This window comes from Martes martes (genome assembly GCF_963455335.1).
Source record: "Martes martes genome assembly, chromosome: 16".
Classification (NCBI taxonomy): Eukaryota; Metazoa; Chordata; class Mammalia; order Carnivora; family Mustelidae; genus Martes; species Martes martes.
The window spans coordinates 19214332-19459904 of NC_137904.1; the positions used below are offsets into that span (position 1 = coordinate 19214332).

The following is a 245573-nucleotide window of genomic DNA, read 5'->3' on the forward strand; positions in this document are numbered from 1 at the left end:
GAATAATCTTCATGCCAAAGTGGTCTGTCTTGGGTAGCCTGCCCTCAGCCCCTACCTACTCCACCATAGGAACACAGGGGTAACATTAAAATTTGAGGACGCATGTTTGAGTGGGCTGTAGCAGTGGCCCACCAAATTCACATTTCAAATTTAGAGAACAACTGGAGTCACTGGAGCTGGCCAAGGAGCCTCACCACTTCACGAGATGAACATCGTTCATTTCATAAGAACCGGCCATGAACCCAACAGCCCACCTCATTCCCTGCGTTATCTAAGAGGAAGACTGGCTCTGCGAAGGAGGGAGAACATTTGACTTGTCCATCTCTGGTCCTCCAACACTGAGGGGCCTCTAACATCCCCTCATGGGTCGTGGTAAGGTGATTGTCTGAACGATTGCCAAGACCACGTGTCATCACTAGGGCCTGGAGAAGGGAGAAGGTAAGTGCAGAGTGAAGAGAAAGAGTACTTGGATATGGCATAGAGCAGCAGACATTGTTACTGCTGGCCTCGAGATGATAAAGGAATATCCTGAGAACAGAGTGGAAACCAAATTAGTAGCAGGGCTTGAAGCTCTTAAACCAGTAACTAAAGACTACAAGGAAAATGTCTTAGGGCAGGAGCTGAGGAAGGGGAGAAATGGGTCCGGCCTGAGCCCCATCTCTCAATGGCAGGGGACTCGTGACAAAACAGCAGCATTTGGGGGCACGTGGGTGGCTCAGTCAGTTGGACGTCCAACTCTTGACTTCAGCTCTGGTCATGATGTTGTGGTCATGAAATTGAGCCCATGTTAGGCTCCACACTCAGTGTGGAGTCTGCTTGAGATTCTCTCTCTCTCTCTCTCCCTCTTTGCTCCTCCTCCCACTTGTGCTCTCTCTCTCCCTCAAAATAAATAAATGCAGTCTTTAAAAACAAAACAGAGGGGCACCTGGGTGGCTCAGTGGATTAAGCCGCTGCCTTCAGCTCAGGTCATGATCTCAGGGTCCTGGGATCAAGCCCCACGTCGGGCTCTCTGCTCAACGGGGAGCCTGCTTCCCCCTCTCTCTCTGCCTGACTCTCTGCCTACTTGTGATCTCTCTCTGTGTCAAATAAATTAATAAAATCTTAAAAAAAAAAAAAAAAACAGAGGCATCTGGATGGCTCAGTCAGTTAAGCATCTGCCTTTAGCTCAGGTCATGATCTCAGGGTCCTGGATTGAGCCCTGAATTGGGCTCCCTGCTCAGTCGGTAGCTTGCTTCTCCCTCTCTTCCCCTTGTGCTCTCTCTTGCTATCTCTATCACTATCTCTGTCTCCTTCTCTCTCAAATAAATAAAATCTTTAAAACAAATAAACAAAACCAGCAGCACTTGCAGGCCTGCCAAGCAAAAGAACCAATGGAAGTTTGGCACTAGAGAGAGCAAACCAAGAGAAGGGTTCAACCTCCCCCTCCACTAATGTGGGCCTACCCACAAATGAGGGTAAACTGTAATCAGCCAAAACTGAGGAAGTTCACGTGGCTGGTCTCCATGACAAGGGCATAACTGACTGATGGTCCCAGCACAACACCCCGGAATCTGTTGCTGTGTTCCACGTCTCACATCAAAGTCAGGCTTCCCACAGGCCACTCCCACCCAATTGCTGGGTGCAGCAAGGATAGTAAATTTGGGCTCATTCTTATGATATGGGGGACACCCCTGGTGGGTGGCCTTGGGTAGAGGACTCTCCAGTGACCTTGCTGAGCTTTTCTTAGAACTGGACTGACACCAAAGATGCCTCCACCCCATCTCACTCCCACCCATCTCTCTTCTGCTCAGGTCAGACCTGTGTCGCAGTCTGCCAGCTCTTCCAGCCTTCTGCAGAGCTCTCCCCATTGTCTCTCAGGCCTTTTTCCCCTTGTACATGTCTTCTCCCTATCTCAAGTGCCCATGCGAACACGCATGAGTTTGCTCTTTTGGGGACAGTCTCAAAATAGGTTTCTTCCCCACCCCAGCACTGGTGCAGAAGAGCAGGGGAGAAGGAGGGGCGTGGATGTGCAACAGACAAGCCACATGTCAAAGAAAAATTGCACCGGAGTTCAACAGGCAAGGACGACTTTATTCAAGACTATTGCAATAGAGGAGAGAGAGATTGAACTCCACTTCAAGTACAACAGGGGCATGTGGGGATTTCTAGGCAATGGGCAGGATGAGGAATTGGATGGAAAATTACTAAGAAGAACTTGGTTAAGAAGCATGGGCCAGGGGGAGCAATGTGATTGGATACCAAGAGTGGAGGGCTTCTCAATAAACCAGTTTAACGGGATTCTTTGCTAAAACTGAGCTGGGCAAGCCAAAGACAGACCAAGGATGACACCTCATTGAAAAGAGGGCTCAGAGGAGCCTGACTGAAGTTCGGGCAAGGGGGGACTCCTTGCCTCACCCTGAGCCAAAACTCCAGCCCACCAGCCAGCCCATTCTGGAAGGTTGGCCGGGGAGGGGGCTTGGAATTGAATGTCAATTGAAGTTTAAAACAAACAGGACTGGGTCTGAACTGAAACGAAACGGTTTTCATAACTAATAGCTATTGCAAAGTTTCAGAATTGGACTGGGAATTGTTACAGGAGCCAGCCCCTTGTCCCCACGGGTCAGGGCACAGGATTGAAAGAAATCCCGAGCATGGCCTGAGCAGGCTCCTCAGGAAAGCGTTTCCCGTGTGGCAGGAAGAATAATGTCCCCCAGTATGTTCGATGAGTGCTGCAAGCTGCTGGACACTGCAGCAGGGGGAAACGGGTTTCAGGAGCCCTGAGAACGAGCGCCATCTAGTGGACAGAACGCATAAACACAGAACCCAGATGAAAGGTGAGCGTGCAGGGCCCGCGGAGGCTCCGAAGGCTTAAAGGGACAGTAACTGGCCCACCTGAAGAGTGCTCATGCCTCCTACAGCACTTCCCCCACAGGCAGAAAACGTTCCACCCCCACAAAGGCTCTGGGGAATCGGTGACCCCCCAGATCCTAGGAGGAAGGCTTGAACCCAGAAACCAGCCAAATCGTGGAGTGTGGAAGGCGTGGGGGGGGGGGGGGGGTCTGTGTGAAAAATGCAGCTTCACTTGCCCTGATGGGGGCGCCACAGACAGAACCGGAAACTCCTGAGAAATGAGGCTCCAATGAGGAACCGCACAGCCAGGTGTGCCCACCACAACCCAGGATGCTGCAGTCATGGGCTCTTGGGACAGCACCTCCAGGCAGGGCAGGGCAAACAAAGGGAGTGAAACACACCTTCCTGAGTGTGTCCTTGTGCATCTAGAACCCTACGCCCCAAAACTTACCTTCATAGTGAAGTCAGCACATCCATGCAAATCGGCATCAAATTTAGGTTCCAAACTGCAAATGGATTCTGATGCTTTAAGTGAAATGGGGATAATAACAGCACCTGCCTCCGTGGGGGGCTTGGGGGCCTAAATGAGATAATATAGTCAGTCCTGCTCCAACACTTGTTTTGAAAATGGAAATTGGACCCGATGCAATTGATATAGTAGAGGGACATTAGAGTTTACCCAAGCTGCATGTTTGATTATGCAACTCATCCACCTAAAGTACTAGGTGAACTCAGAAAACCGCACCTGGCTGAATTGAGCTGCATGGGAGCACACAGACCTAGCACACACCCCACACATCTGCCAGCGACCCCTGCAGACCACCTGTCGTGAGCCTCATGCCGCTGCATCTGTGCTCCCGCTGTCCACCTGACTGCAGGGAACTCTCCTTCCACCTCTTCACAAGAACCCACCCGCCTGCTTCCACAATCTAACCTCAGGTCTGTGACAAAGGAAAAAGCCCTGTCATAGTATTTATTTCTTAATCATTTAATATGTGTAAAACTATGCTACCATTTTCATTAAACTTTTTTATTTGCATGTGTCACTGGCAATGTTTTTGAGTCTGTGTTCCAAGCCCCACTTCCCATAAGCCTTGTGCTTGCAGTTTTGCTGTGTGTTGTGATTTTTAGGAACTAGGACGTTATGTTATAGAACTGAGTGCATAAGTAAAACACCCAGCTGTTGTTATGATCATAGTAACAATTATTATTGAACCTCCGATGCTTGAATAACACTTGCCCCTTTTTTTTCAAAGTTCTTTCCCAATTATGAACTGACTTCATCCTCATGCTATGCTTGTGGGTTATTTTTCTGATTATACATAAAAGAAAACACAAACCCAGAGAAGTAACTTGCCCAAGATCACGCCACCAAGTCTTAGCTGAAAAAGACCTGTTCCTTGTCTTCAAATTTCTTAAGGAAAAAAAAAGTGCAGATATTACTTGTAAAACCTACATTCAAATATTGTAAAGCAAAATGTACATCAGAGCAGGGCCATCTGGGAGTCAAAGGTGGCTAGGATAGAGGGCAGTTCATCACAAAAGAACCCTTGAAGAGGAGACTTGGGAATGTGGAAAAAGTGGGTAGGAGGAGGAAAACTGCAGGACAGAGACAAATCAGTGGACAGTAGGGGTCTCAAACTCAAATGCCAACAGGGGCCATGCACAAAACAGGAATGGATGAAAAGCTCCAGGTATAAATGGTAGAGAAGAGTGGGGACTGCAGTGACTCAGGTCTCACCGGAGGGGTAGCCTCTGGGAATTGCTGACCAATTTATGCCATGCCTACGGAGTGGATCCAACATCTGATTTTTTAGGAGAAGCAGAAAAACTCAGATTTTATATGAAAATTCTGGGTTGGGATTTTTTTTTCATTTTCATTGTTGTCTCAACATCAACGTTTTCTAAACACTGGCAACCAATTCAAGTATTCTCGAGTACTCTTCAGGCCAAAGTCACACACATACAGATATGGCCGCACAGATATGCCAGTATCCAACCTCTGATGAGAGATGAGGCTCAGGGCTTGGGGCCAAGCAAAGAACTCTGAACGATGATGGACACAAAATATGTTATTTATTGTCAATTTCTGCAAAGACACATTTAAGCAACAAAATATACATTTGTCGACCTTTTAGAATTTGTTTTATACATTAACAAATACAATGTGCTACCATAGCAATAAATTAAATGTACATTATTTACATTACATAGGCAGTCGGGGTCTACGAATCACCTCCTCAAGAAGAGGAAAGAAAGAAAAGTCATCAGCACACGGATCATCATTTCCGAGCTACACGTCTTAAGTTCTATCACACAAAGGGATCTCTTCACACTAGAACATCAGCACTCCCCGGGCTGGAGTGTAGAAGGGAAACGCCCATGACGGGAGCGCTGGCATACATGCTAAGGAGCGGGAAGGAGGAACTGACCGTTCCAAGTGGAAATATTACAAAATCAAAGATGATGGCCTTTCAATTCCAGTCTTCCAGCCAAACACCCTCTCCCCAGTGCCGCCAAGGCACAGGACAGAGCCATTGTCCCAACAGCCTCTCACTAGGCAGGGCTCCACCATCCTTGGCCTTGGTGGGAGTGGTCTCCTTTCTCCCAAAGGGACAGATGGTCTGACTGAAAGGAGGGAGACATGGGGTTGGGGTGGGCGAGGGGCAATAGTAAAACAGACAGCAGAGCTTTTAATGTTCCTTGGCAGCCTTGACAGACTCCACTGACCCACTCTCACCTTGGAGAAAGGGAGCTAGAGTTTGGGGAAGGAGCCGTGGGTCCCCTGCCAGCCACCTACCTGACCCTGGCCATTCCCCAATAACAACCCGTCTCTGTTGACTCAGAATCAAATGAGGAAGGTAGTGTTTGCATTGGCACCTTAACCAGTCAGTGTAAGAAAGTGACTCTGGCTCTTGTCCCACATCAGCACAAGAGCCTACACTTTTATTAATGACCCCTGTTTAAAGATCAGGGAGAAGAGTTTTCTTTTACCACTTTTCTTCTGAACTTGAGATGGTGAAACTGAGGGCTTGCTAACCGCTCTCTTCCCTGGCCTCCGCCCCCATTACAGACCAGAGCTGAAGAACTGAGATTACCAGGAATGGTCCACTAAAATCTTTCTTTGCTCAAGCTGCATCCAAAACCCCAGCGCCCTCCCTGGAAAACTGAGCACACAAAATGAAGAGATTGACATCCCACCTTGAACGCAGACAGCTCCCAACCAGTGCCCAGGCACTAGCTGGCCGGCTCCTCCGAAACTCAGGACCCCAGCAAGTATAGCCACCTGTTCTACCGACCACGTAGGTGGAGCTGAAGAACGGGCTGGGCTGTGGGCTCCAATCCTAGCTTTGCCACTCGTTGGCTGTGCCACCCCCAGTGAGCCATGTCCCCTCACTGGGGCCAAGGTTTCTCAGCAAGTTGAGAGTATGGATGGATTAGATGTCAAAAGAGGCCCAGAAGCCTTAGACATCAAGAAGATACCAACAAGGCTGAAACCACACAACAGTTTTCACTCATTTTTCATTCATTCGTTCATTTCCCTTCATTAGAAACTCTAGCTCCAACCTTCTCTCTCAAGCTAATTCTGCATCTGTAGTTAAGTAAGCATCACTGAGCAGAGGTATCTGGGTGCCCTGCAAAGCCTGACCAGTGTAGCTTCTTCCGCGAGTCAGGCCCTTCCCAGAGGCAGAAACATGTCCAGGAAACACTTCTCCTGTGTCCAGATCACAAGCAGAGTACCTCAAATACCATCATGAGCACCGTCAGGATGGGTCTGGTCCCAGGGACCAAGGAGACTTGAGCAAATCTTTGAGCCCCAAGACTGGGCGCAGCAATAAAAGGAAACTTTGGGCCAGAGCAGATGCAAGAGGATACGGGGGAAGCAGCCTTCATGAACCCAAGCTGTCCACCCCATGGTCCAGAGGGGTGACATAAGACTACCCACTCCCTGTCTTCCTCCTCCCCCTCAGCCCTAGGACCTCAGGGGCTGCTCATGTGTACTCTAGGAGCCATAGATGGGCTGGGCTTTCTAAAGAAGGTAAAACAGGACCCAGAGAGAGGGACATTTCAGACTCTGCCCAGAGCACCCCCTAGTAGCTAAGAGAAGGTAGAGACCACTTCTCAGGTCTGTTTTGTAGGGAGCATGTCTGTGCCTCCCGGTGTCCCTGGACACACTCAGCCATCCTGGCTCGGAGGCGGGGACACAGCCCTCCCAACGGGTAGGGGCTGCAGAAGGAGCAGCTGGAGCAGCAGAGGAAAGCAGGTATGAGGTTCCTAAGGCAGGAATGAGAACAGGGTGGGGACAACCAGGAAACTCCAGAGGACCCCCAGACCACAACACAACACAACCACCAAGCAGCTGTAAATACCAGCTACCCAAGAAGCAAGCCAGAACCTGGAATAGTTGGGCTTTTATGTTTTGTTTTTTTTTTCTTTTAAATGCAGTTTGACCTTTCAAGTTCCTTCAGCAAGCCAGCCAACAGAACGCTGCCAGAATCCGCAGACCTCATTCCAGCAGTGGGTGCTGCTACAGTGATTTTTAATAAAACCTAAACAGACGTTTGTTGACCTTCTCACTGGAAGAAGTTTTACCGGACTAGTATTTTAAGTAAACACATTTCCCAAATAGTGTGAGGGGACAGGTCCACCCAGCCTGCAAACAGGATCCCACCATGTCCACACGAGTGAGAGACAAAGGATCAAGGTTTTGCTCTAATGGCAAAGCAATGGGGAAACTGTCACATCAGTCAAAAACAAGTATGACATTGACTTGGGATTGCTCTGACTTTGGAATAGGCCCAGATCCCAATGCAGATGAAACAGGTGGTAGAAATCTGTGTCACCTGCTCCCGGAAGCAGGGGCCCAGCCTCAGGCCCCGGGGCTATCCCATGTCACAGGGCCCCAGCACCCGAAGTGCCAGCACCCACAGGGCTCTGCGGAGAACACCCCGCCTTACCCTCCACCGGGGCCGGGCTGCAGAAGCGACTTTCCACCCTGCAGACAAGGATGGGTGAGACACAGGGAAAGGGCAAGCTTCTCCCAAGAGTGAGCTGGCTCTGGCCAAGGGGGCAGGCGGCAGGCAGCCTCTGAGCTGCCTCCAGCTGGGGCCCACGTCATAAAAATCCCGCCAACGTGACCACTGCCTCCAGACCCACGGTTGAAGGGGATTGGGGGACCAACCAGGCCAAAGGGCACAGCAGCTGGAAAGAGGCCCAAGGTAGTCCTGGGCCCACCACAGACGCCAAGAACAGAAATCCCAGAGGGACGTCACTCCTTCCTCACGCCTACATGCTGCGTCCACACATCGACCGAGGTGGACAGGTCAGCCCCCCGCGTCGCCTCCCCGGCTCTGACCTCAGTGGTGGGCTCAGGCAACTCTTCCATGAGCCTCCACCACCAGCGGGGGCCTAATCCCCGCCCAGCCAAGGCCCCAGAGCATAGCTCGCCAGCTTGTTCTTCCTCAATTCCTTCCTGCTCGGGGGCTGCCCATCCCTCCTTGGGGAAAACACCCACTCCGAGGGGAGAGACCAGCCCAGGGCTTGTCCCACAGCAACGACGCGGGGCCACCTCCACACACACACAGCTCTGTCTCGCCTCTGCTGCCGGCACCCAGGATGCACTGGCCACAGGACCAGAGGCAGTGCCAGGCCCAAAGTCAGCAGGTGGGCAAGAAAGCAGCCCCCAGCACAGAAGCACACAGGTGTGGGAGCAACACTGCTGATTCCTGTCACATCATGATGGAGGATGGCTATAAATCTTGGTTCCGCCACCACTAAATGGATTCGCTGTGCTTGCCACGTCCAGGGCACAGGGCCCCCCTCCCTGTGCAGCATTATGCTGACAGCCCCCACGCCCCACCTCACCACTCTCTGCCCCACTAGTCTCTGACCCAGTCCCCAGGGCCCAGATCCCCCCAAGCCCAACTCTTTCCTCTGTGCACAAAACAAGATGACGGATGGGCCAGACACACATCACACAGGCGGTCAGGAGCAGGAGGAGACTGGAGGGAGGAGGCCTTGTCCAGAGAAGGAGAGTGCTCACAGGGTGTCTTGGCTAGGGGACAGGCAGGGCGGTGGCCAGATCGGGACATGGGGACAGATGGCTGGTCTGGTGGGCAGGTGGCTGGTGGGGCAGCAGGGCTGTGACAGTCAGAGTCGTGGATGGCACTCCCAAACTGCTGGGAAAGGGCCTTCTCCAAGACAGAATCGGGGCTTCCCTGGAGGAGAGAAGGAGGGAGAGGATGACCAAACATGGCATAAGGAAGGGAAGGAGAACGTGTGCCCGCGGCTGCAGCCCCCTGAAAGGGCTTGGGACATGAGGGGCCAAAGATAAGGATGCCAGACATCAGGCAGCGTGAGCAACTGGGCATAAACACCGATGTGGTGAACAAAGCGGGGTGAAGGTGAGTGTCAGAATTCCCACTGTCTCTTCTGCTTTTTCACAGATCGGGTTTATACAAAGTGGGTGGAACTCTGGCCCCAACTTGGCTCCAGCAGTGACTCAGGCCCCTCAGCGGGGAGGGGGCTGGGAAGGCAAATGGCTCTCTAGTAACTTTACCAGCAGGGGGTCAGGCCTTGGTGGGGACAAACTGGAACCAGGCCCAACTCTGCTGAAAACCACGCACTCCCGCAGCGGAGGAGCCTCCCTCGGGTCATCCCACACAATGTTGAGGGACTAGGACATCTCTGAACATGCAGGGAGGACACGTTTCAGGCCAGAGCCCTGGCTGAAGATACAAGGAGGGAAAGGCTACCAAGAACAAGTAGACAAGGGGACAAATGGAAGAATCCCCTGTCCGAGGGAGGAAGGTGAGATCTGGGGCAACCCTTCCCACCCGCACCGGAGGCTGTCTGCTGTCTTCCTCCACCCAGACCCAGGCCCCATCCCAGAGGCTTCAGGGAGGAGACGAGCGGTCCTCCCCAGCTCAGGATCCCTTGGGTTAGTAGACCACGAGTACTCTGATCTTAACGTGGACACACCTCCCCTCGTGGTCACAGCAGGACAAACACTTGACCCACCTTTGACAAGCGAAGGACTCCTCTTTCACATTAGTGACCCTGTTTCAAGAAAAACCCAAACAAGAGTTTTAAATAACTAGACAACATAATCCCCACCAACTGAAGCTTCTGTGCGCTCAGCTCGAAGCTCTCTGGTGAGCTAAGAAAGGGGACATGAGGCCCCAGGAGCCAAGAGTTCCCAACTCACACCTGCATGTGCCTGAGGGTGTGACGCTAACACAGGAGGTGTGGCAGAGCTGGCCAGCACCCCTAGGCCATGTACCATGCATGGTACATGCCTGTACCATGTGGGGACTGCGGCATCACCGCCAGATCTGACCAGAACTTTCCTTCTCCCAGTGGGCTGTATGAGCCACCCCTTCCTCTGGCCCCCAGGAAAGACAGCTGGCTTTGGGAGGGGGTTGGAAGGTGGGATGCGGGAGGCTCCCCCCAAATCCCTCACCACCCCCCCACCCCTACCCTCATGCCCCTAAGCCTTACCGCACTAGAGCTGGCGTGGCTGAGCTTATCAAAGCGGAATTTCAGGTTTGACCTTGGGGAGTTTCTGCTTTTGGGATCTAGGAAAAAGAGAAGTTTCCATGAAAGGTGGGCAGAAGGAGAACGTGTTCCCACGGCTTCAGGCCCCTGAAAGGGCTTGGGACATGAGGGGCCAAAGACAAGGGTGCCAGACATCAGGCAGCATGAGCAACTAGGCATAAACACCGGTTTATGCAGAGGTCACTAGGGCTGTTTGGGGGGGTGCAAGCGGGGGGCCTCCTCTGTCCCCTAGGCACTCCAGCTGACCTGTGGCATTTTATCAGAGCCAACTCTCAAATCTTTAGAAATTTTTAGAAACGTGAGCTGTTTGGTAAACCCAGGCATTTTTTTAAATTAAATTACGGAAACTTACAATTCAATAAATGATATTCATCAAAGATAGTAAATACCCAAAAGTCCTCACTCCCTAATTATTGCACTAATTTTTACTGTTATCAGCTGTCATTGGGTCACTTCTGTCCGTGGCATGTGTCTGGCAGCACAATGCGGGCCAGCGCTCAGCCGTGGTCGAGCCCTCCCAGCATGGAAAGCAGTGGACACTCCAAAATCAGGGTTTGACCTACTGTTTCATTGTCCAGGCTTCAAATAATGAAGAAAATGTTTAAAAAAAATACTGATGAGATTTGAAAATGCATCGTGTCTGCACCCATTACATTAGGACCAGCACAAACATGGGAGTCAGTTCTCATCTGGCCCTCAAGAATCAGGATGTGATTCAGCAAAGAAGTGGCTGGCTTACATTCCTGACAAAACAGCAATCGTCAGTCGTGTCAGAACTACACCTGGCTGGAGACGCCTGGATGGCTCAGTTGGTTAAGCAACTGCCTTCGGTTCAGGTCAGGATTTTAGGGTCCTGGGATTGAGCCCCACATCAGGTTTCCTGTTCAGCGGGAAGCCTGCTTCTCCCTCTCCCTCTGCCTGCTGCCTCCCCTGCTTATGCTTGCTCTCTCTCTCTTGCTCTCTCAAATAAAGAAATAAAATCTTAAAAAAAAAAAAAAAATTACACCTTGTTGGTCCTCTGCAACTTTCAGTCATCCACACATAAAGAGGTTAGACAAAAGAGCAATCGGAGTGCTTGGTGAGAATCATTTGGCAATATGAGATTTAGAATAAAGAAGTCTAATGCATCGTTATCTGTATCAGTACACAAGTGTGTGTGCACATGACCGTGTGTGCCATGGGAGAGCTGGGTGTGGAACATGACCAGCACAGCCGGGGCAGGGAGACAACTCGGCTTTCTGGCTTTCCTCTGCCTGGGGGAGTTTACAGGTCAGTACACTGCAGCCAGAGGCCATTGGCTTCCTCCTGGTGCTTCGGATGAGGGGCTCTAGCCAGCACTGTGAGTACCTCTCAGTCAGACCTGCCAATCCCCTCTCAGGAACCCGGGCACCCAGATGTGACACAACCGATGATCAGGGATCAGAGACCACAGATGCTGGACATCAGGCCTTCCCAGGGGATCCCCTCCTCCGCTTGGCCCCATCCCTCCCCAGATGCAGCCAAGCAGCTTACAACAGGTTCCCAGAGGTCTGCAAACTGACCCCAGTCCTGCGGGTCCCCAGCACGGCCTCCATGAGGCTGGCAGCAGGAGGCCAGGGGTTCAGTACTGCACGGGGGAAGGGGACGACAGCAGCCCGTGTGTGGTGCAGGAAACCCAGGAGGGGGTCGCCAGGCCCCTTCAAGGTCCCCTTGTGCCCCGGGTGACCTTCAGCAAGTGGCAGACCCTCTTGAAACCTCCCATTACTCGGAACCTTATTCGATTTGGTATTTATTTAATATCAAGTAGGAGCCAGGCTTGGTTACAGATTTTTTCATTCATTCCTTCAATATTTAATTACACCTTATTAAAAATGACAGCATTTATATTAGGAGTTTGGGTATTTGGGGGTTTTACAGACGGGGAGGAGACTGAGGCTCAGAGAGGTGAGCCTGTCCTTGCCCCAGCCAGGACTGGAAACCAACCCTGCGGCAGCCCAGCACAGGGGCCATGTGACAGGAAGCCCAGGAATGGGCTCTCTCTGTGCTTCTATCATCAGACTCCAGTTTCTCAGCCTCAGCGGATGGATGTTTCAGGCCAGAAAATCCTTTCTTATGGGGGGCTGCTCCATCCTTTGTTGGATGTTTAGCGGCATTCCTGACCTCTACCCATCAGGTGCAGGGCACTCTCCTCCCACGATCATGAAAAGCACAAACATCTCCAGATGCTGTCAAATGCGCCCTGGGGAACAGGATGCCCCAGGTTGAGCGCTATTAACTACACTATTGTTTTATTCCTGCCATTTAACCTAACCAACATTTAGGTTAACAGTTCTAAGTCTCTGGGACGCCTGGGTGGCTCAGTTGGTTGAGCGGCTGCCTTCGGCTCGGGTCATGATCCCAGTCTCCTGGGATCGAGTCCCACATCCGGCTCCTTGCTCGGTGGGAGGCCTGCTTCTCCCTCTGCCTCTGCCTGCCACTCTTTCTACCTGTGCTCTCTTTCTCTCTCTCTGACAAATAAATAAATAAAATCTTTAAAAAAAAAAAAAATCCTTCTTTAAAAAAAAAAAAAACAGTTCTAAGTCTCTGATGACTGTGAGTTCATCTAATCTTCACACAACCAACCACAATGAGGTAGGAACTATTCTGCTCCCTCCATCCTTTGCTTAGGGAAACTGAGGCACAGAAAGGCTCAGTAACCTGCCTGGTGTCACCAGTAAGTCACATATCAAGGATTTGGATCCAAACCCCACAGTCCTGCACCTGCCCCCATGCGACGGTGCCCTCCTTGAGGGCTGGACAAGGCTCTGATTTCTGGGTGATGGTGCCCTATCATACCTATCATGCACGTCCCCTCGAGTGCCAATCCCCCCCCCAGAGCTGTTGCCTCGTACTCTGCCTGACCACAGGGATCCCAGAAGCCCCAAGGGCCCAGATTCTGTGCTCTCCCTGAATCCCCACTACTGAGTGGAAGATTTTACCTCCTTGATATCTCTTGCATCTACATCCTTCTCCGTTGCTCCAGACAGCCCCAACCCACAGCCCAGCCACCCTCACTGCCCACCGTGACTCCTCACTGATCTCCCTCCCTGCATCCACTACCCACCCACCCCGTCTACCCAGCCAGCTGCGGCCACCTAGTCCAGATGGCACTTCTCTACGTAAGACCCTCCAGTGGCTTCTCTCACCAGCAGGACAACACCCAACTCCTTGCCAGGGTCTCCATGGCGGCCCCAGCCCAGCATCCTATCTGCCATCTCCTCTCATACCTGTCTCCTCTGCGAACTGCAGCCCAAGGGACCACTCACGTTTCCCTCCAGCTGCAAAACTCACCCCACTTTGTACCCTTGCACTTGTCATGGCCATCACTGAGGCCCAGGCACCCAGCATCCAGGATGGGGTGCAGCCAAAGAGCCTCCACTTTCAAATCCCAACTCCTCTACCCAGTCACTGAGCTTCCAGAGCCTCGGTTTCCCCATGAGTAAGGAGATGATAAGAACACTCCGCAAACAGACGGAATGAGCTAGCAGAGCTCAAGGGCCTAACACTTGGGAGCTGGAGCGGAAACCGGGTGGTGTGGTGTGGCTGGAGCTCACGCCCACGGTCACAACACAGGCCCCGCCCCTCTGGCCCCAGGGCACACAGCCCCAGACCCCACTGACCTGTAGGACTCCGACTCATGATGATGGGGGTGGCTGCGGCCCCCAGGCTGGGGTTCTCGCTGCTCGGGGACGGGCTGTAGACAAACACCTCCTGCTTGAAGGGCGAGGTGGTGGACGGCTGGCTGCTCTGGGGAGAGAGGCTGGGTGAGTGAAGCCAGCTCCAGCCTCAGCGGCCCCACAGGGTGGCCTGTGCCATGGCAGGCCTGACACCGACACTGCCTCCCACATTTTGCATGGCCCTGCTCTGTCTTTCTGCTGCCCCCAGAAGTGCCCCCGATCCTCTCCTCTCTGGCCAGGAACCCCACTGCAAGGACCCCACTCAGTGTGGCCCCTGGCCCTCTGCTGCTATTCCTGTGTCACTCCCAGGGAGAAGAGACAGCTGACTGGCCCATCTCTTTCTTGTTTCCATACTTCTCCTTCCCAGCCTCCCCCCACCCCCATCCCCAGAGCCTGGATGGGGTTCTACCCACAGCAGCTAGTTGAATGCATAGAGCCGGAGTCTGGCTGGGGCCAGGGTGCCTCTCCCTGCTCCCCAGGGTTGGAGGGAGCCACACCTACCCCGCTGTCACACTCCTCCATGGCCTCCCCCTCCCCCGCCGTGCTGCTGAAGCTGCTGGTGCTGGAGGATGAGCGGGAGATGTTGGCTCGGCCATTCTCCTTCAACTTTATGAAGGGCCTGTGGGAACGGGAGCAGGACAGGCCTGGTCACTCACCGAGCCCACCCCCCAGATAGGGCAGACCTGGCAGTGACTCCCCCTCCCCCGTGGCCCCTGCCTGCTGGCTTTTGAGTTTCACAGAGTTCTCAAGGCAAAAAGGCTGGCTCTAGCGGAGAGGAGAGCACATTCCAGGGCTCCAGGGGGCTCCAGCCGATCCTGCCCCCACCCTCGGCCCTGCCCCCACCCTCGCTTTCTTACTTCTCCTTGTTGGGGCAGATTTCCGGAGAGCTGGGGTTGGATGAAGCCTCAGACTTCATCTCCTGAGAAGAGTGTGCACCATCTGGGGTCTTGGGGTTGCTGGATGCACTGTCACTGAGGAAAGAGGAATAAAGAGGGGTGAGGTCGCGGGGCCAGCCCCTAAGCCCCCATCCCACCCCCAGGCCCGAGACAGGCCCAAGCAGCTCTCAGTGCCACAGGGCCGGTGGGGGTCACAGCATCCCCTGCCAGAGCACAGCCACCAGGACCTCCATTCCCCCAAGGCCCACTCAAGCCGCAGCGGACAGCAGGGATCCCTGCTCCCTCGGTGGCTACCGCAGGCTCCTAGGCGAGTCAAGAGTGATCGAGCAAGAGTCCTGGCTGGATGCCGCCAAGCCCATATCCACTCCCCACCGACGCTGGCCATCCCACCTGGCAGGGCTCGAAGTCAAGAGCGGGAGGGCCTATGACACACACTCCCACAGCAGGGGAATAACCCAACACGCATGTGCTCTGTGGCGGGGCAGGCAGGGTCGCCACGCATGACGCCCTTTATACAACCACAGGACGTGCTCCCCTGGATCTGTGTGACAAGGTGGCTGGGAAGGGCATCTTGGCCAACAGGCTACTCTTGGCCAAGGGCTCAAGGGATTCCCTCTCCTGGAGTTCAACAAAGACCAGGTACTGCTGCCCACCATCTGTCCTGTGCCCCCTGCTGGGGAAAAGGTGGCCTTGTCCTCAACGCAATTTTTATAGCTTTACTGAGATACGATCCACATAGAATTCACCCAATTAACAGTGTCTAATTCAATGGTTTTCAGTCTACTCACAGAGTTGTACAACCATCATCACTATCTCATTTTGGAACATTTTAGACTCCCTTAAAGAAACTCCAGACCCATACATAACCATTCTCTGTCCACCCCTCCCCCAGCACCTAGAAACTACAGATCAGCTTTCCGTCTCTCTGGATTTGCTGGTTCTGGACAGGTAAAACGGATGGGATCACATGACCTGCTCTGGTCTTTTCTGACTGGCTTCTTTCACTCAGCACACTCTTTTCAAGGTTCATCTAAGTTGTAGGCATATAACAGTACTTTACTGCTTTTTATTGCAAAAAAAAAATCCCATTTTCCAGAAACACCACATTTTATTTATCCCTTCACTGAGCCATGGACATCTGGATCCTTTCCACTTTGGACTATTATGAGTAATGCTGCTAGAAACATCTGTGTGCTAGTTTTCATGCCGACATACGTATCCTTTCTCTCGGGCATAGACCAGGAATGGAACTGCTGGGTCATGTGGTAACTCCACGTTTAACTCTCCAAAGAGTTGCCAGGCTGTTTTCCAAAGCAGGTGCATTAGTTTCCGCTCCTACCAGCAAACCCCAAGGATGTGAATTTCTCCACATCCTTGCTGACACTTGTCATTACGTGTCTTTTTGATGACAACCATCTCAGAGGCATGAGCGCCTCAGTGCACTTTTAATGAGGCTGCTAATGACCTCCTAATTGTCCCCCCAAGCAGGGGTTTGGGCCCTGGTGTAGGGCTTCTCTGCACGTCTGACACGGTGGACCCTCCCTCCTGGAATTCTTCTTCTCCAGGCTTTCTTCTCGTCTTCCTTCCCTTTCTCCCCTTGTCCTGAGATACTGGTGTTCCCCAGGCATTCTACACACTCCCTTGGGGGGTCGTATTCGTTGATCCGTCTTTAAACATCACCTGTGCCCCAGTGACTCCCTTCTGCAGTCAAGGCCTCACTCCTAAGCTCAAGGCCTGCTGTCTGACCACTCAGAATTCTGCACTTCTCTTCTGGGTAGGCCATAAGGACTCTCACAAGTACAGGTCCCAAATAGAGTTCTTCATCCCCCTCCATGAACCTGCCCTTCACCCTGCATGCCTGAGCTCAGGGGCTGATGCCACCACCATCCAGGGCAGCAACCTGGAAGTCAACCGGGTGTGGGGCTTCTGTAGTTCTTGCCTGAGCAAAGACCCCAGCATGTAGCAAGCACTCGAACGCAGCTTGCTGAATTAAACAACAAATGGGCTCACCGTTAAAGGACGAGAAAGACAATTAGCAAGAACAGGTTAAGGATGGTGCAATATGAAAGCTGCTTTTAACAAAAGGGAAGACATTCTAGAAACCCTAAGGTAAGTTCAGGGAACTGTCTGGCAGAATCGCGGAAGGCTTCGATAAGAGCGAGCATCTGAGTGAGCATTGGGAAAGGAGGTAAAGAAAAGAAAAGAATCCAAGCAATGTTTCTAGTTTGGGTCCAGACACGACAGACAGTTCTGGAAAGTCCCGAACAAAGCCTGGCCAAATCTGTCTCAGGGGGTGGAGCAGAGGGAGTGACCTAACGCAGGGGCCAAGGCTAGAAGGCTGCCATCTACCAGAGTTGCACAAAGCCCTCTCCAAGGCTGGGCATCTGGCAGCAGTGGCAGGACCCACAAACACATGCTGGACAGTTACCATCGTGTCCGGCCATCGCCTTGGCCTTCAGAGCCTGTGTGCAGCCGGGGGAAGAGCCCTGACCGCCGCTTGATGGGGCTCCGTGACTGGTTCTTCGCCGCTGCTGCTGCTGCTGCCGCCGCCGGAGGCTGTCAATGAAACCACAGAAATGAGTGCCCACAGCCCACCTCAGACTCCGACTCCTTCCTCTCACCCCCTTTTCTGGTCTACAAACAGCTCCTGCAACCACCGAGCCTACAGGAGATCCCAGAAAATAGGGAAGCCGCTTGGGAGGCTAGGATCTACGCAACAGAGGCTGAGACCCCAAGACTCCTGCCACGGCAGCCTGTTCCCCTATGTTCTTAAGCCAAAGCTCGTGGCCCCACGTAATAATCACCAAAGACCAGAATTCTTGGAGGAACAGGGGTCAAGGTCACCATAAAGAGCCCAGCATACCGAGGTCAGGGTGTTTCAGGGGTCAAAGACTGAGAACCACATGGCTGAGGGGGCCCTGGGAGAGACCTGGTCCAACCTCTCACTTTACCGCTGAGGAAGCTGAGGAGCCTAAGGATGAGGGGATTGGGCAAAGGTCACAGAGCAAATTGATGGCAGGAAAGGGACGAGAACTCAGGACTCTGACTCTCCATCCATTCCTCACAAATAAGTGGGTCCAAGCCAGGCATCTCTATAACAAGATGGAACGAGAGCAGCAAAGCCAGGTCCACAGGCCGAAGGAACCTGCCGAGAACCCGCCAAGAACGTGGCTCTGTGTCAGCACATGCGGGGGCGATGAGTATGGGACTGGGGAAGGGGAGACTGCAGTCATTCTTCAGAGCCCACCAGGCCTCTAATGCAGGCCCCAATCTCCTCATCCACAGAACAGGGATAACTGTCCCGCACTGCTCCTTTCATAGACCTTCTCGGTGGAACAAGATAACCGCTATGAAAATATCTGGTAAGTTCAATGAATTACGTAAGATCACTTAGAACACTAATCCTGAGTATCAAGGTGGGTGTATTCTATTTGAAAAGAAAAGAAAACCCTTGTCTATATAAATCCAAAGTCACTTTTTTTTTTAATAAATGGACCAACTATGTGGTTCCTTCACCTCGCCAGTTGCTTGTGCAAGGAGACCAGGCCCAAACCCACAGCCACACCAGGCTCCGGCCTTGGGAACTGCACACACAGTGATTAACAGCAAAGACTTTGGGACAGGGAGACATGGATTCAAATCCCAGCCCTTCAGCTTAGCTAAGGGCCCCAGGGCAGGTTACTAAGCCTCTCCGGGCCTCCTTTCCTCAAGTCTGAAATGGAGAATACATCAGTTCCTACCTCAAATAGCTGTTACAAGGATCAGATGAGAGAATGTCCGTGAATTACTTCGCTTAGTCCCTAGTGCACAGCAAGGCGGGGTGGCTACTGTGATCATTAATAACAAAGTGAGGACACCCCTCCTGAGTTCCAAGACACGGGGCAGAGAAATGTGCCCCAGAATCACTCTAAGGGGTGGGCCCCAAAAAGGAGGCCCAGGTGTCAAGGGAACTCCCAGAACAGGACAATGGGCGGGCTTCTAGTCTGGGCCAGCCCCAGCAGTGCCTGGGATGGAGACTGCGAATCACAGTCAGGGCCTAGGGTCACCCCCAAAGAGCCTCGATCTCCCCAGTCCCTGCTCTGGACTCCCGGCCCAAGCCTGGGTGAACAGACCCTCTTTCGCAGGCCCAGGGCAGGGGTGGGGGGCCAGAAGAGGCACCCTCCCTGGGAACCATGTGCTGCCCCAGGGCCCGAGGCACTCACCGAGAAGGTAGTCTTGGTGACCTCCGTGCTGTTGTGTGAGATGCCCCCACTGAGGCTGCCAGGGATGCCCCCGCTGTGCTGCTTTTTCTGGCTGCTCACCATGGTCTCCATGGAGTGGCTGCGCACACGGATGGCCCTCTGCAGGGAGAAGCGACAGGGACCCGATCGCTGGTGCTCAGCCCACCAGATGCCCCTGTCCTCCCAGGGGGTCTGCAGACACAGCCCTCGGCTTGGGCACGCTTGGGCACACTCAGGCCACACAGGGCCCTGTGCCCACTTAGGGCCACCAAAGAGCAAACGGCACGTTGGCAAACAGTGACACATCCAGGAGCGAACACCAGGATGGTCGGGACTTGCTGGTCCGTGTGCACAGATAAGAACAGCTACAGTCAAGAATGCTTTGAGCCTACAGAAGGGACAGGCCTGGGAGGTGATGACCGTACCCCCAGACCACTCTGCAGGTCTCTGCTGTTCTGAAACCAGACCCAAGAGCGGTGACCAAAGTGAGGACAGCTAGTTAACATAGAGCGAACCCTCCCACAGGCCCTGGGCTTTAGAGAACTGCCCTAATTTAGGAACACATCCGGTTTCCCTGACTGGATGCTCCTGAAGACAGAGGTCAGGCCTGACTTTCTCTGACTCCTCTCCTGTGACTCCCCTGGTCCCAACACAAGGATAGACACATGGGCAGCACGTGGAAAAGAAGAGCAGCCACGTTTATTGGGGACTTATGATCGCCAGGCTCTCTGCGAAGAGCTCGAGATATAAGCTCACCACTAGCCCATGGTGTGGATCCCCTCCATCTCACAGCTAAGGCTCAGAGAAGCCAAGGGACCTGACCAGGGGCTCCCAGCTAGTAGGAGGTAGAACAGAGGGCGGACACATGTCAAGATACACAAATGGAGGTATGAGTTGCTCACGTAAAATGGCCATCCCCACAATATTCCTCAGTGGCAGAGCTGATGTCTCATCCAATTTCACCTCTTCCTCAGTGGAACAAGGGGTTAAATCAATCAGTCTAAGGTGGTTGCCAAATCTCTCCCCTTGCTAGTGGGGCCTGAGGGGATGGTGGCTGGGAGCTCGAGGACAGCCAAAAGAGAGGTGACATTCTGCACCAGAACTGCAGTAGCCACCCTGGGGTGTGGGGATCAAGCCCATGGGATGAAGGCAACAAGCCAAGATGGCAGAGTGGGGAAGGGAAAGAATCCGGATGCCGAGGACCCCACAGAGCCATGAGTCACCCCAAGCCTCCTCGTTAAGTGGACTCGTGGATTTTTCTTACTGTGGGAGCCGGCTGAGGTCCTCAAGAATGCAGCTTCAGAAAACCAGCCCAGAAGGATAACGGTATGGATGCGGGAAGCCAATTCAGGAAGAAGGGCCATCTGCAAACACGGCCGCCCTGGAGACTTGCTACTTTTGCAAATGAGGCACAGAGCCCCCCAGCCTCCTACCCCTGATGTTATCCAGCCCCTCCTGGGTGAGTCAAAGACACTTGAGGGACATCATGGCTCTCCCTTTCTAAACCACAGAAGAGAATTGCCTAGCAACAGTTTCCAGCCCATACATTCTATTCATTCCATCACCCAGAGTCAACATTAAGTCGCACACACCCTTTGAAAAACTGAGAGCAGGACCGGTTGTGGCACCACACTAAGGTGCGCCGGGATAAACAGCAAGTTCCAAAACAACATAAAACAAAAAACAAAACAAAAAAACAGCAAGGTTCCTTAAGTGAGTCAGTTCTCCATAAACCTCAGTCCCGTGACATTCTGCTGGGGCCCTTGTGGGTGCCGCCACCATCAACGATATCGTGTGTGTTCTGACACATTCCTCACGGTCTCTTTCCAAGAAAGACCGGATGTTGTGTGCTAAGATCTGGCCTACAGAGCTTCACAGACGTGGACTTACTGAATCCCCGCACCTCTTAGAGGCAGAGAGGACAGGTACTCACAGAAAGGTCCCGAAAGGCCAACAAATGATCACCCAAGGTCACACTGCATGATTGAAACTGGGACCTAAACCCAGGCCCCTGGGATCTAGATGAAAGGGTCCCTGGTATCCCAAAAAGGGGTCGAGATTGAACACCAAATTAAACTGGTTGATGGAGGATTAGAAATCAAGGGCTCCTAGCCTCTCCTCCAAAAAAAGTCTCCAGGGCTGATGTTAGGAAGGATGTTTTCTCCTCAAATGAACTTGGTGCTGCTGTCCGAGTCAGCAAGGAGTCTGAGGAGACAATGGGCTGGCAGAGAATCCCGGGGCTGGGCACGGTGGCCATCTGCTGCTTGAAGCTAACAGAAAGAGGGTTGCATCCTGGTCTTCACAACACCATATATGAACCTCTCTGGCCTCCTTGTCTATACAATGTGGTGACAGTCCTGCGTGAGGACGCCGGGAGATCATGCGTGCCAGATGCCTGGTGTACAAGCCGCCCGCTGGGGGCCAGCTCTCCACCCCCCACTCTGAGGGATGGAGCTGAGAGACACAACGGCTAACTCAAAACCTTGACATGAAGCCTGAGTTGGACAAAATCACCCAGTGATATGGTCTGAAGTATTTTACGTCTCAATGTGACGTTGAGCTGGAAACACTAGCCTTCTCAAACCAGGCAGAAAAGTCAGGGAAAGGGCCAAGAAGAGAAAGGATGGACTCCCCTCCGCTTGCATCTTCCCAAGGCCGGGCTGCTCATTACGTTCAAAACTGCCTTTTCCCATGGTAGAGAGCCTGACCTTTGGAAAGGTCTTCTGTGCACCGAGCTGAAGTCTTACCAGTTCTAGGGCCTGGAGTCTTAGGCCAGTCTGTTTTGTATCTCACCCAACTATCCCTCAACTGAGGACACCACTGTCCCCAGAGTCTGCTCTCCTCCCAGCTGACCACCTCTGGTTCCAGTGTCCCTCCTCAGTCCAGATGGTTTTCCAACCCTCAGCTCAGCCCACGGCTTACCTCTGAACAGGCTCTCCTTTGGAGGGGGAGGGGCAAGAAAACAGACATGGTGTCACTTTCTCTTTATCATTGCATGTCAGCAGGGATGTGAGATACTAGTTAGGATTATGCAGGGAACAAGTCTCTTCTGGGCCCCACACAGGCCTTGCTTCTTATGGGTTTGTGCTTCCTTATGCTTCCAGATGGGTTTGGGGAGTTGTTTCAATTCCACAAATTTAATGCACACGGAGCACAGACATGAGCACTAAGGAGGGGGGGGTGACAGGATGCCTATCTGTATCAGGCAAGCAACAGAGAGAGGGCTGCTTAGGGAGAAAGATGCCAACTGCTTGCCTCCTGAGATCACACCTAGTTGGGAGGCACCCTGAGGGACCTTGAGGACTGGAACGGGGTCTTTATTAGCAGGGCAAATAAAGAATGGAGGTTGACAGGACAGGGCAATGTTCCCTCACATCTGCACAGACCAGAGCTCCGACCCATGAGCCACCCAGGCTGCCCCAGCTGGCAGGTACTTTGCAGCCTGGTGCTCCTCTCCTGCCACTGGGGGTTGGAGCACGCTGGCGCCTTAACTGCCACTACCCGCCCCAGAGTTCTGGGAGAAATGCATCTGCAGTGGACCCTGTTTGCATGGTCCCCATTCTGCCCCTGGGCCTTTTCCTCCCTGGTCCTCCATTCCCCCTTCTGCACGACGACATTAATGGGGGACTGGGCTAGCTCCCCATTTCTCAAAATGTGGCTCACATGTGTTTTGCCTACAGATCATGTAGGAGCGCTACTTTTTCTTTTCATTACAGACCAATAAAAATTGCATCAACAGCTAGCAGTGGTAGAGAATGGCATTTGAGAACAACAGTCTAGAGATCAATACTTTTCAAAGGTGAATAACATAGAGCTCTTTTATAAAGGAAAATATTTCTGCAAGACCAAGAATCCATCCACAGACACCCCCTACCCCCCCCCAACAGTGGTCCCACCGACTGCATTTGCAAGATACTTATGCCACACAAATTCTTTTAATTGTGAGTTTCACTGCAAAAGTTTGGTCTCTATAATTGGAAATATGTATATTTTTAGATTGCCATCTAAGTGAAAATGCAAAATTTTTAAGTGTTGGTAGAACTGGCAGATTCCTGAGACTATCTCGAAGCACTCAGTTTGAGAAGCAGGTCTGGACATCCATAAACCAACTGTTCCATTTCTCATGGAAGAAAAGCTTAAATGACAGCCAGCAGAATCGAAGTGAGAAGGGAGGACTAGCCTGCATGGTGGGAGGTACTGGGCAGCACGATCTAGGGCAGCGATCGGTCTGCTTCCTGGAAGAGGGAAGAATCATCCCAAGAGGCCAGGGAACGGATGGCTGAGACTGCTTTTAGCCCTGGGAATTCCCAGTTGTTTCCACAGGAGATGAGACCTTTGACCAAAAGGAGACAGAAACACAATTTTTCCTTCTGGAATTATTTTGTGCACTTGTTCCAAGAGGGATCCTATGGAGGTGTGGGTAAGGAACTCCATGAGGAATGAAGAAATACCAAAATGAGTGGTTTCCTGAGCTGGTTCAGACCATAGACCTGGCCACAGGCACAGCATGGGAATCAAAAAACCCCAGGGCCCCCGGGTTCCATGCTGCTGTGCTGGCTGGCCTCTAGCTTCGGCCTCCACAGCCTGGGAGACGAGACGGTCATGGTGGAAAGGACAGGGCAAAAGAGCCCATGTTCCCAACTTGGGCAAGCTCATCTTAATGATCAGAGCCCTGAAGGCTTACTCTGTGTGACTGCTGGTGATAGCCCCTCCCTCACGCCACAAGAGCTACCTCAGGGACAGGCGCGGAAGCAGAAGGCACAAGTCGAGCTATCTTCAGCCCAAGTGGAAGGATTAAGGGCTGAAAAAGAAAAGGCTCTGGACTATTGGATCAAAGACAAGTAACGATAAAGTCTTGAAGCCTCTCCCCTCTAAGAGACCCCTTCAGCTGGAGCCACTGGAGTCAAGGGCAGATCAACGGCTTCTCCTCCAGAGGCAGGGGACCAGACAAAAGGCCTCAGGCTGCCCTCCTTCAAGACCCCAGCTCGCGTGTAGCTGCTGGGCCATTTTCTCCATGGGCACCACGGGCAGTGTCCAGAGCCCGCAGGCTTTTCTAGTTTATAAAAACCTTTGAAACTTGAAAAAAAAATCATGGTGAACTTCCAAATACAGAAAGAAACTTGCAAAACTGAAAGCAACACACGCTACTTTAAAACCTGCAAACTATGCCACATGATGGCAGCTGAAGCCATATATAAATTCCAGCTACTGTGGGACGTGGGAGCATTGTGATATTCTGGAGGGGTGGAGCATACACGGGTGTTCCCATTTACTGGGCCTCACTCCCCACCCCACCACCACTGGACTAGCTGACCTGGTGCCTTCTTTCTTCCCCAGCCCCTCCCCTCCCTCACACCCCTTTCCTCTTGATCTCCACTTTCTCCTATTTTGCCCTGGCTGCCACTGTCCATGAGGCCTGAAACAGATGCCCCAGGAATGTCCCACCAGCCTGGACAGGCAGCTCAGCTCCCACCCTCCTACCCCCGCCCCCGGAGAAATGTCAGCAGCTGCCCCAACGGGGGGCCAACGGAGCCGTGCCCTGCTCTCTGCAAGTCCAGCTGGGCTGCCAGGGACAGACCCCAGACTTGCCCAGGCATGGGTGGAATCTTAATGGACCTGAGAACCAGGGGCAGGACAGTGGAGAAGATGGGCTCTGCAATCCAGCAGACTCGGATTCAAATTACTTTGTCTCTTTGAGCCTGCATTTCCTCATGTGTAAAATGACATGCATGACTCCTAAAACAGGAATGAATTAGTATCCCCATCAGAACGGCCTTCCTCACAGGGCACAGGAGGCACTGTGAGGACTCACATGGGACGGTGCGTGTCCAGCACCCACCGGAGCCAACACCAGCCACTGACGCTCTCACCGAGCATCCACTGTGTCCCAAGCAATGCACACTCTCCCAGTCAGCAGGTCTTATTTCGGGGATCTCCTGTGGCCACCCCAGAGATCCAATCTATCACTCCCGTGTTGTAGAGGAGAGCGCCATCGCTCAGAGACGCAGATCACACCAAGCTGGGATTCTAACACAGGCACACATTGTCCCTTTACCAGTCACTCTGCAGTGGGCAGTCCAGCAGAATGCTAACCTAAGAACCAGAAAACCGGAGCTTGTTCCTCTACCTCTAAGTAACTGTAAGGTATTGAGCAGTCCTGCCACCTCCCTCGGCCGGTTCCCACTGTGTGTGTGTGGGAATGACGAGATCTGCCACGCTGAGAGCACAGGAGAACAGCTGGCTATCAGGGCTGTGTGGACCACAGAGCACTCAGTAAGCGTGGGACGATACACCCTCTGTACCTCACGCTGGCTCAGGGGCTGGCCGAGCTCTACTTGAATACCTCCAGGAACTGGAAGCTTACTGCTTCTCTTAGCAGCTTGTTACGTTACGATTGGAAGTTCTTCCTTTTGCAAAGTCCGAAGGGAGTTATTGCCTGTAACTCCATCGCACGGGCCCTGGCCAGGTCCTCCAACACCCTGCCACCTGGAAAAACTCATGGCAATACCACACACTGGCTGCTAAAGACCCCGAAGACTGTGTCCTTGCTCAGGTCCTCCTGCCCTGGCTCCTCATCCTGACACAGAAGACGACGCTGAAGGCAGTAATGTGCCTGGTTTGTACTGGCTACTCTCCCACTGCTAACTCTCTCCCTGTCCCTGCTTCTCAGACTCCCTGGGCCCAGAGGTCATGATCCACATCAAGGAAGGATGGAGAGGACGCTGAAGACACAGCTGCCTGCTCTGACCGCTCCTACTTCCTGAGGTCCCACCCTCTGCCAACACTGCAATGCTGGCATGCGGGCTCTAGGGACAGGACCCCATGGACCTTGGGCACCTTCCCTTGTGCATTCCCCCACCCCCACCATGCAACGTGCCAGCCACTCTCGTGCCCATACCTTGAAAGACTCCAGGAATCCCCCATGGCCCCCATTCTCAAACTTGTCCTCTTCTGGGCCCAGTCCCAGCATAGCCTGCGTGTGGCTATGAAGCTCATCGTGGAGGTTGTCCAGCAGGGCGGCCCTTGTCCGGTCCTAAAAGGAAAGAGGGTGGGGATTACGGGGTGGGCATGGAGGAGGAGAGAGGTGCGCCCTCTCCTGGGGGCTCCCGACACCTAGCCACCAGCATCTGGGGGACAATGTGGACCGAGGGCTCCATGCTCACAAACACTGCAGTTATCAGGAAAACTCTGTGGCTGGCCTCTGATCTCTCCCCTACCCCCTTTCCATGGGCCACCCCACAGCTCTACCCTGCTGACTCCCAGCTCAGATCTCTGCCTCAAGCTCCACAACCTGGTGTACCCAACTGCCTTCACTGCTCCTCTCCATCCAGGTGCTGGGCCAGGGCCATGCGTTCGACCTCCAGGGGGCACCATTCACACATGCCAGCAGCAGCCCCTGTGGGCACCTCCAGATCAGCAGATCCTCACAGACCTTGTCTCCCAAAGGCCCCCAGGTTAGTGAAGAGCCCCAGCAAAAGACCCAAGAGCCACCCCACCATTCCACTTCGCCCTACCCTAGACACAGGATCCTGACCCCAAACCATTTCTTCCTGCAGCCCGTGTGAGCAAGCTGCCCTCATCTGTCCTGGGTTCCTTTTATTTTCCCCTTTCTTTTTTTTTAAATTTTATTTATTTACTTGACACAAAGAGAGACACAGCGAGAGAGGGAACACACACAGGGGCAGAGGGAGAGGGAGAAACAGGGAGCTGAGCATGGAGCCTGATGCTGGGCTCGATCCCAGGACCCTGGGATCATGACCTGAGCCCAAGGCAGACACTTAAGGACTGGGCCACCCAGACACCCCTGTCCTGGGATCCTATAACAGCTTCTAACCTGCCACCCTTCCTGCCCTCCTCCCTAGCGAGCTGCTCTTCTCATTGCCGCCAGAGTAATCTAACACACAAAGCAAACCATCACTCTAAGTACTTTATGAGCACCTCATCACTTCTCAAGTTCAAAGCCCTTCCTGACCTGACCCAAACAACACCTCCACTGAGTCTCCACCCCAACACAAGTCCTCCTCTCAGGCCCTCTCATGCCCTCTGGGGCTCCCTCAAAAGTCATGCTCTGATCTGCCTGGCCTTTGCCTATTGCTGCTTCCCATGCCTGGAATAGCCCTCCCCAAGCTTTCCTCCTGGCAAAAGGCTCGTCAGAGATCCAGATCCAGCAGCTCAAGGGCCACCTCCTCCAAGAAGCCCTCTCTGAACACATACCAGTTCTTCAGGGGCAGAAGCAGTCACAGCCCCTGTGCTGGCCTCCATCATGGCCCAGTGCCGACACGTACCATAACCAGTCTCTTAAGTAATGGCCCCTTCCCACCAGCCCAAGCGCTCTGGAAGGCAGAAACCGTGCCTCACTTACCCCGGTATCACAGGGAACAGAACAGAGCCTGGCACACAGCAGGTGCTCAATAAATGACTGGTGAATGGTTGGCTAGACCTAAGGTTTGGGTGGAGTTTCCACAAGAAGAAAGAGTTCCTATATCAACACAGGGCTGAAGGCTTAGAGGGGTGGGCAAAGACAGTGATCCTCACCTCAAGCACCCCCAAGAACAGACCCCCAGGAGAGGCTGGCTAACAAGCAGCCAGGAAGGCAGGAGGAAGACGACCAGAAACAGCGCTCTCACCTCCAGCTTCGCAAACTTGTCTGACTTGCAGCAAGCGTTCTCTGCATTGGTGAGCTTGGTGAGCAGAAACTCCCTGAACTCCGGGCCCTGGAACAGACAAGAAGCTCTGCAACTCCACCAGCCCCAGGTGTGGCTGAAAGGGCTTTCAGCCACAGGAACAGGTATGCAGAACAGGGGTTCTGGGAAGACTCCCTAAAGGATCCCCTTCTGACATGTGGTCATCTTCTAGCCCAGACCAGGACCATCTGCTAAGATGCTGACTGGTGGAAACCAGGTGTCCCGGTCCCGGGAAATCAATCTCCCACACATTGTTTCCATGACTGGAGGCCAGTCTTCCTGAGGCTTTTCTCCCATAAAGGCAACCCTGGAGTCAAATACCCTGACAAGGGGTGTTGTGCTAGGCCAGACTGGCAGCACAAGGAGAGGCGAGAGAGACCCCCCAAGGGAGGAGATTCCCCCAAGCTTGCCAAAGGGGCCTCCAGCCCAGATTTAGGCCCCACTCCAGCCACTGCCACTCAGATCCTGAAACCTGGAGTCTTGGAGAAGAGAAGAGTGGAGAGGGGAAGTTCTTACCTTCTGGAAAACAGGAGGGCTAGGCAGAGGGGGGCCAAAGGCAGGCACATCTTCCCGGGCCGTGACTGAGACCTGAAACAGAGTCTTGGTGTGGGCGAGGAGGGAGGAGATCCAGCCTGAGGATGATAACGCTTCCCGAGCCCTGGCCCTAGGGACGCCCACAGCTCACAGCACATGTCCTCCCCACCCCAGAATTCAAATACAAGCTCCCGTGAGCGCTCACCAGCAGGGTCAAGCAGCTGCTGCTACAAGCAGGCCCAAGCTGCACAAAGCCATCCACACGCTCTCGTCTGCCTTTCTAGAGGCCGGCAGTGAGCCTGGGCCCCAGCTTCTACTGCAGTACAAGTGCCCAGGAGACCCTATCTGGGTACCTCATCTGGATATTAATCCCACAGAGAAGGCGAAGTGAGAACTGTTGACCCTGTTTCACTGATGAGGAAATAGAGGCCCAGAAACTGGGGCCATCTAGATTTTCCGACCCTGCCATGGGGTTCGTTTCCCACAACACTGACTCCTGAATCTGGCCATACAGCAGAATCACTGCAAGTGGTTGAAAAATAAATACCGACTGCATGGGCTCCACCCCAAACCTCCTGAATCACAAGCTCTGGGACAGAGCCAGGAATGTGCAACAGTTACGTGCTCCTCGGAGCCTCGGCGTGATAGGTGAACTAGTGCTCTGGCGCCCTGACCCGACATGCGGGGTCAGACGGTCCAGGCGAGGCTTGAACTAACAGAGTGCCAGGGCCCAGGCTGGCAGCTGTGGGTTGGGGGGACATCAAGGCACTCTGCACAGGGCGCCCCAGGCTCTGGGCGTGCTGTACCCTTCTGGCAAGCCCAGGGAGGTGGGAACTCACAGAGCAAGAGCACCCAGGTACTCTGTGTCGGGGGCTCCCAGGCTCAAGACAGGCCCTGCACGCCAGCGGCTCTCCCTGCGTGGAAGTGCCCTGGTTTCACCTGTTCTCAGCCCACAGGGCCACAGGCCTCTCTGGAGGCTCTGCCCACTCTCCTTCCCAGACAGCCACTGATGTGAGCCTGGCCCTGGCACGCTGCCAGCCTCCCTGGCCTGTGAAGTAGGGCAGATGCAGGGATTCTGCCAGACCGGGCGAGCAGGCAGCTCGGAGCCCGGCCAAGGGAAGGACCTGCCAGGCTCTGGAAGGAAACAGTGGGAGAGAGCTGGTCAGTACAGCTTTCCCTCCCCAAGCTCAAGGCTGTCTGCATGCCTGGAATTAAGAAATAGCGTGTGTTCAGCTGACAGGATTTCAGGCTGGTTCCTGCTGCCAAACACAGTCCCCCAGCACCACCCACTGTGCACAGGAATCTGGAGAGGGGTGGTGGGAAGGCACCTGGGAAGAGGTCAGAGGTCAGGCCTCTGCCTTCTTACCACCCCAGTGCCCCCACTCCGGCTCATGCTAGAGCGGTCTGTCCTGGCTGGGTAAGGAGCTTTAGCCATCCATTGGCCGAATCTCCCAGCCAGATAAGCCCACCACAGAAAAGCAGGGGACAGGACCCTTCCTGGTGATAGACATGCATCATCTATCCCCACAGGGTTCCCTCTCCTGACACCTTTCCAGCACAGTGCCTGGTCTTTGCTGTTCTTTTTTTTTTTTTTTTTTTTAAGATTTTATTTATTTATTAGACAGAGTCAGTGAGAGAGGGAACACAAGCTAGGGGGGAATGGGAGAGGAAGAAGCAGGCTTCCTGCTGAGCAGGGAGCCCAATGAGGGGCTCGATCCCAGGGTACTGGGATTATGACCTAAACCAAAGACAGACGCTTAGCTTAATGACTGAGCGACCCATGCGCCCTGCTGTTCCCTTCTCTTGAGGACAGGTGGGTTGCTGGGCGGAACCAGAAGCTGCCAGAACACAACCCCACCTTCCGTTTTCTAAAGTCCATAGGCATCTCCCAGCAGGGGGCAGGGCAGGGCTGAGGAGAGAGGATGGAAAGCAGAAGGTGGCTTGGGCCATGAGGACAAGGATACACCAGGGAGGTGGGGCGCCTCCCAGGACTGCAAACCTGAGATGCCACAGCAGTATGGCCTGGCAGCCTTCACGATCTGTGTCGGGGTGCTCAAGCACCAGATCAGCAGGGAGGGGAAGAACATACCCAGACAGGCCCCCTCCCCAGTGGTGTGCTTTGCATAGGGTTCCAGAGACCTCTGTAGGATTTCAGAATCAGGGCCAGTGCGAACTCAGACCGGAAGAGAGGGAGTCTGAATGATGGCTCAGCTTCCAATAGGGCAGAGTAGGGACAAAATTCATGTCTGAAAAATCATGCGATGTCAACTTTTATGTACACCGGAGTTTGGGAGCCAAGTTCCCACCTGCTCCGACGGCTCAGGGATGCAGACCACAGGTAGGCCTGGACAGCGACTCTGGCTCCACCACTTCCGGGCTCTGTGGCCTTGGGCCTTAAGCAACTTAAGCTCTCAGCCTCAATTTCCTTCCTGTAAAAAAGGGCTAACAAGAGACCCTGCCTGACCAGGGGCTTGGGAAGATTCTAGAAGACTGTGATCTAAGAATCCAGCACAGTGCCTGGTACAGAGCAAATACCTGGGGAGGGGTAACCTGCTACCTGGTGCTTTTGTTCTGTTTTTTGTTTTGTTTTGTTTTACTTTCCCTACTGGTCTGCACCTAATAAAGGACACCTCAAATACTACAGAGTTCCCCTAAAACACTTCCTAACCTCCCTCCCTCTCTCTCTCTCTCACTCTCTCACCCCTCCCTCTTCCTCAGCACCCCCGCCCTGGCCCCACTTCCCTTCCTGCAGTATGTCAGGGCTGGAAGGAACTCAAAGACTGTCTAGTCCAACTTCCTCATTTCACACAAATGGAAGCTGAGGTCCAGAGAGGGAAGGAACTGGCCCAAGGTCACAGAGCAGTCAGAAGCAGGGCCAGGACCAGAACCCCCAGCTCCTGAGCCTCTCAGTGTGGGGGCCCTTCCTGAACATTCCTACCCCTGTCCTTCTCTCCCTTTCCTCTTCTTTCCTCCCCCGTGGACGGCTCCCTGGGGCTATCTCAGCCTCTTCTGCCATAGCCCCTAAGTCTGCAGAGGTCAGCAAACGTCCCATTTTACCCTGGACCCTCTGAGGAATCTCACCGGGTCCTCCCCAGTCTTCTCATCACCTGGGGTGCTGCTGGGAGTGTGACTGGACAGAGCTTTGGGGAGTGCCTAGGAAGGCTGGTCTCCCTCCCTGCGCTCTGCACCCTGGCCCCCCCATTCACAGGTCTTGCCTTTCCGGCCCAGATATTTCCCCCGCAGGTGGACCACACAGTCCTGCAGCTTGGGACAGTTGGGCTCTTCCTGTGGGTCCTACTTCTCTGTGATCGCCACCATCTCTGAGGACAATGCTTTTCCCTGGACCATGGGCTGGGGTTGGGAGGACGTGGTAAAGACTTCCAGCATCAAAGCTGGAGGTGAGGCGCTGCTTTTTTTGGATCGCTGTATTTTCCCAGTCCACTAAGCTCTTGGGAAAGCCGAGAAGCCAGTTAGCTGAGTTCCATTTCCTAGTGGGAGCTAAAAACGAATACTAAGCATCCACAAGAGGCCCCGTTCTGCCAGCAGGGGCCCAGCAGACAAGCCACACATGGACCCATGACTGGGGCTGGGAGCCTTCCCACCACACCACTTGACCTTGAGGCCCCTCCTCCGTGGCCCTCTGCCTCTACTGGCTGTGGAAAGAGCCACTTGGCTGTCTGAGTGGCCCAGTGGCTGAACCCCACCTCAACGGTCCCCTCTCCCTCCCGGAAGGCCAGTTCTATACATCACTTCCACATCCCCCATCCCTAGCCAGGCCCACAGGAGGCACCAACTGAATACACTTGCTTCCATCAACAAACTGGGGAGCTGTCTGACATGAATCCCCATTTTGGTCTAGGAAGTTGATCCTTCAAGGAAATGCCCGAACCACAACTTTTCTGACTTTTTGGCTGAAACTGCTCAGTGACAGAGGAGCAGGAACGCGAACAGGGGGATGTGAAAGAATTAGTTTCCCTCATAGGAGAGAGTGTGGGGTTCTATTTGTAGTCTCATATTGAGTTTTAAAGTTGATGTGAATTATACACTTAAAATATGTGGGTTTCTACTGATGTAACAATTACACAACATCATTTTTCTTTTCCAACATCTTTGAGAGAAAGAGAGAGAGAGAGAGACGGGGCAGAAGGAAAGAATCTCCAGCAGACTCCCACTGAGTGCAGAGCCCAACACAGGGCTTGATCCCATGACCCTGAGATCATGACCTGGGCTAAAACCAAGCAAAGTGGATACTTCGTGAAGGTGGCCATGAAGCACTAGGGACTCGTGAGCTCAAGAGATGACACAGTTATTACACTTTCAGGTTTCCCAATTTCCCCTTAGTAATGACACGCTCATTTCCCTGTTAGAACAGTGGTTCCTAGCACTTTGGGGAACAGGGAGTCCTCTGAGTATTTGAGCTTTGGTCTCTCTCCCCCTAAAACATAAAGCAGCACCTAAACTCAACATTCTTTGCATAAACAACATTTTGCATATAACCACAACGGGTTCAAAGACTGACACCCACTTTAAAGACCCTGCCTCAGTCTATCTCCCTTGGATCCCACACCCCCAACACCACTGAGATGGAGAGCAACTGTTGCCCAAGAGGTCAGAACTGCTTCTCATGGAGAAGAGAAGGGCAGGGCTGGTGGTACAGTCACCAGGAACGGGCAGGGTGAGGACTGCTGGGGCTTACCTGCATTAGGGAGGATACTAAGCCATTCTGGAAGATCACTTGTTGATCTGGAGGCTCAGACTCAGCCACCTGCAACCCCACCTCTCTGGAGTCTTCAAATTAAGATCAATCATTTCTTCCAGAACAGCTAAACCAGAAGGACCCACCCCATGGCCAGGGTCTACCAGGCCCCCTACTTGCCACCATTCTCACCATAAACATTTCTCCTTTTACATTCTTTCTCTTTGTTACCACCCTTCTTCCTCTCCCTTTCCTGCTGGTCCCTCCACCCCCAACTTTCTCTTTTTTTCTCTCCTCTGGCTCTGCCTTAGTCCAGCCAATGGCATCACCAGATTCCAAACAGAGGCACCAGAGGCTTCTCAACCCTTGAGTGAGATGCTGTTGAACCCAGAGGCAGCCAGATGGATGAGATGACCTCAGAAGGTGACTTCCACCAAGAGTCCAGCTCCCAAATCCCAGAAACCTGGGATTTCTAGAAAACTAATCACACCAAGGCTAGGAGTATCATTTTGGAGAATGGCCTGAGGAGCCATGGAGAACTAGTGGTCCTCAACATTACTAAATCCAGAAGGTATGGTGAAGTTCCTGAGCCCCCCAGTTCCTCCAATGAGCATTCTTCTCACCTTGTAGGACGGGGTCTCTGTGCCCGGGTTCTCAGCCTGCACGACAATGTAGGCATGTAAGAAGTTGGAGGCAATCATATCTGGGACAAACGGTGTGTTTTCTTCTTGGAAGATGATGGCCACAATGTCATTCCCAATGTGCCTCTTTCTCTGGAGCTAAGCAAAAAGTGGTCCGTTGTTATAAGCCAGCTAGAAACAACCTGAAAACAGATGAGATCTAGACAGGAAAGTCCTCATTATTCTATCTTTATACAGAAACCCTGTAACTCTGAGACCTAGCTCTCCAGGGGAGTTTTTTCCCCCCAATCTTCAGAAGCCACCAAAAAGAAAAAATGGGGAAGACTAGATAGGTAGCGGCTAGCGAGCATGTTACTGAACTCTACAGGAGCCAGGGTCCTGACACAGGACTCAGGGAGAATGGTTAAAAGATGAGGAATGGACTTTGCCCTGGCAGAGCCTGTAATCGGTCTGGAAGGGACAGAAACACAGATGAAGCCACCTGAGAACAGTAACAAAGGCATCAGCCAGCACATGCTACGTCAGCTGCCCCACACAAAACATCTGGCACTCTGGGGGCAGAGAGGAAGGCAAAATCAGAGGCCTGGCGCTAACCTGAGAAGGCTTCCTGGAAGAGGAGATGGGGTGGGTGGGCAGTGCTTGAAGGAAATGTGGATATGCAGGGATTAGTGAGCAGAGCATTCTATACCAGAGGGAGGGAGAGCCACGCTTATAGAAAGAGGTCAACCTGGCTTGGCAGGGGTCACGGGAGAGAAATCCATGCCTGATTCAAACTGGGCCAGGTCCTTGCACAGGCGCATTCAATCACCGAGCAGCTACTGTGCGTCAGGAACCATGCCGTGCTGTTCGCATGTGTGACTTCAAATACTGGGGCCACGGAGTCCTGGTTAGGTGCCTACCTATGCGTTTGTTCCTCGATTAAGTGCCTCAGGCATGCAGCCTCTACGTTTCATGTTGACTTTCATATTTACGGAGCACTGCTGTAGACTGAGCCCCAGGTTGGGCACTTTTACATGAATTGTCTCACTTATCTCTGTTATCCCACCCACCTCCTCCTATTTCTTTTTTTTTTTTTTAAGATTTTATTTATTTATTTGACAGACAGAAATCACAAGTAGGCACAGAGGGAGGCAGAGAGAGAGCGGGAAGCAGGCTCCCTGCCGAGCAGAGAGCCCGATGCGGGGCTCGATCCCAGGACCCTGAGATCACGACCCGAGCTGAAGGCAGCTCGGTCTCAACCCACTGAGACACCCAGGCGCCCCCACCTCCTCCCATTTCTTGGAAGCAGAAAATTAATATTTATTCAGCCCTTGCAGAAAGCCAAGCTCTGTGTACTTCCCACTGAATATACGGGAGACTGAAAGAGGCAGGGGCAGGGGGCGAGGAGGCCATGAGGGAACAGAGACAAAGGTGAAACGTGGAGAGAAAAACCTACTTTGGATTCAAAAGGAATCCTGCTCCCATTTGTTTCTGGAACATTCTGTGGTTATTTTAGAGCCAAATCACAGTCTCATTTGCCAATTTCCTTTTTCCCTACGAAGCCAGGCACTATGTTTACAGTATTACATCTGTGCTCCCTCCTTAGTTCCCTGCTCAGAGAGGAATGGGTCAGAGTCTGGGGAAGAGCCTACCTTCCTTTCTGAGTTTCCTAGAGACTGAAAAGGCACAAAGAGTGGGAAGGGGCAGATGGTGCAGCAGCCAGGCCTCAGCTGCTGATTTCAGGGCTCCCCAAGAAACGAGCTGGGCCACCTTGGGGACATGCCGCTCTCCAAAGCAGCAAATGAGAGGGAGGGCAGGACAATGCTGGATGCAGAGGTCTCATCCAGGTTCCCTGGTTGAGGTGAAGGCCGAACTCCTGCCCATGAGCAGGTGCAGGAAGAGATGAGACTAGAAAGGTTGAGAGGAGGGGGGCAATGACCACTGTTGGGGGTCCTGCCACCCATCACTGGAGCAGGAAGGAGGGCCATGGTCAGGAAGGAAGCCTGTCACAAGCCAGGCACCGTACTGAACCGTACCTTCAGAACTTTCTGTGATGCCCCCAACAATCCTGTGACTTAGGTGGTCTTATCTGTTTTGCAGCTAAGGAACATGAGGCCACAAGGTTAACCAGCTTGCCCGGAGCCACATACCCCCGAGTGACAGAGCTGGCGTCAAGCTGCTACTTGCAAATGCCATCATGTCCTCCTCTCCACTACCCTATACAAGCAGGACACTTGGACTCTGCTCCCAGCTCTGCCCCCAACCACGCTGAGCTGCAGGTTCCCTACCTGTCAGAGCGAGACAAGCAAGAGCCCTGTCCTGCCTTCTCACACCAGGTGCCGTGACAGGCCACAAGGGTGAGACAATGCCATGAACAGACTGGCCTCTGGATTATGAAAGTGGGAAAGGGGCCCAGCCCCTCAAGTACCCAACACCAGAAGCAGGCTTTCACCTCACATGCCCCACGCTCCCAACGCCCTCCCGATCCAGGTTACCTGCTGGGCATCTCCCTCGGTAAATGGCAGCTTTGTGGAGACATGAAACATGATCTCTCTGTCCCGGAATATCGTGTACACGGATTCCACCCCCGTCTGTCCATGGGTCACATCCAGGCCTCCGCGGAAACTGTCAGCAAAACAGGGCAAGAGCAGGAAAGGAGTAAGTGTGAGGAAAAGTAGGCTACGTGGTGCCTTCCCTGAGGATACGGGGGCCAGAGAAGGAACAAGAAGACACACGAGAGTGGGGGCACAGACAGAATGATGGGCCCGGCGCAGGGGGGTCCGGGCTCCTAAGTACACGAGCCCCAGAGGTCTACCCATAAGCCTCTTGTTTAAGAGACAGAGGCAGAACATCCATCCGGCCAACAGGAAGGGAGGTCACCCATCTTCAATCCCAAACGCCATCCCGGGTGCCAGTGGCCCCCACAGCTGGGCATAAGCCTTTCTTCTCTGCAAGGCCATGTCCAAGTCCTCAGCCCAGAACCAGGGCAACCAGCTCTCCTGTGGGAGCATCCAGAGGCAGCGTGAAGAGGTGACAGACTCTGGATTTCTGCCCAGCCAGTCCCTCACGCGGAGACCCAGCCACAGCAGCACCCACCCCAGCGGCATCCAAGGAACCCCTCTCTGGTATCTCCTCAAAGGCAGGAAAGAAAAGTACTAAGACCCTGGGCGGGCTTCCGGGAGCCACCCCTTCTTCCTTTCTAGACATGGGCTCCTGGCCGTGGATCACAGTCTTCAGCAAGGGGAGGGGATGCAGGTTCCTTTAAGAAAATGAAATAAACACACCCTGGATGTCAGTCCCCGAAAACGTTGTAAGACAAACCAGAAAATGTGCTCCGCCCAGCATGGCGGGAAGCTCAGCAGGCTGGGGGTCGGATGCTCTGGGTCCTGCCGATAAGCCAGCACGTGACCTCGGGCACATCACTTCACCTGTCCTCATCTGCCTCAGTTTCTTCCTCTACACGATAAAGGGCTAGAAGTCCATGATCTCTGGGGTTCCTCCTGGTTTTAACAGCCTTTACTTCATCTATTCTAAGGCACACCTTTTTTCATACTTGAACATCTCTGAAACCAGGATGCATCCTACAATGATGGCTCCTCAGAGTCGATGGAAGGGGGCACAGGAAGAGCAAGAATGTAAAGACTCCCCGTGCTGACTCCACGTGGGGTCCCAGCCCTGCTACTTCACATGCAGGATCTACTTGAATCCCTCAACAACCTGGCGGCATCAGCACTATCTTTACCTCCCAGCTACAGATGAGGAAACTGAGGCTCTCAGGGGTTAAGGCACTTGTTCAAAGACACAGAGCCAGTAAGTGGTGGAGGTGGGACTTTTACCCATGTGTGACTGACGCCAGGTGGCAGTGATGACCTTGGAGGGGGAAAGAAGAAGTGGAGAAGAGAAGGGAGCGGAGGAAGAAAGTAATAACAGAACACCACTACACACCAGGCCCAGAGCTGGGCACTTTCGCACCCAATAGGAGATCCTGTCAATCTGGCTAATGAAGCAGGGGATCCCTGGGGCTCATTGGCGTGTCAGCCACAAAGCACAGAACAGGCTGGCCAGGCCGGAAGTTCCGGTCAAATGTTGCCTTTGTCAAGGGAAATCAAGGGCCAGAGTTTTCCAAGCATAGTCCCAATATTCTTTCTTTCCACTTAGAGAACCAGAGGCTACTGTACAAATTTCTGCCAGGGAGATTACTATATTTCCACCAATTCTTAATTACCCATTCTTTTTGTGTATTCTCTGAAATGGGCCCCTTTCCCCCACAGGGCCCTCTTTCCTGAAGGCCTGGCCAGTGAGTGACAGAGAACGTGGATTCATTTCACTCTTGGTCGGAGCAGTTTCATCACACATTGGAAGGCCAGTGTCATTGCCATTCAGAGAATGTGCCATTCTGGGTTATCCCCTACATCACCCGTTTTCTTAGGGATGCAGGGGAATATTGGTCACTTGCTAAAAAACAATCCCATGTTACCTGTGTGTGTTTTCACCTCTCACATACCCCTGAGACTCAACTGTTGCCCCTCTCCCTTACTCCAGGCTTTCATCACTAGGGCCAGAGCCATCCCTTGGCAGAAACTCACCCTTTGAAATCCTGCAATGTGATCGTGTCCCCCAAAAGGTCCAAGAACTCCTTGAAAGCTGGGCTCTCCTCATTGTTTCCAAACAGCTCTTCCTCCAGGGTCTGAAAGAGAAACAGAATCAGGGTAAGAATCAGAAAGAAAAGCCTTCTTGATGCCAAGGGAAGGAATGTGGCTGCCCAGCTACCTGGTCCTTTTCTTCCTTCCTCCCCAGCCCCAACAAGTTTGCCAACCACTGGCTCTGCTTGACTGGAGGAAGGACAAATAGAATTCACTCAGCAGAGCCGGAACTTTGGGGCTGGTTAGTGAGGACTTGCTAGCACAACACAGGCTGCTGGCCAGCACAAAAGGCAGAGCTGAAGCAAAGAGTTCTTAGACTTGATACCAAAAACCATTCCATTAATGAAAAATTAATAGTTGGACTTCTGACAAAGGACTAGTAGCTAGAATATATACAGAACTCAAAACTCAGTAGTAATCAAAATCATAATCTCTCTCCCTGGGTGTCTATAATCAAGAAGAAAGACAAAAACTGACAGTGAGGGGGTACCTGGGTGGCTCAGTCAGCTGAGCAGCAGACCCCTGATTTCAGCTGGGATCAGGAGCTCAGGGGCCTGGGATCAAGCCGCATGTCAGGCTCCAAGCTCAGTGGGGAGTCTGCTTGAGGAGTTTTCTCCTCTCCCTCTACCCGCCCCCTGCTTGCTCTCTCTCTCCATCTCTCTCTAAAAAAAAAAAAAAAATACATCCTGATGGTGAGGATACGGAAAAGTCAGAAGCCTCATACACTGCTGGTGGGAATGTAAAATGGTGCTGTCTCTTTGGAAAACAGTCTGGCAGTTCTTCAAAAGGCTAAGCATAGAGTTACCATATGGCCCAGCAATTCTACTCCTAAGAATATATCCAAGAAAAAGGAAAACATAAGTCCACACAAAAACTTGCACATGAATGTTAAAAGCAGCATTATTCATAACAGCTCAAAAGTGGAAACAACCAGAATGTCCATCAACTGACAAACAGATAAACGAAATGTGGTATGTCCATACAATACATAATTCTGCCGTCAAAGGAATGCAGGACTGACTCATGCTACAATACGGATGACCCTTGAAAACATGTTAAGCAAAAGAAACTAGAAAAAAGACCACATACTATGATTCCATTTACACAATGTGTCCAGAACAGCCAAATCCATAGAGACAGAAAGTAGATTTGTGATGACAGGAGCTGGCAAGAATGGATATGGATTGACCACTAATGGGTATAGGGTTTCTTTGGGGGTTGATGAAAATTTTCCGGAGTTAGACAGTGGTGATGGTTTTATAACTCTGTGAATATACTCCAAGCCACTAAATCGTACACATTTGAATCATATTAAATGTGAGTTACACCTCAATAAAGCTGTTATAAAAAGTTTTGAACAGTAAAAAAAAAAAAAAAAAAAATCCAATTAGAAAATGGTCAAAAGAGGGGCACCTGGCTGGCTGGGTCGGGACAGCATATGACTCCTGATGTCAGGATTGTGAGTTCAACCCCAATGTTGGGTATAGAAATTACTTAAAAATAACATCTTTTAAAAAATGGAAATGAAATGGTTAAAAGACATGAATAGTTATTTCACCCGAAGAAATATATACAGAGGGCAGATAAGCACATGAAAAGATCTTCAACACCATTAGCCACCATTAGGGAAATACAAATTAAAACCATAATGAGACATCACTACACATCTATCAGAATGGCTAAAATTAAAAAATAGTAACAACACCAAATGCTGGTGAGGATGTAGAGGAAATGGATTACGCATACATTGCTGGTAGGAATGCAAAATGGAACAACCACTCTAGAAAACAGTTCAGCAGCTTCTTACAAAACTGAACATGTAATTACCATAAACCCAGCATATGCTCCTCAGCATTTACCCCAGAGAAATGAAAATTTATGTTCACCCAAAAACCTATATACAAATGTTCACAGCAGCTTTATTCATAATCCCCCCAAATTGGAAACCACCCAGATATCCCTCCATGGGTGACTAGTTAAGCAGACCACAGTATAGTCACACCACAGAATACTATGCAGCCATGAAAAAGCAATGAACCCTACAGATACACAGAAGAATTTGGATGAATCTCCCTGAGTGGGAAAAAGAACGAATATCCAAAGGTTATATAGTGTATGATCCCATCTATGTAACAATTTTCAAATAACAAAGTGTTAGAAAGTGGAGAATACATTAGTGGTTGCCAGGGCTCAGGGACTGGAGGTAGGAAGGGATGATGGAGGCAAGAAGGAGGTGGGCATGCTTATGAAAGGGCCACATAAGGGATCCTTGTGTTGGTGGACTTCTGTATCTTGACTGTGAAGCCTACACTGTAATAAAATTATATACAATGAAATACACACACACACACACACACACACATCCCTACAGTCACATGAAAACCTGGAGAAGTCTGAATAAGATCTCAGGATTGTATCAGTGTCAATATCCTGGCTGTAATTTCACCCTACAGTTTTATAAGACATTACTTTTGGGGAAAACTGGGTAAAGGGCACACAAGAGCTTTCTGTATTATTTCTTATAACTGCATGCCAATCTACAAACATCCAGAAGTTAAAAGTTTAATAATTTTAAAAAAGTAGAAAGCAAAGCTGAAAATGATAGTAAGCTCTGCCCTTGTGACAGGCTCCAAACAGGGCATGGCCCTGCCTGATCAGCAGGCTCTGCCCACCGCAGCAGGATCGGCAAAGAGCGATGACTCTGCAAACATCCACAGACGGCAGTTCACAGCTGCAGATGACCTGGGAAACTCCAGCATGAGCAATCCCTTCAAGGAGAAAGTCTCTAATAGGTGACTCTTTAACATCTCCTTAATACCTGCTTCATCACAAAAAAGAGCAGATCCCAGGTTCTACACCTTCAACGGGCAGCAGAATCTAGCTAGATTTCAATAACTTCACTCTTTCTCATGGTATTTCCTTTTTAGAATGACCTTCATTTCATGCAAGGGATATTGATTTTCTAATTAGAGTGGTGATACAAAATTTCCTTTAAACCATGCATGTAAGGTGGAAAAAAAGGCTTTTTAAAGAAAATGTGAGGTAGTTAATAGTACAGGTGCGATAAAAAGTGTAAGGGAGGCAAACAGGAGAATATATGATCTTGGATGTCATTTGTGAATGTCTGAAGTTTGGGAAACATGGCCCTCTAGCAGGGGTCAGCAAACTGTGGCCCATGGGCCACATCCAGTCTGCTGCTTTATAAATAAAGCTTTATTGGAACACAGGACAATCCATTTGGTTCTGTCTACGGCTGCTTTTGCACTACAAAGGCAGGGTTGGGTAGTTAGTTCCACAGTACGGCTCATGAAATCTGAAATATTAACTATCCGGCCGTTCACAGAAAGTGTGCTGATTCCTGCTGTATAGAGAGCATGCCACAAAGGCATCACACACAACTCTGACCCAGTGTGCTATTTACCCTAGGTCGTAAGGCCAGAGTGTGCAAGAACAGCTGCTTCCAGGTAACACACATCTTCTCCGGAGAAAGCAATCCAGCTTATTCAGCGGGGCGTGCAGCTCTCGCTAGGACTGACACCCAGCCTGGTGCTAGCAGTGTATTTTTACACTGGTCATGAGTCTGACCATGCGCTCAGGGAGGGGGTCTTAGTCAACACTGTGCCTGACAAACAGGAGAATTAGAGGGGACTTATTTGTATCCTAAGAACAGCATAGAGCTTTCATGCAACAAATGTTCATATAACCTGCCCCATGGGCATAGGTCTGCAAAACAATAACTTTTTTAAAAGTTTTTTAAAAAAGACTTTTTTCTCCCTGTGTACCTCCACTGGGGCTCAGCAGCATCTGGTAAATAAACAACACCCAGACTCCTCCCAGAGGTGGATGGTTAATGTTTGGTAATTATAATTTTGCTGCAACACTGGGTTGTAATCACCTTATGAAATCTGCTATGGCAAATTTCACAAGCAAAAACTTTAATTAGGGGGGTTATATTAGCAGAGCTGTACAAAATAAATATGCAATATATAAAAATAATTAGAGCAGCTACCTGAATAATCTCCCTTCAATTACAAGATTCATCCGTGTTGGCCTCTCAGCTCCTAAACTCTTCACTTAATTAGACTGTTTTTAAGCAAACACACTTCTCTTGTGGTCTAGTATCTTCAGACAAGAAAGTCCGCTATCAGCTAGCCAAGAAACACACCATCACGGGGAAAAAAAAAACAAAAACCCACAGATAATGTTGAAGAATCTATCAACTGACCTACCATAAGAGCACCAAAACTTTTATCCATTGATTCACACAGAAAAAAGTTATTGAGTGTTATTTCCATAAAACCACCACACTAGGCTCTTGGATAATACCAGGATGAACCTGGTATAGAACCTTCTAGGTGAGGAAGCATGGGTGTGTTCAGCAGCCCACTTCTCAGGGTGTTAATGCATGTCCATGATAGGCAAGACGGGAAGTTTGTGGTCAAATAAGTATGGGAAACACTGTGTTCAAAAAAGCTCTGTGAGCTCTTTACCCTGGGGTTCTTAGAGCCTTTAAAATGTTCCCACACAATCGCCCCCACCCCGAGGAATTTGTTCACAGAGTACCCACCAGGCCAGCGTCTCATGGAACACACTTCGAGAAACATTATCCTGACCACCTAACCTCAAAGCAGCATTGAAGTGCTACGACAGACAGAGGAGGGGGAGCAGTAGTGTACCGGGAAATTTTTTTTAAGAACCAGCTTTCCAAAGAGGGAAAGCAGAAGCGCTAGTTTGCAAATTTCCATGGTGTAAATACTTCTGCCATGGCTGATTTCAAGCCACCAGCATGACATCGCGGAATGTAGAGCTGGGAAGAGATGCACGCAATGCTCCAGCAATCTAAGGAAATCCAGGGAGAAAGAGCTAATTCCCAGCTGGGAAAAGGGCAGGCAAGGAGAAATCAGCTTGTGCTAATCCATTCCCTCTACCCAGTCCGATTATTCTTAGGACAACAGCCCATAGTTCAATATAAGCTGAGGTAGCCAAGAATTAGAAGTTCCTTTATGAAAAATGACACTGCTGTTTAAAGGATGTGCAGGCCTTCTTGTGAGGAGGAGCCCACCTTGAAGATCCTGTCACCTCCAGCCTAATTCATCCTGTAACATGACTGTTGTGCTCAGCATGTGGAAGAAGCTAGTGTAGAGCTTCTGTGCTTGAGGGGAGACGAAGAGGGAGTCCACAGAGAGAAACCACAGGGTATAGTGACCGGTATGGATTCGTGATGCTTACCTGCCTGGCTTTTTGATAAATAACCCCAAATTTGAACGTGTTGTTGACATCGTGCTCATCATAGGACACAATCATTTGGGAGGCCTAGAAAAATGTAGAGAAAAAGAAATCAGACTGTTCATTAACTGAGGGACGAGGGAGTAAGCAAAAGGAAGGAAAAGCACTCATTCTGCTGGAGAATGTGTCCCCGTGGTATGAGACATCCACACATGTGCACGGAGGCACAGGGGGAAGCCAGAGGTCTCAGCTGGTTCCCAGACTGGGGCTCTCCCACGGCGGCCACACCTCTGGATCTCCACACCATTCCCAACCAGATGGGCCAGCCAAGGCCTGGGAGTCCAGCGGGACTCAAGGAACGGACTTACCCCAGTGTTTTATCTGTGATGTAAAAAGTGAAGGGCCCCAAAACTGGTCAGCGAGGATGATGCTGGCCCTAATTACCTCGGATCAGCATACGATTTTAAGCAAGGCACTGTTCATGCCCAGACTTCAATCCCCCTTTATCCATTAAGTGAGAGGTCTCTAAGGAGGAACACACAATATGCAAAGGGAGGGTGGGGTGGGAAAGAACCCTGACTACTGGTTCGGTTTAGTTTTCTCTTGTGCCTCGGTGTTGCTGTCCAGGGCTCAGAAACACCAAACTCTGTATCTTAAATCTGCTGCTTTTACCTGCATAGCTTTGAGTGAGCCATTTTACTTCTCTGGACCTCAGTTTTCTCATCCATTAAATGGAGATGTGTGGTTATGAAGATTCAGTAAGACCAGGCACATAAGGTGCTGAGCACAGAGCAGCTATCGCCATCATCATCCTCATCATCTGTGTAACCCTCCAGAAAGGCCGGAGCTGAACCAGCTTGTTGGGAAGGAGGAGACTTGGGCTTTATTGGGATAGTCTCTGCAGTAAAAAGGAGGGATCTGACCACATATTACACAGGAGGGACAAACAAGGCATGACCGGTGGTTCGGCATATGCAACCCAAGGGAGGCTCTGAGCCGCCCAAGGAAATGGGCGCTTCTCAGCTCCGCCGGGAACGGCACCGCTGCCCAGGCCCAAACGGAGACCCTGCACCCACATGGAACGGTCAAAGTTGCAGACCAGCTGCCCTGCCAGGGAAGAGGCATCCAGCCATGGAGAAGGCCCCACAGAACATTCTAGACTCTATGAATTACACACACACACACACAAACACACACACACCTCCCTCAGCCAGATTAACACCCAAGCTGGACTAAGTGGTCCTTCAAATACAGAAAACAAGAAAATACAGCTGCTTTTCCATTATTACCAGAGCCAGAGGCTTTCCAAGTCATAGGGAGAACTGTGCAAATGAGCACCGTCCCCAGCTTCTCTCGGCAGACAGGATTTGATGACAAAAACTGCCAAACTTGTAGTTAAATAAGGCCTTCATGATGGGTTTTAATGTTTAGTTAAAACTCACTAATTCAGCTTTAATTATAAAGGGAAGGGCAGACTGAATGAAAGAAAACGCTCCGGGGGGGGCAGCTTATTACTGGGGAGAGCCTCCAGACGCGCAGAGGGTGTCTGAGAGAGGGGGCTCTGGCACATTCCTGCGCAGGCGAGGACCCTGCCGTTAGCGTAGCCACAGCACAGGGATGAATGGTGTCAAGCACAACCATGAACATCCAAGCCATGTGTTCCAGGGGGGGCTGGATTCCTCGGCCAGGACAGAGCCTCTCTTCCCCACCCAAACATTCCAGCTAGCCATCCCTTACTACCAGCAGCGGGGTGCAGGGAGTGGACTGAGCCAGCCCCAGCAAGCCTCCGTGGCCACTGTGTGGGTGCGCAGGGCGAGCTTCTAAGCATCGCTCACTTCCCCTTCCCACCCTCCAGACCCTGCCAGCTCATGAAGGAGTCTGCACGCCAGCTCTCTTCCCGTGACCAGTTTAAAGCAATTCACTGTCTGTGAGTGATTTAGGTCCTGTCGTGCCATAATTGTTCTTGAGTGGGCTTGTTGGTTTAGTTTTGTTATTATTGTTCCTCTGCCCACCCACACTCCCACAACTGGGGTCAAATTCAGGCCAGTCCAAAGGAAAGTGATAACAGAACCAGCTTGTTTATTAACTAGGGCTGTGCAGGGGCTGTAAGGCCTCAGAGCTGCAGTAACTCTGGCAACGGGAAGCCACAATCTAGCCTTTTCTCTTAGCGGGGTTCTGCCCCCTTGCTCCTCCATGATGGCAGACTAGATCTGCACTAACCCTCCAGCTATAGGTGGAATCACTCCCTACATCAGAAGGGCCTTCAGGAAGTATGACGAGAATAAGGGGGAGAGGTCACAACACTGCAACCCCTCTACCGCCCCCACAACAGATGGGTACCAATTCAGGTGGATCTCTCCCCAGGCATGGCCAAGGACAGGTTTCCAGTGGACCAGTTTGCAAAGGGGTGAGCAGGGAGAGGGAGAGACATGGAGGTTTATTGGAGACCCCACAAAACCCCACCAAGATGCACAGAACATCCCATAGAGCCACTGGTACGCAAATCCGTGCCAAGCTACAGAGCCCTGGGCGAGGGGAGGAGGTGAAGGTCCTCACCTTGGGGTACAGGACAGGGTTGAATTTCAGCCCCACAGCATCATCACAGAAAGCCTAAGCAGGAAGAGAGAAACACACAGCTCAGGGGCCATTTCCACTGAAAACACTGGGGCTGCAGGGTCAGAAGGTCCGGGGCTGAATCCTGGCTCTGCTGCTCACTAACTAGTGGCTAGGAAAGCCAACTCACCTTCCTGGGGTTTCCCGATAAACTGAGGTCACACAGAAGGCATTCAGCACAGTTCTGCTTGGCATTCCTGCTCCCAACATGTGGGTCCCACCCAACTAACCATCCTTCTCACCCCACTTTGCTGACTCAGTTCTCAAGCTCCCAATATCTCAGAGCAGAGACATGGGTCCCTCCACCAGCTGATGGACAGCTCCTTACTCAACGGTGGGGGGGGGGGTGGAATTCTCTGTCTGGACCAACAGCCTAGCCATCCTCCAGCCTATCTCTCCTGTGTTGTGAAGACTATCTGGCCACCCCACCTCCTCCTCAAGTCCTACAGTACTCTCCATAGCCAGCCCTTTCTTTCCATGTCTCTGGTCCCCTGAACCAGCTGTGAACTTGGGGGTGGAGGCCATGAGCAGCCTCAGCTGTGAGGATGAGATGGGGAGGTTATAGGCAAGATGAGGACATCTGCCAATAGCCCTCCCTCACCCCATCCATGGCATCAAGGGCCAAAGAGCACAGTGGCCTTCCCCTCTCCAAGGGCAGAGCCCTCTCTGGACAAAGCTGCACCCCCACCCCAGCCCTGGGCTTAAGAGAGGAAGCCCACTTCTCACAGGGGTTGGTTGTTACCTTTGCAATCTGAGGGACACTGGGCAACTTGTTCAATCCAGCCAAGGGGATCCTTTCATGCACTGTCTTCACTTTGGACCTGCACATGTGAATGAAGGTGAGAAAAGGGGTCTATGAGAAAGGGAGTCTGTCAGGAAAAGCACTGAGGTCACACCAGACCACAAGGCACACTAGCTTTGACCCTGGGTCAGATCTGCCGCATTTCTCCCAACCCGTGAGCTGGGCGCCACACTCAAGTTGTGGGAAAAGGGAATCTTGTACTTATCCCGGAGGAGGGTATACTGTTATATCTCTGTAACCGAGATGTGGGATGTGTGGAGAGTCACCTTCAAGTTCACCATGATCTGGGGGTTGCTGTGGGGATGTTTTGTGTTCTCCCAAAGAACTGGGCACAACTTCTGGATAGACGTGTGTTCTCACATGCAATTAAGCCTTTATGAAAAGAAAAATCTAATACTTGAAAATCTAGATTTAGTCAAAATATAAAGAGGATGAAAGTTGCTTTATAAAGGGATTCACCGTAAGACTCTAAATTTAGCCTGTTCCCCTGATTCCTTTAGCACATTATGAAAGTGTTGAATTTTACTGAATGCTTTTCTGCATCTGCTGAGATTGTCACATGGTTTCTAATCTGTTAACCTGGTAGATTACACTTCTGTTGAGCCATCTTTTCATTCCATGGGTAAAACTCGCTTGCTTATGTTGTATTATTTTTTCATATCCTGCTGACTTTAATTTGTTAATATTTCCTTGAGAGTTTCATATCAATAGCAACACTGGCTTTTTTGTTTTATTTTCCTTGTACTTCGCTTGTCAGGTTTTGATATCAAGGTGTTATTCCAGCCTCATAAAATTGCTGAGGAGATTCTGAACCTTTGAATTCATTTGTATACACCACAGGGACGTACTGTTCCTTAAAGGTTTGCTAAAACTCATCCTTGAAATCTCTGGGCTTCCTGGGGGCTTTGGGGGGGGATGGTGGGGATGGCTTTGGCTATCGACTCAGTTTATTTAACGGTGAATATTTAGGTTTTCTACTCCTTATTGAGTCAATTTCAGTCATTTTGTTTTTCTATATAATTATCCAACAGTGCATTGACATAGTATGGGTTTTGGTATTCTCTTAGGACTTAACCTGTACTTATAATCACACTCCTCCCTTCAGTGTCTTAACATGATCTGTTTGTATCTTTTCTCTGTTTTCCATAATCAGACCTTGATGGGGGTGTACCTATTTTATTAATCTTTCCAAAGAGACAATTTTTGGCTTTGCCGTCTCCATTCCTTTTTATTGTTGCTTTCCACTTCACTAGCCTTGTTCTTTTTGTCTTTTTTATTTCCTTCCTTTGTATTTCCTTTGGGGTTTTTCTTCCTGCTATTCTTTTTCTAACTTCTTGACCCGCATGCTTACACAGTTAATCTTTCTTCTTTCTTACAAATGCATTTTAAACTATGCATCTTTCTCTCTAACTACCACTTGAACTGCATCTCACAAATTGCTGGGTGGTATTTTCACTGTCATTCAGTTCTAAATATTTTGTCAGTTCTTTCCTGATTTCCTCTTTAGTCCGTAAGTTATTTAAAGGGTCGCCTTCCTTTTTTTTTTTTTAGCTTTCTAAATGTTCTCTTCCTTCAGTAATTGTTGATTTCTCACTTAATTTTCCCAAGTTCAGAGACCATAATCTGTATGTTAATTATTTTAGATCAGTTAATGTACTACACAGACATTTTTCATGTTCCATGTGGGCTTAAAAACAATGTATTGTTTTGTTTTGTTTCGTTTTGTTGAGTTCAGGAATGTATGTTACAAGACCAGATTTGTTAACTGTATTGTTCAAATCTTCTACGTATTTGCAATTATCTGCTTGTTCCATCGGTGTCTGAAAGATGTTACTAAACTCTCCTACTATAAATGAGGATTTGTCTATTACATTCCTATCTGTTTCCGCCTGTCTGAATTCAAGACCATATTACTAAGTACAGCTCCATGACTGTTAGATCTTCGAGGTGGACTGTTCTCTATCATCATGGGGGCCGAGCCTTCTGTGGGTCCAGTAAAGGGACCCATGTCTAACATTTTTCTCCACCCAGGTAAGGAACAGATTCAGAAACAAAAAAATTAAGAGTAAGGTGATTAGAAGTCAAAGTAACTCCTTCGTTCCTGATAAAAGCCACCCACTTTAGTGTACAGATGAAATGGGTCTTCTAACTAAACCCCAGGATTGTCCTTCAGGTCCCAGGTGCTGCCAGGCAAGAGGCAAGCCTCCTCTGGAGGGGGTTCTCAGGTGGGGCCTCCAGCACAGAGGAGTGGAGGGCATACCCTGTGGGCAGCCAATTCCAAGAGGAAAAACAGAAAGGGCTACACATGTCAAGTTCTTGCTCCCTAACCCACCAATCAGAGAAGGCAGAGAGAGTCAGGGGTGTTACACAGAAGTATTCCTTCCATACGGGAGGAAATATCAACAGTGGGGACAAGTATTTCCAAGCTACAAAGTAATGTACTCCCTTTACCCTTACTAATGCTTTGTCCCTGAAATTCTATTTTGTCTGATATTAATGTTGCTATACCACCTGGAAGCATTGGTTAGGATTTTCCCAGCGTATATTTTTCCATTTCTTTTATTTTAAATCTTTCAACATTATTTTTCTTTAGGTATGTATCTTATAAGAAGAATATAGCTACAAATCCTATGATCCAGTAGTCACATTACTGGGGTATTTACCCCCCAAAAATACAAAAACACTAATTCAAAGGGATGCACCCCTATATTTATTGCACAAGTGTCCACTGATAGATGAATGTATAAAGAATCTGTGCAATGGGATATTACTCAGCCATGAAAAGGATGAAATCTTGCCATTTGCAATGACATGGTTGGAGCTAGAGAGTATAATGCTAAGTGAAATAAGCCAAAGAGAGGCAAATAACATATGATCTCACTCATATGTAGAATTTAAGAAACAAAACAAATGAGCAAAGGGAAAGAGAGAGAGACAAACCAAGAAACAGACACTTAACTCCAGAGAACAAACTGATGGTGAACAGAGGGGGTGTGGGGGGAAGAATGGGGGGAAATAGGTGATGGGGATTAAGGAGTACACTTGTCGTGATGAGCACCGACTAATGGAAGGAATTGTTGAATAACTACATTATACACTTGAAACTAACATTACACAGTATATTCACAATACTGGAATTAAAACAAACTTAATTTTAAAAAAGAATGGCAAAGGTGGGGGAAGAATATAGCTGTAAATTTAGTTCAGTTTTAGCCTGCTAGTCTGGTATATTCATATGATAAATTAATCTATTTAAATTTATTGTGAATACTAATGAATTTGGAATTATATCTATTATTTTATGTTTTCTATTACTCTGTGCTTTCTTTCCTTTTTAAAACTCCTCCTTTCCTGCCCTCAGTTTAATTAAAAAAAAAAAAATTCCCCTTATCCCTCTGCTAGTTTCAGCTACAGATTATATGTCTATAACTTCCAAGACACATTTTTATACATTTTTCTAACAAACTCTAACCTTACTTGCTGTGTCTCTTCTGAGGAGGGAAGAGGAAATAGTGACTCAGTGAACTCTTCCCTCCCTGTGGTCCTTTCTACTTCTGTCCTTCCAATCGTCCTTCCCACCTCCTAGTGAACTCTTCCCTCCCTATCATCCTTCCAACCTCCAGCAACCCTCGGTTTGTTTCCTATGATTAAAAGTCTCATGGGGGGCGCCTGGGCAGCTCAGTCATTAAGCGTCTGCCTTTGGCTCAGGTCATGATCCCAGGGTCCTGGGATCGAGCCCCACATCGGGCTCCCTGCTTGGCAGGAAGTCTGCTTCTCCCTCTCCCACTCCCTCTGTTTGTGTTCCCTCTCTCGCTGTGTCTGTTTCTGTCAAATAAATAAATAAAATCTTTTTTTTTTAAGTCTCTTATGGCTTGTCTCCCTCTCTGATTTTGTCTTGTTTTATTTTTTTTCCTCTCTTCCCCTATGATCCTGTTTGTTTTTGTTTCTTAAATTCCACATATGAGATCATATGATAATTGTCTTATTTTGATGACATTTCGCTTAGCTCTAGTTCCATCCATGCCGTTGCAAGTCAAGCCTCTTTTTAAACACACAAAAATTAATTCTTCTTCCCTCCTCAGTAATTAAATTTATCAACATAGTTGACCTATTTCTTGCCACTTTATTTTTTTTAAGATTTCTTTATTTTGAGAGAGAGAAAGAGTATGCGCACACATGAGCGATAGGAGCAGAGGGAGAAAGAATCCTAAGCAGAGGAGTCTTCCTCGCTGATCACAGAGCCTGACATGGGACTCAAGTCCATGACTCTGACCTGAGCCCTGAGCCAAAACCAAGAGTCATACACTTAGCCAACTGTGCCACCCAGGCACCCTTGCCACTTTTTAACAACATCTTTTCATCTGGTTTCTCTTTTCTTCTGGCTGAAGTAAATCCTTTAGTAATTCTTTCAGGGAGAGCCTATGAGTGGTGCACTCCCTTCATTCTCTTGTCTGAAAACAGTTTGACTTTGTGTTTGCAGATAGCTTCTCTAGGTATAGAATTTTAGGTTAAAGGATTCTTTCTGTTCTTTCCTTTCTTTCTTTCCTCCAACATTTTAAAGACACTGTCCTATTGTCCCATGGCTGATAAGAAGTCTACTCTCAGCCAGGTTGTCATCACTTCATAGAGGAGTGTCTTTATCCTTTGGAAGCTTTAAAAGTGTTCTCTTTCCCTTAGACGTTCTAATGCTTCACTTCACTGTGTCCAGTAGTATTGCTTTGTTTTAAAATCATGCTCAGCACCACAGTGTGGTGCTTTCTTCCATTCTGAAATATTCCCAGCCACTATTTCTTTTTTTTTTTAAGATTTTATTTATTTGATAGAGAAAGAGAGAGAGATCACAAGTAAGCAGAGAGGCAGGCGGAGAAAGAGGGGGAAGCAGACTCCCTGCTGAGCAGAGAGCCCGATGCGGGGCTCGATCCCAGGACCCTGAGATCATGACCTAAGCCGAAGGCAGAGGCTTAACCCACTGAGCTATCCAGGCGCCCCACCAGCCATTATTTCTTTAGATATCTCTTCCCTACTGATTTTCTCCTCTTCCCTCTGAGACTCTAAGACAAAAGCTATCAGTCTATTATCCACACATCTTTTCTTTTTCACGTATTTCATCACTCTATCTGCGCTGTACTCTGACTGAATTCTTTGAGACTATGTTCCAATGCACGGATTCATGCCTTGATTCCAAACCGATTATATGAGACTAGATTTTATCCCATGTATTGAGATTTTCAACTTCAAGTGTTTTATTTCCCATAATTCCAACTGTTTTCATTTTGTACCCATGTGTATCCATTCTTGATTCATCCATTCATTCAATGTATCATAATTTATTATCCCTCTTACAGATGCTATTATCTTCTTCAGATATTAAATATATTTAAGTCATTTGAAAGTATACCATTATTTGCATTTCATTAGCAGTAAAACCAGTTCATTTGTTGATATTTTCAGCTTTTTTTTTTTAAGATTGTTTATTTATTCATTTTAGAGAGAGAGCGCATGTGAGAGCACCAGCAGAGGGAGAGAGAAGCCCAGGATCCTGGGATCACAACCTGAACTAAAGGCAGACACAACCAACTGAGCTACCTGAATACCCCTCAGCTGTCTTTCTTAATGTCAATTTTCCCTGGGTGTTTTGGAGCTTTCCATCCATTTTTCTCTATCCACAGTGCAAGGCACTCTGGTCCACTTCCCATCAGAACTGGTTGCAAACACCTTATGCAACCTGGTGGCCTGTCTAATCACATGATAACAGCTGACCCTTCACAGCAGCCTGTCACTTCCTGCTTCCTGCTTCTGACCTTGCCTTCCCTCTAAGACATTCTCCTTACTCTAGCCAGTGATCATTCTACAGCGCAAATCATATCATGATATTCCCCTTTCAGGAGCTCTCCTCTGACTCATAAAAGAAAATCTAAGTTCCTAGACATGGTCCAGATATGATTTTGTTTTTCCTTGCCTCTCCAACATGACCTCTCAACCTTACTTACACTCACACAGACACACACACAGACACACACTCCACATTCAAGCTCTTATAAACTTCTTTCTGTTCTCCCATATCATCTATCTTTGGATCACCGTCACTAGACTAAAATAATCCATGTCCATAAGAAGACGATAAGTGAGAATGAGAACAGGAGTAAGAATACCTAATCCATATTGAATGTTTTCTGCAGCCAAATAACAAGAGATGAGCTAATTCCTTACATTAGTTCCATCCCAGGACAAAGTCTGGCATGTATTAAGCCCTGATTGATCAAGACTTTATCTTCTATGAATAGATAATAGCCCTTTTTGTTATGCTGATTGCTTTTTTTGCCTCAAATTCTACTTGTTCATATTAATACCGCCAACTGTGCTACCTTTTTATATTTGCTATAATTTTTTCTCAACACTTTTCTTTGTTGAGTTACTTTCTTTAGTAAACTGAGTTACTTTCGTCAATAAAATACAGATACATTGACTGATTGATTAGTGGGGTCGGGGGAGGATGGAGGGATGACTCAAACTGAGAATCTTTGCTATTTAATAGTGGAATTTCACTCATTTATATTTATTATACATCACATGTACTCAGACTTCCATTTTATTTATTTATGGTTCTTTATTTCCTATCTTTTTTTATACATTAATGTTTTCTTTATCTCCCTTTATTTTGGAAGGTTTTCATTCTACCAGTGATTTTATATCCATGGAATACTACATTTTCATCAAAATATGTTCAGCTTTTAGTTCTCTTTCACTGATTTTGTCTGAAACTAGGTGAGTCATTTTGATGTGCAGAGTTAAATCTTCAATCAGCTTAAGAACATCAATTATCCACATGTTTAATTCCTACTCACTGTCCTCCCTATTCATTACAATTTTGCTCATCATTTTAGAGTTGTGTTTTCCTCTGAATTATATGAAAGCCTCTCAAACTTGCTCTCAATATTACTAACTGGGTTTTCCACAAACTAGACTCTGCTCTTTAGTGCTTCTAAAACCATTTAAAATTCTTTTGACCACTTTCAGTTTTCTTATATTCTTTCCTTAATTTAACCAGCAATTTTTCATCTCATTCTGCTGTCCTATTTTATCTTTTGTCTTTTCTTTCATACAGTTTTTTTTTTTTTCTGGAAGTTTGCTGAAAATACAAAGTTAATAGACATCTAAATTTTACTTGGCTTTCTGTAGTAAATCCTTCCTAAAATTTGGTCATTTCCCTACCTTCTAAATGCTAGGTTATGCTTTTTTCGATGCAGAATCTTTTCTTTCAGCAACCCGTGAGGGTTTTTTTCCCTACTTCTTCTTTATATCCAAGCTTGAAAAAGAAGAAATCTTTGTTGATGATTGAAAGTTATTCATTTCCAGTAGTGGATAAACTCCTCATGGCTACTCTCATAGCACACACAGAGGCTGTCAGAAAATTCTTCTCAGATTTTAAGCTGGAAAACTGGTTCTCTTAAAACACCAGTTAAATAATCTAGAAGCCTGCAGGGAACGAGGAAGATGCCGGGACAAGAGTCGCTGCCAGCGAGGGAGTTTCGCCTCTGTATAATTTCTTCTTTGTGTCTGGTAAAGCTTCTAAAGCTGTGGGGCCAATTTTCTTATGTCTGGTTTTCAATCTGGCCTGGCCATCACCCCAAGTACATGATATGATTGTCCAACTTCTAGCTGGTGTATGGCTTCTCCCTGCCACCCTACTCACTGGTTTTCTATTTCGGAAAGCTACACTTGAGCTTGCCCTTGGGCTCCCCAGGAGATCGATTTTAAATGCTGTTGACCCAAAACAAAAAAGTGGTTCCATGTGGAAAGACTCCTGACTCCCCCAGAATCTCAATTTCATATATTCCCATGCTACACTGCTGTCTAAGGAAGGTGAGCTGGATTTTAACTCTCAATGTTGTCCACATTATAGTCCTAACTGCCCTGTAAATTATTTCTTAAAATATTCAAAGTGTGTATTGTGTTCCTGACATCTTTCTCTATTTCAGTTCTGAAGCAGCATTTCAGATAGGATATAATATTAGAAAAAAGGAGTTATCCTTGTGTTCAATTGTCATCTTACTCAGAAATCTGATTTTTACTAAGAAAAGAAATAATTTTCTTTACAGAGATTCACCTAGCTCGAAATCCTATTTGGAGATGGGGATCCACATATCACTCCCTCAAAAAAATTTGCTCTAACAATTTAGTTACTACCTTCTCCTTGCCTTGCAAATATGATTTTGCTAGCCAAGTGAACCTCAGTAAAGAAAACTGCTTCCTTTCTTAATAAAAAGCCAAGATTGAACGGGTGCTGGCAACATCCTTGTACCACACACACACACAAACACACACACACACCTCCACCACAGCACAGATATGTGCCCCTGCTCCCTCCTGTATTTTATCTCGAAATGTGGGCAGAAAAAAAAATGTTATTGCTTTTTCCAAACACCATCAAGGACTTCCAATTAGATTCAACAACTATAGACTGGGAGCTTAACAGGTTCATAGCACTCCGCTGAGCACTAACACGTGGCCTCCCAGGCTTTTCCACCAGCCCACCAGGGACAGAGATAAATAAGATATAGCCTCTCTGTGTTCCCACAGCATCCTGTGCCTATCGCTAAAATAATACCTGTGACACATACTAAAATCCTGTTTTTTCTCTCCCACTAGACTAGAAGCCTTTAGAAAACAGACCTCCACTCAGTCATCATTGCATCCCCGGCCCTCATGACGCTTCCTGGTGCAAAGGAGATTTTACAAAACATGTTAGTGGAACAAAACGGACACCAGGTCTCACTCCTGCCCTTGAACCAAGAGAGGTACCCTGGCTTAGCTATAAAACGGTGCTCCCGTTGGGAACACTTTTCCATCCCAAGGCGCCCAGCACACACAGAGAAGCTTCGGGACCTATCTTCGTGATGGGACGCGTACCACAGGCAGTGTTCTGGCAAACCCTCTCCCAGGACAACTTGGAATGAGCCAGCTCAAGTTTCTCTTCCCAACTCCTTCAGAGCCATGGTCCCCACAAGACAGAAAGGCAGGTGGGGGTTGGCCTAGGTGACCTTGAGACTAGGATACCTCTCTGACTCCCACAATCCACTGGCTGACAGAAACACCTGGTCTCTTGGCCTGGCAGCCAGAACGGAGCCCCAGGACTCCAGTCAGTTGGCTCCCCGCCAGCACACCCAGACCAGACTGGTCAGACGGGTATTTCTGGGTCCCTGCCACTAGAGGCGTGGCCTCCAAAGGCACAGCAGCCCCACCTGAGAATGACCCGAAGGTACTCGATGCCCTCCGCCTCCTCACACTTGATGGACAGGAGCAAGTTCCCCAAACTGCTGCCAGTACAGTAAAAGTTTAGGTGATCCTAGAAACAGAAATCAGGTATTAGTAGACAGGAGGGGACCTTCCAGACATGGCCCCCAAATCCCCTCCTTCCCCAGGAGCAAGAAGCCCCACAGCAGCGAGGAGGAAAGACAAGGATGCTTCTGCTATGGCTGCTGCTGAGGAGAAGGAAGAGGAGGGGAAGGAGGACAAGGAGGAAGGAGCAAGATCATAGGAATAGATTCCAACAGTCGTTGGGGTGCGCCAGGCAATGGACTAAGGACTTAAGGCACATTGACTCCTTTAATCTTAACCACAACTTAATGGAGGAGATGACATCATCATTCCCATTTCACAGAGAAGTAAGCCAGTTAAGTAACTGCCCAGGGTCACACAACCAGGAAGGGACAGATCCAGCATTCAAGTCCACCTTGAATGCTGATGCTCAAATTCTTCTCCAAGGACCCCACACATCCACCTCCTTGCTCCCAGGGGGCAGCCCTCACTGATTCAGACCATTTGCAGGAATAAAGCTAGGAGGCCCCTGGCTCCTCCACCCATGAGGAGCTAGGAGGTCCTCTGGACAGCGGGTCTCAGGCTCAGGGAGCCCACCGCAGACCTGCCATATCAGCGTGGGGCCCTGGAGTCTGAATTGGACCATGCAGTTGAGACTCTGTGAAACTGCCTCAGGCTAGAGACTTCCAGAACCTGCCCTCGGGAACCAGGCAAGTCTGAAGAGCAGAATGTATTTAGAGATTTGTGACTGTCACTTATAAGCAATCAGAGGCTCACACTGCATCATCCAGAACAAGTGCCCTGGGGACTGCTGGAGTGAGGACAGGGGAGATTGGACTACTTAGAGGGAGACAAAGACTTCCAAGGTGTAAGAACACATTTTCTCCTTCACCCTCCTTCACCCTCCTTCACCCCCCAACACTACCCAACCCATCACCTCCGAGAACATCTGCTGGGAGCGGTGCCTCCAGGGACCCATCTCTCTGAGCCCTCCTGACTTCTGCACACCCCTCCCCCAAGCCAGGAGTGGCACTAATCAGACTTTCCCAGGATAGCAGGACAGTGGCAGGGCCTAGGGAGAGGGAAGGCCAAAGAAGGAGGAGAGACAGAGACAGGGATGCTGGAGGAGGCTGAGCCAGGCGGGTTTCCCTCCCCACCCTCAGCTGCTTTGGTGTGGGGCCCTCAGCCTCACCTTCCCCAGGAAGTGCCTGCGGTAGGCCCTGGCTTCACCCTTGCACTCGAGCTTATAGCCAAATGTGCTGGGGCTGAGACTGTCCTCTTCCTCCTCCTCACAGATGCTGCTGCCAAGGGAGGTCGGCGTCCCCACGTTCTCTGGGTCCTCGATCCAATAGCCCCCAAACTGGGGCAGGACAATCAAGGGGTACGGGCCTCCCTTCTCCACAACCTGGGGCAGAGAGAAGGTCTTACACTGAGGCCTGCCCTGGCTTTACAGGGGGAAGGGACAGGAGGGTTGCAGGTGGTATATACCCCCCACCTTTGAACTGTTCCAAGGTGAAGACCCCTGTATTTGAGGCCAGATACAGTAACACAAACCCCAAATTTAAGCCCAACAACATCTGCCAGCTTCACCGACGCTGGACCAGAGTTACAAGGCTTCGAGCAGCACCCCTGTCTGAACACAAAAAAACTGAGGCCACAGAGCTACAGTCTCAGGCCTGAGGTCCTCTCCCACGTTGGGTGGAGCAGGGACCATCAGCACCACCAGCTCGCCCAGCCCTACCCCAGAGATGAGACCCAGGGCAGGCTACGGTGGGGCCAGGGGGCTCCTACCTCATCAATGCTGGGGTACGGGATGTAGTCATCCTGCAAGACAAATCAGACAAGGCTACCATTAGCCCTAGCAGCGCCTGTGAAGTTTGAGGGTTACTTCCATTCCCCTCTCCCAGGTCGGGGGGTTGAGGGTGCCTGGCAGGCTACACCAGAGCTTTGAGAGCATCGAAGAGAAGAACACCAGATCAAGAACAGCAGAGAGGCTCTGGGACCTGGCCTCCCTTGATGCTTCCCCAGACTGACAGACCCAGAGCGCAAACCTGCCTAGCTAGAGACTCGGTACAAAAAGGCTGTGAATTTCACACCTTTCCTGACATCAGCTTCACCCCTTAGGAAGCTTTAACAGGAAGATGACCCCTGATCCCTTTAGGCAAGGGAGCTGACCTCCAAGTGATGAGCTGCCCAGCCCCCAACCCCCGGCCTGGGGGATAGGAAACTGAAGCTGAGAGCTGCTGGAGCCCAAAGCCTGATGCCCTGAAATGCATGTGCGGTTCGTTTGCAGAAGCAGGTACAGAAGGGCTGGGCTGAGCCATAGGCCTTAGGTCTCACCCGAAGCTTCCACCCCAGGCCACTCTAAGGCTGCCCTGAAGGCATCAAGCCAGAGCCTTCCTACTGCCCACTATGCACCCGTGGACATGGGCACACCCACTTAAGGAGCTCTTGGTGAAAGGCAGATGGCAGCCTACAGACCCCAGCATGCCAGTCACACCCTGCCGGGCCCACCAGGCTCCCTCCCACCTCATCCACACAGCCCACCTTGTTCTTCTGGGGGCCTGGCTTCTGCTCTTCAAGCTTGATCCCCTGTGGAAACAAGGAAAAGAGGATCCATGGGAAAGAAAAGGTCATAAAACAGGGGCCAAATGGAGGGTTCCCTTGGGATTCTCAAGCACCTGCCTTGATAGGGTTGGTAATAACAGTGACAGCGGATATGCGCCAGGTGCTTACACATCACACGCCTTGTCACACTCAGTCCTCACGGCAGCTCCAAGTAAGGCAGGAGGAGAGGCAGGGAAGAGCCCAGACTCAAGCGAGATCACCAGGGTTCAAGTCCCAATACTGCCACTTACAACCTTGGGCAAGTCCCAAACCTCTGTGGCTCAGTGCTCCCATCTGCAAAATGGGAATGGTAATAGCAGCTACTGCTGGAGTCAAGGTTAAATGCTGAGGATGTGTTCAGCCCTTGAAAGAGTGACTGGTTTTGCTATAGGTCATTATCACCAGGCAGAAGTATCATCCTGCCACTGAAATCTCTCTCTGCCAGGCCCTTAGAACCAGGAGGTGAGGGGCAAGGATGGGAACCCATGTCTGAATGGTGTTGAAGCCAGCACTCTGGACCCAGTGCCTCCACAGCTCCTCCCCCTCCTTGGGGTGCAAACCCACATGTGACAGGCAGGGGGCCTGGGGCTCATTCGCTTCTGGGAAGCAGTGCCTTGGCCAGCGTTCCTATGGTCAAGGTCTGACTTAACTGGGTTTTTTCAAGAGGGGAGCACATGAGTAGATTAAATAAGTGAGTAAATTAAGTAAGACTGAATAAATTAAATAAGGGTATGAAGTGGTGGGACAACTAGGAGAGAAAACCACCCTAATCATAACATGGGGATTTTAAGCTTCCTCAGCAACTTCCCACTGTTGTCTCCTATGAAGCCCTTGGCACCTTTATACCAAAGGGAAACTGAGGCGCAGGGAGCAGACTGCTTCTGAGATTGCACAGCTAATGAGTGGCAGGGCCTAGATTTGAAGAGAGACTGTCCGTCCAAGTGCACGATCCTATCCCACAGGCCCTTGAGCCCAGGGCTCCTGCTCACTGGCTGGATTTAGACTTCAGCTTCTCCATACTTCTCCAGGCTGAGTCACTCTGCAGCATTGCTCAGGAGGGCGTGGGAGGACCCCTCCCACTGGACAGGTGCTCCTCTCCCCACATGAGAAGACAACCACCTGGGTGGCCCAGCAGACCCTGTCCAGGGAAGCAAACTGGGCAGATGGGGAAGGGGGTGATGTCAGGAGTTTGTTTTGTTTGTCCTGCATTAGTCACCCATACCTGGAAACAGCCCCTGGGCAGGAAAGCAAACCTCCTCCCTTTCCCTTCCCTCCCTGACAACAGAGTCACGCCCAGCTCTGGGCCCTCTCCCCTTCGTGGGTCTGCCTTTATAATCAGCATTGTCATCATCCCCCTTTTTCCCTACCATGAAGAAACTGAGGACCAGAGAGCTAAAGCTACTTGACCAAGGACACTCAGCTAGACAGTGTCGGGGTTAAAACTTGGAACCCAGGACCAAATGGACCCAAAGCTCGTCTACTTAGTCCACGTTGCTTCATAGGGATTGTGCCCTCTTCCAATTCCTCTACTCTCAGATAGGGGGTCAGGAGCCCCAGATCTGAGTTTCAGCTCACCATGACTCACAGAGCACTTGACGGCTCTGAGACTCAGTGTCCACAGCCACAGCCTGGGAAGCAGTGGCACCCACACCCAAGCACGGGATCTGGCCACACCATGCCACCTGCTTCACTCCCATATGTGAGGTTTTGTCCATACAGAGGAGCTGGAACTGTGGGCCTCTTGGAGGCCAGGGAAGTTTTTCAGTCCCTGACAGTCTCAACAGAGATAGAATAGGCAGACCCTTGGAGGTCTGCTGCCACGAACATACAGAGGGAGCCCAGACACCAGACCCCCGCCCTCAAGAGGGTCTCAATCTGGTTGAGAAGTCAAGCCCAGCAGTGTAGTAACAGAAGCAATGGAGGCCAGTTAAGTGAGGCTGAATTATGTGCTCAAACAGAGAGCTATTTGTGGGGGGGCTGGGGTCTCCAGATGGGAGTGAGGGACTGGTGGGTTGTGGGGTTGTGGGAACAAACGAAGAGAAGGCCAGGGAAGCCGCAAATCCCCTGCCAGCTTCCCCAAAAGCTGGGATTTCAAGGGCTCAGGGTGAAAATCCTCACTTTACTCCAGGCAGCTGAGCACGTAATTACACGCTAGCTCCCACCACTCGCTGTCAAAGCGCATGCCAATCCTCTTTCCATAACCTGACCAAGGTCCCTAAATGTCTATAAAGTTAGTGTGCAGTCCACACACTGCTGGGCCCCGAGGAGGCTCTTAGTCACTTGTTCATGACAATGGCACAACCATCAGCAGGATTTTTCCCTCCAATGGTTTCTGTCCTTCCCCAAGGGTAGGGAGACCTGGCTTCCCTGTGCGCACCTCGGCAGCTCCCCCTGCACCTCAGGACCCTATCTGCCTCTCCTCTTGCGCCTCCAGACCATTGCCACAGAGCCTTCCTTCCTTCCTTGAGCTGGTACCATCTACTTAGGGCAAACAGCATCATAACGGCTAAGACTTCTGGTTTGGAAACTGCTTGCTACCTACGAGTGCTTGAGTGCTTTAAGCAAGACCTCTGTGCCTCAGTTTTCTTACCTGTGAAGAGGGGACACTGGCGATAATAGAGCTGCTTCCTATGGGTTTCATCAGGAAGAAAGGGGCTAACACTTGTCAGCATCTGAGCTGAGAAAAGTGCTTAAAATACATGTGCTAGGGACGCCTGTGTGGCTCAGTCGGTGAAGCGTCTGCCTTCAGCTCAGGTCATGATCCCAGGATCCTGGGATCAAGTCCCTCACCGGGGTGGGGGAGCGGGGGTGGATTCCTTGCTCGGCAGGGAGCTTGCTTCTCCCTCTCCCTCTGCCTCTGCCTGCCGCTCTCCTGTTTATGTTTGCTCACTCTCTCTCTCTCTCTCTCTCTCTCTGATAAATAAATAAAATCTTTAAAAAAAAAATACATGTGCTGTTGGGGCACCTGGCTGGCTCAGTCAGTTAAGCGTCCAACTCTTGATTTCGGCTCAGGTCATGATCTCAGGGCCGTGGGATCAAGCCCTGCCCTGGGATCCACACTCAGCACACAGTCTGCTTTCGATATTCTCTCTCCCTCTCCTGCCTCTGCCCCTCCCCATCCTTTCACTCCCACTAAATAAATAAAATCTTAAAAAAAAAAAAAATACATGTGCTCTTGTCCACATCGTCTTCTCATCCTTCCCACTTACATCAGTTAAGCCTTCCGGATGCACCACCCCGCCCCCATACTCCCCAGGGCAGCAGTTCTTACCTATGAGCCCTGGCCCTTGGTGAGGGGTGATTAGAAAGGCCCCCAAATCCTTTGGAACACTGATTTTTCTGCAGTGCCTAGCAAGTATTGACATATATTATTTTATCCCAACAACTCTGTAAGTGGGTATTTAATTATTACTTATAGGGGCTGTGGCATAATTTGTAATAATAAATATTTTGGTCTTCACCCCATTCCTGGCACAGAGTTCCTAAAACCTGTTGAATTTCCTAAGCGATGAGAGCAATGGGAGCGTTTGGAAGCATCTTTTGTTACAATCCTTCATCTTTTGTGCTTGGTTCCTGAAACAGCTCCAGGGCCATAAAGGTGAAAGCTCCAAGGTTCTTCCTTTGTTAAAGAGGTACCTTCTGGGACACCGCTGAGGACGAGCTGGATGCCCAGGGAACCAACCACTATTAGAGGGTTGGAATGTGCAGTCCCACCCCTCCAACCTCTTGGGAGTTTGAACCAATCATGCCTAAGTACTGAAGCCTCCATAAAAAAAAAAAAAAACAAATGATAGGCTCAGAGAGCTTGAGTTGGTGAGTACACGGCAGTGCAGGGAGACAGGTGCATCCTGAGGTCGGGGAAGCTCTTCCCTGCCCCCCACACACATGGCCCCTGCAACTCTTCCATCTGGCTGTTCCTGAATCATATCCCTTTATAGTAAATTGATAATCCAGTAAGTAAACTGTTCTGAGTTCTGTGAGCCACTCTAGCAAACTAACTGAACCTGAGCAGGGGGTCAGGGGAACCTCAAATCTATAGCCTGTTGGTCAGAAACACAGGTGATAACGGACTAATGACTGGCATCGAAAGTGGTGAGAAGGTGACCTGTGGGGCAGAGCCCTTGCCCTGTGGGATCGGAAGTGCTCTCTGGGTAGACAGGGTCAGAATGGAGTTGACTGTAGGACACCCAGCTGGTGTCACAGAATTGCTTGGTGGGGGAAAAACCACCACACATTTGGTGTCGGAGGGAGGTGAAAATAGTGCTGTGAGTAGACAGAAAACAGGAGCCAGAGGCTCAGAAAAGGGAAGGAACTTATGCTAGCGAGTATTAGGTACAGGTTTGACCTCTAGTGGGTCTCTCCCCCTCCGTTCTGCCTCCCAGATACAAGATGACCTCCCCTAAGAAAGGGCTTTCTTTTTCAGACTTTCTTTCCCACCCATTCCAGGAACAATGAACCATCTCAAGCCCTCCCCACATCTGTAGGGGTATACCCACATCTGCTCTGCTGGAGGGGTTCTGCTTTCTGTCTTCTCCCCATCTTCAGGCAGGAGCCTTACCAAAATCCTCAGTGCCACTCAACACAAAAAATGGCCTGAGGTAGTCCCAGCCATTAGGCTGGCAGTTCACTCTTCTCCGCCCCTCCCTCCAAGGCTCCCATGTTCTGCCTGGTTTTGTTGGGCATGATCACTGCAGCACACCCACCCACCCCCAGGGCTTGGCCTCCCCACTTTGGGGATGCTCACCTGCATTTTCTCCAGCATCTCGAAGAACTCTGCCGACTGAAAGACACAAAGAGGTTGCATCAGCTTGGAGGTCTGCTGAGAAAATCTCCTCACCAATTTTCTGCAGGCCTAGCCCAGGGCTTCCCCGGAGACAAGAGTCATTTGAATCAAGACAGAAGGTAATTTGATTTTGCCTTTGCAGGGCTGGCAGGACAGAACACCCCCTAACAAAAGAAAAAATTACATGTGCCCAAGCTGGCAAATGGCCCTGGGGAGAACAGGCACTCAGTCTCTGTCAAGAAAGAGGAGCTGTGGGGCCCCAGGGAAAAGTCAAGTTCCCTAAAATACCCGTCAGCCCTTGGATTCAGTCTCCAGGAGGAGTCCTGTTTGGGATGTTTTTCAGCCCAACAGTGGGGCTAAGGTGTCCAACACAAGTAGTTTCCCAAACTTTTGTGGCCACACGGCCCTCCTGTCTCCAGCCTCACTTAGAACTCCAACATATAAAACCAGTAGAAGCAGAGCCCCTCTGGCCAGAGCATCCATAGGGCTTGAGCTCCTACGATGCCTGTCCCGTCCCCTGTCCCCAAGGCAGCTCTTTGGGACCCTAGAGCTTGTGAGCAAAGCCTGGAAACCACTGAAGTGGAGCCTCCAGAGACCTGGACAGATTTTTTGAAAAATCTCGAACTATGAAAGTCCAAACGTTTAACCTGCTTTGGCACCCTCCTTGTAAACTCCAGGTAAATGCAAAAAGCAGAAAAAGGAAATGGAACAGAGGGGTGAGGGACCAGAAGCTCTACCCTAACAAAACCCACGCAGAGACCTCTCAGCAGTTTCCCCACTTCCCCTTCCATAAAAATAGCTACACTTTCTTGCCTTAACATCACTGCCCACATCTGGGCCTGGCAAGCCATGAGTTAATGAGCACCCAGAACACAGTCCTCAGATGAATAGGAAAGGAAAGAAAGCAGTGATGATGAAAAACAAGGAGGTCCTTGTAACTTCATGTGGAGGAAGAGCGTCCCTCCCTTCCTCTGTAGTCAGAAATGGGCCAGAATTACCTGGACACCCCTGCCCACAGAATTCCCAGAGAGAGCCACCATGGGAAGGATCTTTGTGGAGTCCCCTGGCTTCAAATGAGCTCCCCTCAGGCCACAGTTGGCCTTTCAGAGGCAACAGTCTCTGACCCCAGCAGTTCGGGTCCCAGGGTCTGGAAACCCCCTGTGGGAACATACAGCGTGGAAGACGAGCTTCAGACCCCCACATCGAGCATCTTTAACCAGAAGCAGCCGAGAAACACACGACTCCCGAACCTATCCTTCCACTGGCTCTGTGCACCCTTACCAACTCCAGTCTCCGGGAGACCAAGATTCCTAGACAGAAAGAATTTTTACAAATCAATAGGGCTAGAAAGATGAGCAGGAAGAGGACAAAAGGGCAGAAACAATCAACAATTACACAGTGATTCCGTTTCTAGGGATCTGTGCTATAAGCACACTTCCGTGTAAACACAAGGATGGACGTTCCCTGCAGCAGCGTTTGGTTACAGTGAGCTATGTTCGGATAGTATGAACTGGGTCCCATTAAATTAAATGGCTTGGATGAAATGGACAATTTCTACCAACACACAAACTACCAACGCTGACTCTAAAAAATGGAAAATCTAAAAAGATCTATAATAAATAAAGAAACTGAATTAGTAATCAAGAAGCTACACAAGGAAAAGCCCAGGTCCAGATGGCTTCAACTGTAAATTCTGCCATTAAAGAAGAATTAATACTAGTTCCTCAGAAACTCTAGGAGTGCCTGGGTGGCTCAATGGGTTAAGCCTCTGCTTTCGGCTCAGGTCATGATCTCAGGGTCCTGGGATCAAGCGCCGCATCAAATCATCATCTGCTCAGCAGGGAGCCTGCTTCCCCCTCTCTCCCTGCCTGCCTCTCTACCTACTTGCTATCTCTCTCTCTGTTAAATAAATAAATAAAATCTTTTTTAAAAAAAATCTTAAAATAGGAGAGGGAACACTTCCCCACTTATTATAGGAGGCTAGCATTACCCCAACAAAACCAAAGACATCATAAGGAAACTACAGACCTATATAGCTTACGAATATAGACACAAAAATACTCAAAAACACCAGCAAACCAAATCCAACAACATATAAAAAGAATTACACATTGTGACCTGGTGAGATTTATTACAGTAAAGTTGGTTTATCCAAAAATCCATGCCTATAATACACCAGACAAATAGAATAAAAACAAAAACCATATTGTCAATTCAATAGACATAGAGAAAGCATCTGACAAAACTCCAAACTCTTTCTTGATTAGAAATTAGAAAAAAAAAAAAAAAAAAAGAAAGAAAGAAAAACTAGATAGAAGGGAAGTCCCTCAACATGAAAATATTTTTAATAATGGAAAACTAGGGGTGCCTGGGTTGCTCAGTGGGTTAAGCCTCTGCCTTCAGCTCAGGTCATGATCTCAGGGTCCTGGGATCGAGCCCCGCATCGGGCTCTCTGCTCAGCGGGGTGCCTGCTTTCCTCTCTCTCTGCCTGCCTCTCTGCCTACTTGTGATCTCTCTCTCTGCCAAATAAATAAATAAAATCTTAAAAAATAATAATAATGGAAAACTATATACTTTGTCCACAAAATAAGGAATAAAACTAACCATTGTCATCATTTCTATTTATCACTGTGCTAGATGTTCTAGCCAGAGCAGTAAGGAAAAAGAAAAAGGAAAAAAAAACTATTATAAAAGGCTTCAAACTGGAAAGAAAGAAGCGAAACTATCTCCATTCACAGATGACATGATCGTGTATATAGAAAATACTAAAGGGGTGCCTGGTTGACTCAGTCAGTGACTCTTGATTTCAGCTCAGATCATGATCTCAGGATCAGGAGATCAAGCCCTTCGTGATCTCAGCGCAGCATCTGCTTGAGATTCTTTCCCTCTCCCCACCCCTTACCGGCAATCTCTAAATTAATTAATTAATTAGATTTTTTTTAAAAAGAAAATACTAAGGAATTCGCTAAGAAAACTATTGAAACTAATATAATAAATGAGTTCAGTAAACAACCTAACTGTAAGAGCTAAAATTTAAAAACTCTTAGAAGAAAACACAGGAGTAAGTCTTTATGACGTTTGGCATTTGACAATGGATTCTTAGATAGAACACCCAAAGCATGAGGAGCACCAGCAAAAAAAAAAACACAATAAATTAGACTTCACCAAAACTAAAAAACTACTGTGCTTCGATGGACACTGTCAAGTAAGCAAAAAGACAATCTCACAGAATAGAAGAAATATTTGCAAATCACCTATCTAATAAGGGACTTGTATCTAGAATAAAGGTTTCTTACAACTCAATAATAATTTTTTTAAGATTTTATTTTAGAGAGCGAGTGTGTGCACAAGTGGGCCTGGGGCAGAGGGAAAGAGAGAGGGAGCAGACTCCAAGCTGAGCTGGATCCCAGGACCCCAAGATCAAGACCTGAGCCAAAACCAAGAACTGGAGGCTTACCAACTGAGCCACCCAGGTGCCCCAATGATGTAAAAATGAGCAAGGGACTTGAATAGGCATTTTTCCAAAAAAGATATACAAATGGACAATAAGCTCACGCAAAGACGCTCAACATCATTAGTCATTGGGAAACGTCAACCAAAACCACACTGAGAAACACTTTTCAGGCATGAGAATGGCCGTAACCAAACAGAAATAAGAGCATGTGTGGGCGAGAACATGGAGAAATTGGAGGCCTCACACACCGCTAGTGAGAATGCAAAATGGGGCACCCGCTGTGGAAATAAGTTTGGCGGGTCCTCAAAAAGTTCACCATTGAGCCACCATTTGACCCAGGAATTCCACTCCGAGGTATGTAACCCAAGAGAAATGAAAACACATGGCCACCAGAAAAACTCACACACCAACATTCACAGCAGCCATATTCATAACATCCAAAAAGTAGAAACCACCTAAACAGCCATCAACTCATGAACTAACAAATTCTGGCATATCCACACAGTGGAACAGTATTCAGCCATAAAAAAAAGAAGAATAATGTGTTTATTCATGCTACACACAACACAGGTAAACCTCGAAAACAGTGCGAGAAGCCAGAACACAAGAGGCCACCTATTATGATTCATTCTGTAGGAAATGTTCAGAAAAGGCAAATGTATAGAAACAGAAAGTAGGTCTGTGGTTGCCTAGGACTAAAGGAAATGGGAGATGTGGAGAATGATGGCTAAAGGGTATAGGGTTTCTTGGTTGTTGTTGTTGTTGTTTTTCATTTTAATACCAGTATAGTTAACATATGATGTTATAATAGTTTCAGGTGTACGAGGGTTTCCTTTTGAGGTTATGAAAATGTTCTAAATTCAATTGTTGTGATGGTTGCACAATTCTGTGACCATACCAAAAAAATCCTTGAATTATACATTTTAAATTGGTGACCTTGGTACAAAAATTGTATCTCTATAAATCTGTTTCAAACAAACTATGCAGCCATTCAAAAGAAGGCAACAGAGTTACTGCTTCCATGAGACACTCTCCAAGATACATTAAGTGGGTGAGGAGAGCAAATTGGAGAACACACAGAATATGATCCCATTTTTATAAAAACAAAACCAAAGGTTGCCTATCTGTATATCGAGAAGAGGGAATGGGAATAGTAAAGGGGGGTTATGCTTTACATACAGCCTACTTCACAAGCACACAGACCTACACAACTCGCATAACCAAATTTCAAATAAATACATTTTGTAAGGGAAACCATAAAATGTGCAAAAGATGTGAACAATTTGCTAAAGGAGAAAAATTAAATGAACAGAAAAGACACAGCACATGTCCAACCTCCCTAGTTATTAAAGAAATTATGATAATAAAGCAACATCTTTTATCGTCAGACTGGCTGAAATTAAAAAGAAAACTTGTTTGGCAAGGATATGGTATTAAGGATACAGGGACTGTGTAGGTTAAGTGTGCACCAGGTACAATCTTTCTGAAGGGCAATTTGGTGCTCTCTGTCCACAGCTTTTAAAATGTTCCCGTATGAGACACCTGGGTGGCTTAGTCGGTTAAGCATCTGCCTCCAGCTCAGGTCATGATCCTGGGGTCCTGGGAGCAAGCCCCACATTGGGCTCTCTGCTCAGTGGGGGTCTGATTCTTCCTCTGCCTGTCACTCTCCCTGCTTGTGCTCTTTCTCTCTCGCTCTCGCTCTCTCTGACAAATAAATAAAATCTTTCCCAAAAAATGTTCATGTATTTTGGTCCAAAAAACCCACTCTAGGAAATTTACCCTAACGCAGTATTTGGGCAACTATACAATGATATTTGTTGCGATGTTATTTACAGGCAAAAAGGTAGGAAGAGCCAGGGGCACCTGGCGGGCTCAGTTGGTTAAGTTGGTTAAGCGTTTGTCTTCTCAGGGCTTCCTCCTCAGCAAGGAGTCTGCTTCTCCCTCTCTCTGCTCCTCCGCCTGCATGTGGGCTCACACCCACATGTTCTCTCTCTCCATTCCTCTGTGTCTCTCTCTCTCTGTCTCTCCCCCTCTCAAATAAATAAAATCTTTAAGGGAAAAAAAAAGTAAAAACAGCCGAAGTACCCACCAGTGAGGGAAAGAGTAAATAACGCATGAGATTATGCCCCTACAAAAAATACTATGAGAGGACATCTATGCTAATTATACAAAAACAAAGATTCAAAATGCACTGTGAGAAAAATGGAGTTTAGGCGATCCCATTTTTTTCAATTAAATATAAAAATCGTGTTTGTGTGTGTATTTCCTATGTAATATTCATAGATATTGATATACAGATACAGAATGTATGTATATGTATATGTATATACATATATATATGTTTGTATATGTATATACATCATATATGTTTATATATGTATATATAAGTATAGATACAAATGTATAGGTCTGCATGTGAATACACACATCACTCATCCAGAATAAAAATAACTTAAAGGATAAATGCCAAAATAAGTTATAGGTTAAGGATAATTTTTTTTTTCCTTTTTGCTTTTCAGTATTTTTCACATTTTCTGTAACAACTGTAAATTATTTTTGGAGTAATAGGTTACCCAGCAATAGTTTTTAAGACTTCAACACACAGGGGCTCCTGGGTGGCTCAGTCAGGTAAGCATCTGCCTTCGGCTCAGGTCATGATTCCGGGGTCCTGGGATTGAGCCCCGAATCAGACCTCCTGCTCAGCAGCATGACTGCTTCTCCCTCTCACTCTCCTCTGTGCTCTTCCCCCTCTATCAAATAAATAAATAAAATCTTTAAAAAAAAAATTCAACACATAAGTGTAAGCTCTGGCATTGTGTTCTTTGCTTCTCTCAACACCTGCTCCGGGCCCTTCCCCCATCTTCATCACAGGGTGTCCAGGGACACAATGATGCTGACTTTGGTACCCAAGAACGCCCCTGGATTCAGGCCAGTTCACCTCCAGGTCTAACCTTGGCTGTGTGGATTACAGTCTGGGGCCCTCCTGAATCACCCCCATATCCAGCTTACTCTCTGTTATCCATGCAAATTAACAGTCAAAAAATCCTCTGTATGGAAAAAAAAAAAAAATCTGTGTGTTCTTAGACAATGTCTTTGTACTATTTAATGTTAACCCCAAATGACTAAGCACCTGCAAGGCATGGGCCAGACACTGGAAGTTCTAGGCAAGGCCCCAATTTTCAAGGCACTTGATCTGCCAGGGCTATGTTACAGCTGCCCAGTGCCCCAGTGTTCAGAGGAGGCCTGAAGCACTTCTGGCTGGAAGGTCAAGTGTATTATTTCTCTGTTGCTGTGTAACAAATGACACCAAAACTTAGTGACTCGAAATTCCCTTGGTTCAGGAATTCAGAGGTGGCTCGTTTGTATGGTTCTAGCTCAGAATTTCTCAGGTGGTTGCTGTCAGGATGGGATCAGGAGCTGCATCATCTGAAGACTTGATTGGGGCTGAGGTGTCTTCTTTCAATGCGGTACACTCACAAGGCCCCATTCCTCAGCACACGGACCTCTCCATAGGCTGCTGGAATGTCCTCAAAATGTCACCCCCTCCCCAGAGTGAATGAGCCAAGAGACAAAGCTCTAGTACCTTTTATGACCTCATCTGTGAAACTACACACTATCATATCCCCCTCTGTCCTCTTCATTAGAAGCCAGTGTTCACAGGCAGCCCACACACAAGGGGAGGGGAATCGGGTTCCACCTCCAGAGAAGTACCAAAAAATGTGTAGACACATTTTAACACCACCACACCAAGGAAGGCTTCTTGCAAGAAATGGGATCCCACTAGACCTTAAAGGATAAACAGAAATCACTTTGATGGGGGCGGGGAGGGGGCATTACAGACAATGGTTCCTATACAGACACAGGTGGAAAGATGGAGAAGCATCATGAGTGTTCAACAAAGAGTAAGTGAGTGGATCAATCTGGCAGACATGCCTCTGGGTCAGCATCCTGAAGATGACACTGGAAAGGGGGCCTGGGGTCTAGGCCTGAGAGACTCCACATGCCAGGAATTCAGGCTTAACCTATAAGGCGCAGAGAGCTACAGACACTCGTGTCCCGTGGAAGGACACAGGAGGCAACAGAATCCAGTGGTCAAAGCCAGGTTTGGGAAGTAGTCAGCCCACTGCCACCCCACTGTGTAGCATGAGACACAATACCCACGCTATCTTCACTCCCTCACCTGAAGGAAGAATCAGCCCTGCCTTTCAGGGGTCACAGAAGGAGACAGTGAGAACGTGGACTTGAGAAGTACTGGCCAGGGCATGGTCCATGGCGAGCACTTAGTGTCTTCTGATCGTTGCTATTTACTGTTAGAAAGCTCATTCTGCAAGTGAGCTTGGTCCTGTTGGGAGATGGTCTGAAAACTTTAGGGGTGTTCCTGATTGAAAAGACAGCTTTTCTTATCTTTTTCTTGACAGTCTTCCCAGAGGCAGTGTATTTAAGTTACTTTAAAAATGGGGTTTTAGGGATGCCTGGGTGGCTCGGTTGGTTAAGTGGCTGCCTTCAGCTCAGGTCATAATCCCAGGGTCCTGGGATTGAGTCTCGCATCAGGCACCTTACTCAGCGGGGAGCCTGCTTCTCTCTCTGCCTCTGCCTGCCGCTCTGCTTACTTGTGTAAGTAAGCTCTCTCTCTCTCTCTCTCTCTCTCTGACAAAAAAATAAAATCTTTAAAAAAAAGAAAAAAGGGTTTGTGTTTCCTACATGAAGGTGCTGGGGCACAGGTGGGGAGCTGAAAGGGCGGAGATCCGGCCTCAGGCCTGAATAACGCACGGGGTGGATGACTCCTGGGTGGACAGCATCCAGGAGCAGAGAACAGTGGCAACTTGGCCTCAGCTGTGCCGGCCCCACTTCTCGGTGACTCACTGAACTTTCCGATGGGACAGTTCCAGCTTTGGCAAAGAGCAAGTCTCTTTTTCCACCCAGAAGCAGGGTGACTCAGGCCAGCCCAGAACAGCAGCTCCAGCCACTCAGACCTATCCTTGTCCACACCCCCTCGAGATTGTGTCACACAGCCAAGAGCACACAGAAGGCATGCAATAAATGCTCACTGACTCACCCACACTGTCCCATAGGCCCTTCAAGCCCAAATGAAGTCCTATCCTCGGGAAGGGAATCCCCCTCTGTCAGGAAGCCAGGCACTGGGTTTTCACAGAGAAATGTAACTCAGCCTCCTCATCGATAGCAGCGTCCGCTCAGCTGTCCAATTTATTATTAGCAACCACCGTTGCCACCCAGATCGGAGCCACAGCCGGCACTTCCCCTTGGGCCCCACTTCAGCAGCCAGTCAAGTAGGCCGTGAGATAATCACCGAGAGCCAGCGCCCAGCCAAGGAAATCACAGGCTGGGCCCCAGGGTTTTGTTTGGGTTCAACGCCGTCCTCTCCACCTCCCAATATAGAAACCATCTGGTCTTCCTTCAGAAGGGCAAAGCCAGTCCTTGGGGGTAGAACCCAGGAGGAGGGCCAAGGCAGCAGGAGCAGAAGTGAACGGGACCCGCAAGGCCGGCCTCGAGAAATCCTCTCGATGGCCCTACTCATTCGCTCCGGCACCAGCTCCCCGCCCAGGCGATGAAGCAGCAACCAGGAAGGAACACGGCGTGTGAGAGGGGAGGAGGCCCACTGTCTCCCATCTCAGCACCCTGTGTCCCTACCTCCCTCTGGCCCTCAGCAGCTGTGCACACGGATGCGGCCTTTCCCTGCAGACAACCGGCCACCTGCTTTTTCCTTCTTGTTCCATCTCCACTTGGGAGACCCGCCATAACCGGCCACCTGCTTTTTCCTTCTTGTTCCATCTCCACTTGGGAGACCCGCCATCAGCATGTTCCCTCTCCCTCCTCCTCTTCCCTGACCCTGTTTGGAGAGGGACACCCACTGCCACCCATCTGCAGCCCATCAGGTCTGAAGCTCCTCTCCTCCCCTCCTGGAGTTGGGGTGTGTTTATATGTGAACAGCCTTTCTATCGCCCCTGCCCAGGAAATACAGCACCCCCAGCGCTCCCGGAACAGGACAGTGTTGCCTGAGCATCTGCGCCTTGGAGTGGGGCTGTGGCTGGGGTAATCTGAGCTCGTCTGCAGAGCCCAGCACGGCACCCAACCCAGAGCACGTTCCTGCACAGTAGCAGCTGTCTCCTTACTTCCCGCCGATGGGAATCTAGAATGCAAAGGGTCAGAGGCATGTCGACAGCAACAAGACACACGAAAACAAGACAAGGATGGAGGAGAAGATATCTTCCACCCTGCAACAGCCCCAGGAAAATGGGATGGAGATATGGGCTGGGCAGTGCCAGCTGAGGAGGAAACCAGAGCCAGCTTCTTGTCCCACAGGCAAGGAAGGCACTGCAAAAGAAAAGGCTTTCTGGACAGTTCTGGGAAGAGATTTTTGGAAGGCTGGGAGAGCTAGGAACCCAGAGCACACACCTCACAGGGAGCCAGACAAATGTGTCCCATGGCTGCCTAACCACAGCACAAGCCTCATTGCACTAACTCTGCTGCTGGCTCGGAGGCCCCCCATCCACGGCGTAGGCAGGATGAGGGGGCCAGGTGGCCACCAGGCTAGCTCCCAAGGCCTGTGGAAAACACTGGGGCTGCTCCCCACAAGAAGGCAGAGAGTAGTGCATTAGAACAAAAGGTTCTCACAGGCAGGCTCTTTATTTTGCTCACTGCTCTGTCCTTGGGCCTAGAATTGTCTGGCATGTAGTAGATGTTCAAGAAGTATCTGCTGAATGACAGATTGATCTCTCTGCCAAGCAAGCTGAGAATGAAGCAGGAAGGGAGGCTGAATCTCAGGCCTCAGAGTCTGGGCTGCAGCCAGCCAGTGTTCCTCCTGGTAAGCATTGTCTTCGGCCACAGACTACACACCTCCCCGCAGAGAGCGAACCCCATCCCCAACAGGGGCCTCCAATAAGTTGCATCCCGATACAGGGACGGTTCCAAGCAAGCCTCCTTCCACTCCTCTCCCATCCTTCCTTCTTGCTCCCCTTCCCTTCTTTGGTCACCAATGCTACCAATTCACAATGGTCCCCATCCCTCTGGAGCTAGCATCTGCAGGCACTGCTTCAACTATGTCAGCTTGGGCCAGGAGCCTACAGCACTGCTGATTTTCTCTGGCAATGATGACTCAACAGAACCACCTGGACGGCTTGTTGAAAACTGGGTTTCTAGCCACCCCCACCCCCACTCTGAGTTTCTAATGCTGAGCCAGAGACTCTCCATTCCTAACAAGTTCCCAGGTGATACTGACACTCCTGGTCTAGGGACCACGCTGAGAACTTCACTAACCTGTGGAATTAATCGTATTTAATGCAGGTGGTGTGTGAAAGGGACCAACCTGGCCAGAGCAGAGATGGAACAGTGTCAAAAATAATGGGAAGATGGCTGGGTTCTTAGAGGACATCTTAAAATTAAGCAGAATTCTATTTAAATCTCTAAGACAGGATTCGAAAATGCAAATGACTACAGATACCACGCAAGTAACATAAGAGTGAAGCAATAAGTAAAGAGATTGATTCAATAATCAAAAACCTCCCAACAAAGCAAAGTCCAAGATCAGAAGGCATCCTGGTAAATTCTGCCAAGCACTTCAGTAAAAATTACCACCAGTCCTTCATAAACTCTTCCAGAATACAGAAGGGAACACTTCCCAACTCATCCTACAAGGCCAGCACTATCAAAACCATACAAAGAAACTACAAGGAAAAGGAACTACAGACCAATATCCCTGATGGATATAGATGCGAAAATCCTCAACAAAATACTAGCAAACCAAAGTGAACACCATACCATAAGCCATGACCAGGTAGGATTTACCCCAGGAATGCAAAGTTGGCTCAACATTAGAAAATCAATGAAATACATTGTATTAATAGAATGAGGAGGGGAAACTCCCACACGATCATCTCAACTAATTCAGAAAAGGGACTTGACAAAATCCAATAATAAAAATACTCAGAAAAATAAAAATAGAAAGGAACTTCCTCAATATGATAAAGGCCTTTTTTTTTTTTAACCCAACTCATTCTCAATGACACTGAAACAGTATCCATAAGACCAGGAACCAAATAAGGACGCCCACTCTCACCACTACTATTCAAGGTGATGAAATTTCTAGCCAAAGCAATTGGGCAAGAGAAAGAAATAACAGGCATCCAAATTGGAAAAGAAGAAATAAAACTATATATGTTTAAAGATGACATGATCCCGCATAGAAAAACACAGGGGCTCCTGGGGGGTTCAGTTGGTTAAGCATCTGACTCTCGATTTCGGCTCAGGTCATGATCTCAGGGTCATGAGATGGAGCTCCACGCTGGGCCCTGTGCTCAGTGTGGAGTCAGCTTGGGATTCTGTCTCTCCCTTTCTCTCCCCTCTGCCCCTCCCCTGCCTGCACACTCCATCTCATTCTCTCTCTAATAAATAAATAAAATATTTTTTAAAAAGGAAAGAAAAAGGAAAACCCAAAGAATACACACACACACACACACACACACACACACACAACTAAAGCAAATAAAGGGCATCAGTAAAACTGCCGACTATAAGATCAACAAACAAATATCAGTTGTTTTTATATATGAACAATGAAAAATCTAAAAAGAAAATTAAGAAAACCATTCCATATGCAATAGCATTCTTAAAAACCTAGTACAATTTAACCAAGGAGGTAAAACACTTAGACACTGAAAAGTACAAAACAGTAATGAAAAAAATTAAAGAAGACCTAAATAAATAGTATGACATCCTTTGGGCAGATGCAGTATTCTTCAGATGGCAATACTACCCAAACCCCTATTAGAATCCCAGCTGGATTCTTTGTAGAAATTGAAAAGCTGATCCTAAAGCTGATCTGGACACTCAAGGGAAAATATTGAGCCAAAACATTCTTTCTTTAATCTGAGTATAGCTGACACACCAATGTCACATTAGTTTCAGGTATACAACAGTGGTTTTTTTTTTTTTTTAAGATTTTATTTATTTATCTGACAGAGATCACAAGTAGGCAGAGAGAAAGGAGGAAGCAGGCTCCCTGCTGAGCAGAGAGCCCGATGTGGGCCTCGATCCCAGGACCTTGGGATCATGACCTGAGCCGAAAGCAGAGGCTTTAACCCACTGAGCCACCCAGGCACCCCACAACAGTGGTTTTTTTGAAGATTTTATTTATTTATTTGACAGAGAGATAGAGAGAGAACACAAGTAGACAGAGCCACAGGCAGAGGTAGAGGGACAAGGAGGCTCTCTGCTGAGCAGGGAGCCCAATGTGGGGCTCAATCCCAGGACCCTGGGATCATGACCTGAGCCAAAGGCAGACGCTTAACTGACTGAGCCACCCAGACGTCCCGAGTCTTTAGGATTTTCTATGCATAATACCATGTCATCTGCAAATAGTGACAGTTTAACTTCTTTAACAGTTTGGATGCCTCTTATTTCTTTTTCTTATCTGATTGCTATGGCTAGGACTTCCATAACTGCGTTGAATAAAACTGTCAAAAGTGGACATCCTTGCCTTATTCCTGATTGTAGAGGAAAAGCTCTTGGTTTTTCAACACTGAGTATGATGTCAGCTGTGGATTTTTCATATTTCTTTATCATGTTGAGGTATGTTCCCTCTAACCCCACTTTCAAGACTTTTTATCATGAGTGGATGTTGAATTTTGCCAAATTTTTTTTCTGCCTTTATTGAAATGACTATATGATTTTTATCCTGTCTTTTTGTGGTATATCACATTGATTTGCAAATACTTAACTATCCTTGCATCTCCAGAATAAATCCCACTTGATTGTGGTGAATGCTCTTTTTAATGTATTATTGTATGCAGTTTGCTAATATTTTGTTGAGGATTTCCGTATCTATGTTCATCAGGGATATTGGCCTATAGTTTTCTTGTGGTGTCTTTGGCTGGTTTTGGTATCAGGGTAATGCTGGCCTCCTAGAATATATTTGAAAGCTTTCCTTCCTCTTCTATTTTTTGAAATAGTTTGAGAAGAATAGGTACTAACTCTTCTTTAAATGTCTGGTGAAATTCACCAGTAAATCCATCTGGTCCTGGACTTTTATTTTTAGGGAGTTTTTTGATTACTGCTTCAATTTCATTACTTGTGATTGGTCTGTTCGGATTCTCCATTTCTCCCTGCTTTAGTTTTGGAAGACTGTATGTTTCTAGGAATTTATTCATTTCTTCTAGGTTGTCCAGTTTACTGACATATAATTTTTTCCAATATTTTGTTTATTTAGGGGCTCCTGGGTGGCTCAGTTGGTTAAGTGTCTGCCTTTGGCTCAGGTCCTGATCCCAGAGTCCTGGGATCGAGCCCTATATCGGGCTCCCAGCTCAGTGGGGAGTCTGCTTCTCCCTCTCCCTCTGTCACACCCCACACTCATACTCATTCTGGAGAGTGAGAGAGAGAGAGAGAGAAAGAGACAGAGAGAGGGTAGGTGGGGGAGCACAGGAAGAGGGACAAGCAGACTCCACTGTGAATATGAAGCCCAATGCATGGCTTGATCTCACGAGCCTAAGATCATGACCTAAGCAGAAACCAAAAATTGGAGTCTAAACCAACTGAGCCACCCAGGCCCCCTGACACATAATTTTTAAAGTATGCCCTTATAATCCTATTTCTGTGGTGTTAATTGTTATTTCTCCTCTCTCATTTCTAATTTTATTTATTTGGTCCTTTTTCCATTTTTCTTGATGAGCATCAACCAAACACTCTTGAAAAAGAACTCACACTCTCAAAACTTACTACAAAACTATAGTGATTGAAGCCATGTGGCACTGACATAAGATAGCCACATAGAGCAATGGAATAGAATTGAGTGTCCAGACAGAAACCCATACATTTATGGCCAACTGACTTTGGACAAGGATGCCATGACCACTCACTAGGGAGAGAATGGTTTTTTCAACAAATGGTACTGGAAACACTGGATACTCACAAGCAAAAGAATGAAGTTGGACTCCTACTTTTATACCATAAACAAAAGTTAACTCAAAATAAAGCAACAATCTAAACCTAAAAGCTAAAACTGTAAAACTCTTAGAAAAAACCTAGGGGGGTGGGGGCCAATGCCTGGGTGGCTCAGTTGCTTAAGCAACAGCCTTTGGCTCAGGTCATGATCCTGGAGTCCCAGGATGGAGTCCTGCATCAGGCTCCCTGCTGAGCAGAGAGTCTGCTTCTCTCTCTGACCCTCCCACCTCTCATGCTCTAAATAAATAAAATCTTTAAGAAAAAAAGAAGAAGAAGAAAACATAGGGGAAAATATTCATGACCTTGGATTTGGCAATGGATTATTAGATATGACACTATTTTTTTTAATTAAGAAAATAGAGGTAAATTGGCCTTCATCAAAATTAAAACCTTTTGTTCTTCACTAGATAGTACCACAGAAATCAAAAAGAAATCAACAGAATGAGAGAAAATATTTGCAAGTCTGCATCTAATAAGAGCCTAGTATCCAGAATATATTAAAAAAAAAAAAAAAACTCATAACTTGGGCAGCTGGGTGGCTCAGTGGGTAAGCCTCTGCCTTCAGTTCAGGTCATGATCTCAGGGTCCTGGGATCAAGCCCGCATCTCTGCTCAGCAGGGAGCCAGCTTCCCCCTCTCCCTCTGCCTGCCTCTCTGCTTGCTTGTGATCTCTCTCTCTCTCTCTGTCAAATAAATAAATAAAATCTTAAAAAAAAAAAACCTTCATAACTTAACAAAAAGGCAAACAACCCAATTTAAAAGTGGGCAAAGGACTTGAACAGACATTTCTCCAAAGAGGATATACAAGTGGACAATAATCACAAGATGCTCAACATCATTAATCACTGGGAAATGCAGATCAAAACCACAGTGAGATACCACTTCACCCCTACTTGAATAGTTATAATGAAAAACATACATATAGAAAATAACCAGTGCTGGTGAGCATGAAGAGAAACGGGAAGGCTCATGTACTGCTGGTAGGAATGTAAAGTGGTGTAGTCACTGTAGAAAACAATTTGATGATTCCTCAGAAAGTTAAATGTAGGGGCGCCTGGGTGGTTCGGTCAGTTAAGTGTCTGCTTTTAGCTCAGGTCAAGGTGTCAGGGTCCTGGGATCAAGCCCCGCTTCCGGCTCTCTGCTCAGCAGAGAGCCTGCTTCTCCCTCTCCCTCCACCCCTCCCCCTGCCTGTGTTCTCTTTCTCTCTCTGTCAAATAAATACATAAAATCTTTTTTTAAAAAAGTTAAATATAGTGTGTTACCATATGGCCCGGAAATTCTACCCCAGCTATAGACTGAAAAGGACTGAAAACAGGTAATCAACAGATACTTATACACAAAAGTTGTTCACTTGTACAGTGAACACAGCAGCACTAGTCATACCTGCCAGAAAATGGAAACAATCCCCGTGTCCACCAACAGAGGAATGAACACACTGTAGTGTCCCCACACAGCGGAACACAAAAAGGAATGAAGCATTGACACGTGAACTCAGAAACATTTAAGCTAAGTGAAAGCTGCCAGATACAGAAGGTCACAGTCTATGGTTCCATATCTCTGAAATATCCAGAGCTCCAGAATCGATAAATCTGGAGTGACAGAAAGCAGACTAGTTTCTTCCAGGAGCTGGAGGGAGGGGAAATGGAGAGTAACTGCTTAAGGGAGTTTCATCTGGGGGTAATGAAAATCCTGCAGAACTAAACAGAGGTAGGTCTTGCACGACAATGTGAACAGACTAAATGCACTGAATTGTTCGCTTTAAAATTATTAACTTGGGGCACCTGGGTGGCTCAGTTGGTTAAAGCCTCTGCCTTTAGCTCAGGTCATAATCCCAGGGTCCTGGGATCGAGCCCCGCATCAGGCTCTCGGCTCCGCAAACAGCCTGTTTCCTCCTCTCTCTGCCTGCCTCTCTGCCTACTTGGGATCTCTGTCTGTCAAATAAATAAATAAAATCTTTTAAAATGATTAACTTTATGTTCTGTAAATTTCATCTCAACACCCACCAACAGAGTGAACCATTGTTGAGCTGCAGCATGCATGCCCTTCCAAAAGGGGCAGCTGGCTGGTGTCTGCTACCAGCAGAAATGGAAGCTCAGTGCACACAAAAGTTTTCAACTCTTTAAGATAAGCCAGGGGCACCTGGGTGGCTCAGTTGGTTAAGCATCTGTCTTTGGCTCAGGTCATGATCCCAAGGTCCTGGGATCGAGCCCTGCATCAGGCTCCCTGCTCAGTGGGAAGTATGCTTCTCCCTCTCCCTCTGCTGCTTCCCCTGTTCTTTCTGTCAAATACATAAATAAATTCTTAAAAAAAAAAAAAGCCAGAAATCAAATTTGCATATGAACTCTCACAATTTTTATTGCTGACAGCCAACTCAAAGTTTTAGAAATCTCTATGCAGACCAAACAAAATACATCTATGAGCCAAATCAGCCCAGAAGACCTAAGTTCCACCCTCTGCCCTGGACAGCAGCAAGTTCATGAATGTCCCTGAGCTGGAAAATGGGATGACAGAAGCAAAGTGTTAGGAAGCCCCAAGGTGTCCTCTGTTGGGCCCCCGTGATGTACCAGGCACTGAATCGGACACTTCACAAATGTCACCATATAAGCCTCGAAGGTGTCCCGGGAGGAGGTGGGAGAGTGGAGGGTCTGTCCCCGGAGGGTCTGAGTGGTTACGCTACTCGCCCAGAGTAAACACACGCAGAAAAGGCAGAACCTAAACTCAAGTCCAGATCCACCTGGGTTTGCCGCCTCCGCATCTCACACATGTCTGACAGGTATCTCAGACTTCACAAGGCCCCAAAGAATGCTCATTAATGTTTTTCCTCAAAAACCTTCCTCCACCCATTCCTGATGCTCAGGACAAAACCCCAGAGTCACCATCACTGGATTCTTTATTCCTCACTCCCCACCCCCCATCCTGCAAATCCACTGCCAAAATACATCCCAAGCCCGGAGGCTTCTCCGAAGCTACCCTGCCTCCACCACGTCTCACTGTCCCTCATCAGGACCAGGCAGCTGCCTCCTCGCCAGGCTCCTGGCCTCCACGCCAGCACCTCCCTCGTCAGTTCCCCCAAATGACTGCCACACTGTCTTTCTGAAAGATAAAGCAAATGACATCAGCACCCAACTTAAAACCCTCCAACACACCACTCCACACCCCTGCCAAGGCCCGGGGACGGGTCAGGCCATTTCTGTTTAGTAACAGGGTCACTAGGCTCAACCCCTGTCTTAGGGCAGCACAGCCTAAGATTTGGGGGACTCTTTACCTCACCCCCAAAGAAGTGTCCCACACTGTCCACACTCATCCCTAAATGGTCACCCTCAGCTCCCCTAGAGAAAGGAGGGTAACACAGCCAAGGAGGGGGAAGAAAGGAAAGAACACAGCCCACCTCGGCCTATGGCAGACAAATCTGTGAGCGACGAAGAGCTCAGCAGACCCGAGCTCACCCAGTCAATCGAGGCCCTCCCATGTTCCCTAGGAGGGTACAAAGAACCTGGCACAGCTGAACTCAGGGATCACTGAGCCTCCAAGAACAATCTGGCTTGGCAGAAAAGGACCTTGACTCTAAGGCTAGCCAGGAACATCGCACGCGCGCGCACACACACACACACACACACACACACACACCACTCCCAAGTACACACTAACTGCACAGCTCTGAGGCTCTGGGACAGGATGCAGAGCCCCTGCCAGGGCCATTCGGCGCACCATGGCACAAAGGGGAGAGAGGGCTGGACCTCCAGGGCAGGCCTGGCCAGCTCCAAATGTCTATAGTCAGGCAGCAGCCCAGCTAGAGAGTTCCCCCTCCCTCCCTCGCCTGGGCACCCCCACTTGCAACATAGCCTGCGGCTAGCTGGGGATCCCCTCCAGCTCTGGCACAGTGCCAAGAAGCCTCGTCAGGGTTACACAGAGATGAATTCTGCCCAGTTCCATGCCAGGACCCTATTTCAGCTCTCCAGGCCAGGGAAGAAAGGCTCTGATCCCCAACTTTGTCAGGGCCTCCCACAATTCCTTCCACACACACGGCCCCCACTGTCCCTGATCTTTGTTCCTCTTTCCCCTCAATGACAGGTGGCTTCCCTGCCCCAGAGTAGGCCAAGAGCCACCAGGGGCTCCCTGCCAGGCAACAAGAGAAGGGACTCTGGTTCCTCCCCTGCCCACCCCCTCGGGGCAGCAGGGCCTGGATGGGCATTCCTCCACGGCCTGGGGACACTCACCAGAATGTTCTTTAAGAAATCCATCATCTTCCACCAGTGCCCTCCCCTGCAAGTCGGTAGCGGGGGGGAGGGGGCTCTGCCTCCCCGAGCACCACTGGAGCTGTTGCTGCTCCCACCCCAGCTGCTGGGCTGCTGCTGACGTTGAACAACTTCCTTAAGATCAAACAAGGAACTGCAGGATTTGGGTGTCCGCCCGGAGCTGTTATTCCACATTGACTGGCCCTGACCTTTGACCTCCTCCTGTGCCAGTGCTGTTTTCCTGGGAGCCCGGGGCAAGGAGTATCCCCCAGGAGAGAGACACCAGCAGGATGTAAGAGGGGACCCCCTTGGGGGCATAGGCAAGCCGGGGTGCAGGAAGCTTTCCTGTCCTTTCTGTCCTTTCATGAACTCTCCATGCTGCTGGCCTGGAGGTGGGATGGAAGGCAGGACCCCATGTGCTTGGGGCCTCAATGTTCCTATCTGTGAGCTGGAAAGCCCAATATATAAGAGAATAAGAACAAAGCTAAAGCAAGCAAGCAGGGGCCTGCATCTTTAAAGGCATTCTCATGGGCCTCCCAGATCCTAAATCGTCCTACCCGAAGGTCTGAAGAAACACCGGCAAGAGTAAGAAGTGGCTCCTTTCCAGGTGGGGCTTATGGGAGGGGGGCCGGGCACGGTGAACTGGTTTCTTTCATGAACAGCCTAGGGTTTTTTTTTTTTAGAATCATTACATGTATTATTTTGGTTTAAGAAAAAAATTTTTTAATGTGCTTTAAAAAAAGAGAGCAGTCCTCATGTCCTGTGGCTATCCCATAAGAAAAATTAAAAATAAATAAAGCAAATGGCTTGGAGAAACACATGTGGCTTCAACAGCTCAGGGCCCAGAGGCACCAGAGTGCTGGGGCTTTTTTTTTTTTTTTTTTCAAGATTTTATTTATTATTTGACAGAGAGAGACACAGCAAGAGAGGGAACACAGCAGGGGGAGTGGAAGAGGGAGAAGCAGGCTTCCCATGGAGCAGGGAGCCCGATGCAGGGCTCAATACCAGGACCCTGGGATCATGACCTGAGCCGAAGGAAGATGCTTAACAACTGAGCCTCCCATGGGGCACCTGGGTGGCTCTGTGGGTTAAAGCCACTGCCTTCGGCTCGGGTCATGATCCCGGCGTCCTGGGATCGAGCCCCGCATCGGGCTCTCTGCTCAGCAGGGAGCTTGCTGTCTCCCTTCTCTCTCCGCCTGCCTCTCTGCCTACTTGTGATCTGTCTATCAAATAAATAAATAAAATCTTTAAAAAAAAAAACAAAAACAAAAACAACTGAGCCTCCCAGGCACCCCCAGAGTGCTGTGCTATTAACAGGAGCACAAGTATGGGGAGCAAGGAGGCAGGTCCCGGAGCTCAGCCCAGGGCTCACCTGGGTCTCACAGGCTCTCTCCAACACTAATAAACACATTCAATACCCATACCCAACCTAATAAACACATTCAATACCCATCCACAACCCTCAATCCCATTCCAGCTTTGGGCAGAAAGCAATGTCCCTGGCTCAGAAGGAAAGGAATAATTTTTTTTTAATCCCTCCCCAAAAAAGGCAGTGTGGTATGGTGGAAATAGCCCCAGCCTTAGTGGTGGAGGACAAGGTTTTAACTTGTGGCTCTATTGTTCACAAGCTGTGTGAGCTGGTCACTCAGCCTCTGAGCCTTAGTTTCCCTGTCTGTAAAATGGGGAGATCTGACCCACTTTGCAAGCCTTTTAGTTGGTGGTATGAAAAGTACCCCACCACCTGCTCTGCCACACCCAAGGAGCCAATCTTGTCTCCGCTTTCCCCACTCTGACCCCACCATGAGGCACACGGCCCATCTCCTCTCCCCAGTCCAGCACGCCATCCTGCTACTGCTTGAGCTCCAGAGAGCCCAACAGCAGCCACGGGTGAACAAAAGCCAGGAAATGCCCTCAGAGGCTGGAGGAGGGCACAGCTCAATTGAGGTCAACAAAGGCCTGGGCATGGGTCCATGGAATGGATTGACACTGGAAGTCATAGGGGAAGTCATAGAGGAAGAAGGGCAGAGTTCTAGGATGTGGACTGGGCCACTGCACACAGTCATAGGAGCCATGTACTAGGGGTCAGCCCTGGCTGCAGAGAAGGGTGACAGTGTCCCTTCCAACTCTTAAAATTCTGATTGAAAACCAGCCTCCCTGCCTAGGGAAAGGTACCCAGAGTAAGGCTCTGGTGTCCTCACCGAAGGATGCATGGAGGAGAGGGCAGCGGCTATGCTACAAAGGAAGGACTGTTCCCTGCCACACTTGCTTCTGGTTCACCTGCATTCCTGCTCAGAGCCAATGAGTCATTTAGCAGAGCCCCTACCCCAGCCCTGCCATGCCCACCCCTGCAGGCCCACTCCCCAGGCTCACAACCCCCCTGCCATAGCACCCCAGGGCCCAGGAAGACTTGTGGTCCACCCCTTGCCTCTGCATTGAAATGCATTCAGAGGCAGCTGGCAGTTAGGAAGGAGAGAAACGGGGAACCAATCCCCCCCTGAGCCAAGCCCTGGCTTAAGGCAGGAGACCCAGAGAAGACCAGCCTCCATCCCTCTGATCTGGTTGACTCCTACTTGCACTTTAGGCTTTAGCTTGCAAATCACCTCCTCTTGGAGGCCTTCCTGGCCTCCCCTCCTCCCCATGCCCTATGGAATCACTTCTCTCTCTGTGTTGTAAGTTCTTGTTTGTTCCCTCCACTTCATCTGGCACCTCAGCGCCTGGCACACAGGTGCTCAATAAACACTTGCTGAATGAATAACGGAAGAAAGGAACTGAGTTCCATCTAGTGACTAAGACAATCACCTAAGTCAATAATTACAACACAGTGAAAGAGGAGCGGTAACGGGGATGAGCCGATCCCAACCCCTCATGGATGCACGGAGGAGAGGGCAGCGGCTATGCTACAAAGGAAGGACGTTGCAGAAAGGGGCTACTGTCCCCATTTTGCAGATAAGACCACAGAGACACAAGAAAATCACGTCCTGCACCTAAGGATACACTGTGGTAGAACAGGAGTCAATATCCAGGCCTAGGATTCATTCCCACTACCCCCCATTTAACCTTCATGATAATCCAGCTGGGGAGGAGTTGGGAAATGAAGCTCAGAGAGGCTGATTGACCTGCTTAGGGTCACAGAGCCTGTTGGGAACAGAGCCAAGTATTCCAGATGAGAGAGGGGATGCAGTAGTGGAAATGGAGAGGAAGGAGGGGCAAGGTGGGGGGAAGATCAGTGTATCTGCCTTTGCTAAACTCAAGAGGGCAAGAAGGAGGCTCTGGGTAAGGAGGCCCACACCCCCTGGCGGGGTCATGAGCACCTGTGGCAGTGGGACCACCCACTGGCACGCAGGTGGGGTAGGCCCACCGGCCAACATAATGAGTCTGGAGGACAGTCACACACAGAAGAAGGAAGGAGGGCCAGGGAGCCAAGCAGCCATTCTGGTGGGGACAAAACTGCCCTCTGACCATGGGAGGTAGGGAGCAGAGATTAAGACCTGAGCAAATCTCCCCTCTGTCAAATTAGCCTCCTGTGCCTCTGAAATGAGACCTCTCTTCCTTCTACACCAGAAAAACTGCTATTTAGAATGCCTGACAGTAATAATTTGATTATAAAATATCTTGCCTACAGCAAGTTCACCTGGACCAGCAGGTTTCCCTCCCTGCCTGGAACTTCTTGCCGCCAGCAGCTGTGATCCAGTAAAAAGAGCAGCAGGGTAGGAGTCAGGCAGGCCAGCATCCAAATCCCAGCCCAGCCATAGGCCAGCTGGGTGACCTGGGACCTCACTGTCTTCATTTGTAAAACTGGAATAGTGATTCCCCCCCACCCCACCTTCCTTCCTGGGTACATCTGAAGAAGAAATGAGATGACAAGTGTGTGTGCACCTAACATAAGGACAGCAACTAGGCAACAAACATCTACTCTAAATCCGTCAAATTTATAGAATTAATTTCATGATGGGAACAGCTGACATGCACTAAGCTCTCATGACACATGCCAGGCCCTTGACTGGGACCCTCATGACCATCTGTGAGGCAGTCACTATTATTATGCCCACTCTACATTTGTGGAAACTGAGGCCGACAGAATTCACTAACTAGGTCAACAGGCAGCACTGGCAAAACAAATACAGCTTCCAGAGTCCAAGTTTGGAACCACCACACTAACAGGGCCTGGCTGCACTGTTTGGATCAGCTGCTGGGTGCACAAGAGGCAGGATGCCCAGGGTCCCAATCCCGCCTATTCTTCCCTAAAATCCTTCTGAAACCCTCAGCCCAAATACCCAGAGCACCTGACTTGATTTGGGTATATACCATATTCTGTTTCCTCTTAATGGCTAGGACTGTCTGCTCTTTCCTCTAAATTAAAAACTCCAGGGGGCGCCTGGGCGGCTCAGTCGGTTAAGCATCTGCCTTCGGCTCAGGTCATGATCCTGGAGTTCTGGATCGAGCCCCACATTGGGCTCCTTGCTCAGTGGGAAGCCTGCTTCTCCCTCTAACCCTCCCCCCTGCTCATGCTCCTGCTTGCTCTTTCTCTCTCTCAAGTAAATAAATTAAAAAATCTTTTTTAAATTTTTAATTTAAAAATTAAATAAACAGGGGCACCTGGGTGGCTCAGGTCATGATTCAGCGTCCTGGGATTGAGCCCTGCATGGGGCTTTGTGCTCAGCGGAGAGCCTGCTTCCCCCTCTCTCTCTGCCTGCCTCTCTGCCTACTTGTGCTCTCTCTCTCTCTCTCTGTCAAATAAATTTAAAAAGAAATCTTAAAAAATAAATAAATAAATAAAAAATAAAAACTCTTAGCACGTAGAAGCTATGTCTACACACGCCAGATTTCTTCAAATCTAAAATGACCTTCACTGTAAGATACACACTACCTTATGCATCACTAACAAGGCAAAAACATGGCCAATTACAAACTGGGGCCCGTATCGCTAGTGAGATGCAGCCTGATCTCAGAGATGTTCAATGAGAGGGAAAACGTGTATCTCAAAGCGATGAAACACAGTGGTAGCTACTTGGTAATTATTTGTACTCAGTAATTATTTCTCGGGGTAGTAGAAAGAATACTGAACTAGAAATCACAAGCCTCGAGGCTGTGTCTTCCAGCTGGCTAAGGGGAATGCTCCGTGTACCCAAGACTTAATTTTCTCATCTATAAATTGGGGGAGAGAACTCTTCCCTTCAGGGTAGTTGTGAGAACCAGAAGCATTCAAGAAAATGCTTCATACAAAAAAAAAAAAAAAGAAAGAAAATGCTTCATACAGAGAATGTCAATTATCATATGGTTTCACTTACTTGTGGAGCATTAGGAATAACACAGAAGACATTAGGAGATGGAGAAGAGAAGTGAGTCGGGGGAAACTGGAGAGGGAGACGAACCATGAGAGACTTGGACTCTGAGAAACAAAAGGAGGGTTATGGGGGGCAGGATGAGCCTGGTGGTGGGTATTATAGAGGGCATGTATTGCATGGAGCACTGGGTGTGCTGCATAAACAATGAATTTTGGAACACTGAAAAAAAATAAAATTAAATTTTAAAAAAATTGAAACTGAAAAAAAAAAAAAGCTTCATAAACTGTAAAGCAGTGTCCCAACTAAAGTTGGTTGAAGATGAAAGGTGGAAGGTGGACGTCATCCATGGTTATGTCCAAGGCCAGACCCTGTGGGTGTTTGTAAGAGGCACAGCCTTTGGATAATCCAAGCTCCCACCTTCTAGGAAACAACCAAGGTTCCTGCTTCCAAGATGTCCCTACCTTGGAACAAGGGTGTCACGCTTGTTCCTAGGCCAGCACTGATTAAGGAATCGTAGAGTCTACACAGCAGAGACTCTCCAAGCCAGGCTTTGGGGATCTGATCCAGTCTGTGGCCTGAAACTTGCAGGCTTCCAAATAAAGGTGGGCTCAGCTTCAGGTCCAAGCCTCCCAGTGGTGAACTGGAGAAAGAGCTCTGTAAGTCTCATGGGGTCATCAAGTTAGAGGCCATCCACCAGGGTGAGCCCGGGCCTTAGGCAGCAGCTTGAACAAAAGCTTGCAGGCAGGAAAGTGATGGGGGTAGCCTGGCTCGGGTCTCACCAATGGCCATACTGTGTTCCCCTGCTCATGTCTATCCTGAGGAATAAGAAATAAAACACCCCTGAGGCAAAGGGCAGTGTTGGCCTCCAAGAAAATCTCTGCTTCCCCTCAAGCCTTCTTGTCCCTGAAATGCAAAGTGTCCCACACTCCATGGCTGTCCTCTCTCCTAACTGGCACTGGGGGTGAGTGTCTGGCTGAGTGTCAGAGGCATGGCTCCCTCCCTCCACAACTCCTTAGTGATCTTTGTTCCCCAGGCAACTTTCCTGCATAAACCAGGGCACCTTCCCACTCACCCTATCCCATTAGGCTTCCTTCCCCTTGCCCTGGTCTCCCCTCTCTGTTCTGCATGCTCTCCTGCCGGCTCTCTGGGAGTGGGTACTGCAGCCATGCTGCCCAGCACATCTGGACATTGGGTCTGCAGCGAGGGCAGCAGAAGCCTTCCATACCCTACTTCTCCCCCTCTCCCTCTAACAAGGAGTTTGAAGGCCCAGGCACTACTGACCTTGGTGCCAACTAGCCTCCTCCCCCAGTCCTGGCCTTGACCCCCAGCCTGGGAGAGAAAAGGGGCTGAAGAGGCTACCCCCAGTTTGCCCATTCAGAGAGAATCCAACCCCATCATACCCGAACATGGGACCTGTGCCCTTCCCAGCAGACCCTGCTCCCCTTCCTTTATCTCAGGAGCAGCCCCCTGCCCTCCCTTGGGAGTGTCACTGCCCTGTTAGTGGTCTAGACGATCTCAGGGAGCCAGGAACATACCCAGCTACTTGTCCCCAAAATAACAATTCCTCCTATTCTCACTCCCCAACTCACTCCAAAGGCTTCAGGCAAGACTGAGTGGAAGGACTCAACTTCACACCATGTCTAAAGCAGGAAGCAGCACAACCCAAGAAACACACCACAGATCAACCAACCTTCTCGGCAGGCCTCTCCTAGCTCTGTGCCTCAGCTCCCGCGCTCATTCAGAGTCTACAGGAGCTGCTCTCCCCTCCCCAGAGAGACCACCGGTGCCCTATCACCAGCTCTCGACAACCCAGCATTTGGCCCAGCACCCTCCTGCCTGAGAGATGCTCTCAGCTATAAAACTCTGCTCTGAGGCAAAGAAGGAAAACAGAGCTCTCCACACACCCCATGCCCACACCAGCACGTTAGTAAGTGACAACAGCAAGGTCTAGAGATTCTCTAAGCCAGAATTTCAATTATCTGGGCTCTCCCTGTTAACACCTTCTCCATCCAGGACAAGAGTCCTGGGGCATGATGGAGACAGTCCCGTTCCTAGCACACAGCAGGTCCTCAGCCGGCGCACTGGCCTGTGAACCCCACATGTTGGGCTGCTGGGCTTGGCCAAGTGAAGGGCAAAGTCAGAAAAGAAGCCATAGGAAATGGGTAATTTTGGAGGCTCATGCTCCCAATGTGCCTGAGAGATGCCACTGGAGTCCTCCCACCTCAGCCCCAGCGGTCCCCTCCCCAGAGGGAGACGGCAGAGGCACTGCAGCCTCGGATGGTTTGGCCAGTGGCTAACCAGCAAGAAGGGGACAGCTGCAAATTGCGTGCTCTTTCCCTTCCCCATCTTGCAGTTAATGATTACCCAAATAAATGCTTCGGTCCCCAAGTGATTCTAACAGGCCTGGAGCTCCACAGCCTAATTACACACACACAACCGCATGGGGACATTGACACTGAACAGCTCTTTCCTGTAAACCGTAAGTCAAGTGCCATGATCGCCCCGCCCACATCAGCTGAGGCTGATGAATGGGTGCTGGGGCAAAGGCGTGCCCTCGTAAGATCTGGGACAGGGCTGCGGGGGCCCCCCAACCCCAGGCCTGGCTGTCCTGGCTCGGGGCAGCATTCGGCGACAAAGACACCACACCTGTGCAGCATCCTACAGCAGCCACCCCCAAAAAGACACCACCCCCCACGGGGAAGGACAACAAAGAACAGCCCAAACATTCACAGCCACCCCCCTCACACACACACACACGAGCGCACACGCCCCGTCCTCGGGGATGCTGGGGGGGGCCCCCCAAGGTGACCACCATCAGCCAGTCACACTGGTATCTGCTGCCTATATCTGCTGCTGTTTCGACGGTGCCTGCCCCACAGTCACCTCCTAAAAGCAGACAGACAACAAAGGAGGTGTGCAGAGCGAAGGAGGACCAAGTACAAGCTCTTAGCCTTTTTCTCACAGTCCGATTGCTTTCCTGCCAGATCCCGGCATCCGGCATCCAGCGGGTGTGTTGGGAGTGGTGTGGACATCTGGCTCAGAGGGCTTGTGCCACCTTCCAGACCTCAGGCTGAGGCCGTTGGCAGGACAGGAGCGACCCAGCAGATGAGCCTGCCATGGAGGGAACCTAGAAGCCCATGGCAGACGCACTCACTCGGACCAAGGAGGCTACCATGGACCCCACCTAGGCCTGGTCTCCCCTGTGGATGTCTCCAGGAGCACCTGAGTGGCGAGACAGACAGTGGACACAGCTCCCGGCAGCAGGACCCCCTAGGTCTGCCCTGCTGGCTGCTCCCCAGTCCCCGGCAGCCCTGGCCCCAGGCTAGCAGCTGGTGTTGATGATACTGGCCACAAGGGGGCCTGGTGAGCCATACGGAGGGTCCAGACCCACAGCGGGGCTCCAAGTCACTCCCTGCAATACAGGTGTATAAGGAGACAGGCAATTGCCAAAGATCTATCCAAAGAGAGCTCTGGCTTTTTGCAGAGCCAGACACACCTCCAGGACACTTTCAGCTCCCCAAAGGGCAGGTGATATGCCCTAACCCCAAGGCACAGCCACATTTTCCTGAACTGGGAATTTCCTTTGGCCCCATGACAGTCCAGAGGGAGAGGTAAACTGAATCCCAGGAGGTGACCAGTCTGAAAGGGCCATCAGGAGGTGAAACCATGACCCTGCTCTCCCAGGCCTAAAGGACAGGACATGTCTACTGAAGAAGGGAGGTGCATTTGTGATTTTGGCTGAACCTACGAGGCTTGGGTTCACCCTTATGGCCATCCTCTCATAGCACCACCGGGCACTCTGGATCTGTTCTGCCCCAGAAGACAGGGCACCCTGATCACAAAAGGAGCCCCCTGCCTTCTCGGGGCAGGACAGTCATGGGGTCCTAGCCATGAGGACAGTCCGACCGTGCACAGAAGAGACCCCATCTCCAGCTGTGCTTGGTCACTCTGGTCAGCTCTGTGGAATTCTGCAGATGAGTGACATAGCCTTCCTGTCCATTGCTAACCAATCTGGCCCCAAAGCTCCCCTGAAACTGTTCTTTTCGGGGTCATCAATGACCTCCATGTTGCCAAGCCCAAGAACTTTTGCTCTACCTCATCTCTTGGCACCACTACCCCCCTTCAACAGTCCCCTCCCTGGGCTTCCCAAGGAGCTGCTCTCCTGGTTTTCGCTCAGACCTCCTCACAGGCTCCTCCTTCCACTTCCATCTCTGCTGTCTTCCCAAGCTACCCATCTGTCTCCCTGCATTTAATACCTTCTCTAGGTTGACTCCTCACATGAATGTCTCCCACCTGGACCTCTCCTCGGACCTCCAAATTAGCATTTTTCAAATGCATATTTGGTTTTTCCACTTTGCTGTCTCATGAATATCTCAAACTCAGCATGTCCAAAACAGAGCCCCTGATCTTCCTCAAGAAACTTTCCAAGTCTTTCCATCTCAGAAAAAATGGGACCAAAACCCACCCATTGCTTAAGTCTCATCTAGGACAACTAGACATCTAGACTCCTCCCACACCCACTCCAACAACACATCCTGTTGTCTCAACCTCTTCAACATAACTCAAATCCACTCATTTCTCTCCATCACCGCTGCCAACCACCCCCAGTTTCAAGCTCCCTCCAACTTTTTGCCCAGACTAGAGCAAAAGCCCTGATCTCCCTCCTTCCACTTTTGCTGATCTACAGTCCACAGGGGCCCATGCCCACCATAGCGATCTCTCTGCAGTCCAAGGCTGAATCTGGACAGTAGCCCCAGAGCCCTGAGATGGGACCGGCTGAAACCAGAGGTTTCGGATTGGGTAAGAACAGCTCCTGCCCTTGAAGCCCCATCCTGCCGAGGAGTCCAGGCCAAATCCCGGGTTCTCCCAGGAATCTCGCCCAGGTGACCAGGGTGATAGTCCTCATGGGGCTGAGGCTGTAAGTCCCACACCCCCTCCCTGTCCTTCACAACAGCTGATAGGCAATTCCCAGAAGAGACCATCTGGGTCTTGGTGCAGAACGTCCCCCACACTCATGCATCAAGGAGATTCAGAGATTATCAGTGAGCTGGAAGGCCCTGCCGGGGTGTTTGCACACCCAGTGATACTGAGTTTTAAACACATGTTCCTGTTTATTCTCCCTGCCAGAGCTTTGCTGGTTGCCCTGTAGCCAGGCAACGCTATCTGACCTGGGGGACTGAGAGGGGGACTTTCCGTGCCAGTCAGGTCACCTGGGGAGGGTTATCTAAGCGCAGCATAATGAAGCTCCTGTCTTCCCTCGCACACCTTCCCTCCCTCAACCTGAAACAATCCTGGGCCACAGAGCAGACCACTCTGATGGGAAGAAGTAGGTTAAATGGGAGGAAGAGGACAGTGTGTGGTTGGAGGCAAGCAATGGCAGCTCCTTTCACAAAAACACTGGACAACCCCAAGTCAGGGCTGGGTGATACTCACATATGTCACTTTTTTGCCCTCAACGGAGGGGTAATACTTCCACCTGGATGGGGGATCAGCAAGTTGCTGACCTAAGGCAAGAGAATCAAGGTCACATCTCAGCTCCAGACTGACAATGAGTGTTGTGTGCCTTTCTTTTCTCTGTGGAAAAGCTTTGGGACAAACGACATGCCTACCCTTCAAAACCCATGGTAGGGAGAGGACATCTGAAATTATATCATTGGTCCCAGGCTTACAAAGCAATGCAATCAGGCAGATAGAGAATCAGCCACAGAACCACGGAAGCCCATAAGAGGAAGATGTAGTGTGCCCGGGGAAGGGGGGGGGGCCCGCGGGGGAGGGGGACTTCTAGGGTTTCCTTAGGAATGGGTAAAAATCCTCCAACCGACAGACGAGGAACTCAAGTCTAACAAAGCCTAACATCTCCCACTGAACCATGGAGGGGGCCTGACCTTGACCTAGGCTGAATAATGTCCCTGTCCAAAAGATGCTCTTGTCTCTGTCCTCAGAATCTATGAATATGTGATGTCACACGGCAGCAAAGGGGAAATAGGTCGCAGCTGGGGATTAAGTTTGCTCAATCAGCAGACCCTGAGACCTGAAGAGGAGCCTAGACTATACAGGTGTGTCCAATTTAATCAAGAGTCCTTATAACTAGGAAGCCAAAGAGAGAGAAGCAGAGAGACAGCAATGGTAGAAGGACTTGGCCAATGTCGCTGCCTTTGAAGACAAGGGAGCAGAGCCCTGTCAACACCTTGATTTTAGCCAGTGAGACTTCTCACCTCCAACATTTTGACAATAAATCTGTGTTGTCTTAAGCCACCCAATTTGTGGTTTTTGTTTCAGCAGCTGGAAGAAACCAGTACAGACCTCCTGACGGTAATGGTCCGATAAGACTTGACCGAAGGGAGGAACTCTGACACTCTAGCACCATGCCTCTGACTCGGTAACCTCTCTCCGCTCCCCAAAACTGAACTGCTCTGTGGCACATATTCAGTCTGGAGTGAACTTTTATCTTGTTATTTTGATACCTGCTTGGAACCTCTTTGCTGACCTCCAAGAAACCAGGTGTGAATTTCACTGGGCCTGGGACTCATGCAGCAAGAAGAAAGGCTGTCCAAACAGGTGGCAGAGAACCAGTCATGCAAAGAAGCCTGGGGCACTGCCTGTCCATGGCAACTCAGGCTGGTCTGACGACCTGAGATGCTGCCAGCCCTTGGACTCTGGGTCCCTGCGTCAGCCTTGCTCTCTGGGTGACAAGGCCCAACCCTGACACTTACTAGATCCTCCTAGCATTGGAAGACCCACCTTCCTGCTCCCCAAATTGGACTGTGGTTCTTTTTTTTTTTTTTTCTTGGACTATGGTTCTTAACCTACTTTCTGATTCACTATTTTGGTGTCTAAAGGATTGACTGGGGCAGACACCAAGATCCATTACCTCATGGGTAAGTGACAGAGACAGCATCATGTCAGGATTTCCTGCCTTTGTGAGCTTACCCAGGCTGTCTTTATCTCTATGCCCAAGCAGGGAACACTGGACTCCTTAGTGGAGGTCATGTCCCATCTTGGGTCACTCTCAGAGGTAGCTTCTGGGGCTTCTGCCTCCCTGTAGGCATCACACCCTCAAAGAGGAGCAATCATATCTTCCCACTTCCACAAGGGCCACCAAACATGAGGAGACAGATAAATAAGTCATAGCTCCTGCCTCCTGTCTCGCATGGCCTAACTCTCCAACCCAAAGAAGGACTTCCCCAAACTCCATCTGGACAGGGAGTCATAGGGAGATCCAGTTGGACTCCCAGAATCATCCTGAGCCCCACCGCATCTCTGGGGTAAGATGCAACTCAGGTCTCCTCTGAGCCCAGGCCACCCACCAGGACCAGCCCATGGGAAGGGAGAGCTCTAGAAACAGCAGCAGGACTTCTGGCAGAGGTCAGCCGCCAGGGAGGATATGAGGAAAATAGTCACCGGAGAGAACACGTCCCTCCCAATGATATTCAAATGAATCTTTTAACATCATGTTGGTCAAAAGAAGCCTAGGTGAGGGCAAACTGGGGCTAGGCCACCAGCTGGTGATCCTGGAAGAAGCAACCCAGCCCTTCCACCTTCCTTCTCCCTCCTCCCACTTCCCGCCTCCTGCCCTCTCTTTGCCTCTTCTCCCCTCCGCACTTCCTCTTTCCTTTCTCCTTAGTCCCCCTCTTTTCCTCTTCTACAACAGATGACACCACACAGCCATCCACCCCTCACTCCTGGCTTTCCTTGCCAACCAGCCATCATATTAACATCTGACATTTCAGAAACTTCTCTATCTTGCAGACAAATCAAATCAGCTCAGCCCACCTCATTTGCTAACAAACCCAATTCACTCCTGAAACAGGCTTGATTTCCACGTATAACCAAGCCAGAGGCTCTAGAGGCTCCCTCCATGAAGGAGACCCTGCCAACCCAACCTCCTGCTAAGGGCACGGCAGTCCCCCTCCAGAGGACTGTGTCACTCCCACTGAGGGGCCGAGTTCACAGAGGACACCGCTCTCCACCAAGGAGCTAACCACTATGTTACAAAGCTGAAATAATTTAGCAAAATAATAATAATAGTGTCTCTGCCCTCAAAGATATGCCATTTTTTTCCTAGTCTTCTACCTCATCTTTAAAGGACTCTTCTGGAAATTAATATCTTTTACAGAGAGGAAACCTTTAACTAAACTTCAGCAACTCCTTCTGAGCTACTTGATTTTTTTTTCCCTCACTGGTTAAACACAAGTAAAATCAAATTTATTTATTACAAAAGAGCACAAAGAGTGAGATCCCATGTATTCACATCACTATCTGTGTGGATGATGCCAAGATGTCTGGACACTTAGCAAATGGTAAGGAAGAATATGTCTGGATGGCAGAAGTACTATTAGGGCTTTCTTCCTACTTCCTTTGTACTTTACAATTGCTCAAATTTTTTATAATAAGCACGTATCATTTTATTAAAAATAGTTTGGCTTTCGCTGCTTGTCATTTACTTGCGAAAAGCTCTTATGGAAATTCTCCAAGAAAATACGGGGTTGTCTGTCCAGTGCCACCGTCGAAAGGCTGGATTGATCCCTGCAGGTTCATCATCATCTGTTATGAGCATTATTAAGCACTGACCACTCAGTATTTATAAAGCACCTACTCTGGGCCCCTAATGTACCAGGCTCCATGGCAGCAAGAACACACTCTGCCCCCTCAGGACAGAGCTGGGGCTGCCCTGAGCCAGTCTCTCCCGGCCCCGCCCCCAGAACACCCGCCCCCATCACACTTGAATGACCTCCAACCACACAGTGGCAGAGCTTCTGGGCCTCACAAGCTCCCATCGGGAGATCCCAAAGAGGGCAACCCACACCCTATTGCAGGCTAAATGACAGCCCCCCAGAAGATATTCTGGCACCCAGGAACCTGTGACTGTCACCTTATTTGGAAACAAAGGTCTTTGCAGAGGTAATTAACTTAAGGATCTCAAGATGAAATCACCCTAGACTACCCAGGTGGGCCCTGAATCAAATGGCGAGTGTCCCTATAAAAGACTCCGCAGAGCGGAGACAGCCACGGAGAAGAGAAGGCCATGTGAAGACAGGCCCCAAGCCAAGGGAACACCTGGAACTACCCGATGCTAGAAGAAGCATGGTTCCCCCGCCCCTCATGCCCCTGGAGGGAGCACAGCCCTACCAGCACCTTGAGGGCAGACTTTTCGCCTCCAGCACCACAAAAGAGTCCGTTTCTGTTGTTTCCTGCCACCGAGCTTGTCGGGCGTTGCTACAGCAGCCCCAAGTGAGGGCCTGAAACTCCAGCTCCACCCTCTGTGAGGAACAGAGAATGATCCAGGGGTCCAGCAAGGGAAGCCAAAAGGAGGCGGACACATGAGGTACCTACTTGGACTCATAACTGTGCGGGTAGTATCTCTTCAGGAACAAAAAAAAAAAACCACCATCCAGTGCCACCCCCCAGCACCAGACACACTGGGCTGTAGTGTCAGGTGAAGGACACACAGGCATGCGAGCGGGCGAGGAGGGCGGCGCATGGCATCTGGTAGGACCCCGTCCCCGGCCACTCTCTGTGAGGACGTATCTACAGCAGCTACAAGAAGGGGATTACCATTGAAACCTCCCACAAGTATTTAGCTCACTGCCCATGATAATAACCACTAGTATCCATCGCATGCCAACATATATAACACGCGCACGGGTGCTATGAAGCCCTCGCTCACCCACTTCCTTCTGTAATCCTCCCAGCAACCCTGGGAGCCCCTGGGGGTGCTCAGTCTACAACTGAGGGAACCGAAGTTCATAGATCACCGAACTGTACAATGTCACACAGTTCCTAAATTCCAGGCCCAGGGCTCTGTCCTGCACATTCATCACAGGAGTCAGGACCCAAAATAAGCAGGGATGTCAATGAGGCAGGCTCTAAGTTGGGGGCAGGATAGCTGGTCAAGCCCTCAAAGGTGGCATGACTAGGGCTGGAGCAGGGAAGGGAGAACCCCCAAGGAGATTCTAGAATGCCAGCTGCATTAGCAGGGCACGAGACCTGTCCAGAAGTAGAGGCTCATTTTAATATTAGCCGCAGGCAAAAGGAATTAAGGAGGACACTCCCAAAAGGGACAGACAGATCATGAAAGGCATTCCAAAGCCAACCCTGGGCTCTCCAAGGCCCTGAAATGCCCAGGTCTATACTTAGTCCAATCCCAAAATCCTTCATGCAGATGCTGGCCTTGCAGGGTCTTGGTGCCACTATAGGAACATGATCCAGGGGGATGCTCCCTCCCTGAAGGCCCCTCCCCCAGAGGCAGGACCCTTGGTTTGGGCCTTTTTCCAATACCCTCACGGTCGCCTACATGTCAGGCAGGGTTTGGCGTCTGACACAGGGCTCAGGTGGGACCAATCATACAAAATACAATTTCAGTTTCATCCATCAGACCTGGAGAGGCACCTCAACCACGGGCACCAAGCAGGGCAAGAAATGAGGAGAAACTACACTAACAACAGAAAAATTGTTAGATTTCCTTCTAGACTTTTTCTCTAAGCATCGCTATCCTATGGAGAAATCATAACGACTAACATCTCTGCAGCACATGCTACAGGCCCCTGTTCTAAATGATCAACACAGAGCATCTCAATCAGCCCCCATTACAACCACACGAGGCACGTTCTATGTCTCTTATCCTACCAGTGACGAAACTGAGGCACAGAGAAGTTACACAGTGAGGAAGTGTTAAAACCGAAAGCCCAGGCAGACAGGCTCCTGAAACTGTGCTCTTAACTATGACTCAATACTGTTTCACATTTTTTGAGAAAAAACACCAAAGGGGTCCAAGTCCAGGTCAAAGGAATGCGATCAGCCTCCACAGTGGGGGAGACCATGGGGCCTGGCAGAAGGAAGGGCAGAATGGGCTGGAGAATCAAAGAGGGCAAGAGGGCTCCCGAAGAAAGCATTCTGGAAGCCTAGCCGTTCCCCACACACATGGGAGAGAAGAAACAAGGCCCAAGTGGTCCACGTGGCTAAGCCAAGGCCTGTGGCTTAGGCTTCAGTTGGCAATGTCTAGGAAGTAGGGCTCCCCTCTGATGCCTCCAGCTCAGAAACTAAGGATCCCAAGGCTACATGGGAGCAGACCAGGGACTCTCCTCTGTGCTGGTGGATCCCAGTTCCCTGGATAGAAGCCCTGACTACATGTTTCTCAAGGGTAAAAACCACATCATCATTGTCAAAATTATCATCACTATGAGGAGCACCCAGCTGGCTCAGTCAGCGAAGTCCATGACTCTTGATCTTAGGGCTGCAGGTTTGAGCCCCATGTCAGGTGTAGAGATTACTTAAAAACAAAATATTTTTAAAATTATCATTTATTATCACAACGAATTATTAACCACCTACTATGCATTAGGGACTCTGCTAGCTACTTCCTGGGTTACCTCATTACTCCTCACACCCCCTCCTCCAGGTCAGGCAGCTGCTGTCCCTGTACTACAGGTGAAGAAATTAGGGGTCAGGGAGATCAAGTAACGTGCTCAGATGATTCATACCCAGGACTGTGGAGTAGAGCTTAAGAGAGCACAGTCTCCAGAGTCACACAGACAGACTTGAGCCCAAATCCGGGCTCCACACTCACCAGCTGGGGGGACCTTGAGCAAATAATTTAACCCCTTCTGACAATCTCAGTCAGAGCTGCCAGAAGTGAGCCATCTCAAATGTCAACTCCAAATGACTGGCGGTGGGGGCCTGCAGTGCTTTGGGGGCAGGGGTTCTGAGACCACATCCGAAGTCAAGGGAGGGAGCGCTGTGATCCATTATTGACCTCCACCATGGGACAGGAGGGTGGAATCACGTCTGGGCCATCCCCCACCTAGAAGAACACCGTGGCTCACAGAAATACCCACACGAACTCACTTCTATGGCCAGGGCACTTCTGACTAAAGCACCAAAGCAACTCACAGCCTTTGCAGTGACCAGACAGCTACATGGGAATAAATGGACCTGGATTCCTCTGTCCGCCATATGCAACTAAATCAAAGTGGATCGTAGACCCACAGCTAAAACTATAAAGCCTCTAGAAAAAAACATGGAAGGAATCCTTGTGACTTGGAGTGAGCATGGACCTCTTAGGACAGAGAAGGCAATAGATGTAAAATGAAAAATTAGACATCAACCAAACTAAAGCTTCTTGCTCATGAAAGACATTGTTAAGAAAAGGATGAAGTAGGGGCCCTGGGTGGCTCAGTCATTAAGCGTCTGCCTTCGGCTCAGGTCATGATACAGGGTCCTGGGATCAAGGCCCGCATCAGGCTCCCTGTTTAGCAGGGAGCCTGCTTCTCCCTCTCCCATTCCCCCTGCTTGTGTTCCCTCTCTTGCTGTGTCTCTGTCAAAAGAGACGCTATTTTATATCAAGAAGACGCTATTTTAAAGGGGAAGGAGGGGCAAGAGAACTATAAAATGGTCAACAAGCATGTAAGGAACTGCTCAACATCATTAGTCATCAGAAAAATGCCAGTGAAAACCACCATGAAATGCCCCTCCAGGCCCACTCAAGTGGCTAAAAGGACACAGACTGACAAGGGCAAGTGTTGGCAAGGCTGTGGAGCCATCAACCTTCTCACACCATTGCGGGCAGCAGTGGGAAACGGTACAGCCATGTGGCGACCGGCAGTTTCATATAAAGTTAAAATTCACCTACCCATTGACCCAGAAGTTTCACTCTAGATATTTACCTAGGCAAAATGAAATCACATCTCCAAAAGACAAAAACATCGACACAAAACAAATCAGACTGTTCCCAGTATTTGGCTAGTCATTACAGCCAAAACTGGAAATAACCCAAATGTCCCTCAACAGGAGAATGAACCAATTGCGGTGTATTCACCCACTGGCAACAGAGAGGCACAAGCTACTAACCCACTCAGCAGCATGGGCAAATCCCACACATGTTATGCCAAGCTGGACACAAAGGAATATATACTACATGACTCCTTTCAAATTAAATTCTAGAACAGGCAAAGCAAATTAAGTGTGGGGGAAAAAAAACACAGAGCACTAGCGGTTTCTGTGGCAGGGGCAGTGCAGGTGGGGGTGAAGTTGATTAGAAAAGGACACAGTGGAACATTCTGGGGAGACAGAAATGTCCTACACCTGAATCAGAGTAGGGTCACATGAATGAACCCATTAATGAAGGCGTACAGTTAAGACTTATGCATGTGAATGTAACTGAATTTTTTAAAAAGCAGTTACACCTGAGGTGATTTGCAAGAAGTATAAGCTAGTTGGCCTGGAAGCATGAACAAAATCAGGAAAGATACATACATGTGCAGATATGCACGCATGAGGGGCAGTTTCATGCAGGGGCTGCACACGTAGACATCGCCATGTTCTTAAAGCCTCCCAGGTGCATCCCCACAGACCCAGATCCAGGCAAGGCCTCCCTCATGTCTGCACTGTCCTCGAGCTCCTGGGTAGTAGCTCCTAAGGGGATGACATCTGGACAGGAGACATAAATGAGGGTCTTCGTGGAGACCAGGGACGGCCCTCCCAGGGCCCACAGAGTATCACCAAAAGAACCTGTGCAGTGGGGGTAACGCGGGAACAAATATTTTTCCTCACTTTCATGTCGCCCTCCAGGGCTTTCTTGAAGAGGGGGAACCAAACCTTCCTGCTATGTCCTTGAGCCCTTCCTGCCCCAAGAAGGCCCCCAACATCCTTCTCACAAACAATTCCTCACCTCATCCACACAGAATTGGAAGATCTCAGGGAGGCTGACATAACCTCTACTCAACCCTGACGGAAGGGGGCAGCCTCCCTTCCCAGAACCGACAGAAGAGAGGAGGCTGGAACTAGCAACAAACTGGAGAGCTGGCATCAGGCCTGAGGATAAGCTACAAGCTGGAAAGGAAAGTCCAGCCCCGCCCCCGGGGTAAGAGAGGCTGATGGGCAACTGGTGAGCCTGGGAGGGTGGGAGGAGGAGACCGGCACAGCTTGGCCCAAAGGGAATGAAGAAGGTGCAGAGAACAAGCTCCTCAGACTCCATTTTCTTCCCTAGCATCTGGAGACTTATATACCTGCTTGACCTACCCCTGAGGGTTTCAAGGGCATGAGTGAGTCATGGAGAGCAGAGTACCAAAGGGACACTGAAGGAACAAGACGTACTGCTCATTCCTACAGCAAGAACCCCCAGCCCCATTACCTTCCTCTGGAAAGAAATCTGAGAGGGATTGCCCTCAGACTCTCACAAAGGGGGATGGGGAAGGTCTCAGGGGAGCTGCCCTCAGAACAAAGGGGGATAGAGAAGGTCTCAGAGGAGCTGCCCTCAGGCTCTCACAAAGGGAGATGGAGAAGGTCCAAGAGGGAGCTGCCCTCAGACTCACACAAGAGAAGATGGAGTAGATTGAGCAAGGGTCGTCTCCCAACTGACCAAGCCACCACGGGCCTGGTGGGGATCCAGAGACAAATATGACAGTCCAGGTCAAGGTCAGAATAAGTCCAAGCACTGTCACCTTCAACAAAATGCCCTGCACACTCAGTGTGAGCTGGGAAAGAATCGGGAGGGTCAACCCCAACCCCTTCACTTCACAAGGCCCAGAAAGGTTGTTGTCTCCGGTCAGTCCCAGGGGTTAGCCCACCCCTGCGCTTGCCATCAGGGCCCTTCTGCCCACCCCACCCTGCCTCCCCAGGAAGCCATCCTCACTCCCCTCCACCCCACTGAGAAGCCACATGACACATTTGAGCTTGTCACATGCTGAGCCATATGGTTTCTTCTGCTCAGTTAAGGCCCCCTGCAGACAGCAGGCTCTTTGAGGGGTGAGGACTGTGGCCTCAGTTCGACCCCACAGAGCCCAGTGCAATGCCGGGCACACACAGGCAGCCCTTTCTAAATGCTTATTGATCCATCTGGGCATGAAAACCAGATCATAAAAAATGCGGACCTGGAAACAATCCACAGCATTCCCAAGGAGACAGTCCCAAACCCCTTTCCCAGCCCACCCTGCACCATCCACAGTGTGAGTTCTGGCTGGAACTGGGCTCTCATTCAGCCCATCTGCTTAGCATCTCTTTGGTTGCTTTTTCTCAGTTTCATATTAGAAAAAAAAAAAAAAAATCCCCCTGAACAACACAAACAGCAGAGAGGCGGGGGAGGAGAAGCAAAGACCAGTACCATCAGGTGCTCAGTAGGGGCAGAAGCCCAGGTTGAGGAGTTCTCCGGGGGGCTGCAGACTCCCTCTGCTCCCGCAGTCCCTTTCTGGTGGGAGAAGCAACCAGAGGAGGGGCTGTTCTGGCTGTGAGAGGTGGGATGGGAGGAGCACTTTACCAAAACTGGTTGGGTGTAAGAATTTAACTTACTGTATTGACCGAAGGGGGAGTACCACTATCTTCAGGAGGACCTTAGGTGAGTCCAATTTCCCATCCAATTTATCTATAAAAGAAATTACTCATCCCTCCCTGACATTCTATGACTCCCAAGCTAATTCACCCAAGGGGGAGGCCTGCCAGCGCTGCCCCAAGCCTGCACTGCCCCCACTGCCCAGATGCTGAGGGTACAGGAGGGCCATGCTGCAGAACCCCCAAGGCCAGAGACCCTGGAGAGAGGCTAGCTTCTACCCTGGATGTCTCAGACATCGGTGTGCACTAATAACCTGGGGAGCTCGGGAGCTCGGCAAAGCAGAGGCCTGAGCCTGACATCGCCAGTGGAAGCCCAGGTCCACGTAGGTAGAAACCCCCCCACCCACGACAGATGAGGAAAGGGGGAGTTTTAGTCCGCATCTTAACACAAGGCTGGGGGCTTAATTCAGAAAAGTATTACCCGGAGACAGAGGGTCTGTCTGCCAGGATATGAGATTCAAACAAAACCAGAGAAGTAGAAGACCAGTCACAGGTTCCTCGCACCCGGATGTCCCAGACAGTCCGTGTGCCAAAAACATCCACCAGCAGAGAACAGGAGAGTCACTGCCCTTGAGGAGCTCAGTGCAGGGTGGTGTCGAATGGTCAGCAACAGGGCTTGGGAAGTACAATCACGAAAGGGACGCTCCCTCTGTGATGAGCGGGCTGGCAGGAGGACTGTGGTTTTAACTGTATGAGTCAGTATGCTTTGCCAAAGGACAACAAAATAAGCTAGTCACAGACAGCCTCTTAACCAATGCCACAGGCTAAGTCTTTGCCACAGAACAAGCCCACATAACAGTCATCAAGAGACCCCTAAGTCCAGGTACACCCACACCCACACACTGACCCCCCAACCCCAAGCACAGAAGGGTCCCAACCCCAGTGTGAGCCTCCCGGGTGACCTGTCATATCTTCCTCTGAGTCCTCAGCTCTGACCTTGGCCTTGAGACTTTGGACAGGAAAGCCACCCCAATAGGTTGGGGTGCTCTGCTCGGAGCCTGCCTGGAGTTCCAGTCAGGCCAGCCTTACCCCCAGCAACCCGTCAGGCCCTGTACCGGCCAGAATAGAGTAGGCTTGCACACCCAGGGCGAGTCATAAATAATGTTTTGAATGAATCACTATACTAACTAACAATCTCTTACTTATGCTCCGGATTCCTGATCAGCACCCCTCCCTCTTGTATCCACGCACCCTCGTGGCTCCCTTCTTCCAACATTTCCACTCACTCCTCAGCCCACCCCTGTCTGCTGTCCAAACCTCCCTCCCCAGAACTGTCCCAAGTCACGGCCAGGCCACACGTGCTCCCCTATATCTGGCCTCTCTGGCCCGCTGACACAGCTGTCCATTCCTCCTTCATAGAACACTCCTCCCACCCAGTCTCCAGCATTCTCCACATTAGCCTTTGCTGGGAGAGTCCCCCAGGGCGCCACCCCAGGAATCTCTCCTCTTCTCACCCCACACTCTCCCTGGAGCACTCACTGGCCCCGGCCCAGCCCTCCACCCCAAGCTTTAATGTCCCCCTCTAGAAGAATGGCTCCAGATTACCACCTCCAGTCCAGACCCTCTTCTGAGTCTGGCCCCCAAACACTAAGCATTTGTGTCTCAAACATGGGCAATGCAGCACTTACACCTTCAGCCCTCATCCTCCCTCGGGGGTCCCCCATCTCAGAGAGCAGCTTCACCATTTACCAGTTGTTCCAAACCCGGGGTCACTCTTGCCACCTCTCTCTCCCCAAATCCTCCTATCTCATTAATCTACCTCCTGGGAAATCAGAGATCTGACCACTTCCAAACAACCCCACAGAACCCTCAGAGTCAGGCCACCATCGTCTCCTCCCCACCCCTGCACCAGACTCCCTCAGTGACCTCCCAACCCCTCCTCCACTTCCCTCTGCTTCTCCTACAAACTCTCCACCCAAGAGCCAGGGTGATTTTCCGAAAGTCCCATCCTCTGGCTACTGCTCAGACAAAAATCTTCAATGACATCAATGTCCTTAGTCAGGATAAAGCCCAAAATCTTTAACAAAACTTCTAAGGGTCGGGGCGCCTGAGTGGCTCAGTGGGTTAAAGCCTCTGCCTTCGGCTCAGGTCATGATCCCAGGGTCCTGGGATTGAGCCCCACATCGGGCTCTCTGCTCAGCGGGGAGCCTGCCTCCCTTCCTCTCTCTCTGCCTGCCTCTCTGCCTACTTGTGATCTCTGTCAAATAAATGAATAAAATCTTTAAAAAAAAAAAAAAAACTTCTAAGGGTCTAGGTGGAAGGGATGGGCAGAGTGGGTGAAGGGGAGTAGGAGGCACGGGCTTCTAGTTCTGGAATGACTAAGTCACGGGGATGAAAGGCCCAGCGTCAGGAATATAGTCAATGGTGCTATGACAGAATTGTGAGGGGACAGATGGGAGCCACACTTGTGGTGAGCAGAGCCTAATGTGCACACTTGTCGGATCACTATGTTGTACACCAGAAACTAATGCAACATTGTGTCTACTATACTTCCACATAAAAAATGTGCTCAGATTAAATTTTTAAAAATAAAAAAGAAAAGAAAACTTCTATGGGTCTGCCTCTTTGTCCCTAACTGTGGGTGCTCTGGCCCTTCCGGTTTCCCGTTCTGCCCACGCAGCTGCCTCTCTCCTGCTCCGGAGGGCTCACGGAGCCTGCAGTGCACGTCTGTGTACCCATCCCAAGATTCTGCACTCCTAAGATGCTCCCACATGATGCAGGCCCTGCTGGTCCCTTGGCCTCGCATGGAGCAGCAAGCATCTAGAACAGTCTCCTCCATCCTGACAGCACCTTTGCCAAACAAAGTCCTACTCAACTCCCAGGACTCAGCTTCCATGTCATTTCCTATGAAGTCCTGCCTGACCCTCTCCAAGGTTCGGCTCGATTCACACACACACACACACACACACACACACACCCCTTACATAGCCCCTGAGCTAGGCTCTACTTCTCCTCTGGAACGTTCATCACACCTAACTGTCCATCCTTCATCTTCAAATTAGTTTTTCAACTTTCACCTCCCCTTCCCCAACTAGATGACAAGCTCCAGAAGGGCAGGGACCATGATGCCTTGTTCACTGGGCCTGGCACATGGCAAGCACCTGTGGTAGAAAGCTGTTTGGTCTTGTCCGCCCTGCCTCCAGCCCCCCATCTTCTTCTAATGACCCTTCAATGTTCCTTTCAAAAACCACCCCTCTCCCACTCTTGGTCCTCTGGGCTTAGATAACAGGCGTGAGACCCAGGTCTGGCCGATCAGAGCCCCCACCCCTCTGGCCGCACTGATTGCTTCAGAACTGGACAGGTGACCTACACCAGGCCCTCCAGCTTCCTCCCTGGGAGTTTTGCTAGAAGTACCGTGGGAAAGAGACTCTTCTTTCCACTGAAGTTACTCAGCAGGTAGGAGCTACTGTCACCATCTTGCCACCACGGAGACAGAGTTTCACAAAGAAAAAAACCAACACAGAAGACAGATGGAATGAGACAAATCTCATAGATGCGGCCATGCCTAGAGTCCATATTTGCCATCACAAAGCAATAAATTCTGTTTTATGCTTAAGCCAAAGTGAGTTATGTTTCCATCACTTGTAACCAAGAGTCCTGACTAACACAACACTCAAGCAAGTACTGGGTGTTGAATGAATTAAATGAGCATGTGAGTAAGGGAAGCCTGCCAAGAGAACTCAGTGACTACTCCTTGGAAACTTCCAGGTTTCTTCCTGCAAACTTCCGCCACCCAGAAGCACAGTGACAAGCATCCCACAACCAACTTTGCAGACCAAGGGGCTGAAATTGAGAATGGTGACGTGTTTGTCAGCGTCACCCTGGACAAACAAAGCCCCCAGCACTTGGCTCGGATGCCTGCACTGGGATTAGGCTAATGGAGGTGCTCTGCCTTTCAGTGCCCATGGGTACCCCACCAGGAGGAAGGCAGATCTATCCACAGTCAGCCCTGTACCCCACCAACTCCTGAACTCCTAATTCAACCAGGGCAGGCTCTGGCTGTCATTCTATGACATTCCCCCTTGATGCATATCATACAGCTCTCCACGTGGTGGGCATTCAGTATGGGATGATAACAGAAAGGGGGCTTTTATCTATTTCCTTTGGGGGGGTCATTTTCCAACAGATCAGGTTAGGGGAGCGGGGGTACAACAAAGACCAAGAGGAGAGAGAGACGTAATTATTTCCCTATGAGTCCTCTCACAGCAAAGCTCTAGGACAGAGATGGAGGGCGGACTAGATGTCCCCTCAGATGACTCAGGAAGCAAGTCCTCAGACTTGTTCAGAGCTAGTCCTCACCTGGCCAACTGTGAGAAGGAGGGAGGGTGGGAAGGACCATCATGCACTGCTGCTTAGGTGGGAATACTGGCTGAGCTAAAGTTCTCCCTGTGACCATCCTGTCAGGGAGACTGAGAGCTGAAGGGAGACGGGCATGGTGCGGGGAGGTACAATGCCTCAGCTCCTCTCCAGGAATGAGCAGTCAGGGCCGGGATTCTGGGAGGTGGTCTCCCAGGAAAGAGACTTGTGAATAAAGTACTAATAGGAAAGAATTATTGACCCCCAGAAGCTCCAGAGTAACTCTCCCACAGGGATTGGGGTGACAGGACCACCCCAGGAGGGCCAGTCAGAGGCAGGTAGGCCACCATGCAAATGCCACCCAAGTCCTAGGAAGGTGCCACCCCACAGACCCGCCTTCCACAGCCCCGCCACCAGGCAGCCCTCCTGGGCAGTAGCCCCCTAAGACACCAGGCTACAATCCCTTCTAGGCCTTTTGGCTAAGATCAAGTGAAGACACCAGGTTGCACTCATTCCTGCCTGGACCCCACAGCTCCCCAAGGCCTCCTTCAGCCCCTGACACCCCCAAGTCTCAGTCATAGTTCCTCCCGCACTGGTGAGCTCAGGTAGACACTGCCTCCTGAGGTTGTCAGGGCACTCCATGGCACCCACTGGACGGCAGCAGCTGGGCCTGGACCAAAGGGACAGCTACCTCCCTCCCCACTTACCAACTCTAACTAAGCCTCTTACCTTCATAGTGGGAGGTGCCGTGAGAGGAGGGGACAGCGGCCGGTCTGGGAAGGTCACATCCGAGCTATTGGCCAGCTCCTGCTTCCTGTGAAGAGGCCACAGAACACAGAAGAGGTGAGTGAGGGCCCGCCTGAGCCATTTCCTCTCTCTGCCAACAGGAGCCGGGCATGGGGACCCGGTCTAATACACACCGTGCAAAACTAGACTTGGGTGCGTTCTCTACTGGAATGTGGTAAACTTTTGTTTTGTTTTGTTTTGTTTTGTTTTGTTTTGTTTTGTTTTGTTTTGTTTTAAAACCTAACACAGCCCAGGGGTGCCTGGGCAGCTCAGCAGATTAAGTGTCTGCCTTCAGCTCAGGTCATGATCCCAGGGTCCTGGGATGGAGTCCCATGTGGGGAAATCCCTGCTCAGCAGGGAGTCTGCTTCCCCCTCTCCCTCTGCCCCACCCCCTGCTGGTGCACTCGCACGCGCGTGCTCTCTCTCTCTCAAATAAATAAATAAAACTTAAAAAAAAAAAAAAAAAACCTAGCACAGTCCAGTGTAGACAGAATATACCTTTATTTTTATTTTTTTAAGATTTTAGTTATTAATTGAGAGAAAGAAAGAGAACGAAATGGGGAGGCAGAGGGAGAAGCAGACTCCCTGCTAAGCAGGAAGCCCAATGCGGGGTTTGATACCAGGACCCTGGGATTATGACCCGAGCTGAAGACAGATTCCCAACCAACTGTGCCACCCAGGCGCCCCTATTTTATTATTTAGTTATTTATTTGAGAGAGAGAGAGAGAGCACACATGCGTGCACACGTGTGAGCAGGAGGAGGAGCCAAGAAAGAAGAGAATCTCAAGCAGACTCCCTGCTGAGTGCAGAGCCAGACCTGGGGCTCGATCTCACAACCCTGAGATCATGACCCAAGCCGAAATCAAGAGTAGGAGGCTTAACCTACTGAGCCCCCTAGGGCTATTCCCTGTGTGGTCCCTGCACCAGCCACATCAGCATCACCTGGGAACCCGTGAGAAATGCAAATTCTCAGGTGCACACCAAGATCTCCAGCAATGGGGTCTGGGAATCTGGGTTTACAATCCCTCTGATATACACTGCAGTTTGAGAACTGCTGCTCTAGACATATAAGACCCACAACACCTAAGGCCTCAGACAAACGGACAAACATTAAAAGGCATCAAAATAAATGTAGCCATTTTACCGCAATGACATACTAGAAAATAATTAGGCCCTGAAACTGTAGCAGTTACCGTTTATCTTCAAGTATTTTCATTTGCCAAAATTACAGTGGTTAATAAAATGCACCTATACATTTGATAGATGTATTCAAAAGACATTTGAATTCAGGACCAAAGAAAGAGAGACAGAACAGGAGTATAAATGTCCTCTTTGCCCCTATGACTGTGTGCACGCGTGTACACACACACACACACACACACACCATGGCCAGAGAGCTGACCTTGGGAGGATGGGGCTGCCTGCTGTGTGAGCTGCAGGTAGAACTTATTTTAGTCCATGTGGGCTAGGACCATGGAGAAGTAGCTCAACAGAGTTCTGTCACCATGACAACATGACAGCAACAAGTTCACTGCTCTCACATATTCCCCACTTTCCATCTGGCCCTTGCTGGTGACCAAGGAGCGCTAGTTTCCAGTCCAATCACCAAGCAGGATGCTGGCAGGGAGATAAGGCTCTGGAGCACTGGTTATGCAACAGGGCCAGCTGGACAGTACCTGGGGGGGGCCCCAGACAAGGCGCTCTGGAGTCCTGGACATGCCCTGGCTGTCTCCTGGGACAGCATGGAGAGGCGAGGGTAACAGTGTTAAGAGCCCAAGACCAGGCTGAGCCGCCAAGGCTTCCAACTTTGCAACTGTTTACTTTTCCAGAGCCCCAACTGAAGCGGAGACGGTCTGATACCTGGGTCCCACGTCGATGTCCAAAGGACCCCCATTGCCACCTCAAGGGAATGCTTCTGTACTTTCCAGCCCACATCTTGCCAACAGGGAGGACAGCCCCAAACCCAGCCCTCCTTCATGAGAGAACCCCACCCTCCCTACAGAGCCCTGCCCTCTGCATTTCTAGAAGAAGCCCTTGCACGAGAGACAGGCACCACCCCAGGCTGGGTTTACAATCCCTTAGCCCACAGGGCAGCCTGACCTGAAAGAAAACCAGGCCAGGTGCTGCCAGGCCTATCTACCCCGACATGACTCTCGCCTAGCCCTGCAGCAGGCCATGCCTCATTGTCCTTTAGGCAACCAGGTAAGGAGGCTGCGTGAACATCTGACTTCGTACAGGATCCACATGACCCCCATTAACCTCGACCTGCCAGACTCCCTTTCTGATCCTCCATCTGTCTTCCTCTTCATGTCTTTCTGGACCTAGGTCTCACTCTGAGGGGGTGGGCAGAGGAGAAGGAAGGTGCCCCCCTCCAGATCCAGACTATTACTGGCACAAGAACCAGCAGAGCCACAACTCAACACGTGTAGATGTGCACACACTCACACACAAAGGAACGAACGAGGCTTCTTCTACCTCTTAGTCAGGAGCCACCAATTCCCCTTCCATTTCTGGCCTTGGGCCAGTACGGGGTCCAGCCCAGCTGCTCTGGCCCCCACCTGCCCGTGGACCCCACCAACCTGGATCCTGGCACAGGCTTGCCCCCTCTAGCCACTATGCCGTCTCCCATGCAGCTACGGCTCCTCCTCAAAGCGTCCAGCCCCTGGAGAGCCAGGATGAAGGAAAAGGAGGGGCAGAAGGATGAGCAGGGACCAGGGTACCAGCCTCAGGTCCCCTGAGGTGAGGATGGATGAGGGCAGTCCCTCACCCCCCAGGGGCCAGGAGCCAAGAAGGAAGAAGCATGCAGGGAGGGGGCAGGAGGCATGCCCCCTGCCCAAAGTCTACAGGAGGAGGCTGTGGCACACTCGCCTGACTGCAGTCCGGGCTCTCCAGAGACATCAGTCCTAGAGGAGGGCAATGTTGGCAGGTTTTTACCATCCCTGGTCTAGGGACACTCATTTACAGAGTCATGCTGTCTGCTTCTCCCCATAAGGTGCAAGATGTCCACTCCCATGGGCCCAAAGCAGATGTGATCATTACCCAAGGCCCCTGAGTCTCAGGCAAAGGGCCACCGCACCAAACCCCTCCTGGGCTTCCGCTTCCCTGCACCAGCCTGTTTTCCCTGGAGGCTGGCATAAGCTCCTGGGACCACTATCCAGGGAGCAGTGAGGACAATTCAGTGAAGGCATGAGGTGTTTTCCAGCCAGAAGGATTCCCTGAATGGTGTCTGGAGCCTGGAAGGTGCCAGAGCAGGAATGAGCACCAGTAGCTAGCAGCTTCATGCCTGTTCCAGGGCTCTGTCCAAGACTCTGGATGGGATGCCAGCATGGACAGAAGGCAAGATTGTGGCCCTCAAAGAGAGCAGAACTCAGAGTACACAGAGGCCCTTGGTCACAAACCTACCCCGCCCTGGTATAGCGATGGCTTCAAATGGCACCTGTGGGAGGGGACAGGACACACTGCTCCATCCCCATTCTCACCTCCTAGATGCCAAAGCTGCCTGTTATGGGTTGAATTTGTGTCCCCCAAAAATATATGCTGAGGTCCTAACCTCTAGGACCCGTGAATGTCCTTATTAGGAGATGTGACCAAGAGGTCATTAGGATGGTTCCTTAATTCAATTTGACTGGTGTCCCTACAAGAGGCAAAGGCGGCCGTGTGAAGCCACAGACATGCAGGGAGAACGCCAGGTGACAACAGAGGCAGAGACCAAAGTGACGTCAAGGGTGACCAGCCCCCGCTGGGAACTTCAAGACTCAAGGAAGGCATCTACCCCAGAGCCTTCAGGACGAACAGGTCCTCCTCACACCTTGGTCTTGGACTTCTAGCCTCTAGAACAGAGACAACAAACGTCTAGTTGTTTTGAGGCAGTGTCCTTACTATTATTTGTAACAACTTTCTTATGAACCACAGTGATCTTGACACGGTCACAGAACTGAGTCCAAAACTGCCTTTCCAACCAAGCCAGCCAAATGCTCACACACAGCTCCTATGATGTGGGGTCCCAGACCCACACAGAGACCCACAGGAGGAGGGAAAAAGGGGAACGAAGAGAAAGCAGAAGAGGGAGGAGGAAGCTCATACACTGTGCTCAGAGAAATGTGGCAAACGTAGACACAAGTGGTCAGGGGCCTCCTCCAGCCTCTGGGGGTCGTGGGGGTGCCTCCCACTCAGCATCTCTCTGCCCCAAACCACGTGGCACTGAGATTCTCTGCTCTGGGATTCCTTCCCTAGAAGCATGGACAAACCTGGGGCAGCTGGAGTGGGTCTAGCTGCCTTCAGCCAAATGCAGGTCTCAAGAGGAAATGATCAAGGAGCCTGTCGTGGAAGCTGCAAAAGTCAGGGGAGGGCTCACCCAGATGGGACTGTTCATCCCCCCACATGAGGGCCCTACTTACAGCACCCAGGCCATCTAGCTCCTTCCATCCAGACTCAGATTGAGACCCTAGACCCAGACCCTCTGAGGTCATCTCCCCACCACTTCTATGAATGTGCCCCACACTAGGGATCAAGAGACTCCCGGGTTCCAGTCTGCCTCTATGTGCTACCCCACTGTGAGCCCTTGGGCAAGTAACCTCACCTCTCTGTGTCCCACTTCCTTCATCTGCCAAGATGGAGGCAATGATGTTCTGAGGAATTAAATGTAATGGCTATGAAATAAAACATAAGGTCCTACACAAATACAGATCATTATTACTATTATCATCTTTATTGTTACTGTAACCCCTAAAATGATGATCTAATGTCCAAGTGGAGAGAGAGAAGCAAGGAAGGGTCCAGCACTGTTTAATGTCTTTGAAAACATTTCTGGCATTTCAAAAGAGCACCCGTTCTAGTCCCAGCGATCCATTCTCAGGATCATAACGATCGGTTAATAATCAAAAGGAAAAATACCCACCTCTCAGCAATGGCTCTGGGGCCAGCTTGAAGGCCTCCTTCTGGCAGAAAGTTCTCCCAAACCTACAAACTCCCTCTGTTTCCATCTCTCACCCCACCGGGTCCCCGGCCACCTAGCCATTTCTGACTCTGCTTTCTCTGGCTTCCAAAGAGCCACGCTAGAGGAATGCAGACCATTGGCCTCTGTACAGAGCTTCCTGGGAAAACCAAACCAAAAGGAATGAGACATACCATTCACAACAGCCAAAGGTGGAAATGACCTAGTAATGAACAGAGAAACACAAAATGTGGTCTAGCCACAGGATGGAATAATATTCAGCCATAAAACGGAACAAAGTACTGACAGGCTACAGTGTGAATGCACCTCGAAAACATGATGCTACAGGAAAGAAGCCAGACATAAAAGGCCCCATACGGTGTGATCTTATTCACAGGAAATGCCCAGAACAGGCAAATCCAGAGACAGAAAGTAGACTGGTGGTTGCCAGGGGCTGGTGGGGAGTAGGGAGGAATGGGGAGTGGCAGCTAATAGGTTCAGGGCTTCTTTCTGAGGGGATAAAAATATTCTGGAACTACACAGGTGATGGAGGCACAACTGTGAAAATACGAACCAGCACTGAATCATACACTTTAAAGGGTGAATTTTATGGTGTGTAAATTATAACTCAGTTGTTAAAAAGGAGGAAGAGAGAAGGAGCTGAAAGGGCTCTATATCTGTCATTTCTGCTGCTTATTTTCTGCGCTGGCTGCCTTCTGGTGCCCCCAGGGCCCCAGGCTGCGTGCAAGTTCTGGCTTTGAGACTACGGTTCAGCCGCCAACGAGGGCTCCCTTACTACCCGCACCTGCAAGGTCTTCCGTCTCCACTCCCAGCACTCAGAAGTACCTGCACTGTCATTTACTTGGAGAGATCGTCTGAGTCCTAACTTTTCCTATTTCCCCATCCTATATAGCTAACTAGAGCATAAACAATAGGGATAACATAAAAAGCCTATGGGAAATTAGCACAAGAAGCAGACACGCTAAGAAGAAAGAAGAATTAGCAGCCAGAATTAGCTTAAGGACTGACAAGCTGAACCTCAAAGTCTTTCTGCTTTCTCTGCTTTCTCATCTGCAGAATGGGCAGGTTAACTCCCACCAACTATTCCCCGAGCAGGACTCAGAAAATTGGGCTCAACTCCTTGATGACTAGTGTCTTAGATGGTTTTTATGGTCGCAAACAATTATGTGGTCCCTGGGCAAGGCAGGCCAGGGGGAGGGATGAGCAGAGGGGGAAGGCAGGGTACAGGTCCATGTCCAGGGGAGTCTGCCTTGTTGTCTACAGAGACCCCAGGCCCTGTGGCACAATCATGTAGCCCTCACCCTAGCAGCCGGCCATCCTGGGGCATCCCTGCGGCTGGAAACATATTCGAGAAGTTCTGTCCAGGCTTGGCAGGACATCCTGGCAGCAGGCTGGATGGAGGAGAGGGCCGGGCAAGTGGGCAGCACGTACAGTGGATCAAAAGCACTGGCTTTATGGTTCAACAGGCCTGGATTTGAATTCTAGCCCTACCCCAATTAGCTATGTGACCCTGGTCGGGTCACTTCACCTCTGTGCCCCTCAGCTTCCTCATCTGTAAAATGGTATAATTACAGCCCCCTTCCCGGTGGCCTGAATAAGGCCTACAAGGCACTCAGCTCAGGGCCTTGTTTCAGAAGACCTGGTCACCACCGCTCTGTTGCCAAGGCTGCCATCAAAGCGGGGGAGGAATGGGCATGGAGGAGAGGGCTAAGGCAGAAAGCCAAAGGGTGGAGGAGAGGGGCAGGAGCAGCTTCAGATCTGGGGAAACTCAAATGCCCATATACTCTGGACTCTAAGCCTGGGAGGCAGGGACAGGAGGGCCCAGCCACTGTGTGGGCCAGGTCCTCAGCACACACACAGGGCCTAACTGCAAGCCCCAAAGGGATAGACACAGATGTGAGGGGGTTAATGTCCATCCTGTGCTGAGGCAGATGTGGAAAGGGAGAAGAGGGCCCAGCGGAGCTGGCAGGGTAGCAGACGGACAGAAGGGAGCACAGGATTTGGGAATGAGAGATTGTAGCAGGTAGAGAAATGCCCCCCCTGAAGAGCCCCTTAGGAAGGAGCGCTCCTGCTCACCTGGCAGCATCTGGCAGGGTTGACTTTGCTGTCATGTCCCACCCCTGTGTGCACTCCTGATTCCTAGGGATTTGGAACCCAACCCTGGACCACTGATGACTCAAAACTCTCCAGAGATGCAAAATGGCTACTCCCACCCCCACCACGCCCACCACTTCCTGGGATTCATGGACACAGACCAGCAGCCCTGGGAGAAACCATCAGAAGCCATTCAACAGTGGCACCTGGGTGGCTCAGTAGGTTAAGTCTCTGCCTTTGGCTCAGGTCATGATCCCAGGGTCCTGGGATCGAGCCGCACATCAGGCTCTCTGCTCAGCAGGGAGCTTGCTCCCTGCCCACCCCCCCGCCTGCCTCTCTGCCTACTCGTGATCTCTCTGTCATAAATAAATAAAATCTTTAAAAAAGAAGAAGAAGAAGAAGAAGAAGAAGAAGCAGCAGCAGCAGCAGCCATTCAACAACCTAATGCCACAGACAAGGACACCAAGGCCCACAGAGGTAATGGAAGACGCCCAAGTCCCCCATGCCAGGCTGTCTCCTGGTCTCCAGAGGGTGCAGTTCCAAATCACCAAACCTTAGTACATGAAAAGTGAGCAGGTCGCATCTCAGGAAGAACTGGTCAGGAAGTATAGCTGGTCTATGCACACACATTGATAAAGCATGAGTGTTGGGGCACCCGGCTGGTTCAGTCAGTAAAGCATGTGACTCCTGATCTCAGGGTTGTGAGTTCAAGTCCTGTGTTGGGCAGAGAGCTTATTTAAAAAAAAAAAAAAAAGGCCTGAGTGTCAGGGGTCCATAGGGTCTATGGGCCCCCCGATAAGGGATGAATCGACAGCACAAGCCAGGGCTGCACAAGAGGTAAACAGGCCACACCCTGGGCAATGAGACGGGGCTCCCTGTGGGACCAAGGAGAAGTCTGGCGATAGTTCGTGCCTGTAGCTTTAAAGAATATACTGGCTTCTCTCTGGCTGTGCTGGGTGAGGGTAGCACTGCCCTTTCTTGGAGGACCATGAATCCCTAAACTGGGCCAGGGGAAGGAGGAAGGCAGGCACCAAACAGGAGGGTTACCCAGCCCTGGAGACCCAGCCACAGTCCCTGGTTCAAGACAACCGAGTCTCCTTCACTATTACATCTCAGAGCCAATGGACCACCCCACACAGGCACATCTCCATGTTCCTGGGAAAAGCCTTACCAAACAGACAACTTTTAGAACTGATGCCACATGGCTCCCATATGAGTAAGAGCAGACCCTGAGGGGTCTGGTATGAGCCTGTGAGTCACAGAATCAGAAATCTGAGTGCTGGGCTTCAACTCCCCAGACGCCCCACTCCAATCCCATTGCCCTCTCCCGTCACACCTGTCCTGTGTGCCACAGCAGAGGCAGAGAAGGGAGGACACCAGCCAGCACCTTCTCATGTTCCTGAAGCTTGAGTTCTTGGAGATCCAGGGTGGGCTGTGTATTGGTTACCAAGGGCAGTAATATCAGTACTATTTACAAGCACCCAAGAAGACAATCCAGGCCAGAGAAGTGAAAATGCAGACATGGTCCTGAAGGCACAGTGCACCCACATAAAAGACCCACTTGCCAAATACCAACTGTGGGTTATACAGAATAAAGGGCCATGGGACACGGGGAAGGGAAGGCCAGGTCTCCCTGGGAGATCAGCTCAGGTATCACAGAAGAGATCACAGCTGATCTAGATCTTGAGGGCAAGGCCAACACCTACCCAGGAGGGGAAAAAACGGGGAATGGCAAAGCAGCAGAGACATGGAGGAATGAAAGCAAAGAGCACCGAGTCAGACCATCCAGTGTCACCAAAGCAGAGGAAACATTTTCCTAGCTTTAGCAGGCCCTCAAAAGAAATAGTAAAAACCCCCAGTCCCCAGGTTTACCATGGACCAGGGCTGTTGGAAGCCTGGCTCACCAAAGACTCATGACAGCCCTTTGCAGCAAATATTATTAACCCCATTTTACAGAAGGGGAAACTGAGACTTGGAGAGGTTGGGTGACTTGTCCCAGTTCCCACAGCCGGAAGGCAGCAGAGCAAAGCCTGGACCTGGAGCAGTCCAGCTCCATAGTGCACTGACGGTGGGAAAAACCGGGGCTCACTGGAGAAGAACATCCGCATCACGCTTTCCCAGGGTCGGGCGCGTACGTCACCAGGTCAAGCTACTGGATCACAAGGGGAGAATTCGAGAGATAAGCGATACCATAAAATGAAACAATATTAGAATAATTGGGATCCCAGAAGAAAAAGAAAGAGAGAGGGGGGCAGAAGCTATATTGGAGCAAATTATAGCAGAGAACTTCCCTTAATCAGGAAAGGAAACAGGCATCAAAATCCAGGAGGCACAGAGAAACCCCTCAAAATCAACAAAAATACGTCAAGCAGTCATCAAAAATGTCCCAACAAACAAAAGCCCAAGACCAGATGGTTTCCCAGAGGTATTCTATAGAACATTTGAAGAATAATTAATAATGGGGCACCTGGGTGGCTCAGTCATTAAGCAGCTGCCTTCAGCTCAGGTCATGATCCCAGGGTCCTGGGATCAAGCCCCATGTTAGGCTCCCTGCTCAGCGGAAAGCCTACTTCTCCCTCTCCCTGTGCTTGCCACTCTGCCTACTTGTGCTCTCTTCCTCTCTGACAAACAAATAAATAAAATCTTTTTTTAAAAAGTCTCATAGGGTGCCTGGGTGGCTCAGTGGGTTAAAGCCTCTGCCTTCAGCTCAGGTCATGATCCCAGGGTCCTGGGATCGAGTCCCGCGTCAGGCTCTCTGCTCGGCAGGGAACCTGCTTCCTTCTCTGCCTGCTTCTCTCTCTGCCTACTTGTGATCTCTGTCGGTCAAATAAATAAATAAAATCTTTAAAAACAAAAAAAAATAAAAATATTAAAAAGTCTCATATTTGAGACTTCTAAAAAAAAATTAATACCTATTCTCCTGAAACTGTTCCAAAAAATAGAAATGGAAGGAAAACTCCAAACTCATTTTATTAGGCCAGCATTACCTTGATCCCTAAACCAGACAATACCCCACCAAAATGGAGAATTACAGACCAATATCCCTGATGAATATGGATGTAAAAATTCTCACCAAAATACTAGCTAATAGGATTTAACAGTACATTAAAAGGATTATTCACCACGACCAAGTGGGACTTATTCCTGGGCTGCAAGGTTGGTTCAACATCTGCAAATCAATGAATGTAATATAATACATTAATAAAAGAAAGAAGAAGAACCATTTTATACTCTCAGCAGATACAGAAAAAGCATTTGACAAAGTCCGCATCCTTTCTTGATTAAAACTCTTAATAAACCTTAATATCATAAAACAAACCTTAATATCATAAAAATCCATCTATGAAAACCCCACTACAAATATCATTCTCAATGGGAAAAACTGGGAGCTTTTCTGCTAAGGTCACGAACACAGCAGGGCTGTCCACTATCACCACTGCTATTCAACATAGTACTAGAAGTCCTAGTCTCAGCAATCAGACAACAAAAAGAAACAAAAGGCATCTGAATCAGCAAAGAAGAAGTCAAACTCTCACTCTTTGCAGATGATATGATACTTTATGTGGAAAACCCAAAAGACTCCACCTGAAAACCGCTAGAACTTGTACAGGAATTCAGTAAAGTGTCAGGATATAAAATCAATGCACAGAAATCAGTTGCATTTCTATACACCAACAACAAGACAAAAGAAAGAGAAATTAAAGAGTCAACCTCATTTGCAATTGCATCCAAAACTATAGGATACCGAGGAATAAATCTAACCAAAGAGGCAAAGAATCCGTACTCAGAAAACTAGAGAATACTCAATTGAGGAAATTGAAGAAGACACAAAGAAATGGAAAAATATACCATGCTTATGGATTGGAAGAACAAATATTGTGAAAATGTCTATGCTACCTGGAGCAATCTATACATTTAATGCAATCCCTATCAAAATACCATCAACTTTTTTCAAAGAAATGGAATAAATAATCCTAAAATTTCTATGGAACCAGAAAAGACCCCAGAAAAGAATAGCCAGAGGAATGTTGAAAAAGAAAGCCAAAGTTGGCAGCATCACAATTCCAGACTTCAAGCTCTATTACAAAGCTGTAACCATCAAGACAGCATGGTACTGGCACAAAAACAGACACATAGATCAATGCAACATATTAGAGAGCCCAGAAATGGACCCTCAACTCTATGGTGAACTAATCTTCAACAAAGCAAGAAAGAATGTCCAATGGAAAAAAGACAGTGTCTTCCACAAATGGTGTTGGGAAATTTGGACAGCCACATGCAGAAGAATGAAACTGGACCATTTCCTTACACCACACACAAAAAGAGACTCAAAATGGATGAAAGACCTCAATGTGAGGCAGGAATCTACCAAAATCCTAGAGGAGAACACAGGCAACAACCTCTTTGACCTCAACCACAGCAACTTCTTCTTAGAAACCGCCAAAGGCAACAGAAGCAAGGGCAAAAATGAACTATTAGGACTTCATCAAGGTAAAAAGCTTTTGCATAGCAAAGGAAGCAGTCAACAAAACCAAAAGACAACAGACAGAATGGGAGAAGATATTAGCAAATGACATATCAGATAAAGGGCCAGTATCCAAAATCTATAAAGAACTTATCAAACCCAACACCCAAGAATAAATAATCCAATCAAGAAATGGGCAGAAGGCATGAACAGACATTTCTGCAAGGAAAACATCCAAATGGCCAACAAACACATGAAAAAGTGCTGCACATCACTCGGCATCAGGGAAATACAAATCAAAACCACAATGAGATACCACCTCATACCAGTGAGAATGGCTAAAATTAACAAGTCAGGAAACGACAGATGTTGGCGAGGATGTGGAGAAAGGGGAACCCTCCTACACTGTTGGTGGGAATGCAAGCTGGTGCAGCCACTCTGGAAAACAGTGTGGAGGTTCCTCAAAAAGTTGAAAATAGAGCTACCTTATGACCCAGCAATCGCACTACTGCGTATTTACCCCCAAAATACAAATGTAGTGATCCAAAGGGGCACATGCATGCCAGTGTTTATAGCAACAATGTCCACAACAGCCAAACTATGGAAAGAGCCTAGACGTCCGTCAAAGGTGAATGGATAAAGAAGACGTAGTAGAGGGGCATCTGCGTGGCACAGTGTGTTAAGCTTCTGCCTTCTGCTCAGGTCATGATCTCAGGGTCTTGGGATTGAGCCCCGCATCGGGCTCTCTGCTCAGCAGGGAGCCTGCTTCCCCCTCTCTCTCAGTCTGCCTCTCTGCCTATTTGTGATCTCTGTCTCTCAAATAAATAAATAAAATATTTTTTTAAAAAGATGTGATATACATGTGCACACAAAACAGAATACTATGCAGCCATCAAAAAATGAAATCTTGCCATTTACAACTACATGGATGGAACTAGAGGGTATTATGCTAAGCAAAATAAATCAATCAGAGAAAGACAATTATTATATGATCTCACTGATATGAGGAATTTGAGAAACAAGACAGAGGATCATAGGGGAAGGGAAGGAATAATGAATTAAAATGAAACCAGAGAGGGAGACAAACCATAAGAGACTTTTAATCTCAGGAAACAAACTGAGGATTGCTGCAGTGGAGGGGGGAGGGAAGGATGGCGTGATCAACACTGGGGAGGGTATGTGCTGTGCTGAGCTCTGTGAATTGTGTAAGACTGATGAATCACAGACCTGTACCCCTGAAACAAATGATACATTATGTGTTAATAAAAAATAATAATAAGGGCCACCAGGGTCCTGGGATCGAGCCCGGCATCAGGCTCTCTGCTCAGTGGAGAGTCTTCTTCCCCCCTCTTTCTCTACCTGCCTCTCTGTACTTGTGATCTCTGTCCACCAAATAAATAAATAAAATCTTTAAAAATAATTATTATTATAATAAAAATGAGTTCAGGGGACAACTGGGTGGCTCAGTCAGTTAAGCATCTATCTTTGATTCAGTTCATGACCCCAGTGTCCTGGGACAGAGCCCCACATCGGGCTCCCTGCTCAGCAGGGAGCCTGCTTCTCGCTCTCCTCCCTACTTGTGCTCTTGCTATCACTGTCACTCTCTCTCTCTCTCAAATAAGTAAAATATTTTAAATAAATAAATAAATAGTTCATTCAAGTCTTAGACAATGAGCAGTTATAGGAAACTATTAAACAACTACCACAGGTACCACCGAGACCTGACAGAAATGGGGAAGGAGGTCAGCAGACGGGACTGCAGTTTGGGAAACAGGCACCATGCCATCTGAACTCTATTCCATGGGTGACAGGATGCGGCAGTTTCGGAGGCAGGGCTCTGCTGCAGGGCAGGAGACAGAGGGAGGAAGGCAATGGGAGGAGCCCCTGCTGCACTCACAGCCACAGGAACAAAACCAGGGGGTCCCAAGTCATCTCAGAGGCAAAGCCAAGATCACTCCAGGATAGAAGGGGAAGCTCGAAGGCTGGTTTCAGAAAACCAAGGCATGGGTGCTTTGACCACCACACAGCCTGAGGAGGAGGAGAACTAGCTTGGCAGGAGGCAGACGTTCACTCTGAACTCACTGCAAGTCATGGGCCCAGGGAAACCCAGGTGGGTTCAAAAAAGTACCAAAGTCTTAGCAGAGAGCCAGGGGTACAGGCGAGGGAGATCGTGCAGCCTGAGTGCATGGCAGCCCCCGGAGACCACCAAGGGAGCAGCTGCCCTCACGTGGTTGGGCGCCCCGCTCGGCACCGCCTGGCCTCAGATGAAGGAGCAACACCACAGTCAGAGCAAAGACGGCCAGCTCCCAAGGTCATGGCCTCAGACGGCTTCAGACGCAAAAATCACAAAGCCATGGACGCCCAAAAGCACAGGATATCCGCATTCTCCCAGCCTGTTAGAATTTCTTGACCCAGATGGCAAGTACGTGGGTGCTTACTGCCTAATTCAATTTGGGTATATGACATGTATCACAATAAAAAATAATTCTTAAATAGTTCTCTCTTGCTTCCTTTAGGGGGAATGGATATAAATACAAAAAGGGACACAGACATAGAGGTAAAGACCAACATCGTGTTCAGCCTATTGAGACGTCCACGATGAACATATCAGACGGCTTACCTGCATTTATTTTGCTTCTTCTGAAGCCCCTTAAAATAATAGTTTTTGGTTTTTTTTATAATGTGAACTGGCAAGAGCAGATGTATTAGAGGAAGAAAAGGGAGCTCACTGGTACCTGGAAGATAAGGGGATGGATGACCCTGGGGGAGTGTTTGATACTTAAAACACTTATGGCCCTAGTTGAGTGAGCATCCTAGCCATCTCCAGCCCTATGAGCCATCCAGGACAAGGTCAGACACTGCGTAGCAGAGATGAGCCACCCGTCATCTCCAAGGCGCCCCACCTGAAATCCTAGCCCTCAGAATCTACACATGACAAAATGGTTGTCGTTTTACCATAATAGGAATAGTAAGGGATAGAGCGCTCTGCAGTGAGGTCTCCTGATGAAAAGAATGGAACTGACAGGAGACTTCATAGGTGCAAACCCTTGGCAAAAAAAAAACACTATTCAAGGAATTATGATAGAATAAAAATGGTAAAATCGAAAAATAAAGATAAGTACACAGAAAACTATGTTAACGGGGGAAACATTAGTTAATTATTAACTCCAGGGAAATTAGAAGCTTATACAAGAAAGGAAATAGGGGTCCCAGGAAGGCTCAGTTAAACATCCAACTTAATTTCGGCTCAGGTCATGATCTCAGGGTCGTTAGGGCCCATGCTGGGCGTGGAGCCTGCTTGAGATTCTCTCTCTCTCTCCCTCCCTCTCTCAGAAAACAAAACAAACAAACAAAAAAAAAAGGAAATACAATTATAGTGCCCACCTTGGCTCAACAATAAGTGATTCTTACATAGTCATAGTGAGTAAACCTTGACTATTGCACTGAACCAAAAACGTGATGCTAACATAAGGATACACTGCTAACTATGTGGTCCCAAGTCTTGGCAGAATTCCTGTAAACCCTCAGAGAGAAGAGCCCCACCTCCTCATCCCCAGCACAGGCATGTGTTAAACCACCCATGCTAAGGAACCACTCGTCTGCTGGCACTGGGGTTACCCCAGCCGTCCCAGAGGGGTTTGGCCTCCCTAGTCAGCAGTCACTCCAACTCCACTCCCAGACTCTGCCTCTAACTCTGGACTTTTCTGGATACATTATTAGTAACATGACAGTCAGAGAGTTTCATCATTGGTTTATACTACTGAGTCTCAGTGGAGACAGACCATAGCATTTCAAGGTAAATATACATGGTCTTTCCAATTAATAACGTTATTACCAATCTCTGAAAGCTTCATTCACTAGAAGGACAAATGCTTGCAACTGTTTTCCAATACCCAGACAGAGTGCAAGGCCCATCCTCATTCTCACCCTTTCTTGTTTGTGACGGTGGTCCATGATTGGGAGATGAACGCCCAGGGAAATGGGGTCTACCTGCAGCCAAGCAACCAAGCATAGCTGAGTCCACCCCGAGGGACCAGGGCTGTGATCTCACCTTACCAACATGCTCCAACCCAACCTACAGAACCCAATGCTGAGGAACCAAACCAGTGATACCAGAAGTCTTGTCTCCTCCTAGCATCAGCTTCTTTCTCAGGGACATTAGGAAAAAAGGATAGGATAACTGTGCATGCCTCCGGGGATACACTGGAAAATACCAGGCAGTATCCTATGGCTGGAAGGCTCAGAAAAAGGACGTGGTTACCTGGAATACCACTGGATAACCAAGATCTCCAAGTGATGAACACAAACTCACTCCCCTAGCCAGGCCGACCTCGTGACTCAGTGAGAACAGAGGGCCTTAATGAGCCACCTCCGTCCACCCAGGCCCCTTCCCTGATCTCTGGCGTACACCCTGACCGCTGGGCCAGCCCCCAGCAGAGTGACTGGCACTGAATGAACTGAACAGTGACTAAGCAAATGAGAAGCTCACAGACCCTCAGAACTAGAGGGCTAACTCAGAGCAGCAGGGGACAGGCCAATGTTCCCTCCACTGCAATTTGGTCTGTCCACCCTTGCGGCTTTGACTGACCTCAACTCCCTGCTCAAGAATCACAGGTAGAGTTAACCCATTCCCCACTAGTTTGATCCAAGCTCGTGTCATTGCCTTGACCTTGGATCACTCCTCTGGACAGGGATGGTAGACATAATAAAAGTATCCTTCAGGGGTGCCCAGGTGGCTCAGTGGGTTAAAGCCTCTGCCTTCAGCTCAGGTCACTGAGCCACCCAGGCGTCCCCAGAAGTATCTTTTAAATACAAATAAGCAGGACACCTGGGTGGCTCAGTGGGTTAAGCCTCCACCTTCATCTCAGGTCATGGTCTCAGGGTCCTGGGATTGAGCCCCACATTAGGCTCTCTGTTCGGCAGGGAGCCTGCTTCCCCCTCTCTCTGTGCCTGCCTCTCTGCCTACTTGTGATCTCTCTCTCTGCCAAATAAATAAATATATAAATAAAATGTGTTTTTTTTTTAAATAAATAAATAAATACAAATAAGCTATCCTGGATTGTTTCGAAGGACACCACCAAGTGAGAGACCGTCATTCCATTTCTGAATTTTACATTTTTATTATAAATATCAATGCATATTCATGGGGCAGGGGGAATTCGAAGAACCCAGAGGCATCTAATGAAGTGTACTGGGTGTGGGGAAGGGCCTGCCACATCTGCTTCCTGCAGCCCATCAAACCAGAGCACGCGAGGCCTCAGGGAGCAGACCCAGCACCTGCCACAGGGAATCGGGGCTGAGAAAATGCTGCTGTCCTGGCTCTCCTGCTGCGTCACTTCCAGCTGCCATGGTCACATATGTGACAAGATGATGCATCAACGTCAATAACGCCGGAAGGGTCTGTCCACAGAAACGGCATCATTCTCCCCAGGAGGCACGAAGTCGGTCTTGACAGGCAGCTGGGGCCACCGAGAATTAAGGGTCTGTGTCTGGGGCCTCTGTTGCCCTCCCCCCAGATCTACTCCCTGCCCCAGCTGACCAGACCAAACAGTGAAAGGAAAAGGCCACACCTAGGCCAGCCACAAAAACCCTCCAGTGACTGAGCACTGCTGCAGCCTCTGGACTCAGAACTGAAGAGCGTATGGCAGGACGCAGAGGACACACAGGCTCCTCCTGCTAGAAGAGCAGGTCCCAGCTTTGGGACTCGGTAGGGTGCCCAGGCCCTTGCTGGCCCGCCTCCCATGTGCACCTACGCATCACTCAGTCACTCTTGGCTGAATGAACTGAAGAGCCGTGGGGCCATGCTGGGCCAGTGCCCCACATGAAAACACGATGAGAACCTTCCAGCCAGATGCTCCATGAAATGTGTCTAGTGGCAGGCCAGGCTGTGTGTGCTCGGAGGGCAGGAGTCTTAAACAGCCCACGGGGCCCAGGGCCAATGGTCTTCCCTGCAGGCCTTCAAAAACTGTCAATACTGAGACTTTTTACTGTCTAGCAACTGGTACTGATGACCTTTCTTATTACCTTCTCTGCCAAGCACAGTTCGATGAAGATGATGGGGACAAGGAGCTATGTTTTCATCTTCCACACAGATGAGTCGGCTGACGCTCGGGAAACACAGCTCGTTCCTGGAGGGACCAGAACCCAAACGCAAGCATTTTGATGGCACAACCTGTGGCCTGAGCCATCCTGTTTCTGCACAGAGTGAACGAGCAGGCAAAGGAAGGAAAGAATGGAAGCAAAGACAGCGGCAGCCCCTCTGCCCCCTGCCCCCTCCACCTTCTGGCAGCAAAGCCGGGAACTCACCAACCTTCATCTTCCCAGCTCGGTCAGGGTCCTGCCGTATGAGCAGGGCTCTTACTCGCACTACAAACTCCAAGTATCTGAGGACAACACCCTGTGCTCCTTACACACACATCCCCCCCCCCCCCCAAGCCTCCAACAACGCGGAACAGTTAAGTTACCCTTTTGCTAAGCAAGGTCACGGCCGTGTGCTTGTTAGCATAGCACCTGGCGCTGTTGCAAGGTTCACCCGGCTCTGCTTAAGCCAGGAACACAAGCCACCAGGCAGAAGCGGCCCCCAGCAAATCCTCCCTAGGGTCCCCACACTCTCCCTGGAGAGAAGAGAGCAGGCAGGGGAGCCCACAGTCCACACAGACCAGGGGTGACTTCAGTAGCCCATCTAGCTTTGCCACTGCTCAGAGGCTAGCTCAGGTCTCCAGTCCCCTGTCCGTCTTTCGGGCTCCCTCTCTGGACCAGAAGGTGAGCAAATGGCCACCCACCCATCTATCTGGGTCAGAGCCTCTGAGGCTGGGCTGACAAGGCCCCAGGCTGCAAAGCAGTGGCCTGGGAATCTCCGCCAGTAGCCCCAGGCAGCACGGAGCTCACTAATGCCCAAAGCGCAAAAGCCAACTCCCAAGGCAGGCAGCCACTTTACCCTGCTCAGAGCTGCAGATGGAATAGATGAATGAGATTTTTTTTAAGTGTGTTTGTTTTACAGATTTACAGAACAGGGACAGGGGGAGGGGCAGGGGAACCAAGCAGAGGATGAAAAGGGAAAAGAGAGAAAAAAGACAGGGTGGACAGAGGAGAAAGAGAGAAAATGGAAGCTTTCGAAAGCTTCTTAATCAAAAGATACTTCCCTCCCCATCTAGCTACCATTCATGAGTTAAAAGGCCGCACAGCTGGAGAAGCCCCAGCTGGTTGGGGCGGGGGGGCACCCAGAGCTGGGGCCTGTGGCAGTAACATCCATGAACACCACTAGAAGGGCTGGGCCAGGTCTTTCTGGGTCCTCCCGGGCTCTCTGAGCTCTCCCTGAGTGTCCCTGGAGGAGCAGTTTCAGGTGGCATGACCTGTACACAAGGAGTGCTTTCGGCCCAAGGCTGGAGACCTCAGAAAAGGTTTGGTGTCCTCAGAGCTGCCTGTCCAGCCCCTGACTGCCCCCACAGGCTCAGACCCTCCCCCGAAAGGCCATTCTCTCCAGCTCCCCCCCCACCCCCACACGGTCTCCTGAGGCAGGACACCTTGAAAGGAAGAGAGGATGGAGATGGTCCAGAGCAGGGGGCTCTGTAACCCTGCACCCCACTCAGAAGAGGGGCTGCTAGGCCTCTCTTCACCCCTCCCCTCTGAGACCAAGGACACTATCGGGGAGCAGTCATGGGAAAGGCCCCCAGTAAAAGCACAAAGAGCTTCAAAGGCCCCATTTCTCCTCTTGAGGAACCTGGTGCTCAGTGAGTACCCACTATGTGCCAGCATCCAGGGACATGATATGACAAAGTCATGCTGGAGCCCCTCTTCCCCACCCAAGGCCTCTAATGCATCACTGAGTCCTCACCACCCCCCAGATTGGTTCTAATTCTTCCACCCCACTGTCTCCCCATCACCTATCAATCTCTCACCCGGACAACGGCACCCCCATCCTAACCCCTCTCTGCCCACCACACCCCTCCATCTATTCTCCAGGGAGCAGACACAAGGATCTTTCTACAGTGAGAAGCTGATCACACCCACCAGGATAACCATAATTTTTTTTAAGGTGCAGCCTCTTTGAAGATTTTATTTGTCAGAGAGAGAGCACAAGCAGGGGGAGGGGCAGAGGGAGAAGCAGGCTCCCCACTGAGCAAGGAGCCTGAGGTGGGACTCGATCCCAAGACTTTGGGATCATGACCTGAGCTGAAGTCTGACACAACCTATCCTCCAAAAGTTAAACCCAGAATTACCATATGACCCAGCAATTCCACGCCTAGCAACATACCCAAAAGAACTGAAAACACACGTTCAAACATAATCTTGTACATGAGGGGCGCCTGGGTGGCTCAGTGGGTTAAAGCCTCTGCCTTCGGCTCAGGTCATGATCCCAGGGTCTTGGGATCAAGCCCCACATCATGCTCTCTGTTCAGCAGGGAGCCTGCTTTCTCCTCTCTCTCTGCCTGCCTCTCCGCCTACTTGTGATCTCTGTCAAATAAATTAAAAAAAAAAAAAAAACTTAAAAAAAAAATCTTACACATGAATGTTCACAGCAGCATTATTTACCATAGCCAAAAGGTGGAAATAACCCAAATGTCCATCAGCAGATGAACAGATCAATAACATACAGTACATCCACACAAATGTTATTCAGCCTTTAAAAGGAAAGATGCGCCGACACACACCATCACACGGATGAACATGAAAACATTACAGCAAGTGAGAGAAGCAAGTCACAAAAGACCACATATGATGGGATCCCATTTAAAGGAAATGTCCAGATAGGCAAATCCAGAGACGGAAAGCAGACGGGTGGTTGATTAGGGTAGTGGAGGGGAATGGGAGTGACTGCTGCTGGGGACAGAGCTTCTGTCTGGCGATGAGAGAGTTCTAGAGAAGAACGGTGATGTTGGGTGCACCACACCATGAATGTAATTAATGCCACCTAACTGTACACGTTAAAATGGCTAAAACGGTAACTTCCACGTGGAACTACCGGAGTAAGAAAATGAAAGTGAAAACCCAGTGCAAAGTAATAATGGCACCCTCCTTTCAATGGCTCACCTCAACCACTAGGACCAAACCCAACTCAACATGCCCTCAAGGAAGGGCCCCTTATCTGGGCCCATCCAGCTCATCTCACCCCTTCACTTCCTCTCCTCACCTGGGACCCGCGCCCCCTATCCACAAAACCTGTCAGCTCATCCACTGGGCCCCTCTCACTCATACCAGAGCCCCCTGTGCGGACCTTCCTCCTTGCCCACAACCCCTCTCCAGACTTTGTCTACCTGGGTCCCCGCCGGAATGTCCCTTCCTTAAGATGATGTGTCAACCCCGAGTTGGGGCCCCTGTGCTCCCCGCTGCCACAGCACAACATCCCATGTCCCAGCACCCAGCCCCTTTGCTGCAATGACCTGCTGGGTGCCCATCTTGCCCACTGGACTAAGAGCTCCATTACGGCAGGCATCAGGCCTGCCTCATCCCCACTGGATCCTCAGCACCAAAGTGCGATGCGGACATGGACGGACAGATAGATGATACCCCAGGAAGTTTACAGTCAGGCTCAGAAGGGAAGAGTAAATGGACAAGAGGCCAGCTGGAATGCATGGGCACCAGCAGGGGTGTGATTCACAGTAAGGGAGATCGTGGGGACTGATGTAAACAGCGGCAGGGGTTGCAGGGGGAGGTGTTCAAGCCAAGGAGATGGATGGAGAAGGAACTGGACCATCAGTGTGAGAAGTGTATGGATCTGGGGCCAAACCAGGCACTTGCAGAGGGGCGGGGAGGGAGGGAGTGGCCAACATCCATCCTGACTGCGCACCTCTAGAGAGCCTCTTGGCTCAGCATGTCATATACAACAACTCACTGACCCTCATGACCACCGACATTATTACCCCATCATGCAGATGCAAAAACCAAGGTCCAGAGAGGTAAAGCGCCTTGCCTAAGTTCACCCAGATAAGTGGGATCTCAGACCAGGTTCGCTTGAGTGCATGATGGGGCTCCAAGGCAGGAGAACACCCAAATGTCCTAGGACAGGCAGGACAGGGGGCTGTCCCCCCTCTTCAAGAACCAGAGCTGTGTGGTTATCCTCACGTGCCCCAGACTGGCCACTGCCTTCAGGAAAAGGCTCCTGCCCATTTCCTTTGCAAAGCTATTAAACCCTCAAGGTCAGAATAGTACTGAATTAATGTGGGGAAGAAAACATCTGCCCCACGTCCCATCAGGTGTCTTAACCAATGCCCTGGCTTTGCAACTGATCTTTCATGGAAGTAATACAACTTCCAGAGAGCAAGGGTTCCTGCAGCCCTGACCTCCCTTAATGTAGCCTCTCCCCCACTCAGTCTCACCAATGCTGGGGCTGCCTTTGGCGTTCCTGTGAGGACTCCCCACTGTCTGTCTCCCGCTCGGGCTTCTCCTCTGAGCTTCAGACCCCAATGCCAACTGAACATCTCCACTTGGGATCTCACTAGTCTCAAAATCAACATGCCCAGAAGTGATGTCATTTCCCCCCCACCAGTTCCTCCTCCCAAGTTCTGTCTCCCAAACAAAGGCACTGAGCACTCCTGACTCTTCCTCCTGCCTTAGGCCTGATATCCATCCCCTAATAGTCAAGGTGTGTCATGGATCAGCAGCAGGAGCATCATCTGGAAGCTAGCCTAAATGCAGGTTCTCAGGCCCACCCCAGACCTGCCAATGGGAATCTGCATTTTGACAAGATGACCATGTGAGCTATACACACAGTAAAGTTTGAGAAGTGCAGCTCTAACAATCCACGATCCTTTCATTCTGCCTCCTGCATTTCTCCCAGGTCCATCAATGTCCCTCCATCCCTCCCCCACCATCATCTCAAAGCCATTGGTTAGGACATCTTCCTAACCAATCTCCACAGTCCCACTCTTGTCCCACTCCAATAATTTCTTCCCAGGAGCTTGAGTGACCCTTCAAAATGTACATCTGACCATATGAGCCTGCTGCATAAGGCCTTGAAATGTCATTCTATTACCCTCACTATGAAAACCAAATTTCTTTCATTCATTCACTTAATTTTTATTAAGCATCTTCTACTTACCCGGCACTGTTCTAGGCAATGGAGAGAGAAGAGTGAACAAAACAGACAAAAACCTCTGCCCTATGGAGCTCGTATTCTAGTGGAGGAAAGAGATAATAGAAAGTTTAAATAAATAGATGAAGACAAAAATTTTAAATAAGAAGCCTATCAAGTGATGACAAATGCTAGGAGGAAAAATAAAGCACAGAACAGTTTGCAAATCTAACTGGGGTCATCAGAGAAGCCCGCAATGAGAAGATGACATCAGAGAGAAGGCAGCCAGGAAGCAAGGGGGGAGTGTGGCTGGGGAAAAGCATTCCAGGGAAAAGTAACAGCAAGCACAATGGTCCTGAAGAAAAAGCATACCTTAGCTGACAGGCCGGTATGGCCAGTGCAGAGAGAACAAAGAGTAAAGAACAGGAGCCGAGGGCAGAGAAATCGCAGGGAGCCTGTGACCAGGGTCAGAACGCTGGATTCCACCCTGAAGAAACAGAAAGCCACAGAAGGCAAAGCTGTGAGCAGAACAGAGATGTGACCTGACTTACAGGTTCAAAGGATCACCCCAACTACAGTGTTGAGAACTTTAAGGGGGCAAAGCGTGGGAGCGGGGAGTCCCGCTACAAAGTCACCTCGATTGCCCAGGGTGAGAGCTACCAATGGGCTGGACCGCGTTGATGGTTATGGAGATGATGGGAGGTGGTCGGACTCTGGATGAGTACGAAGGTACAGCCAACAGGATTTGACAGATCGGATGTGACAAATAAAAACAATCCAGAGAAGTCAAGGGTGACTCCAAGAGTTTGGTCTAAGAGACTGAGCTGGGGAAGGCCACAGGAGGGATGAGTAGGGAGTTAGAGAGAGAGCAGGAATTTCACTGTGCACCTGCCACTTCGGGAATGCCTTTCAGACACCGAGGGGGATCACCACTGAGGGAGACAGAGAAGAGGAAACAGCCTGGGCACAACCCGTGCAGGTCCGAGGAAGAGGAGGAGGGAGGATTAAGCTGTGTCAAATGACTAAGCAGAGGGCAGAAAGGCAGCCGTGAGGTGTGGTGGGGAGCAAAGCCAGAGGAGGTCTTCCGGAAGCTTCGCCATGAAGGTGAGCGGAGAGAGCAGTGGCTGCAGGTGGATATGGGGCTGAGGGAAGTCAGCGCTCATTGGTTTGCCATGGCAACTGATGTGGGAAACAAAGGCAGAAGAAAAATTATTACATTTCCTTACTACTTGCAGCCCATTGACAAGTCCTTGAAACAGGCAGAGTGGTAGTCCTCTAGGGACTCAGATGCCTCGACGCTGATTCTTTGCTAAGAGTAAAGGCAATCTTAGCCCGACCCTCCAGGATCCTGTAAGTCTACTTTAACATATAAAAATTCCTTCAGGGGCGCCTGGGTGGCTCAGTGGGTTAAAGCATCTGCCTTTGGCTCGGGTCATGATCCCAGGGTCCTAGGTTCGAGCCCCGCATCGGGCTCTCTGCTCAGCAAAGAGCCTGCTTCCCTTCCTCTCTCTGCCTGCCTCTCTGCCTACCTGTGATCTCTGTCTGTCAAATAAATAAATAAAAATCTTTAAAAAAAAAAATTCCTTCAGAAACTTCCTTTATCTTTACCCACCCCACCCCAAGATACACATTGGCAAATCATCCCCCAAGCATAGGACCCACCAATATACATTGGAAGGGTCTCATGACTGAGGGTTTACCAAACAGTAATAAATGACCTTTTCCCAACAAGAGCTAGACCCCTCAGGATCCTGGAAACCTTGTTTCCAAAATATTTGGAAGGCTTACGCCATCCCTAACCCCCTCCCAACTTGACAGTGTATAATGGGCCACTCCTCACCACCCCAGCCCAGCTCTTGCTGTCCACAGGTCCTGTCCCCGTGCTTTAATAAAACCATCTTTTTGCACCAAAGACGTCTCAAGAATTCTATCTTGGCTATCGGCTCCAAAGCCTAACGCCTTTCCTACATCAGCTGCCTCATTTTCTCCAGTTTCAAACCTTCAGGCTTGGACCTCTCAGCTAGTTCAGGCTCTGCCCGTCTGGGGTTTGAACCTGAACTGTCTTTTCTCCCTTCTCCTAGCTCACCCTCTTCCCCTGGCAGGGCATTTATTCTCCAGCTTCCAACCCAACCACCTGGGAGGACTGGGAGGACAAGGTAAAAGTTAAACTCTCCCCAGGAAATGAAAAGACCTCATTTTCCCCAGATAGGAGCTATAAATTTTTGTGAAATTCCAACCATTCCTCCCTTTGAGTGCAGACTGTTTTCAGTCTTCAAGAGTCTCCATTAAAATGCAAATGTCCCAGCCAGTGAGAGGGAAGGTGGTAAGGCTCTAGTGGTCATCCTGCCCTTCCTCCAGAGCTAACTCACAGGGGGAGGCCCACCATTCCCAGGCATCACGCTTAAATCCCTAACTTCTCATGCAACCTTCAGAATACTGACTCTTTTATTATCCACACTTCCCAAATGACTAAACCGATCCTCTGAGAAACAAAGCCATTTATCCACAGTCCCAGAGCTACAAAGTAGCTAAGGCAGGATCTGAACACAGGTCGCCTGACTCCAGAGCTCACACTCTGTGAGGTTTCTGTATTTATTTTTCTGGTTTTTCCACTCCTTTTTGGTCTGTTGACTTTTTTTTTAACTCTTAAAATTGTGGTAAAATATACACCAAATTTCCTAGCTTGACCACTTTAAAGTATACAATTCAGTGACTGGTTCAGTACATTACCACGAAGGAGGGTCTGATTCTGAAACTTGTCTATTACCCCAAAAGGAAATTGATCCATTGATTTTTGAGTAATACTTTAATGTAGTTCAAAAGTCACAATTTATTTGATGGTATATGTTGAAAGGCATTGTCTTACCCTTGTCCCAAGCCGTCCAGCTCTCCACCCCCCACCCAATGAAATGGTTTCTACACGTCCTTCTCCAGTTTATGCAAACATAACCCAACATAGAGATAGGGTCCTATTTTCCCCCTTTTCTACACACACGCACACACACACACAAATAGCACATTGCACATTCCATTCTGCTCCTTGCTTTCCTTACTCCAAGTATCTTGGGAGAACTTTATCTTGGTCCATTGAAAACGTCCTTATTCTTTTTTAAATAACACAGCAGTCCAGTGCCCAGTTCACTATCACTAGGCATTTGGTGGTTTCCAACGTCTCGCTATTTCAAATAATACTGCAATGAATGACCTTGTACAATACTGTTCCACACATGTGGAAATACAGGTGCTGGATAAATTCCCAAAGGCAGATCTCCGGTTCAAAGGGGATATGTGCATGCATAATGGTGCTGGATGTTGCCAAACTGTACTGCTCATAGGATGGTCTCAATCCATCTTTCATTAAATTGGTACGAGAGTGAGGGCCCACGTGCCCACTCAAAACACTGTGCCAGCCCCCCAGGGCTGGAACCAACGCCAAGGCAACTTCCGATTCTGGTTTCTGCCCACCCAACTCACTTTATCCCTTCATCTGATAATGAAACTCTCCACCTTTACTTCAGAGAGCTGCTCCTCTCGCAGTGGAAAGGATGCTTACAGTCACAGTACCCACACCAGCCGCAGGAATGAGCCCCTGACTCAATCATAAACCCCCAACCCCACCTGCACACACAGAATAATGCAGAGATCAGCGTGTGATCCAAGCCAATCAGCACTCCTTGGGGTTTGTCTAACTGGAGCTGGTGGAAAGGAGATTATTTTTTTTGCTCTCTGGAGGGAAAAGCGTTAAAATGTTAAGCCCACAGTGGTCTGTAACCATGGTTTCAACATCATATGTAGAGATGACCCAAGAGAATGCAGCCAACACAGAGAGACAGAGACACAAAAAACAGAGAATCAAGAGACTGCTCAAAGTCCTGGATCCAGCTGTTCCTGAGGCCCAGCCCTTTCTATAGATGGGTTATGATTGCCAATAAATCCCCCTATTTTGTTTGATTAATTCAACCTGGGCTTCTGTCACTTGCTCCCAAGAGTCCTCGCTAATACACTGTATCTAAAGTATAATCCCAATTTTGTTATAAAACAAAAAAAAACAGATGTAGATGCAGATGTAAATACACTGTGTGGGAGGGTATATGTTTAGGGAGAAAAAAAGACCAGAAGAAAATATATTAAATGTTAATAGTGGTTATCTCTGCAATCCCCCATCTGGGATTGCAGATGACTTTTATTTTAGTCTTTGTACTTTTCTATGTTTTCCAAATTTTCTGCAAAGAACATGGATTTTAAAAATATAATAAACATTTCTTTAAAAAAAATCAGATGGGCAAGAAGCAGCCCAGAAAATGCTCAGAGGAAGGTTCTAAGCTCATGCAAAGGGACAGCAGAGAGGTCCAATCCTGAGGCCTGCTCCATGGGGACAGGAGATGCTGGAGTGGCTGCTGCCCATCTCAGGGCTGGCTGGCAGGTCACTGAAGGCATCCATGTTGTGGGCACTAAACCCAAGCCTTCCATCGTGTGGCCACAGGCTCTGGTCTGTGCCCAAAGGTCAGCTCAGAGCCAAGACTCCTCTCCACATTCCTCCTGGAACCCAAGCTGAGCCCCCAGAAGTCCTCACCCACCCAGTACCAGTCCCCTTGGCCTCCAAGGAACACCCTACAAGGCACTGGCAAACACCTGTCCATGAGTCCTCAGCAGGAGGAACAGAAAAGACTGGACTAAAAGGAGAGCTCACACAAGGTGGTCCACTCTCTCCAGCACCTTCTCCCTGGGCTGAACTTCTTATCAACACAGGACCACTGGAGAAGGGGGGGTTGGACTTGGACAGGACAAAGGTCTTGGGGACCGTCAACTTCAGAACACGGCCTATAGAGGAGAGCAGCCCTTGCTTCCCAGGAGTCCCAGGACACTCTGGCCCCAAATATATCTGGGTTTTCATAGAGACCGGACTAGAGCTAGCCCCACCCATCTCTGACCAAGGAAACACTCTCTTTTAACTTTTTTACATATTAGGGTCTGAATAAGACGTTTTTCTTTTACCACTGTAGCCATTTCTGAGTACGCAATTCAGTGGCATTCAGTATTACACAGCCATCAAAGCTATCCATTTCCAGAATCTTTTCATCATCACCAAAAGAATTTCTAATTCACTGAACAATAACTCATGGGGTGCCTGGGTGGCTCAGTGGGTTAAACCTCTGCCTTCAGCTCCAGTCATGATCTCAGGGTCCTGGGATCAAGCCCCGCATCGGGCTCTCTGCTCGGCGGGGAGCCTGCTTCCCCCTCTCTCTCTGCCTGCCTCTCTGCCTACTTGTGATCTCTCTCTCTGTATCAAATAAATAAATAAAATCTTTAAAAAATAATAATAACTCTTCCCCACACCCTGTTAACACTATTCTACTTTCTGTCTCTATGCTTTCACCTATTGCTAAATACATTGTACAAACGAAATCAAGCAATTTCTGTCCTGTGTCTGGCTTCGTCACTTAGCTTAATGTTTTCCAGGTTCATAAATGGTGGATTGGAATTCCATTCCATTGTACAGCTGAATAATATTTTGTATGGATATACCACATTTTGTTTATCATCCAGTCCCCTGCGGAAGGACACTTGAGTTGCTCCCACTTTTATCTGTTCTGAGTAATATTGCTATAAACATGGGTGAGCAGATAATGTTCAAGTCCTTGCGGTCCACAAGTAAAATCATTCATTAGCCCTACTCCCATTTCACAGATAGGGAAACTGAGGACCACAGTCTGAACACCATGTACCTTCAGGATCATACATGGTACTACCTCCCCTGGGTTTTTTCCCGAGGCTTTAGGCTGCCCCTCTGCCCTGCTACAGTCATTTCCTTGTAATCTAGGGGTCCCTACCACTCATACCCCTGAGATCTCTGCTGGGCCTGGGCCTCCGGCAGAGGAATGGATCATGGAGAGTCCACCAGGACCTTGGGACCAAGAGCACCCATCGGCTAGATGGCCAGAGGAAGAGGCAATCTAAATGGAAGGAATCCAGACTTTCCAGGTTGAGGCAGAAATGAGCCCCACAAAGCAACAGCAAAAGAGGATGGGGAAGAATCGTTCAACCCCAAAGCTGAGCGCCAACCCTGAACAATGCCAGGCCATTCTCCCAGACAAGGTTTCACTCAGTCACACATTTGACCGCCTCAATGTTCACAATGGACTCTGAGGAAAGGGGTCCCAGGAGTGTGTTTAATAAGGTTGGGGATCCAACAGGCTGTGTCAGGGAAGAGAGAACACCTCAACCATCAGAGGCAGAAGGGAGCATCTGGGAGAGTGCCGGCCCCTGCAGCAACCAACCAAGTGGACAAGACTGAGCAAAGACCAACACCAGTGAAGCCACCAGGGCCAGCAGAGTGGACAGCTCCTGGGTTTTCCTGACCAGTGTCCATTCCCTGGTCTACCAACAGCAACACATCAAATATTCCTAGGTGACCTGCCCCTCCTTTTTTCTCAGTCCAGGTGACTCCATCCCTAGAACCAGGAGGGGGCACAAAACCCAGACTCAACTAATCAGCGTATCCTAGCCCCATAACCAAAGTTCAGGGATGGGCACATGAGCCACTGTGCCCAGTGCGAGTCATCCCTGGGACTCCTGCTAAAATTATTAGAAAACAGATTTGCTCTTCCTGTTGGTGTTTGCTAAACCGGCAGAATGTAAGCCTGGCACAGCCATCATCTTTCTTTGTGGATAACCTAACTCAGGATGAAGCCAACCCAAAAGAAAGCACAGCTCCGAGATGGGAAGAGAGAACGATTCCAGCCCTGGATCCAGCCATACCTGACTCTGTCCCCCATGAACCTTCCAATTACTTAAAGCAATAAAATTTCTCTCCTCCTTTAGGTTAATTAGAATTGGGGTCTCTTGCAACCAAAATATTCCTGACTCATTTACCTAAACTTGCCAGTTAGAAGAGTTATTTTGGGGGTACTACTCCTCCAACACAAAGACCCTCTAGCCCCAAACCTTCATAAGAAGAATTACAATAGAAGTTATTTCAACTGTAATACTGACTAATTCTGTTTTTCTATGCCAACTAGGGTACCAAACTGCCACGTGAGTTTGGGGGAGGGAGGGAACAGAGAAGCCTAACCCATCCTTCACTCCTTGGCATTTAACACCAACCACAAAGTGGCCTCAGGTGACCCTGACAGCCTCGTTTCCCTCTATTGCCCAATATGAAATCCACACCACAGTCCCACTGAGTTCTGAACAGGTCCCCTGCTCTCCCTACCTCTGTTCCTTTGTGTAGACTGTACCATTTAACTAGAATGTACTTCCCCACTCGATCTCCCCCTTCAGAAATGTTGTCCAGTCGCCATGGCCCACCTTAAATGTTGCCAACCCCATGAAGCCCTCCTTGGGGGGGGTCCCTCTTTCTGTTGACCTCCAGAGTGTCTTACACCTCTTCTCTAGCACGCCCCATCTTCTGTATGGGGTTCACAGTATGTGTCTGGTTTCTCCTCTGGAGCACAGGTGGCTTAAGGCAGGGAGAGTATCTTACTCTCCTCCTGAACCCTGTTTGTCCAAGGGCTGGTACACAGCTGGCACTCCACAAACATTGAGGGAAGTGACTTGAAACCACACAAATGAACATTTGGAGCACAGTCCGCTTCTAGGCAGGACTGCTGCCTGTGTTTGCATTCATGGAGGAGAAAGACAGGTGAATCCTGTAGGGATGGATGGGAATGCTTTCCAGAAAGGGAGGATGGGGGCCAGAGGAACTAAGCTGAGAAAGCCAGGTGTCCCCATTCCCATCGCTTGCACCACAGGCTGTGTCCTGCCACCACGCGGCTGTGCCCTTGGGGGACCTTCTCAGCTATCAGTAACTGGCCTTTGTTGATGTCACACTCAAAAGCCCTTCCTGGCACACTGGAAGATCTCGTTTTCAGACAGCCTGTTTCAGTCACCTCTTGATTTACACACTCCTTTCATCTTTGCATCTCGGATTAAATCTTATTAAAATAAATGTTCTATTAAAATACAGATGGCACAGGTAACCCAGGCTCCAGCCCAGACCTTCCCGTTCTCATGGAGAAGCAGAAATTTCTGTTCTAATTAGTAAGGACAGCAGCCAGGAGCCCTTTCAGCTTATCTGAAGCCTGGTAAATCAGACTTTTCCCCAATCTAGCCTCCACTGCCCTCTCCCTTGCCCCAGCTTAGGCCCCATATTCAAAAGAAGCCCAGTTGCCTGAGAAACCAGTCCAGTCTCTTCCTTAAAAAATAATGAGAATGTGTTCATGTGCCATGGTTCTTCAGGTTTTGAAGCATTTTCACGCACCTGGTATGCATTTCATACACCTGAGTGACATCATCATCCACCTTGTAGAGAGTGAAAGTCAAGGGCAGAGAGGTCAAGTAACTCAGCTGGGGTCACCATGAAATTGGAAATGGACGAAAAGGCACAGGGTTTGGCATCAGGCAGATCTGGGTTGGATTCCCAGCTCTGCTGTATGAGCTGGAGGACACTGAAAATGTCACCCCATTTGAACCTCAGCTTTCTCCTCTATGAAAAACAGAGATGGTGACAGTAAGTGTGATGCAGAGAATGGGACACCTGAGCCCCAGGTGCCAGCCTCCTGCCATGCCCACCTCAGACCCAACAGGAGGTCCCAGCCCAGTCCCTTCTCTTAGGATTCCTGGCTTTTTATACTGTAACACATAGCCTCCCATACTTCTGTTATTTTCCTTAGGGGTAATTAGGGAGGGAAAGGGAGGAGGAACATCTAAAGACAAATTAACAGTGGCCATTCTGCAGCCCACCTCCTGCAGGGAACCCTCACTTCCAATTACAATGGACCTGCCCCAAACCAAGGAAGCCCAAAGGGCATGCAGGGCTGGAACCTGGCCCCACCTGGAGCTCCAGACCCCTGAGCCTCCTGCTTCCCACACTGTACATCCAATCCCTGGGGGGTGGGGGAAGGGGCACGGGCACTGCCAGATGTGGCCAGGTGGTGGTGCAACGGTGAGCAGAAAGGGATGAACCCCACACTAAGCTGGGTGCTGACAGTTTAGATGTGATGCAGAAAGACAGGCCCAGCCAATGTTGCCAAAGCTTCTGATTTCTCAAGAGAAGACGGAAAAAACCACCAGTAACACAGAACCTTCCAATTTTAAAAAATATCCATTTAAAAGGGAAAAACGCATGTGGGCCTAATAAAGCCCTGGGAGAATGCACAGGGCTGTGCACCTGTGCCATTCCCTGCTGTATCCCAGCACCCAGAACAGTGTCCCCCCCAGAACAGAGACTTCGTGAAGCTTTGAGGACTCGGCATGGGCCACGTTCCACCTCGGCCTCAGACACCTGGCACCTCAGACACCTGGCCTCAGACACCCAGGTGCCAGGCTGCTGTTGTCCCACTCCCTGCAGACAAGACTGTGTGGTGTTAGAGCGTGGGGGTGGGGGTGGGGGAATGAGATCCCTTACTAGGGATCTGTCCTGCAAACCAGGGGAGAGGTGTGACTTGCTTGGGGGCTGTTTCAAGCTGTTGGACCCAACGAGGAAGAGCTCATGACCACAGGCATCCACACAGCCTCCTTATTCCGCCCCCCATATTCAGCGGTCAGTAAAGATCTTTACAGTAAATACATGGAAAGGGGGAGGGGGCTCTAACCAACAGGACTGCTCCCTCCTTTGGAGAAACGGACTAACCCTGAGGCCTGGCAGGGTCAGCCCACCCCTAGAGGGCTCTGGGAAGGTCTTGGCTACTGTTCCAACCTTCACGAAACAGAGTGTTCATAACTGATAAGCTTAAAAGTAAGTGACAATTTTTCAACCCACCCTTGCTCCAAGGACAGTGAATAAACACAGCATTGGCTCCAGGTTCCTACAGAGTGTGTCGAGAAGGAGAGGGGAAGGTGAAACCAAGCTCACCGGCCCCTAGAAGTCAATGTGGATTCTTTGACACCTTCCTCTTCAGGGTTGAACTAGGGTTCCCCACTTAGAAATGCCAACTCACAGGGGCCCCTGGGTGGCTCAGTCGGTTAAGTGTCTGACTCTTGATCTGGGCTCAGATCTCGATCTCAGGGTTGTGAGTTCAAGCCCCACATTGGGCTCCACGCTGGGCATGGAGGCTACTTAAAAAAAAGAAAAAGAAAAAAAAGAGGGGCGCCTGGGTGGCTCAGTGGGTTAAAGCCTCTCTTTTCAGCTCAGGTCATGATCCCAGGGTCCTGGGATCGAGCCCCGTCTCAGGCTCTCTGCTCAGCAGGGAGCCTGCTTCCCCATCTCTCTCTGCCTGCCTCTATGCCTACTTGTGATCTGTCTGTAAAATAAACAAAATCTTTAAAAAAAAAAAAAAAAAAGAAAGAAAGAAAGAAAGGAAAGAAAAGAAATCCCAAGTCACAAACTCCCAAATATACTCTTCCCTTTATTACGGGTTCCAAGGTGACCCCAGGTCCCCCACATACCAGGCAATGGGCCTGCCTCCACAGTAATTTTAACTGGACCGTGACTGGACTGTGGGGAGGGAAGGAGGAGCCTGCTGGGGTGCAGGAAAGTTCTATGTCTTGATGTGGACGGTATCTACACAGCTGGATACATATGTGGAAATCCACTGAGCTGTGCCCTGAGATTTGTTGTACTTCCGCACCTTCATGAGAACAGCAGCAGCGTGTACGGGGAACTTCTCAGAAGCCAGGCACTGCGTGAGTGCTTATCCTGGGTTCCAAATAATAGAAGAGTTAAGAGGACAGCCCCTGGACCTCAAAAGACCAGGGTTAAAATCCCTGTTCGTCTCCCTCTGATTTTGCCCTCTAGGTGTTCCTCAAAATCTGAGCCTCTGTGTCTCTACTGGAAAACAAAGATAATAAACAGTAGAATTAAGACAGGTATGCAACCCTAGCAAACAGTAAGCCTCAAAAGATGCTGGCTCGTTACAACCATTCAACCTTCAACAACCCCAGGACCCTGGTGTTGGGGGCCCACTTGACCATATGAGAAAAGTGCCTCCTTCCTTCCCACTGTGCTCCCCAAACTGCAGACATTTCCACATCATCTTCTCAATTTTCTCCCAAATCCATGTACCACCTGTTACTTTTCTTAACACTTATCTTTAAATTGATCACAATTTTTTACTTAAACAAATTTACTTTTCGAAAATGTTATGTAACCACCGTACATGGAAAACCAGTATCACTTGCCAGAATTCATTTTTTAAAATAGCAATTAAGGTAAAAGGCATTTGTCCACCTGAAATCATCTTGCCTACCTCATTTACTTTTTATGGATTCAGGAGGCAAAGAGACTCAGTTTGTAGGGCAGGCATGGGGTAGGGAGGGCAAGAGGGCCTCATCTGCTTAAAATGACTGAGAAGATTCCTGAGCCTTTCAGCAGTCCCCGTCTGCCCAGAAGTGATTTTCGTTGGTTTAACCAAACGGGCTTGGCAGGCCCTCTATTTGGCAACATCCTGGTAACCAGCCATCTGTGTACCACACGGGCTCCAAAGAGATAGAGCTGCATTTAGAAAAAACATATATTCACTAATGGCGACTGTTCGCCAATTCAGACACCCACTGGCCCCCGCTCTTTGGCATGAATGAAGGGAGCCCGCCTCTGCCTCTCAGACAGCAGCTCCAGGACCTGAGATCTAGGAACTCAGTAGCAGGACAGTCCTGGAGCCCAGCTTCAGGGCTGAGCCTGGACCCTCACGTGTTCCCTAACCATTCAGGAACAGGATAGGAGTCAGAAGAGTAATATGGCATGCTGCATGTATACATCATCAGTTGTATTTCTCTCCAAATCTCTTCCAAAGGGGAACGAAGAAGAGAGAAGGGGAGAATACCTCAAACCCACATAAGAAAAGGACACCTTGAAATCTGTGGCAGAGGGCACTGCAGTATTAAGAGGACCTGGGGGAACAGGCGGTGGGGAGTCAGTGAGTGTCATGTGCACCTATTCATTCACACAGCAAATATTTACTAAGCACTTCCTATTCCGGGCAATGGGGGACCCAGGAGTGAAAAAGGCAAAGTCCCTGCTCTTAGAGAGCTCACATTCTAGGGGTGGGAACGGTCAGTAAATTGTTTATTACATAACCCAGATACTACCAGTTAATGATAAGTGCCATGGGGGTAATAAATCAAGGTAAAGTAATGATGACTGGAATGAGCTGCCCAGATTGGATGGCCAGGGGAGTCCTTTTAGAAGAGATGACATCTGAGTTGAAACCCAACAATGAGGAAGCACCATTCAATTAAGTCACCATAAACAGCGCATGTAAAGGGCCTGGGGCAGGCACAATGAGAAAGCACCACTCAATTAAGTCACCATAAACAGCACATGTAAAGGGCCTGGGGCAGGCACAAGCTAGGCATGTTCCAGAAACAGGCCTTTGCAGCAGAAATACAGTGACCACAGTGAGTGAGAGGCAAAGTGGAAGTAAGGTCAGAGAACAAGAGAGAATAAGGCAGGGGATACAGGCCAGGCTTCAGAGTCTGGATTTCATTTAAATTATAATGGAAAGCCTATGGAGAGGTTTCTACAGTGGAGAGACTTGATTTTACCTGAATTTTTAAAACTCCACTCTGGCCACCGTAAGAATAGATAAGGAGGACAAGAGTAGGGACACCAAAGAGGAGGCAAAAACAGTGGCTCCAAAGGAATCACAAAACCCCTCAAATTCTCTCCCTGAACTCTAGGTGTCTAACTTCCCAGGCGCTCAGTGAGGCCTAAAATGGGAAGCTGGCTAAAGGGAGATGTTTGTTCTTTAAAGCAATGACAGCCAACCGGATGGCATTCAAACATCAGACAAGAGAGGCCAAGTAACAGGCCCTTCCACAAAGGGCAGGACCCGGCCACCTCCCAAGAAGAGAACAAGCAGCCATCTGTTCCAGGGCTGGGGAGTAGATCAGTTCCCACCGTGCACCCCTTCCAGCCTTGGGACTCTGGGACTCCAAGGCCAGGCCTCCAGCACTCCACAGGCTCAGGCCCCCAATCCAGCCAGCTCATAGGCCTGTCGCATACTCTCCCGTGGCAGAAAGCAAGTATCCTCCACGACACCAACCTTCAACCTCCAAGGACGAATCAGTCAACTGCCAACATCACCAAAACAGACAATCAGATAAACTCCAGTGCGAGGTCTTGCCCAAAAAAACAAAAACAAAAACAAAAAAAAAGTGATAGAGCCTCAAAGCTAAATACCGACTTACAATATGATAGACGACAGCAGAACACGTTAGATGATACCAGGAGACAGCATCCACAAAATCCTGACTATGGGCAGCTCCCCAAGATGATCAAATTTCTCCAATAAAGAAATTATAATAAGAAAAAGAAAGTAGCAGTAGAAAATTCATAAGGTGACATATGACCAATTACACTGAATTTTTTGAATCCTGCCAAAAAAAAAATTTTTGAGGGGTGCCTGGGTGGTTCAGTTGGTTAAAGGTCTGCCTTCAGCTCAGGTCCTGATCCTGGGGTCCGGGGATCGAGCCCTACATCCGGCTCCCTGCTCAGTGGGGAGCCTACTTCTCCCCCCACTTGCCCCTCCTCACCCATCCTAACCAACCCTTACCACACCACATATGCTCTCTCTCAAATAAATAAATAAAATCCTTAAAAATTTTTTTGAAAAACTTATGAGACAATTAGGGGAATCTGAACACTAATTAAATATGATATTAAGAAATTACTGTTAATTCAGGGAGTACAATATGGTAGTGTTCTATTTTCTTAGAAGACTTCTTTAAGGTATATACCAAAATATGTAAGAATGAAATGATATCGGGGCGCCTGGGTGGCTCAGTGGGTTAAAGCCTCTGCCTTCAGCTCGGGTCATGATCCCAGGGTCCTGGGATCGAGCCCCACATCGGGCTCTCTGCTCAGCAGGGAGCCTGCTTCTCCCCCTCCCCTTCTCTGCCTGCCTGTCTGCCTACTTGTGATCTCTGTCAAATAAATAAAAATAAAAATATATTTAAAAAAAAAAAAAAGAATGAAATGATATCCCGTCTGGGATTTACTTCAAAATAATCTTGTGGGGGAGTGGGTTGATAAATAAATGAGGTAAGATCGGCCATGAGTTGACAATGGCTCAAACAGGGTATCATATTACACTAGTCTCTCTACTTTTGTGCACGTGTGAAATTTTCCAAAATAAAAAGTTTAAAAAAAAAAAAAAGCTAGGGATGGACTTTTGCTTGTGCAAGGGACCATGCTAATCTTCTCTGTATGATTCCGATTTTAGCGTATGTGCTGCCGAAGCAAGCACAGGGTGAACTTTTTCTAATAACCGACAGGGGACTAACCCACTAGACATTATATCCCACAACAGAGGAGTGAGATGCATTAGATTCACTGTTCTGCCCCCCAGAGCCTGCCATGGGGGGTTTACTGAAATTCATATTTTCCTCCTCACAAACCCCATGGTGAGGGTTGTCTTAAAATAACTACCCCCTGTAAGAAGAAGATGCCAACTGACCTCTGTCCAGTTCAGAATGTCACTCTCAAGGGCACAAAGCAACATCCGCACCATTTGGAACCTATCTATTTTGATTGTTTCTCTGCCTCAACCCTTCCTACCGTGGTACCTGTTTTCCACCTCGGAGGACAGCACTCCCCCACACCCGCCCATCCACTTCTACATGACCAAGGTGGGGCTACGGATCTGACCCCAATCTGCCACAGCGACGAGGAAGCAAGATCTGAAAAGTCAAATCACTTGAAAGGAGATTTCCCACTACAGCAGTCCCCAGAGTGCCATCTGCAAGGAAGGCTTCATTCAGGTGCCTCCTTGGAACCATGCTCCAATCAATCCCCCCTCGCAAACACACCATTGTTTTTGAAGGAGCCCAAGCGGGGGAGTCCCTGGAAGATGGTCAGAAAGAGGCAGAACCTCCAGGTTATCCCACAACTCCCAGACGGAGTCGTCAGGTAAAGGCTGACGAGCACCACAGCCACTTAGCCACTTCTCCAGGATGCAAACTGAGGCTGGAGCTTTCAGCAGAGTTCTCGGGACCCACCAACAGTGTGACTGGAGTCTTCTGGTTCTGGGGCCATTTGAGATACCCGTGTCATTACCATCCTCCCTGGCACACCTGCCTCCCCCAATATGCCAATATATTTCTAAGGAGCCTGGGGAGAGCAGGAAGATGACAAGGACCCTGGGGGCCATCACTGCAAAGCCACACAGGACCGCTTCATCCCTTAAGGCCAACAGCTAGGAGGGTCATCTGCATAAGCTTGTCAATTAAAGGTGCTGAGAAGATGGATGGATGGATCCAGCCTTCTAAGAAGGATAAAGAAAGGGTCTGAGTCTGACCTGTGATGAGGGTGGGGAGGAAGCAGAGACTCAGCAGACCGAACATCCACCCTGGAGTCTGGGGAGCACATAAGAGAGTTGGGGCAGTTGTAGCCTGCTCCAGCGCACCCCCACACACACACTCCCGTCCACCCCACCCCCGACCCCCACTCCTGGTGCCCACAAGGCAAGGGTCAATAATGAGCACCGCACTTCAGACACTTAAAGACAAAGAAACTCCAGATTACAGCAAGCAAATCAAAGGTCATTTAGCACCAGCAGGAGATCAAGCCCTCTCTCTCCTTGGGTAAGTTAAGTCTGTTGGCCAAAGCAATCAGGATGACAGAAGCCAGAGCAGACTAGGACGAAGGCAGGGGTTGGGAGGGCCTCAACGCCTGCTGCATTGCAGGGAAGGGCACAATGCGTCTAGGAGGAAGGACAAGATGTCATGAGCCATGAGCAACCTTCCTGTCCTGTCCCCTGTCCAGTACTTCCCTGTGCCTCATGCACAGCTGGTCTGGACTAGTAGTGGGGCTGTTGCCACCAGACTCCTTGCCCTGCTCTCCAAGGGCACAAACCCACAGAGAGGCGAACGGGAATAGTTCTGTTCAAATCCCTTCATCCTCACGTGGCATTTCACACCTCTCAGGTGCATTCTTCACCCACATTATCTCCCTTCGACCTTCTGTATGGACACAGGAACAGGCTCAGGGAGACTACATCGATACTACAAGGTCATAGTCAATGGATGAGCCAGGACTGTGCAGGGACGTTCCACCCTACCATACACTCTGTACTCAGAAACAGGAACCGGTCTGAGGCAGCCGCCTGTAGGTCAAGCACACCATCCTTCTCATTCCTCAAAACAGGCGCTGGTGGTCTCAGAACGGCCATCCCCTAACCCTCTGACTTTAGAGGGCTGGCTTAGTCATCGCACCTCTATAGATAAAATGCTGAAGGACAGGGAACAGGAGAGAGTCAAAGTCTAGACGAGAAATGGGGCCCAGATCTGGAGCACCGGGCTCTAGAGTCCTGCTGGTAGCTTTTACTGCTAGAAAGGTTTGTCCCGGCATCAGCCATTCCCTAACATCACTTGCAGGATTTCTGCCACACCCTATACCATTTGTACTATCACTCTTTCAATTAAATGGACTCATTCTTGGGACTTTATACTTTTAATTTAAAGTGATGCTCTATATCACCACCACAAAGACACAAATCAGGACCACTGGCCATGACAAGGAGAGAATTCTAAAAATAAATAGCATAAAAACAACCTAAATTGTAGGCAGGCACTGTTCCCCACTTAAAGGCCCAGAGCCAGAGGTCTGCTTTCTCTTTGTTATGAGAGAGATCAGTAAGTGTTAAGAGGGTGTTAAAGCCAGACTAGCACCAACCTGAAACTTTCCCCTTGAAGAAATCACATGCATTAGTAGAGAACTGAAAAGGGAAGAACCTTCTCACTGGGTGACTCAATGTTATTTCATGCTTAACCACCTGAAGTCATTTCACTAGCTAGTCACCTTAGCTATGGGAAACATCGAATCAGACTGCATCATAGGAGGGGGACAAGAGGGATGGGGGGCAACTACACCACAGAGGCAACCAGCTTCTCAAAGTGCTCTAATCCATTGCCCTCCACTCCCCCTCACCAGGCATACCCAGCTTCTGGGCAAGCCCAGGGGTCACCTGTCACCACCCAGGTATCTCTGGCTCCACTGTCCTTGTCTTAGCCTTTGCCTAATGCAGAGCACAGCACTAACCACTCCAAACTCCTCTGCAAATCAGGACCCAGCAGAGCCACTGGAGTCACCCCAAATCCTTGCAACATCTCTGTGGACAGTCAGCTCTGATGAAGCCCAGTTGCCAGGCAGCTTTGGGCTCATGTACCCTGGCAGAGGAGTGAGTGGGTGCCAGCGGGTGTGAGCAGCTCCCTTGGGTCTTGAGGACATCAAGCCCGCAGCAAGGGACTGGAGCCCGGGAAGCTGTCCATGAAGCTCCTTTGCTGGCCCCAAACCCCTACCTCTTTTCCCCACAGATCAGCTCAAGAGGACAATTTCCAACATCCAGGAGCAAACAATTAGTACAGTAAACCCAAGAAAGGTGAAGACGGAAAGAGAAAAAAAATCCAAAGAAGGGGGAAGGGGGCTGTCAAGCAACCTCCAAACTTGCTCCTCGCCGGCCTGCACTGTGTGCAAGGCAAGCAGATCCCAGCCTGGCGGGCACCTCGCAGGCTCAGCCAAGTTGCAGAGAAGCAAACGGCATCTCCGGCGCATTGGGCCACTCGGGCTGAGCCAGGGGCTGTCACCCAGGTCGGATCAACGCTACCCACGCTGCAGGCTTTGGAAAGGGCGCTGCGATGGGCAAATAAGAACGAAATGGGCAAACGGGAATGGGGACGAAACACTTGGTGCCCTTCTGTTGATGATGGACCCGAAGGGCCCTCCCAGCCTCCCTCCGACCCAGCCAAAGTCCTGCCTCAGCTTTCTCCCAACAGCCAGCGTCCGGGGAGAAGCTCCTGAGTTGCTCCCCCAACGGCGCACAGAGCAGAGGTTTTTCCCAACCAACTCAGAGCCAAAGGCCCTTTTGGAAAAGTCCATCCCAAAGAAAACGGGGATTTAGCATGAGAGTGGAGGGAAGGGGGAGGCGGCGCTGCCAGCCTTTACCTTTTCTCTTTATTCTGTTTTCGCGATTTGTGCAGAAGTCCGATGAGCACCACCGCGGCGCGGATCCCTGCCTTTCGGCAATGCATCCTCCCCGCGGGCTGGGACATGGCGAGGCCGCCGGCGGTGCCCGGCCGCGCCCTCGCCCGCCCGCAGCGCGCCCCCGTCCGCCCGGCTCCGCGCGCTCCGCGCCGCCGGCTCCCAGCCCCTGCGCCCCGGCCCCCGGCCGCCCGCCTCTCATGGGCCCCGCCCCGCCTAGGTGCGCCCCGGGGGTCAGGTGACCGGGCGCTCACTTCCCCGCGACCTTCAGCGTCTCCTCGGAGCCTGCAGGGCGGCCGGCGCCCGCTCCCCCAGCGCAGGCATTTCCAAGGCTTGCTCCGGGCGCGGCCCGGACGGGCGGCTCCGGGGCTCCGGCTCCGACGCGCCGCCCGCGCCGGGACCCCGCCCCGGCCCCGCCTCCCGTGCCCCGGCCCGGGCACCCGGGCTGCGGGCGGTGCAGGCGGCCCGGCCGCGAGCGGAGGGAGGCGGCCCGCTTGCACTCAGCGCCCCGGGGGGCTCGGCGCTGCGTTCGCCCTCTGCTCCGCGCCCGGGCTCCCTCCCTTCCCCTCCGGGCGGGCAGCCGGCACCCCCCTCCTTCTCTTGCCTCTCCCTCTCCGTCCCCTCCTCTGAGCTCCCCCGTCCCCGCCTCCGCTGGCGGGGCCCCCGGCTCCCTCCCCAGGCAAAGGCGGCTGACGAGCTCTCTCCCAGCCCGGCCCGCCGGGATACTTCTCCAATGCTGTCACTGTCTTTAAAACACAGGGAGAAAAAACATCCACCGAGACGAAACGCGTGTCCTCAGTCCGTGCGAAACTGCCTTCGCACACGGGCACCGCCGCCGGCCTCCCCCGGCCCAGGGCCAGGCGGGTAGAGAGGGCACCCCGCGCCCAGCGCCTGCCCTCCCCGGCCTGAGGCGCCCTGGCGTTTTGACTCAGCGGGATGCTACCTTCTACCTTTCCCCAAGTCCGGGAAGCGGCTGTCCTGGGAGGCTGGAGGGGGCAGGAGGGGGCTACTCCAGCAACGGTGGCGCTACCTGAGCTGGAGTCAGTCCCCCGTCAACCTTTGTTTCCCCTGCCCTGAAAGCCTGACACACCACCGGGTCAATGATCAATTTCACAGAGGCTACACCTCTGCCTGGCGTCCCGGGTTGCCAGGGAGACCAAGGGGAGCCCCCACCCCCCCAGCACCTCACAGACACCCCGCATCAGTTCTTCCCTTCCTCCCGCATACCCCATGCAAGCTTCATCTTCGCTTCAGAACCTAAAGAAAGAAGGTCACTGGCCAGTTCCTAGGGAATGGGCCAGGGCTGAGTCCCTGATGTGGACCGGGCTGCTCAGAAGCCTCTCACTCACTCACTTCCATCTGGGGCCAGGAAACCTAGCTCCTTCTCACCACCATCACCGCCGCCCTCAACGTCCACACTGGCTTTGCTTCTCCTTTCCCCACAGAAGGGACTTGGGCAGAGGGCTGGAGGGAATTAAAATAAGCCCAATTAGTACATCTTCCGAAACAGCCCTTTGGGGCCATCAAGGTCCTGAGGCAATTTGCCTTGTTGTGGGTTCTGTTGTTTTGTTTTTGTTTTTCAGATAGCCTGGTGTTCGCGCAAGCACAGAGAATCCGGCAGGGAAGGGGACTTGCTGGAGAGGGACAGGGCTGGAAATGAATTCCAGGGCCTGAGGCCTCAACCCCACCTCTCCAGTGGACACATTTTCTCGCTGGCACTGGAGCTGGGGTGGAGAGGAGGGAACACCAGGGTGCTGCCAAAATGTGCCTGGTTTATTTATGAAGCATCCATTAGCAATGGCCCAGGCCCTCCTGGGCCTACCTGGATGGTGGGGGGCATCACAGAGATAGCCATGAACATTTATTTATAGCCAGAGAATGAGTGACCCCAGCCCCACCCCTGGGACTGCAGCTAGGCCTGCTGCAAGGAGTACACCAGTAGGGACCGGAAAATCAGTCTGGAAAAAGAATGGGGAAATGAGTGTCCTCAGGGGGTTAGAACGCAGAGCACAAGCACAAGCAGCTCAGGGCTTTTGCCTCCCGCAGAACACGAAACTGACAAGTTAGCTGATGGACTATTTCAGGGCTCAGAGGGTGATGGGGGCACTGGCCATAGGTCTAGGTCAGCATGGGTGAAGCAAGCTGCATCCCAGTGCGAGGCCTGACCCTTTCCCAGGTGAGTGAGTACGGGGTGGCTCCAGCCCATTCCCCACCACCTGGGAGGTATTTCAGGTCAAGTGCATCAGTGAGCAAGAGGGCACTGGAATGAAGGCAAAAAAAAAATCTTTCCACCAAGCAGGTTATCCTTCTTGTTCTAGAGTTCCAGGCTCTCTCAGTTCCTCTACAACCCCAATATTTCCAGCCCAATGTGGCTGAAAACACAAGGTTGTCCCTAAAAGACCAAAACCTGATCTGATTCCTGAGGCCCTAGAGGTAGAAGTTTGCTGACAGTGAGGAAGCCCTTCCTTCTGTCCATACTGCGCACCAAAACACCAAAGCATAACGAGCTGCCCTGCGACCGTCTGCCTTTCGGTTCTGAAGTGAAGATGAAGCCTGCATGGAGAATGCAGGAGAATGAGAAGAACTGACATGGGGTGTGTGCCCCAATGGGGCACCAGGTGCTGGTGGAAAGGGGGCACCCCTCCATCTCCCTGGTATAAGGCAGAGAATGCAACAGCCATCCATGCTAGACTTCCCCATCCCACTAACATTTATTAAATACTCTGTGCAGAGGGACTAAGGTAAGTGGGGAAGAGAAGACCACCTTTGCCCAAAACAAACTTTGCTCTAACACACAGGAAACCACGAAACAATCCCATGCCAGGCTACCTGGTGCAGTGTGACCCAGCCACAGTTCCCCAAAATTAGGGGAATCACATACCCCCTTCACCATATTTTGGCTCAACACCACATACCCCGTCATTTAATATTATTTCCCCTTAATTAAATCAACTCACTTTTTTACTTAATTACTTTTAAAAGAAAACATTACTACCCTAAATGAAAATTTATGATTGCTTGTCATTCATATCATGAAAACAAATACAAACTTATTAAAATCTAGCTTAATACTATCACCTGACAAAGTCTCTGAGCTTCAAACAACTTTGTTAAAAGAGAAAAACAGGCAAGTGTTAGGTGTTAGCCAAAGCACTTGCACCAAACAAAGACATGGTCCTTAAAGAAATCACAAAGTGTGAAAGAGAATCGAAGGGGAACACTTTTCAGGGCATCCGGGTGGCTCAGTCGTTAAGCATCTGCCTTCGGCTCAGGTCATGATCCCAGGGTCCTGGTATCGAGCCCCGCATCGGGCTCCCTGCTCCACGGGAAGCCTGCTTCTCCCTCTCCCACTCCCCCTGCAGTGTTCCCTCTCTTGCTGTCTCTCTCTCTGTCATATAAATAAAATCTTAAAAAAAGGGGGGGGGGGACATTTTTCACATTAGTGAGTCAACAGAGAAGGCTGGACACAAGCAGACCAGAGCAAAGGAGGTCAGGGAGGACTGCAGGAAAGGGGTCTCCCAATCTCTACCAGCAGCCTATCCCCAGCAGTGTCCCAGCTCACAGAACCTCAAAGGTCGGTTCCCGCCCACCCCCGCCCCACCCCCAAGCCCAGAGTCCCTGAGAACAAAGTGCCAGGCAGCTGCCAACCTGGGTCTCTGCCCCACTGGGGGGAAGCCCAAAAGCTGAAGGGGCCTGGGTGGGAGTCGGGGGAGGGCACGACAGGGAAGTTAATCATGAACAGAGGGCAGACAGCTGCACACCCCCTTCCTAAGGGGCCAGTGGGGTGAGACAGACAGACACGCATGCTTGGTCCTAAAGAAAAGGGCATTCTGTGCCTGGGAACCCACTCCAGGAGACACACACGTGTGAAACTGGGACTTAGCCCTGCTGCCAGCGCCCAAGTCTCAGAGAGACAGGAGCAAAGGCTCCTTCTCCACCCCATGCCCCCTCGAGCTCTGGGACCTCCATGCCTCTGGAAAATGACTGCAACCCCTTCTTGGCTACGACTGGGAAAAGACAGGCAGCAAAGAGCAGCTTGGGAGCCAGCAGGGTGGGGCCTTCTATGAAAACCAGACTTCTTTCAGACACCTTGCCCCTCCCCTTCTGCAGGGGACAGCTTCTCCGACCACCCTATGAATCACACAACCTTAGGCCCGCTCAGGACAGGCCAGCACCACCACTCTCTTCTGCCTTTGGGGCACATCCGCATATACAGCAGCTCGGAGAAATCACTCTGAAGCCTCTCACTCTCACTTCTACAGAACACCCACACCTGCGCTCTAGGCAACGGGATGACATTCATTCTTGGCAGGTACATCAGCGCCCCCTGCTGGGCCTCGTTACAGTTGTGTCTCTGGGATACCAGCCCAGGAAGAAGAGAAAAAAGAGGAAAGGGGAGAGGGGTGGGGGTGGGGGGGTACTCTGGAGGGAAAAAGAGGGAGGGAAAGAGAAAGGAGAGAAAGGCTGGAAAGGTCTGAGGTGTGGAAGCCATTTATACTTTGTTCTGTTTTTAAGTAGGCTCCATGCCCAGCGTGGAGCCCAGCACAGGGCTTGAACTCACAACCCTCAGATCAAGGCCTGAGCCACAATCAAGAGTCAGCTATTTCACTGACCCTCTCATGAACCCCACCACTCCTACTTTGAAAAGAGAGATGCAGGAGGGGTCTTTGCCAACACCCAATGCACTGCGTCTCCTCCAGCTCCCAATGTCCCCTCTCAGAGCCCACCAGCAGCCCCCAAGGGGGCCCATCCCACAACACGGTCCTTCAGTGATTGGACCAGGTCATGCCCAGGCCCAGCAGGGAGGCCGCAAAGACAAGCCTCGGGAGCCCTGGCAACAGCCATACTTTCCTGGAGCCACACATTTTATACTAAACAGAGGATCTGCCTAGAAACTGGCTCAGATTTTGGAAACGGATCTTGGTGACTTGTGTGGCATTTCCGAGCTCCAGGGAAAGGAAACTGTGCCTGAGGAAACCCACAGATCCCACTCTGTGGCAGGCGTCCAGCCCTCAGGCTGCACGTCGTTTGGGACCCAGAGCCTGCCATGCGCGACGTCAATCAGGCCTGAACCCATGAATCTAAGTGGCATGACTATAATTTTTCCCTCGGTAGAAACATTCAAGAGGACTCTTCTGTGTGTGACATTTCTGATGCACATGAAGCAAATTTTGCATGGCGGCCACCCAGGGCTCCCCCCAGAGAACCAGGAGCAGAAGAGACTGAGGACTGAGTGGCCTGCAGCCTGTCACACTGAGGACCTCCTCTCACACCCGGGGTCCCCGGTCCCCGCGTCACATCACCAAGCCTCGCCAGCTGTTAGCTACCCGAAGCCACTTCTATTCCCCGGCTTCCCAAGGCTGAGTGGAAAAGTGAGGAGGAAAGCTGTCTTTCCATAATATTAGCAACATTGCTTAGCAACATCGTTCCAAGCAAGAACCGGCAGACTCTCCAAAAACCTATTCTGTTTGGATCTACAAAGAACAGAATGGTTCCTTATACATGTATTATTTATATACTATTTTATACACCCAGTCACGCCTTCTGTCTCTGGCTTCCTTGAGAAATGACGTATTACGCCTAACTGAGATTTCCAGACAACTAGAGCTCTGACTTGCAAAACTTTTTGTTTGCCTGCTTGCTTTTAGCGTAATAACCTTGGCCGAAAATTTCTCTTAAAGTCTTACACATTTTCGTTCTTTTTATTTTTTTTTAAGATTTCATTTATTTATTTGACAGACACAGATCACAAGTAGGCAGAGAGGCAAGCAGAGAGAGAGGAGGAAGCAAGCTCCCCGCTGAGCAGACAGCCCGACGTGGGGCTCGATCCCAGGACCCTAGGATCATGACCTGAGCTGAAGGCAGAGGCTTTAACCCACTGAGCCACCCAGGCGCCCCATTTTCATTCTTTTTAAAGGCAGGTTTAACACAACCTCTCCTTGGTGGCTCAGAGCCATTATGATCAATACTAACCATTGTACCACACTAAAACTCAGTTACGGGGCACCTGGGTGGCTCAGTCGGTTGAGTGTCTGCCTTCGGCTCAGGTCCTAATCCCAGGGTCCTGGGATTGAGCCCCACACCAGGCTCCCTGCTCACAGGGAGCCAGCTTCTCCCTCTCCTCCTTGCTCGTGCTCTCTCTCGCTCAAATAAATAAGTAGAATCTTAATAAATAAACAAAAATAAACAAAATGGACAGTCCATAAACAAATTGTGGAATATCCGTACCACAGAACACCACTTGGTAGTAAAAAGGAACAAAATACCAAGACACGCAAAAACAGGGATGACTTTCTGAAACAGTATGCTGAGTGAAAAAAGCTAGATACAAAAAAAAAAAAAAAGTATGATTCCATTTATATGAATTCTAAAACAGACAATCTAAGGTGCAAGAATTAGGGCAGTGGTTGCCTCTGGGGGTAAGGAAGCTTCTGGAGAGACAGAAATGTTCTATTTCAGGAAAGGGTGGTGGAATTCATTTGTCCAAAATGTACAATTAAGATCTGTGCATTTCAATGTATGTAAGTTTTACCCCCAAAACACTAAAATTAACAGTAAGCGCAGTAAGGAGTGGGCTGGGTGGAGGTCTGGCTGACCCAGGCGCTGCACAGCAGCAGTAGCTGCTGGGGGCACGATTCTATTTACCATGTATGTGCTTGACATTTTCCGTAATCAAAAGTAAGAAAAGATGTTCATAATAGGAAGAAAAGGTTAACAGATTATCTCTGGAAGTAAATGATGATTTTTATTGTCATCTTTGTGTTTTTCTACTATATACAAATTTATAAGGACTCCATTTTCATTTTCTAAGTAAAAAGATGGCTACAGTCAAACTTTTTTTTTTAAAGATTTTATTTATCTGACAGAGAGAGACACACAGAGAGAGAGAGGGAACACAAGCAGGGGGAGTGGGACAGGGAGAAGCAGGGACTCGATCCCAGGACCCTGGGATCATGACCTTAGCTGAAGGCAGCTGCTTAACAGACTGAGTGACCCAGGCACCCCGTTGTCAGACATTTTAAATGAGAATGACTGTGACACCCCTGACAAGTACTCTTTTGGGAGGAGGGGAGGCTTTGCTCACTGTGTGTTGTTTTGAATCCCCGCTCAGTGACTGTTCACCTGGAAACCAGAGACCTGAGCTTGACAACAATGAAAGTGAGCACCTGAGGGCTGTGGTGAAGCTCACTTTAGAACCTTTTTGCTCCTGACTTGTATGCATTTGCCATATGCAAGAGTTTTTAGAAAGACCGAGGCACTGCTGTGTACGAGCAGGCAAGTGTTTAACTCTCACACACACACACACACACATACACACACACCCCCTCAGGTCAATCTAGGATTTAAGTGCCCACATAGTCCATCTGCATTCCCTGCACTGCACAATCCACCAGGGTGTGTGTGTGTGTGTGTGCGCGCGCGCGTGTACACACGTGCGTGCGCATGCACACGCATGTGTGCAGAGGCAGGGATGGGATGCCAAGCAGAGTGTGCTAGCTGGCACCAGACCAGGCAGGAGTACCAACATCACCTCTGAGTCAACACCAGGAGGATTGCTGTGTGCACCACGGACAGCTCATGAGCCTGGTCAACCAGAAACTTCATAGGTGAGGGCCCCATCTACTGATCCCTGATAAATCTTAATCTGTTTTCTGTTGTCTGAACTAATCTCTCGCTTCTTTGGGATGGACACTCCTTTCTAGAGGAAATTGCCCCATGGGTGGGGGTAATCAAAGCTCTTCGGCTCCAGGAAAGGTGCTTTCTTCACAACAGACTCTGCACTGGGACTCACTGATGTGTTAATAGCTCTTTCCCACTCTGACATTAAGTCCTCTTAGCCTCAAACACAAACACAAAGTTGATCTCAGGTGTTGACACAGACTCCCAGGGCTTGGAGCTTCGCCCCACGGGGCCCAGCCCTGAGGCTCCTGGCAAGCAGCTGTCCGAGCTTTACAAGCTTTCTGCCAGGCAGGCTTTCCAGGGCTCTTTTGCTCTTTGCATCAGGAAAGTCCTTCCAGCTATGTAGCCTGCGTTACTCCTGTTGTAACCTGCGCTCCTCGGGTAAGCAACTCCCCTCCACCTTTAGAGAAACCCCATTTAGTTCCCACCATCTTAACCTCTCCCAAGTCCCAAAACTGTGCAGGGTTGATGACCCTTTTACCCAAGCCTCCAAACTCTTTGCTTCCATCCATTTCCTCCCTTGCTCCGGCCCTCTTCACTCAGTCACGAGACAGGATCAGGGACTGCGTGGGTCACAAATGATGGGTTGCAGCTCATAACTAAAGAACCAAAGCCTCCCAATTCGTCCCTTCTTCTTCTTAATAGATTAGAGCCATTTCAAGGTTGTGGGGAGCCAGGCTCAGGAGCCGGCTTTGTGGGAACACCATCCGTCAAATCTGTTATGGCAGGGGACATGTAAAGAAGGGTGTCCTAAGATAGTCTCCAGGCAAAGCCAGCAGTGACCTTCATGTGGCCCCATGTCAGTTATGAGAATCGTTCTCTTCACCAAGCTGGGAAAGCAGGGGTCTGGAACAGAGACAGTTGCAACCCACCCCACCCTGCAAAGCAGTGGGGTGCCCCAGAGGCAGGACAATGGATTGACAGTGTAATGTACCCAAAAGATCCAATGGGGAAATCAACTGAGCTGCTTTCTCGGCTGTTGATCCGTCCCAAAAGAATGCCTCCTCCCCAGAGAGGCCTTCATTGAGCACTTACCTAGAGTACATCCTCTTGGTTACAGGGGACCTAGCTTGTTTTGTTTTGTTCTGTTTTTATTGATTTGTCTGTTCAATTGTTGTTCGGTCTTTCTGTCCCAGTGGAACATAAACCCCACAGAGGCAGACACCATGGACGTCTCAGACATCACCACCATTTCTCTGCACCCAGAATGGCATCTGACCCACTCTAACGCTCAGTAAACATCATTGGAAGGGAGGAGGGATGGAAGCAGTTGGCGGGGGCGGGGGGAGGGGCGGGGAGAAGGAGTAAGATGGGAGAAAGGAAGGGTAGCCCTCCAGGAGGATCTTGTGTCCTGGAGTCTGAGCTTCCTTGGCCCCAGAAGATCTTTAGGCTTTTGACTTGACAGAAGTGGTTTGGCTGGCTGTAGGGGAAGGCAGAGCACTGAGGTCCCAGGGCTGGAAACCCACCCTCCCCTCCTCACAGGTGGAAAGATTCAGATGGGGTGGCTAAAAGGATGCCTTCTTAGGGCCCTGCATCAAGCTGGTGCAGCCTGGGGAGTCTAGAAACTGCAAGGCAGCTACTCCAACTCCAAGGTTTCTTTTGGAGTTCCTGAAAGCCACCTCAGCTTTTAGACAACCCCAGGGAGGAGAGGGCTCCAAAAATACCGTATTTCCTGCCAAGCCTAGAGGGAGTTTTTCTAAGTGTTTTTTTTTTTCTAAGAAAAATAAGAGTGTTAACTGCAGCAAAGGTGCAACTCTCTTAGGTGGTCCCGAATCTGGTTCATCGGACACCAGCCACCTCCACCACGAGGCCTAAGTTCAAGCCCAGTGAAGTCAAAGTCATATACCTGCGGCATACCGGTGGGGAAGTCAGTGCCACATCTATCTGCCCTGGCCCCAGAAATCGGCCCCCTGGGGCTGTGTCCAGAAAACCCTAGTGATGATGTGGCCAAGGCAACCGGTGATTGGAAAGGTCTGAGGATGACCATGAAACTGGCTGTTCACAACAGACAGGCCCAGACTGAAATGGGACTTTCTGCTTCTGTCTTGCTTATCAAAGCCCTCAAGGAACCACCAAGAGACTGAAAGAAGCAGGAAAACATGAAGCACAGTGGAAACATCACTTTTTTTTTTTTAAGATTTTATTTATTTATTTGACACAGAGAGAGAGATCACAAGTAGGCAGAAAGGCAGGTGGAGAGAGGAAGGGAAGCAGGATCCCTGCTGAGCAGAGAGCCCGATGTGGGGCTCGATCCCAGAACCCTGGGATCATGAACCAAGCCAAAAGCAGAGGCTTTTAACCCACTGAGCCACCCAGGCGCCCCGAAACATCACTTTTGATGAGACTATCAGCAATGCCCGACAGATGCGGCACTGATCTTCAGCCAGAGAACTCTCTGGATGAGCCCCCGAGGACTGCCCAATCTGTGGGCTGCAATGTTGATACCATCACCCTCCCAACCCCACAGGTGACCTCAACAGTGGGGCCGTGGGACACCCCACTAGTTAAGAACTATTAAGGAAGATATTTCAATATGGGATCATTTGACAACCCCCTCCAGAGAAAAGTAAATATGATAAAAATCAAACAAGGTTATTATATTTCAGCTCACTGGACACTGTAGCCTGCCCAAGGCCCTGAGTCTCTACTAACAAGGAAGATTAGCAAATGTTACAGAGATGTTAAAGACATATTAGCACCTAACTGAGATTTTCTCCTTGAGGTTGTGAAGAGCTCCAAAAGAGACCCAAAAAGAGAATGGCTTTCTCTCCAGTGACCAGTGCCAAGCCATGCTGTGTCCCTGTACCACCTAATGTCACTTTTCCCAGTTCCAACTTTGGAATCACTGTGCCAGCCCATGCATTTCCACCTTCTTCCTCTCCCCACATGGAACTCAGAGAATGAGCTAAGGGCTCAGATGGTCTCCCGTGAAGAAATCACCCCACCAGTCCTGAGGTGTCCACAGCCTGGTGTAGGTCACCATCCCAGCTGTTCCTGTCCAGGAACAGCTCTGAGGGCAGGTGTTGCTCATCCCGAGCGTCTGCCTTCGGCTCAGGTCCCTGCTCAGAGGGGAGTATGCTTCTCCCTCTCCCTCTGCCCCTCTCCCACCCCTCGCTCACACACACTCTCTCTCTCCTTCTCTCTCTCAACTAACTAAATAAATAAAATCTTCAAAAATATATATATATCCTCCCCATTTGCTAGATGAGTAAACTTAGACACAGAGAGGTTAATGCTCCTATCTAGGATCACACAGCTACTAAGAAGCAGAGCTGGGGACCAGCCACAAATGATCCCCACAGATATTGACCCCCACAAAATCCAAAATGAAGAGTACTGGAGACTCCAGCAGAGGAGGTACTGATTGGGCCAGAGGCTCCCCAAGCCTGTCACCAGATTTCTACCTGTTCAGTACCCAGGCCCCCCTGGTTGACAGACCTTGGAAAGGTCTCTGACATCATTGTTGTTTTTTGTGACTCAGGTGGGGCTGTCCTTCTCCCAACCTACCCATCCTGAACTCTCGGGTGGGTACCATGGTCCAGGCCTGACCAATCCATGTATTCCATTCACTAAGCCACAGTGATCGCTTTAGAGATGAGCACATAAACTGGTAAGTCCAGAGTGAACACCTGAATCTTTGCTGGCACCACAGGAAGAAGCAGCTTACTAACCCTGGAGCTTCCAGATTCAGTGGCTGTGTTATGAGAGGAGAGCTGCCTACAAATGAAGTGAATGTGGAGGAAACCAGAGCCAAACAGACTATCTAATATTTTCTGACCTCCCTGGATCCAGCCATTCCTGAAGCCAAGTTTTCATAAAGGTATCCATTACAAGAACTTTTTTGGATTTGTTTTTCCTTTTGATGTTTTTTTTTCCCCCTAAGCCAATGTGAACTAGATTTCTGTCATGAGTGACCTAGTTAACTAACGTAGATCTCTACCCAATGGGTAAGGACACACATGAGGGGGCAAAATTACAGCTTTAACAAGTAAGAGGGCCACATCACTCCCTCACCCCAGGGGAGCAACCCCCAAGGTGGACCATGGAGAAGCCTTCCTGGGAAGAACCCCCCCGAAACTGCTTCTCCAATACAAAGGGATGTGGGTGCACCAATCCACCCAATGAGCGACAGGCTTGGGGACAGTTCATGGAGAGTTCTCAACCCTATCAAGGGGAAAGCAGATGGCACAATTCTGACCCTGAGAATAAACCAGGAATTTCTCTCTTCCTCTCTGCTGCCAGCATGCAGGTCACTCATTTCATCTTTCTTCAATAAGATCAAGGACTATTCAAGGAAGATGTTTAAAAAAGGAGGGAGGGGGAACAGACCAACAAATCCAAAATGTGGAACATTCTATAGAACCACTTTGCCAGGTCTGCTGTTCTATATTTAAGGAGACTAAAGAAGTGTGACAACCCAGTGCAGTGGCCACTAACAAAAAGTCAATAATATCGCCTACTACACAGTCCATATTCAAACCTGGAACAACTGGAAACATTTAGATAGAGACTGTATGTTAAATTATCTTATTACATGAATATTAATTTGCTTACATGTGATAATACTATTGTGGTTACATCAGAGAATGGTATCAGTTCAAGGAGGTTTTGGTGAGTACTTTAAAAAAAATTTTTTTAAGATTTTATTTATTTATTAGAGAGATGGAGAGAGAGCACAAGTAGGCAGAGCAGCAAGCAGAGGGAGAGGGAGAAGCAGGCTCTCCACTGAGCAGGGAGTCCAATGCAGGACTTGATCCCAGGACCCTGGGACCACGACCCGAGCCGAAGGCAGATGCTTAACCGACTGAGCCACCCAGGGCCCCCTTTGTTGAGTATTGAGATGTAAGGTGTCATGATGTCCGCAACTTGTCTCTACCTTACCATCCTTATACAGACAAAGAGAGACAGAACCACTGGCAAATGGACCAGATCTGTCCTCTTGTTATCTGTAGGTCCCTTCCCTAGTCTATATTCTCTGCTGTAAGATGAGGGCTAAAGGGGCACCTGAAAAAAGAACTGAAGACAGAGGCTAAGATGAGATGGTCCTTTCCAAGGTATTGGTGATAGGAGCGGTCTCCTAGGTCACCCCTTCTCTCCCCAGTTGTTAGTTCTAAGGCCTCTCAGGGGACCCAGTCCTTAGAACTTGACCTTAGGATGGGCAGACAACACCCTAGACCAGCCCAGTAAGATCTGACCTCTCGGTTTTATCAGCAAAGGAAATGCAGCTGGGCTCTAGACTGTGGCTTCCCCCAAGGCACCTGCAAGGTGGGACTGGTGTCTTGTAACCATGACAAGGTGAAAAACCAGAGCCAGCCCCCCTGAACATGACTGGGAGGTCACCGCATTCAATCTCACAACTTGCCAGCCATCTCTCTTGTCAGTAAAGCTCTCTGTACTCCTGGGGCTTCAGAAAAGGGAGGGGTGGAAGATATTCTCCACAAAAGACCTTCCTGCAAAGATCCCAGATACATGCAGACAATTCAAAAGGCCACAGTCCACTGACTTAGAGAGGACTGTGCTACTCGGGGCGGATGGTGTGGTGGGCAGTGCACAACTGGAGAGACTCAAAAGGGTGAGAAATCAGAGAAATGAGATCCTAACAAAAAGGACATTTCACCCAACAGACTGGTGAACGTCCACACCCACCCGTGGTGAGTGTAAAAGCTGTTGACAATTTAGCAGTATGGCTAAAAGAAGTCACCTACCCTACCCCCAGCAGTATCACCCCTAAGCTTTACTCGTGTCTAGAGACATATTCCCACGTGTATATAGAGACAAGTACAAGCATGTTCATTGGAGCATTTTCTGTAAGAGTAAAAAAATATCAGAAACAATTGTTTAGAGGGAAAACAGGTAAGTAGAATGTGATAGAATCACAAACTAGCTACTATGCAATGGTTACAAAGAGTGAACTCAGCCTAGGGCACCTGAGTGGCTCAGTCAGTTAAGTGTCTGCCTTCAGCTCAGATCATGACCTCAGGGTCCTGGGATCAAGCCCCATGTCAGGGTCCCTGCTCAGGGGAGAGCCTGCTTCTCTCTCTGCCTGTGCTCCTTCCCCTCGATTGTTCTCTCTCTCTCTCTCTCACTTGCTTTGTCAAATAAATAAAATCTTAAAAAAGAAGAATATATGTTCATATTATATAGGAATTTATACAGAAGCACTGGAAAGGACCTCTTAAGTGGATTTAAGGAGGTGACAGGGTGGACTGGTAGTAAGAGCCAATCTTCTCACTGTATAAATTTTTGTGTCAATTTGCTTTTTGAACCAAATACATGTAAATGCATCTACTATTCAAAAGAAATTATAAGTAAATAATTAAATAGTACCAGTTCGGATAACCACAATACTTTAGACAGCATAGTGGAAACACTTAGCAATACTCATAAAAACAGAAGTCCAGAACCTTTGGGCCAGTTATTCCATCCTCAGGAATATATAGCCCAAGGAAATAAATTCTGCACATGCAAAAACTACTTTCACCAAAATGGGAGTTCCTTTGGCATTTTTGGGGATGGAGAACTTGAAGCAACCTAAATGTCAACTAATATGAGATCAGTTCATTTATTTATGCCCTGGAGACAAGGCTGCTGGGTACACCGTGGGCAGCCTCCCTTGGGATGCTCCTCCACACCCCTCCCAAGCACGGGTCTCAGGACAATGACAACTGAGTGCAGGTGTGATGAGATCGGCGGACAGCACAGGTGAAAGCCACTGACGCTCAGAGTTTCCAAGGGGAGCCCCACACTCCAAGTGCCCAAGCACAGTCTGTGGCCATTGTGAAAGCTGCAGGTCCCAGGTCCACCCTCCAAATTCCAGTACAACACATCTGGGGTGAAGTCCAGGAATCTGAATTTTAACAAATACCCCCAGACGGTCCCCTTTGGTAACCACTGGCCTATGTCGGTGCAAACCTGGGAATAATTTCCATGAGGGAGAAAAGATTAATCACAGGAGCTTTTTGCTTCACTTTTCTCATGTTTTCTTTTACTTCTTATATATATTTTTTTAAGATTTTATTTATTTGACAGAGCTCACAAGTAGGCAGAGAGGCAGGCAGAGAGAGAGAAGGAAGCAGGCTCCCCACCGAGCAGAGAGCCCGATGCGGGGCTCGATCTCAGGACCCTGAGATCATGACCCGAGCCAAAGGCAGAGGCTTTAACCCACTGAGCCACCCAGGCACCCTACTTCTTGTATTTTTTATATAGGCTCCACACCCAACACGGATTTGAACTCACAACTCTGAGATTAAGCATTGCATGCTCTACCCACTGAGCCAGCCAGGCGCCTTCTCATGTTTTCTTTAACATCGTATGATGTTATCTTTCCAGTAAACACACAGACCCGCACACGTGGATAATGATTTTTGTATATAAGCACAAGCCCAGGAAGCTGAGGTCTTCTGGAAGCAAATGTCTCAGTCCCGCTTTCCAGGGAGACCAGAAAGCCCTCTATAGTCTTACTAAGAAGATGTTACCATTCTATTGCTGTTATTATATTAATATCAATTAATTACTAATGTATTATAAGTATAAGCATTATTAATCATAAATAAATGTTATTTTAACAAGCAATTTCATTGCATTTACCACATGTACTGTCGGAAGCACTTTACACTTGTTGACTGAATTAATCCTCATGACAATCTGTGTGGTATTACTCTTAATACTCCCATTTTACAGACTTAGAAGCTGAGAGATGGAAAGGTGAAGCCATTTGCCCATGGTTTCAGGTAAGGTACAGAGCTGGACTCCCCACTGGACAGGGGGCTTTAAGAAACCAAGCTCTTAAGCACTCTGCTCACCCAACAGCCTTGATCCTGCCAGATGGGCCGGGAGGTCAACACCAGGCTGCAGCCAGTTCAGTCTAAGAAATCACTCAAAGGGCACGTTCTAAGCATGAGGTGGAGGTTGCTTTATCTCTGTGGCATAAAATGACCTTTCCCTGACAGTCTCTATGGAGCTCTTCCACTGTTTCATGTGATCCCTTTTGCTGTCCAGCTCTCCCTTCTTGGGTCAAGCCCAGGTTCCCAACACCAGGGGTGATGTGAGACCAGTGCCGCTTGCTGGAGTGCTACAGGTGAGCTGGGCGAGGCACTGGGAGGGGGCCCGAGGGGTTCTAGAGTGAGGGGCCCCAGAAACATTCTCTGCTGATGGAGGTCACCGGCCTTTCCCGTCATGGAGAACTGAAGCCCCGAGAAGGAGGCAGTAGGCACAGAGATTTAAAAAAAAAAAAATGCCTTCCTAGCCCTAACTCACCACACCCTCCATCTGAAGAGAGCAAGTAATTAATCACTGAGACAGGAACCAGCTGCACCCCGGAGCAGTGGGAGAGGGGAGGAGCAGAGACTGAGAGCAAGACAGAAGAGCAAAGAGAGATGGGAAAGATGCAGATACCCAGAAATGGGGAGGGAACAGTCACCAACAGAGAAGATGAGCAAAGAAACACTGAAAATGACACAGCAGAGGGAGCACAACAGTCAGGAAATCGTCACCCGCTCTTCTGGCCCTGGCCAGGGCTCCGTCGTGCATAGACCTCATCTCCCCAGAGAGCAAGAAGAGCACACATCCCAAGTTCTAAACCGGAGCGAGCGCAAGGCACCTGTTCTCCCATCTGCCCTCCTGGCCGCCCGGAGAACAGGCAGTCTGTGCTAACAGCGCCACCTGCTGGCGTGGGGGAGAACTGTGTGTTCCCATCTTGCCCACCAGGCAGGGGTCAAGCCTGACAGGTCTTAACCCATTCCCCACCCTCCTTCTGCATCTTCGCACCTCCAAGCCTCCAAGCCTGTTCCCGCCTCAATACATACGACCTGTTCCCACTGCCTGGGATGCTCCTCGTGGCTGGCTCCTTCTCTTCATCAATGTCTTCACTCAAATGTCATTTCAATGGAGGGGTTATTTCTGACCACCCAAAGTATCCCCTGTGCATGCCCCTTATTCACCTCACTGTCGTGCTTCCTTCACAGGACTGGGCGTTATCTGAAACCACCCAGGTTCTTTTTTATGTTCCTGTCTGCCTCCCTCATTAGAAAGTACCACGGGGCTCATCTAGATCTTAACAGTCTACTTTTGTATGACCTGGCTCCATACTCACTTAGCTGAGCTACCCTGAGCTCAAGAACCCAACTTTAAACTCCACGGAGATGGGCCACAAGCTCTTCAAACTCACCCCGTTCAAAGCCAAAGTCATTATCTTCCCCATGAAAACTGGGATTCCCTCCTGTACTCCTGGCTTGGTGACCCACAGGACAACTCTGCAAATCTTCTAGGCATGAAACCCCAGCTTCTCTGGGACCCCCCCACTCACACAGACAAACCCCACGTGGACCAGACACCTGCTCTGAAGATTCCCCTACACATGGCCCTGGCCAGGACCCTCCCCTCCAGCCCCAGTCCCTGCCTCCAGTTTCCTCAGGAGCAAGTGTCCTCACCTCCCAGATAGAGCCCAGGACTGCCAAAGCTGCCTTCCCAGGGTCTCTCTCTCCCCTAACCTGGGGCTCCCATCCCCTCCTTAGTCCCACATTGGAGACACCCCCACACTCCCTGAGCACACCCCACACTCACCTCAGTACCTGACTCACTGTTTCTCAAACACCTCCATACATTTGCCAATCCCATGCCTTTGCCCTTGTACCCTGAAATGTCCCCCTACAACTCTCCCCTCCTTCGGGATTCCTTTTCAACCAACAAATGCTACCTCCTTCAGAAAAGAAGGATTGCCTGATTCCACAAAGAAGAATTCTCTGCTCCTCCCATATCTCTACCAGCATTGCCTCACATCCCAAGCTTTGCAGTTGGCTGTTGAACGTCTGTCACCCACACAGTGGGTGAGCTGTGTGGGCACAGGGACCAGGCCCTGAACCCCGTAACCACACTCAGTGTCTTCAGTAACAGCCACGGTCATGAGCAGTAAGGACTGTGCTAAGCACTTTTCATGTGAGTGCATTCAACCCTCAAATATCCCTATGACGTAGGGGCTTTCATTATCTTCACTTTCCAGATGGGAAAACAGAAGCTCAGAGAGGTTCGGGAGTTTTATCCAAGGAACGTCATTACTGAGTGACAGAAGCAGGATCCCCAGCTCCCAAATCAGCGCCTGGCACAAAGTAGGTGCCCAATGAATATTCATTAGCTAAACAAACAGCTCTCTTTCTCCCACAGTAGACCTCAGTGCTGTTCACAGTTCAAAGGCATGAACACCCCATGTTCTTCCTTTCTCTGTACCAACTCTGACCCAGTTATATGAGCCAAGTTTCTTGTCTTCTCTCTGTCTTTCCCCCTCCTGCCCAAACTGTGAGCCAAAAACGACCCTGCCGTGTCAGAGAAATGCTAGTGACGAGCCTATGTTTAAAGGGCATGACACGTTTGGAGGTGAAAGCAGGCACTGTACAGAGGCAGCCCTCAAAGCTTCCAGGTGTCCCCTTCAGAACCCCCACCGGTGTCGACACCTACCTCCCCTTCCTCTTCTCTAGCCAAGCCTCCTTACTTCGGCTTGGTATACAGAATCTGCAATCCATACACGACTTCCCATTCAATTGTGTTGTTTCCCCACTGTTTAATGAGTAATCGCTCCAGTAGTGCTTGGCCCTCACTCCAACTGCCTTATTTATTACACAGCCACTGAGGAACGTGGCTGCCTCTTCTCACCTTGACTCGGGGTGTGAGCTGTGAGTTCTGGACAGCTAACCCAAGGGGTGGCACACGGGGCACCATCGCCCCACATTCTTCTGTACGTGTGAGGCCCACCACAATCGATGCAATGGCGCTTACTCTGTACTCACAGTTGACTAAAACATCAAGAAAAAGATAAAGGCAAAATGGTTTTTTGACTGAATTAGCCTCCCAACAGTCTTCCTGTCTCAGACACAAATTCCTGAACCCATACCATTCAGGAGTCAGGACATGCTGACATCACTGGGGCCCCCCCAACAGAGCCTGGGTCCCACAGTTCACTCCAAGGAACTTGGACCCCAGCCTGGGAGACCAAAATGCATCAGGCATAGTCATGTGACATATGGTCTCATAACACAGCCCCCGCAGACCCAAAAGACCGGAAATTACCTCAGTCCCAAGGGGAAGCGGGGTGGGGGGGAGGGAGTGTCCAACCAACCCCCTGGCTGATGCGGCTTCCACCACAGCACCGAGAAGCCCTGGGTTCAGGTGTGAACAGAGGAAGCGCCCGAGTGCCCACACCATCTGGAGCCAGGCACGTCGTCCCTGTTTACTGCACTTCACGCTCTATCCAGAGACTTTCTACACACCTGCACCTCATTCCCCTGACATGGAGGCAGCAGTCACCCCCTCCCAATCTGGATCCCTCCGTGTGTCCCCCGAGCCTCAGTGGGACTAGCAGCATCGAAGTGTGCCTGTGTGAGTGCAGAGCACCATTCCATCCTTCCAAGCCTGGACCTGTGTCTGAGCGTGCCACTGGGTCCGCCTTTGGGCTTGTGCTCAGAATTAAGTATGATCCAGAGACCAGGGGCGCCTGGGTGGCTCTGTCAGTTAATCGTCTGACTCTTTGATTTAGACTCGGGTCTCGAGCACAGGGTCGTGAGTTCAAGCCCCACGCTGGGCTCCATAAAAAAAAAGAAAATGGGAGAGAAAACAGAATGGCAAAACCTGTGGAGCCGGACAACCCTGGCTGAGTCCTCCTCCATCCTATACCGCCTGTAGGGCAGGGGAGGTCAGTGTACCACCCCGAGCCTCAGTTTCTTCCACTGTAAAAGGGAAAGAACAGAAGGGGCAACTTCACGGGACAGTGGGAGGACGGACTGAGGTAGAAGAGCCAGTGCTCTGAAACTGGCAACTCTCTTGATTGCTGTTACAATGGAACGTGGCAGTAGATGTCAAACAAAAGTTTGTGCTTTTTAGGGACAGTGTTTCCAAGAGTGGGTGTGACTGTGTGTGTGACTCCGGATAGGGTCCTGTCAGTGCATGTACCAGTGTGTGAATCTGAGTGCCGGGGAAGCCAGGGCCTACGGCTCACTACACGGGGCTGGACCTCACCAGGTTCTCTCAGCTCCTATTCCCTGGCCCCAGGAGACAGCTGTGTGTGAACTCCGGCTCGTGGCCACCCCCAGGGCGCCACCTAGTGGCACTAGATCCGGGCAGCCTGACACCTTCTGGCCTAAGGGTCCAGGAGCATGTCGGCAGCAGGAGACACGTCACAGACTGCAGAATCTCTGGGCTTGTGCAGCTCTCGGAAAACCACCAGGGGAGTGTGGCCTTCCATTTCTAACCAGTGCCGTCTAACAGAACTGTCAGTGATGGTGGAAATGTTCTGCACGTGGGCTCGCCAGCACAGGAGCTACCAGCCACATGTGCCTACTGAGCACTGTGAATGTGGCTAATGCAAATGGGGAACTGCATTTCTAGCTGTACTAATTTTAATTAATTTAAATGTGACTCACCAGACGTGCCTGTACAGGACAGTACTAGCCTGAAGGACTGTTTGATCCCGGGCATCCAGCTATGCCCACAACAGACAAACTCCCTGGACCAAGGCATCTCCTTTTCACACATGCCAGTTTGGCTCTGACCACGTCCGCAGAGTCCTGACCGACCCGGTGAATAACAGCCGAGCAGTCAGATCCTCTCCTAGAGCCCCTGGGGGTGCAAGCAGGTCCCAGGCAGTGTGCCACGCCTCCAGGACACAGCACACCCTGATCCTGGAAGAGGTGGGGGCCCTGTGACTGAAGAGCCTCCTGAATGCAGACAAAAGCATGGACTCGAAGACAGAGAAACCAGCTGTGTGATTTAAGCCCCGGACAAAATCTCAGAGGCTAATTTTCCTCACCTGTGAAATAGGACTCGGAGCATGTAGCCCAGAAAGACTAGGTGAGGATCCCGATAAGGCATATAAAAGCATCTCACACAGTGCAGCTGCACAGAATAAGCAGGAAATGTTGGCTAAATTATTAACAGTTTTATATGGCTTAAGGCGCCTGGATGGCTCAGTGGTTAAGCGTCTGCCTTAGGCTCAGGTCATGATCCCAGGATCCTGGGATTGAGCCCCACATCAGGCTCCCTGCATCAGGAAGCCTGCTTCTCCCTCTCCCACTCCCCCTGCTTGTGTTCCCTCTCTCACTGTGTCTCCCTCTGTCAAATAAAATCTTAAAAAAAATAATTCTATATAGCTTTATATAAAACCATCATCACGTAAGTTTTTACAAACTGAAAAAAAAAACTTGATTAATAGAACAATTCTCTGGGTCACCCGGACACCACATGGGGACATATTCCTTGGCTCCCTCCTTCCTTCCAGCCCAGGTCTTACAGACTGCACCCCACAGCACCTGGCAGCCATCCATCTACTCACTTGAAGCCGCCTTCCTCTTCCTCTTGACCCACTGCTCGTCCCTGTCCATCAGCTCCCAACGCAGTCCCACATGGTCTGCCCTGGTAGCCACAGCCACCTTCTACAAAGCTCCGCGCCACCCCTCAGAGCCTCCAACTACCTCCCCACAGCTCAACAAACCGAACGCACACTCTGAAGTATGACCTTCAAGGCCCACCTCCACCAGCCAGGCCCCCAACCCTTTTGACCTGCTATCCTCACTCTTCCCATACCCCAGCCTCACTCGTCACGTGAGCAAACCTTGCTCTTTTTCACCTCTGAGTCAGTATAAGATTCAGCAGACAGGTCAAGGGAATCAAACAGAAACCCAGAAAAGGGATCTTTGTTTATGTAAGAACTTAATAATGGAAGGGGAAAATTAAAGTCTTGCACTGGAGTGACTATTTGGAAAAATAAGTCTAATTTCTTCTCTCATCTTATCCCAACTAAATTCTAAATGGATTAAAGAGATTAAGTGAAAAGGAAATAAACCAATTTAAATATATATATATATATGTTTCCTATATATATATATATATATATATATATATATATATATATATATATTTAACATCAACTTTCTGGATGCAGAAGGACTTTTCTAAGCACAAATGTAACAAAGAAGGGGTGCCCGGTGGCACAGTTAAACATCCAACTCTTGGTTTCGGTTCCGGTCATGATCTTGATCATGAGATTGAGCCCCACATTGGACTCTGCGCTCAACATGGAGTCTGCTTGAGATTCTTTCTTCCTCTCCCCCTGTCCCTCCCACTTGTGGTCTCTCTCTCTCTCTCTCTCAAATAAATAAATAAATCTTTAAAAAAAAGTAACAAAGACATCGCAAATGAAAAGACTGACAGATTTGCCAGCTCAAAATTTTAAACTTTTGCACTAAAAAACAAGTGTAAAATTTAAGGGCAAAGGGTAAACTGAGAAAGATTATTTGGAAATAAAAATGTGAATGACAAAGGGTTAATAGCTTTAACTAAAAGAGAGCTCTAACCAGTCAACAGGAAGTATATGAACATCCCAGTAGAAAAATAGGCAAGAGTCATTACGAAATATTTTCTCAAAAAATAAAATAAAAATAAATGCGTGAAAACACCTTACCTTCAGTGGTTGTCAAAGAAAATAAAGAGACATACAAAAATTTATATTCAGGGGCGCCTGGGTGGCTCAGTGGGTTAAGCCTCTGCCTTCGGCTCAGGTCATGATCTCAGGGTCCTGAGATCGAGTCCCGCATCGGGTTCTCTGCTTGGCAGGGAGCCTGCTTCTTCCTCTTTCTCTCTCTGCCTGCCTCTCTGCCTACTTGTGATCTCTGTCTATCAAATAAATAAATAAAATCTTAAAAAAAAATTTATATTCAAAGATGTTTTGCAGCATTATTTATTAATAGTTAAAAATTTAAAACAACTTTAATATCTAAAAATAAAGGAATAACTACATTATGAAACATCATAATGATAAGATTGTGGGGTGCCTGGGTGGCTCACTCATTAAGCGTCTGCCTTCAGCTCAGGTCATGATCCCAGGGTCCTGGGACCGAGTCCCGCATCAGGCTCCCTGCTCAGCAGGAATTCTGCTTCTCCCTCTCCTACTCCCCTTGCTTGTGTTCCCTCTCTTGCTGTCTTTCTCTCTCTCCCTCTCTCTCTCTGTCAAATAAATAAATAAAATCTTTAAAAAAAAATCTCTAAAAAAAATGATAAGACTGTGTGCAATATTTTTATCATGTTTTTAAAGAATATTTAATGGTGTTGAAAATGTAATTACATAATAAGTTTTAAGGGGAAGTTACAAGGTACAAAAAGACTAAAGGAACATCAAAATGATAACAGTTTGGGTGGTTGGTCGTGAGTTTTTATTTCTTCATCCCCATATTTGTATGCATTTCCTAAATCTTCTACAGTGAACATGTACTATTTTTATAATCAAGAAAAAAGCTATTTTTAAAAAGGAAAAAAAAGGCTATTCTGATACAGGGAAATGTTTGTTATACAATGTAGAGAAAAGAAGACCCAAAAAGGCCATGAGGGCTTTTGTTCACTTACTCAGAGTTACAGTAATGTTGATATAATAGAGAATGAACTAAGATGTACTGCATCAGTCAAATCAGTGTAAAAATTAAGTATCAGTGAGGACATGAAGAAAAGGACTCTAGTAGAACCCACATATACCCCTGGCAGCAGTGTTAACAGTAAAACCTCCTTTAAAAATATAAAAATAAAAATTGTATCTATACTATTCATATTATGCATATTATATATACTTGGTTTTATCACAGCATACATGACATAGAATGTTCCGTGACTTTCAGCCGTACACAGAGTGACTGGCTAAGTCTGCACATCAGGCTATGCTCACAAGTGTAGCTGCCACCTGTCACATACAACACTACTAATGGACTATATTCCTGACGCCATACCTTGCATGCCTGTGACTTACTGAATCTATAACTGGAAGTCTGTACCTTTCACCCTCTGCCCCTCTGACAACCATCGGTTTGATCTCTGTATTTATGAGTCTGTTTCTGCTTTTTGTTTTTGTTTTGTAGATTCCACCCATAAGTAAAAATCATAAAACCTTTTTTTTTTTACTTTAAATTCCAGCATAGTTAACCTACAGTGTTATATCAGAATAAAATAACAGTGTTGGGGCGCCTGGGTGGCTCAGTGGGTTGGGCCTCTGCCTTCGGATCCAGTCATGGTCCCAGGGTCCTGGGATTGAGCCCCGCAAGGGCTCTCTGCTCAGTGGGGAGCCTCCTTCCCCTCTCTCTCTGCCTGCCTCTCTACCTACTTGTGATCTCTCTCTCTCTCTCTGTCAAATAAATAAATAAATAAATAAAATCTTAAAAAAAAACAAGAATAAAATAACAGTGTTATATCAGAATAAAAAGTTTCTGCACAGGGGCGCCTGGGTGGCTCAGTGGGTTAAAGCCTCTGCCTTCGGCTCAGGTCATGATCCCAGGGTCCTGGGATCGAGCCCCGCATTGGGCTCTCCGCTCAGCGGGGAGCCTGCTTCCTCCTCTCTCTCTCTGCCTGCCTCTCTGCCTACTTGTGATCTCTCTCTCTCAAAAAAAAAAAAAAAAAAAGTTTCTGCACAGCAAAGGAAACAATCAACAAAATTAAAAAGCAACCTACCAAGTGGGAGAAGATATTTGCAAATGACATATCCAATAAAGGGTCAGTATCCCAAATCTATAAAGAACTTATAGGGGCGCCTGGCTGGCTCAGTTGGTAGAGCATGTGACTCTTATTCTCAAGGTTGTGAGTTCAAGCCCCACGTTGGGGATGGAGTCTACTTAAATAAAAAAATAAAAATAAAAAACCTATGAAAAAAAATTAAGAACTTATACAACTCAATACCCAAAAAACAAATAATCCAATTAAAAGTGGACAGAGGAAATGCACATAAAACCTCTCTTCAGGGTAATCTGGCTACATCTGGAAGAGGGGCAACCCAACAGCCTCACCTGCAGGTATGCCTCCAGGCTCTCGCGCATATGCACAGAAGGTCACACAAGGACACAGTCACTACAGCATTGTCTGCAATATAAGAAAACAGACTGGGGGGAGGGGGTGTGCACCTGGGTGGCACAGTCTCTTGAGCATCCAACTCTTGGTTTCAGCTCATGATCACGATCTCAGGGTCGTGAGATTGAGCCCCACATAGGGTTCCAGGGCTCCATGAGGCTTGAGACTCTCTCCCTCCACCTACTCCCCCACCCTGTGTGCTCATGCTCGTGCACACTCTCTCTCTCAAATAAATAAATAGATCTTAAAAAAAAAAAGAAAAAGAAAATGTTAACGACCCAAGAGACCATCAATAGGAGATACAAAGGGGAAGCAAAAAATACAACATATTCGTACACATAAATACCACATGGCAGTTAAAAAGAAGGAACTAGATGCATGACACCACGGATAGATTCCAAAATCCACATGGAGAGGCACAGATGCAGAACTATAGCGGTAACAACGGACGCTGTTCTAAGCACTAGACATATGTAGGCTTACACAATTCCCAAAATAGTCCTGCAAGAAGGTTTTAGGCTTTACTATTATTCCCATCTTACAGATGACTAAACTGAGGCACAGAGAAATTATGTAACCTGCTGAAGTCTCACAAGCTGGTAAGTGGCAGAGCCAAGACCTGAACCCCAGCAGTCTGATGCTAGAACATGACCATGACACTCACATAAATTTAAAAGGACATGATGCACGTGGATTCCTAACACACGGAGAAAACTATATAATGGCTCTAGACACCTACTCATGGATATAACTGTATTAGAAAGACTGAGAAAAAAACACCAAATTCCCAACAGTGCTCACCTCTATGGAGGGGAGAGACAGGGTAATGGAGCCAAGGAGGAGTGATTACAGAGATTTAACTTGAGGATGCCATTTCCTTTATTTAAAAAAAAAAAAAAAACTCAAAAAGTTTAATACAAAAGTACCATATGATCTGGCAATTCAGCTTCTGGGTATGTGCCCAAAAGAACTGAGGGACTCCTCAGAGTCTTGTAGATTCATGTTCAGAGCAGCATTATTTATACCAGCCAGAAGGTGCAAGCGTTCCTCGACAGATCAGTGGATAAACAAAATGTGGATAAATAAAATACTCTCTGTGTATTTTATCTTAAAAAGGCAGGGGATTCTGATACACGCTATCACACGGATGAACCTTGAGGATACTACACCCAAGTGAAATATGCCAGACACAGAAGGGTCAACCCTGCACAAGCCCACTTCTCTGGGGTCACACAGTGACCAAATTCACAGGGACAGAAAGCAGAATGCTGGTCAGCAAGGGGCTGGGGGTCGGGGGGAGACAGGGAGTTTCAGCTTGGGAGGATGAAAAGTTCTAGAAATGACTAGCGGTGACGGTTATACAACATTATAAATACAATGCCACTGAATAAGTAATAATGATATTAAAATAATAGGTATATTTTACCATCATTTTTTAAAAAGGTTTGGTGAAAAGGCAACAAACTGCCAGGTTTGGGTCATCAGTACTCCAAGGTGGCCATGTCACTACTGTAAAAATCAGACAAACAAAACAAGAGCCTCAGGATGGCGGAGGGTGTAGAAGCTAGGCCCAAGCCCATGCTGGCAGGACACCGCTCATCGCTGCCCCTCAGGCTTTCCCATCCCTCCCTGCCCCTCCTCCTATTTCTACTGCATTGTGGTTGCTATAGAAACAAGGCACCCTGGGCTCCCAGAGCCCAGCCCAGGTGCTGCTAACTCCAGGAATCATGTCAGAGTGTGAATGCAACAAAAGCCGGATCATCCAGGCCTCATACACATACACACACACATATACGCATATACACATACACATACACACACATATACACATACGTATACATATATACCCATATGCATGCACACATACACATACATATATATACACATATGCATACACATACACACATATGCATACACACATACGCATGCACACACACACATATACATAAATGCATACACATATACACATACACACACACATACACACACGTCTCCTCTCCTGGTGGGTTTACCAAATGAGGGCATGTCTGTGTAGGTGTCCGCACTGATACCAGCTGCTCATTCCCGACAGCCGCAGGCCTGGGTCTGGATGCATACAGGTCCCGTTTATGACTGGGGGTATGACTGCATGCATGTACACATGTCACATGGGTATCAGTGTCCACACAGTCCAGGACTATGATTACTAATACCAAAAATCCTGTGGCAGGTAACATATTCCACGCCTCCCCTGGATTATCTCCTTGAAACCTTACAACAGTAGTACCTACATGTATTATCCCCAACAAGACACAGAGACTGCAGCTTACATGAGGTGACCCAGAGCACATGAACCTCCCCACATGACTGTGGGGAGAGAGCTTTAAATGTCACCAGTTCCCAAAAAGCCGCAAACACAGCTGCCTCAGAATACCACCCCTGGCCTTGCTAACACCCAGGTCTCCTGGGCCCCACCTAGGCCTGAGGAAGCAGACTCCCCAGTGGGGGGGGGCACAGCAGCCGGGGTTGGGGGGATCCCCGGGTCCAGCCTCAGCTGAGCTGGCAGGGTGGTCTGGACAGGCTGTGGCAGGCTGAGTTCCCTTCAAGTCCTCTTTCCAGGCCTAGAAATGGGCCTGGAAAGCCTGAAGCCCAAAGACCCTCAATTCCAGATGGTGTCTGCTCACAGTGAGGTAACCAAGAAAGTGCCAGTGGCTGCCACCTCTCTCTCTCTTTCACACGCGCGCGTGCGGGCACACACACATACACACACACACACACACATCCCTCGGGGCAGGGCTCCAAAAGTCAGTTATGTGGCTTTGCGGCCTGCCAGGCACGGATTTCCGCCCACTCCACCCTCTAAGAATGAGTGGGTCGTGGGGTGGAGGTCTACACTGCGGTCACCTCCTGGTTCACAGCTCAGCCCGAGGCAGGGAGGGGTCAGTCACCTCACCTGAACAACAAACCATGACGAAATCGGGCTGGGCACCTGCAAGGCTCCCCCAGCCTCACACTTCAAGGGGAGAGGGACACAGGCAGAAACCGCTGGACCACCGCAGAGCAGGAAGAAATAAAGGCATTTCCTGCCAAGGAAACAACATCAGCAAAGACGGCAAGGCTAAAAAGTGCCAGAAAACAGCAAGTCACACCATCTGGCTGGAGCTGAAGATCAAGAGGAGGTTGTAAAAAAAGTGAAAGAAGAAGAAAAAAAACACCCTAGAAATGTACTGGGGCACAGAGAGGTTAAATACCTTGCCCAAGGTCATGGTGATGGTGGATCAGGATTTGAAACGTAGGCTGCCTGACTCCAAAGCCCACATGTCAACCGCTAAAATGGGCTTCACTGCTCGGCAGCCTTCGCTTCAGTGCATGTTCTGGAATGCTGTGAAGCTGAGGCTGGCTAGGCCTGCAGCAGAGGTCCTCTGTGGGGTGGGAGAGCATCTGCACCCTTTCCCCCTCAAAATTCAGCAATGTCACTGCTAGAGGGTAGGTTGCTGGGATCTCATAAGCAAAGGCCGGGAATGCTGCTCAATATCTACAATGCACAGGACAGCCCCCACCACAAAGGGTTATCCAGCCCCAAATGTCAATAGAAACCTTGACCCAGAGTGACTCACTCACCGGGAGCCCACTTTAACATCCAACCTGACCTGAGACAATCATCACACTTGCTCACCCCTTGGGCGGGATCCCAAATTTTGCTGCATATTAGAATTCCCTGGAAATCTTAAAGTATATATATATTGATGCTGGGTCGCACTCCAGGCATTCTGATTTCCAGTTCTGGAACTGGGTGCAACCTGGGCATGAGAATTTCTTCTTTTTTTTTTTCAGCGTCACTTGGCACCAGGGAAATACAAATCAAAACCACAATGAGATACCACCTCACACCCGTCAGAGTGGCTAAAATTAACAAGACAGGCATGGGGATTTCTTAAAGCCTCCCAGGTGATAGATAGCAAAATATAAAAAGTCTGGTAACTACTGCCTTGGCAGGGAGGGGAGGATCAAATTATCTGCTAGGGGCCAAAGACTTTCGTGGACACTAATGCCAGAAAGAGAAGTCAACACAACCAAAGACTGCCCTGCCCCCCACCAACATGGGGCAGGGACTGTCCCAGCAACAAGCCTGCATGGAATCAGCAAGAACAAAGCCTGCCATGAGTGCAGGGAGGGCAGAGCCAAAGATGGCTTGGGGGTGACAGATTAGTCAGAGCTGGCAGAGGCCTGGGGAGGATGTTAATTAGAGAGCCTCTGTCACTGTCTGGGCAGGAGATAATGGGCCTGAACCAGGAGGAGGGTGGGAGAAGACCCCGTGACTCAGGGACTTCACAACCCCATGACAGAAAGAACTGGACTGGAAGACAGAAAAGGTTAATTGAGAGTGAGTGCAGTCTGGGCACAGAGCAGGAAATGATCTGTCGGCAGCTAAAGGTGGGGGTGAGCGCACAGGGGTGGGGGTGACCTGGGAGAGGGACTAAGGAGTTGGCCACGGGTGAACAGGAGCTGGAACCTGAGAGGGATGACAGTCCCAGAACAGGGGTGGCCCACGGGTGACCCCTGTGCTGAATCCATCCTACAGGGCAGGCCAAACGCAGCTTGGGTTTGCTGTGAAGATTTGTCCTCAAATTCCAGATTTCCAGATTCTCTTGGACAGTGGAAAAAATGGTGAGACAGAGAGCATCCCAGCAGAGTGCTGGTGTGTGCCCCAGACCCCTCCCTGTGGTTGTCTTTGGCCCTGCCAGATCCCTGCAGCCAACAGGCCTCTCTTCAGAAACAGGAGACAAGATGACATGTTACGTCGGAAAGCAGTGACGACCAAGGGATGACTGGGGAAGCAGGAAAGCAGCCAGACACTGCACAGAGCCAGACCCTAATCTCTCATGCCAGTCCTGCATCCCCCACCTCTGTGCAGTGCCATCTCAACTTAGGAACATCCCTCCTGGGGGTCCCATGTACTGATCTGTAAACAAGGAGGCTGATGCCCGTGACATCTAGTTGTCCATCCTCCTGTCCACTGGGCTCCTGCAGGCTCCCCAGGTCAAGTCCTCTGGCCAGGCTTTGAGATGAAGCCTGGAAAATCTGATTCTTTCCAGCAAAGAGCAGCCCAGGCAGGGAGAAATCCCAAATACAGCTGAAGGACCCAGCGATGACCAGCCAAGAAGAAGAGGAAACACAAGGAACAAGAACCACCATCCAGGGGTGCCTGGGTGGCTCAGTTGGTTAAGCGTCTGCCTTCAGCTCAGGTCATGATCCCAGGGTCCCGGCACTGAGTCCCACATCAGGCTCCCTGCTCAGAGGGGAGCCTGCTTCTCCCTCTCCCTCTGCCTATAGCTCACCTCGTTTGTGCTTAAAACTAAAAAAAAACCAACAAACAAACAAAAACCACTTTCCAAAATCTGAAGGGGCCTCAGGAGAAAGCGGGATTAGCCTTGTTTGGGGAGGGATGGGGGACCAAGAAACAGCAGTTACAGAGATTCCAGATGAAAGGAATAGTCAGCTTTGAATAATCAGAGCTGTATTATAATAGAATAGGCATCCTTACAAAGTCATGAGCTCCCCATCACTGCAAGTAACCAAGCTTGGGCTCAGTGACTAGTTTCAGGGGCACAAAGAATCCTCATATTCATTAATCTTTTTTTTTTTAATTTCAAGTTCTAAGATTTAAGGACTCTAGAGATCTAGAGATCTCTTTTAAAGGCTCCCCACTCCTCCCAATGCCCCCATGGAAAGCTGTCGGGGATTAAGCTCTGGACTCTGCTTTCTAGAAGGGGAGGGCCTAGATGGTCTGGAAAAAGCACAGAACATCCACCTTCCTGCTGCCATCGCCCTTCAGTAAGACCACAATCCTCCAGCCAGACCCAGCAACCCTTGCTGCACAGCCCCCATCCCAGAACAGTCTCACCAGGGACCCCTCCAAGGCAGAGGGAACTGCTAGATGGCCCTCCCAGCACAAGCCAGAGAGGCCATCTACATCCCCTCCCAACACTCCCATCCCCAGTCCCTGCTCAGTCCCCCAACAGGGGGAAGGAAATGGAAGGAAGGACCCCCCACACTCCCAGGAACCTCTGAGTGCTACCTGGGCCCCTGTCCAGCAGGAGCCTAAGGGCAACGGGGGTCCTGACACTCCCACGAGTCCACAGTGTACGGACAGGAAGCACATGGGATGCATGGTGTAGAGGGATCAGAACCTATCTCCAAACCTCATAAGAGCAACTGTTCCCGAGTCCGGGCCAAACCCAGCTCCTGACAAGCCAAGCAGAGCCATCCGGCCTCCTCTTCACGGGACCCTGGGTCTTCTCATCAGGTCAGGTGAGCAGGCCTCTAGGCCTGGGGAGACCTGTGAAGAAGCTCAAGCACACGGCCAGAGACCTGAGGCTCGAAGGACACTTTTAGGGAGCTGAATGGGGTGAGAGGGCTCCGGCAAGGATAGCTGGGACAGGCCGGTGGGCCAGAGGCTGCCATCTGCGTCCTGCTTTCCTGCTTCCCTGTCCTTGTCTCCCACAGTGACACACTTAGCCCTGTCCCACGGGATCCATAAGGACCATTCAGCTCACCAGCCACATGGCAAGTACCCTCACAAGGCCCCAGGAATAAGCAGAAGCCCTCCTGCCCTGAGCCCCATCCCCATCTCAGAAGAGCCCAATGCCCAGTGCCCACTGGCCAGAGCTGCCAGCCAGCACCCTGCTTGCCCCTCAGCAGACATCCACCGGACCTGGTCAAGACCCACGGAGCTGCTTGTTCATCAAGAAATCAGAACAGGGACTCACCAGGGCTTCCTAGGCATGGCGGGCACCAGCCGGGATGAGGGCCAGGAACACACAAATCCCTGGAATTTGCAGACCTTGCTGCCTGGCAAACGGCACCTCCAGGTGCATCGCCGGTGCCTAGCAATGCAATCAGGCCACAGCCTGACTGCCAGCTAAGCGCCCGCCCGCCTTGCTTCTCCCTGTAGCCACTCACGCCCTGAGACTCCAGATCCCGAAAGAGACATGTTCGTGGTTACCATAGGAACTCGCTAAAGCCAAAAAAGGCACCACACAGTCACCCACATGGGCCCTCAAAGCTCACGTCCACCTGCACAAGCAAGCATACACACACGCCTACACACCCCAACACAAGCCTGCACTGTTCTTAGGCTTGGGGCCTGCCAGGTGTCAGAAAGTGGGTTTCCTGCATGCGTGGTCCAGCCAGGTGCAGTTACAGGCCAAGAGGCACCAGCCAGTGCTTACATGGTGCTCAATTGCTTACCTGGCGCTCACCTGCCAAAGGCTTCCTAGGGGCTGAGCAGGGTGGGGCTGAGAGCCCAGGACCACCACCAGGTCTGCTTGCAAGGTCAGGCCTGAAGTTTCTGGGCCACAGACCAGCTCTTGCAACCCTTCTACTCCTCCCCTCTGGTCCCTCCATGAGGGGGCAGGTGTAAGGGTCAGGATCTAAATCAGTCACTTGGGGCACCTGCGTGGCTTAGTCAATTAAGCAGCTGCCTTCGGCTCGGGTCATGATCCCAGGGTTCTGGGATCGAGGCCCACATCAGGCTTGCCGCTCAGCGGGAAGCCAGCTTCTCCCTCTCCCACTCCACCTGCTTATGTTCCCTCTCTCGCTGTGCCTTGCTCTGTCAAATAAATAAATAATCTTTTTAAAAATAAATAAATAAATAAATAAATAAACCAGTCACGTGAAGAGGGAAGAAAGGAAAGAGCCCTATACCCTCATCTCTATAAATGGGACCAACATGCACCCAAGAGCTCAAATGAAAACTTGAAAGTCTTCACCTTGACCCCTCCCTTGCCCTCACCCCCAACATCCAAACCAATCCAGCCTGGGGATTGGGGGATCACTGCCTCAGAAGCTCTCCAATCTGCTTCCTCTCTTCAACCCCACTGCCCCCACCCCAGCCTCCAACCTCTCCAATGAGTCAGCAGACGGCAGCTAGGGGGCCCTCAGACTCACATCTTGGTCCTACACCCCTGGAAACACTTCAATGGCTCCCACTCACCCAGAGAAGCCAGCTCAGCCCCCCACACAGCTGTCCCATACTCCCAGGGGCAGCCCCGCCTGCCCCCAAACTCCCACCCCAGTATTCCATCTGTAGTAGTCACAGCCCCACACTCTTCCCACCCCCGAGTTCTTAACCTGTCTATGCCCTTCTGCTATGACCCAGAGTGCCTCACCCCTGAAGAGGGCTCAGGCATTCCCAAGTCTGCAGGAAACCCCTTCCATCCTCTCGGAGGACATCTCTGCTAGCCCTCATCACATTCCACTGCAATTATCTGTTTAGATGTCTGCCGGCCTGCAGGGCTATAAGCTTTCATGAGCAGAGACGCATCCTTTTCATCTTTGTTTCCCCTACCCCAGGGCCTGGCTTTGGGCATGGGCTGTAAGTACCCAGTAATTGTGAGCTGAACTGACGCAGCATCCTGACCCCCTAGAACAGCAAGATCCCCCATCCCTGACAACCCAGCAAACTCTCAGCATATGCTCTGGGTGTATAAGAGGCAGTGACAAAGGGAGCAGCCCCAGAAGGTTCTAGAACTTTTTGGTGGTACCTGAAGGATTCCTGTCCACTGCCACCACCCCCCACCCAGTGTTCCCGTGCAGTTCCATGCCTCTTGCACCACCTGCCCCTGAGGGGCCTCATCAACCTGAGTCTCCAGCAAGGGCACGTGCGGTGAAGGCAGATGTACACTCTGTGGCCAAGTGCATGCATGTCGGGGGTAACAAGGGTGGGAAAGCAGCATGGGGAAGGTTCTGAGAACTACTCAGCTCCAGCCAAGACTAAACCAGCCATTACGTACAGACCTGGATTCAGATCCCAGCTCCACAACTTTAACCACGTGTCCTAACCTCTCGGAGCCCCCCTTTTCTCATCTGTAGTGGCTGCTGCTTCAGGAGGGAGCCGTGAAACCTCAGGGACACTGTGCAATGTGTGACAACTTAGCACACATACATGCTCAACACTGCTGGGGCCAGGACCCCCATGTTCAGAGCCGTGTGGCTCAGGGACACCTCCAGGAGGTACATGGCTGACTATGTGGAGAGGACCAGGTCCCTAGAGGAGGGGCCAAGGCAACTGGCTCCGGGGGGTGTTTGGGGCTACACTAATGGACAGAAAGATGTCTCACCCAGCAGACGCAGAGGGAAAGTGGCATCTTGGGGCCAAGGAGAGCTGTAGCCTGGGTAGCTGGCTGCCTAAGGGTCATGTCGGGGAGCAGAGACACATCCTGGCTTCCAGGCAGAACTCTATATTAGGTGCTATCGATGGGGGGAGGAAGAAGGATGGATGAATGGGTACTGAGCTCCCTTTTAGTGCCAGGGGAGCGGGGGTGGATAGATAAAACCCTTTATGGTGTCTGCCCAGCCCACAGTCCACTCTTCCTGTCTGGGAACTAACCCCTCCCACAGAGAGAGAGGACCACAGCAGCCACAGCTTATCCGTAAGACCCCATCTCTCCAGCTAAACTGACTGGACCAGGGATACACAACTGACCCAAGCTGGGCCGGTAAGATGCTCCCTCTTTTTTGAGTTTTACTGAGATGTAATTTATGTACCATACAACTCACTGTTTTAAATTATACAATTCAATGGCTTTTAGCGTATTCACGAAGTTGGCGGTGCTGTCACCATTATCTAGGCCCAAGGCACTTACACCACCCCACAAAGAAGCCTGTATCCTTTAGCCCTCACTCCCCTTAGTACCCCCAACAACCTCCCCAGCCCTAGGACACTAGGAATCTATTTTCTGTCTCTACAGATTTGCTTATTCCAGACGTTTCATATAAACGGAATCATGCGGTATGTGGTATTTTGTGACTTTCGCTTAGCATGTTTTCAACTTTCATCTATGTTGTAACATGTATTAGTACTTGATTTCTTTCCATGGCCAAATAACATGCCATTGTACCGATATGTCACGTTTTGTTAACCCGTCCATCTGCTGATGAACGTCTGGGTTGTTCTCACTTTTTTTTTAATTTTTTAAAGACTTTATTTATTTGACAGAGAGAGAGAGAGCACAAGTAGGCAGAGAGGCAGGCAGAGAGAGGAGGAAGCAGGCTCCCTGCTGAACAGAAAGCCCGATGTGGGGCTCGATCCCAGGACGCTGAGATCATGACCTGAGCCGAAAGCAGCAGCTTAACCCACTGAGCCACCCAGGCGCCCCTGTTTTCACTTTTTTTGAAGATTTTATTTATTTATACTACGCAGCCATCAAAAAAACAAAAACAAAAACAGAAACGAAATCTTGCATTTGCAATGACGTGGATGAAACTAGAGGGTATTATGCTAAGAAAAACAAGTCAGTCAGAGAAAGACAATTATCATATGATCTCTCTGATATGAAGAATTTGAGAGGCAGGGCGGAGGGGTCGTAGTGGGTGGGGAGGGAAAAATAAAACAAGATGGGACCCGGGAGGGAGACAAACCATTAGAGACTCTTAATCTCAGGAAACAAACTGAGGGTTGCTGGAGTGGAGGGGGGTGGGAGGGATGCGGTGGCTGGGTGATGGACATGGGGGAGGATATGTGTTGTGGTGATTGTGTAAGACTGATGATTCACAGACCTGTACCCCTGAAACAAATAATACATTATATGTTAATTAAAAAAAAAACCCAACTGGCTCAATTAGGAGAGTATATATTTGCAGCTACAGTAAAGTTACATAAAACAAAAATAAACATGGAAAAAGTAAAAAAAAAAAAAAAAAAGATTTTGTTTATTTATTTGAGAGAGAGAAAGAATAAGCAGGGGGGAGGGGCAGAGGGATGGGGAGAGAGGGAGAGAGAGAGAAGCAGACTCCCTGCTGAGCAGGAAGCCCAATGTGGAGCTTAACCCCAGGATCAGGAGATCATGACTTGAGCCGAAGGCAGGCGCTTAACCAACTGAGTCACCCAGGCACCCTGGGTTGTTTCCACTTTGAGTTATTATTAAGGATGCTATGAACAGGGAGGGGCACTTGGGTGGCTCAGTTGATTAAGCGTCTGCCTTCAGCTCAAGTCATGATCCCAGGGTCCTGGAATCAAGCCCCACATCAGGCTCCCTGCTCAGCCAGGAGTCTGCTTGTCCCTCTCCCTCTGCTCTCTGTTTCTCTCTCAGATAAATAAATAAAATATTTGGGGGAAAAAATAATGCTATGAATGTTTGGGTTACAAGTTTCTATTATGAACATATATTTTCATTTCTCTGGGATACATACTTAAGAAAGGAATTGCTGGTCATTTGGAAACTCTACCTTTAAACTTTTGAGAAACTGCCAGACTATTTTCCAGTCTGTGTTCCCAGTAGTGGCGTATGAGAGTTCCATTCCCTCCTCACCCTCACCAATGTTTGCCATTATCTTCTTTTTGATTACAGGCATTCTAGTGGGTGTGAAAGAGTAGCTCCGTGTGGCTTTGACGTGCATCTCCCTTATGGCTAATGATGCTGAACATCTTTTCTTGTACTTACTGTCCATTTATATACTTTCCTTGGAGAAGCAGGGAGCCCGATGCAGGACTCAATCCCAGGACCCTGGGATCATGACCTCAGCCGAAGGCAGACACTTAACTGACTAAGCCACCCAAGGCGTCCTTCTTTGCCCATTTTTTTTAAATGTGTTGTCTTTGTATTATTTTACTGAGTTAAAATGGTTCTTTATATATCTTGGGTATGAGTCTCTTACCAGATATGTGATTTGCAGATATTTTCTCCCATTCTGTGGTTTGTCTTTTCACTTTCCTGATGGTGTCCTTTGTAACACCAAGTTTTTAATTCTGAGGAAGTTCAATTTATCAATGTGTCATTGGTGCTGTTACTTATGCTTTTGGTATCGTATCTAAGAAACCACTGCCTTACTCGAAGTCATGAAGATTTCCATCTATGATTTCTTCTAAGAGTTTCATAGTTTTAGCTTTACATTTAGGTCTTTGATCCATTTTAAGTTAATTTTGGTATACACTGTGAGAGAAGGGCTCAATTTCATTCTTTCATATGTGAATATGGTTGTCCCAGCACCATTTGCTGAAAAACTATTTTGCTTCATTGAATCGTCATGACACACTTGTTGAAAATCAACTGACCACAAATGTGAGGGTTTATTTCAAGACACTATGTTCTACTTCATTGATCTAGATGGCTATCCTCACACCAGTACCAAATTGTCTTGATTGCTGTAGACTTGTAGTAAGTTTCAAAATGAGGAAGTAGAGTCCTCGAACTTTGTTCTTCCTTTTCAAATTACCCTTAAATTTCCCTATGAATTTTAAGATCAGTTTAGCAGTTACTGCAAAGAAGCCAGCTGGGATTTTGATGGGCAGGGTTTCTAGTTCCTGTTCAACCCCTCCTGAACTCTAGCTCCACCTCCTCCCCTGGGTTCCCCGAGACACCCTGGGATCTTTTCTGTAACTTCTGCTTAACCGGGTTACCCTGAGTTTTTCTTTCTTATAATCAGAAGACTCTTAACCAGGCACAAGTAAGAACACAGTCCTACATACTGTCCCAAACAATCATCTCAACACCACCTCCCCAGGACTAAAGCACACAAACTGTCCCCCAGATACCCACCAGGGTCCCGATCTCAACCACTGGCCGGTGTCCCCAGCCACCTTGTTACCAGTTCCCTTCCAGGTTACATACATCATCTTTAGCAGTTAAATAGGCCCCCAATAAGCACTTGTGAAATTGAACTAGGAACCTAAAACAGCACCAAAAGAAACACTCCTACCACTCCGTGCCCCTTAGTAATCCTGCTTCGGCCTACATCCCATTCAATCTGTAGATAAGAAGTTCTAGGAAATCAGACACCATCATGCCCCCTAGACAAGGGATACAAACCCTGAAGTCTGGAGAAGTTAAATGTCTTGCCCAGGGATGACTTGCCCTGAACACTGAGCTGCACTGTGGCACACACACCCCATGCCAACCAGCACAGGCACAGGCATACCCATAGTCCCACCCCATCTTCAAGAGTTGCCACAGAAGCTACCTCCTCCTGGCAGTCTTCCAAGACTGCTCCCGCTGCACCTGTGTCACCAACTCTACAAAGAGACAGAAAGCTCTCAGAAAGCAGGGACTGTTTGCATGCACTCCTGCCCTGCTAACAGTTCACCATCACCCTTCTGAGCAAAACGGTCCAAAGTGGGAAGCCTCATGCCCTGTATTCCAACCCTCAAGAGCAACTCTGCCTTGCCCAAGGACCTGTGCCCAGGGACTACACAGCCAATGCTAGCAACCAGATGGCACGTAGAGGGCAGCTGGCCCAGAAAACCTTTCAGCTAAGATGGAGGGTTACAAGCAGGAAAAGCTGCCTCTGAAGGAGAACACTCATTGGAGGAATTCTTCATGCACAAGCTAATTCACATATGGCAGGATAATATTTTGGGCTAGCGACCAATGCTATATTTTCCCTCCTAGAATTCCCCTCCTTTTCAATTCACTCAACTAGAGCAGATGGTTGGTCACTCACTACCCAGGGAAGGGATGGAGATGGAAGCTGATTTTGTTAAAGTCTGAAGGGGAAAGGGGGTCAGGGTGCAAACAAAATGGTTTGCCCAGAAACACCTGGAAAAGGAGCAAAGATGGTGATGGAAGAGGAGAGAGGTGTGTCTGCTCAGGGCTTCCCAGACAGATGAGCAGACATATGGCCAAGCATGAGCGACAACTTCCAGACCCCAGATCTGGTGTTGAAGCCTCAGAGACACCCAGGGCTGGGCTCACAGGATGACATCTGTCTGGTAACAGATGACTCGATGACCAACTGACCACATGCACATGCACGAGCACATGCACATGCACACACACTGGGGTGTTCCATGAAGTTCTAGAACTCTGTGGCCCAATTTTCCAGGTAGGCAGGAATGTCAGGAAGCCCGATAGAACTGGGGCTTCACATAATAATCAAGACAATGGGAAATATAATTATCTTTCTTACACCCCCAAGTTGTGACCTAGAAGGCACTGCTATACACATTACCATCAATCTGGCCCCTGCTATTTCCAGTCCAGCATCTCCCTTTCTTCAGATGCCCCAGGAATCAAGTGCCTGGTCCATCCTTTCCAGCCCAAAACCCCTAAGACTGAGATGGAGACTCTAACAAACACAACAGCCCCATTCATGTCTCCCACAACTCAGGGGGAAATGAGGTCCCCAGAGGACCTCTGGCCTACCATCATCTCCGATCACTACATAACAGGAAGTGGCTACTTACTTGACCTTTAGGCTCGCCAGCATGGTCTTGTCGATCCTGCCAAGAGAAAAGCAAAGGCTTTGGTCAGTGCTGAGGCTAAAGGCTCCCACCCAGTACATGCAGGGGAGGTGGTCCCTGGCCAGTCCAGACCACCAAGCCAACAGGGTCCTTCAGGGGACAACCACTGCTCGACAAGGGAGCTCTCCTCCAGGCCAGGAAGGAGGGCTGGACCCACACATAACCCTGTGAGGCAGGTACTGCTATTCCTCCCATTTTAGAGATGGGGAAACAGAGGCTCAGAAGGATAACATCATTGGCCCAGTCTGAATCCGGGTTCTGATTCCACACCCAGAGATCGCAAGCACTGTGTAGATGGCATTTCTCTTCATTACCCCCACTCCACAAGAGAAGACTGCAAGCCAGCTCCATCAGTCATTGGCATCTAGGCATTCAACACAATGATACTTCCTGGGCTTCTGCTCTGAAAAGATGCCAGCACCAGGGACCCCTCCCCCTGCCCTGTTCCCAGAGCTGCCAGTCCATGCAAGGAGACAGACTCCACTTCTGAGACAGAAACCCAACAGCAGGCTCCAGGATGCATGGGCAAGTGGGATCTGTCGGGCATGGGGCTCAGAGCAGAGAGGATCACGTTCACGGCAGACTGTCCTAGCAGCCAGCTCCTCCACCCCAGCCTGCACCCACCCTTGCTGGAAGACAAGGCAGGGCTGCTAAGCTTCTATTTTTACCCTCTGCATATGCCAGCCCTTATGGCTGGTAAAAGAGGCCCCCTCCTCTGCAGAGACAGAAAGGTGCGCAAGATTCCCATTGTCAGTGTCTCCTCTTGCTTAGGGATCACGACCACCAGTGTCACCCCCCCAAGTGTCACCACCAGCCCATGTCATCACCACCTTGTCACCACCATCAGTGTCACCACACCTCCGTGTCCCCATCACCATCAGTGTCACCATCACCACCCTGTGTCATCACCTTCGACATCACCACACTCCCCACCCCATGTCACCACTACTGCCATGTCACCATCGGTGCCACATCCAGGATGCCTTCCGCCACCCTCTCCAGGCAGCTCAGCTTTGCCACAGGCTTCCGATGGGGCAGTGCTGGAATGGGAGCAGTGTCAAGGGCCACACAGGGAGGACACAGAGCTGCCCCAGCAATCACAAGTCAGCACCAAGCCCTTGAGTTGGGAAGCAAGATCCTTTTGCTCTGAGTAAACTCCCAGCACCTTCTGATCTTGGTCCCCAGCAGCAAAACAAGCCACACCCAAGGCTCCCAACCCAGGTCCCTCCCAGCTTCTTCCCCACTGTGTCCTAGGCCCCTTTCATGGAGCCTCCACAACTGGTCCCCAAGGGTCTCATGAGGCCCCATCCCTCTGGCATGCAGACATTCCTCTTCTCCCATTCTGCCCACCAGATGGGGGTAGGGTGACTCCAGGGGCAGATCCCCACATTCTGCTATAAAATTTGTAGCCCAGAGCTACCTAATTGTAACCCCCAATAACAAGCCCTTACACTTTCTATTTTCTGGAGGAATCTCTTTTAATTGCTATAACATCCCTCCATTGTGGATAAGGCGGAAATCACCCACTTTCCCATGGGGAAACTGAGACCCAGAGAGGGGAAGTGTCCTGCCTGAGTTCCTCAGAGTCAAGTGGAGGGGCCAGCACTTAGAAGCGGGACTCCTAGTGTGGCGCCCTCTTAACCCAACCACCCACCACCGGGTGGCACTGTGGGTCACAGGAACCCCAGGCTCGGCACCCACACCCACACCCAGTCAGCAGCCTCTCCACAGGGTCCCATGCTGGGGTGCAGCCCTGGGAGGGCGGGGCCAATGGCCTTGGCAAGACTGAGACTACAGACACAGCAGCAGCCTGTGTTACTGGGCTTCTCTCTTTCAGAAAGCCAGACTCCCCAGATTCTCCCTGGCGCCTTCTCTCCTCCCCACCGCCCGTCCACCCCACCCCATTCCCTCTCCTCACCGTGTCCACCCCTGATGCCACTGGTTCTCCACCCTGGCATCCAATGGAGCTTCTAGAATACCAGCCCCCTGAGATTCTGGTCACAGTCTGGAGGGGACCACGGCTCCAGAAATCTGCCCTTTAGTCTCCAACCCTCCCAGCTGGTGTCCATCTCCAGATGATGCCTACTCTAAAGATTTTTTTTTTTTAACTTGACAGACAGAGATCACAAGTAGGCAGAGAGGCAGGCAGAGAGAAAGAGGGAGAAGCAGGCTCCGTGCTGAGCAGAGAGCCCGATGAGGGGCTCAATCCCAGGACCCTGAGATCATGACCTGAGCCAAAGGCAGAGGCTTTAACCCACTGAGCCACCCAGGTGCCCCAGATGATGCCTACTGTAACCCACCAACCCCACCAGGAAGCCCTGCTGTCCCCTCAAACTCAATGAGTCCCATAGCCATATGCCTGTCGTGGGCAAAAAAACATGTCACGTAGTCACTCCATAAGCATGGACTGAGCACGCACAATGTGCCACGCACACCTTCCTGGTCTGCTCCACACCTCCCAGAGAAGCATGGCTCTTAGACAGAAACCCTCTTGTGTCCCAAGCCCTGCCCTGTAGTGATCCCAGCCAGCCTGACTGGGAAGCAGATGAGGTGATTCGAACCCAGAGCCTACACTCAGCACAGCAACCCCTTGGCCCCAGGGGAGGGAGGGGGCGTCAGGAGGGTACCCGTGAGCAGGCTCCGGGCTGCCCTGTGCCAGCCCTAGCACCATGTCATCCTCACTCTCCCCATCCGCCAAACGCGCAGCACCCGCAACCCCTTCCTGCCAGAGGAAGGATGGCAAAGTGCCTTTGGAGAGAAGGGAGAGGAAAGTCAAAGTCTGCACACACTCAGAAGCGTAACCAGCCAGAAGAGCAGACAGAGCCCACCTCTTCCCAGCCCTGGAGGCCTCTCCTTCTCTCCCTTGCCTCAGCGCCCCCCAACTCAGCCCACCAGGCTCTATACCAGGGCACCCCAAGCCACCCTCCCTGCAGCAGTGGGAACCTTTCCTCTGACAATGACCCAGACCCAGAAGCTGAAAGGAAACCGATAATGAAAACCACGAGACCCCGCTCCCCAGCTGAGGAGAAGCTGCCAGCAGCTGGTAACCAGAGACAAGTCTTTGACCTCAGTCTCCCCATTTTCTGGCCCCCTGGGGAGGGAAGAGCCTCTCCCTTGTTCTGCATGGAAGCCTAGTGGCCTTGAGGACCAGGCAAGAGGCTGGAGCACAAAGCCAGAGGCTCAGGCTCAGATGGAGCTGGGATTGGCTGCCCGGGGTGGGAGGAGGGATATCTGGACACAGGCCTGCCCGTCCCTCGCAGCTCACCCCCACAGTGGTCCAGTGGGCCACAGACACCCCCATCACAAAGTCACACACACACACACAAACACACACACACACACACACACACAATGATGCAGATAGCACACACGCACAGACAGGAGCACACACAGCTACGGACAACCAGAGGAGCCGACACCTGCTCAGAAACAGAGTTCACACGTGGTCACACGCCGCACACACCTACACAGCCAGCCACACACTTCATACACGGCCACCCAGATGGGCAGCTGCAGGCATGCCGCACGCAAGCACGCACACAACCACAATCATCACAGAGGTGCCAACACACACACGGGAGCACACGACAAGACACATTCAACCCCGCCCCTCCGGCGAGCTCATGCTGGCACCAGCTCCAACCTTGTGGGTCCCCTAGATCCTGCTCCAGGGACAGCAAGGAGAAGCTTGCTGTCTGATACCCCCACCACCTCCACCAGCCCCAGCATCTCAAACACCCACCTCCTCACAGGTCTCAGGCACAACCCGAGCCCCCTCACCACCCCACCCCACCCAGGCGGCCACAGCAGATGCAAGACTTCCCCAGCTGGGTTCGCTCCCATCCCTGTGGCCGCCCTCCTCTGCCACCTACCATCCGAAGCCCCCAAAGGAGACGCTGCGCTTCCTGCGAAACATGGTTGTAGCCGTGGGGCCCCGGGTCCCGGCGACGTCCCCGGGGCTGTTGGCAAAAGGGCCGTGGCGCAGCCGGGTCGGTGGGGCCACAAGCTGAGAGCAGGACACCCGGTGTGGCACCTCCCCTGTCGCCTGCCCCCCTAGCCCAACACTTCCTGTGGGTGAGGCCGCAGGGCTGGGAGGTGTGTCCTGCCCCCCCAGGAGGCACCAAGACAGCCAGCAGGGGAGTTCGCAGAGGGCAGCTTCCCCACGCCCAGAGGAACCCGCAGCTCCGGAAGGGGCTCGGCGGGCAGATTGCACCACAGCCCAACTTGGCAGCTCGGTCCCACACAGCCCCGGCTTCCCAGAACCCAAAGGAGGGCGAGGCACAGGCACACACAAACGTGCCTGTGAGGGAGATAGAGAGCCGGCTGGAAGGCTCAGGAGCCTTGCAGACAGGCCACTCACACCCACTCCCCTGAGCTGCCAGAGACGGGACCGCTGCCTTCCTGCTCCCGCAGGGCTCCACACACGCCAGCTGAAGCCGCCCCACGCCTGCACACTCATGGGCACTCACAGGAGCACAGGGGCACGGGCACACGTGCATACATATCCATGCACGGCCACAGTGGTGTGCTCACACAAGCAGCCTCAGACACCCACATACACACACACACAGGCACGACACACTCCTGTGCAAGTCCACACAGACCTCGCTCGACAGTGATACCTGCGTGTAGATCTCGTGTCCATGTAACTCCCCACAAGACACAGGCTCACACAGGGAGGGAGACCCACGTGCACATGTCCAGGCACACACTCAGACTGCACACATGCCCACGTACCCACACACAGGCATAGACCCCTTCAAGGGTCTAGACAGAGGTCAGCGGGGTCACCCTTCGTGCTGGTGATGGTGGGGGTGGGAGGGTGGCCCATGTGGGCGAGTGGGTTTCTTTCCTGCTGGAACTCAGCTCTGCGTGCACCCATGCCGACCGTGTGGGGTACGCAGTAGGTTCTCACTAATGACAGCCCAAGGAAGGGTGAGCACACGCGCTAGCACCAGCCTGAGTGGGAAGGACCACAGCTGGGTGCCAGGCCCCTGCCCTGCCCTCAAGCAGTGCAGAAAGGGAAATACAGTTGCCGTGGCCTTTTTCACTGGCCCACCCTCCCCACAGCTTCCTGTTTGAGGCCCACTGCCACTCTGGGTGTCAGATGGGTGGGGCCACCCCCAGGTCATAGACAAAGGACACAGGCGTTTCTATTTTCTGGACTCCTCCACAGCAGGAAAGGCCACACAGGTGGCGAGTAGCCCCCTAGATGGGCCACAGGACCAGCTTCAGGGCCCAGCCCAGTTCTGATCCATGAGCGGTAAGTACAGGGTCCTTTCGTCGAAGGCAGCTGGCCTCTCGGCAGAAGCCTGGCAGTCCTCGGTTCTGCCGCATACTCCACCCGCCTTCACCAGGAAAGGAAGGACGGTGTGGCCCACCTTCTGGGGTTGCACCAGACCAATGGCTTCCCACTGGATGTCCACTCCACATCCACACCTCTCCCCACACTGCACCCACCCCACACCCAGGAGCTGATCGGCAGAAAGCATGGACGCTTGGGGTCCTGCCGGCCCCACGTCCATGTGGCCTCCCTCTGGGTAAAACAGCTCTGTGCCCCATGCACCCCCAGAAGGAGCCCCGGGCCAGCCCAGCTAACCAGGGTGCCTGCCCTGCCGGCCACAGTGACGCACTCAGGAGTGGGCAGGAGAACTCTGCGGACCTCACTCCCAGAGCACAGCCCCCTCCTGCCAAGGCTGCTAAACCACAGGATGGACGCACAGTACATAGGAGAGTGGGGGAGAGAACAGGAGAAAGCGGGTCTTCGGGACATCAAACTCCTGGAGCAGCCAACCTCTGGGCATGCAAGAGCCTGACATATATCCCATTATTCCTAAAGCCAACAGGAGTTGGATTCCTCTCACTCTCCACTGAGGAAGTCCCAACTAAGATTCAAGAGCTTGGTGGGTGCAGGGGTGCAGGCAAGAAAAGCCAGCGGGCCACTCAGCCCACCCCTCCCCACGCCAACTCCAGTCCTAGGCCCACCACGGCTCCAGGTACAGAGAGCGCCAGGTGAGAGCCGGGGCTGGGTGCCACACAGGTGACTAATAACACAATTCCTGTTGCAAATTACTTCCTTTTTTTAATCAATTAGAGGGAGATCATAGTGAACCCATCACTGGAGCCCATCATGTGCCGTCTTTCATGTGGGAGAGAATGAAGTGGGGTCATCCCAACAAGCTGGGGCGCTTCCAACCACCCATCAGCTAGTCTCACCTGTGCACACATGTGACCCTGTTTTCATATTATCCATCACCTGGGGGAAGAGGCGGACTAGAGATGCTCTCACGCAGGCCCTCCTAGTAGACAGAGACACCTGGGCGAACACTGGGTGAGAGGCCACAGCCCAGGATTGCTGCAGGCCCAGACCCAAGCATCTGGAGGTCAGCAGTGCAGCCCAGGGACCAGACAGGAAGCAGCATTTCAAGGCCCCAGCTGCTGCCACCTGGAGGCTGGATTCTCCTACTTGGGGTTCTGGTCTCTTACACCGTAACCACAAAAGACAGGGCGCTTTGTTACTCAGACCCAGGTCAAGGACCAGCAATGGCCTGGTGGCATCAGCAGGAAGAAGCACAGAACTCACAGCGTCCTAGACGTCCTTGAAGCCACTCAGATCCGGGAATCTTGGAGAGTCCAGACAGACCCATGCCTTCCTGACCACTCAGAGTGAGGGCCCGGAGATAGAAAGGGAGGTTCCCAGATGGCTTATATTTTACTCTCTGAGCTCTAGAGGGAGCTGAGAGCCAATCTAGAGCATCTCCCACTTTCCCTTCCTCAGCTCCAGTCTCCCGAGCCTTAGAGCTGTGTGACCTTCAGCAAGTCACCTAACCCGGGAGGCCTCAGTTTCCCCCTCTGTATTGTGGAGGCTGCCACCACGGCTTACAGGATTAAGTGCAGGGCTCCCGCACCATTACGGGAGCTGTTATAACTAGAATCTATTACAACCCTGCCCCCTGCCCTGGTCCTGCTCAGCTTCCTGTCGCCCCTGCTCTGACCCCTCAGTTCCTGTTCTGTAGGGGGGTGGGTGGTGAGGGGTCCATGCACTCTCTGGGAAAGACCATGAGTCAGAGAAAAGAGAAGCACGCTGTGAGCCGGACCCAGCCCTCCTACCCCCACCACGCACAGCCCAGCTTCCTCCCAGACCTCCACTGACTCAGACGTCCAAGCCATCAGAATGGAGACAAGGACAAGCCATGGGGATGGGGGAGCCAAGAGCAGCACCTATATCTGGGAGCTTCCTATAGGCAGTGCCAACCTAACCACTTAGCTCCTCTTGGTCTCACAGCCACCTCTGAGATAACACCACTGTTACTCCCATTTTACAGATGAGGACACTGACGCACAGAAATATCAAGGAACTTAACAAAATTTGCCCAGCACAATGGTAGCCAAGTTAGGTAGGACGCTGGAGACTGAGTTATCAGTCATTGTCCTATAAGACACTCTGCACTGGTGCCGATGGCCAAATCAACCTACACAAGGGCCCAATTCATGCAGCACCCATTTTACAGACAGGAAAACTAAGGACCTGGAAGCACAGCACAGCTCAACAGCTACAAGGACGAAGTCAGAAAGAGCAAGTCCCCGCATCCTTCTGATACCAGGCGAGACGGCCTCCTTCCCTCCTGAGGTTGCTCTTTGCCCCATCCACAGAGCCAGCTTGGGGTCACCAAATCACAAGACCCTGGTTTCTGTGCTGGAGGCCTGTGGGTGTTCCTGGTCCAGGTGACGGACAAGTTCCAGCCAGAGCCTTAAGCCCAGGACAGAGCTCCGGGGAACCCACCCAGCTATCCGGGCTTTAGAGGGATGTGGAGCTGAGAACGCCAGCTGGGATCAGAGAAGGAAGCAGTCCGAGTCCCTGCCAACAGCCCCTGAGCCAGGTCTACAGGCCCTTGGGGGCAGGAGGAAAGGGAGTGACCATGGGGTTTCCTCTGCTTGGACAGCTCTGTCCTCACAGCCACTAGTGGGAGCTGAAAGAGGAGACAAGCTCCTTTTCCAGGCATGGGGATGAGCAGTTATGGGAAGCTCAGAAAACAGAGGCCCCTGGAGAAGCAGGCACTATGTCATTTGACCAAGATCCTCTCCTGTCCACATGGTGTGACCTGGCACCAGCAGTGACCAGCGGCGGCTCAGCTTTCCTCCCACCCTGACCACTGAACCACCTAGAGCAGGCCACATACTCCTCGGGGGCTTCCGCTGACCTTTCCTCAAAGGGGAGGCTAGATTCACCCCTGCTTCCTTCATAAGCCAACTGAGGACAAAGGATAGTGGCAGAGAAAGACACTGATCTCCAGGAAAACAGGGTGGAATGGCATTCAGACCCAGCAAACCTGAATCGGTGAGAAATCCACACTTTGGGATGGCGACAAATGCACGTCTAATATCTGCACTGTGATTTAGGCTGCACTGATCACTTCCCCACATGCGCTATCTCAGGGGCCAGACTGAATTTCTCATTGCACAAGTTCTGCAAAGCAAGACGGTGATGAAAATTTGCAAAAGCAATGCTAGTGAAAACCAGACTCCTGACCCCTGACTGCACGGTTTATTCTGACAGGCTCAGTACTGCCTGCCAAGAGAACTGCTCACAACACATGGCTGTGGACTGAACCGCTATCAAATGGACCACAACTTAAAACTGTTTAAAAAGGATGCCTAGTGGGCTCAGTCCATTAGGCATCTGCCTTTGGCTCCAGTCACAGTCCCGGGGTCCTGGGATCGAGCCCCACGTCAGGCTCTCTGCTCAGTGGGGTGTCTGCTTCTCCCTCTGCCTGCCACTCCCCCTACTCATGCTCTCTCACTCTCTCTAAAATAAATAAAATCTTTTTAAATAAATAAATAAAGTTGTTTAAATAATAAAAAAGGTATCCCTTTTAGCCATCAGATGGTAAAGGTTAAAAGAAACCTTGACAATGGTATGAGGATATAAGGAAACAGGACTACCACCATTAGTGTAGATATTTGGCAATATCTATCAAAATTTTAAGTGCAGGGGCGCCTGGGTGGCTCAGTGCATTAAAGCCTCTGCCTTCGGCTCAGGTCATGATCTCAGGGTCCTGGGATGGAGTCCCTCATTGGGCTCTCTGCTCAGCAGGGAGCCTGCTTCCTCCTCTCTCTCTGCCTGCTTCTCTGCCTACTTGTGATCTCTGTCTGTCAAATAAATAAATAAATAATCTTTTAAAAAAAAATTTTAAGTGCACACACCGTTTGTGCCAACCGTTTTTGTTTTGTTTTGTTTTTAAAGATTTTATTTATTTATTTGACAGAGATCACAAGTAGGCAGAGAGGCAGGCAGAGAGGGAGGAGGAAGCAGGCTCCCTGCTGAGCAGAGAGCCCAATGCAGGGCTCGATCCCAGGACACTGGGATCATGACCTGAGCCAAAGGCAGAGGTCTTTACCCACTAAGCCACCTAGGTGCCCCTCATGCCAACAGTTTTGTCTTCAGAGATTTATTCCACATATAAACGCATACAAGTTGACAAGATCTATGCATACAGATGTTAATCACACCATTGTTTGAAACAGCAAATACAAAAAAACTATGGGGGTGCCTGGTGGCTCGGTCAGTTAAACAGCTGCCTTCAGCTCAGGTCATGATCCCAGGGTCTGGGACCAGAGTCCACGTCAGCTCCTTGCTCAGTGGGGACCCTGCTTCTCCCACTCCCTCGGCTGCTCCCCTGGCTTGTGTTCGCTCACTCTCTCTCTCTCTGTCAAATAAATAAAATCTTAAAAAAAAAAAAAAGATGGAATATTATGGAGCCACTGGAAAGAAGGCAGAATATATGTGTTGCTATATAAAGATAATCTAAGAATTCAAGTTTTAAAAAAAAACAGCTCATATAGTAGAATTCCATTAGTTTAAATATATATAGAAATTCTTCTTTTTTAAAAAAAAAAAAAAAGGGAGAGGGAAGGGGTGGGGCAGAGAGAGAATCTTAAGCATGTTCCAGCCTCAGCATGAGCCTGACCTCACCACCCTGAGATCATGACCTGAGCCAAAATCAAGAGTTGGACGCTCGACCGAATTCCTATACATGCCTGGACAATTTCTGGAATGGAACATAAGCAATGGTCCAACACTAGCTACCTCTGAAGAATGGGACCAGAAGTAGAAATTTGGGAGGAAGGGACTTTTCACTTTATGTTATTTTGTGCTGCTTGTTTTTTGTTCATTTGGGGTTGGGGGGGTTGTCATGAACGTGTTATAATTTAAAGAAAAAAATGTTAAATGTATGAATGGTTTGCTTTAAAAAAAGGCAGAAACAGTAGCAGCTACAAAGGCTCATTTCTTTAAAACCTTCTTATGCAGGGCCCCTGGGTGGCTCAGTTGTTAGACATCTGCCTTCAGCTCAGGTCATGATTCCAGGGTCCTAGGATCGAGCTCCATATCAGGCTCCCTGCTCAGCAGGAAGCCTGCTTCTCCCTTTCTCACTCCCCCTGCTTGTGTTTCCTCTCTCACTGTGTTGTCTCTCTCTGTTAGATAAATAAATAAAATCTTAAAAATAAAATAAAACCTTCTTACACTATTTCAAGCTCAAACAGACACTGATCTCAGTCCTGGGACCATCTCTTCTACTCTGAAGGGAACTTTGTCTTGCCCCAGAAAGGGCAGACCAGGCTCTCTCTTTGACTGCCTGACTCCAGATGGTTCCTCCATCCACTCTTCTTTTAAGCAAAGAGTCTGTGCTTTAATCTTAAGAAAACTGAAAGGAGACCAACATACAATTATGCTGGAGGAAATTTGGATCTGGTGTTTATTTTACATGAGTGTATCAAGTTTATGGAAATTCACCTATACCCTTAAAATCTGTACACTTTCTGTATATGTATTATGCTTTAATAAAGAGGTTTGTTTTTTCTTTTTTTTTTAAGATTTTATTTATTTATTTGATAGACAAAGATCACAAGTAAGCAGAGAGGCAGGCAGAGAGAGGGGAGGGGGAGAAGCAGTCTCCCTGCTGAGCAGAGAGCCCGATGCAGGGGCTCAATCCCAGGACCCTGGGACAATGACCTGAGCTGAAAGCAGAGGCTTTAACAAACTGAGCCACCCAGGCACCCCAAAGAGGTTTTTTCCTACACATGCTTTTTGACCTCGCAATTCTATTCCCAATTCCACAACCTCCCAAGGAGAAAAAAATCAGCCAAGTTTTACCTTCAAGGGTCTCCTGCACACTGCTGTCATAACTATGAAACTATGGAAATGACCTAAATTACTGACAGGGTAAATTCAAGAAAGATCCTACCCCCCAACAACTGAGTCCATTCCAGTCAATATAAAGTATAAGTACAGGGGCTCCTGGGTGGCTCAGTGGGTTAAAGCCTCTGCCTTTGGCTCAGGTCATGATCTCAAGGTCCTGGGATTGAGCCCCGCATCGCATGGGCTCTCTTCTCAGCAGGGAGCCTGCTTCCTCCTCTCTCTCTGCCTGCCTCTCTGCCTACTTGTGATCTCTGTCTGTCAAATATATAAATTTTTAAAATCTTTTTTAAAAAATAAAAGGAAGCAAAAGGAGGCAAGAAAGGGGACAGGCCCAGTGTTATAAGTTACTGGTTTTCAAATGCACTGGGTGTGAGAGTCACCTGGGGCTTAAAATAACATGGGTTCAGGGGCATCTGGGTGGTTCAGTCGTTACGCGTCCGCCTTGGGCTCGGGTCATGATCCTGGGGTCCCAGGATCAAGTCCCGCTTCGGGCTTCCTGCTCAGAGGGGAGCCTACTTCTCCCTCTCCCACTCCCCCTGCTTGTGTTCCCTCTCTGGCTGTCTTTCTCTGTCAGATAAATAAATAAATAATCTCTTTTTTTTTTTTTTAATTAACAAAAAAAATAATAGGGATGCCTGGGTGACTTAGTTGGTTAAGCGGTTGCCTTTGGCTCAGATCATGATCCCAGCGTCCTGGGATCAAGTCCCACATCGGGCTCCTTGCTCGGCAGGGAGCCTGCTTCTCTCTTTGTCTCTGCCTGCTACTCGTCCGCATGTGCTCGCTCTCGCTCGCTCTCTCTCTGACAAATAAATAAATAAAATCTTTAAAAATATATATATATTAAAAATAATAATAATAATAACGACAACAACACAGGTTCAAAGCCCAGCGCTGCTGCTTACCAGCAGTGTGACCCTGGGCAAGTCCTTCAACTTCTCTGTGTCTCAGACCAGACTCCCCATCTACAAGGGGTGAGGGGTACATGAAGACTTCAGAGGGGTGCCCAGCATAGACCTACATGTGTGTTAGCCCGTGGGACTGCTAAAATCCTGACTCCATCATTCTGGGTTGAGGCCAGGGAATCTGCATGCTTAACAAACTCCCCTGTCAGCTCTGGCTCTGGCCCAGTGAGAAACACTGGAAGGAAATCCACTATAACATTCCAATTATCTCTGATGGCCCTTGAGCTATCCGCAGGAAGTCTTGGGCACTAAGAACTGTCTGAGGGAGATCTCTCTAAAGGAGATCACAGAGCCCCCTCTTCCGACTCCGTCCATTCTCCATTCTCCATTCGTCCATTCTCCATTCTCCATTCGGCTGGGTCACTCCCAAACTTCCCCTACACCTGCAGAGACTCTCCTGAATGGGCCGGAGTGTGGGCATCAGCACCCTCTGCAGGCAACTCTGGGTAGTGCAAGTAAGAAAAGGGGGCATCTCACTTGTATTTCTTGGATGGCAGCCATACTGCCCCCTGGCATAAGGGACTGGGGGCTAGGGGAAGCCTATGTCTTGCAGGAAGGAGATAAGCAACAACCGCCTGGTGTCAGAACACACAGGTTCCAGCCCTGGCTCTGACGTTAAATATAGCTGAGGAGAAACCACTTCAGCGCCCTCCAACTCCGTTTTTTTTCATCTGTAAAGAGTAACGGCACTCATTTCTCCAGACTCTCCCGTGAACCAGTTACATCATACTTTCTACTTTATTTTAGCCTGCCCACAACCATGTTCTCTCTCCCGGTGAGGAAATGGAGCTAGAGAGAAGTTAAGGAACTTGCCCAAGGTCACAGGGCTGGTGGTGGGTGGCAGTGACAGGATTCAAACCCAGAGGCCCGGCCTGTAACTCGTCTGCCATTCCTAGAGAGAACAAGGGCAGCATTAGACGTGAGCTAGTGCCAGGCTGGGCGCAAGAAAACAGATTCTTCCTAGGCCCCCACCAGTGCCGTGCTAAGGAGCAGCCCCAGCCTGGGCCAGGAGGAGCACACCCTGGGATTCCTCCCCAGGGCCTGACAGACGGGCTGGGGAGGGAGCCTTCCAGCAGAGGAACAGTGACTCAGGTGGAGGTAGGTGGGAGGGAAGACAGAGGGGAGGCAAGGCGCTCCCTCAAACACAGCATGCTCATGATATACTTATTGTGATCCCCTGAATGAAGATGGCGGTCCTAGCGGGGCTTGGCCTCCCAGGCCCAGAGAAATCCTGCTGGAGTCCCAGCCTTGTGACATCGCCATCGATACTTGTCCCCTGCCCCTTTGAAGGGAGCACGGCTAACTAAGGATGACACAACAAATGGAGACAAACAAGGCCTTCTCCACTCAAGGTCCCCTCTTCCCTCCCCACTGCTAGCCCCACCCTCATGAGGCCTCTGAACAGTGAACCTATACTGCATGCAGATGGGTGGGAAATTGGGGCTGGATCCCTCAGCGTGGTGAAAGCCTGAACCAACGCCCCACTTGGGGCCAGGGGATCTCTAGGTGGAACTACAGTCCCTGCTAAAGAAACAACCCAAACAAGTAGATGCTAATGTTGTCCCCATTTTACAGATGGAAAAACTGGGGCACAGAGAGACTAAGTAATTGGCTCAAGGTCACACTCTTAGGATGTAACTGTGGCAGATGGGTCATATTTTCCAAAGACAGCCACACCATCCCACAATACAGCCCCATTCCACTTGCTCTTATTGCCATGGAACACTGACCCCCTCCATTGAGAGGTGGCATCTCCGTTCCCTCCTCCTGGATCCGTGTGGGTCTGGGACTACGGCAGGAGCAATGCTGCATCGTCTCTACGACCAGGTAAGAAAAGGCAAAAATAGCTTCTGCTGGCACTTTCCTGGGATTCTTGCCCCTTAACCCAGCCACTGTGCTGTGAGGAAACCCAAACTAGCACGGGGGGAGGTGGCCTTTGTGACAAGAAGACTGAGCCCACAGAGAAGCCTGTGTAGTAAGGAACTGCGTCCTCAAGCCAACAGCCAGCATTAAATGCCAGACGTGAGCAATTAAGCCTTCAGACCATTCTGGTCCCTGCTCTGAGCCACTCCAGACGATGACCACTCTGCCCCAAGTACAGATTCCGGAGCAAAATAAATGCTGCCCTTGTTTTCAGCCGTGAGCTTGTGGACAGTTTGTGATGCAGTATGAAATAACCAGAAGAGAGGCAGAGCCAGAACTGAACCCAGCAAGCCAGCTCCAGAGCCTATGCCCCTGGCCACCCGGCGATGGTCTCTGCCGCCTGAGAGCACAGAGGGGGTGAGAGCCTGGGCCTTGAGGCAGACGTATCTTCATATACTCATTCACTCATTCATTCATTCATTCAATACGTGCTTATTTACTGCATCCCGAGATAGTGTGATTTATAAGAAATACATGTTTGGTCTTTGTCTACCGTTCCTGGCTCACAGCTCCCCAAACCCTTGGAATTTCCTAAGTGATAACGGTGTCCTGTCATGTGAATGAGGTGACTTTTAGAACCACCAAGGGTTGGAGACTGCCAAGAAAACCAATCATGAGATTAGAGGGTTGGAACCTTTAGTCCCACCCCTGACCTCCAGAGAGCGGAGAGGAGCAGGAGACTGATTCAATCGCCAATGGCTAATTTAATCAACTGTGGCTACATAAGGAAGCCTCCATAAACACGCACAAGGACAGGGCTGGGAGAATGTCCGGGTTGGTGAACATGTGGAGAATGGGAGAGAGCACACCCTCCCCCCTCTCCCCACACACTGTCCCACACACCTCTTCCACCTGCCTATTCCTGACTTACATCCTTTCATAATAAATGGGTAATCTAGTAAGGAAAATATTCTCTGAGTTCGGGAGCTGCTCTAGCAAATTACCCCAACCTGAGGAGGAGGAGGTCCTGGGAACCTCTTTTGTATTGTCAGGGGTCAGAAGCACAGGACAACCTGGGCTTATGACTAGCCTCTGTTGGACTGAACCCTTCACCTGTGGAACACGGGGCTATCTCTGGGTGGGTCGTGTCAGAATCGAGTTGAATTCTCATTATCCCTGTTGGTGTCCAAAAATTGTTTCATTACATATATGGGGAGACCTACCCATCCAACCACAACCACAACCACACACACACACACACACACACACACACACAATGGAATTGGTCTCAGACCATCCCTACTGTGTTCCAGGCTCTGCTAGTGCTGAGGATAGAACGGTGAACAAGATAGATCCCTGCCCCACGGGAAATGGGAGGGAGGAGGTGAAAGAGGAAAACTAGTAGGATCCAAAGGGGCCTGGGTGGGTGAAGAGCCCTGTTTGGAGAGGGTGACTAGGACAGCCACTCTGAAGGGGGGCAAGGACGGCAAGGACAAGACAGTCCAGCTTTGTGAAGAGTGAACGGAACAGCAGCAAATGTAAAGAACAGAGCTGGCGGGCTCCACTATTTACTAGCTGTGTGATCTCGGGGAAGTGACCCAGCCTCTCTGAGCCTCTACTTCTTCATAAAATGGGGATACTTTCAGAACCCACCTCATAGCATTGCTCTGAGGAGCCAAGGAGCTAACACATGGATGGTGTGCAGTCCAGAACCTGGCTCAGGAAGAGCTCCAGAAATATAAATGATTGTGGTGACAGGAATTATTCGAGGCAAAGGGCCCCCGTGGAATGCCCAGAGCCCCCAGAGACCACTCTGTTCCCTATCAGAAACTGTTGGCCACAGCAACCAGGACGTGGACAGTAGGGGGGCGCCTCCCACGGCCGCACTAATACTCGGGCCTCTGGGTGGCGGGGGGGAGGGTTCAAGTGTGTGGAGCATGCACACACTTCCCTGAAGCATGCTGACACATACAGCCAGGCTTCAGCCCACCCCCTGCAGCCATTCCTGACTCATCTCCTCAATCCAGGGCTCATCCACCTGTCACTAGATGTTCAGAGCTCAAAGGCTGGGGCAGGAAGGTGTACCAATTATCCCTCCGAGGCCCTGCCCCAAAGGCAATGCCCCTTCCCCACCCCCAGTCAGTGGGGAAGAAGCAACTCCCTCAAGGCAGAGGGAGGTACAAGGACAGGAAACTTGAAGAGAGGGCAGAGCAGGGCAGGGCAGAGACTCATGAGCCACAGGGGTCCAAGCAATCATTCTGGGGCCAAGTATCACCGCCCATCAGACCTGTGTCTTTGAGGACTCTGGAGGGCGCCCAGTGGGTGGCCGACATGCATACCCAGGGGAAAGCACAGGAACATACAACAAAGCACAACAATGCACACAGGGACACACACATATAGATATGCACAGCAACGTGCCCTCCAGACACGTGTGCACAGTTCCCTGTGCCCAGCCATCTGTCCCTCCCCTCCTGCTCTTGCTCACTACTGGTCATCTCATCGGCAAGGTCCCCCAGGGGCCCGTGCCTGCTGCCATCTGCTGACCCAGACCTGGCAGGGCCCAGCCAGCAGACCCAGCATAATTCAGGAAGCAGGCTGCCAGCCCTGGATCAGAACTAGGGAAGGGGGCGGGAAACCAGCTGGCTCTGAGACCCCAGCATGGCCAGGACCAGGGGCTCAGCACATTCTGCTTTCAGGCCGAGTCCCCCAGAGCCCAAGCCTTGCCTTGGGGTCCCACCTGCTATGGGAGCCCCTGTGGCAGGTGGAAAGGAATCCCCCTTATAACTATACACAAGCCCTGAAGGGTTGCAGCAAGCAGAGCAAAATAAAAAATAAATAAATAAATAAATAACAACTACAGCATCGCTGGCTAAGATCAGACATGAAGCAGAACTTCCCACTAGAGAAGCACCAAAGCACTCAGAGAAAGGTGTGGGCAAGAAGAGAGGGTCATGTGGCTCCATAAAGAAGTCCTCTTTAAAAAGGGAGGAGGTAGGGACGCCTGGGTGGCTCAGTCAGTTAAAGCAACTGAAAATGTTTTTCAAAACTAAAAAAAAAAAAAAGCATCTGCCTTCAGCTCAGGTCATGATCCCAGGGACGTGGGATGGAGTTCCACATCAGATACCCTGCTCAGCAAGGAGCCTGCTTCTCCCCTCTGCCTGCCGCTCCCCCTGCTTGTGCGCTCTGTCTCCCTGAAAAATAAACAGATAAAATCTTTAAAAAACAATAATAATAAATAAAAAGGGAGGAGGTAGATACACTAGCATTACTGATTTTTTTTTTTTTTACTACATTTATTAAAAACGAAAGGAGTCCCAAATCACAAAGGTCAGAGATCTTTAAATGGCTGTAAATGAAGATAGTGGCTGCTGAACATCCCTGGCCTGGGCTGCGTGGGACCTTGCCTGCAGGCAGAGGGATGGATGCAGTGACCTTTGGGCTGCCGGCCTGAGCTGCCTGGGCATGAGCACAAGGCAGCTGGACACTGTTTCCACTGTGTGCCGTCTCCCTGAGGGGGTGGCATGTTTCTCAGAAACAGTGGGTAGGCTAGGGACACCAGGGCCACCACGGTACAAAGCCTTGACAGAAGCACATCCTCAACAGGACACAAATGTCTGCAGACAGCATCTCGGCTGCCAGAGCAGGTGGTGTGGCCAGAGAGAGGCTGGGAGCCACTTGGGGGGCAAAGGAGGATGAGGAGGCCAAATCTAGGTGCCCCACCCTGAAATACGAAGCCTGCCCAGCTTATGTCCTGGGACTACCAACTAATTCTCAACCACTGTCATCCCTCATCTCATGCTAACCCCCATCGCTCTCCCAGAGGCCCAGCCTGTCCCTGCCACCTCAGGCACCAGGCTGCCCACCTTGCCCCACAGGCCTGGCTCCTCCTCACTCTTGGCCATCCCCTCCCTTCCCTTTCTGCTCTCTATTTTCTTTCCCCCTCCTCCATCCCCTGTACTGAACTCCCCACTGACTGTGGCCCAGACCAGTGCCCACCACCATCTGCCAACTCTATAGGCCAGCACCTGCGCTCCTGCCACTCCTCTTCCAAGCACTTGCTTCAAGCCGCCCACACCCCTCAAGTCCCACTGCCCGCTGCCAGGGACAAGCCCAGCAAGAGGCACCTCCGAGCAGCCGGCCCGGGGGCAGGGCGAGCTGGCTCCAGTCCACAGACTGTACCGCAGGACGTTACAGGGGATCTGGGAGATGGGGCCATAGCTCCAGAAGGAACTGCCCAGGGCAGGTGTCTGGCCCTGGAACCCCAGATTCTACTGCCAAGGGCCAGGGGTGGGGCGGGGGGAACATATTTAGAGGTCACTTAATCCACCTCCTCCCCCACTTAAGTGAACGAATGTCTGAGCTCCCCACAATGTGCGATCTTCCCAACTATACAGAAATACATTTAAGGACACATCGCCAGGTTCAAAAATTTAATAAATACCTTATTTAATGCTGATAATCCCCGATAAGAAAACTGAGGCTCAGAGAAGACAGGTAATTTGGCCAAGGTCATACAGCATGTCGGATACCTCAGTATGCCGCTTCAAACCCTCTCTGCCCCATTTCTTGCTCCAGCCACTTCAGCAACAACCAGCCTTCTGCAGCCTTGGAGCTGCAGCACATGGCCCTCATGCAAAACTTCACCAAGGGCTGCGTGGGGCCTTCTCTGAGGCTGCAGTGCAGGATGCCCTCAAGAACCCACTTGGGCCTCACACAGGTGCGGCCTGGAGGCATGTGGGAGTTACTGTCCACAGAGTCATCCTGTCCAGTGGGGAAGAGAGCTGATGGATGAACGCTTCTCTGCCTCTCTCCGCAATGGGGCAGTTCTGAAATGCATTCCATAAGGCTCCTCAGGAGACTGCCGAGGACAGACTGGTGGTCAAAAAAATAACGTACTCTGGGGCACCTGAGTGGCTCAGTCAGTTAAGCATCCGACTGTTGGTTTCTGCTCAGGTCATGATCTCAGGGTCATGGGATAGATCCCCATACGAGGCTCTGCACTCAGAGCCTGCTTGAGATTCTCTCTGCCCCGCCCCTCACACTCATTCTCTCTCTCCCTAAAATAAATAAATCTTTTTAGAAAAGGCATCCTTGGGGCACCTGGGTGGCTCAGTCGGTTAAGCATCTGCCTTTGGGTCAGGTCATGATCTTGGGGTCCTGGGATCAAGCTCCATGTTGTCAGGCTCCCTGCTGCGGGGGGAGTCTGTTTCTTCTTCTCCCTCTACTTCTCCCCCCTGCTAATGTGCACACACACTCTCTGTCTCAAATAAATAAAATCTTGTCTTTTAAATTCATCCTTGTACTGCTTTCCCCTTTTCTATTTTTTTCGGTAAACTCTACATCCAACGTGGGGCTTAAACTCACAACCCCGAGACCAAGAGTCCCATAGTCCCATGCTCCATAAACTAAGCCAACCAGCCGCCCCTCGCTTTCCCTTTTTCCCCTTCATGCCCTCTGCCGCACCCTCGTTTCCCAAGACCACTTCCCAAACAAACCACCATACACAAGCCTTTCTCTCAGCTTCCGCTTTGGGGGAACACAGATGGAGACACAGTGAGAGGATGGTGGGGCTGGGATACGAACCCAGGTCTGAGTAACAACAGGGCCTTTATGCTTAACCAGCTGTTGCTGCTACCACCATCCATCCCAGGGTCCCTTTTCCTCAAGGTTCAAGTCATTCTGAATCACAGCAGCTCAGCCACACTTGTTCCAGACAAGGTACAGGAAACAGAGAGAAGAGGGTATGAGGGTACCTGCAGGAGGAGGGTCATCTCTCTGGAACTAAAGCCACCTCCCCCAAATAGCTTCAACACTCTAGGTTGAGCAGGAGTCCAGCTAGGTATGCCCTGGCCCTACCATCTTTAACATCTGCCTCTCTCCAGAAACTTCTGTGGCTCTTCAGCTCCAGTCCCCCATCCCAGCCCCCAAACAGGCCCCCCAAGTGCACCCCCACTCTTCAACATCTTTCAAAGGAGAGGGGACTTCAGGTAGCTTCTTGAAGCCTGAGCAGCCAGAACTAGCAGACACCCACACTGCCCCACCCTGGGACTCAGAAAACCCAACACACCCTCTTGTAGGTGAGGACAGAGCCTCCCCCGACTCCTGCCCAAGTCACAAAGATGTGATGGGACTTTCCTGGGAGAAATCACTCCAGGGACCTCAGAGTCCTGAGTCACTACCAGCCTCCCTGCCCACCCCACCCCTACTCTGGCTGCTGTTTGAATCCTCCTTAACCCGTAGCAAAGAGGGGGGTGGTTCTTCCCTCTGCATGGGAAACTGAGGCCTGTGAGGCTTAAGGTAAAGCCAGTGTCGCAAAGCATGAAAAGAACCCAAGAGTCCTGGCACCCAGCCCAGGACAACCCTATTATTCCCTTAGGGAGGCTGCTCTGAAGGGGACCACTCAGCGGAGGCAGATCTCCAGCATTGAGAGCCCAAACCCCACTTGCATATCAATGCCCTTTGGTTTGTTAAGAAGGGTGTAGTGGAGCTACAGGAAACAGATGAGGAGGAAGAAGGATGTCCCCCCAGCCAGCCTGGTCCAGACACACAGCATCTGGTCCTAGCAAAACCAAGTGGACTCTACACAGTCCTGAGGTCCCCTGAACACACACCTGCCTTAGCCCCCCACCCAAGGCTGGCTCTGCCACACTCCCTCACTCAGGGCCTCCAGAAATGAACAGCGGGCTGGTAGCCGGCCCTGCCCCTGAGGTCCATTAAGGCCTCTCTGCCAGCACCCCGCCATCCTGGCTCCCTTCTCGGCAACAGGCACAGGTTAGGTGACGATGGGGTGGGGTTTATGTCCGTTGGAGGGGAAAAACAAACAAACAAACAAACAAACAAAAAAAAAAACTAACCCAGACTAGCCACAGGGTACCCCTGGGTTCCTGGCTGTTTCCTTCAGCCACCACCTGTAAACACCCCACCTCTGACCTCCACCTCGGTCAGCTTCTCTAGCCAAAGACTTTGACGGGAGCTGAGCAACGTCTCACTCAGACACACACATACACACACCCCGATACGTGATGTGTGTGCGCAATACCCCACCCGCATGGATTGCCGAGGACAGTCACACCATCTCCCAAACAGAACCCATTACGCTTAATTGCCCTGTGGAACCGCACCACAGAGCTCGCACACGCACGAGCTGCATTTCTCTTTGCAAACACACGCATTTACACTCACAACATCCACCCCGATTCCACGTTCAGTCACACCCAGGACTCGCGCCCCGACCCAGGCTGTTTCTCGAATCACCACCCAGCCCCGGACCCACTGACCTTCTCCGACGCACGGCGCTCAGAGCTCACTCCTCGACGTGGACAGAATGTCAACAGTCAGCGGCGGCGGCGGCTCACCCCGCCCGTACGCCCGCAACGGCGGCGTCCTCCTGTCTCCATCCGGACCCAAGCCCCCTCCCGGCGGCGGACTTCCCTCGCAGCCCGCCCAGCCGCGTGCACCGTCACCGCGGCGCGCACACGCGCACGGCCGGCCGGCGGCTGAGAACGCACAAAGCTGCGCCCTCCGCCCCCCGCGGCCGCCCGCACACCTGGCGGGCGCGCCCTCAGCCGCTCGAGCCGCGCGCCCGCCGCCCCAGCCCGCGCCCGCGCCCGCGCCCGCGCCCGGCCCGCTCCCCTCCGCCGCAGGAGACACCGCGGTCCCGGTCCCAGCGGGGCCCGGCCCCGCCCGGCCCGGCTCCGCTCACCCCTCTCGCCCGCACGCCGCTGCGCCCCAGCAGAAGGGACGGATAGGGAGGGGCGGGTGGGGGGTGCGGCGGGTCCCGAGCGCGGAGCCCGCAGTTTGGAAGCTCTAGTCGCCGGCGCTAGGAAACTGCCTCAGGCGGCTCCTCGGGAACAAAGGCGCGAGGCCGAGCAGGCGCGCCCAAGGGACCAGGGGGAGAGGAGGGAACGGCCCACCAGCCCACAGAAGTTTCTGGAGCGTGGGGCCCCGGGGCTGTGGGGAAGGGAGGTGGGGAAAGATCCAAGGTTCCTGGTCTCCAGCTTTGTGTGGGGTGGACCTAGGGAGGAGGTACAGTGTTACCTGGACTTGGAAGTAGGAGGCCTCTGGGATCACCAAACCCCTGAAACTGCCCCTGCTTTGCACCTGGCACCTGGGAGCTTTCCTTCATTCACTCCAGACTTCCTCCCAGCTTCTGCCAAACCAGGGACGCTCCTGAGGTTGAAGGTGTTGAAGGAATGAAGGGGTCCTCTAGGCAGCCTTTGGGATGCCTCAGTCCTTTCCTTGGTAACCTCCACACCAGGCGGCCTCTGGAACATGGCTTGTACACCTCAGGGATGAGAAGCTCCCTCCCTCAGGAGGCAGCCCACACCACCCTCAGGCAAATCTAAGTGCTAGAAAGCCATTCTTGAGCTTCATGGAAATCTGCCTCCCTTCTATCTGCTGACCATGGCATCACCCTGCTGTGGCCGCAGTGGCTTTCTGCTTCTAGAATATACTTAGGGCCTTGTCCTTGCTGTTTCCTGCCCCTGCAGTTCTCTTCCATCGCATCTCCTGTGTCCCCTTCCCCCGTCCACCAGCAGCTTCTCCATATGGCTGCCCCTTGTGTCCTTCAGGACACATCCTCTCAGAGAGGCCTTCCACCTCATCCAAAACCCCCCCCACACACACACACTGGTCACGCTTTCTCGATGCCCTGTTTTATCACCTTCAGCACACTGGTCGCCATAGGAAATTCTCTTGTCTATGTGTCTGTGGTCTGTCTCCCACTAGAATATGTGCCCCATGGAGGCAGAATCCTTGTCTGTCTCACAACGAGGCCCTGCAACACCAAAGCCTGACTCAGAGCAGGGTGAAGGAAGAAAGGAAAACAGAGGTGGCCAGCCATGGTCTGAGTCCCTTCAGCAGTTCTATCCATCATCCTGAAATGCAACCTGCTCAGCCATTCCAGGGTCATATCCGGCACGGTGTTACCAGAGAAAAGGCACTCAGTCCGTGCCCTCGAAACAAATGAACAGAAGGAGGAAACTTCCTATTAGAGGAACCTTCCTCTGAGACAGAACGGCAGGGCCTTCCCTTCCCCTGCCCTGGACTCTGCCCCAAGCTCTTACAGCCTCGAGATGCAAGCATTTTCTTAAAACCTAAATCATGGGGCTAGACCTCAGCTTCTAGGCAGTCAGAACCCATCAGACACCTCTGAGTCCCTTGTCTCGCTCCAGGTATAGGCAGGACTGGAGGCCAAAATAAACTTCTCATTCATCCCTGTTAAATTGTACCTACTAGACTTGGACTTAGGAATCCAGCCTCCAGGGCACTGTGGATCCCAAGTCTGCCATCTTGTCTGTTGGGGTGGTGCCCCGGTTCCTGCCACCAGCAATGTCACCAGCTCTCCATGTGGAGCAGGACGTGGCCACTGGCAGCCCGCTCATCAAACTCAGAACTACAGTCTTCTGCTCCGCCACCACCAACCTACTGTCTAGTCTAGAAAACTAGTCGGGAAAGCAAATAAGCTTCCCCCAGCAGGATGGGTTCTCAGGGAATTCACGTGCTGCTGCCCATCATCCACTTCTATCAAATCCTCTCTTTAGAAATCAACTCTGAAATTGACCCGGACAAATCCTGAGTTCCCTATATACAGTTTCTGGAGTTATTTCCTCCTTGTCAAGACAGACATTACCTTAGCTATCTCCTGCCTTTGGGCATGTGCCTTGTTCTCTGAGAGGCAGGGTGCGTGGTGGTTACATGCATAGCAACTTACTAGCTGTTATTTAACCCCCGTTTCTCCGTTGAGTCATCTGAAAAATGGGGAGAACAAGAGTACTTAAATCATAGCCTTGTTACGAAGATTAAATCAATTTATTCTTACAAAGTATTTACACATGACACATAATAAGCACTCAAAACGTTAACTATTAATATTCTGTCACAGAAATTAATACAGAGTATGGCAGCCTCCTCTTCAACTCGCCTGGGATGGAGCCTTCCCAAGTATGAGAGCTGATTTTATTCCAAATGGCTCCATCCTGTCTTATGATTGCTGCCCTCCTCCAAGGACTCAGCTCTACTCCTGTGACTCTTTTTTTTTTTTTTTTTTTTTAATTTATTTATTTGTTAGAGAGAGAGCGAGTGAGCACAGGCAAACAGAGTGGCAGGCAGAGGCAGAGGGAGAGGGAGAAGCAGGCTCCCCGCCGAGCAAGGAGCCCGATGTGGGACTCGATCCCAGGACGCTGGGATCATGACCTGAGCCGAAGGCAGCCGCTTAACCAACTGAGCCACCCAGGTGTCCTACTCCTGTGACTCTTAAATGCGTTCTTGGTCTTCCACTCAGAAGACAGAGCAGCTCTGTTAGCTCCGGGCCACCGGAATGGGCAGGAGGTCTCAGCCTCCTCTTCTTGCCTTGCTGTTACCCTGGGCAGGTACAACTGGCCCACCTGTCATGGAGTCTAGGAGGCTAGCCTCTCTCCCAGCCTTCCTACAGGTTCTGAGCCTGCATTGCCTTTGTTTGTCTTTCCCCCAGTACCTGCTTCATGAACTCCTTCTCTGACACAGAACCTAAGGACACAGCAAAGAACAAGCTGGAAAAGGCCCTGCCCTCATAAAGCTTACATGGTCAGGGGAGGGGCGGTGTCATGGACAATGAACAAATAGACAAACAAGAGAATGTCAGATCATGGCACGCGCTTTGAAGGCAAGGAGAGAAGGCGAGGGAGAACCTACTTTAGTATATCAGAGGGGAATGGCACACAGTAAGGTTTTGCACGTTGCCTGCAAGTGACCTGACCCTGTGGCCTTCCTGTCCATGTGTCACTAGCCTCTCCCAGGGCAGCCACACCAGCCTCTTTCTTTTCCCCTGTAAGCATTCACTGCTATACACTCAGAATTTCATTTTGGCACCTTTCCTAATAGTCTTGTCTCATGCTCCGGGGAATTTTCTGTCTTTTCTGTACATTATCTGAAATCCACCCTCTGGAATCCAGGACGCTCGTCTGACTACCCATTCCTTGACTACTGAGAGTTCCCAGGTGGCCTGAGTCACCCTTCCCAGAGTTCCTGTCACTTCCACATCATCATCCAATTCATTCTTCGTCCAGAGTGTCAGACCGATACTCAGAGTACCCGACCAACTCGCTGTTTCCCATACCTACTGAAAGCTTGATGAGACAAGAGAGAGCATTGCTCTTAGCTAAACAGGATTGCAGGCAGCTATCTAGGAGGTAAAGTCTCCCACCGACTTCTAAATCTTATTCCTGGGGTCATCTGGGGAGCAATGGTAGAACACTACCCCTGTTCTCTTGTGGACCAGCCCATGACATACCCCCCCAAATGATACCACCTCCACTCTTCTTTCATTTAAACCACCCCAGGGAGGTGTGGCCGGCTCATTCTTGGCTGTGAGGGTCCTGCTACTTTAGGAGCTGGTGTAAAGAGATCTTGAGGGGGAACGTGGAAGAAAGTTCAAGATCAGGTCTAGCAAAAGCCTTGGAAGGGGGTTAGGCCACAGCAGGTTTACCCAGGATCTCTGTGGAGACCGCTAATGCTTGTCACATCTGTCCAGTGTGGTGGAAGAGGGGGCAGGAGCCTGGGAGCAGGAATCTGGGCCAGCAAAAGCCCTCTTCTCCCAGCCCCCCACTCAGACGCAGGCTCCCATCGGGATGTCTGAAGAGGGAAGGAGGAGAGGAGGAAGGCAGGGCTGGCTCCACCCACCCAGGTCAAGGAGGGGTGGGGAGGCTGCCCAGCAAATCTGCCAGCCACTCTCCTTCTTAAAGAGGAACCACCTGACTCCTAGGCCTTAGAATTCTCTGCAGGCATCATTTCCCTTGAGACTCATGATCTTCATGATAATCATACCCATTTTACAGAGGAGAAAGCAGGGGCTGAACTAGCACCCAGGCTGACATACTCTTTCCAGAACGCTGGGAGGAGGCTCCTCTGCCAATGAGGGCAGTGGTCCCCATGGCAGATTTGCAGACCCGTGTGCAGCTAGTTACATAAGTACGGCCTTTGGAGAGTAAGGGCTGTGGTTCCCTTTACCTGGAGGGAGACTCAAGGTCAGCGCGGCTGAGGATGCGATGCTGCTGTGGGCTGTAGAGCCACTGGAAGGCTGTCAGTGTCCTCTCCTCAATTCGGAACCGTCCTTCCTGCACGTACCTGTGGGCAGGACAGGACAGAGTGAGGAGATAGGCAGGCCGCGCTCTGCACAGCTTCTTTGGAAAGTTCACTCAGCTTGCTAGAAAAAGATAGATTAGGGGTACCTGTCCCCAAATCTCCCCACTGCTCATCTGCCAGAAAGCCCTGTTTCTACAAGGTCCTAGTTAGAATACCCTGAAGAGGAGGCAGCTACAGGGTTTCAACTCAACAATGGAAAAGCTTTCTAAAAGTTAGCTGTCTGAAGTTGAAAGGAGTCACTTGGAAGGGGTGAGTTCCGTGTCACTGGAAGTATGTAACCAGAGGCTGGGCAGGGGATTCAAGCATTAGACCAGGGTTTATTTTCCAAGCTCCTTATAGGACTGAGATACTGGACTTCTTGATTTCACAGCAGGAGAAGGGCTACCCTGGAGGGGGACTCATGAGTCAGATGTCAGGATTAGTTTCTTCCAGAAACTCTCACAGGGTCTCAGCCACTGTCTGGATGGACAGTGAGTCTACAGTAGGAATGGAGGAAGCTGGGCTGGGCACAGTGAGGACAAATGGGTTCCTCCATCTCTGCCCACCCCCTTCTGGTAGATGTGTGAATCCATTCATGAGTTCAACATTTACTGAGTATCTATGATGATGAGCAAAAGAGACTTAATCCCTGGAGTTTACAATCATACGGAGAGAGAAACCACCAAATAGTGACATAAGCAAACATATCATTACAATATATTAACGGATACATTACCGGCAAGAATGTCAGTTGGTATAAATCTTCTGCAGGAGAACCTCACAACACTTGCCTAATTACAAGTGCAGGGCCACCTGACTGGCTCAGTCAGTAGAGCGTGTGAATCTTGATCTCAGGGTTCTAAGTTAAAGTCCCCATGTTGGGTACAGAAACTGCTTAAAAATAAAATCTTTAGGGGATGCCTGGGTGGCTCAGTGGGTTAAGCCTTTGCCTTCGGCTCAGGTCATGATCTCTGGGTCCTGGATCAAGCCCCGCATCTGGCTCTGCTCAGTGGGGAGCCTGTTTCTCCCTCTCTGCCTGCCTCTCTGCCTGCTTATGATCTCTCTCTCGGTGTGTCAAATAAATAAATAAAATCTTTTTAAAAATAAAAAAATAAAATCTTTAAGATATTTTTAATTTAATTAAAAAATAAATTAGAAGTGCAGTTCCTCTGTAGCACAAGGATCCACTTTCAGAGAATTTATCTACAGATTCTAGCATGTAAACAAGGGTATTGGGGCATTTGTTGTTGTTTTCTTAAGGTTTTGTTTGTTTGCTTGTCTGGTTGGTTTTGGGTTTTTGTTTTTTTTTTAGTAATCTCTACACCTAACATGGGGCTCAAAATCACGACCCCAAGATTAAGACCCCAAGATCAAGAGTCTCATGCTCTTCCAACTGAGTCATCCAGGTGCCCCTCTGTGGTATTGTTTATAAGAACAAAAGTCTGGGAACAGCCTAGGCAGTCACCAGTACGAGATTAGTTAAATAAATTATAGTACATCCATATGGAAAAAACAGGGTGCAATCATTAAACATATTTTAAATTAGGGTGTTCTCTGTTCCCTATCATGCAAAGATCTTCAAGATACATTGTTAAGAGGAAAAAAAAAAAAAACAAAGAACAAGTGCAGAAATAGCTGTATGTGTAATTTATATTAAAAGTGGGGGGAGGGGGACGCCTGGGTGCCTCAGTGGGTTAAGCCTCTGCCTTCGGCTCAGGTCATGATCGCAGGGTCCTGGAACCGAACCCTGCATTGGGGCTCTCTGCTCAGCAGGGAGCCTGCTTTCCCTGCATCCCTGCCTGCCTCTCTGCCTACTTGTGATCTCTGTCAGATAAATAAATTAAATCTTTAAAAAAAAAAGTGGGGGGAGGGAATAAAATATGAACACATATTTTATCTTTATAGAGAGAAACTCTGGAAACAAAAGAGCTAATAAAAATAGTTAGCTGGGTGGGGAGGAGGGAGAACTGGGTGAAGGGGAGCATGGGAGAGTGACTTTAACAATATATGTTTTGGGGGCACCTGGGTGGCTCAGTCAGTTAAGCCTCTGCCTTCGGCTCAGGTCATGATTCCACCGTCCTGGGATCGAGTCCCTCATTGGGCTCCCCGCTCAGCAGGAAGCCTGCTTCTCCCTCTCCCACTCCCCCTGCTTGTGTTCCCTCTTTTCCTCTCTCACTGTGTCTCTCTCTGTCAAATAAATCCATAAAATCTTAAAAAAAAAAAAAAAGTTTGTCTTCATACAGGAGAGGTATTACCTATTCCACATAGGATATGGGGAGAGGAGGGGAGAAACTACAAACTGCAGAAAGTTTGTGCAGCTGCTATGATTTCTGCGCAATGGGCCAGGCTATCTGCTGGGTGAGGGAAGTTCCCAGAAGGCAGGGGGCGGGAGGGCAGAGAGAGCAGCAGAGTGCTTTCATGGGTCCTGGGACCTCCCACATCAGAGCACTTGTCTCCTTTCACTCTCCTCCACACGATCCCAGGAGTATTTGGGTAAGAACATCCAGCCTGCTGGGTGGAAAACGGCAGGGCTGCCAGGGAAGGGGTCTTGCAGGGGTCCAGAGGGGACTGTGGTGACCAATATCAGGGGACAGTGCTGGAGGTGGAGTGAAATGGGAGGACTCTTGAGGGTTAGCTGTACCTGGTGATAGATTGGATGTGGGTGAAGGGGAGACAGGCAGCAGAGTTGTTCCCCAGTTCCTAGCTGGAGTCAGCAGCTGGCCACAGTGCCATTCACACTGGACAGGAACAGGTTTGGGAGGGAAGATCGTGACTTCCAGTTGGGACATGACTCTCCTCTGTGATATGCTTCCTGCCCCAAGATGACTCCCCTCCTGTAAAACCCGGCTCAAAACGTGATTCTTCCAGGAAGCCCACCCTGATTAATCCCATCCTCTTCTGATGACAAGTTTCTACGCCTTTCCTGGTCCTTGGACTCCTTGGGACTCAGCCCGGAATGACACTGTTGTGATCTCTGCGGGAGAAACTGATGACACCAGTTGTCTCCAAGACAGGGAACTGAGTGGCTGAGGAGCACTGCACAGTGCTTCTTCAATTTGAACCATACAGGTATACCGTGTTTTCAAAAAGTATCTTTTTGATCTGCTGATCATAAAATCTTAGGTCATTAGTGACCAAGAGGTCACTCATCTGTTCCAACAGCTTTATTTTACAGGCTGAGGACAGGAGGCCCAGAAGAGTCTTGCCCAAAGACGTGGCAGAACCAAAACCTGCTAGTGATGTCCCCTCACTTCCAGGATGATAGACCACACTAAGGCTGCCCTTGACCCCACCAAGCACACACAGGCCCACAGGCTGCAGGAGAAGTAGACCCACTCAGGAACCACCCCTACCCCAGTTCTCTCCTCACTCACCACCACCCCCCACCCCGTGCCTCTGTGCGGAATGCAAACCAGGAATGCAAACCATGTCAGCTACAAGCGCCCCATCTGCCTCTGTGGGCACCCTGGCCTGGATTCCACTTACCAACAGTAAATGAGCAATTTGTCCACCCCAAGTCCCAGACTCCTCATGTGTAAGTGACGATAACACCCAGTTTGAAGGGTTGGGGCAAGGATTATATGAAATAATGTGAGTGAGTCCGTTGCCATGTGGTCATCTTTATCCCCTTCCCTCCCCACCATCCCCATCAGCCTTCACCAATTTCACCAAGTCACAGGCCTTATGTGCTTTACCCACAACAGACAGACCCACCCCCTCTAAGGCTTGCAGCAAGCCCCTTGGAACGGGTGGATCCCATTTTAGAGATGAGGAAGAAGAGGCCAGGGAGGGAAGTCAACTTGTCTGAGGTGACACATGAAGTCAGCTCATGGCATCCAGTGTCCTCCTAACCAGCCCCCTACACACAGACACACACACACACCCACACCCTCTCCCTCCCCCATACCAGCCCCCAGACCCCTGCCCAAAACTGTTAGTGTCTACATATCACATTACCACAGTGTTAGTGTCTGCATATCAGGTATCCTCCAAACCGCTCCCCTGAGAGTCCGAGCGCTCCCACTTTGTTCCCTTTCAGCCTTTCCCACCGGATCATCCCACCCCCTCCACATCACACATAGGAGCCCCCGCATCTGTCTGTCTCATCTATCTGTCTGTCCTTCTCTAAGCATGCCCTGCCTGTTCTTACCTCGGAGCCCTCGCTCAGGCTGTGCTCTGACCTGAACTGCCCTCCCTCCATCCCTACCCCAAATCTGCCCCCTTCATTGCAACCCCTCAAACCATACTACCTCTAAGAGTCTGCCCCGATGCTCTCACCAGAATGGAAGAGCCAGGGCTCCAGGCAGGCCTCGCTTAACTTTGATCCAAACGTTGCTCTCTATCCGCCTTTACATGAGTCATTTACACGCCTGTCTGTCTCCTGCTAAGTGTCAAGATAGTGTCTGATCACCTCTGAAACCCCTGCAACATCCTCATGCAGACCCCTCACCAAAGCCCAGCCCGCCAAGGTCACAACAACAACGGCGACCAAGTCATCACAGCCTGGGGAAGCTTCCTTTCTAGAATGCTCTGACACAGGTGATCTCTATTAATGAATCCAATTTATTAACTTAGCGGGTTTGCTATATTGGACCACTCTGAAGGAACACCACCCATCCCCACGTACATCCCTCATTAACCTGCCATGTACCTGAAATCCTGTTTAACTGTACTCAAGGAGAGATTAAACACCACGGAGGCTCACCCTGTAAGCCACTCTCAACCATTAAAACCTGAACAAGAAGCAGCTTCTCAGATTATCCCTGGGAGAGTGGGGTCCAGAGCCTGGGGCATTGTCAGGGACATTTTGAAGGGAATGAGAAGAGGGAGAATGGAAGCTGCTCCTAGAAACAGACCCCAGGTTGTGGGAGTGGGGTGACCCCTCCAGAAGGACACAACCCATCACCAAAAGAGAAAACGGTCAGGCACTTTACAGGTTACAGGTTTACAGGTTATTTTTTTCAGCTGAACACTGGAGTAGGTCAGGCAGGCACTGAACCCTGAGGCTTCAACAGCAGGCTAAGTGAAAGAAGCCCATCACGAAAGACCTCAGACTGTACAATTCCATTCATATGAAATGTCCAGAATAAGCAAATCCAAAGAGAAAGCAGATTTGTGCGTGCCTAAGGGTAGGCTTGCGGGGAGGGGGTGAGAGGGGCATTGGAAGCTAACAGAGGTAGTTGTTATGGGGCTACTTTACAGGGAGATGAAAACGTTCTAAAATCGATTATGGTGATGGTTGCACAACTCTGTGAAATACTAAAAACCATTGAATTTTACACGTTCAATGGGTGAGTTGTAGGATTTGTGAATTCTATTTTAATAAAGCTCTGGGGGCCCCTGGGTGGCTCAGACAGTTAAGCGTCTGTCTTCGGCTCAGGTCATGATCCCAGGATCCTGGGATTGAGTCCTGGGTCAGGCTCCCTGTTCAGCAGGGAGTCTGCTTCTCCTTTTCCCTCTGCCTGCCCCACCCCCTGCTAGCTTGCACGCTCTCTCTCTCTCTTTCACTCAAATAAATAAATCTTTAAAAGAACACTTTTTTAAAGATATTTATTTATTTGTCAGAGAGAGTGAGCACAGGCTTACAGAGTAGCAGGCAGAGGCAGAGGGAGAAGCAGGCTCCCCGCTGAGCAAGGAGCCTGATGTGGGACTCTATCCCAGGATGCCGGGATCATGACCCGAGCCGAAGGCAGCCGCTTAACCAACTGAGCCACCCAGGCGTCCCAAGAACATTTTTTTTTTTTAATTTTAAAAATAAAGCTCTTTTTATAAGAGCAAACATCCATGAGTGCATACTGATACAAATAAATGAATACATAAATAAAGGGGAGAAAGAGACAAATTTTCCATGCACAAGAATTCCAAACAATGTATGTAAAAACTCTGCCCTCCAGGGAGCAGGTCACAACTCTGCTCTACTTAAAGGTGAGCCTCACACAGTAACTTCCTTCCCAAGAGTACTCTGTGGGGGGGATGCCTGGTTGGCTCAGTTGGTTAAGAAGCTGCCTTCGGCTCAGGTCATGATCCCAGCATCCGGGGATCGAGTCCCACATCGGGCTCCTTGCTCAGCAGGGAGCCCGCTTCTCCCTCTGCCTCTGCCTGCCACTCTGTCTGCTTGTGCTCACTCTTGCTCCTCTCTCTCTCTGACAAATAAATAAATAAAATCTTAAAAAAAAAAAAAAGAGTACTCTGTGGGAAGAGGGAGGGGAACAGTAACCTTTCAATGGAGAAGCCTAAGCACTACCTCAGCCAGGTGACCAAAGTCAATATCAACAGTGATAAATCCTGCTAATGGTATGTAACCTCGATATGATGTGATGACACAGCACTCCATCCCTGTGATCCTTCCCCCAAAACTCATAACCCTTAATCATAAGGGTTTTTCTCTAATTGTGAGAAAAACATCCGACAAATTCCAGTTGGGGGATGTCCTACAAAAAGACCAGTACTTCTGAACTGTCGAGGTCATCAAAAACAAGGAAAGTCCAGGGGGCACCTCGGTGTCTCAATCAGTTAAGGGTCTGCCATCATCTCAGTTCATGATCTTGGGGTCCTGGGATGCAGCCCTTGTCAGGCTCCCTGCTCAGCGGGGAGTCTGCTTCTCCCTCTCCCTCTGCCACTTCCCTGCTGTGTGCTTGCGCTCTCTCTCTCTCTCTTTCTTTCTCAGATAAATAAATAAAAATCTTAAACAAAACAAAACAAGGAAAGTCTGAGAAACTGTCACAGCCAACAGGATCCTAAGGAGGCATGACAACTAAATGTAATGGAGGATCAGGATGGGACCCTAAAACAAAAAAAGAACATTAGAGGTGCCTGGGTGGCTCAGTCCTTAAGCGTCTGCTTTCGGTTCAGGTCACCATCCCAGGGTCCTGGGATCAAGCCCCGCATCGGGCTCCCTGCTCAGCGGGAAGCCTGCTTCTCCCTCTCCCGCTCCCCCTGTTTGTGTTCTCTCTCTCTGTGTGGCTCTCTCTGTCAAATAAATAAATAAATAAAATCTAAAAAAATAAAAATAAAAATAATAAAATATCCTAATTCTCAAAAGATTTTAATTCTCCCACAAATCTGAACATGGCAGCTTACCACAGGTAAAGATTAAAAGTGGTCCTGCCTTGAGTTTTCACTTTTTTTTTTAAGATTTTATTTATTTATTTGAGAGAGAGAGCATGCACAAGCAGGTGGAGGGGCAGAGGGAAAGGGAGAAACAGACTCACTGCTAAGCAGGGAGCCTGATGCAGGGCTCGATCCCAGGACTCTGGGATTATGACCTGAGCCAAAGGCAGATGCTTAACCGACTGAGCCACTCAGATGCCCCGGATTTTCACTTTTAAAAATCACTTGAAGCATTTTATTTTATGAGAGAACTACTAAAGCCTTGCCCCATAGTCCGTGGCTATTTAGATATGTCTCTGCTCTTATGTACCATGAGCACATTAAAAGGGTAGCCGATCTGAACAGCTGAAAATTATTTTATTACCAAGGAGTTCAACAGCTTGACAGATGTGTTCATTTCCTGTGGAACTGGTACACACTATGCCAATATCTTAGGGTAAGAATTTGATTGGATCTCCTCCTCCCTCAACCTCCGTTATTACATTATAAAGTTTAATATCTTGCTTTTGAATGCTCCCAAAACCCCAAAGCCTTCCTCAGTTCTGCTTCTGAAATACCAGATGTAGAGAGAACTGTAGCCCACAGCCTTCTAGTGCGCTTGCTCTCAGCACCACAAGGTGGCACTGTTGAACACCAGTCCTGCACAGCCTGGTGGAGACTACACTGCTGTGGGGAGGTCCTTGTTCTGTATGAGCTCTTTCTGCAGCGATCCCCCACATGTGGGCTCCCTTGCTTCACGTTCAGACATCATTCCCCCAATGAGACCCCGAGCAGCATCCACCAGCTTCCAGGGTGTTGAGCCTGAATCATTCACCACTTAGACTCCCAAGTGTTTCTGGGTAACTATTATGGACTGAGAGTTCGTGTCCCCGTCCTCTCACTCCCCACCTCAAATTCATACATTGAGGACCTACCCCTGCAATACAACTCTACCGGGGCCTTTGTGGAACTAAGGTTAGGTAAGGCCCTGATCCAATAGGATTCGAGTACTTATAAGAAGAAACACCAGAAGAGCTTCTATGCTCTCTCACCATGTGGAAGACACGGGGAGAAGGCAGCCATCCCTAAGCCAGGAAGAGGGCTCTCCCCAGAACCCGACCATGCTGGCATCCTGATCTTGGATTTCCAGCCTCCGGAACTGTCAGAAAACGTCTGTTTTCTGTTAGAAAACTGTCTGAAAAAAACTGTCAGAAAATGTCTGTTGTTTAAGCCACCTAGTCAGGAGTCAGGGGTGGTTTCTTCTTTATCTTTTTTTCTCTTAAAGTTTTTTTTTTTTTTAAGATGTATTTCTTTATTTTAGAGAGAGAGAGCGCACGCCGCATGAGCATGAGCATGAGCGGGGGTAGGGGCAGAGGGAAAAGGAGAGAAGCAGACTCCCTGCTGAATGTGGAGCCTGACCCAGGGCTCCATGAGGTGCTTGATCTCAACGACCCTGAGATTAACACCTGAGCCAAATCAAGAATCAGACACTTAACTAAGGGAGCCACCCAGGTGCCCCTTCAAGCTTATTTATAAGAGCACTTCTTACATTTAGCAAATTAGCAGTCAGCCTATTTTGTGTAAATATTATTATCCAGTTTCTAGTTTGCCTTTTAGCTTTATTGTGGATTTGCATCAATAATTTACCATTCGTCACCCTCTCTACCACTCAAAATTCTGTGGTTGAGGTACTGGTGACCCCAGCCCTCAGCTCCCTAAGTGGGCACATGGCCCAGCCTGGCCAAAGGGAGCAGTCCATCCCCCTGATCCTGGTGATTGACTCTAGGATGGTCATGTGACCCAAGCCAGGCCAATGACATGACATCCTGAGGCTGGCTGGGACTACTGAGAAAGGAGAGCTCTTTCCATGAGGGTTGCTAACTGGAGAGCTGCCTATAGCTGCTGATAGCCAACTTGCCTTCACAAGGGACTAAAAGCAAAACAGGAAAACAGACGAAGAGTATAGAGCATTATTTGGTGACATTTGAGTACCTAGGAGCAGTTGTGCCTGAAACATGAAAAGTCCCTGGAGTTCTCAGTTCTGTGAGCCAATAAATCCCCTTTTTCTCTTGAGCCAGTTTGAGTGGAGCAAACCAAGTCAACGTGAAATTCTGGAACCAGGGGCCAAAGCTGACATGTTGGGAGCATGCCAAGAGGATCAGAGGGTGCCCTGCCCTCAAGAGTGCTCCCTACCAAATGCCTGATCACTCAAGCCACATCTTCAGGACCTTCTCACAGCAATGGACTTTTACCTGGGGGTGAAAAGTAACCCCAAACCTAATTAGGGCACTAACAAAAATTCATCCATTATTCGGTTCAGCCCAAGATCCAACCCAGTCAGGCAGCATCAGGGCAGAGAAAGAGAGAGATTCAGACCAGGAATCTAAGCTCTACCCCTGTAAAACTTCCTATTTCCTCCTCTATGAAGCGGGAGAGGAATTAAACTAAGAACACTGATCCGAGAGATCCTGCAGTCCTGGGGTACTGCCTCCTTACCAGGGAGAGGACACTAAGTAACTGCCAGCTTTCCACTAACTCTTTAAGCAGATTAACTCTACTTTTATCTGTTTTATGTACTGGTGGCTTAATTTTAAAAATGGTTCCACTTCTAAACGACAATTTTGATTATTTGGACTTTGATTTTTGGGATCTTCCCAGCGCAGAGGCTGAGCAGGCTGGAAACCCAATGACCCCTTCTGCTCTGACATGTTAGAATTTTCTGACAATGGGAACTTGGCCGTCCAGCCAGGCTGGTTGGGATAGTCCAGGAAATAGGCAAAACAGAGGAGAAGTTAACCCCCTGGGCAAGACCTGGGCAGAAACCCTGACTCGACCACTTATTTGCTGGTGGCCTTGACTAACCACTTTCCTTCTCCAAGCCTCAGTTTCCTCATCTGTAAAATGGGGATGCTGATACCTTCCTCTGAGCATCACTATGAAGACTGACTGCAACACCCCAATCCTGGAGAGAGAATAAAGTATGCAGGAAGCTCAGGTTGTTATTATTGATGATATTCTTCTTTGTATTCCAGTTACAGAGTATGCCTGGTTCGATGTGTCCAGAATGTTACTTCAGAGATGCTCCCTGGACCTAGTGTGGGTAGGATGATGTGGGATGGGGAGGGGTCCCAGCCAGACATTCTCCTTTGATTTTTTGACTTCTCCCAAAGCAGGTTACCTTGTATTCGAAATCCCACCAAGCAGAGGTCAGGCCTCCGGCCGAAGCAGCCCTCAAGGTTCGTTTGGACATTGGGGACATAGGCCCAACCCAGGTGACTCCCGATGCTGCTGCGTCTGAAACCCGCTCAGCCTGCAGTCAGGTAACCTGATACCCAAAGGCCTGAGCAGGACTGCGGTGGGGGTAGGGGCAACGACCCACCCACGCAGGGACCTCTTCCTTCACCTCCTAAGCCGCCATCTCTGAGCCCGCAACTCCAAAGTGCCCCACCTCAGAGGTCCCTGTATAGATAGATAGGGCTATCTCCTTGAACAGGGGAGCTGAAGGTTGTGGGTTGTGCCCCTGGGACTCAATTCCGTGGCCCGACCAAAGCAGCAGAAGCAGTGGAGGTGGGCGGGGGACCCCCATGGCACAAATCAGAAAGCTGAGGTTGGGGGCGGGGGGGGGAGGAAGGAGGGAAACCCAGCCTATGAGCCTGTGGAAGGAGGGCAGGGCCCCCCAAAACCTGACGTCAGGGACAGGGTCCCAGGTTCCAGTGCCGACCTCTCCGGAGAGCCGCAAACACCCCGCGCAGGGACGCGGGATGGTTACGACCAGCCAGTCCAGCGCCTCTCTGTAAACCTGGCCCCGCAACCTCAGCTCAAGAAGAAACTTTGGGCCAGCGCCCCGCTCCTTTCCGCGCCCAACCGGACCTCGGGGCGCGGGGCGCACGGGTTCGCTCCCGCACCAGGCCCCGCGGCTCCCCCGGTGCCCACTCACCAGCGCACCAGCTGCCAGCGCTTCTCTCCCGGCGCCCGGCGGCCCGCCATGCCTCGCCCCGCCGCCCGCCAGCTCCCTGCCCGCGGCGGGCCACTAGGCGGAGGCAAGTCCGGCTGCCGCAGGCCAGTGCGGAGGCGCGCTCGCCGGCGCGGGGCGCGGCACGGGTCCCGGAGGGCGGGGCGGGCGCGGCGCGACTCCGCCTGGAGCCGGGTTGGTGCGGCCCGCGGCTCTCATCCCCAGTGCGGCCGCGGCCCCGCCCCTGGATCTGGCTGGGGCTGGGCTTGGGGCTGGGGTGGCCGCGCGCTCCTGCGTCGCAGTGGCCGAGGCCACAGTCGGTCCGGTCACTGCCCAGCGGTGCGGAAAAGCCGGGTTTCTTGGGAGCACTGCGTGAGGAATCAGGTTCTCAGAGTTCTACTGCGAGGGAAACCGGACTTACTGAGTGACGAGCCCTTTCTCCCTTACGACACCTGCTCTACCTACCTAGAAAGTTATGCATAAAGAATTAAATCTCTCTCCCTAAAATAAAAATTGGTGTGCCCTACAGATTGTTAAAATATTTTACAGCGACTGTATTTAAAACAGTACGACCTTGGCCCGGCGTGCTGCCCATCCGGGCTTCAAGCTACTTCCACCCCAGGATCGCTGACATTCCTGGAGCTGAGCAGAGACCAGTCGGGCCCACAGCACCATAAGCGAACGCTTCTCAAGCCTAGTTTGAAGCAGCTGAGTTTTAGAAATGTTTGTAAATATAGAGGTTGCCTACACATTGTAGAGTGCCCTCCAAATTCACCTGCCTCCCATACCAGGACAAGCCGCATCCTTTGCAGGAGGGAAACATGCAGAGAGGAGAAAACCTGGCCTCCAGTGTGAAGATCCTGAGAGCCTGCCTACCTCTTATGGATTATTGGCCATACCCAGGAGTATTGAAAAAGTTTGCAGGGAAATCCAAAAGCTACTGACATTTGCTATTATATATATTCATAGGTGACTTCCCCAGAATTCAACGAAAACCAAGACTGCATATATCCTAAGAATTCTCACCAAAGCTTTCCACCATGTCTAAAGAAGTGACAGGAAGCAACAGGAGACAGGAATGTAACCAACATAGAGGCATCATATAAAAAGAAAACAGGGAAGGACATACAGACAAGATAATTTGGCAGCTTGTCTTTGACCTTCAAAGGTATTCTGAGGCTACCAATTGCCTTTGAGCATCCCTTTTGGGGGGGGAGGCAGAGGGAGAAGGAGAAAGTGAACCTTAAGCAGGTTCCACGCCCAGTGGGGAGCCCCAGGAGGGGCTGAATCCCTGAGACCATGACCTGAGCCAAAATTAAGGTTTGGACACTTAACTAAATGAGTCACCCAGGCACCCCTGAGTATCCTTTCTTTAAGTTTTCCCAGTTTAATTAACACAGAAACCAAGGAAACAAACAGAAAGTCCAGAAACATCCCCAAAGATGTGTGTGATATGTATTTCAATTTGGTGGGGGAATTGGTGATGGGACAATTAGTTAACCATTGCGGAGGGAGTGTCTATTTCACATCACAAAATACAGTTCAAATGAATTATAAATATAAGTGTATACATACATATAAAGGACTAGAAAAAATATAGTAAGTATTTCATTATGTACTAAAGTGGGGGTGGGTTTTTTTAAGCTTGACATCAGTGTTAGATGCCATAAAGGAAGAAATCAATGGATCTGATCAAAATAAAAATATTTAGGCTTAGCAAATTAGGAAGATATGATGAGCAAAATTAAAAGGCAAATGTCAAACTTAAATGTTTCTAAAATATATGCCTGTATCTGTACATCCATGTTCATTATTAGCACCATTATTCACAATAATGGAGGGGTGGAACCAACCCAAGTACTCATGGGTGGATGAATGGCTAAGCAGAATGTGGTACATACATATAATGGAATAGTCTTCAGCCTTAAAAAGGAAGGACATTCTTTTTTTTTCTTTTTTTAAGACTTCATTTATTTATTTGACACAGAGAGAGAGAGATCACAAGCAGGCAGAGAAGGAAGGGGAAGCAGGCTCCCCGCTGAGCAGAGAGCCCCATATGGGGCTCGATCCCAGGACCCAGGACTGAGCCGAAGGCAGAGGCTTAACCCCCTGAGCCACCCAGACGCCCCAGGAAGGACATTCTGACATGTGCTACAACAGGGATGATGCTTGAGGAGATTATTAAGTGAAAGAATCCAGTCACAAAAATACGATATTGGGGTGCCTGGGTGGCTCAGTGGGTTAAAGCCTCTGCCTTCAGCTCAGGTCATGATCCCAGGGTCCTGGGATCAAAACCCACATCAGGCTCTCTGCTCTGCAGGGAGCCTGCTTCCTTCTCTCTCCGCCTGCCTCTCTGCCTACTTGTGATCTCTGTCTGTCAAATAAATAAATAAAATCTTTAAAAAAAATACAATACTGTATGATACTACTTATATGGAGTTCCTAGAGTAGTCAACTTTATAGAGACAGAAAGCAGAATGGTGGTTGCTAGGGTCTTGAGTTGGAGAGAGGAAGGATGGGGAGTTAGTTTTTAACAAACAAAGAGTTTCAGGTTTGCACGATGAAAAGAATTCTGGAAATTGAGAGTGGTGATGGTTGAACAACAATGTGAATATACTTCATGCCACTGAACTATACACTTAAAAACAGTTAAGATAGTACATTTTAGGGTTGCCTGGTGGCATCGTCCATTAAGCATCTGCCTCCGGCTCAGATCGTGATGCCAAGGTCCTGGGATCAAACCCCACATCTGGCTCCCTGCTCAGCGGGGAGCCTGCTTCTCCCTCTGCCTCCCACTCCCCTGCTTGTGCTCTCTCTTTCTGTCAAATAAATAAATAAAATCTTTTTTATTTTATTTTTTTTAAGATTTTATTTTATTTGACAGAGAGAGAGAGATCACAAGTAGGCAGAGAAGCAGGCAGAGAGAGAGGAGGAAGCAGGCTCCCCGCTGAGCAGAGAGCCCGATGTGGGGCTCGATCCCAGGACCCTGGGATCATGACCTGAGCCGAAGGCAGAGGCTTTAACCCACTGAGCCACCCAGGTGCCCCAATAAAATCTTTTTTAAAAAGATAGTAAATTTTATGTGAATCTTAATACAATAAAAAACTAAAACACTGCAAGTTTTTATTGGGGCACCTGGGTGGCTCAGTGGGTTAAGCCTCTGCCTTTGGCTCAGGTCATGATCTCAGAGTCCTGGGATCGAGCCCCACATTGGGCTCTCTGCTCAGCGGGGAGCCTGCTTCCCCCTCTCTCTCTGCCTGCCTCTTGCCTACTTGTGCTCTCTGTCTCTGTCAAATAAATAAATAAAATATTAAAAAAAAAGAAAGAAAGAAAGAAAGTTTTTGTTATAAAAGAATAGGACATGATGAACATTCCAATAGAGAAATGAGTGAACATGAACAAACAACTCATGCAAGAAATATAAATAGTGCTAGAAATTAAGTACTCGGAAATCTAAATGTGATACCTTTTTTTACTTGTCAAATTTGGAACAGCTAATTGTTGTTGGGTTTTTTTTTTAAGATTTTATTTATTTATTTGACAGACAGAGATCACAAGCTGGCAGAGAGGCAGGCAGAGGTGGGGGTAGGAAGCAGGCTCCCTGCTGAGCAGAGAGCCCGAGGCGGGACTGGATCCCCGGACCCGGGATCACAACCCGAGCCGAAAGCAGAGGCTTTAACTCACTGAGCCACCCAGGCGCCCCTCAATATATATTTTAAAATGAAAGAAATCAGGGGTGCCTGGGTGGTGCCGTTGGTTAACCATCCAACTCTTGGTTTCAGTTAGGGTTGTGATCTCGAGGTCGTGAGATCAAGCTCCGCGACAGACTCTGCACCCAAGCGGAGGATACCCTAAGACTTTCTCTCCCTCTCCCTCTCCCTCTGTCCCTTTCCACCGGACTCTCTCTGTCTTTCTCTCAAAAATAAATCAGTAAGGGCGCCTGGGTGGCTCAGTGGGTTAAAGCCTCTGCCTTCCGCTCTGGTCGTGGTCCGGGGGTCCTGGGATCGAGCCCCGCTTTGGGCTCTCTGCTCCACGGGGAGCCCGCTTCCCACGCCCCCCAGCCCCGCCTCACCTCCCGCCTGCCTCTCTACCTACTTGTGATCTCTGTCTGTCAAATAAATAAATAAATAATCTAAAAATTAAAAAAAATAAATCAATAAATCTTCGGAGAAATCTGAGTGGGAGACGAACCACCAGAGACTATAGACTCCGGAAACAAACTGGGGGTTTTGCGGAGCGAGTTGGGTGAGCCCGGTGATGGGTAGTAAAGAGAGCACAGATTGCATGGAGCACTGGGTGATTTTCGCAAACAATGAATCATGGAACACTACATCAAAAAGTAATGATGTACTGTATGATGACTAGCATAACATAATAAAAAAATCAGTAAATCTTTAAAATAAATAAAATATAATGAAGAAATCAGTTACCATAAATAACTAATTACCATAAATAACTAGTGTGTATATACACACACACACACACACACACATATATATATATATATTTTTTTTTTTTTTTTGACAGAGAGAGAGGCAGTGAGAGAGGGAACTTACAAGCAGTGGGAATAGGAAAGGGAGAGCAGTCTTCTGGTGGAGCAGGGCGTCCAATGTGGGGCTCGATCCCAGGACCTTGGGATCATGACCTGAGCTGAATGCAGATGCTTAACAACTAAGCCACCCAAGCACCCCAAGAACTAGTATATTAATGTATTTGTTAGAAAAATCTGGAAGAATTATTGGAACATATAAAAAGGTGATTTATGTATAGATGGGTGAAGTCATAATGATTTTTATTTTACTCTTTTTCTAATCCATATATCCTAATTTTTCTAAATATGTGTAATAAGAAAAAATACAATAAAAGTCACTTTTCCAATGATTACGCTACCAAGATATTCATCACATTACTGTTTATAACTTTAAAAAGTAGAAACAACCAGGGGCACCTGGGGGCCTCAACTGGTTTAAGCGTCTGCCTTCAGCTCAGGTTATGATCCTGGGGTCCTGGGATCAAGCCCCACATTGGGCTCCCCACTCAGCGGGGAGTCTGCTTCTCTCTCTCCCTCTGCCCCTGTCCTCACTCATGTTCTCATGCTCTCTCTCTCTCTCTCAAATAAATAAATAAAATCTTTTTTAAAAAATGTAGAGGAGCACCTGGGTGGCTCAGATGGTTAAGCGTCTGCCTTCAGCTCAGGTCATAATCTACAGGTCCTGGGATTGAGCCCCAGGTTGGGCTCCCAGCTCAGTGGGTAGTCTGCTTCTCCCTTTCCCTCTGCCTCTCCCCCTGCTTGTGCTCTCTCTGTCTCTGTCTCTGTCTCTCTCTCAAATGAATAAATAAATAAATAAATCTTTTTTTAAAAAAGGAGAAACAACCTGATTATCAAATAATAAGAAAACGGATTGATACATTGTACTGTAGTTTGCATGCATAGTGGAATTATACTCTGTAATGGAGAAAAATGTTCATGCTATATTGCTAAGTTGAAAAGACTACAGGGGAACCCGGGTTAAGTCAGTTCTTTGGGTGTCCAACTCTTGATTTCAGCTCTGGTCTCCATATCAGGATCTCATGGTCATGAGTTCAAGCCCTGTGTTGGGCTCTACGCTGGGCGTGGCACCTACTTAAAAAAAATAACAAATAAATATTAAATAAAAAGACTACAAAATAAGATATTAAAATTATATATTTATATTTAATATATAAATGTTACAGGTGGGGAACTTATCGGATTCAGAGCTCGGCAGGAAGTGGGACACATAGAACTTATTAATGATGGAAAACTTTGAGCAGAAAAGTTGAGGACAATGGGGACAATGAGAACAATGATGGACAATGAGGAGGTCTTTACTTTTTGAAGCATCAATATGTCCTACTTTTTAAAGTATTTTTAAGAATTGTCTGGGGGCGCCTGGGTGGCTCAGTGGGTTGGGGCCTCTGCCTTCAGCTTGGGTCATGTTCCCGGGGTCCTGGGATCAAGCCCCGAGTTGGGCTCTTTGCTCGGTGGGGAGCCTACTTCCTCCTCTCTCTCTGCCTGCCTCTCTGCCTACCTGTGATCTCCATCTGTCAAATGAATGAATAAAATCTTAAAAAAAAAAAAAAAAGGATTGTCTGGATATAAAAAAAATTATCTCGATAATATGTATATAATTCTGTATTATCTGGATGATGAGATTGTAGGTTCTTTATTTTCTTCATTAGAAATTTTTTTAATTTTTTTTATTTTTTATAATTTTAAGTAGGCTCCACACCCAATGTGGAGCTTGAACTCACGACCTTGAGATCAAGAGTTGCATGCTCCACTGACTGAGCCAGCCAGCTGTCCCTAAAAATCATTTTGTTTATTTTTTTTTCATTTTTTTTAACATAGATTCCACACTGGGTGTGGGCTTGAACTCACAACCCTGAGATCAAGACCTGAGCTGAGATCAAGAGTCGGACGCTTAATCAACCCAGTTGGATGCCTACCCACCCCGGCGACCCCCTAAAAAATCATTTTAAAGTAATAATTTCTATTTTTTTAAGATTTTACTTATTTATTTGAGAGAGAGAGAGAGAGCACGAGCAGGGGGAGGGGCAGAGGAAGAAGCAGTCTCCCAGCTGAGCAGGGAGTCTGATGTGGGACTCAAATGCGGGACTCAAATGTGGGACTTGATCCCAGGGCTCTGGGATCATGACCTGAGCTGAAGGCAGACAGTTAAATGACTGAGCCACCCAGGCACCCTAAGTAATAATGTATCTCGAACAAATAAAAGGCAAAAACCAAGCAGAAATAACCAATTATCTTTAAGAGTTTGCAAAACTATAAAAACTATACAGAAACATGAAAAAAAAAGTTATGATCCAATGTGGTGGAAAAAATCAGATAGTTATGGCATGGAAACAACTAGGTGAGTCATCATGCATATGAAAATACTGGAAGATAATTCACAAGTGATATTAGTTATATTAGGGCAATAGGATCACAGGCACAATTTTGTTACTCCATTAATTTCCCAGTCTTTCTAAAGTGTTGTTCTAATACTTCTCTAATAAAACATATTGGAAAGAAAAAGCTGTAGAAAGTGACACATTTAAGGCAAAATGAAGAGCATCGTGTGGTACAGTTAATATAAATCCTGGTGCGCCTGGGTGGCTCAGTTGGTTAAGCATCTGCTTTCAGCTCAGGTCATGATTTTGGGGTTCTGCGGTTGATCTCCATCATTGGGCTCCCTGCTCAGCAGGAAGTCTGCTTCTCCCTCTGCCCCTCCCCCCAATTATGCTCAATCACACTCTCTCTCAAATAAATTCTTTAAAAAAAAAAAAAAGCTAGTATAAACTTAGGGGAAAATAAAGGAAAAAGGGAGCCACAGTTACACCAGATCACCAAGGAGTTTGGAGCTAGTTGCCCAAGATCATGGAACGTGATCTAAAATGGATGGATTTGGAGCACCTGGGTGGCTCAGTCAGTTAAGTGGCTGCCTTCAGCTCAGGTCATGATCCCAGAGTCCTGGGATGGAGTCCTACATCAAGTCTCTGCTTCTCCCTCAGCCTGCCACTCCCCCAGCTTGTTGTCTCTCTCTGTGTGTCAAATAAATAAATAAAATCTTTAAAAATAAGTAAATAAAATAAAAATTATGTATTTGAGACATAGGTAGCAGAACCCCTAGGGTTCTAACATTCAGTATTTATCCTGCTTATTTCTTTTAAAGATTTTATTTATTTATTTGACAGGGACATAGAGAGCACAAGGAGGCAGAGAGGCAGGCAGAGAGAGAGGGAGAAGCAGGCTCCCCACTGAGCAGGAAGCCCCACGCGGGGCTCTATCCCAGGACACCAGGATCATGATCTCACCCAAAGGCAGATGCTTAACCGACTGAGCTGCCCAGGTGCCCCATGTTGTTTATTCTTAATTTATTTATTTTAAGAAAACCTCCCTGCAATTACAAAAATATCTGTTGGGAGAGCTCCTGAGCTCTCTGCCCTAGGGGGAGGATGGTGGATGTAAGCAAGGTTGAAGCAGAGAGTATGTGTCTGAGGCCAGACTGTGGCCCAGTACACACACATACACACACACACACACACACACACACACACAGCTCATTCCCATCGCCATGCTAGTGGTTTGGGAATAATCAAAGACTGAACTTCAGGGCTGAGATTTTAGAGACCATCTTGTCCAAATCAGGTATTTTTTTAAAAGATTTTATTTATTTATTTGACAGAGACATCATAAGTAGGCAGAGAGGCAGGCAGAAAGAGAAGGGGAAGCAGGCTCCCTGCTGAGCAGAGAGCCCAATGTGGGGCTCGATCCCAGGACTCTGAGATCATGACCTGAGCCGAAGGCAGAGGCTTAACCCACTGAGCCACCCAGGCGCCCCTAAATCAGGTATTCTATCACTGAGGAGAGTGCTGCCTTGCTCCAGTTTGATCTTTCATTGGGAAGGTGAGCTGTCTAAGAGGCTCACCCAGATGACCTCTGGCCAGCTTTCCCATCCCAGAACTCCCTACCCACCATCGCTGTAGCCACAGAATCCTAAGGGACCCAGGGTGGGTAGTCTTTAGGGCTCCAACTCTTAACTCAGGAGATGAGGACAACATAGCCAGGGTATTTGAAGAAAAGAAAGAGACTGCCACTGTAACTCGCCTCCTTGTTCCATGGAGAGGTGGTGTTGGTTCCCACCAATGCTAGGGTACTCAAAGGGCAGCGGCCTGACAGAGAACAACAAATGAGACCCAAGTCAATAAGGAAGGTTGTGCTGGGGGCTCTCTGCTCAGCAGGGAGTCTGCTTCCCCCTCTCTCTCTGCCTGCTTCTCTGCCTACTTGTGATCTCTGTTAAATAAATAAATAAAATCTTTAAAAAAAAAAAAAAAGGAAGGTTGTGCTGGATATCTCATCCCTCTAGAACCTTTCACCATCTTTTTCCACCCTGCTTGTGCCCAGGGGAGTTAACCTGTCCAGGCAATGTCAATGGCCTCCCTTCACTTCTGGCTGCTGACTGGGATTGGCTAGAAAATGCACCAGCAAGGTATTGGGAGGCCAGAGGAGAGTGAGGTCAGTCTCCTTATTCCTCAGCTCCTTCCCTGCCAGGTCTCTGTGGGTACACTGATTCCATTTAAGGAAAGCTACAGTTCCCAGTAGGCCACTCTTCTCCCCATACCCATCCTTTCTGAGTTCCCCAAGCTGCCTTCTCTTGTCCCTCCAGGCCTAGGGATGGTTAAGAGCTCTACCTATATCTTGTCCCTTAAACTCCAACCACAGCTTTGTAAATAGTCCCTTAATTCTTTTCAAATGATCCATTTTAAATGTGCTGTCTGTTCCCTTCCAGGACACTGACCCATATATAGAGCTGTTACCCAAACAGAACTCAGAACCGGTAATCCTAAGATGTCACAAAGAGATGAAGGGAAATTCTAGGCCTTCTCTGCTACTCAGACCTTATTCTTCTAGCTGGTATGCAGCTTCGCTTAAAGCTCATGACCCATGTGGGGGCCTTCCTCCAGAGCTGGATTCAGCCCCTCACTGAGAGGCCTAACAAAGTTACCTCTGGCCTTGACTGGGCTAGGGTACTGCGTACTATCCTAGTACCCTAGTACTGCGTACTATCTGGGTGGTGTTAAATTTGACCTCTCTTGAGTCTCATTTTCTCTACCTACAAATGGGAATCAATCTTTCCAATAAGACTTCTCTACAGTTTAAATGACATTATGTGGGTAAATTGCTCAGCTCAAAATAATGGTTATTTCTGATGTGAGATGTACATTTTTTTTAAAGATTCTAATGTTTCTATTTTTGTTTTTTGGTTTGTTTGTTTTTTTTAAGTAGGCTCCACACCCAGCCTGGAGCCCATCTCGGGGCTAGAACTCATAACCCTAAAATTAAGACTAAGCTGAGATCAAGAGTTGGACATTTAACCAACTGAGGCAACCAGATGCACCATGTTTGTTTTTTAAGTAAGCTCTACGTCCAACCTGGGGATCGAACTCACGACCCAAAGATCAAGTGTCACTCGCTCCACTGACCATGCCCATCAGCTGCCCTAGATGTACACTTTTTATACACTTTGGTTTCCTTAGACTTTATTACAGGTTTAATTTTGAGGGACGCATGCTGTCTCGGTCTATAGAACATGCAACTCTTGATCACGGGGTCATGAGTTTGAACCCCATGTTGGGGGTAGAGTTTACTTTTAAAAAAAAGTTTAATTTTGAAAATAGTAAAAAGATTTTTAAGCACTATTTAGTAGATTGCCTGGCACAGAGAAAGAGCTTAATGAATGTTAATTATTATCAACATCATCATTTCCAGTGTCATCATCTCCACATCTCACAACATGTCTGTGTCCCCCTACAACCTGAAGTAGAGGGCCATGCAGTCAGCTTTGCTCAGTATTACTCGTACTGGCTTTATGATTGTTCACGTCCTCAAGGAAGTGCCCCTGAGTCCCCTTGCTCCAAGTCCAGGCCCTAACTCTGTTACTCTCTTATCTCTGTTGGCCCATCACTTTCAGTTATTTTATGGGTGTTTGTGCACATCTTTTGTTGTTTTGCATGTTGCCAGAGATGTTGTTCGTGCCCTGAGGACACCCCTTAGAGGCCATGCCTTCTGTGCCCAGCTGGGAACTTGGCCCAGAGCAGGACTCTGTAAGAAGTGCTTCTTGGAGCAAGGCTAGAGCTTCGCATGAAGTAGGGCCACCCTTCATACAAACAGCTAAAGCAGGACTGTTTGGGGTGAAAAGCTGCTGATAGAGAACAGGGAGAAAAACATTTAGTGGTCATAACAATCCCATCTGTACAAAACACATTCACTCTCACTCCCTGACACCACCACAATGAACCTGTTGGCAGAGTAGATGTTACTTCTCCCATTTTACTGAGGATTGGGCCCCCCCGCCCAAAACACAGCTAGAATCTAGAGTTCCTATAGAGTGGGCTTTGAAATGCCTTTGAACAAAATAGGAACTCCACTCATCAAGAGACCTAACAGAGAGTCATTTCTTCAACTTTTTGAGGGTTATAATCTTCTAGGAGCAGCTAAAGCCCTTCTTTCTTTCTTTCTTTCTTTTTAAGATTTTATTTATTGTTTTGACAGATAGAGAGAGACAGCAAGAGAGGGAACACAAGCAGGGGGAGTGAGAGAGGGAGAAGCAGGCTTCCTGCTGAGCAGGGAACGTGACGTGGAGGTCAATCCCAGGATCCTGGGATCATGACCTGAGCCGAAGGCAAACACTTAACGACTGAGCCACCCAGAACCCCTAAAGTCTTTCTTTATTGACATCCAAGTCCAGTTAAGGCTTAAAAGTTGACTGGGGAGGGCAGGGAGGAAAGGGATCCACAGAGAGAAGACAGGGTGCCCTCGAGGCAAATGAATTGCCAAAACCCTCTCCAAAGCCCACATGCCAGAGTCTTCCAGTTCTGGAGACAAAGATGGAGGACTTCTCTGGATATTTGGCCCAAAAGGGCAGGGCACAGACTGTTCGGTTGGCAGTGGTGTGGGAAAAATCAGATCAGCCCTTTAATCTGAATTCCCTCAAACCCTTCCTCTGCTTCCTAAAGGTAGGGATAGAAGTGACTTACCTAGAGCTGGGCTACCTGCCACTCACACAACGCGACCCAGTCCCTTGCCATCATGAACATGAATGTCTAAAGAGCATGCAGCACTGTTTTAAGCACTTTACAGATATTAATTTATTTCATCCTCACAACAACTCAAAGACTTACAGGCTGCATAGATCATCATTATCTTATTTTACAGATCAGGAGACTAAGGTCCAGCCAGGGAAGGGAAAGGTATTTGTAGAGCCAGAATTAGATGCCAAGTAACCCAAGTCCAGAAGTCTCCCATGTACAGTGAAACGTATCAAAACCAATGTTCTGGACTTCAGAGTTTATAAAGGATCTTCTCTTGGTTCTTTGTACCCTCACAGGAAAGAGGATGCCTTATCAACTGGGACCCAGAGAGGTGATGTGACTCACCCAAGGTCACACAGCTAGTGAGAGTTCTGGAGTGGCTTCACTGCCAATAGGCACAGAATAGGTTTCCTAACCTCTGGTCAGCTCGCCCCAACACTTCCCTGGGCCAGTGGGGAACTGCTCTGATTCCTACGCCAGTCGGTGGGCAGAGGGGCGGAGCGGATTGCGGCCTACCGCCTGAGCGCTGTCCGCGGTGCTGATCCGCCCGCCGCGCCCTTGCTCTCCAAGCGTCCGGCAGGTTCCCCGGGTTTCCCTTCAGCTCCCAGCCAAAGCCAGCTCTCCGAGTTCTGCCCGCCGGGGTCCTCAGGCCTGGTTCCCGGAGCTCCTGGGTTTCCCCCTCCCCCGACTGCGCGCCGCCAGCCTCCCTTCCCCCCCGCCCCGCCCACGGCCCCTCCCCGCCAGTCCCAGGTCCCTCCCCTCCCCCTTATCTCTCCCGCCCCCCCCCGCTCCCCCTACGGCTCGTTCGCCAGTTCCGGTCACGTTGCTGGGTGTTTACGCCTGGAGCCCGCCCCGGACCCCCCTTGGCGCCCCGGAACCCCCCCGGAGCCCCGGCCCGACAACCCTGCAGCCTCGCAGCAGCTGATGGCGTCGCAGCCCGGGCGGGTGCTGCGGAACCCGGGGCGCAGCTAGCGAGGGGAAGAAGACCGCCTCCCCCCATCCAGCCTGGCCCGGCCCCAGGGCCCCGCTGGCCCGTCGCTCCCTCAGGTCCCGAAGGTGAGGAGGTCGGTGGGCGTGGGGGGTGGACGGCGGGGTGGCCCTGGGCGGGGAGCAGCAGGGCCCGAGCTCCAGCTCCCCTGGGAGGGCTGGCGCTGGGCTGGGCACCGCAGCCCGCGGGAGGCGGACAGGACCCGCGGGCTGCTGGCAGAAGTTGTCCTCCGCCGCCCAGACTCAGGTCCTTACCGGCCCTGACGAAGAGTCCAGAGCGGCCTGAGGTCGAGCCACCGCCACCTCCTGCCACCTCCCATCACACACATCTTTCTGTTTTCCTTTCCCTGTCCTTCCTGGTACCCCTCTTCCCCGTCCTCCTTAGTCTCCATCTCCCCCTCTGCCTCCTCTGGGAGTCATATTGGAGGCATAATCAGACAGAACACCAGACTGAAGAGGATGGACGCTCCAGTTTCCTCATACAGGCCACTCCCATGTCCCTGGATCCTCAGCTTTGCGAGGTTGGGGGTCCTGAGATCTTCAGTGGAGAGGGGGGAGCCATAGTCTAGGGGTAACAGGGGAGGAGGGGTTCTGGCGTGGAGAGGACCACAAGACCCTTGGAGAAGGTGGCTCCACCACTGGCCAGGTAAGCCCACCTTGCAGAGTCCCAGACATCTGTCAAAGGCTGACTTCTTGCTCCCAAGACAGGTCCCCAGGAAAGCCAAGGACTTGGGGGGTAGGGGTGGGGTGGGGATTACTTTCTAATACATACACTTACTTGCCCTAGTGACTCCCAATAACACTCAACTCTTTCTCCCAGTTTCACCAACATTTGTTGTACACATATTCCATACTAAGGATTCCCAGAGACAAGGTATTGACCTCAGGTAGCTTATGGCTTGGAGCAGAAGCCAGGGAGGCACACACAGTGGGGAGCACGGGTGTAGAAGTGTGATACATGGCATAATGGTGCTTGGCAAACACAGAGATGGAAGAGTCATCCCAGCTTGGTGAGGGTCAGGGAAAAAACTCAGTAAGAAAGGTAGCTTTTGAGAAGTGCCTTGAAGGATGGGGCAGGTTTCAGGAGGCAGAGATAGAGTGGTGGGATGTCCATTCATGTTGATGAGAAGAGTTTGTTGTGAGAGCAGTAAAAGGTAGAATCCCTAAAAGGAGGACATCAGACTGCAAATGTGGACTGTGCTTGGATTTGAAGGGCCTTAATTCAGGGTGGGAACCCAATGGGGAGCTCCTAGTTGCCAGCCACTACAGCTGTGTATATTGAGCAAGGTACTTAACCTGTTTGAGCCTCTTTCGTCATCTGCAGAGTGGACATACTAATAGAAGCTTCGTGCGGGGTCGTTATAAAGAGAAATGAGTTAATGTATATAAAATGCTAAGAACAGTGCCAGCCATTTATTATTGTTCTATAAGTATTATTACCTATGCATTGATGATTATTATAAGTATTATTACCTGTGCCTCCATATCTGAGAAAGACTTCTTGAGTCTCTGTTCTCCCTCGACCCCAGGCCTCAAAGTCAGGTAGTAAAGAGGAATAAGGACTAAGAAAAATAAAGAACATAATTCATTTATACATTTATTGCCATGCCTGTCCTAATATACCTGCCCTGACTATAAAAATGAGTTTAACATTCTCCCTGAACCAAGAAGGCATACTTAAAAAATTTTTAACAAAATGTGGATATTGAGTGTTCAGAACAGTACAAGGATATTTGTTGACTCAATAAATACTTTCAGTCCCAAAGAGAAAAGAAACGCTAAGGGTGACATTGAAACTGGGACAAGAGAAGCAGTCAGGGGGTGAGGGGTGGCAGAAAGTGCAAACTCCACACAAGCAGAAAGCAAGAGTCTTCAGTTCAGGTTCCTCTCCCAGCCACTTTGTCTGCCTGAGGGTGAGATGCGGCAGCAGAGGCCAGGGGACATTGAGCTGATTAAGGGAGGGGGAGTAGTTAGCCACCCAAGGAAAGACTGGACTGTAAAAGTGGTTTTCAAACCTTTGATTAGCAGAAGGCTTCTCTCCAATGAATTTGTACATACAAGCCCATCAAAATAAAGAGGGGTAAAAAGAGCAAAGCCTCTAGCCCTGCGTTGTGCCCCCAACCATTTTTGGCAACTTCTGAGACCCCTCTGCAGAACTGTGGGCTCTATAAAGCTCTATAAAGCAAGATTTGCAAACCACTATGTGATTTGAGATCACATTAGGGTGATCTCAAAGACCCCTCTGAGCCCTGAGTGTTATGATTCTTCTCTTTTCGTGGTTCTTCCAACCCAAAGAACTGTAAGAAGTAGAAAGGGGAAAGAACTACAATTTCCTACTTGCAATGTCAGCTGGAGTCAGATGGCTGGAAGAAAAATGGTTAGAAAAATGGTTACTCACAAGCTCCAAAAAGACAAGCAGGGGGGTGAGATTGTTTTCAGAAACCAGAAGCCCAGGCCTTAGAATCAGAATTGTGTACATTTCAGACAGATGAGAGGCGTGTGCAAAGTACTTGGAGTTAACTCTATAACTCCACACATAACTCTGTTACAGGTCCTTCTTTTAATTTCTAAATAAACAATTTTTAATAAACATTTTTCATCAAGCTAGAAAATTAAAGAAGAACCTAGGAGTACCAGGAGAATGTAGGCAGCAGAAACAATATAGACTCTGAGGTGGTCAGGACGGTGGACAAAGGCAAGGGACCCTTCTCACTTTAACCTGTGAGAACAGGCATCTTGGACTGGATATGGGCTGAAGAGAAAGCTGGTAACCCTAACCTTTCTGCCACTGTCACCAGTCTGGACCAAGTCCTCAGGCACAAGCTCCTTCTCAAGCCAGAGGATTCCAAGACTGCATTTTTATGGGAATGTCTGACATTTCTATGACATTTTCCTGGCTTGGGCCTTCTGAAGCATGTGTGACCGCCACATGTGAGAGGGCTGTGTTGTAGTTCCCGTTCCCCAACCCATTTCCCACCCTCCCTCAAACAAACTAAACAATGATGTGTAAGACAGAATATCTGCCAAGATCTTTTGTGACCCAAATTTCTACCCTGAGAAGAGCAGCCTGCCTAGTTGGAAGCAAACCCTCAAGTCCTTCTGGGAAGGCTCAGAAACAGCTGGTTGGCTCAGCCCCTCCCGGTGGCCAGGGTCCAGTCTCCAGGGCTGTGTGGAAAGGGCTTTTACTCTTCAGAAACACTTGCATTTCAGAGGTTGGGAACAGACATTTTCTCTCTTGCAAGCAGAGGGTCACATCCCTTCATCCTCCAGATGCACGCAGAACAGACACACAGATGCAAGAGAAGCAGGACCCCCCCAACAAGCGTGTACACATACGTGCACTCCTCAAGGCACACCCAGTCTCGGGTATGTGCAGACACACAGGCATACACATCCCAACATGGTTACGCAATAGCACAGACACAGCTCATCTGCTTCTCCTGAGTTACACACCAGGATATTCGACTGCGTACATCTATGTTTCCTTGTTCAGGTCTCTTGAGCATGTAGAATCTAACATTTTTTTTTTAAGATTTTATTTATTTATTTGACAGACAGAGGTCACAAGTAGGCAGAGAGGCAGGCAGAGGGGGAGGGGGAAGCAGGCTCCCTGCTGAGCAGAGGGCCTGATGTGGGGCTTGATCCCAGAACCCTGAGATCATGACCTGAGCCAAAGGCAGAGGCTTTGACCCACTGAGCCACCCAGGCGCCCCAGAATCTAACATGTCTTAAGCTTGATCTTCCCTTTTCCGTAAATCTCTTCCTCCTTCAGTCTGCCTCAGCTCCACAAACTCACTCACTCGTGCATTCCCTGCGTATTTATTGAGTATATTTTATTTGCCAGAGATTGTGCTAGGGCACTAGGGAACAGGAGGAAACAAAAACAGAGTCCTTCATCTTGTGTTGCCAACAATCTGGCAGAGGAAACAGACAAGAAACAAAATGTAATATATTCATGTGGTGATAAGTTCATGGAAGAAAAACAATGCAGATTAAGGGAATGGAGAGTGACACAGGCTCTATTTTAAATCAGGTAATCAGAGAAGGGCCCTAAGGAAATGACATTTGAGCAGAATCCTGAATGAAGGGGAGGAATGGCCATGAGGGTATCTGGGTGAAGGATATTCCTGGGAGAGGGGACAGCACAGACAAAGTCCCTGAGGCAAGAATGTGTTTGGCATGTTCAGGAAATAGTAAGGAGGCCCGAGTAGCTGGGGTGGAACCAGCAGTGGGAGAACAGTAGTAGATGAGGGCAGACAGAGCCAGGGGTAATTGTATAGGATCTGATAAGAAATTTGGATTAGGTAGTAAGTATGATGGGAAGGTTGGAGGGTTATAAGTGGGGAGCAGGGAGACATGATCAGATTTGCTAAAGGAACGCCACCTGCTACATGGTAAACAAGGAGCGGAAGCGAGAAGCCTGTCAGTAGGCTACTACAGGGTACGTCAGAGGGATGGCCATAGATGGGACTGGGGTGACAGCAATGGAAATGGTGAGAACTGATTGGATTAAGCATACACGTTTTCAAAGGTAGAGACAAGGGGTGCCTGGGTGGCTCAATGGGTTAAGCCTCTGCCTTCGGCTCAGGTCATGATCTCGGGGTCCTGGGATTGAGCCCCACATTAGGCTCTCTGCTCAGTGGGGAGCCTGCTTCCCCCCGACTCTCTCTGCCTACTTGTGATCTCTCTCTCTCTCTGTCAAATAAATAAATTAATTAATAATCTTATTTTTAAAATTTTTTAAAAAGATCATATGAAGCACATAGCACAAGGCTTGGCACATAGTAGGCACTGAATAAATGTAAGCTATCATTATTAGCCTACCTCAGGACTTTCACAAATGCTGTTTCCTGCTTGGAATGTCCTTCCCTTTATTCTGCTTCTAACACCTACACTTCCTTCAAGTCTTTATTAGTTTTCTACTGCTGCATAACAAATTTCCACAAACTAAGTGACTTAAAACAGCATACGTGTGTTAGGTCAGTTTCCAAGGATCTGGGGTCTGGCATATTTTTTTTTAAAGATTTTATTTATTTATTTGACAGAGAGAGATCACAAGTAGGCAGAGAGGCAGGCAGAGAGAGAGAGGAGGAAGCAGGCTCCCCGTTGAGCAGAGAGCCCGATGTGGGACTCGATCCCAGGACCCTGAGATCGTGACCTGAGCCGAAGGCAGAGGCTTAACACACTGAGCCACCCAGGTGCCCCGGGTCTGGCATATTTTAGCTGGGTCCTCTGCTCAAGGCCTCAAACGGTTGAAATTAAGATGGGCTGCATTCTCATTTGAAGGCTCAACTAGGGAAAAGACCTACTCCCAAGATCCCTTAAGTAGTTCGTAGAACTGACTTCCTTGCAGCTGTCAAACTGCAGTCCTCGCTGCTTGCTAGCTGTCTGCCAGGAACCATCCTCAGCTACCAGCAGCCTCTCTCAAGTCTTTGCCTTGTGGCTTCCTCCTTGGGTTGCCGCACAGCGTGGTGGTTTACTCCTTCAGTTCAGGCCCTATGAACCGCCCCCCCAGAATAATCTCCCTTTCGATTAACTCCAAGTCAGTTGATTAGAGACCTTTATTTTATTGCAAAACCCTTTCTAATCACAGGAGAAAAAAGCCATCATATTCAAAATCCTGCCCACACTCAAAAGAAAGGGGAAGACGCAGGAGAGCATATCCACCAGGGGCTGGGAATCTTGGGGACCAGCTTAGAATTCTGCCTGCCACAAGGTTTTGGCTTAAAATCACTTTCTTCAAGAGACCTTCTCTGGCCCCAAATCTAAACTAGGTCCCGCTTTATATTCTTCCACATTACCCTGTATGTTTCTTTTAGGGTGCTCTTCACAGATGATAATTTTATACTTACCGATATTATTTTTTATTTGATGCATTTATTTATTTGTTTGTTTGATCCTTTTCATCCTGTGAGCTCCACAAGAGCAAGGATTTTGTTCTGTTCATCAGTGTGTCTCCCATACCCCCATAGCTGGCAACAAGTAGATCACTGAATGTATGAATGAATAAAGAAGCAAATCAAGACAAGGAATAACCTACCCGCACGCTAGACAGAGAAGAAGTGCTCTGCACTTTTTAATCTCACTTAATTCTCACAACTATCCTAAGACTGTTACCATTAGCCCCATTTTACCGAGAAGGGGAAAAAGATGGAGAGAAGTTAACTTTCTTGCCCCAAGTCACACAGCAGGTAACTGAAAGACTCAGGATTCAAACCCAGGACTGTTCTCAGTGTGAGTATTGGGAAGCTACTTTGGATTCAAAAGACCCAGTAAGAGAATTGGGTCTGCCACCACTTATGGACCACGTGAACTGGCACAAATCACTTCAGCTCTGAGCCTGTTTCTTTTTTTTTTTTTTTTTTTTTTTTTACTTTTTAAAAATTTTTTAAAGATTTTATTTATTTATTTATTTGACAGAGACAGACACAGCAAGAGAGGGAACACAAGCAGGGGGAGTGGGAGAGGGAGAAGCCGGCTGCCTGCAGAGCCGGAAGCCCGATGCAGGGCTCAATCCTAGGACCCTGGGATCATGACCTGAGCCGAAGGCAGATGCTTAATGACTGAGCCACCCAGGCGCCCCAAGCCTCAGTTTCTTTATTTGTGAAATGGGGGTGGTAACATCTACTAAAGACGGTTAGCAGAAGCAAGGTAATGTGTATAAAGTTCTTAAACATAGCAGATGTAGTAATCTAAATGTAGTCAGTGGTTGCCACGGGCCAGAGGATCAGGCCCTGCTGAAATGAAAGTCCTCTTTGGTTAGCTTAAGGGAGTAAAGAAAGGGAGTCCAAGAGACCAATGCAAGTTTCTCAGGTGCACCTGCTTGATGCAACCCTACAAATGAAAATCTGGATTTGCAGGGACTTATATCAAAGTCAGTCTGGAGGGGACCATTTGCCGGGAAGAGTTGGCCCATCAATTGGCGTCTCTCTCCAAGGCCCAGGGAATTTCTGGGGCAGGTAGAAACAGCTCCTTCAGAAGTTTAGGGAGTGGGGTGCCTGGATGGGTCAGTCGGTTGAGCGTTGGACTCCTGGTTTGGGCTCAGGTCATGGGCTTGTGGTCATGAGATGGAACCCTGTGTTGGGCTCTGCACTCGGCAGAGAGTCTGCATGAAGATTCTCTCCCTCTGCCCCTCCCCCCACTTGCATGCTCGCTCTCTCTCTCTCTCTCTCTCAAATAAATTTAAAAACTTAGAACAAAAACAAACAAAAAAAGCTTAGGGAATCCCTGGCAGAAAAGGCAAGAACTCTGCCTCCTGTTTTTGCCCTCTGCTTATGCTTCTCCAGGACGGTGATCATCACAAGAGGGACTTCCTGGGAAAGGGATGGAGTCAAAAGGGGGAGGGCTGCAAAGCCAGGGCATGGTTAAGATTCAGGGGTGCAGAGCTCCCCTCCCTTCACAGTGTCTTATGTGTTCACCATGGATTCACTGGCATGGTTTTCCTTATCAAGGTCTCCCACTCTTCTTTTTTTTTTTTTAAAGATGTTATTTTTAAGTAATCTCCACACCCAGCGGGGCTTGAACTCACAACCGCGAGATCAAGAGTCGCATGCTCCACTGACTGAGCAAGCCATTCCTCTTTTAAAAAGGAATTCTGGGGGCGCCTGGGTGGCTCAGTGGGTTAAGCCTCTGCCTTCGGCTCGGGTCATGATCTCAGGGTCCTGGGATCGAGCCCCGCATCGGGCTCTCTGCTCAGCAGGGAGCCTGCTTCTCTCTCTCTGCCTGCTGCTCTGCCTCCTTGTAATCTCTCTCTCTCTCTCTGTCAAATAAATAAATAAAATCTTTAAAAAAAAATAAATAAAATAAAAAAAAAATAAAAAGGAATTCTGGGGGTGCCTGGGTAGCTCAGTGGGTTAAAGCCTCTGCCTTCGGCTCAGGTCATGATCCCAGGGTCCTGGGATCGAGCCCCGCAACAGGGGGTCTCTGCTCAGCAGGGAACCTGCTTCCCCCTCCCCCTCTGCCTGCCTCTCTGCCTACTTGTGATCTCTGTCTGTCACATAAATAAATAAAATCTTTTTTAAAAAATAAATAACCTGGGCGCCTGGGTGGCTCAGTTGGTTGAGCAACTGCCTTCAGCTCAGGTCATGATCCCGGACTTTCAGGATCAAGTCCTGCATCAGGCTCCCAGCTCCTTGGGGAGTCTGCTTCTCTCTCTGACCTTCTCCTCTCTCATGCTCTCTCTCACTCATTCTCTCTCAAATAAATAAATAAAATCTTAAATAAATAAATAAACAAACAAATAAAAAGGGATTCTGCCACCTGCCTTCAGCCCACAGAGTTGGTGTTCGTAAAATACTCATCAGATCTTTCTCCTCTGTGACCTAGAGGGGCCCAGAGTCCTGGATTAAGGTTAAGTCAGAGAAATGGAGTTGAATTGGGATAGGGTGTGCTCTAACCATCATTCTGGCCTGCCGGCTGGTGGGCACCCTTGCTTAATGCTTACTGGTGGGATGCTGGTGGGATGCAGTTTTCCATTCCCCAGCTCCTCCAGTTTAGCCATGAGAAAACCAAGAGCCCAGAAAGGGAGAGGGCTTTGCCCAAAGCTGGTTAAGAAGCAAGC

General features: G+C 49.8%; 1 protein-coding gene across 1 annotated transcript; it reads right to left on the reverse strand.

The window, feature by feature from the left end:
• Positions 1-8979: 8979 nt before the first annotated feature.
• On the reverse strand, positions 8980-224451 carry RAP1GAP2 (RAP1 GTPase activating protein 2; the record flags this gene model as incomplete). Its single annotated transcript, XM_080827395.1, is given in 26 exon segments — positions 8980-9020; positions 9023-9047; positions 10330-10406; positions 14025-14151; positions 14583-14700; positions 14939-15052; positions 17406-17533; positions 19180-19317; positions 26096-26230; positions 27825-27911; positions 28398-28469; positions 33735-33890; positions 36227-36356; positions 38318-38418; positions 43604-43687; positions 46157-46210; positions 46956-47034; positions 56258-56361; positions 57526-57738; positions 58125-58157; positions 58881-58925; positions 63685-63720; positions 107996-108080; positions 187195-187230; positions 213262-213378; positions 224402-224451. Coding segments are annotated over 26 exon segments (2385 nt in total).
• Between the last annotated feature and the right edge of the window lie 21122 nt (positions 224452-245573).